At 38.2% G+C, this 281,982-nt stretch overlaps 2 protein-coding genes across 6 annotated transcripts; both read right to left on the bottom strand.

Annotated features, from left to right (window-relative positions):
* Nucleotides 1–17,502: 17,502 nt before the first annotated feature.
* ODAD2 (outer dynein arm docking complex subunit 2) lies at nucleotides 17,503–87,187 on the bottom strand. The gene is made up of 14 exons (XM_063149307.1): nucleotides 87,121–87,187; nucleotides 82,278–82,480; nucleotides 80,726–80,848; nucleotides 80,383–80,521; nucleotides 68,302–68,448; nucleotides 67,811–68,020; nucleotides 67,410–67,634; nucleotides 65,056–65,166; nucleotides 64,408–64,562; nucleotides 60,720–60,962; nucleotides 53,108–53,222; nucleotides 42,153–42,341; nucleotides 41,345–41,566; nucleotides 17,503–19,179 (listed from the first exon to the last, which is right to left on the bottom strand). Exons 2-14 carry the CDS (start codon nucleotides 82,469–82,471, stop codon nucleotides 19,066–19,068), a joined length of 2,187 nt encoding a protein of 728 aa, XP_063005377.1. The 5' UTR covers nucleotides 82,472–82,480; nucleotides 87,121–87,187; the 3' UTR covers nucleotides 17,503–19,065.
* Nucleotides 87,188–108,349: 21,162 nt separating this feature from the next.
* MPP7 (MAGUK p55 scaffold protein 7) lies at nucleotides 108,350–254,805 on the bottom strand. 5 transcript variants are annotated; one of them, XM_063149276.1, is made up of 20 exons: nucleotides 254,713–254,805; nucleotides 250,225–250,301; nucleotides 245,717–245,875; nucleotides 213,072–213,235; nucleotides 199,873–199,991; nucleotides 173,876–173,953; nucleotides 168,872–168,952; nucleotides 153,832–153,963; nucleotides 145,597–145,678; nucleotides 144,390–144,475; nucleotides 142,537–142,611; nucleotides 141,741–141,937; nucleotides 141,154–141,218; nucleotides 130,998–131,036; nucleotides 123,874–124,044; nucleotides 116,990–117,070; nucleotides 115,078–115,171; nucleotides 113,909–114,017; nucleotides 112,897–113,040; nucleotides 108,350–111,514 (listed from the first exon to the last, which is right to left on the bottom strand). In XM_063149276.1, the coding sequence occupies exons 4-20, from the start codon at nucleotides 213,106–213,108 to the stop codon at nucleotides 111,335–111,337; spliced, it is 1,770 nt and encodes a 589-aa protein (XP_063005346.1). In that variant the 5' UTR covers nucleotides 213,109–213,235; nucleotides 245,717–245,875; nucleotides 250,225–250,301; nucleotides 254,713–254,805; the 3' UTR covers nucleotides 108,350–111,334. The 5 variants fall into 5 exon arrangements, with proteins under 5 accessions (XP_063005346.1, XP_063005339.1, XP_063005344.1 ...); XM_063149269.1 differs by lacking the exon at nucleotides 245,717–245,875; XM_063149274.1 differs by lacking the exons at nucleotides 245,717–245,875; nucleotides 254,713–254,805 and adding an exon at nucleotides 254,190–254,331.
* Nucleotides 254,806–281,982: the final 27,177 nt, after the last annotated feature.

Raw genomic sequence — 281,982 nt, 5'->3', positions numbered from 1 at the left:
CCTTGCGGGGCTCACCCCCCCAGAGGGTCCTTGTGGGGCTCACCCCCCCACAGGGTCCTTGTGGGGCTCACCCCCCCACAGGGTCCTTGCGGGGCTCACCCCCCCACAGGGTCCTTGCGGGGCTCACCCCCCCATAGGGTCCTTGTGGGGCTCACCCCATCCCCGCACCCCGCCGCTACGGCTGCGTGACGTCACGGCCGCTCTCGGGGACGTCACACAGCCATACGCATTAGGGAAAGAATTCCTGGAAGAGGGGTAGCTTAGCATCGGGATTCACCGACCCGATTGTAATTTCTCCATTTGCTGATGGGAAGCAGGGAAGAGGCTGGGGAAGGGCAATGCATTGAAGATGCCCCAATGTCCAGGGAGAAAAATTACTGTTCCCAAAATGTGAGGAAAAGACAGGAACAACTTGCCGCCAGTCCCCTGCTGAGAAAACAGAAGGTCTAAAAATGTAAATAACCACGGGAGTGCTCCTGTGCAGGCTGTGCATCCTGAACTTCCACAGACTTCTGGGCAAAGCTGTGCCTCAGGACATGACTTGGCCAGAGCATCCAGGAGCCACGGGGGGAGAAGCAGGCACAGGGGAGCAGTGTGGGACAAATGCCTCCTGTTAGACAGAGCTAACATGCTGATTAGGAGCTTCATGCAAAACATGCAGCTCTGATCATTGCAATGCTCAGATGAACTGCTTATGACATGGGAAACATTGCTATAATTATGTCACAGCAAAAGGAGTCTTAGAAAGTGACAGATTTGACCCAAATCAAGCTCCCATGGGAAGGTGATCTCAGCCGTTCACAGTTAGACAATTGTTTGCCCTGTTGTCTTCCCACTCCCCTCTCCAAACCCCTCTAGCACAGCAGGGGTGATCCTCTCTGCCAGGTCAGGTGCAGGTTCTGGTCCCCAGAGCCTGAGGGGAGGTGCAGATGGGGCGTGGGAGTTCCTGAGGGCCCTGCAGGCTGAGGCAGGCTCTGGAGAAGGGACAATCCGTGCACTGGCAGGTACTGAGCAGGTGCCCTTGGAAGAACCTTCCCCCTGCCTGTCCACCGTGGTGGAATGTATGATCACTCCCTGTGAGGTGACACAGGAGGATCTGGGAAGGCAGGAATATTCCTTCCCTGTGTCCACTGATGCTGGTGCTGCCTGGGGATGGGCTTGGAGGGTCGCTGCACTCGCAGGGTATGTATCTGTCCCCAAGGACATGTGTGGTCCCCAGGAGTGGTGGAAATGTGCACTGCTCACCTGCCTGCCTGTCCAGAGCTGGGCAGGGCAGGGCAGCAGGTCGCTGAGGGCCTGGCAGATCCCACACCCACACCCAGAATAAATCACAGCAGCAAGAGCTGAGGGCAGAAATCACCATTTGGAAAGCAGTTCTGGAACAAAACAAAAGCGTGTGTGGGGCAGGCATTACCAAACGTGGTGAGGCAGTGGCAGGAGCAGTTGGCACTGCGGCGCCTCACAAGCCTCTGAAGCAGTGAGATCTCCCAAATCATCACATGTAAATCTCACACACGCCCGCCCCCTCCATATTTTATTACATAGATCACAGTTGGAAAGCTTAAATGAAAACAGTGTTTCTATTTCCAGAGCTTGTTTAACATCGTGAATGTGATACAAACTGTGGGCTTCATGTTTTTAATTAAGGTTTCTTACCCTTCCATGCACGGAAAAAGAAGTCAACAGTTGCCGGCCGCATACCGCAGCCTGCAGCCAGCTCCCTTGAGGATGCAGCCCCGGCTGATGGGAGCTCTGTGGCTCCCCTACATCCCACAGTGGGACAGGAGCCCGGGGCACAGCAGGGCTTCAGGCACCTGCCAGGCTGGAGCTGCAAAAAACTCCCTGCCGCTCTTTGCAGCACCCCTCTATTGGCCCATGCTTGTGTGCCAGCTCCGGACAGCTGGTAGGCCAGGCTGGCATGCCAAAAAGGGGCAGCAAGGCACATTCCAAGGGATATCGTGCAGAAAGAGCCTAAAAGCTATGCTTTGGGTCTTAATGTGTCCCACTGGAGGAGCCAGGAAAAAATCAACTGTTCTGTCAAGCCTAGAGGAGAATTTGCTCCTGAGGCTGCAAGTGATGGAGCTCCTCAGTGCCAGGGCTGCCCCAGCCCTTGGAGAGGCTGTATCCCGGCCCTTGGAGAGGCTGCATCCAGCCCTTGGAGAGGCTGCAGTTCAGCCCTTGGAGAGGCTGTATCCCAGCCCTTGGAGAGGCTGCAGTTCAGCCCTTGGAGAGGCTGTATCCCAGCCCTTGGAGAGGCTGTATCCAGCCCTTGCCGCCCCAGCCCTGTCACCTGGGGTGGGCAGTCATGCCACAGATGGCCCCACTGGGGCTGGCTGTGAGTGCTGCTCTGCCTGCTTCCCCCTTCTCCAGCCATGGGCAGGAGAAAAGACAAAACCAGTTCAGTAGGGTTCCATCTATGCTCCTAAATACAGTTCTTGTTTCTGGTGTCCACTTCCAGAAAATGCTGCTTTTGTCTGTTGTTCTGGTTACTTTTTATATGCTATCAGCAAACATTTCATTGGTGTTACATTCTCACAGCTCCTCCCTTCAGCTGCAGGTTCCTTCACAGTAAACATATATGTTTGAAATTCAAAGAATTTCCTCATGTTCCTGGCACTCTGTGCTATGGCACGTTGGGTGGATGAATAACTATGGCCATGTATGTTGAAAGGCCTGAAGTTGTGTAGGAGAGAAATTCTTTAGTATTGTGCTGAATGGGATGTTATCCAAACTACAAAATAGCCACACTGGCAGGTAAAGCAGCTGCAGAGCCCTTTTGCCATCCCTCACAGCAGGTGGATCAGCACTGACCAAAGTCCTGAGGCACATACAGACAAGGATGAATGCACTAAACCATGTTGGCTAAAGGGAGTTTGGTTTGGTCTGCTTCTGTGAGGAGCCAGAGATGGCAGAGTAGCCTTAGAATGTGCTCTTTGTGCTCAGTCTGGTAGCTCCCAGATCACTGGAATAAGAAAACGTAGGGATGAAATTAAATCTTGTAAGGATGAGTTTTGTTAAGTAGAATCTTAAGAAAGGAAGAACTGCCTCTTCTGAGGACTCTGCTTCAGTTCCTACAATAGCCACTGTCTTAGAGCAAGGAGGGTCTCAGTGCTCCGTCCTTGGTATCAGTGGGGTCATCAGACTGGGAATACAACATCTGAGAGGGGATGCTTAAATCCTAATCTAGTGGCCCAATTATGTTGGGCCCAATTATGTTGGGCCACTAGAAAGCAAAGATAGGTTCAAAAGTTGCCACCTGATTTTTGCAAGCAAAAACCTGTGGAGAAATGAGCTTTGGAAGATTTCTCAACAAGACTGAAGGAGCACTTGAAAGACAATATGTGTGTTTATTTCATTTCTTTATGGATATTTGGTTTGGATGAACTGGTAAGAAGGTGGTTGGAATGATGCATGCAGGAAGGAAACACATCAGTGTCATCTGTGACCATCCCTAAAGCATCTTTAGTGCTGTTGCTACAGCAGGTAATACTGTCAAACTGCAGGGCCAAAGACTGTGGGGACCTTTGTGAGCAACAGCAGCACAAAGGTGAACTGAGGTTGTTGTCAAGAGGGAGTTCTGAAACCTGGCTGATGTCATCATTAATCAAACCCTGGTCTCAGTTCCAAATAAAGTAAGACTGGACTGAGATAAAATGACAGACTGTATCTCCAGGGTAGCATTCAGCACAACTCAGGTATTTCTTTCCTGTGTGTGCCTGGGAAGGATGTCCACCAAGAGAGCTGGTCTGCTGTCTGTGGGGTACTGAATGATGCAGAAAGGGAGACCAGACATCATCTGATGGGAAAGCCAAAAAACAATCCCTGTACAAATGCAGAAGATGACCTTGTGTGAAGGTCCAGTTCTTGCCTTCCACAAATCAGGAAGTTTTGCATGCTATTTGTGTTTGGAAAAGAGTAGGTTGACAGCATGGGCTGGCTTATAGAGTTGACTTGTGCTACAACATATAATATTGCAAAGGGAAGTGGCCAGGGTGCTTCAGCTGCAGGAAGAAGATACCCATAAAGCTGAGCATGGCTTTAGTCATGGCAGTCAGGTGTGGTGGGGCTGAGACCACTCTGAAGTCAGGGAGCTGGTCTTGCAAACATGAGGAGGGGACATGTGCCTCTTCTGAAGCTGCAGCTGGCCCCTGTTTCTTTGAGGAAGCACGGGGTCCTATGGGTGGCCTCCCTGATCACACCCTCAAACTGGGGCTAGTGGCAGCAAGAAGCCCCAGACAAACTGCAGACCTGGAAGCCCCCAACACGTAGCTGTTGCTTTGTCTGGAAGGGTGGAAGACCTGGTTCTGTTCTACATATGTGCTTTGTCTTAAGAATTAATAAACAAAACAAAAAAAAATGTCTCCAAACAAGGATATCAGTTATTTCTACTTCCATCTGAACACATCCCCAAAGAGTCAGAAAAACAATCTCCCAGCTTGTGCTCAAGGTCTTTATTTTTTCTCACTTCTCTGCACCGCCTCCATTTTTTATTGCATTTTTTAGGTTTCCATCCCCTTGGGCCATGTAAAACAAAACTCCTTCCATAAGGCCTCTGCTGTGCATCAGCTGCTGTGTGCAGTGGGCACAGGGAGGAGGAGGAGGAGGGCCATGGTGTTTGCAGGAGATGTTTTCCCAGCAGCCCATAGCTCAGGCTCAGCCAGGGCTCTGTGACCAGCCACAAGGGCACAAGGGCTCCAGAGAGGGGCCAGGAGGTTTCCCTGGGAATGGAAATGGTGTGTAATGCAGGGTTAATTGGGAGGAAACGTGGTCAGCAGGAGAAGCTCTACAGTTTGGCCTGGGACAGAGTTGTTGTCTCCAGATCAAGCCTCTTGGTTATTTAGCTTCATTTATGTGTGAGCTGCTCTCCATTTTGTGCTCAGGATCCAGGTGGGGTCTGTGTGTGCCCCATTGGAGACTCCGCTCACGGCACTTGTGGCCTCCCTGATTTCTTCAGTTCTGTGCCCTCTGTGGAGCCAAGCTATGAGAGTTGCTCCAGTCTGTACCATTGCCCCCCAGCTAGAGCTTTTTGCTCTAACCCCAAGGAATACAAAGCCAGAGACTCAAGCCTTAAATACATACACGAGTTCCTTTATTCTATAAAGAAAAACAACAGCAGCTCAAACATCCCCAAAGTGGATTACCCATTACACGTGTAATGTATCAATAGAATCAAAATTAGTGATTTTGCTATGCTTTATACATTTTATTCATTTAACTGAGCTTTAAATTCTGTACTTAATATTCTCAGAGCAAAATCACATCTTTGGTGTCTCTACTGGCCTGGGAGTGACTCAGTTCCATTTGATGCAGTATCTCAGATGGGTGATGTCTGTCCTACATTTGGAAAATAAATGTGGATTTGTTTGGATTTAACATTAACGGTGCAGGTCACATTGCAAAAATCACTGCTTTGAAAAGTTAAGTATAAATGCTGAACAGCTGATAACAATAATAATCATAAATTAATTTTTCTTCAGCCACCTGTGCAAAAATAAACACACCATGCTGTGTTATTGAATTCCTGGCTTTTTATGCCTGTTCTCTCATCTAGATCCACTGGAGAGCATAAAGTCAGGCAATTTTGCCACCAATATTCTTCAGTATTACAGATATAGAGGTCTATCCATAACTTGAAATTATCTACACAATGGTTCAAACCATGATGAATTATTGCTCAAACTTGTCTTTTTTGGGCAGGAAGAGAGGAGGATGTGCACATGTGTGAGAGCAAAGGTAGTGCAGTAATGTGCAAGGACACTGTGATTGATGTGGTGTCCGCCTGGGACCCATCCCCAGGGACTCAATTCCTGCACCAGCCCCAACTCTTGAGCATCTCCAAATATCAAAATGTCAACCAGCCCAGCAAGGCAGGGAGCAATGAGTGGGCTGAGGGGGTGGAGGGGGCAGCTGTGAGGGTCTGACTCCCTTCCCCACTTGAGCTGCATGCAGTTTTGTGCGACCTCGAGGATTTCACAATCCCCGTGCTTCTCTTCTGCAGCTGTAAGACAGGAATAATAACGCTTCCTCCCCTTTCTCTGCTTCCTACTCTGCTTTTGGCACACTGCTAATACAAGAGGGCTTGATCTCAGTTGGAATCTATCACTGCTACTGACATGTTAATAATACCAGTAGAAACGTTTCCTCTTTCCTTTGTACTGACAGAGCTCTGCACGGGGCAGCAGCTCCCAACGCGTCAGTCCGGAGCGTATTCACTTTCAACCCCAAATCTGAGGCGTTTTCCGGACACAAGACAGAGAGGATGCAAGATTCAGGCTGACTTTTAGGATTTTAAACAGGGAGTAGTCATAACAAGCTTCAGTTTGATGGTCCTCCAGTTATTGCATAAACCTCTGAGTTATCCTCAGCCTCTTGGCTGCCTGCACAGCGTTAAACCTCATGCGGTTGAGTCAGGGTTTCGGTGATTTTCTGTCTAGAAGCTCCTCTGGTAGATATCAGGTCCTGGAGAGGACAGGGAGACTTGGAGTGCGTTGCCTTGGCAACACGGATGTGATCGAGGGGATTTTCTGTCCTGAAGGAAAACCCCAAAGTTAGTGCCAGTTTCTACAAAGACTGTGTGGAGTCAGGCTCCCGGAGCTGCCTGGGGAGAGCTTCCCCTGGGACACAGGATCCTGCTCTCCCTGGCTCTGCTCGGGACTCCCACAAAGGAAGCCTGAGAAAATCTAAAGATAAAACAAGGTTGCGGGAAGATTCTTCTAAAGATGGCTTGTAATTAATGTTTTTGGCCTGAGTTTGAAAATCTCCTTTCTCATTGCTTGCAGTCATACAAAAACATTTCACTAGCTGCTATAGCTCTTACATAATTGATAATTTATAAATCTCAAATGATTTAGAAATTTTCTGAAAGTTGTCCAGTAACAATAAATATGTTTGTTCAGGAAGATCAAAAAGTCAGACCAATCATATTAATCTGTTTAACCAGTGCTGATAGCTGTATTATCTCCTTTTTAGCAGAACTGAGGTTCAACCTCTGTTAATAGCTGTAAAATACACAAATGCTATTTTATCAGAGGCTAAAACCAGAGACTCAAGATGCAATTTGGCTTTGATAGCTTCTGCAAGCCTCAAATGTGGATACCCAAGGAGAGGCAACAAACTCATACTCTGTGCTTTCCTGCTTGTGTACAGAATAGATGGATTCTGCAGGGTGTAAAACATGAGGTGCAGCAGCATAACTCATGCACACACTGTTACTATTTAATATTGGTGAGGCTGAGGCATGCAAGCCAGCAAAGGAAATAGCTGGCACATCTTCATTAATTCCTTCTGGTTCTAAAGTAAGTAGCTTTCAGGAAATAATTCTCCAGGACCTTGGCTACACACACAGCGTATTTATTCAGAGTTGGCAGGGGCACCAGAAAACATATAGTTCATAGAGCCCTCATTTCTTTGGATCCCAAAGGTGTTTATCAAAAATGATTTTTGGACAGATTAGAGCCACACACATGCACAAAACCATGCCTATGACAGTCGCTGTGCCTCCAAGCACTTTAGGTTTAATCATAACCCCCATCCGCCCTTTGAATAAACTTCAGAAATTCCCCGATGGCATGAAGGGTTATTTTGAGAATGAGGAGACATCCACCTTAGCTTGGCAAGTGAATATTGGCTTCACAGGTTTTTTTTCCCTCCAAGTTACTTGAATATAACTATTATACTTTCTTCTGAATTGTAACTATTTGACTTGTGACCTCACAGATACTTTACTTGTTGCTTTGAGATCTAGCCATGACTAAACCCAGAAATTTAGATATATATCCAGACTTTTTTATCTGAAAAATAGACTGAAAATCTTGAATATCAGTGTCTCTCATGAGATGTCCTGATTTCATGCATTACAACAGGGCCAGAAATAACACAAGAACAGCTTTTCTCACAGTATTTCAGTAGTTCTTTTCTGGCCATTGCCAAAAGCAGGATGTGAAGACATGCACAAACATTAAAGCAAACTCGTATTGGAATAGTTCAAGTTCCTTTTGCATTGTGGTAAAAATTCGTGTCAATTTTCATTCTATTCAGACTATTTCAACCCTTTCAGTACTTCAAAAATCCGTCAGTGTTTTTTCTTAATAAATCATTCTGCTAGCTTAAATGTGATTTGTGGGTTTTCATGTTTTTTTCTTTTTCTTTTTAAACACAGGCCAAGGATATGACAAAGTGCTCAGACCCAAATTGCACATTTGATTGTACACATAAATGTTGGCTATCCCACTGGCTATCCCACTGACTTTGCAAGAATTCCTAATTGGTGAAATTTTAATCCTCCAGTAAGTGTTTGCAGGATTGGGATGGAAGGTGCCCTAGGATGCTCAGGGAAAGACTGCAGCTGCCATCAGTGGGGATGTGCCCCAGGAATAGGGACAGATTCAGTTTCAGGTTTGCATAATTAAACTGTTTGCTTCAAAGCTGTCAGCAGACTCAGGTGCTGGTCACCTCACAGTGTTTCCACAGAGGAGAGGAATGCTCTGAAGTTGACTGCTTCAGCTGGGAGTGAGTGCAGGCACAAAGCAGAGCTGCATCCTCCTCCTGGGGCTCCTCTGCTGGGGGATGTGCACAGACTGACAGCCATGGCAGGGATGGGGCAGAGCCTGGTGCTGTGCCTGCCCCATCCTGGCAGTGCCTGGGCAGTATGGAGCTCTGCCCTGAGGTGCTCCTGCCCTTTCAGATGACGGGCTCCACAAGTGCTCTGCCACAGGGCAGGTTGTGCTCTCCTGGAGAGGGGCTCTCCTCCCACTCTGGAGCTGTGGTGGCGTTACAAATCTCTCTGCAGAGCAAGGTTTTCCAGATGTCTGAGCACGGGTGCTTCCCAGGGCACAGAGGAGATCAGCCAAGACCTTTGGACTTCACCTTCTCCAGCTAGCATATCCCAGCCTGTCTTAACAGACCCCCTTATTTTCCTTACGTGCCTTTATTTTCTCTTCACTGATTCAGTAAGGAAAGGACAGCAGGGATGTGGTGAGCAGCTTGTCCATGCAGGGACACCTTGCACCTTGCCCATGAACTAGTCTCTAACCAGAGGGAAAGTGAACAGAATTTTAGGCTGCCCAGGGCAATAATGGAAGCTCAGATCTCCTGAACTGATCTGTTCACAAACTGCAAACTTCACATCACCACATGGCACCAGGTGGCTGGCTCAAACACTTGGTGTCCTTAGGGGAGCTGTCTCCTGTCAGGTCCTGACTGGAGAGGGTCACTGCTATAATAGAGAGGTGACCTCCACCTTTTTGCTGATGCTCTCCCCAAGGACAGCTGAGATATTAGTGTCTTACTGCAGATGGGTGAATCAGAGCATGAAAACACCTGCCTGGCAAGCCAGGAGCTGTCAGGCCATTTACAGGATATAGTACAGAGTTTGCAGCCCTGGGATTATGAATCCTAAAATCTTAAATCAAGAGGGCGCTTCAGGAACAGCCAAATACTAAAATTGGATTTTGCTGTTCACCTTTCTAGGGACAGCAACAGGACTAAAAACACCTGGATACATAGTATTTGAATTGAAAATTTATTTCCTTCTCAACATTTGTTTCTCCTTCAGTGACCTGTAATATCTGCCTCCATGGGCTGGGATGCAGATATCTGGGAAGGAACAGATGGCCTTGTACAGTGCACAAGTGACACACTACGGGTTTTATTGAAGAAGCCTTTGAGGAGGACACCCACTGGGCCTCCTGTAGTTCAGAGAACTCAATTCTAAGATCTTTTTCAGAGTTGTCACAGCACTGTCCTGCAAAGAGCTGCAACTGGGATGCCTGGGCCCACTTGGAGCACTGTCTCTCAAAAAAAGGCCCTTTGATTTGTGCCTTCTGTTCATGTGGGAGATTCTCCATGGATTGAGCCATGAAGTCCCAGTTAAGGTAATTCTGTCTGGCAGCAGCACTAGATAGTTTGCAAGGAACATTTACAAACTGCCCAAGGAATATGATTTCTTACACAAAAGATCCAGCTTTTTAAGGCTTTTACTCATGGAGCTGCTTCAAGCAGTACTCATACCTCAGTCCTCCCTTGGATGGACTCTGCAGCCCTGCACCAGGCAGCTGATAATGCAGAAATGCTGGAAATGCCTGGAAAGGACACAGTCGTGTCAGTTGTCTCCAGTGAAGGTAGCAGTCACAAACACATGGGTTTGCCAAAAGCCCCTGGCCAGTTCCAAGCTGCTTTCGTTTGTTTGCATTGCTAATCTACCAGAGACTGAGACTGCTGGAAGAGATACCAAACCTTTTGTGAGCTCCCTTTCACCCTGCTTCTGTTGGGATCTGCCGGACAGCAGCCATCTGAGAAGGTTTTGGGAGACTGCACGGTTATCAGACTGAGACAGAAGGAAACAGTCTGAGCTGGAGGCAGGACAGCCTGTGCACATATTCATTCTTCAAGTCCTTTTGCTTCTCAGCAGCTTGTCAGGGCTGTCAGACTCAAGGTCTCACTGCAGCAGGGTCTGGACAGGCTGGAGGAATGCCCTGCTGAGACACATCCTCATAAAATTCAGTAAATGCTGTAACAGATAGGGCATTTGGCTCACAGATCATCATGGGATCCCCACGATTTTCTTCCTTCTTTAAAGGAAGAAAATTCCTTTAAAACTTTCTGAAGCTCTCTTCTCATAGCAGAGAGACATGCACTTTTGTGTATTTATGGAAAAGGGAGCAGCATGAGAGTAGTATGGGCCATGTACCCCTTTTCTGAGTTGATGCAGCGTTGGTTCATGTCCTTGTTGGCCAGAATGATTTCTCAGAAGAGGGGTTGGCTTTGGATCCTGGCAGCCTGGGTTTCCATTCCACTGTGCAGGATCCCAAAATCTGTATCTATCAGGCTAAGAGACCAAATAATCTTTTCTTGCTTCTTGCTAAGGTCCTTCCTTAATAAAACCTTTCTTTCCACCTCACTTTCTTCCCTACAGCAATGTGTCTGACCAGCACCTCCCCTGCAGCTGAAGGTGCAGCTGCTCTGCCCTGCAGCAAAGAGCCAGGTGAGAGGCAGAGAGCACAAGGGCAGTTGTGCAGCCCCACTGCTCCCAGGGCTGGAGCACACTGGGTGCCTGCACATCAGCTCCACAAGTGGGAATCACTGAAAGTGACTCCTCCATCCCACCCCTCAGACCTTCCTTGGGCAGGAGTGATATCCTACAATCCATGTAGGATTGTATGCAGTTCTTTATGCAGTTACTTATCATCCAGGGCTGCCCAGGGCAGTGTTCCTGCCACAGCAGGCTGGGTTTGCAGCTCATCCTCAGCCAACAGGAGCTCTCCAGGGACAGCCTGCAGCTCCCTTTGGCTCTCTCTCGGCTGTTTTGCCATCATTTCGTTTGCAGTTATTCAAGACATACCTACCCAAATCACACTTGCCACTGGCCAAGGAGAAATGTTACCTCTCTCAGCAAAATGAGATTTCACCTATTTTTTCCACAGACTTTCTTGAATGAAACCTTGAAGAGGTACCTGCAGGTGGCATCCACATTTTGTAACTGAATTCCCTCCACATTCTTACAACTTTGTAAAATTGCTACTAGTTGATTACAGAAGCACAATCTTGTTACTTCATTGGGCTGTTTAGTTTAGAAATGTATATCTCATGGACTTCTGACAATTACTAAATTTCTCATTGTATTAAATTCTTAGACAGTTTTACTGATTCATTCTGTGGGGTTTTCCAAGGTTTTCTTTGGCTGGGTCAGCTTTTCTAAACTGCCACTTAGATTTGCTATGAAAATATATGCCTCTGCATCCAGAGCACACCCTGCCAGATGCAGGGTGGAAGCCCTGAGCCCAGGCTGCCTGTCAGCCCCCTGCCCAGTGCTGCAGGGTACTAACACCCCACTGGCACTGCTGGAACTGGGAAACCCCATGGAGAAGCTAAGTCCCGAGGTTACAAAAAGATGCCTCACATCACTAAAACTGCTCGTGGAGTTCAGTATTTTGGCCAGTACTTTGTGAGGCACCAGCACCACAGTTGTGTTTTGTCCTAGTTGTAATGGTTGTCCATGATACAGAATAGCTGTCCCAAGGCTACAAGGGGCCTCTCTCATGTCTGCTTTCTCTGATGGAGACTCCAAGTCTTGCAGTTTCTGAGGGTGCTGTGGGGCAGTTGAGCCTGCATTTCTCATCTCCCAGAGCAAGAATGTACATGGTAGAGTACACCAGTACAGTTTCAGTTAAAGCTGAAATATATTTCAGTTCTTTTGGGATGGTGGGTGTGGATGTGGCAGTCTTGTAGGAGAGGAGACACACGATTCAAATGCAGTTCTAGCAAAAGTTGAAGTGGTTTCTATTACACATTCCTACAAAGTTCAGAACAGATAAAGTGGTAATTAGATATCAGTAATTGCCAGTGGAACTAAAATCATAACACAGATCTCAGTAACTGTTGATGTAGAAATGTTCACAGTAGGGCGTCTACAGCCATATTTGTAGAGCCCCGAGACTGGTGAAAGGAGCATGTCCACACAGTGGAAGTGTCTTAAAGATATGCAAAAATCTGAAAAACATCTTGACGGGACTGAAAAGAGTTCTGGTTTGGGATGTTTTTTTTTTTTAATGCCTAGTTTGGAAATAATTAGGCCTCAGTTTCTTCAGACAAATCATTCCTCTTTGTTTTTTAGTGCTTTTTTTTTAATGCTGAGTTTGGAAATAATTAAACCTCACTTTCTTCAGACAACTCACTCCTCTTTGTTTTGTACCTCTTCACGCCACATCAGATCCAGCGCTTGGCAGTCACCTACACTCCTTAGTTGCTGCCCTGAAAAACATTCACCTAGTCATTACATTCTGGGAAGCATACCAAGGCTGGCCCACAGATGTCCGCTTTTCCAAATATTTTTCCTTTTACATGACACCCCACCACAGACAGTTGTGGGATGGGTTGGAAGGAGGCATCAATCTGACCATAAGTTCTCTTTCAGAACATATTTTGCCCCTCATCTGCAAGTGCGTATGGAATAGTTCTCTCCAAGAGTTGCTCCAGCTTCACTTTGAATATTTTCCTGCCTAACCTCACGCAGGGGTAAGGACTAGGTAGTCTGCTTTCCAAATGGTGCTGTTAAAAAAACCAGTCAGCCATAAATGAGTTCAATGAAGGTCTGCAGAGCAAGACTGGCAGCCTTGGGGGCAGAGACTTTCCCCATACTGAGCAAACCCAGACAAAGAGGGCAATCCTAGAGCCTCTGACTACTGCAGCCATGGTGACTGAGCAGTTATCAAGGACAGCAGCACGACTTTGGTTGTGAGAATGAAGCAATGCTGATCTCTTCTCTCTGAACTTTAGGAGCTGTTTTTCGTTTGGGCTGATCACCTCCTGGAAAGCAGGCAGAGCAGACCCACTGGTTCAATACATGATCTTGTCCTCCAGTGGGTCTCAGCTCAGTCCTAATCAACCCCAGTCCCATAACCAATGTTTTCATAACTGCTGACCATCTACCACCAGCCTCCTTCTCCTCTTTCTTTTTGACTTTTTGAGTGTCTGTTTGTCCCAATATGTGTTCCCCCACCCTTCCGTCATTGGAAGGTTTAATGCTGAGTGAAAAACCACGAACAGCCTTTGAACGTGTTCTGCCAAGTCTCTTTACAGTACAATACTGGCAAGAGTAAAACTCTGGAGCCAGGCAAATATGCAAGCTTCATCACATTAAAGGAAGCAGAGCTGCACGGTTATTGCATCATTCTATGGCTTCCCAGACGTTGTTGTTATGTTTTCATTAGAGCAACAGAACTGCACTTGGTGCTTTCTGCTGGGAAGCCAAGGAGGCCCCAAAAGGCTGTCAACTGGGGCAGAGAATGTGGCAACTGGAAAGATGAGTGGTTTGCTGCACTAATTTTATAGTGCAGCCTTTACCAGTTAGTGGTAGAGGGAACCAGCAACATGATCTGTGTTCACTTTTTTTAAAAAAGACATATAGCCAAGTACTTATAACTATTTGCTTGTTCAAGACAAGTTATTTGGAAGTTTAACTACTACTGAATCAACGAACATTTTTCAGCACTAAATCATTTCAACTCCATATCCATATGTTTTTAATTTTATCAGCATCTGTATTTTTTTAATTACCATTTTTATTAAAGCCTCTTTTTTTTTTTTTTTTTTTTTTCCAGAAGCAGGACACAAATCCCCAGCTATTTAATCTGGATATTAGAAGGTATGGTTCAAGGCTCAGCCATTGAAGGAAAACTCTGCTGCCAGATGCAGCCACTGGAGCACAGGTGCTGAGCTTTTCTTTCTTGCCTTCACCAAGCCCTTGCACAAGTGGGGTGTTACACAGCACAGCTGGACAAAAAATTACCAGCACTACCAATCACAAGGAACAATCTGGAGCCCCAAAAGCTTCTCACCCATTTCTCACCTAATGAAGAATGGAGAAGCTTTAAAGGTGTTCAGGATCCTGGTGCAATGGGGAGTTGACTGAAAACTGCTGGTTTACAACCTCTTGTTTCATGGTTCAGTATTAATACAATGCCATTCCTATGGTCCTTTTCCAATACACAGTCAAAGTAACAAGAGGCAAAGGCTTTAACTAGCCAAGTTATCTTGTCACCACGTCAGGATTCTCAAAAGATGGAAGAAAACGTGTGAAACTAGGGAAGATGGCTTTTGTGTCACTGCAGAACTACCAAGTGGCAGGATTAGGTCACATCACATTGTATGGAAGCCAAAGTCAACACTTCCTTACATGCATTGATGAGCCCTTCAGAAGGCAAACATTTGTGTTTAAAGTAGAATTGGTTGCAGTTGTAAAAGATCAAGCAACTGAAGGGTCCTGTGCTCTATGTAGACCAGGATAAAAACACATAACTTGCCAATGACAACAACTGGAAAAGAGAAAGGAACTTGCCAACTGAAAGGGGTCTGGCAGATAACACAAAAACAAGTCAAGAAGATAAATACAAGCCATGGTGATGTTGTCCATGGAAATACTTGCCAGAAAGTTGTATTACTGAACTGATAACTAAGCAAAGCACAAGTTACCATGAAAGTTTCACTCAAGGAAAAGGGTCATGAAAATGGGTGACTTTTGGCTGCTTTCAATAGCCAAAGCAGCAAGATATTAAACACTGAGGAATATCACTGTTTAAGCAAGGGAGAGAACAGTAAGTGGCAAAATTGATTCCTTTAGAAATGGTGCAATGTAACTTACCACTGCAATGGTTATGGCTGAAACATGCTGGTCCTGGCCTGTGCCAGGTCACTGAACAGTCACAATTACGTTGTCTGAATTCAAGAGTGGCCAAGATGCAGCAGTGCCTCCTTCTGTTGTTCCGGATCCTGAGCAGTGTGTGGCAAAGCTTAAGTGGCTAAAGAAGAGGCAAACCACAATTGGCAGTTGGGGAGCAGTCAGCTTCTGACTCTGGAAATAAGCTCTGCTAACAGCCTGCATGGAAACTTGAATTCCACTGCTGAAGAAACACATTACATATTTCCATCGCAGTCATCCTGCTGTCATGTATAAAACAAAAATTATTTTGGTGGAAATGTGCAAGGTACAACCATTTAATTTATTATGAGATGAAATTCTTAAACTAACATATTATCTAGTTCAGCCTCCTGGGATAATTCACATCTGACCCCCAGTGTAAGCAGCTCACTCAACTCATTTCAGGAGACATGGAATGAAAGAGGTACCACGCTTTCAAAGTGATCAGTTAGCCTAAAGCATGTTACTGAGTTAAATCTTGAGACAGCCCTGTGAGTCTCAAGCTCATTTACTTTCCAAAGGAAAGTTTTGGTGATGGAGCAGAATAACAAAGCCCCTAATACATCACAGATTCCTTGCACCCAGGCCGTGAAGTTTATATTTCTCTTACAACTTGGAGACAATATCGTGTGTCAGAGCACATGCACTTGTCATTAGCATGAACACTAAAAGGAAATGAACATAAATCCCAGATTCAAATGTGTAGCTTGAACATCCTGGGACAATTAAATTATTGATAATGGTTATCTGTCACCAAGCAATAAATCATGAAGTCATGGAGTGGTAGAAGAAAAGCTATCTTGCTGCTGACAGATGTGTAGACTGAAAGATGTAGTGGGCCTATAAGGTTCCAGAAATAATTGCATAAATGTGAAAGATTCCTTCTCTTGCTTTTTTTCTCATCAACTCTAGTATTTCCATACTCAAAACAACACTTTCTCATGACAACCTTTCTTACTTGGATTCCATGGTTTTTGACAACTGAGTGTAACTGAGGAACAAAGCTGACAATGAGCAGCTGGAGAAGAGCAGGCCTGGCGTTGTGACTGCCAGTTGGAGAATGGTGCTCTGCAGAGCTGGGGCCTGGCTCCTGAAACTGTGAAAAGTGTTGGATACTCCCTGCTGATGGTAACATCAATGTAAATAAACTGGGAGAAAAGACATATTACAAAACTGTGAAAGTATAGGAATCACATAGGAAAAACATGGAGGGAGCAGACTGAGCAGATGACGGCGACTGAACAGGACAAAGCCTGACTCCCCCTTCTAAATCACTATGTTTTTGCACCTAAAATAATTTGTACACCAAATTGCTCTGAGTTGAAAATAATACTGGGCCCCATATGCAGTATAACCATATTTCCTAAGAGGCTACAGGTTTACACGGACAAGAAGCAGCTGGTGGAAAGGAGGGAAGGCATTTTTTCCCTCCCAAGCACGGGAGCCAGGGGGTGGGAGCTGGCTGGTGCCTGGGTATCCACAATGGGAGTGCTGGGCCTGGGTGGTGGCAGTGCCTTGGGTTGGTGCCAGGGCTTGAATAGGCTGGTGGGCACTGCCAGGAGGGTTGGAGGGCTGTGTGAGCAGCATGGGGCACCCAGCTTTGTGAGGATCCCTTTTCAGAGGGCTGCAGCACTGTGAAACTCAGATCTGTGGACAAAGTGGAAGCTTTTCAAATGTACACGCTGTACTGCATCATTCACAGGGGCCAGGGATCACATTCATTTATTCATTTTCCAACAACTAAATCTCTTTATATTAATTACGTGGAATCTACCAGTTTTAGCCAAAAAAAGATGTATTTTTCTAATACTAGTTCTTTGCCTGTGTAGTGATCTGTATTGATTTCAACAATTCTTGTACAGAACTTTAAAACTTCAGGCATGGTAAAGGAAAAGAAAACAGCACAAGTAAGTTATCTTAAGTCTGGGATTAACTGTCTGAGGTTTTAAATACAGGTTTCAGATTAACTATTCGGAGGCATAAGGGCTACCAGTGTGAGTGAGAATGGCAAACTGAGGCCATTTCATTGTCAGAAACGTGACATTTATTGCCCTGACACCTGTATCATAAAATTAAGCTTGCTTTAGAACTTATTCCATTTGAAATCCATGCTAAACCAGTCAAGTGTGCCTTGAGAGGTCAAGCTAAGGACAAGAGTTATTTTCAGGGAGTTTTTTGCCCTTCAACAGTTAGAAAAATAAGCTACCATTTTACGTGTTATTCATAAGTGAGACTGTGATAAACTATTTGTATCCACAGCTCCTCTCACAGAAGAGACAAAAATAAAATCAAGCCTCTTCTCTTTCAAATGAATTTGGCAATTAGCATTTATTTTAGGAGTATTTTTGGGTATAGCAATGAAGCATATGATACTACTACAGCTGTGACATCAGTATAATAATATACACATGTTTAGTCAAAATAACATACCAGGCCTGTGGAGCAGAGCTTGAAAAAACCTAAAATAGCATTTACGTGGTGACTGGATGCTGATGGAGCTTGTGATGAACCCTGTGACTATGTTGGTGTTTGCACTGATCAAAAAATACACTTGGATTGACATTTTGATTTCCACACTGCTTCAGCATCTGTCCATAGCTGGCTTCCTTTAAAATAGTCTCTACACCTTCCCTAAGGGTCCACTGTAATTTTCCTTTTTCAGAACTGTGCAAGTCTTCCAAAATGATATTTTAAATGAGTCTTCATGTCTGCTTCAGAGAAAACACAAATAAACAAGTGGATTGGCATTATGTCTTCCTCAGAAGCTTCTGTCACCAAGAAAGTTAGTTGCCTTGAGAAATCATGCTAGTTGAAGGAAAATAATGAAATTACAAAATTCTTCTACATTTTGTATTTCTTCTAAACCAAGAAAATTGTTAATTATTAAGGGAAGTAAAAAAACAATTCAGAAGTGAGTCCCTTACAAATGCAAGGAATTTAAATATTTGTGTTCATTCATTTTTGCCTGCAGTCTGTGGTTGTAATTAAGACATTACTGCTCTCACTGAAAAGCCCTAGCATTATTTGTTTAGCATGGAATGTACAGTGGGTCTATAATTTATAGTATCAATAATAATTTCTGTGCATTTTTGAAAGCAAGTGTAATTCTGAACATAATTTTATACAGAAATAAAGTAACTACATCAATACAATGTTGTCTTCAGTTTAAAAATTAAAAACCACAAAAAGATAATGTGCAAATGTAAATCTAAAATCTGACTATTTAGAGCTGAGTTAAACGTGTTAATTAAAACACATTTCATCAGCTAATTATAAAATTAAGCACTATTTTGTTTGATGTTGGTAGAAATGGGAAATTTGGAGTGATGTCTATTGCTACAGCTGTTTGCAGCCTTTATATAATGCCAGATGTGAGATTCATGTATCTGCATTTCCTGCTCTCCTGTGAGTCACAACTGATCAAACATGCAAAAGCATAATGAGAGGATGACTGGACAAGATTATAATGCAGGGAATTGCTCAAGACATTCATAAATTGCTGCATAACCACACACACAGAAAAGCAAAATTTATTGTAATGTCACAGATAAGCAAAACCATGTATAGCTACAATAAATGAAAATAAAAGCACATCAACTGCAGAAAATGTCTTTGACATATCATAACTGATAGTCTTTGGATGGGTGTAATGCTAAAACACACACCAAATTAGGTATGAGTGTTTTATCAAACCTAGGGATGACAATCCAGTAATGTAAAATCAAACATAAGTTTCCACAGATTTGTTTTTTTTTTAAATTATCTTCAAATAGATGAGCTCTGCTATGAAATACAGATGCTAGAAGGAGTAGTTGTGTATTTAAATGTAGCTGAATTGCTAAACAAGTGTGTTGGTAAAAGCTGCTGAAGCATCAGCCATATTTTGCTTTTTCTGTTGCCAGAGCCAATCTGCGAATGTTTGCTATGCAACCAGCTGCTGCCTCCTGCAGAATGTCATCTGTAGAGCCTACCATGGCCAGTAGGAGCTAGCAAAAACACAGAGGAGAAAAAAACAAATCAGTGTGCTTCTGTTTCAGTAACATTCAAATCATATCTAGAACAATTGCATTAATTAACCAACACACCTGATAAATAAAATACTTGCAATCATAGTAACAACACCAGATTATACATATGCATGTATCTACTACATGTATACTTTTGTATGCATATATCTATTAACATCCACATAAAAGTGCAATGCATTATATTTTACCATATTTGTACCTGTGAATTGATATTTTCATATCATTTTTTCTGCTCATTGCACTATGTAATTCTATTGCTTGTGACTTGTATTTTTGCTATTGTAAGGAGAAATTGCACATACTTTATGTGAGTCATGTGAGTCACAATTTTCCCTCCAAAGTATACCAGTGCAATTGTATACATTCAATATTTTTAAAAGACAAAGCCATGCTGCTTTTTTTTTTTTCGTTTTGGTCTTGATCATGAAACTGGATTCATGTGATGGATCCTTATGTCCCACTGACTGCAATAGGTTTCTTTATTGTAACAGCAAACTACTCTTGTTAAACATCTTGAAGGATATAGATCTGGGCATACCAGTCTTAAACATTTGAATGTAAAAGTGAAAAACAAAAGCTTGAGAAAGGCACCAAACTTTTGGAGTTGTTTCAGCTTTTCAGTCATGTATAGTAGATCCTCTACTCTGGAAGTCATTCAAATTTTTCAATGGAAATTCCCTGGGAGTAAGGTACTGTTTAACATGAGTATGACACAAGACAGGCCTTGGTCATAAAACATTTTTACATATCAGAAAAACGTTAATAATGGGTTGTGATCTCACTTCAGTGTGTTGCAAGTCAGTGATGCAACTGCAAATGCAATATAGCTGGAAAAGAGAAGACTCTTGCTTAGCTTAAATCAGCTCCACGCAGCCCCCAGATTTCTGAAAATTTGCCAGGCTTAATGTGAGTTCAGGTATTTTGAAGCTCAGACAGCTCCTAATTAAAACCTGTATTTTCAGTCTGCAATACTTAGGAATCTGTATTCACCCAAACAATGTTGAGTTAAACCACAGAGAAATCTGTTATCACTCAACTCTGGTGCATATTTTTCATACAGCTAAAATATTACACAAAATTATGAACTGCTAAATATAAAAGCATAAATTGAATGCAGACATCAAATTCATATGCTACCTTTTCCTAACCTTCCAGCAGTCGTGAGGCATGGGCCACAGCTGCACACATATGGCATTTACTTAGAGAGATCAAAGCATTTTGTACTTGAGGAAGTATTTGTGTTAGCCAAATGTACAAAACAAGCATCTTTCCAGTCACCTTTCACCCTTTGACCTCTACATGCAACATGTAAGACTGCCTGTGATAGCCCTGAATTATGTCAGAAACAGTTTTATTATTATCAATTAAGCATCAATGATAATATTTTCCTAGGAATCCTTCCTCTTAAAATTTCCATTCCTGTAATCAGATATCTAGGTCCAAGTAGCTAGGTAGGACTCTTAAAATATGAACCCTTCTGAAAGGATAGACCAGAGGTAAAGTGACATGAGAAGAAATGTTTCTATACTTTATTTGTGTGCAAAACCTGGGCCAGGGGGAGCAACCAGAGAAGTCAGTGGAAGGTTCACCACAGATTTCAAGTGGAAATAAGACTAAGGAGACCACAGGTCTGCCTGTAATAATAAAGCAGCTCTACAAAGCACAAAGACCAGAATGCAAGCTTATCAAATGCTTAACTTCTATTTTTTCCTTCAGAAACACTGCTGGATGAAGATCTTTCTTCTCTGCCATTTGTCAAGTGTCATTTCTCACCAGCTTAAACTGCCACTTGATTCTTCAGGTGCCTCACAACTTTCTTGTGCCACTAAGAGAAGAAAACTGCTATAGATCCTTCATATCCCTGACTCAAACCCAAAAATATGTATGCACATGCTGTTCATATGGTGGTTTTGGTAAAGCTCTAGGTTTTAAATTTGGGGGCAAGGAAACCATATGCCTTATGTGATTATTCATTGCAACTTCACATATCTAACACAAGGCTTTTTCAGTGTAATGAGTGTGGAACTCTAACATCCAGAAAAATTTCAGATAAGACTTGTATCCATGTGCAAGAGCAGATGTTCATCAAAAACAGTGTTTTAGAGATACATTATCTAGTAGGAACATAGGAAAAAACAAAAATTGACCTTTGCCTTTATTATGACTACGTGTTAGGTAGGATTAAATTCAAGGTTAGTTACCTCTTATTTTAGCCATCATTTCTTTCTAGACTCAAAAGACCTGAGAGAATAGGTATTTTCTGTAACTTTCCACAAAGAACTCAATTTTTAGCAATCACAATAGATGTAGGGGAGGATCCATGCTCCTTCTGTAGGTGCATTTTGGAAAATCAGGGTGAGGCATCAAAGAACAGAATCCTACATGAAACTGGTACAAAAGACCCAAACAGATGCCTAAAGAACTAGTGGTACATATGTAACCAACGCAAACACCAGTTTTTACAAAGGTATCAAATACTGATTTTTTCCTTCTGTGTTCAGGGGATCACAGATCAGCTTCTCTCTAATTTTCTGCTCTTCTAAATCACTTGCCAGTTGTAACATCTGCAAGAACTGCCACGTCATACAAAATCCAGTACTACACTGTGTCTCAGGATTTTCACTGTGAGACTTCAAACCACTATTCTTGGAAACACTGCCCAATACAGTAGCTGCCTCAAAGGACTGTGGATATACAGCAACATTTGTCAGTTAACCTACTCCTTTTGTACTAACAAAAAGACAGCTGAAGAAAAGATTATCAAAAATGCAAAATATTTCAACAGAAGTAGGTAATTCTGTATTTAGGAACTCAACTTTGAAGATTTTTATATAAATCCTGCCTTTCATGAAATAAAATTTATTCTTTTTTTAATAAACCAAGACGTTTATAATTCTTTCACCTCTTGATTATCACTCCTTGACCCTTTCATGGGTTCAGTTCCATTTACTGGCAATTTGGGTCATTCAATTCAGGTATGGAAATGCATTCATAGATAGTATATACAAACTACGCCCACGTATTAGGTACATTTGACAAGTCCAAGAAATCTTTTTCCTTTTTCCTTTTCTTTTATTCCAATGTACTATATGCAATATGACATGCCATTTTTCTTGATATAATACCCTTGAACTTCATGTATCCCTTCCCTTTACTGTTCAGGTATTGTTTTCTGACACATGTAAATGTTAACAGATGTGAGAAGCAGTAAAAAAAGCATGTGGTATAAATGCTTCTTTCTGGCACATAAAAGGCACTTTCCATAGACAGAGAAAGCATTTGCAGCACCATGTAGCCTTCATTTTCTGTTGGCAGGTATCTATATTCCAAGGCTAGAGTCCAATATTTTTGCACAGTTTGCACGTCATACCAGTAAATAAGCACAAATACAAGCTGTTTGGAGAACGTACAGGGCATATGTAGCATTTCTGGATTCCAAAAGTGATGCACAGCCAAATCATTTAAATATTCAGAACAATTAAAGTTTTGCTATTACTACCCCAGAATTGTGATACTATATTATGACAACACAATCACAGAGTTATTCAGAAAAGAGAGGCTCTCAGGAGATCTCTAGCCTAGGGTCATGCTCAAAGCAGAGTCAGTTATGAGGTTTGGCTGGGTTGCCCAGAATTTTTAAGTCTGATCTTGAAAAACTTCAAGAATACAGATGGCACAACATCTTTGGCAACCTATTGCAATGTTTGACTGTCCTGGTGGATAAAAAAGTTTTCCCTGTGCCTATTTACTCTTGATTTAGTTTACGTTTATTGTTTCTTATCCTCTTGCCACGCATCACTGTGGAAAGCCTTGGTCCATCTTTCTGATGGCTGAACTCCCCACAGCAACTACAAGGCTGCTATTGAAACCACTTAAAGCTCTCTCTTCTCCAGGCTGAAAAAGCCCAGTTTCCTTAGGTTTTCCTCACAGAGCAGTGCTTCAGGTTCTGACCATCCTGCTGGTCCTCTGCTGAACCTATTATGGTTTATCCATACCTTCCCTACATCGAAGGCCAAATCTGGGTGCAGAATTCTAGGTGTGATCTAATGAGTACTAAAGGGAACAATCTCTTCCCTCAACCTATTGGCTGTGCTCCTGTTGTCAGTCCAGAGTTGTGATTTTGCTGTCAGGACACACTGCTGGCTAATGTTCTGCTTGTTGTCTGCAAAATATCCATACCCTTTTCAGTAAATCTCCATGCTCCTCAGCCTGTCAGTCTCTAGCCTGTATCACTGCAAACAATGATGTCTTTCTAGATTTTTTCACCTCTACAAAAGTAGCCCAAGGGGACTTAAAAGCAGAAAAAGCAGAGGTAAGTATTGTACCAACAAACCCTAAATCTGACAAAATCTCAGATGGTCTCCATGTACTGGTTACAATAACTTAGAATTACTCATTTTCCTTCAGCCAAAGTCACTGCAGCTTCCAGACTCAGAGAGGGGAAGCAGAAAGCATAGGGTGTCATGTTTGCAGGAAGTATAGAGGTTGGCATGGAATAATCTTTAAATAAGGGGTTAGTCATGTGATGTGTCCACAACAAGTTTTATAAAACAATGGAAAGTACAGAACAAGGCTGTTGGAAAGAGGCTCCCCTGCTCACACAAAATAGATAATAAGATCAGCCTATTCAATACCCCAGAGTCCTGTGAACATGGATGAAAATGATGAATAAAGAATAACTATATAAAAAATACTTAATGCCCTTTTTGTCCTGGCTTCTTTAGATTTTCTGCCCTGTAAAACAAATCTTATTTAAATTTTTATAATCAGAAGGAAATATGGATAAACTCCTTCAACAAGATTCATATCTATACTGGGAAGCCAGTCAGAGTTCACATAGAGCTTAAAATTCCTGGAACTAAAGACATACACTTCAGTACAACATCTTGTAGATTGACATAGCATTTCCAGTTGGTGGCAGAACTTGCCTCTTTTTTTTTTTTTTAAATTTAGATTTAGTATCTGGCTTCTTTTACATGCAACATTTCCTGAAGGATGCAAAATTTCTAGCACTGTGATTTTCTAATTGCGTAACACTTCTTTTTCAAAAAAAAGACATTTTTCACATGTTTTTTATAAATCTAACCTAAAAGAAAAAAAAATACTTTAAATAAAAGCATATGGTAGAGGTTTATCCAAGAAAGTATCAGTCTAGATCCAGCCAGCATTTTCTAACTTTCAACACCATAGTGCACACTGGAAAATATTAAAGCACCTAGTTAGAGTGTTACGTTACACATATTCCTATGAAAATTCTTCTCATAAAATTAAATTATAAATAATAAAACATATTCCACAATCAAAGCATAATGAAGGTTAAGCTAAGTCACTGTTTCTAAACTAAAATTCAGGCCAATTTCCTGATTTTTCTTTTCAGCTGAACAAAAGGATAAGACAATATCTACCATACTCAGACTCTTAAGAAGAAGATGCTCATGTAAGTTCTGGGGTGTTTTGTTTGTTTGTTAGTTTTTTTCCTCAGAAAACAGGCACAAAGAAAACAGATTTCAAACTAAAGTCCCACGTACCAGGGAACACTGAGCTAGCAGCTGTACAAAATCCAGTACCAAGAAATTCCAATGAAGGCAAAAAATGAGCAAGGCTGACACTCACTGTGCTGCTTCCCCCTTGCACAGGGTCTCTCCTCCCTGGGACTAAAATCAGAGCAACCCCTGCTGCAGCTTTCTTCACCCTTTCTGAACATAAAGAGGTGAAACTGAAGCTCTCTGGTTGGGATAGGAGAAATCCCAGGAAGATTACACCTGGCTTCTTTCCCTTTCTTGTCCTACTTCTGTCCTTCCTCTCTCCCATGAAACGCACCTCCATTCTGGCAGCCACAGGAAAAGGGCAACATTTGGGAATCACTCAAGAATGGCTGGGGGGTATCAGGAGGTCCAAAGGATGCAGCTTGGGCTGAGGTACACCTGAACATGTTGGCAGCCAGCAGGCTGGCCAGGAACTGTCTCTTCTTTTGCATCCTTTTCATCCTCCCTAAGAAAGAGTACAGGAGCTGGAAAACCTGTGCACTTCCCGCAAGGAGGTGCAGGACTACAAGTTAGGATGAGAACAGACTTGACTGCAGTTTTTTTGTGCACTTAAACCATCTCATCTGTCTCAGGACTTAAGACAGGTGATTTGTCCTTGGCAAGCCATTTTTCTTATGTGACTGCCTGGGACAAAACGACTGTTGGCAAGATGAATCCCACAAAATGCCAGGAAATGAGGGGAAAAGAAAAGTGGGGCTTGATAGTTTCAGTGAGATATTCTGAACATGTGATTACTGGTACTTTACCATGAGATGTTTACTATTTTGTCAGGATAGACAGTTTCAGTGAGCTACAACTCATTTTACACCATGATAGATTTGAAGATTAAAATCCTTCTGGATACATTTTTCCATTTTCCCATTTTTCCTACCTGCTGTCTGTCCATTTTCATCTATTTTGTTTAGCTCCCTCCTTTGTTACAACTAAACTGAAAGGCATCTAGGACAAGGGCCATATTTCTTCAATATCTGAATGGGAACAGCACTCTTGAAAAGAAATCTCTAGACCACACAATAATAACATACAAAATAGGAATATAGTTGTCATATTCTCCAATAAGGTTAAATGTTGCATTGCATTGCATTACTTTGGAGACACACATAAAACCTATATGCCTAAAGGGAATCATAATATGGTACACCCAGACATATTGGCAAATGTTTATATAGCTACAAAATATGAATACACTCTACAGCTCTCTCTTCACCTCATCTGTTTTACTGTCTTTTTCTTATATAGTTATTTAGAGAAAGATGCCCTCCTTCTCTGCAAAGACACAATAAATGGGCAGAGAACTGTGAATATTACTGACAAGGAGAAAAGCAACAAAATGTCAAATGATGAAATGTAGAATAGTTTAAAAACTGCAAATTTGCAAACCACCTAAAAATACTCTAAGTTTAAAGGTTTTCCTATCTCAATTTGATACTTACAGGATTTCAGAGAAATATTTACAACTATTTCAGGTGCAAATCTAACTGCCTATAAAAATATCATGCAAAGGTGAAGTAGCTAAATAAAACTAGTAATCAAAGTTATTTCTAATCTTTGTTTAAAAGGTACAATTATATGGAACTAATTGGAGACCTTAAAGGCAGACAGCTTGAATCTCCATTCAGCTGCAAGACGTTTGGTGCAATATTAAGAAAGAATTCAATCATCATGAACATTCCAATGTACAAAAAGTCTTACAGGATATGAAATTCATCCCATAAAAAACAATAGGCAGATTTGATAATCCAAAAGTGATGAATCCCAGGTCTCACAGTGTGTTTTTATTTCAACTACTTTCTGTATTTTATTTTTATTTCATTGTAGTTTTCAAAAGAAGATTAACATATAAAAGGCTTTTGGTGGCATAGAGAGAATAAAAAACTTTTTTTGTGATTTCAATAGAGTGACATTTCAAAATTTATTAAGATTAAATTATGAGCCTGCTAACTTATTATATGGAATGGATATACTAAACTGTTAATTTATGTCATGGATGTCCCTTTCACAGTTTACTTTGGCTCAGTAACCCATTGTGGACTATCCTTCCTTTGTATCATTGCAAGCCTGACTAATCTTTCTTTTTTGTATTTCCTACTCCTTTTCCATACTAACCTGCTTTTTCACTCTTTGCTTTCCTTTTCATTTTGCAGGAGCATGACTTTTACCTTTCCTATCCTTCTTAAACATTATTGAGGTGGTAGTATAGGAAATTGAGAAAGATTTGCTAATTCAGCTTTGTTTCAATATTTTTAACATTACTATGGATATGAATACTATAATTTTGTCTATCTCTAGTAATCACATGAAAATTATATTAAATTTAATCAGGGGCAGTTGCAAATAAACTATCAGCAGCAACAGAGGAAAAAATGAGGTTTAAGCTGTCCATTAACCCTGACATTCTGAAGGATTCCGCCTGATTTCTCAAAAATGCTCTGAAAACATGATGTGGGGTTTATTTCCCTTTAGTTTGTCTGATATTCCTGAAATGGACTCTTAACTATTCCATCTTTGAAAACAACAGTGAACTGCAATAAAGGGACACTACAGTTTCCAGACTTTTGACAAATTTTGCAGTGTTTCTCTCAAGTGCATCTTATCCTGAGAATAGGGATCTGAGAACATAATCTGACTGTAACAATATTTTAAAAGTATGTTAGATCTACTGGTATGAGTGAACTGACTTCAAACTCTCTTCTGTATTCAATTGAAAGTACTGATTTTGATCTCTGAAGTTAATATAGCTTTAGGTCCAGTGCTCTAAGGGTCAGCCTTTCTTCCTACATAGGATCATTATAATCAAAACCAGTGAGGTGCTTTTGCTAGTAAACCTTACATATCAAAGTCTGGGGATAAAAGCAGGAGGTTCTCCCTGTGAATTTGTACAATAGCATTTGTTTGAAATCACTAGCCAGCACATTTTAAAGCTGGGTTTTTTTGTGGCACATAAGAAGACTGTTCTACAGTCCTATGTTTTAAGATGTGGGGGTTGCAACAGTGCATACATTTACATAAACTGGCAGATGAGTGGTACTGTTCAACATATACTCTGATTTTAGACTAGCAAATGTACCAGAAAATGTTGAATTAGAACACAGGGTAAATAAATGTATAGATGGTATGAACACAGATCAGATCTATTCATACAAATATGAAACTGAATGTGATGAAGCAAGAAAAGATCTGGAGCTGTTCATGGACAAGGGTACATGTTCATTCATATCATTAAGTCTAAATTTTCTGAATATCAGAAAATTAAATGTATGGTACCATTTATTTCTCAAGATTCTCAAACTGCTTATTTTTTTTTTTGCTATTAGAGAAAACCAAATTATTTTATACTAAGGAGTCATCTTCCTATAATAAACGCAAATTTTTTATGAACAGTTTGGTCAGTTGTCATAAAATAAATTTACAAGTGCTGGAAATTTGTGTGCTTTTAAAAAGTCTGTGTTGAGGAAAACATTACCATGTACACTTATTGTGACAGATAAATGCTTTGGTTTTTTGGTGATGAAAAAAAGGGAGTTGCTTGAATTAGCACTCCAATCGGGCCATATTCAACCAAAATATTTGTGATTTGCACACAGCTCTTTAGAGCAGAGTTAGATAGTTTTTCAAAAATAAGCAAAACATCTCTCCAAAGCCACACAAGGACTCTGGCCACAAGGAGCTTGAATGGCTGCTCACTTTTGGAAGCTCTGTGAGATCACAGACTTTTAAAAATACTGTGTTGAATGCAAACAAGCAAGTAATAATACCTGTCTGACTTTTATATGCCAGAAATACTAGAGACTTTGATCTGCTTCCTTCCCTCTCTAAAGACGTAGCTATGAAGCAGTAAATGAAAAATCAATTAATAAAAGTTAAATTTAAAGCTTTTCTCTGATTAGAACAAAAGCCTGTTCGTCAATTTTTTTATTAACTTCTCAACTTCAATTCCAAGCTTCAGGTTTTGGAAATGTTTTTGGCTTATTCATTTGCTTGAGCTCTTTTAGGTCTATAAAAAGAAAGTTATAGTTGTGCTTGGGCAAGTGGAGGTTGTACCACATGCATAAAAGCTCTGCTAAAGCTGGTTAAAGCATGCGGGGGAAGATGTGAAAATTAGTTTTCTAAAACCATGCAACTCTGTGCTTTAACACAGGAGAAAAAAAAATTAATGTGAACCCTCTACCTGAATGTTGCTGCAAAAAGTTAAAAGAATCATGATTTAAAGCTGCTGTGGTGGTTCCTTTGTCTCTCAGGTAGGAGGAAATGGCTGGAGCTAACCAGCTACCCAAGACATTATTTCACAAAACTAGTGCAAGCACAAGAATATTACTGACCACGTGGTGGGCATTCTTGGGTGAGTATGTCTGAGGCATGCTGCCACCTAATAAAAGCAGTATGTGGAAGATGATTTAAGAGAAAGTACTGCTCCCACACAGGGAATGTGCTCTCTACTTCATCAGCTCCCCACTCAAACAGGCTACTTTTTCATTTCAACAGCACATCATGGGTTTGACTCATGAAGACAATTAAGGAATTTAACATCCTTCTCTGAACAGAAGTATCTTTATGCACAATACTGTAAATTTTGTGAAAGAGTAGTTTCTCAAAATACAATTCCCTCATATGCATTTCTGATGCAGAAGAATTAAACAGACTATCAGTTTCTCCCCCCACACTCCAGGATGTCAACAAAAATTTAAGGATAAATAACACCTACAAGTAACTGCAAATTTCATGAGGATTCTTGATTATGAGACCAAGAGCAGAAAAATTAACAGAAACAGCCTGCTCAGTCAGAAACAAAGTCAGGGCTTCATGGTGTCCCCAACTGTATCTTACACTGAAAAAATTTCTGTCCAAATTGTTTGCAAGGACTTTATTGTATCACCCAAACATCTTTTCAATCCTAACCAATAGTTACTGGCACTATCTGCAGCACGTGCAGTGAGCAAAACTGCTCAGTGTAGTAAATCCATGAAAGGGGAAAACTTTGCACTGAGCTATGATGTATTTGCACAGGACACTTGACCTCTATTCTGCACTGTGAACTGCAGTTTGCAATTGTCTCTGTCTGCACTTCTCAAAGAGAACTGTACTGTCAGCAGCTTGTGACATCACTACTTACTACCCTTCCATTTATTACCATTTATGAAGATCCTTTGGCTCCAAAACTTCATCCTAATTTCTAAACTTTGATTCCTGAGTTTTAAACAGTTATTTATCTTCTCTAGGACTCTGCCTTCTCATCACATCACATTTTAACTTCTTTAATAGCTGTTGGTGAAGAGTGCTGCTCAACGCTTTCTTAAAATCCAAGCATGGTCAATTCCACCTTTCCGAACAGCAACAGGATTATTGCACACCAATACAGTAATCAACTGATGGAAAGACAAAACTCTTTGAGAAGCAAAAGACTGATAAAATATTCTCTATACCATGAATATTCAGCAAATCCAGTGCCAAAGACAGACTTTTTTTCAATATATACACACTCCCTTAGCCTATAGTGCCTCTGGAGTCCAGCAATTATGTCTCTCTGGAATGCTGAGAAGGTGCTAATCCAGTCTAATGAATGTTGCATTTGTGAAGATTGCACAGATTTGACTTTAGGTGTTCTAAAGACCTTCTTGACATTTTAAACTTTTCTCTATTTTCACAGAGCCCTAATTATGTATCTTATCCTGGTATTTGGAACTGTCATACCTGTACAGCAGTATGGAAGCACGTTCATGAGTTGCTGCTTTCTCAATCCTATGCCATGGAAAAGTTTTTTTATTTTTATCTATACCTTCAATACAAATGCAATGAGTAGAATAGAATCACCTTAAAGGCACCTTCTATCTAGCTTTACAGCTCTCCTAAATCCAAAGGTAACATGCAATTTGTAGTGTATCAGACTCTTTCAGTAATTAAAAAGTGTTACTGGCTAATAATATTCTCTCACTTTAACATTACATTTTTTTCTTCAAAGCTTCCAGAGATGAAGAATTATCATAAACCATGGCATGGCAATAAATTCTGCACTGACTAGCAGCTGATAAATACAGCCAATAATTACCCTTAGAGATAAAGGCAAAATTAATTAAAATCAAATTTTCAATGAAATTAAATCACATGAAATTTCACTTATAGTCCAGGAGAAGATACATTTTAGCTTTCATATGCAATTGATTGTAAAATGAGCACAACTGCATCAGCAATTCATACCCAGTCCCTGCCCTCACTCAAGTCAGGACAGAATTCTCACCAGGCTCGTGCTGCCTGGCAGCCTTGTCAGGTCTTCAGATTTGATGCCAAAGTACAGAACATTGACCAGGAACACTACACTAGAGTCCATCCTATAGTCCACACACTGCAAATGGGCTTTTCCTTAGCATCTTTCCTTTGAAAGGGGTATCAATAAGTTGTGCCTTATCACTTAAAAGATACCAGAGTGTGCTTTGCAACAGTGATATAAGAGAGATTACAATGAGTAAGGCTTGAAGCCAAACTGAACTGAGTGATTGATTCTACAGGTAGAACTTTTTTCTTGGTATTTTTTATGTTCAGATTCTTTGAATAGCTCCTTACATACAAGGAAACTATTTTTGATCAGCTGAATGTCAAAAATAATTACCTGGCATTCTGTCCTTACACATTAAACCCAGTATCTCTTAATTAGGAAACCTAATTTTATATCTGACAGTTCAGCTAAGATACTATTCCATAAACATAAAAATATTTTAATGCTCTTCTTTCTTATTATTGCCAAATTAGAAAGAAATGATTCATAGAGTCACAAGGATAAGACTGGTGCAGGGAGCTAAACAATTGCAAGAAGCTGCTCTGTGTATTTCTGTGGTTTGGAAATAGCGCCAAGTCAGAAGGAAAAGACATTCTCTGCATTTTCTAAAGCAAGATAAATACAGAAAAGAAATATAGATGAAAGATGGAACTGCTGTCTGCAGATTCTGCCAGATTCCTTGGCTTTTTGGCACACCTATTGAAGCTGGCAGACTTAGCCAGTAGCAATCTTTTCCATTAAAAGGAGCAGCATATATTTTGATTTAACATACTTTGTTTGTGCATTTTTAAGCTTCAAAAATGTCTATTTAAATTTTTTTTAATGATTCCTTCTGCACAGTTGGCTGCAATTGCCCTTATTTGAAATGGCTCATTTATCACTAAAAGAGCTGCAGGGCACAGCTACTGTTAAACAGCTCCAACAAATGTACAGCTTAGTGGGACAAGCTTCTTTTTATAAGACTAAAAGATGTTTAAAATGTGCCAAGAGGAGCTTTATGCCAGCCTCTAGGTTTTTTATCCAAATGTTACAAAATTAGAGATCTCCTGAAGCACAGAGTTTGGGCAAAAATAAGCTGATCTCCCTTAGGCTGCTGTTTTTTCCCATCCACAATCAGCCAGATTTTAACAGAACACTTGCTACATATCATAAACTTCAGTAATGTGAAATTTTGAAAAAGTAATCTAAAGTCTGAGGCTTAATCTATACTAAAGCCAAACTTCATTACCTTTGTCAATGGTGCAAAAGCAAAATGTTTTACCTAAAAGTACCCTTACTTTATGAATGGTGACATTTTGCTTATTATGAAGGTAGAACAGCTACTGGCTCCTGCTTCCTGGAGCTGAAACTGTAAGCAAAATGTTTAAAGCAACCGGGCAGTTGCCAACGCAATGGAAACTGGTGTAACACTGTCAATTTACATTAATCCTCCTGAAATGGAATAAAACATGTTAGTATGTGACTTAGTTTATGGAATCTCTTATATCCAAAATTAAAGTGTGATGTGATCAATACATTTGTTGGCAAAGGGGTTTAGCATATTTTTGGTAGACAACAGACATGCAGAAGTTTTGGAATCTAGTGCCCTCTTTCTTGATGTCCAAGAACTGTAACAACTGCTATAAAAAGCAACAGGCATCAGCTTGGAGCATGTGCCAGACGCGCCGTATCTCCAGCCTGAACTGTGGAGCCTGAGCAGAGCAAACCACTGCAGTCACAAAGGGGGTTTTTCTAAAGGAAAAATTACAACACAAATACATAAATTGAAAACACATACTACTATACCCCAATAGTACTATTGCACAGATATCACATGAAATATGAAGATATATTAAACCTTGCTTTATTATGTAAAACTCCATATTGTGTATTTAATGTTTTCACCAAAGGCTTGCACAAGAAAACAAGCAAACTTGTTGCCAAATTCTCCTAAAGAAGTACGTGCCAGTGCTTTTCCATTTAGTTTTCTATACTCCAAATAAATATAGTATGTGATAAAAGGTTGGTTTTAGAATGCTTTCAGTAGAAATTACTAGTAATTGTCTTCCATGTTTTGTAATTTACATCTATTTATTTCACAAAGATGGTCTTATGCAAGTCTTTGAACACAAAACAGTTAGCCAAAACTTCTTGTAGGGATTTATGACTTTAGCAAACAATGACCAGTTTTCTGGAAGCTCTGCACAATAAATTACAGAAGCTGTATTTTTTAACACAGTCATTATAAAAACCTTCCAAATATGAAATCTACATTTCACAATAACTTTCAGAAACAGTGGTTAAACAAATGGGTTTCATATCTTGGAATATAACAAGGGAAGAGAAGAGTCTAACATTTCTGCCACTAAGAACTGAACTCAAAAAGCAGAAATACCTCCTATTAACTCCACACAGGATTCAGAAGATACATTATGGCTGTTTTGCCTTCTTTGCCAAAAATACCAAAAACCAACCTACCAACAAACCCAAGCTTAACACATCCATGCTCTCCCTACCTCCCCTCCAATGCATTTCTTGAGGCTGTACCCTGATGAAAAGACCAATTTTTAAAAAAATTAAAATGTATGATTATACAAATCAAGTCCCATTCTTAGGGCATGAGCGTCTTCTTTGCCCACTTCACTGTACCAAGCAGTTGAAATTTGCTTTTCAGCATTCCTGGTGATGTTGTTATAAGTGACCACAGCTGATATTCCAGGAGGCATCCACTAGTATTTTGTAGTATAAGAAAACAGAGCTCTTCCATGTTGGGCAAATAATAGCATAAACCAGACCACAGAGTAAGGCTAAAGATCAGTTCTATGCATGGGTAGGTTGGATAGAAACTTTCAACAATAAAAAATATCAAAACATGAACGAAACCTCTGATCATCTGCATTTCAGGTAGGTACCTTAATCATTAGGTTAATGGTTCCTCTAGCCCAAAAATAATTAGTTCTGTATATACAATGGAACAAGAACAGGAGAAAATGAACTTTTTCATAGTGCAGCACAGAAATATATCTTTCTATTAATTTGGAAAATAAAAGCTGCTCAGAACAATGCAAAGCTAAACAGAGACTAATTTGCTTGGACTTCATATAGCCTTCAGCACAGACACACAAATTCAAAAGCCTGACAACAGCACCAGATATGGTTCCCATATGGTGTGAGTGCCTTAAAGTCTGGATGACTGGCCACTCTCCAGTGGTTCTAGATTTTTACAAAAAGTTTACAGTCAGTATTTGTTATTTATATTTTACTTAAGATGACTGAGTTGCAGTTATGAATTAGCAGTTAAAAATGTATCCTGGTTTGCTTAAACTATCAAATATGAATATATAAATATTTTACATAGTTTTTATAGCAGTCCTGTTTGTTCACCTCCACCTTATTGTGTGTTATATTTAAATTGGAAGTTTTCTGGAGTCATCTTCTTCTCAAGCAGGTACACATCACTCCCTAGCAAAGTGAACCCCTTTATCTGTAATCAGTGCCTTTAAGCATCATCACAGTACACAGAAAAAAATGCATAAATAAAAAAAATGGATAACTTTACTATTTGTTAGCTAATTATTTCACAATTCAAGTAGAAATTTAAAGTCAAAACATCAAGGGATCCTTGTATAAGATACTGGAAATCACCTCAGTGGGAAGATCTTCTTAAATGTTTTAAAATATTTATGTACCATCTGCTTGGGTATCTGTAAAGGTAGAATTTCATTGGCAGGCAGAACAGGCATTTTTTAGCTTCACCCTTTACAGTCAAAGCCACTGGTATTCTTTTCACAGACCTTAATAAACTTATGTCTCTATAATTCAAAAGTATTTACCACTTTCTCAGCCAGTAAACTCCTTCAGTTTCCTAATGAATCTTACCTCTGCCAAAGCTGCAGTCCTCTACTGTGGAAAGGCAATATTTTGTTTTAAAGGCATTACAAGAAGGGTCACTGTGTTTGTCTCTGAATATCTTCCTTTCTAAAACAATAAAAATCTTGAACACATTTTGTGACTGCTTTTGAATCGTGAATTATTCTTTCAAAAATGATACCTAAGTATTTTCACATTTATAAAGTATTTTGACAAAAATTAAATCTGATTTAATCATCTGAAAAAAAAATCACCTTATATCACAATGTCTAAATTCACTGGTGATTTTTTACTCCTGTGCATGAAGGCCAGCCTTATAAGCATGCAAAGGTTTAACCTGCGGATCCATTTCCAGAAAGACACGAAAATCAAAGTAGAAAATTGGCCAAACACAAACTTTGAGGGCAATACTGTGGCCAAAGAGAATAATGAAAATCTCTGATGTTCAAACCGAGCTTACATAGAAAAAGGGAAGTTATTTTACCTGATTTAAGTATTCATACAGATATTAGTGGAATACTGAATTTTGTCCTGAAACGTGTTGCAATTCAGTCCAAAAAGGAAGTTCAAAAATAAAAAATTCAGAACTGACACACAAACATAGTTAAAGAATTAAAAAGACAGAAATTCCCTCAGCGATTACACTTGCCTAGATAATTAAAAATATGACAATGAGACGAGAATTTAATTTTTTTCAATAAGAATGTATGTGAGAACAGAAGTTTTGTAGGGCTTGTCAGTTTACTAAGCAAAAGTATCATGCGTGTAATTGCATAAGATAAAGCTAGACAAACCTTAGGCTACAAATAAGGTGCAAATGTTTTTATGGGGAAGGTATTTAACTACTGGAACAAGTTATGATGTCTCTGGTGGATTTTCCATTGCTGGAATTTTTTAAGTAAAGAGTCAGTGTTTTTCTAAAAGATATACTCTATTCCAAACAGAAAAAAATGAAGCAATGTCTCTGGTTTGCATGAGCAAGGCTAGTCAGACTTGGTCATTAAAATGTTCCTTCCAGTATTATAATGTATGGACCTACAAGTATGTCACATGAGAATAGTGTCCAGTTTACCAGACTATAATCTTATTTGACCTTTTAAAATACTGGCATATTACCTCTCTTCCAGCCCTGCAACTTCCCCTGCACCACAAGCTTGCTGAAAATCAACATCCAGGAGGATATTAATTTAAATTCAGCTGTCTGAAAGCTAGCTGTTTAGTCTGAGCTAGTCACCTAGGTTCTTTCTACATTCAGCAGAGAAAATTAGTCACTTTCATGAGTCTACTTCTTGCAGATATCTTGGGCCTCTATTTTCAGCTAGGATAAGTCTGCAGGTGTCTCTTTCTTTCCATTGCCTACAGAAGGTGTCTTAGTTTAGACTACTTTAAACTCCATACCTAAAAGTGGCCAAAATTAGATGAAAGAAATCCATCCTTAATACGCCAAAGATCTCTTTCAAAATCCTTGGATTCAAGTTAGTTAGATCCACTAATTTAAAACATCTGGCATTATTAGATCATACTCAATGCGTGCTTCAGTTATGGCTGGGCAGATTGAGTTTCATCACCATCATAGCATATAAATTCAACTCATCTGTATTCTTCTAGGAAAAGAAAAATTAATATTTTAATAGCTCTTTCTTATTGCACTATTATTCAGAATTCTGTCATTCCTATCTAATAATGAAATGAACTGTATGCTCATTTTTAAAAGTTCTCCACTGCCTTGGATGGGATTCACCCCATTAAACATAGATACCTACAGCATAGATGTGCAGCTCTAACCTTTGACTCTGCACTCTCATTACTGCCAAAGGAAACCAGAAAATATTGCCTGTAGAAACCAAGGTGTCTTATCTTTGCATAAATGTCCAAATTAAAAGAGATGAAACAGTAAAAACACTATTCTTTTTCCTTGACTATTATAAGATTTGGGATGACTATTTCAGTTTGGCATGTGTACTGTGTAAACATATAAAGTTAAGATGAATTACTAATTTGATTAATTTTGTTCTTCCACAGCCTGACTTTGGCTGCTTATTTCTCTTGTTCTTACTTTTTTCATTGCTTTAATAATCTCCTCAGAGACTTCTCAGAGTCTCATTAGCATGATAATAAAAGACTGACCTCAACTCTGTAGATGATGAAGCCAATCAAAGTTCCTAGGCCTTTTTTACACAGAAATCATCATCATCATCACCACCACCACCACCACCACCACCATCATCCACAAAACCAAATCCTTCATATCACTTACAAAGTCAGAATTTAACTTCTGAAACAGCAGAAATTAACTTCCATGAGAGATTATCTTTCACCTTGCTTCATTTGAGAAAGAAGAATGACCAGGAATAATCAGCAACATGTTTTTCATGTGTATATACTTAGAATTTTTTTAATACCTGAAGTCTTTTAGAAGGTATAGTATGAGCAGTTGCATGGGTGCCTGTCCTATTACACACCCATCCTCCCTAACTCACCTCAGAAACAATCTAAATCTACAGCTTGCCAACATCAGCAAGAAAAAGAGTGACTGTAGCACAGAGTAGCATTGTATTATCTTGACATAGTCTGTAGGAAAATTATTTAAATATTTTTTGGCATCTTCTGATGACTTTACTTCTTCCTTTAAAACATATTTACACTCATCTTTTCACTACTAAAGTAACTGCACTTCCTTAGTCTCCTATTTCTCCCCAGTCTTTTTATAATTTGTCTGACAAGGGCCTCCTTTGTAACAAACCTGTACTCTTTAGCTCACAGTTAGACCTCTTTTTCATGAATGAGCTTGATTGTTCTAAAGTTTCAGCAGCAGGCAAATATAGGTGGACATCATTGTTTCTCTGCAACAGCTTTGAGAGAAATGTTCTGCTGTTTCCATGAATGGAAACAGTGGTGATGGCTTGGTGCTGCTTTCAGTTGCCTGTGAATTTTCCTATTTCTCTTCTCTTCTTTTTCTCTATAATGGTCACAGACTCCAAGTATAAAGAATATTGCCTGATATTCCTGCTTATCTCAGCTGTAAACTGCCAAACCCTCACTGGATTTCTCTTCTTCCTTGGTTTCTGGATGGCTGTCTCCAATCTTGAATTCAAATTGATACCTGTTCCTTACTCTGATGTCTATCAATTTCTCTTGCTGTCTAGTGCTCCATATGTCATCTTCAAAAATGCAAATGCACGTTACTGCATTGTTACTGCACTGATGTTACTGCATCTTTGAAAATGCAAATCTATTTTCCAGCACAGCCATGAATTTTTACTTGAGAAAGAGGAAATATGTTCTGATGTTTGGTAGAAAGAAAGCATTTATTCATCTGACCTCTGGTGTTTGGTAGAAAGAAAGCATTTATTCATCTGTCATAGGTCATAACCATTGTCCCATTCCTGGTCATAAGAACATTGATTGTGAAACTGAACATAAAAGAGTAACTTCATAAACTGCCTTTCTAAACTTCCTCCAAAATCCCTGTTTGTCTCCTCAGAATTTCACATGGCAGCTGACATAGACCAGTGACTTTCCAAGATTTTTATCATTTAGACTCACTTCAAAAAATTGAATGTTTTTTGTATGCAGTTACAAATAGGTGAAAATATCCAACACTGGTTTTCTCTCACTGGTGTTTTGTGATTCGCAAATAATGTTTGAAGCAGTAGCAAAATGTGAAGTACAACACTCTGATTGGAATTATTTTCTGTTTATAATTTTATTACTGGTTTCCTGGACAAAAACATGTATATAAATATTGAATAGGGAATGGTCAGAAAGTCTAATGCTTCGAGAAAGTCTCTGACCAACTGTTACAGCACTCAGCAACTGTGTCATTCACACAGGCTAAATGTTTCCCTGAAGCATCACACATTCTTTGTATGTGAACACAGCACATGAACATGTGCTGAAGAACACCTGGAATTAGGCAATCCAGTCACAACTACAGAGGCTGAGACATTAATCCAACTGTGCATGACCACTGAAACACCAGATATCTGGTAAAAGATGAAAAAAAAAATCAAATCCAAATAAGTTTCCTAGAAAAAATATGATTGGTCCTGGAATAACCCGTACATAACAACCTGTATATAAATACAAAGTATGCTTTCAGTCAACTACTCACTGGAGAGGCTAGAACAATGGAAACACCCAGGCATTCTGTCATTACTGTGAAGCACTGAGCAAAGATATCCAAGGGCACAGACAGAGTGCTGTGGGTTCTCTGCTTGTTTTTTCTGCCTCTGTTGGGGTCAGGAGGGAAGGCACTCCAGATGATAGTCCATGTTCAGACTTAGGTGTTTATTGTTTCTTATCAATGCTACAGCCACATAGCCATGAGTTCTGCAGTCTTTCATTAGCAAGGCACAAAATGGCTATCTCTTGTTACAAGGTCTTTTAAGGCTAAACTATCCAACTTTGAAATGACATCTAGATTATTTTCCCTTTTAACCCAATAACTGATCGTTCGAAGCCTGCAATGTAGACTTTTCTGCCCAATTACAAAATACCACCCAAACCCATGAAGAAGGAAGAAGAAAGTAAAGAAGAAGATCCCGTCTCCACTTTAAAACCTCCATCTTGCTTCATATTTATTACTATATTCTAAAGCCCCAAACTCTAAGTTTTCTACCCTGTGATATTACACACTTCTAACCAACTAAAAGCCCGTAATCCCAGTGCTGTCAATCAATTTTGGAAGCCTTCTCCACAGCCTCAGGTCAAATGCAGTGCTCTGTAGTGAGTCTGCACCTTTCAGCACAGAAAGTTTAAAATTCTCAGCATCCAGGGTTCCAACAGAGTGCTGCAACTACTGTCTTGCCCATGTTGTGCAGACCAACTGAGCAGGCCAGGAAAGACTCAGCCCTCTGACTTGTGCATTTCTGCAATTAAATCTCTACCCACTCTCCCTGCCGTCTGGGAATGCCTATCCAGCCTTTCTGAAACTGCAGTTATTGGTTCTTGGTGGCAATTCCAATAGTGCCTGCAAGGGAGTCAAGCTCTTAAGGGCTGGTGGATTGGTCATCTGTGCCCTGAGCTGCCATGGTGCATGTGTTGATTTGCTCCATGATCTGCTCAGCTCTGGCAACACAGAACAAAAGCACTTGGGCGAGCACATCTGGAAAATCCAGAATATTGTGAATAATAAAAAACATTAAAAATTTGTTATATTTTTCTGTACATCCCTATTTATCTGGAAGTACAAATTAATGCTTTTTATTTAAAGTGTTTATTAATACTTTAACTAGGACTGAAAAATAAAGTGAACCTAGAGTGAGGTGGAATTACTCTAAAAGTGCATTATCAGAATCAGTGTGCTGCAACTTATGAAACCTGAAATCTCCATAATAAATTGAAAGAAAACAGATGACAGGAGCACAGAAAATGGATTGTGCCAGTTAAACAGAGAGAAGCAAGATTTAAAACCAACAAATGCTAATGCTGTAGTACAGCATATATTCCTCTGTGCTGTATAGCCAATATATGTGACTGTGATAGCAAGGTGTTACTCTCCAGTGCTGAACGGGTAGCTTAGATTTGAGTAAGTCCAAGTATTGGACCTTAAACTGAATATTTAAGTATTTTTGACCGGTGGATCCTTTAAGGTCAACAGTGCACAGATAAACACATGATAATTCAGCACCATTAACTGTGCCAGAACTGAAACTGCTCACAATGAAGTACATGATCATAAATGCAGGAATAAATCAACATTAATAATAACACTACATTGTAAGTCAACTCTTACTGCAAATACATTTACCTGAACATCAAGTAAAATGAAAGGTCTGCATACAGTGAATCTTTCAGGGAATTTATGAAAATTGAGAACTCCTAATGTCTCCACCTCTAAAGCCATAATGCTCATCTCTCCTGTGCCAAAGGAGTAACTCCTCTGACTTCAACTAGTGAGACAAAACTTTGCTAAAAAAATCTTTTTGAAAGAAAATTTTGTTCTAAGATCTTTGCAGAATGTGATTATGCTTAACTCCTAAAATAAGAATTTTATAAGTAAATTCAGAATTCACCAAAACAGCTCCAGGTAAACTAAGCCTTTGTATTATGGTATCTTAATTTGCCCCCAAATCCAGTTACACTCAATGTCTAAGTGTCATGCTGCCATGCTAGGCAACCATCCATTGAGATAACTCAACTTCTTTAGCAAATGTCACTTGAGAACGACAAAATGCAGATGTCATGCCACCACCAGCCTAGGTCAGAGTTGAGTACTCTAAAGGTGAATGTCCACATCATACTTCCATTCTCAAAACCCACCTAGCTGTAGTATTTTTGACACTAAAATCCTGCTTCCTAATTCACTAATTAGCCAAACATTTCTAGGAAAAAGTTTAGAAAATTTGAGGTACACAGCAGTATTCAAGAATTATTTCAAATTAAAGATATCTTTTTTTGACCATGCCAAACCTCCTCAATAGTTTGAGCCCCAAATAAGAAAAAGCTTCCACCTCACCTTCACCACTCCATTTTCATGCATGGTGACACAGTTGTTGGGATCCTCTGAAAGCTGATATAAAGCTTGAGCTGTAGCTCTATGAACTAATGGATCCTTTGACTTCAAGTAACGTGCTAAAGGAGCCACAGCCTTGGCCTCTCCAAAGGCAACTCTGTTGCTGCCCCACATGCAACAGTGGGCAATGGCCTCTGCTAAGTGACGTCTTAACTTGTTATTGTTCTGAAGAAGGTAAAAACATAATGAATTAAAGTCAACACACAACAAAAAATTCATTGGAAAGCAAAATTGTATTCCCACACATCTTTAAGGCATCCCAATTTAATTGCAGTACAATTAAAACTGGAGAGAGCTGTAAGGCATAGAGCTGTTAAAGTCCCTTAATATTCTTTTTATAGCAAGTGCTATGAATTTTTATATTATTTCAAATGTACTTTTAGACTGACTAGAAATTAGATAAGACAGCAATAAAATGTAAAATATAACCTCATCAGTGAGATTCTTCTGCATGTTCGGATTAATTGTTTTCTCAACCCTTTGTGCTGTTCTCATATAGCAGCTGCACCACTCAAAAGCAATATTCTGCCACAGTAACTATTAAAATGAAGCTCATCTTCCAAACCAATTTTAGTAGCAGACACAGACTCTTTTGATGTCCAATATATGTCCCACAGAGGAATGATGCTACAACTCTTCCTTGTAACTGCTGCAAAATCTACTGCTCTTGTCATAACCCTTCAGTTGGGCATAATGCAGTCTGAAGTAAGAAATTCCAACACTTTTGATGATATCTTTAAATATTACTTACTGTGTTTGCTAGCTTGGACAACAGAGGGACAACTCCATGATCTGTCATAACAGCTAAGTTTTCTTCATCTTTAGCTATATTTGCAATGGCTGCACATATACTTGTTAAAACTTCTTTATCCTTTGATTTTAGCAAATTGACTAGCAGTTCCAAGCCGGCAACAAATGATCGAACCATCTCCCCAGAATTCTAAATGTGAATCAAAGGAAACACAGTTTTTAAATATTCAATCAGTATTTGTATGCAAATGTTTAAAAAAGAGATTGGCATGACATATTTATTCAAAACTGCAGCTATTGCTGCGTTGCCTTCACCAAGAAATATGGCTATTTGGAACTTGGAGCTCTTTTGATTGACATATGAGAGTTCGACTATTTTATATGCCACCATACAGGCAGAAATTCAACGCCTAAATAAAGGTATTTATCATTTTTCATACCTCAGGGTATAAAAATCTCCAGCTGTCACTTTAGAAGGGTGCAAGTCTCACTTATCAGTAGTATCAAAGTGGCCAGATGGGTGCCTTGCACACCTCAGGGCATCTAACACAGCAACAGACACTTTAGGCTCTCAAAGTGTCTCCTGTTTCCTACATTTAATCTGACAGCTAAGACAAAGGAATGACAATATTATTTTCTTGTATCAATGCCAATAGTATTCAGGAATATTTAAGAGGGAAAGTTACACAAGTCATGACAGCAACTGTGGGAAAACCATGGTGTACCTCAGAGTACAAAAAATCAATGTAAAATGTGAATAAAGGACACAAAAACTACCCTGGAAAAATGTCTATGTTTACCCATAAAAATGAAATAGAAACAGTGTGCCTAGATCTTGAATACAGTGGGCAGATCTCATTCATTTTTCAAAAAGTTATCATAACGTTAAAAAAGGTTTAGAGAAAGACAACAAGAATAATCACTGGTAGGGAACTGTTCTGCAGAAGGAATGACTTACCAATCAGAACATTCAAGGTAAGAAAAGCAAAAGAAGGAGCAGTGTGATATAGATATACAGAACCTTGAGTAGAGTGGAAAGAGCACACCAGGATCTCTCTTCTAGAAGAACTGGAATCATCAGATAAAATCAGTACGTGGCATGTTCAGAATCAAAGTTGCTTTTAAACAATGTACAGCTGAGAAGTTGTAAGTCCTTGAAACAGGATTGCAGTGGCTCTCAAAAAAATTACATGTTAGGCAAATTCAAAGAAATAAAGAAAATCCATTAAGGGTTATTCAGTATGAAAGTATTCTCTCTGATTTAGAAATTTCCTGAGCACAGACTTCTTGAAGTGATGTTATGGCGGCACATCCGCAGGTGGCATTGCACAGTCTGGTGTCAAACTGTTACTACATTGGAACAAGAGACAAGTGGTCAAATGGCTGGCAGTAACTTCATAGGATTAATTTCAGCTTGTGCTCCTCAGTGGTGATAAATGTGCAGGGATAGAAAGAAAAATCTGTAAGTGGAATTGCTTTGATTTGCTTCTTTCAACAGGCCACTAGGAGAATTTTGAATAAAAACTACTAGACACTCTCCTGGAAGCCTCTGGACTTCATGTAAGTGCAAACATGGATTATTTGAACTTTCCTAGGGCTAGGGAGTGACCCTGAAGACCAAGCATGGTTTTGATTATATTTATTTCTTTTGGGGGGCTGATTTATGAACACAGTAGGGTCCAACTGTATTGTGTCAGCTTTGGTGAGCAAATCCATCAAATCATGGATTTGGTAAATGAAAATTTCATAAGATACTGCAGTTTCATCTTTTTTTAGTTCTGGGACTAAATGTCAAACAGAACTCTTAGCTGTGATGTTTCCTTCTCACAGAAAGCAAAAGCAGTGGGCAGGCCCATTGGGAACGAAACATTTTTTGCCAGAGGCAGAACAAATCTTGAAACTGGAAGGGAGAGCTTAAAGCCAAACTGTGTAAGGGTAGAAAACAGACACCACAGCAAGTGGAAAAAGGGCAGCATCCAAAAGTACACTTCATGCAAAAGTCCTAAAAACCCCCAAAACAAACACATAGCAGAGGTCTTTATAAAATTTAAAATAGAATGTAAATTCAGAAGAAGGACAATATAGGTTTGTGGCACAGAACAGCGGCTGAGAAAGAGAAGGAGGGACAATGCTCTGCCATTTTATTACCATGTGAGCTGCATGTAGAGGCAGGTGGGCGTACAGAAGGTTTCCCATGGATACACCAGCATCAATGTTCCTCTATAATTGCTAGTGTATGCATATCACAATGTAATGCATCTACAGACAATCACCTGAATTAAAACAGTTTGTCCATATCAGTTTTCATGTTTGTCATGAAATTTTAAAATCCAATCCAAGGCAATATGTAATGGGTTACTGAGAAAGCTTTCTACACACAAATTTCTTACCTACATGTATTCAAGGGCTAGAAGTTCAATTACCAGACATGGGAGGAGAAAAGGAAATGAAAGATTTTATATTTACTTCCAAACTTTGAAGGTCACTACAGCATTACCTTTCTCAACAAATGAGAAAGGCTTCTGTTCAACAGGTAAGTGCTACAGTACAAGGTCTAAGATTTGAAAGGGCCCTGAACACAATTGTGTTTTTCTGCATGGTTCAGATACCTCCATATTCCTGCTGTTGAAAGATATTGCATGAGGAGATAAATAGTCTTTATCTCATCTTAATGAATCAATACCAACATTTTATATTTTTCTACCTGTACATATTTTATTTCCAGGTGATTATAGCCCTATTTGTTGAATTTCTCTTCTGACAAGCTTATACTTTCCACATTTTGTACTGGAGCACATCCCACTAAAGTCATGGAATAACATATAAAAAATTCAGCAGTAAGAAAAAGAAAAGAGTTTCAATAATCATCTGTGAAACCAAGTAAACACAAGGACAGAGCTTTCTACCAGTGATGAAAAGCAGAGGGAAACTGCAGAAACCACATGTCAGGGAAGTTTCCCAAATGTGATTGTGGGTGTAGTCTGGTGGTCTGTGCAAGACAAAGAGAAAAGCAAAACAGCAAGAAATTTGAAGAACAATGAACGGAAAGAAGGACCAAAATGAGAGCTTTAAAATCCATTATGTTATGTACAAGATTTCTCTTTTTTGGAGAAACTTAAACAACAATGTTTTTTGCATTGTTTAAGCAAAACCACACACTTGCTTTGTACAATATATTTCTAAACTGAAATATGCGTATTTATTTTATTCAATTGCCATACCTGAAAATTTCAAAAAGAATTTATATGAAGTTGTGCCTGTAATTGCAGAGGCTACAACTGAATTCTTCTGAATCTATGTTCTTTGCATTAATGATCAGATACTGCTTATAGTGTAAAGTAACTTCTGTGATTTTAATTTTCAAATGCTCTCAGGCATTTTCATCCACACTGCTTTTATTAATGTAAGAGAAAAAAGAATATGTAACATGTCTTTGGAAATACTTCTTTACTTTCTGTTTCAATTGCAAAAAAATGCAATCTTTAAATTTCACCTTCTAAATTAATTAACAAACCACTTACTTTGTTGAACAACCCAAAGCGTTTGTAATTTCCAGCTATAGGTATGTGTTTAGCTTTCATGTTTATCTGTACTATGCTTTATCCATGTGTCCCACTTCCTTACCAATCGTAACAAAATCTTATTTATTGGTTGTCCTAACAAGGCTATTCAGGTAGAATTAAATGGGAAAAAAAATGTTAAGAATAAAGCCTAAGAAGCTGTCTTCATAGACAAAAACATTGATAAAATCACTGACAATCAATAAACCACATAATTTTATTACATATATCTGCCTGCACATGGTAACGATAAGCTGAATGTATCTGTTTTAACAATATTTCCTGAGTTGACCAAAGTAAGAGGTCAAACACAAAGACATCTAAAGAAGTCATAAAAATGTTAAAAAGAAACAGAGGGGGAAGAAGGTGTTATATTAACAAGAGATATCTTCATTTTATATCTTCATCATTAATATTCTTTTTAATGCAACATTTAACCTGAGGTGACACATGAAAAAACATGGATTGTTAAATTATGTTTCAGGTGGCTAAAGAAGAAAGGAAGAGATAACAGAATCTTTCATGACTTCATGTGACCACATCTTCTAAGTAGTGGAGAGCGAAGCTTTTATCCTCAGAAAGTATGAGAAATACTATTTTAAAATTGGATTCACGGGGAGGGATTTGCAATCTCAAGCAGTAAAAACACACCTATCTGGCATAGATGCTGAGGCAAGAAAAGTTACCTGCTGTGTTACTAAAAGCCTCATCCCCCTACTCTTACTACATACTTGTACCTTGCTGGCCAGCATGACTATTAACAAGATTCAGTTAACTTTCCCTTTTCACTTACTTCTGTACTGGCTTCAGCCAAGAGCAAAAATACTGTGACACAGATCACAGTATTTTGCAGGTTTTCTAATCAAGAGCAGAAACTATTATGGTATTTGCAGGACTTGATTTTTGTGGTACTTATACAAGGAGAACATTTGGGATTTTTGCATTTTCTCATTGTCATATTCTATGTTTTTTGTATTTATTTTCAGTGAGTGAATAAAGTTCATCAGCCTTAAGTTGAGACATACAGGAATTGTAGAAGAACTACAGGCCTCTTTCATAACATAATTCCCTTCTTATTTCTTCCAAAGTGAAAACTGTTTTCTCTATTTGAAAGATTTAAAGCTAAACACGTTATTACAAAAATACATTGTGTTTATCTTTAAAATATATTACACCTGAAATACAAAATTTCTCTGCTAAAGATATTTCACTCTCAGGACACTTTGAAAAGTTTAAGGAGTCAAAGCTAATTTGACAAATTGAATCACTTTTACCCAAACCAAATAAGTAAAGGTATGGCTGGGCAAACAAACTTTAGTCATCAAGAGTCACCTTTAAACTACATTTTCGTTTATGAAGGAAGCTTTTCCTTTCCTTTTGCTATTCCCAACTGAATAGCTTCTCATTCTAGTGCACAAACCAATTTAAAGTTCAAAATAAAGAAATGGAAAGAAGTTTCTATATTACAGCTGCTTAGTGAAAAAGGAAAACAAAATTTATACAAGGAAGTTTCTATTCATTGTTCTTATTAAATAACTCAATGGTAATATTGATCAAATTACTTTATATTTTAAGGCTAATTTTATTTCTGTCTATACAGTTATGGAGGCTTCCACAGTTGCAGAACAGATGAAGAAGACAAAACTACTTCCCTACATCTCAACTTTTTTTTCTGTGAGAAAATGCAATGTGTTGGGAAAACAACACCAGAGCTGCTTTGACATGGTTCCAATGCTACTCTATAGGCTGTAACAGTAGAATTCCTCTTCAGAATTTCTTCTCTCTCTTCAGGGATTTGATCATTGCACACTTGGGCAACTGTATTGCTCTTGACACTTTCAAGAACCAAAGTGAAGTCAATTATCCAAGCATATAGCCCAAGAAGGCATGCAATAAAGAGTCTCTAAAAATGTCAGGGGGAAAATGTCTACCTAGTCACTAATACAACTTTAGTAGTCCTGTATGTTGTTTTTCTTACTTTTCAGTCTGGCAGATTATACCTGAAGTTCAGTACTGGGTAATTGCCAAAATCCTTTTTTTTGGCAATTACCCACATAAGCAGTGAAACAATGAATATCAAAGTCCTTTGATGCCACAGTTATCTCAATTATGTTAGATTATTTTGAGGAGCATTTAAGTAATGGATGTATGAGAAACAAATAACACTGAATAACTGGAAAAAAGCCATTATGTCAATTGGTTTTGGATTTAATTGAATTCAAACATGTCTAAGCAAACTTCTTATAATCATTAATATATTTATGAGATAGTCATCACTGATATGTAATTTCATATTGTAGAAGTGTAGACAGCAATATTACAATGTTTTGAGGATGGTGTAGTTAAACTATCAAGTCAGTGACAAAACAAACAAAGAAGTTGCTAAAACAGTTATTGTTTGCTTTTGCATGTCTGGCATGGTTCCAGAAATAGAGTGGGATATAAGAAGGCAATCATATCATGTTGTACCACTCATCATTACAGACCACTGAGAATCTGAACAAACAGGATGAAGTATAAAATATGTTTTAGTTCAGTCAAAAGTTTCATCAGAATCATCACTTGGCAGAATGATTGCTTGAAATCTTCTGGTATATATTATGCAGCAAATGAAACAATGATCTCCATGCTCTTTTCTTGCTTTAAGACCTACAGAGCTCCCAGTGGCAAGTGAGAGCATAAAGACAGGAAAAGAGTGACATGAACAAAAAGGAAAAACAAAGAAGGGAGGAAAAAAATTAGAGGAGGATGGGGTTTAAATATTTTCTAGATTTTCAAAATCCAATTAGTGAATCAGATTTAAAAGAAGCCACACAACAAGTTGTTGACTAGCATGTGTAGCTGTTAATAAACCAGGCTACAAGAAAAGCTGGTCAAATATTTTCCAATGGAACAGTATTCCATCAAAAAATACTAATGGAATGGAATCAAAACCTTCCATAAGAACACAATGACTTCTTGAAAAGTTTTGACAGAAACCAGGCAGAAAGGCAGGCTAAATAACCAACATGTCTCTTCATCTTTTCTCTTGTCAGCCAGATGGCTGATGAGTAGCCTGCCAGGCTCCTTGGCTTCTAGTTTTCATAGAATCCTTGACTTCTTGCCTGATGAGCTGCCAAACAGCTGGAAATCCAGGTCTCCAGGAGCTCCTAAGCTTTTTGGCTTCTTGTGGTCTCCAAGCTCTCAGGCAGCTGCTTTGCATGGAACTTAGGGCCCAAGTCTCCTGTGTGAGGGAGATACAGGCTGCACCCTTTGCTTACCAGCTTCCATGCTGTGTGTTTTACAGAAACTGGACTCCTAGATATGTAGACATTGAAGACCTCAGGGCAATTTATGACAGTCCATTTAGGATCTCCAAAACCTCTGTAGGAAACCCAAATAACTCCTGAGAGTCAGTTCACTAAAAAAGGAAGCCAGTTCCTGGGCTTCCTAAATCTCTGAGGACCCAGGTTCTCTGAAAGGCTTCAGAGGCAAGCAAAAATTTCCTTTTTGTCTCTCTAATTGTATGCATTTGATGCTTGGTTAATAAAAAATGCTTAAAAATTTGGAAGATCTAAATCCAGATATTAGGGAGTAAAAACTGCATAAAATGAGAGCAAATACAGAGAAGCAGGTATGATAGATGTAAAAAATTCTAATGGCTAGAGAAAACAAATAGAAAAATGGAAAGAGAGCAGTCAGAGCACTAAATTTGAACCAAGGTTTCTGTGCAAAATTGCAAGAAGCACAGCAAGGCAAACAAAGAAACTGGAAAACACTGTGCATATACAAGCAGGGAATTTTGACATTTAAGGCTTAACCCAAGAATGGTACAAAACCAAAAATGCATTGGTAGTATTTAACTGAAATATTTAAAATGTAAAACAAAGGAACAACAGTGTGCAGTATGGAGCACAGTTATCTTTATACACTATAGTTTTAAATTATTAAAATGTGCAATCAAAGCATCTTAATGTGTTTAAAACAGCAAATGGTTTTACTATTTTTTAAATATTAGAAGAATTTCCAACTTCAACTACATTTCTTTGTTATTCTTAGAAAAGAAATGCTCTCTGTGGTTTTATACATATGGTTATGTTAAACTTTCCATAACAAGGAAAATCTATGTAAGAATAGATCATCAGCAGCATATTTTCTACACATAGGGTAACTCTAGGCTGGTTGGCTGCAAAATTCACTTCCTCATTATATAACACTGCTGCAGGACTGAACACTAATCAACTTTTACACATACCCATTTCGTGACCCTTCCCTCTTAAACCTGGTTTTGTTTTGGGGTTTTTTGGTGTCAGCATGATCATTCTCTTTCCCCTTATGAAATAAACACACAGACAACTTTAGATGTCTCATCTTTCATGATACCCAAGATAGTCTCCTATAGAACTGAAACCACAGTATATCAGAAAAAGATGAGATGTCATTCCACAGGTAAGTTTTAAGAAAACAGTAATTTTCTCTCTCTTGTCTTTCAAACCCCCAGTCTCTGACTCTTTACTTAAATTGACAGAAAAAACACAGCACTGTAACAGCTACTAAGAAATAATTAACTCTACCCTAGCTGAAACCACAACTCTATACATAAATGGCTTAATGAAGCTCTTTGAGAAAGCCTCACAGTTGTAGCTATAGCAAGGCTAAAATTGCAAGTTGAAAGTTTATATGCAGGCACATGGGACAAAAAACACAATGCCTGATATTGCCATTTGCATTTTAATGTTTGCACCCAAAACTACTAAATATGAGGACAGAAAATAAGCACTAGATCTTTTTTCCCTTTCCTTTTTTTTTTTTCTTTTAATTTATTTAAAGATTTTAGTAGAAAGTTCCTCTGTGAGGAAATAGGAATTTTCATACAGTCTCAAGCTGGCAGTGTTCCTTTTGTTGGCACAATGCATTTGGGTGATTTTTATAATAGCCCAAATTACATCTTTGTAGAATTTCTCCAAATGTTTATGTTTGGGCTGATGTATGTTGGGAGAACATTACAAGTACTGTTTTTCAAAGAAGCATCATAACCAAATATTGCTGTTCCAACATCAACAGAGTTCTCTTCTCATTTTTCATAATCATTTGTATTTCTTGGACACTGCACTTACACTTTGCTACTAGCAATGTGCCTGCAGTAGTAACTTTTCCTTTAGGAAGTAAAGAATTCATTAATAAGAATCTGCTTCTATTAAGATAATTCCTTTAATTCCTTTGTAACAAACAATATCGCTTAGCTACACCATACTGATAAAATTCTATTCTATGGGAAATACTCCTAAACAGATTATGGTGAGAGTAAGCATGAAAAAGAAACATGTAATCACATACTACAAAAGAACTGCCCTATCAGAACGTTTGATTAGCTTATAAGATTTTTAAAATACACAAAATAACCTTTAAGTTGGTAGTAAAATTAAAATATCTGTGCAGAAAAATGGATGCTGCATTAACTTGTTATAAAAATTTGTTTATGATACTACTAACAAATTCAATTTCATCTGTGAACCTCCATAACACAGAAGAGAACCATTATAGCTTCCACAAAAGAACACAAAAAGAAAACAGACTGCATTCTCACAGCTATTTGAAACACAGTCTGCAGTCCCAAGTACAGGCTTAGAAAGGCCAGAACACACATTACCCTTTAAAGTCCTGTACTTATTACTGCTTTTGAATCAAGCCCTGCATAAACCAAACTGCTCCTTGGAAGATCATGTAAATTGTTGAATAATATTAACTTTGAACAAAAAAATCCCAAATTCTCTTTAGATAGAAATAGTTGCTGCACTTCCTCAGTGTGGCTGCAGTTGCTGCTTTATACATATTTCTTTCTATTCAGCGTCAGCGGAAAGGGTATTATTGTAGGTTTGTTTCAGGGAGCCACTTGGCCTCAGTGTCACACAAAGAACTCTTTGTGGGATCACAGATTAGCATTAGGGCAGGCAGCCAAGAGAGATGAAAGGAGAATAGCTACACTAAGGGTGTACATAGCTTGCACTCATCAAACACCCCAGGGAAAAAAATGAAGAAAAAATCCACGTAATGCATAATTTCAGTAGCTGTCCTCTATTCCCTTAGTTTCCGTAAAAGTGCTTTTAGTGGATGTTCTACCAATGTGCAGTTCTACTCTGGCACATCAAGCTGCAGAGTCTTACACATAGGAAGAATTACTGAGATCAAGTAGTATTTTAACATTCAGTTACAGCAATATTGTTCAAGAGAGAGGCAGTTGTATTCGTATCTTTACAGAGGAGAGATGTTTACACTGCACCATTAGGCACCAAAAAACTTTACTGCACTAGAGTGCACATGTAGAAAAAAAAAGGTGAAAAGATAATTCAGAATAACCAGCATGTGTGAAAAATGACAAGCAAGCTGCCATTGTAGAAATCACTGGGAAGAAATAAAAAATGCTTAAGTTATAAAAAACAACACAAATTTTTCTCACTATAAATCCATATATCTCTATATCTATATATCTGTATCATTGAATCATCTACATAAATTAATAGCAGCCACACAGTGCTCAATCCCAAACAGGAAACTGCCTGCAAAGGATGCCACAGATTTCTTGCACTTTGAAGGAATTACTATTCTTTACATAGTCAGGATCTCCAATCCTGTGTAGAAGGATATATATTTTTCATAAAGTAGAGAAAAGATGCAAATGTTGCATTAAATATGGAGCTAAATCAGAAATGGAAGCTAGTACAGTACAAGGATTAACGTATAAAGTTAGTACTCGAGGAAACTTCTAATGGGAAAGAAAACCTTGCCCATTTATTTTATCATATGTCAGTGCTAAGAATTCAGAGAGATGACTTGCAGTTTATCCTCACTATTTTATCTCTATTTGGAAACTGACATGAAGTAAATGAATAGCTCAGTCTTCTGTACATAACTGACCTGCACAACCACCACTATTCACAACTGGCACTTTTTGTTGGCAGTCTGAGCAGAAAACCTGAAGATTACATTGGCACCGAGTCTAAAATGTGCTCTAAAACCAAATGATAGTCTCTTGAGAACACAGCTGAAGTAGACCACAGTGGAGAACAACTAGAACTACCCATGCTATTCATAGCCTGGGAGTAGAAGCTTTCTGTTTTCAGCATTGTCAGATTTTCATCAGGCTTTATTGGGAAGAGTAAGCTTAGGTACTGATAAGTTACTAAAATATATCTGTCAATACAGAAAACACTGTAAAGGCAAAACAGATTATATAATGGGTGCTAAATGGAGGACTATTCACTTTTGAAAGTAAATACAACATGTTTTTTAAGCAGTTAACAGAATAAAATAAAGAGAGTGTAAGTAGCAAACACCAAAGTATTGCTGGAAATTATTCAAATATAAAAATTATATGAGTATAAATATAAAAAACCTGCTACTTTAAATACTTTCTTACCTGAGCATTTTCAACACAAGGACAAAGAGCCCAAGCTGCACTAGCCTGAACTTCTGGGTTAGGATTTTTCAACAATGACCATAGCAAGCGGACTCCATCTAGACTGTCAATTATCCTATTGCAGAAACAGACCAAAAAAGGGAACATTAATTATGGAGTATACAATGTTGAATCTCAAATGATATCAGTTTTTTTGGAACACTGTTCTAAGAAACACTGGCATCATTCTGACATACTGTTTTGCTTTATGCAAATGCTTGTGTTTTATTGTCAGCTAATCACTATCAACATATTCAACAAACAGTGCCCACTCTAACAGATGGGTGCCAATAACTGATGTAAAGACAGAATGTTTTCTAACTAATCTCATTAATGTTGTTTATTTTTTTCCAGCACTGTCATTCAGAGTACTTATAGAAGATAAAGCAAGCTACATTATAACCAGGACTCATAAATGTGAAAACAAGCATGTGACTTTTTAATGATCTACATGCAGAGCGAAATCTGAGTTTGAGCATACTGGCTTCTTTCATATAGTAACAAATACTTTCCAAAACAAATATTTATGGCCAAAACTATGTACTTAACTTTTTATTCAGTCTATGCTTAATGTATTTACCTTGCTCTATGACATATTTTTAAAAATTATGTTTCTAATCAAGCATTAGAAATTAAAATGGTCACACTACAGAGCATCCTTTGTTGGGCATGAATAACGTGTAACTTGTTTCCCATATGTTCCTTCCTAACAAGACCAACACTGAGCACTATGTTATAACTATTTAAACATACTATAATCAAAGTATCTTCATGACTAACTGAGAAATGAATCAACATGAAAATCATCTCTACAGTATCTGGGTTATGATTATGTATCGATCAGGCTTGGAGATCATAACCTCACATTAGGTTCCAATGAACAACCTAAATGGAAAGGAAGGTCAGACAAAACTTCCTGGCCTTTACCAATATGCCTTTTTTCAAAAAAATTGTGTTAAGCTCAAAGCAGATGAGCTGAAGAGAAGTAAGCACACCTCAAAAGTAAAAAATTCCATTGCATATAATGTGTTTCTAGCTTTAATTGTAAATGCAAGAGAATTCAAAACACATTTTTAAGAGAGCTTAGAAAACAGCAGGTAAAACATCTTATTTGTGTTCACTATATATGCTTTGCCAGGAAATTTTAAAACTAGCTATAAAATTAACTTTGTGTGTAATTCCATCATCATTTGAAGCAGAAAAAATAAATAATGACATGAAGTCCGTCTAAAATAAGCAAGGACTATTCATAAGATTTTTATGCAAACTGTTTTAACAACTATGTTTTTCAAAATAAGACTTTTTGAACAAAGCTATGGTTAAGCTAAAATACCCTAAGTTTTTAAAGATCTGCCAGTTTCAGTACAGCTTATTTTACTCACTCAGCTCCAAATCAATTGCGAGAAAATCATCAAAGAACAAATTCAGAAGTCTTAACACGACAAAATAAAACAATAGGAGCGTAAACTACTCAATTACACATATATATTGACATAGTAATGATAACTTAGGTAAAAGCTTCAAAACAAACTTTTAAGTCCCTCCAGACCCCAAACACTTTTAAGCAATTTTAACATTACTCTTCTGTGATTTCAGGATTTTTCTTCCTGTATTGGAATTAATTAAAAAGAACCCATGAATCTTTCCTCTAGTCAAGCAGAGTACTGATCATTTACCAACATGAGGTACTTCCTCCCAAGAGGGCCTAAATATAAATGACCCAGCTCCAACAAGTATATAAAAATCAAAAGATAGGAGCCAAACACTCAGCTCAGATTTTCCCACCACACTTAAAAAACAACCCCTAGACCTGATTTATCTTTTTATTTCCTTTAAAGCTTCCTTGTCAATTGGAAGTTTACTTTCATTTTCTTTTCAGCTTTCTGGTCTTCAGTATTTCAAGGTAAACTAGGGTCCCTCTATCACTAATTTGCTGAAGAAGGGTTTTGCCTTCTGCTTAAAGGCTGGAAAGACCAGCTGTCTTAGATCAACAGAACCCAGCTCAGACTATGTGAAAGTATAGTTCTCTGACCACTCAACATGCATAAAATTAAACCAGGAAACAGTAGAAACAAAACAATAAACCTCCAAATCACATTGTTCATCACTGATTACTTGTAGTTACAGTAGATTAACATAAATAAAAATACCTCTACATACAGGAATAATGCTCTTAAATTCTCACTCTGGAAGAATTGTAATTGTGTAATCACCATGCAAGAACAAACCTTATTTTCATTTTTCCGAGAACATATATTTCCCAGTCTAGAAAGCAGTGCTAAAAAGTTCAATTTTTTAATCTTCCTTTGGTTTCACTACACAATCCAGCAGATGAAGAAAATGGGTGCTGAATGAATGCATTTGCCTTTATGGCAAAGGGAACACTAAAATAAATGGTCCTGAAAAATGTTTCCTCTATAAAAGTGCTTAGACATTAACTTCCTTCCTATGTAAAAACTCCTATTTGAAGCTGACAAAAATACACATTCAGTTTTCTTTACAAAAATAAAGAGAGAAAAATAGACCTGTAATCTTGAAAATTCTAGCTTTGATGGCATAATGCTAAACAACATTATGATTTGCTTTTTTATATAGTTTTTGTATCCAATTTTCTTCCCACAATGTATTATAATATTATTAGCAGGATGAAGTAATAAAGCTTCTTACCACAATAAATACAAGCAAATGTAACATAAAAATTACTTTGGTTGGCATTCAATTCTGTATTCATCCATAGTTAGCACATTATTCACTCTGTGGCTTCAGTCACTTAAGTAATTTATATTATTATAATTTGTTGATACTCTGTTGATAAAATTAACCTAGACTAAAATTTGGAGCAGGCAACCACTCAAGGGACTGTTAAAAGACAGGTTTTTAAATAAAAATGCAAAACATTTTATTTGAAAGCTGAATGGAATCTCATAAAAGCTGCAATAATACAGTATTTAGTTGATATAAAAGTCTTAATAGTTAATACTTTAATATTCAAATGCTTTATGGAATAGTTGATCTGCTTTTGTATGCATGTATGTGTGTGCAATGTATTTAATGTACAGAACACTATTAATAGTCAAAATCCTAACAGGCATGAAACTCACTCACAGTAGAAATGCAAACTTTATTATAAGCCACTTGGTCCTTCACTGTAAATACATAACAACACAAAATATGTGGCGTTCAAAAGCAAGAGCCCAGGTTCTGAACTGTCATGCCTCTATTCCTCAGCATACCAAGGCATCTCACAATAGAACTGGGCCACCTCCTCTGAACCAAAGCTCTCTGTCACAGACTGATCTTGTTTGATCACTGATATAATTTAGAATAGATATAATTCCGAATTTTTATTTATAATAAAGTGATTATATAATATAGTAATTATAATGATCTAATTTAGAATATTATTTTGCTCCTCAAAATGACCAAAAGAAATTGCAATGGCAATTAGAACTGGCTGCAGAGGCACTCTTGTCATGTGCTCCTGGGTTGGCCAGACATGATCAGAGCAGAGGTGAAGGGATATTTTCAGCTGGCATCACCACTCCTACCAAAAGGTAGCTGCAAGGTGTAGGATCAAAACATCTTCCTGCTTCCAACACAGAATATATGTATGGTGTACATAGAATAGGTCTTATGGGCAAATAACTTTATTGCAATTAAACCCATTCAGAGATAACTGCAATTTTTAGGCTACAGTGAATTAGTATTTGCTATTTGACCAGTGCAGATTGGTCAACTTAAGACAATTTTTTAAAATTACTTTTGTTCTGTGTTCACAGGCAATGAAGACTTTTCACATTATTTAAGAATCTCATTATCATGACATCATTGAACATTATGAGCAAGATGGGGCTTGCAATTCTAGAAATTTACTTTGCTTTTTAAAATATATCTGAAAACTGTTAATCTGAAATAATACCTCTTTTTCAAGTTAAAACTTAATATTGAACATTTCCAGTAGAAATATCAACATGAATTGCTTAAACACACATATGTACACACAGCCTAGACATCTGTTTGTCATATCTATCATCTTTCACTGCTAAAATGTTACTTACCAGAACTTTGAGATCTTCAGTTTAATTGCCTGCCAATTTAGACCACAAATACAAATGTAAATAAACAAAGTTATACTGACTCTTTATTGTGCTCACTGTTAAGATTATAGGGTTTTACTCTGACAGAATGTAATCTCATCTTTTTTGAGACCACAATTCAGCATTTTTCTTTAAACTTTCACTGGTTGCTGCTGACTGCTTTGATAAATAGTATTATATACCAATGACTCAAACTCCATCTGCTTGGCTAAAATAATCCTCAGTCTTGAATGCCAGCAATGCAGTCTATGGATTTTCAAATGGAAAGGGTAAATGAAAAGCTAGCGTCAGTTAAAGAATAAGTACTAGTCCTTTGTTTATAAAGAAAGTTACAAAAAGTAACTTACAGAAAGTTCCTAAAAAGATAAATATACATTAAAAAAATAAACAGTAACATCTCTGTCAGTGTTGGTACAGCAGACCAAGTATGGAGAACAGCTTCATGCTGTCTATATTAGCGTAAGGAAGTCCAGTCACATAATTATGTTGGTTTTTTTTAGATAAGCCAACACACTTTTGGCTGTGAGAGAAGCTGGCTGGTGTTTTTTTATTTTAAATAGCTCAATAGAGTCAGCAAAAATCACGTAATTCCTTCACATAATTCCTTCCCTTGAAGTAGAGGATTGTACTGTATTGATAGAAATAATAGTGTACCTTCCATTCAGTAGTTGTAAGAGACACAGTGTTAACTAGGAAACATGACAGAAATAAAATATTTAAAAGACATATAGATGTACATTCACATATGCCTATCTATCACCTATGCACTCTCTATCAGTGCAAGCTTCTTCCACAGAACATAAGAGCACAGTATTTCCCTCAGAATTTAACTGCACTGCTTCATAGAATACTCAGCTTTTTCTAGTCCACAATGATGCTTTATTTCTTATATTAATCACAACCTCTTCCTTATATATCTGAATCATTTACAGAAATTATGTGAGCTCCACTCTTGGTCTGTATGGTCTTCACATACCTACTGCTGCAAGGATAAGCACATTCAAAGTAGAAGACTGCTAAACTGAATATTTAGTCTCTAAGCCACACTTTGTCAAACACACTTGCAGCTAATGAAATGTAAGAATATATCTGAAAAATCTCAATTCTTAGGAAAGCTTAAATTTTACTACATATGAAAGGCAATGATAGAGGAATCCAGGAAAATCATCATAATTTTAAAAGTTTCTATGCTGCCAAACTAAAGAAAGTTACACTGCAAAGACAGCCTGTCTGTACCACAGACGTGCCAGCCAAATTTGGTAGGAAAAAGACCATAGAGAACTGATTACCTAGAATCTGTCAAACCATTCTGAGAAATGATTGTGAGATAAGAAATGTAATGAGGATCCAGCTGTATGAATCTGAAAGAGCATGAACACCTAAGCATCAACCTGCTGCAATAGAAAGGTCTCATCACCTGTATGTATGTGCAGGCTGCCAGTGGCTTTCCTTGGCTTCTTTCTAGAAGGTAATCTTGGTACACTTCCACACACTTGTTAAAATGTGTCTTTTTGATAAAGAACATCAGAAAATATTTACATAAAGAGACTGACTTCCACAGTCGTTTCTAACAAGGCTATTTATTGTTTTAGGCCCCAATTTTGTAAACAGAAAAGAGTCATACTGCAGACTCTGGGGGTGTGTGTATTTCATGTCTTTGGTGACTTGTTCTTCCCCAAAAGGACAGCACTTTGGATAAGGAGACACAATTTCAGCTTCTGCTGTACTGAGCTGAGAGGAGGAGAAGGGAGAGGAATGGACATAATTTTTTTTCTTTTTCTTGGTTTTTTTTGAGAGAGAGGCAGGGGTCAGTGGTGGGAGGGGAGGTTGCTTTTAAGTGCCCTGTGAGATGCAGAGCACTCAATCAAGGAAATACTTTAGACATATTAGCAGTTACACTGTTGTCAATGTTTTAACTAAGCATTATTTTTTAAAATTTCGCTGAATTTATTCACACTTGGATGAATCATGCTTTGGTAAAAATATAGCAGCATTATCTCTTCTAGTACTACAAGCATAGCTGGCACAATACATCAGGTACATGGCACAGTCATGCTAATAAACTTTGTGTAACTTTTTTTGTAGTATCAAAAAGTATAGTCACACTTATTTAAGATCTTGCTTACTTGCTAATGTTTTGAAATACTTTTAGAAACACTTCTAAAGTTGAGAACTTCAACAGAGAATGTTTCATATGAACGAAATTCAGTATTTGATTCCTTTGTTCACTCTTTACAAACTCTATAATATAAATTTTGTCCCAAACCTCTACTTTCTCCTTCTCAAAGACAAGACAGACTCTGTTCAACCACAATTTTCAGCAGCAACTTGCATTTTTTTATGCTTATACTGAACACATTCCAATATGAAGCTGTCCATAGTGGATACAACAAGTGACAGTTCTGAGTACTGGAGTATGTCTGAGGTTTTATAAATATCAGTTCATGTTTATTGGCATTTAAGTTTCTCAGTATTTGCAATGCTAATTCTCTTAGGTTAATATATTATGCTAAAGGCTGGTTTTTAGTGAGAAATGTCATTGAAATAATTTCATTTATTTATACTTTTATGCTACATGGCTAACTGCTCATACAACCCATGTTTATGGTTGTGTACCATCCAGTCTTTTGCCACTGGGTGACAGCCAAAGCATGAAAACAAAAGCCTTATTCAGGAAAAGAATTCCCTGCACTGCTATATGAATATCAAGTGAATTATGCAAATCAGAACAGGAGGAGCTTAATAAAACTCTCTTTCTGACCTCCTTTATGTATAAGGAGGAAAATATGCTGAGAATCTTGAGGTAAATATCCTTGCAAGAGAACAGTAAGTACAGCAAATGCTGACCTCAACATTTAACTGAAACACCTCATCATAAAACTCAACAATCTTCGTAATTTGTACAAATTGACATCACAAAATCAAAGGCTGTCTTTTTCTTTGATTTTACAAAGGAATAAGAGGGGAGAGAAGGGTTTAAAACTGTTTGAGTTCACAAAAGGAATTATGGGGAGGGACAAAAGATATATACAATACAAGCAATACTCTACTACAAAAAGTGTAGCTTATTATCATGACAGTAAATGTGTACATTTCCTTTTAGAATAACTTTCTCTAATTTAGGATATTTTTAATAACTTAAGAACAGAAGTAAAAAGAGAGTGTAAAACATGGACCTATCATGCAGCACTTTAAAATGGTGCTTTGAAACTTTGAATTTCAACTTACACAAAAATCAATTTACTAAAGGTTTATTTGATTTTTCTCAAAATGCAAACTCTTTACATTCTATATATTTCCTTAATATTTTTTTTATCTATAGCAAACTTACAGTAAGATTAGTAACTAACCCACACAGTTCTGCAAAAAGCAAGAAGCAAAAAATGCTTTAAATCAGATTAGAATTGACTATATTTGCACCAGAATAACTGAGCTGTTTTTCAATATTTAAAATGCTGTGAATATTAGTAACTTACGCCATATTTTCAGGATCCATGGCACAACCTCCCACTGCTTTGTTGACATTCACAAGCAGGGCTGGATTAGTTGAAGTCAGTAACGTCACCATAGGTGCAATTCCACCCAATCTGCGGATGGTGCCTCGATTTTCTTCCTCTTGGCAACATTCTGCCAGTGCTCCAATGACATTTATAAGGACTTCCTCAGGCTGATCAGTCAGCAATGTTACCAAAGTTTCTACGGTTTTATATTCCTGAAATCTAAAAGACAGCAATAAATCCAAAGTTGGTATTTTTAGTATGTTACCAATATAAGCCTAATTTTATAATTAAAGTATAATTATAATTGAAGTACAAGTTTTAATTTCTGTATGTAAATCACCTTGCTGAAGAAATCCCAATACAGGTAAACGATTCCATACAATTATTCGAAATGTGACATACAGCCTAATGTCTTACTCTAACTTTCTAACTACATTTCTACAATTTAGTTGTCTAAGAACTTCTTGAGTAGTTTGAGTGTTTTTTTAAAATTGACATGTAGATGCAACACCTACAAACAGCTGAAAACAAACCAGAAGACTGGCAATTAATGTGCCATCCTTTCTTCCAGCACTTTTTCCTGCTGTGTTAACAATAGCTAGAGTAGTACCAGACCCTCCTTCACTTCTCTGAACCAAAGGATGGCCCTTACTTTTCACTAAATATGAGCCTTTAGAGCTTACCCTGAGCCGTTCTATATTCAGCTCAGGCCTAATACACTGCATTTTCCTGATGTCAGAACCATAGTTCTGGTACGTTTCCACAGCCACAATGTTAGATTCTAACTTGTAATTAAGAAATAAATTAACAGAAATTTGACTTGACTCTTCTATTAATACTTTCCCCATTCTTCATACAACTTTTGATACTGAGAATCAAAAATATGGTTTTTAAATCTTGATGGTCCTATCCTACAAAGACGTGTGCTAAACCTAAGAAGTTCATCTTTCAGAATAGGATTTTTTCCTCAGTGCTTGAATAATTTTCAAGGGTTTGGGTTTTTGTTTCTTTTTTTGTTTAAAACTTAGGGGATTCTTAACACTTAACAAATACTGCATCTTCTTTTTATACATCTTCTGATATACCCTGACAGTTCTATGGGGTATGTCAAGCTAGATCTAACCTGTATATAATCTAATTATCAGAGAAAATGTCTCTGAGAGTACTGAGTTCTCATTTGTGCTTTTCTCCCAGCCCCTAGCTTCTGGGAATGTCTGCTTGAGCTACAAAAACTATTTTCCGGGAACCAGTTGCTCATGTGGCTTTTCTTTTTATAAAAAAAAAATTAGTATTTCTAATATTTTTATGGCAGAACTAGATGTTTCAATAAAAACTAATCTTTCCAAGATGGGTTATCAGCATAATAATTAAAGTAACTGAGAAATGAGAAACTTTTGTCTTTCATCATCTAAAACTTTGCTTAAAGATAAATTTTCTACTCCTTGTTCGCTGTAATTTGTAAGTATCCCTACTTTTTTTTTCCAAGAGTAAACATCAACAGCATGAAAAACAAAGAGCATTAAAGTAAGCAAATAATTTGAAAAAACAACAAAACAAAACTGATTATTGCTGGCTTTTCAACTTCTTCACAGATGGGATGCTGTGAGCTGGCTGTGCAGCAGGCAGGCAGCTCTCAGGCATTGCTGCTGGCTCGGGCCATCTTGTGTCCAGGAGCAGAACGGCCGCTCCCACGCCAGCTGTGCCCGGCCCTGCACAGGCACAGGGACAGGGACAGGGACAGGCACAGACAGACACAGGGACAGGCACAGTCACAGTCACAGACAGACAGACACAGGCACAGGCAGAGTCACAGACAGACACAGGCACAGTCACAGGGACAGGCACAGGCACCTGCCCCGGCTCACAGCTGAGTCAGCACAACCTCTCAGCAGCGACCTCCAGGTAGAGGAAATAATCTGGAGCAATTCAGAGATAATTAAGTGCCCCTGCAGGAGCCAGCAGAGTTTGTTAGTTCTAGCTTCATGCCAGACTCAGGCTCATCCCTCCAGATCTACTTAGGTGTTTTCATACTATCCTCACTCCCTTTCCTTTAGTGGCCTCCCATCTTGAGTTTGGACAGGGTTTACTGCTTCAGACTCAGCACTACACAACACGTGAATTCAGCTGGAGCTGCGCCGGGCTAGTAACCTTTGTGAGCATCAAGCACTTGCCAAAGATATGTGAGTAGCCCAACAAAAATCTGTTTGCAGTTGGACAGAATTATTGGCTACAGCTATACTAATAAATAAAACAGGCTAGGGCTCATTCTCTAGCCCTGAGGACAAGAAGCACAACATAGCATCCATATGGCTAAAATCTCTTATCCTCACAATGCAGGGTGGCCTCACCCATGCTGCCTAATGGGAACAATCTGTTGCCTGCACCGTTCCCAAGGAGTGTCTGGGCATTGTCTGGGAGAGCATTTGCTGGCACACTGTGTAAGGGCTTGTGCTGGCAGTTAAACAGTATGGATAATCCTAACACAGAGCCTGAAACCTGAACGATTTGGCCCTGTTTAGTTTACTAGTACAGAGAGAGCCATTCAGTCTGTCTCATCACTGATTGATCCAAAATCAGGATACCTCTGCACAAACCCAAAGTCCACAGAAAAGAAGGATACATCCATATGAAAAGTTAGGTTACTGTGCAATTAAGAATGCAAAAAAGCAGTAGGTCAGCAGTAGAGGAAGTAAAGACCATAGATCTGTATACCAACAGTTAGGGAACTCATTTAGGACAGTAAAAAGCCAGAATGTAAAACATGGAAATCTTCCTAATTTTTACCCAGTCTTGGTCTATCATTATGTGCTTATCCAGCAAGGTACACTAAATTAGGGCAGCAGGAAGATGTTACCCCTTACTATTACTCCTTTTAATCTTTCTACATGCTCTACATACAGAATAGCATAATTTCAGCAGGAAACCGAGCACAGATGTAGTGGAGCCAGTTTCCTTTTTCTAGGTAAGGTGCATGAATTTGTTATATTAATTTCAGATGAGCGGGTAAAGTGTTCTTGATCATTAAGCTGCTCCATGGAAGGTAGAGAGTGACAACTTCTACTGTCACAGTCTCAAATAATTACTCAGAACCCTGGCACTGAGAGTTTGCTGGCACCCACAGCAGAACTCTCATCAGTTAATTCCACTCATTTAGAAGCTGGGTCTCCAGACTAAGCTACTTTTCTGAGCCCCTTCTGTAGCCAAGAAGAGAGGTACCTAGGCTAGTTATCCTAGACTCCAGTATATTTCTAATATGTATTAGATGTCTACCCTACAATGAGCAAATTTGCTCTCTGTCTCTCTTGATGTAAAACATTAAAGTGTACTAAGTACTCTCTCTACCATGCAGCAGTGATTCTGGCTTTTAAAGTACAGACAGGAGGGGGGATATCAGATATGGCCACGTGTCAAATGTGACCTCCTGACTCAGAGTCCTGTAGATTAACTAGAGGCACCACTTGCCTCCATTGACTGTTAAGATCCTAGTAACTTAACACTGTCTCTACTCTACCCTGATGAGGTCAAAACCTAAGGTGAAAGCCCAGCTGATTATAAAGAGTGATTTTGAAGAATTATGACAAAACAGTTTTGAAAACAATAGAGGTTTGTAAAATCAAAGCATAATAATGTAAGAAATGCTTGTAAAATTAAATTACTAAGTTACTTTAACACATTTTCTCTACTCATTGCACATTTCCAGATTGCTCCTGTCACAGCTGCCAAAAGTTGTTTGTTTTCACTTTTATCAAGCAGAGCAGATAGTGGTTGTAGACCTTCATGTTTTCTAACCAGGTCACGTATTTCTTCATCTTCTGCACACTATAAAAAAATATACATATTAAACATATATATTATGTAAAAGTCTGTAAGATTATGTCTTCAAAAGCTAGCTGTATTACATTGTAACTAGTAAAAACTAATAGAGGAGAAAACATAAATATGTTGCATTCAAGTCTCTGAATATGCTAACAACTCACTGAGAGAATGACAGTAAATTGCTGCTGTATATGCAGCAGTGCTTACACTGTCACATTGTCCTCTTTAGGGGCAAACAAACAAAAAAACCCAACAGCTCTATGCACAGTATGCCTCACCACTCTTCACTGGTTACCTGTGCAACTTAATGCTTGTACACAAGAAGAGCAAATAGGAACCTAATTATAATATTAAATATGGAGTTAAAATATACACAACATTTCTATAATTTTTTACACATTAGAGAAATAGTGAAATTAAGAAAATTTAAAACTGACAATGACATGAAAACAAAGGGCTAATGCTGGTTCTGATCTACTGACTATAATAAAATTACCTTATGTATGGCACTTGCACAATGCATTTGGAGCTCCTCATGTTCACTACTCAGATTTTTCACTAGGGTCTCAATCATGCCTTCTGTTCTTATTGCAAGTCTGTAACTTGGCTAAAAAGATAAAGTGCATCTTTTAAATCCTGCATATTAACAGTTAATAGGTCACAACAATAATACAATGCTACAATTATAGGGTTTGATATTGAGAAGCCTTGTACTTCATGTAAGCAGAAGTCATCATTGCCTTGAAAATACTACTGATGATCTCAGAGGTAAACAAATATCTGCAGTGCTCTTCAAATCACCTGCAACCTGAGGTACTGCACTGCCTATCCTGTAGCCACTTAGCTTATGAACAATGCAGAATATTCTGAAAGGTGTCCAGACTCCCTGCTCAGACCCAAGAAAGCAAAAGATGCTTCAGAATGGGATCGAGAACTACCCACTCACTTCATCAAGAACCAGCAGCCACAACAACAGATCTATTCCTAAAACAAGGTTAGAAAAAAATGTTCTTAGAGTTTAAATTTTTTAGTGATATTGTCATGCAAATTTAAGCCACAGGCATTGTAATGGGATAATTTTTAAGTGGGGGAAACATCTGTGTAAGAAATGCATTTAGTGTTCCTTCCAGGTTAGGCCATACAAGAAACACTCAAAAATGACATCTTCTCAATACATACTTACTGAACATAAAACCTGCCAGGTTTGTGTCTCATGGAACATGCATTAATTGGTGTAACTCAAGAAGCTAATTTTTAACACACAAAGTGTTTAATAATGTAAAATCTCTTTAAAAATTTTGTCTTTTGGGCCTCAAAATCACCAAGACAAAATATGTATATTATTTTATCTGAATTGCAATACACCTCAAGTTGAAATGAAGATAGAGAATCATAAACAAATAGAATCCTTTAGGTTGGAAAAGACCTTTAAGATCATTGAGTCCAACCATTATCCCAGCACTGCCAAGTCCACCACTAAACTGCATCCCTAAGTGCCACATCTGCACATCTCTTAAGTAACACCAGGGATGGTGACTCAACCATTCCCCTGGGCAGCATGTTCCTAGGCAGTGCTTGACAACTGCTTTGGCGAAGAAATTTTTCCTAATACTCAATCTAAACCTCCTCTGATTCAACCCCAGGCAATTTCCTCTGATCCTATTGCTTGTTACCTGGGAGAAGAGAACAACCCCACCTGGCTCCAACTTTCTTTCAGGTCCCCTCTGAGCCTCCTTCTCTTCAGGCTAAACTCCCCCAGCTCCCTCAGCTGCTCCTCACCAGCCTTGTGCTCCACACCCTTCCCCAACTCCATTGCCCTTCTCTGGACACCCTCCAGCACCTCAATGTTCTTCCTGAATTGAGGGACCCAGAACACAGGGTTTGCACAGTGCCTAGCACAGCAGGATGCTCACTGCCCTGCTCCTGCTGGCCACATTATTGCTGACACGGGCCAGGATGCCATTGGCCTTCTTGTCCACCCGGGCACACCCTGGCTCATGTTCAGCCCTCCAGGTCTTGTCCTACCAGGCAGTTTTCAGCCACTCCTTCCCCAGCCTGTAGCACTGCAGGGGTTGCTGTGACCCAAGTGCAGGACCTGTCACTTGGCCTTGTTGAACCTCATAGCACTGGCCTTGGCTCATGGATCCAGCCTGTCCAGAGCCCTCTGCAGAGCCTTCCTGCCCTCCAGTAGATTGACACTTCTACCCTTGGTGTGCCTGCACACTCAGTAGTGTGTTGAGGGCACCCACAATCCCCTCCACCAGGTCATTCATAAAGATATTAAACAGAACTGTCCCACTAGTGTAATTCCTTATATGGCTATGGTAAAAAATATTTGTATTCAAATTTAAAAACTGAATATACTCAAATCTGCAAAATGTGCCACAGAAATCTGTGGGAAAATCACATATATTCCTTTCTTCTATTTGCAATGGATCAGACCCAATACACAAGGACACTGTAAACCATTCTGCCCTGCACTGCCTTAGATCTTTCTTGGCCACATCTGCAGGTTAGTTTTGTAGAATTTAAATGCATTGCTTAACCAGAACACAGCACCTTAGGCTGCCAAATCTGTAAATTACGATGAAAAAAATAAGAAAAAAAAGAAAGTGATTAAGGCTTTCATTTCACTTTTTTTCTTTCATGTATTACTCCTAGCCTTTTAAATAAAAATACATGTTTTTTACTTCAATCCAAGCTGCGATCTTCTCAAAACCACTTTGATTACATAAAGCATCTACTTCCTGATGGGATAACTGACCTAAGTGACTGTAGAATGTAATATTTCCTTTTATTGTCAAATTTCTTTAATGTTTAGAAATAACTTAGTTGTTTGTGTTTGCTCACCTCTGAGGCACATTCCTGTAGTGTCCCCACTATTGGGATTAAGATGTTTGTATGTGAGCATTTGAGCCATCTAGCTAGTAATGGAATGCCACCAGCTTTACGGATTGCTTTCTTGTTTTTGATGCTTTTGCTGCAGCTCCAGAGTGCCAAGGCTGCACAGCGAACTGTTTCAGTGTCTCTGACTTGGTATGACGATGCCACCGAAATAGATTCCAACAGCTCAACCTAAAAAAAAAAAAAAAAAAATTCTTAATATCTACAGGAAATTTGATATCATGCTGCTTTCTAATTATGATAAACATAATTACATTATCATGCTTTGATCGTGTTTACAACATATGATCTATTTTTTCAACAAAAATATGCATATGACAAGGATACAAATTTTAATGTCTGCTTACCAATTTCTTGATTCCTCCATGTTTCCTTACTGTCTTTCGTGCTCGTTTAAATCTAGCAACATTGGCAATTGTTTCAGCTGCTAAACATTTTAGATCAGTATCTGTAGAGTCCAGTATTTTCACCATGATCTCTAAGCCTCCAAGATCTGCAATTGCATGTCTGATCAATATATTTTGACTAATTTCCTTCAGGATTTTTAATGAACCAATCTAAATAATGGAAAACGACAGAAGTTAAACATTATTTAGGTATATAAAAACACAAACATTATTTAAAATGATGGGTTAGTTAATTTTTTTCTTTATATTTAATCAGGAGAAAAGAAGGAAACTGAAAGTTAAAGACATAGATATCTTTCTTAAAAATCTGAATAAAACAAGAAAATACAGAAATGAGAAATAAACTTTCTTTACACTCTGTAACTTTGAAACTCAAAAAATATTCTAATAAAAAAGGCATATTCATTGCTCTGTTTGACAAAGCTCATTACCTGACATTTAATTTCTTCAGTATCAAGTAAATTAATTAACACTTCAAGACATCCAGTGTCTTTGATGGCCAGCTGACAGGTTTCTTCAGACAGATTGAAATCCCTCATTGAGCACAGTGCAATTAGAGTGGCTGTTGGATCACCGCCCTAAAATAAAGCAAATAATTAACAAATATGTAAAATGCATTTAATATAAAACCCAATCACTTCTAGTTGTGCTAGTAAAACTACTACTAAAGAAGAAACATGTTAGATATTTTGACTTTATAGTGTTCAATAAGACAAACATAGTAAGAAATGGAATTATTGATAAAGTCTCTAAATGGCATAAAGATTCAAATGAGTGAATAGCTCAGGTGGAAAACTATTAACATGGCTTGTTGTGAATAGACCAGATTGAATGCTTTTCTAACCATTCAAGCTCTATTGAATAAGATAAGATAAGATAAGCTTTATTTCAGTCACTGCAACTAAACTTAAAGAAAAAAATCAAAGAACACAACGCAGGAAGTTAAGCCATATGACAGTGGATTCTTTTAAACCTCTAATACAGGTTTACTGTCAATAAAATCAAGGCTGAACCAACCTGCACGGAAGTTAGGAGAGCTGAGCTATAGCTGCAGCAGAAGCTGGAGTGAACATTGCCAGCTGGTACTAACGTGGAAGTTACAACTTAGAGTACCTAGTAAATCAAAGTGCAGCATCCACCTCCTGCATTCCAGGGAAGCTCTGGCTCCCATCCAGATCTGAGCTCTGCTGCCCAAGCCCATCTCTTTTAAATGAGAGTTTTGAATCTGTAAAGGATTTTTGGTCAACCCTTCCTTGAGGAAAATGTTCTGCTGAATTGTGGACATTATAATGAAACACAGAATATTACAAAACTGAGTAATATAAACCAGGTAGATCTAACAAAACCAGAACTTCTGAAGCGTATTTCTTAAATGTAAACAGAAACAGTAGGACAGACAGTACAAAGGGAATTTAAATTTAACACGTACTTCAAGTTGTTATAAATATAGTAAAGAATCACAAGTGAAAAAATACATCCAAAAAGAAACTGAGAGAACTACTTCATAAAGTATCAGACCAGTAGCTTACATCAGACAAAACACTTCTGCTGATCAATGAAGTACACATTCATAGTTCTTCATAATTTTTACCTACATTTCTTTTTACAACAGATACCAGAACATTTCCCCACAAAAGTGGTTAAATACAAAGGTAATTTTTAAACAGTGTCCTAGAGAAAGATGCCCCCAACTTTTTTATATTATATTTTTAATTATATTTATCATCCTGACTTCAGCAGAATGAAATGTCTTCCTTTATTAACATATTTTAAACTACATTGAAAAAATGCCCTAGAGTATAAAATAATGTAACAAATTCTCAAATGTTTTCCTAGAGAAATCAGTCTATCCACACTTATAAAATTCTTAATTATATATTTTAAAATCCCTACAATATGATTATAAAACTACAGAGAATATTCTGCAGCTCAGAAAAACAAAGAGCTGTCCTTTTATGAAATCTGTGGCCTTTTAACAGATTAGACTTTGATATTTACTTTGCTTTGTCTGATAAAAAATTTGCAACAGGAGTTTTTAAAAAAAACTTGTCTTTTTATTATTTTAATAACTGTAAGAAGTGCATTGCTAACCTGAAAAGTGATGTCTCTCCTTGTGAGGACTGCTTCTCCTACAGTGAAACTGCATTTATACATAACATAGTAGTCCATAATTCCCTTATCTTACATGTATAATGTTTGGCATATGATAGTTAATATGGACCAAGTTTTTAAAAAATAAACATTTTTTAATTTTCTTATAATGAATAAAAAATACAACCGTATATTATATATATATGCATTTTATTTTTTCAGCTTTAAAAATGAACACACCACTTTAAGTGTTTTTAATGTAAAACCACAATAAAATATTTTTCATATGTGCTGAAGCATCAATTCTACAAAATAAGAAATACTGCCGATGGTTTCAACAATTATTTTTTGTTTCTTGAAGTTATCATTACAGTAAGTCTTGTAGTAGTTACAGCATAGATTTTAACATGCATGGAAATAGTTACCTCTCCATTAAGTTGACATAAAATCTGCATCATGTTGTTATACCATTTGAAATCTGATATGTTGGAAGCAAAATAGATTCTACTGGCAGATCAACAGTCAATTTTAAGGCTTGAAATTAAACACAGACATTTTAAAATGTGTCTTTCTTCCTATATATCAGTATAACACATATATCCAAGAAAATAAACCAGTATCACTGTTACACTATCAGTAAAACATCTTCTTGCACTAAATGTGTAATGTCTCTCTTACAATACTCAAGCTAACAAGTGAGAAAAACCGAGAATTACAGAACTACTGACAAGATCAAAAAAGAATGAAAATAAAAGAAAAACACAAGCAAATACAGACACAACCCAAAGTACAGTTACCAAGGAATACACTCGTTCAAACAATCATTTTGTTTGACTTCTGTAATAATCAAGAGGAAAACCCTGTTAGTCAATGGCAACTTTTCAACAAATGAAACCAAAAAAGCAAAAGGAGTAAGGGGTCTTTTTTATGCATTAACCTTTACTAAATTCTGCTAATGGCTACTTAATGTCTCTGACAGCATAGTGAACACTCTGGCTATGCTGAGGACATAACTAGTCAGTAAGTGCTTAGGTAACAGATGTTTTACACTAGATAAGCTCAATGGACTCTGCTCTGTGGTACTGAGAGAACTGGCTGATGCCATGATTAGTCTGCAGAACTGTAGGAAGAAATCTTTTGTTAGCAATAGAACACAATGCTGATATTATCTGTCAATATCACAGCATCGCCAAACAAAAAAAGCAAACTTTACAGAGAAAATTATAACCAGATTTGTAACCTGTAAGATACAAGAACTACTCCTTCTTTGGACTGGCACTGCTCAATTTAAGTACTACATTCATTATAGGTATTCTAGTTCAGAAAAAATACTGGGAAAGTTGATAAAGACCAGAGGATGTCAAAATCTCAAAATTACAATCTCTACAAAAAAAAATTGAAGGAACTGGAACTGTTTATTCTAAAGAAGACAATAGGAAGGTAGTTTAAAGAACACCTTCAATGCCAATCTGACCTCTCTTCTCCAGGTCCAGATGAGGAATAATGGGGTTTAAGAGCATCAGGGTTGATCTATGCTTGGTTAAAAAAAAAAAAAAAAAGGAAAACTCACTCAACAAAACCAACTTTATTAGTAAGAATATTTGATTTCTTGAATACATTGCTTACAGCATGAAATCTCCATGACAGGAAAGAAAAGCCAGAGAAATATTTGTCCAGAAGACCCACAAAGAATTGGTGCTGTTTTGGAGGCAAGCAGGTGGAGTCAATGACTTCCTACATTTTGCTCAAGTCCTATTGTCTGTTATTTACTATCATGAAATTTCATAAATAAGAAATGTTTTGGTATTTACTGATTTTCTTCAAAAAAATTATTAACCCATAATGGATACTATGATCATAGATACGGAGAATAGATAATAAAATACACAGGCTTAAGTTTCAATAGCAGATGTCCAATCCCAATTAAACCATTCCTAGTCAATACAAAACTTCCATTTTTGAACTGATGATGTCAGTTCAGCAGTCTAGGAAAGAAAGATAGAAAATTTACTCTAAAGTTAACCCTTTCAACTGAAACCTAAAGCCATTACAGAAGTACAACTAATAAAAGTATGAACAGGATTATAAAGAATATTATTCCAAATGTGTTGCCGAATTTGTAGCAAAATGAAAATATGTGAATGGAAATACATAAACATTACAATCAAGTTACAGTGCAGTTTCCCAACAGAAAGCAAAATTAAGTAAAATGAAAATTGTACAGTTTTTGACTCACAAATATCTCCATAAATACAGTACCTATTGAAGAGTGTATTATTCATTTATTTAATTTGGTTTAGGATTTAGAGTGACCATGACTGAATGCTACCAGAAAGTGAAATATTTTACTCTGCATGGTAATGTCAAAGATGAGGTTTTTTTACTGTTTAGACCAATGGCTGAAATTTATTTTGCCAGAGTAAAAGTGTATTTTCTCTATTGTATTAAGTAAATCCTGGATAGGTGGCTAACTGTGCATGTCTGTGATAACAAGCCTATGGCTGAATAACAGGGAAAAAATTGCTGCTTTTGGGCAATTTTGTCATTCTCCTGTGTAATACCCCAGTTTTGATTATAACTATATATAATCTGAATGGCAATTACAATATACTGGACAAAATTAAGATCAAACATGCCAAGTCAATATATTTTTTAAAAATACTGAACAAACAAAATAGCATAATGTGATAGCCCAAAATAGTTGGTCAAATTAATGTTACACCAGACTTTTAAAATTAAAATTCATTAATGGAACAAAAAACCTCCAAGGGAAAAAAAAATGTTTAGTGTGAATCCAAACCTAAAGCAGTATCGTCATTTTTATAAAAACAAAATTTCAAAACAAAGATTAAAGTATGAAACAGAATTCTCAGTTTAAAAGTTTGTGACTTTATTTTCTGTTGAACTTTACTCTCTTAAATCACAGAGAAAATTTTGTAATTTTCTGCTCGAAAGTACTTTAACATCTAAATAAATTTTGATAAAGCTTAATGAAAGACTGAGTACTGCAGTACTCAGTATGTATAAAATACATAATATGCCAGAGCAAGGCAATTTTTTCTATGCTAGTCAATCTCTAAGCACACTGAGTTTTGTCATGGTTTAAATACTAGTTCCAATTTTTCATCTTAGTTTATAAAACATACAAGCTGCAACTTGTTAAGACATGACTTATAGACAAGTATAACTGAGTTATGGAATAATTCTCTGACCCACTTCCTGAATCTTCTGGCATTCTTTAGCTCCAGCCTGGCAGTATGTAAACCATACAGATTAATATAAGTAAAGCCAGTGGAAAATCACAGGCATCACAACATTTGAAAACATTCACACTGGACTACAACAATGCACAGAAGCTGCACTGTTTTAGTTGCAGATTGACCCTTGACCCTCATCCTACACAGTGCTAGAAGTGACATATATGTCATGACCCCCCTACAGTGAGTTTAAATTGTCATATTTTATGAAACTGAAAAGAAATGAGTTTCCAAACAAAAGGATGTCTATTATTTTCTGCGTGAACCAGCAAGTTTTGTTAGGCAAGCATTGATTCCCTCTTGAAAACTCTTCCAAGACATGTACCCATTCTGTTAGCTTTCCTTTTCTGATTCACAGAAATTGGATTCTACTATAGAGGAGGCAAAAGTCTAACAGTTCATGTGCAAACATATGAACTTTTACTTCCTTGGACTGGGAATAACAGAATATTTTCCTAGTAACTTCTTAAACCTCAAACTTGGAAAGAAGTGAAATGGTGACCCCAAAACCACAGAAAACCTGGCCAAGATAATATATAATATCTTAACAGTGCAAGTTTATCTTCTACTCCATTGTGAAATTTTCAGTTTAGGAGTGTATTTCTTCCCCAGATCGACATGGACAATTTTGTAAGAACACTTAATCTGAGGAAAATAAAGTATATACGTGTTTTAAAAGAACATGTGGAAATTAGAAGCAAACAGAATTGAATGAGAAAGGGAAAAGGGTCTAGTAATAAATTTTTAAAAGAAAAAACCCTACACAAACAGCACTACTGTTAACAGTAATATAACACTGTAAACCCTGACTGGAGACTTGGAGATGAGACATTTGCTGTCCATTTCACACATGTGCTTCTGATCTTGTGTGACAGTGTCAGACCTGCCTAAGCAATTCTGACTGTCTAGTACTTGGCTCAGAAAGAGGATAAAAGCATTAATGCTATTACTATTATTTTAATTTTAGGTATCTAGGTAACTTAGGAAACCAGTGGATGTGAATCTGAGGAGAAAAGTTAATGAGGTTGAACTAAGAAGGACTGCTGCCTCTGCAGGCTGCTGGAGAGCCTGCATGCTGTGGAAGCTTCATAAGCACTGAACAGACAGAAGAGGCAGTGTCATTTGAAACTAGCCAAAAAAAAATTTTGCAAGGAAAACAAAATTATAGCAATAGTTTATGAAAACCTAAGAGACAGGTGTTCTCTGGAGAAATAAAACAAACTTAGAAACGGGGCTTAGTGAGAGCATAGAAAAAACAAATATGGGTGAAGACATGGCTGAAGCACAGGCGTGCTTCTGGAATAACAGTGTGGAGTGAGCTGTGATTCAACTGAGCCCAGAGCAATGTAGGACACAGAAACAACACAGAATGTTGTTTTCACTACTTAAAACTCTCGCTACCTTTCAGACACAATCACATCCTAATTATTAGGAAACATAACAATTTCATTATCTACTTCATGAATATAAATCAGAAGTCAGATTGAGACAATTGTGGCAATTTACTACTATTTTAGAGGTACTACAGTTATGGTGTCAAAGCCATAGCTCATTAATTTCATTACCTGTTTTCATCAAAGACTACAACCCTGTAGAAAGAGGAGAATCACTTAAGTTACTTCACATTATTTTCCTCAGTCCATTATTTTTCATCTACTATTTCTTCTTTCCCCTTTTTTACTGAATTCTGTTTACTTTTTTTTTTTTTTTTTTCTAGATTGACTTTCATCTCATCAGCTATGAAACTCTAAGGAATGTGTGACCCTGTGAACATTAATTAAACTTTCACTACACAGAAATTCATCCGAGTTGGTATCAGTGTTAATGGTCAAAATTCAACTGGTGGTTATGAATTTTATATATCTCTTGGGATGAAGAATGACTGCATGGTATTTTGAACAGGGAGCTATTCCAATGCTTCAAAGTTGCCAATTATAATAATAATCTGAGAGTTCACCATTTGCCAAATATTTCCTACCTAGTAAAGTTATCATAAAACTATTTCTTTTTCATGATCAGCACTATCAAGGTTGTTAGGAAATACATATCTTAACTATAAATTGAATTTTTCACATATTTTTATTTCCTTTTTTTCCCAGTAATCACATTCTTTACTGAATTTTAAGATAAAATCTTGGCTAATACTGGAAGATGGGAGCAAGAGATATTCATGAACAGTAGAGGAGAGTGATATGAAGGCTGATAGGTTTGCCAGGGCTGACCAAACATGTGCCATGAAACACTAGCAGGTGGCACGTGATTATGTCACATACCTTTCGTATCTTCTGAAAAATAAGTCTTAGCCAGACTAAAGCAAAGTTTATTTTTCATCTTTACCTTTCCATCCAGCTGAAAACCTCCTTCAGATTACCCCACCTATACTTTCATAAAGAAGGAAAAGATTTGTTGTTGGACATTTTACTAATAAGGCGAGTTGGTCAAAATGGTCAGTCCTGAAAACGGGCCTTACACAAAGTTACTACATGTACAAAAATATTTTACATGCACTTACATATGCTTATTATGTATTTACTAGCTAAAACAATCTCATGTAAGTCGTGCCAATAAGATATTATAAAGAAAAAACATTTCACTCTTGTCCACAGATTGTAGAAAAAGCTTTGATGTGCAATATATGTCCTACACAGAGTAGGGACTTCTGCCATTAGATCCTAACATTTGTATCCATCACATCCACAGGGTCACATTTCAAGACTGTGGAAACATCCATAAACAGAGATTTTAGATTTTTCACTTTAAACAATTAGTATTTGAAGATCCATTGTATTCCTTAGGGGGGGATGTTCATGTCTTTTTCTGAGGTCCTGCACATTAGAATAAAGCAGAATTACTTTTCTGCTAATCCCAAAATGCAATTGACTTCTTAATACATGGCTCATGAAACTGATTCAAATTTTTATAATGAGCACTAGTATAATCTTAATAATATGGAATGTTTCCAGTACCATTATAACTTAAAGAGAGCTATACTTTTTCATGATGCAGTTCAAAAATACTGTCTGTCCTCTATTGCTGTAAATTTTGAGAAAAATCTACAAGCCACATCAATGGCTTCACAAGTGCCATAAATTTATAACTGGTTCTCATAAAAGAGTTGCTGTATTCATCAGCTGCTAAACTACACAATTCTCACATGCACATGGGCACCTGGGAGCTGCAGCTCAATGCCACTCTCAGGGGACATCCTCCCTGGCTCCAGTGAAGTGCCATAGCCTTTCTCCAGCTCCTGGGCCTGGCACAGGGCACAAACAGCCAGGGAGAGACAGCAGATTTGTCCATCTAGGATTCCAAAGTAGAAAAGAAACACAATGCTGTTCTGGGAATGAGGTCTTTTGCACTGGATTAATTCCAAACAGATATCAAATTAAAGGATATATTACATGAAGTGTGAGATTTGACTGGTTTCACTAGCCTAATCCTGAAATATAGCCAAGAGTAGAATGACTTTCCACATAAGAAAATGAAGGATGAATTCTGTAACTGACATGGTCCTGCAGAACTCTATTCATCCTCATCCTGGCATAGGTGTACATCTGAATCATGCCCTTACAGGGAACCAAAGTCAAACAGCACAAGGGCTTAAGGGATTTAATATTTATTCTAGATATTGGCATTATTCCTGGCACAGTCACCAGCCCAATTCACCCATTAACATCTCAGTTTTACCATAAAACTGGCAATAGTCAATGCTCAACTGTGGACAGCACACAGCCCAGCTCTCACCCTTTTTTTTCCAGTGAACAGCCCCAGATCTGCCACAAAGAAGACTGCATTTCTACCTGATGTTCTCCATTTCTAGAAAAAGGATAATTGAAAAAGATGACCCCTTCGTCCTACTCCTAAAATTTTTCAGATGTGAAATGTAGTCCTTCATCTAGAAATCCAAGTCTTGAGAAGTGCCAATTTAATAAATAATGTCAAATCTGAAGTAGGCTGGGTGAATCTCACTGTTACAAACACCTACAGAGCACCTCATTCCCATTTTATCTACTCTGGCCCCAAAGGATGTCTAACACAAGGCCATCCCAAGCTCACTGATCTATTTTGCTGCTCATTGCTAAGTCAATGGGGAGGCATGGCAGGAACACACATGCTCCAGCTCCTGCTGCATAGCTCTGGGAAGCCTGAAGGTAGGACAAGGAGCCAGACCACAGAAGCAGCTGCTTCCCAGAGGAACAATTCCAACGTGGATACTCTTTCCCAGAAAGGAAAGGGAGTGGAGAAGGGCAAAAAGTCAGAAGGGAATTTCCCCAGCGCTGGAATTTTCTCTCCATGAAGAGGAATACAAGTACAGAGCCTACAGGCACAACTCACAGGATCTTGCAAGTTTGCTTTATACAAACAGCAACCATCTTTTTAACATTTAATGACAATCTAACAATACAGAAAAACTAGGTTTTCAGGTTTTATGGGAGTTTCTTGTTTGCAAATTGATCTTTTATAGAGTCTTGCTGAATTGTGATTCCCACTAACTTAAACAGACATTAGAAAAATCATTGCATCTACAAATTATTGCATTTTCTTGGTATATTGACCAAATATTCTTTAAGGCATTTTATTAATTTTTTCAGATGGGCAAACAACACAAGCCCTTTGAAATTTGTGCTTCTATATAAATATGCTTGTAGATACTTAACTAACACAGTCATAAATTTATTTTCTCTTACGTTGCATGAACACTTGCCCACATGAACAACAAGAATGCCAAAAAATCTCCCAAGTCTGGCCAGAGGTGCAGTATTTATACTTGAATTAAAATGAATTCCATGTGCAAGCTAGAGTAGCACTCCATCAATAAAACATTTCAACCACTGTCTGTGGTATGGCACTGAGGCATCTCTTTTCAGCTTTATCTGGCACTAGGGAGTTCTTCCTTTAAGCAGCTAAGAATGATCATGGAACTATTTTCACAGAACTATTTTATCTTCAAATACTTAGTTTAATTTATATCTAACTTAAAGAACTATTGGAAGACTCAGGTGTGCATGAATATGTATAGAAGTATATATTTGAATTTTCACAACAATACTTTTTCATATTATTGAAGTTTATATTATAAACTTCTTAATGGGTACTCACTGTCTGATCAAAAATGCTGCCCTGTCATTTCCTAGTTCTAAACCATTATGTAATTTTGTTTGATGACAACTGGAACAAAATAAAGTCAATTTCTGAAACAGAGGTGCATGAAAAACATGCTTTCCTATTTGTCATTCTCACTCTTCTTTCAGAATGGTTTTATGCAAATGTAGATATGAATTTCAATACTGATTTAAGTTCAATACTAAAATCTAAACCCAACTATATGAAGGATCGAGAGAGGAAAGGGACTTTGAGAATTAATTAATCAGGAGAGAAGATCTTTGTCAGTAAAGAGGGTAGTACATAAATGGGCCAATTAAAAGATTAGTAGGAATGCATCAACAATAATGAATTTCAAGTATCTCCTCCAGGAGGACCTTGGGTCTTTACTAAAAAGTAGCATGCTTGTTTCTCTGAGCTCTCTGAAAAGTACAGAGTTGCTTCATAACACAGAGAGAAGCAAGCTATTAACAAACTGAAAGGTTTGAAAGCATCCTGTTGACCTGCAATTACACATGAGTAGGAAGAATTCTATAATACAAAATGTGAACATGCTGTGTTCAGTATTAGGAAGAGCTGAGCAAGTTACATGCTCAAAGTTACATTTGCAAAGGGTTATTTTGCCATAGCCAAAATGACAAAAATACAGAGGTCCAACCTAGAAAAAATAAATGTAGATGGGCTTGTGTTATCCATGTTTGTCTGTCTCTCTTTGCCAGGTCCACCTGCAAGGCCCCCCAGACATGAACTGAAAACAAGCAGTGTGAGTACTCTGAATACATTTTAAAAGACTGAGTTACTCTTCTACGGTACTTAAAAGGACTGGGAGGAGCCAAAACTTTGCTTATTCCTCACAAGTAATTAATTGTAGAATCAATCATACAATCATAAAGGTTGGAAAAGATCTTCAGGACCATCAAGTCCAACCTTTGACTGAGCACTGCCACGTCAACTAAACCACAGTACCAAGGCCACATCCAGTCATTCCTTGAACACTTCCCCAGATGGTGACTCCACTGTTGTGGTAACTTCCCTGGGCAGCCTGTTCCAATGCTTAACCATCTTTTCAGTGAAAAACTGTTCCCGATGTCCAGCCTGAACCTCCCCTGGCACAGCTTGAGGCCATGTCCTCTTGTCCCATCTCTGGTCGCCTGGGAGAAGAGGCTGACCCCCACCTGGCTACAACCTCCTTTCAACCAGTTGGAAGGAGTGATGAGCTCACCCCTGAGCCTCCTTCTCTCCAGGCTAAACAAGCCCAGCTCCCTCAGCTGCTCCTCATATGACTTGCCCTTTCTGGTGCACCAAAAGCCAACACCATTATTTCATCTGTCGGATGTGCATTCTCTGTAGTTGCACTCAAAAAAATAAATAAGCCAGTGCTTTTATTAGCAACTTAACAGAACATAAATTCCAGTATGGACTTGCAAAGGAACTTCTCCTGAGGGAAAAACATAATTAGAGTTTTCCAGAATAGTACAGGGTTGTTGGGGTTTTGATCTGTTTCAGACATATTCAGAATTCTAACTATCTATATTTATAGGTTCCAAAAGATTTTCAACAAGTCTGTGTAAAAATGTTTTCTTGGTTTGTTTTAGAAGATGCCTGTTTATCATACATTTTCCTGTCCACTAAAGCATCTATCCAGACACAAGACCATATTAGAATTATTTCAGACATGCATTAATCACAGTTGATGAAAGACTTTAGGCAACTATTCAGTTTTAATAAAAACTCTTGAAAGTTATTATCCACATAAAGAAATCTCTTGGAAAGTTTCGTACAAAAAGCAAAACAGAAACCAAATAATTAATAAAGAGATTATGCCATCTTACGTTTTAAATAACACTGAACAGATGGTTTAATCTAAAGGGCTATATAAGCCAAAAACAGCAGATTAAAAAGAAAGTGCATGATAGGAAAGTCCACAGTTCCAGGATTTGAAAATACTACACCACAGGGCTATACTAAAGTATAATGAAAGAGGAAAGGATAAGGAACTGGTCTGGTCTCCTCAAATGTAACTATTTTTAGTTTTTATACAATTTATCAATGCTTACTCACTTTTACATATTTTGCAAGTTTTTGAATTCCCCAGTATTCTGCTGACAAATCGCTGCCTCCTTCCTGACGACGTACAGGGTGTTCATCCTCATCAGTCTCTGAGGAACTTTCACTATCCTCAAGGCTGATTGATGCTTTACTAAAAATAAATAAACAGAATCACCAATTTCAAATAGTTATAAACTATGATATGGACAAGCATATTTCAAACAGGTATGACAACGCAGCCTAATAACTAGAAAAATTCAACTAATATTACCAAATGGTAAGTATAGTCATAATTACTGTACATAGGGAAAATAAAAATTAAAAAATTGAGGAAGGAAAAATAAGTCATCCATACCATTTTGAAGTTTCTTGAATTTTAACTGATTTAGATTTGCCACCGGCTTTCTTTTTTGCAGTCAGAGATCCAGTTCTACTTTTCCCTTCTCCTTCAGAGTATTTTTTTCGAACCTTGTCACTACTGGATTTGGGTTTATTTAAAAAAAAAAAAAAAGAACACAGAAATTATTTTTTTCCAGAATATTCTTCAGTATAGTGTGATTCAGAAAACTCCTGGTTGTCCATGCATTAGCAGTTTTGAATGGATGAAGAGAATAAATGTCTCTGGTTGATTCTTGAACTCACACAAACAAATGAATTTACTATATTCTGGCAAAGAATGTGAGTGCTTGGCTATGTGGCATATGAAGGCATCTCTCCCTTTGTTCTGAACGATCTCACTGGCTCATTTTAATTTGATGCCCTTATTTTTGTCCTAGAACAGACAGTGACTATCTGTTTCCTATTTACCATGCCCAGACATGAATTTCTGTATCTTTCTTCTTCTCCTCCTCTAGTCATCTTATTTCCAGGCAGTTTGGTCTGCCTAATTCTTCCACACACTTAGATGTTCCACAGCTTTGACCATGCTGAATACAGCATATATTACTTTCCTCATATTCCAAAACACTCCTACTTTTAACTGGCCACAATCTCTGGTCCTTTTTTTTGTCCCAAAATAACAATGTTGTGAAAGCAAAATGTCTTTTTGAGCCTGAGCTAGTCACTTTATCACAGTCACAAGAAAAAAAAGAGAATATTACTTATGATTGCAGTCAATTTCACTACATTAAGACTTCATCAGTAACTGTGGGAAAAGGATAGCTCTTGCTTTGGAAAGCCAATTTCTTTCTAATTGATAACCATAAGTCACATCCAACATCTCAAAATGTTTCTTGCAACTTATTAAATTGGTAGACTTGAGAAAGATACTATTTTTGTAGGATGACATTGAAAGGCTTTTCTGCAGATCTTCTTCTTCCTTCACTTACACAAAATCAGGAAACATGAAATCAAAACAGAGGACTATTTTCAGAAGACAAATCCAACAATATACAATATATGTATACTCTCTTTTGAGTGTTCAAACTTTGAGATAATCTCATCAGTGAATATCATTGCTAAGCAGAGCTAGAGAAATAGCTCATATAATACAAAATCAAGTGGCAGTAACAAGAGTCATTCTGATTTTCCACCCAGAACCTCTTTCACCTCACTCAGAAAGTGTGGTTTAGATCAGGTTTTCTAATCAGTCTTGCTTAAAAGGCATTTTACACCAAAAAATATGATGGTATCACAGTCCTGAAGAACGAGTACTGCAGATGACTGCAAGTACCTTCCCTGCCTTGCTGTGGAAATGATGTCACAACATCAAAGTTGTCACATGACAGAAAAAACCTGAGAATTCTCTTTGGTAGTCCAAACTCTCTCCTTGGAAATTAACATGTAGTAGGCTTTGTTTTATTCCTCCTAAGTTAAGACAATAATGGAAACCTGTAACATGCATCCCCATCATTAGCACAGTTTAGATAGCTCTAAAGGCAAATTCAATTTTAAAGAAAATTACTTACCTTTGGGAAGCAGAAATCCCACTGCTCTTCCACTTCATATGTGGTTTTGACCTCTGGTCAGTGGGTCCTGTTGAACAAGTTTTCCCTTTCTCACATTCAGTCTTTTCTGTAAGATTATGAAGGCTCTGTGATTGGCCAGAAATCTCAGCACTTTCCACATGCTGATTCTTCTTGTGTGCTGGTTCTTCAGACATACTGGATTCCTAGTAAAAGGAGACATGTTTTTTCACTCATATTGCTACATGAATAATGAATATTAAACCACTAAGTTATAAGCAAAATTCTAGGACTCTGTGCTTAAAAACTGCATGCATTAAACATAGAATAAGATTCTAAACACAAAATTATATTGTCCTTAAAAGAACAAAACATTAATTTGAAAAGTAGCAGTTATCATATGCAAATTGAGGTTTTTTTATGTAAATCAAGTTGAAAAATTTAGAATTTCAGGAAAATCTTTCAATATTTGGTGTTGTTTGATTTTTAATATGTCAAAAATCTGTAACATAAGCACTTTTATAGAATCTAGATCCAAATGAGTTTTAAGATTTAGACATGCAAAGTCAGCCTTCTGCTTTCAATGGAACACTCACATTAAAACTATTTCCCTGCATAAAGGATTTACAAAAAATTCCCACAAAAAAAGTAATGAACATAAAACTGAAAATAGACTATCATAAACTGCTAGACTTCAGTTCCAAGTAATTTAATTTGATATAGCTTAGAATTAATATAAACACATTCCATTTCATTTTTTTCATCTTCTGTCTCTCAGGACAAAACAGCGTTGAACAAGTCACATACACGAATGGAGCTGAGTGGCACCTACCAATCCTTCAGCTGTCAGTGTCTAGCACCATGGCTAATCAATAATATACAGAACAGAAAGGACTCTTGTCAACTCTCACTCTCTATTGGAACACACTCAATTTTTACAGGAAAGTCAGCATATGATCGTTACTTACTATTATTATTGTTGTTATTGCAGCTGTCAGTCCCAGATAGGTGAAGACATTCCTGTGTGTGCCTGACTCAAGGCAGTTGAAGGAGACTGTCACAGCAGGCTCTGCTTTCCACTGGTCCCTGATGAGAATCGGCTGTTGAAGCCTTGCCAACTCAAGTGTCTAATTCCAAACTAACTCATGCTAATGCTCTCATTCTGAAAATGTACTCCAGACAAGACAATTTAGCACATGATAAACGAGATAAATCACAGGGGAATTGGTGCTGCAGCTTGATCAGTTAAGCATACTTTAAAAGGCATGTTTGCTACAGCACTATATGCCAACACAGCAATTCTGAATGTTAGCTTAAACAAGGCCAGGCAGATATTATAAAAGTTAATTGGTTTTGCAATATATGTGTATGTAATGAGCTTTTTGAAGCTCTCCTCAGAAAATAAATCAAAACTATTTCCACTCATATTTTACTTCATTTAGTTAAACTTAGAAATGCAGCTTTTCTCTGCATTTCAGTTCTAGAGCAGAGGTTTTCCCACAGGTATAAATGTTCTGCAGCTCTATGATATTAACTTGTTTAAATTCCAGTCATAGAAAGCAGAATGTGCTACACCAACTCTTCAGCAAGGCAAGATGATAAGAAATTCCAAAATAAGAAAGGTAAAATGTATACTCTTCTGCATAAACTTATTTACACAGCCAGAGAACAATGAGTGTATGATTTACATGAAAATTGAAGGAAAAACAAGGTAAGTTCTGTTTATTTGCTCTAATTTAATAATTGTGACTTATTAAGTGTAACTTAAAAAGTTACAATATATTCATAAGGGCAGAAAAGTAGTAAATAAAGTCATGTTATCATCAATAGTAACATTATTCTATATTAACATTTAGGATTACATCTGAAAAAATAGTAAAATGTTACCACATTTTGCCTTTCATGATCATCAAATTAAGCCAAATCACTGCAAATAAATTAAACCAACGTCTCAAAACATTCATATGTTGTCCTATTTATGACGTGTAAACCAATGTGTAGGCATAACATTAAAGCAATACTTGCCTATGAGATAAATAAAGATTTTGGAATTTAATACATTTTTAAAGAGAACAACTCACAATTCTGATTCCAATATTGTTAATGTAAGCTAATGTGTATATGTGTATTACTTGGAATGCTCTGTTCTTTCAAAATTGTCTAATATCTGTATCTTAAAAAAATAAGTATCAGCCCTAAATCCCAGAAAATCAGAACTAGAGGATAAGGAAATTTCACTGTTAATTTCTTCCTTCTTTCAATAATTAAAATTGCATGTAAATAACCACAATGAAACTCTTGACAGGTTTTAGCCTGTGAGGAATTTTACCTCCAAGTAATCTGTTAAAACCACACTAGAAATCTAAAAAAAATTAGTTTTATCAGGAACAAGGAAACAACTAAAATTGTACTGGTACTGTGTGATTCTAGCTAATACACAGCTCTAAATAAAAACCAAACCACTTGCATTTTACAGTGTCTGAATCAAGATAAAGTGTGTAAGCTTAACTTAACTCTCAGCTCTGATATTTAAATCAGGCAGTTCTCATAAGAAAGTTGGGCAATTATTTATGTTTGGGTTAGGAAGAATGAAAATAAAAAATTAAGTGGTTTTCGTCACAGAAAAATACTGTAATAAAAAGCTGACCTTTTCCATACAAATATCACATTTTCCTGCTTTAACATTTCCACTGCTCCATAAAGAACAAGACCAGAAGACAGACAAAACATTTCATGCAAAACTAGAAGCTGACCTCACATGTTGGATCAAACCCCATCAAAAAGTATGATAGAGCAACACATGAAATGGTGCACTACTTGCTGTTTACAAAAGAAACATATTTTTTTAAAATTGAAACTTAAAAAAGCATTCCAGTCTTCAAAATTCTTCATTTAATCATAGATTTATCTTTGATAAAAAACATAAATGTTCAGCCAGGTTTACAATGTAGTTCTTACCAATGTACATTTGCACAAAGTACACCAAGTAACAGTAAATAAATACCTGTTTGGCCATATTTTCTACAAATCTAGGCGATCACCCCTTAAAAATGTGACTATGTCTTTATACAGATCACTTTTTCTTTCATAGTCAATATCTTTACACTTTAGCTGACCCTTAAAAAAAGAATACATTTAAAATTGTTAATAGTTATGCCTTACACAGGTAATTTAATCTGCATCATAAAATAGTGCAAAAGAGCACCAAGGTCATATCGTAATGAATTAGATAAAGAAGTCTCATGCTCAGCAAAGTTGACCAAACTTCAAAAATGCTTCTTAAAGATGCATGGATCATCTCCATGGACCCCAACAGATGATCAAGACCTTACACAGGATTTTGCAGGCAACAACCATCAGTTAATTGTACCCCGGGTAGTTCCACTGAAAAGAATTTATGGTTTATGGGAAACAATCAAGTAAATATGAGCTTCGTGTGCAGTATGGCAGATGTCTAAAAGGCACAGAAAATAACGACATGGCTGCCTGAGCTTCATGAGCTTCATGTGTTAAAAAAGTGCCAAGTCAAAATTTCCCTGGATTTTTCAACTCTTAGGAAATCAGTTTGTGGAGTTATGCCTGACAGATCCAGTCTCTCTTCAAAATGAATGTAAGAGCTCTGGTCACTACTTAACACATGTAATGGTCTAAACAAAACCCATCCAAGAGGAAGAAGGGAGCCAAAATGAAAAGAAGGAGAAAAGAAACCAGTAATTTCTAAAAAGTTTCTTCTGAAAGAAGAAGAAACTCCTGATCATTTATAAAATGACCAAAGCAAGCTCTACTAGCCCCACATAATAATACAGCGCCTCAGAACAAGAGCAATGAGGCACTGGAGAGACATCCACACAGGTACCCACAGGACCTTTAAACAGGAATGGTTGAAGAACTTTTATTTAAAGACTAATCAGGGCTAGCAGTGTCACCTGAGCCCACCTTGGCAAGGAGACCCTGTCACTAACCGAGCTCTCAAACGGTCAAATATGCTGTGGCTGCTATGATTTGAAATAAACCTACCTAGGAACGAACAAATTCTTTTAACTCATTTAAATCCCTGAGGAGGGGAAGGGCGACCTTACGAAGACAACTTGCAAATTTTAAAGAAATGGGGAAATCAGGTGCAAACACTGATTATTTCCCGCTACCATTAGAAATTCCGGCAGCCGACAGTAGGAGGCCTCTATTGAGGCTGTAGCAAAACGATCCTCCTGTTCAAAGCCCCCAGTGCAGGGGGACAGGCACGGCCCCATGGCCCCCCGAGGCTGGAGCAGAAGGATCCCGCTGTTCAAAGCCCCCAGTGCAGGGGGACAGGCACGGCCCCATGGCCCCCCGAGGCTGGAGCAGAAGGATCCCGCTGTTCAAAGCCCCCTGTGCCAGGGACAGACACGGCCCCATGGCCCCCCGAGGCTGGAGCAAAGGGATGCCGCTGTTCAAAGCCCCCTGTGCAGGCGGACAGACACAGCCCCATGGCCCCCCGAGGCTGGAGCAGAAGGATCCCGCTGTTCAAAGCCCCCTGTGCCAAGGGACAGACACAGCCCCATGGTCCCCCGAGGCTGGAGGAAAAGGATCCCCCTGTTCAAAGTCCCCTGTGCCAGGGGACAGACACGGCCCCATGGCCCACGACGCTGTCCCCGAATGGCGGACACAGAGGGCCAGCCCTGCCCGCCCAGCCGGGGCAGGCCGAGGGGAGGCCGAGCGCGGCGGGCCCGGGGCGGCCTCGGCCGTGTTGGCAGCGCGGGGCAGGGTCAGGGCTGGGAGCGGGAGGGAGCCGGGAGCCCAGGGCCCGGAGCAGGGACACAGCAGAGCCCGGGGGTCGCACGCAGCCCGCCCCATGTCCGGCCCTCACCTCGGCCCGGGCCGGCCGCGCCTCGCCCCACCATGGCCGGTGGCGTTGCCGTGGGGACGGGCCGGCGTTACCGGGACAGCGGGAGCAGCCGCGGCCCCGGGCGGAATTCCTCGTCCGAAGGGAAGGGGAGCGACATTTGAACTCGTCAGGCGGGCTGTGTGCCCTCGGCGTAGAGTTAAATAATGCAGTAATTAGAGTTACCTTGCACCAGAGGCTAAAGGAAGATCACCCAACGGTTTTTAGCTTGAATTTTAGCCAGTACAGCTGAAACCTTTCCCTGGCGGTCAGCGGTTACAGGGAAACAGCTTTAATTAATAAAGGTTAAGATTGACCACTTCTAGTTCTTGAGGCAGTGTGACAGATCGTGCTTGAAACGCTTATTGTTAAAGGAAATGTAATGTATAATTCATGTTTGTTGAAGGAAGTGAAAGAAATAGGTATGGGCAATGCTAGTGAATAAACTCCTTTCACATACTGAGGACAACACAGCACTGTACATGCACAAATCGACAGCCCCAAACACAGAATGGAAATCTACATCATTCCCCAAATTCTGTCGTAAGTCCATATGTTGTTGAATGAGCCATCACTTTGGATAAATTTTTTTACAAAGCTCCTACTGAACTCATCATGCATTGTCTCTTCTTTTGTACCGCTGAGCCAAAAAGAATTATATTGTCTGACTTCCCACTTGTAAATTACCTCTGCAGTTCTGCTGTTTGTTACCTCTGTAGTTCTGCTATTTGTCTCCATCAAAATCCTTATCAGATGATGAAAATTTGATTTAGATTTGACTAAGGAAGGAATGGCTACCTGCTGTACGCTGACTGAAGCTAGGAAGCTCTGTCAGCACTGCAGTGGTTGTGTCCTTCTGAAGGCACAGGAAAATAATCCTTTTGAGGACATTCCAGCAGAAGCACACAGCTTCCAACACCACAGAACAAACATAAGCAGGAGTTATTTTACCAACTGAGAAATCAGCTGGGTAAGAAACCTCTAATAGTGAGGAAGGTCATGGGATGTATGTGGGGTATATCTCAAAGAATAACAGTATAATATACTATTTAATAATATACACTTTTTTTGCATGGAGATGATTGTCCATATAGATTTTACTTACCAAAACTTTCAAGCAGTAGCTATGTATAAGTACAGGCAGTCTGCAGAGTAATAGTTTAAGAATAGCATTGGCTTTTTTTGCTTTACTTGTTTAACTTAGAGAAGATAGAAAATTACTAATTTTATTAGATTAAACTGAAAGAGAATTTTTTTAGTTAAAAGCCTGGTTAAACACTTAATGCAATTTCTTTTCTGTGTATGTATGAATACTATGTATGAATGCATTTCCAGAAGGGATTAAATCTCTTCATTTTACTGTAGCAATGACTCTTTAAAAATTGATTTCGAGGGCAGAAGGTGCAAGAAACAAAATGTGAAAGGGAATAAAAGTCATGGGTGGTGGGGAGTGAAGACAGTGAGTTTTCACACGGAGCTGAGTATTTTAAGCAAGAAGTCGGTGGAGTAAGAAATAGAATTCCTAAATGAGATCACTCTCTTCCACTGAACTGCAAGAAGAAAAGATATTTCAATGGCAGAGATAAATGGGATGGTGTGCCCTCAAAGGCTGTGCTTCTCCACTGGCCATAAAAGGAGCTTTGGTAACTAGCTCAGGTTTAGCTTGCAGTGGAACTTCCTGTGGGAACAGGTAAGTCAGAAAATGAAAAAGCAGAGCAGATTCTGCAAGCCAGCAGTGAGGAATGCTGCTGGGATCTGGTATTACAAGCAATGCCTGTGAATGCTCAAGAGTATTTCCCACTTTTTTCTTTGTGGCTGGCAAATGCTGAGTTTGTAGCATAGCATTTCTTCTGGCAGATTGCTCCAACTCTTCTGAAGCCTAGAAACCATCTAATTTAATTTATAACCTCAATTTGTATGGCTAGTTTTTGTGTATTTTTTTCTTGTACAAATGTTGGTTCTTTACCTTATTTTCAACATCTACTTTTCCTCCACAGATTTTGCACTCATTTTCTGAGTTAGAATATTTTCTCCTAGATTTAACTTTGTTTGGCTAAACCAGTTCAGTTCCTCTAGACTCAGACTGCAAGTTCTTAATTTCTTTTACAATCTTAGTATCCCCTATTGCCCTGTGGTGCAGTCTGAGCTTTTTTTATAAAATAGATTCAACACTGTTTCTGAAGATCCTTTCACCAAGTTCCATTACAATGGGATTAATAGTCTTCATCTCTTTTGGAGGCTCCTCAACTACTACATTCTAGGATTACATTTGGTTTTCACGTTTGGGGATTGTTGTCACCTTGTAATTGAATAAATCAACCAATTTTTAATCCATTACTTTTATTTTCAGCTGATTCGTTTGCAGCTTTCTGCAGGATTTGAGCATATAATATTGCAGTTTGCCCTCATAAAATCAAATTACACTTTTAAACAAAAGAAATATTTATAGCATGTGGTCTCTATGTTTTGGTCCCCATCCTCTTCCCCTTTTACAAAGAAGTTTTTGAATCTAATATTAAATTTGAAACATATTTCATAGAGGGTTGTGGTCTTGAACATAATGAATTGACATGAACAATTTTTGTTCGTGCTTGTAGTCTCTGTGCTCTGTAGTTTTTTGCATGTTTTCAGACATGTATCAGCTGTAGCAAGACATTTGCTTTACTGCATTGGTATTTGAGCTCTGGCTTATTCCCTTGGTTACATTCAGGCATTTCTTGCTGGATGACAAGGAATCTTGCTTTCTTATATCAGTTATCACTGAAAAATAAGTACATAGGTACTCCGTCATTTACCTAGCACAAGAGTATAAATGGATGTCTTGGAAGAAAATTTTGCCTGAAAGCTAAAATGTTAAGTAATCACTTAAAGAAATATGAAAGCACTCTCTTGGTGCTCCAAAATCAGTGTGCAAAAAAAAAAAAAAAAAAAAAAAAAAAAAAATTACAGGCAATAAAGCTGCAATGTGTTCTCAAAAAGAGTTCACTCAGGAACTGCATCCACCCAGAAATGGCATTTGCACCATGTAATTCTGCAAACTAGTAGTAGTAGTACATTTATGTAGGAATGTTTTTTCTCTGTTATTTTTACATTTTGAATGTAAAAGACATTTTATAAAACAGTAGGTGAGATGTTTGCCAGTAACAAAAGATGAGATCATTTCTTACTGGCACAAAGAAATGGGGAATATGAAGAATTTGTTAACACGGAGAGTAAGGCAAGTGGAAATTTTTTTACAATCTAAAAGTTGCAGCCAGAATGTGCAAGCAATTTTTCATGTATATTTTTCCTCACATTATTATAGAAGAGGGTGTAAATTATTACTGTTGAAGCAGAACAATAACATCCATTGTAAAAAAAATTGTAGAGGCTTATGCAAAATGAAAAACGTCAATCATACCAGCTAGTCCTCCTGTTAAACAGCAGTTTAGCTGATCAGCTTCATGGGCAGTTTGTCAGACAGGCTGAAAATCAGCAGAAAACAATATAGTATTCATCAATTTACCTTTATTGTTGATTAGCTTGCCTTTCTTGCAAAATTTATGTATATTTTTCATTCACAGAAAATCCTGAAGTCCTACTGTTTTGATCTAAAGGGTGTGATAATGCTTTTATTTCATTTTGTGTCAGTACAAAAGCACCATTTAGGTGCCTGGAGTTCTTAACAAGCATTTTTATGCATTTTAATTGCTGGTAATCTGTTGTTGTTTGTTGTTGTGTTTTGGTTTTTGTGTGTGTATGGGGTTTTTTTAACTGGGGAGTTTGCTTTGTGGAAAGGCAGGGTTTCAGCTTGAGAGGTGATGTACATGGGAATGCAAAATGCAGCAGAGGACATGATGAATTGATAATGTCTTTTCTTTAAGCAAGATTCTATGGAAAAAAAATGTTTAAAACCTCATCTTTAGGGAGAAAAGGATACTGCTTTTTCACCCAGTCTCCAGTTTCTGTGTTGTGTTCCCCTACTTATATCTTGTTTACTGAGTAATTACTGCTTCAAAAGATGACATTATTTGCAGTGAGGATTTGTCAGGCTTGGACATTGTGCAATACACCCTCTTGGGCCTAGAAATTAAGAAACAGGAAAGGACATTTTTCAAATGGGACTTCATGCAAGGGGCAGAGGTGTGCAAGGGTGTGCATGGGTGTCTGGCAAAGAAAGAGTTACTCAAAAATCTTTAAAGAAAATAAGGAAGGACAATATTTTGGTTAATGAGTGATAGATTGACAATATCTGCACAGTTATTTTCTGAACAATGACAATAACAGAGATTCTGCTGCTCTTTTTTAGAAATGGCTTCCAGATGGGATTCATGTTTTATAGTCCAAGATTGAATGTGATTTAATCAGTTTCTATCAATAAAAAACAAAATATTTCAGAATGTGAACTGCTTTAGTAGACTTCCCTCTTTTTGTAGGTGGCCATTTATTCCCTTTTGTTGGTTTCTGTTTAATACTACCCAGGATTTTTGAAGATTTTTGAGCATAGTTTGAAAGAAATTATCAGTCTGGTGTAATAACGAGGTGACTGTAACATTGTCATAGTAATACTTAGAATACTAGGTTAGAAGACTGTGGTTTTGAAAGACGCAGCAAATTCATTCGTTTTCTTTGTAGCATTGAAAAAAAAAAACAGGTCAGGTTATCAGGGGCCTTAAAATGGTAGTATGTCACTTCAGTGAAACTTAAGTTGTTTTTTCTGGGTTTATAATACTTAGTAGGGAGTTATTACATTCAAAGATTTTACTTTCTAATCCCTAAATTATCTTTTTTATATCATCAACCTAAATTCCCTTTTCATGTAATATTTTACCTTGAAATTTTTGCAAAAAAATATGTGTGCCTAATAATACTGAGGGAGAAAGCTTTGGAAAAAGCAGATTTTTCTAAGTATATGAATAAATTTGGAATTGTTTTAAAATGCTGATTTTTACAGGTGAAGTCATTAAAATATTGACTCAATGAGACACTTTAATTTGTTCATGTACTGGTACAGCCCTTACACACAGAAAGCATTAATGGCTAATTCTCTTTATTTTTATGAATGATCCTTCCCTGAAAAAAACCAGCCATATTTTACCTATATTTTTCCAGGGAGAAATAATATCTGTGCCTTTTCATGTACAGATTAAATGCATTTCCTTGAAATAGTTAATTGTTCTGACCTTAATAGTTTAGCAATTCAATATCAATAGAAACTACATGTGTCTTTTAAAACTTGCTCATTGGTGAGCTGAATTGGTTTTGTGAGTAGATTATAAGTACAAATTTAATACAGTTTCTGTGCAGCAATCAGAAGGATATAGCAGCCTTTTAAAGCTTCAGCGTAAATCAGGCATTTTAATTTACACTATAAAAGTTAATGGAACTTTAGCAGTGAAACTTTTCTCCAAAGTAGTAGAGATTTAATTAAAACAAAACAAAGCAAAGCAAAACAAAATCAAAGCAAGGATATGTATCCAAAACATGTGTGCCCAGTGTAATGGATTAAGTGATAACCCTGCAAATTGCTCTGAGTTGGGTGTATCCAGAAACACTTCGCACCTTTGTAATTTTGAAAGGAATTCAACTTTCTGGCAAGTAAAAATAGAGAATTATTTTTAAATGTATGCAGAAAAACTGCTAGCTACACTTCTTAGTTATATAGGTTCAGCTTGTGCTGCTAGACATTTACAATAATTTGACATTAAAAGCAGTACTGCAGACAGCATGTCTTGTACGCAGCGGACAGTGTTTTCAGCTTTCAAACATAAACCAGCATTTTTAGCTTTCAAACATAAAACCTTTGCAAGTGAATGCTACTGACGTGCTCAAATGCCTTTTGCTTTCTTAGTAGTTTCTATAAATTGCCTCCTTTTTCAAGAGGAAAAAGGAAAAAAGGATTGAGCTGTTTGTTTTGTGGTGGGAGTGTGAAAAGGAGATTGTTTTAAAATTAGAAATAGAATGTCATAAGTAGTCTCCAGTTCTGAATTTCTTTTCCTAGAGGAAAAATGAGAGTTATTGGTGAAAAGCATTTTGGACTGTAATGTGGGGATATTAATCAGGAGAAAGAGTTTGACTGTTTCTCAAAGAGCAGATTCTTGCACGAGGTGTGAATATGAACACAAAATTTCACTACATGGTTAGAGAGAAGGTTAAAATACTTCCCAGTTATTCAGCTCCCAGTTATTACTGTGGTAGCCCCATTTCACTCCTTAGGTAATCACCAATAGTAATTCTGGATAATTCCCTGCATAGTTTTTACAAAACTAACATAAAAATAAAAGCAAAAAAAAAAGTATCATTTTTCCTCTGTTATATAATCAGAAAGAAAGCCAAGAGTGACATCAGGGCGTTTTCTCTTCTTTGTAGGTCATTTCAAGGCAGAAATTCAAGCACCTTGGAGCAATCTGGTTTTGAAGAGACTGCTTCTATCATTTATGGTGGTACAGTAATATTATATGGGAAAATGTGAAATTGTGAGAGCAGCGCAGATCAGAATAAAGCCAAATCGCTACAGGGTTTGAGCAGCAATTGGCTGTAAAATTAATATGTAGCAACAGTTGGATGTTGCAAGGTTGAGCATTAATCCAGTGCCTGGTAGAAAAATAATGCATTTATCTAAATTTCTGCTTCATAGTGATTGCACTGTGTGAGCTATTAAACAAAGCAAAATAAAAAACCAATTCTAAGTCCACAGAATATGTTTGATGAATATGACATCTTCACTCAACTTGGATGAAAATGAAGTCCTGCATGGATGAGAACAGTGATTATAGCTCCATTCCAAATCCTTTTACAGTCAAACTTCAATCTGGGGAGGAAAGCTGCCTTTTTATCAAAATTATTTTTATTGAGAGAAGCAGAAATGTGTGTTGCATATACATGTCTTCTTGCATAGTGTACATTCTGATACAGTTAATTCAGCCAATTTTCTGGTATTGTTCTCAAGATCTGTGCCATGGATATTAGAGTCCTCCATATGGGTACATTTTTCCTCTGATTTTTTCCATTTCTTTTTCTGGTAATAGCGGTATACGTTCAAGTATTTTAATTTAAATTTAGGATCATTAAGGCTCTTCTGGAGGATCTGGAGCTCTGCCACAGTTAGGTAGTTAGGTATTTTATTGTAGAAGGAATGCTTGTAACTCATAGGTTTTTATATTTTAGCTCAAGCAGAGATAGAGATTAAAACTATGTAGTTTTTAAAAGTCTTACTTTTCTATCCAATTTATGCATAAATTAATATTTTAGCTTATTACAAGAGCTATTGATTTTCAGCAAGCCTTCAACTCTGAATGTAAAATTTGGGGGCTGAAGCAGGCCACTTCTTCAAAAGGCATGTAATATGTGCTGTGTTTAGATTTGGGAAGAATTACGTTGAATACTTTGAACATCATTTTTTCCTGGAATATCAAGTTATCATGTACTGCTGTGGTATTGAAAAGGTTGCTGATTATGATGCCAAAAGTCTGTCTTACTAAGAAGTTTGAAATAATTTCTGAGAGATGAAAAGAGATTCTGTCCCTCCTGGAAAATTGTATATGGCGAGACTTTAGTATCTGCACCTGTGGTCATCGATGAATTTCTGTCATTGATTTCATGGGACGGAAAGATTTGGTCTATTAACACTACTGTCAGAAAGCAGGCAATAAAACTTCATTTTTTCAGAGTCTTAAAAAAATGTAGGTCCTGTGACATTCTAAAACATATTTTAGTTATTAATGACATTTTTCTTCTTAGATTTCAGTGTGAAAGGCTTGTGATCTGTTAGGATTTTGGTAAAGCCTTTGACTCTGGAAATAAGGATGCCAAAGGTCAGTAGAAATTAGGCTTAAGAGACTGAATAAATCTACTACCAATTAGCAGTTTGCTACTGCTGTCAGTAAATAAATAAAATAAACAAGAAAAGCATATTTGACCGTGGCAAGCCTAAACTGATGCTCTTTAGTGATTCATTTATTGTAGTCTTTTGATGTTCTGGTTCAGTAATACCACTGAATTTTAAGTGGTGACATTTATGAATTTAAAATGTTTTATGCCATTAAAATGAGTACGTGCGGAATAAAATTTGAGGATCTGAATCTGCACATTTTTATGCAAGCAGTCTTCTGCATCTACTACAAGCTGTGCTGTGTTGTACTGCACAGTAAGTCCAACATGGAAATTGGTGCCAAAGCTGGCTCATGGACTGGGAGCAGGGTAGTCTATTTGTGCAGTGCTTTGTCAAAGCTAATTTACTTTGCTAAAAACCAGGGTAAATTAGACAGTGTGCAGCATTAAGCAATGTGGTTAAACTGCTTCCAGTTACCCGAGCTGGCTCCTTTTGAGCTGCTCTGGGTATCTCTCCACACCACTGTGCTGTGCAGCACAGCTGTGCCCTGACTAAAACTGATGTGTGTGAAATTTTATTCATGTAGGGAAGGATTGATGAATCATACTCATCCTCTCTCTTGTGCAGAAATTCAGTCCTCAAATACAGGCAGAATGTACAACTAAGCATGTTTTCAAATAACTACAGTATAACTGTCATTCCATTTGACCTCAGAAATGTGATTCTCTGGGTAAACACAGAAAATGGAGGCACCACAACTGATTGTAATTAAATATAAGTAGCTAAGCACAGATCTGTGGTATAAATAGATGTGTTACGGCTGACAGTTAAAGTTTGAGTTCAGTTTACGTGTGAGCCTTTGCATTACTCATGTAAATCAATGTTCTCACTTACAAGAGAAACCTCATAATTTACCACTACCCATAAAGTAGCCTTGCTGTAATCAATAGTGATTCCTATATGGAATTACTGTGCAGAGCAACCTTTCTTCCATCCATATCCTAGTATGATTACTGTATGGTTTGGCACCAAGACAGAAAAATATTCAGTGAGCTCAGTAGTTTTCTGCGTGGAAGGACTTAGTTGTCCTAATTTGGTACAAAAATTCCGTTCAGTTTAAAGTAAGCTAAACTGGAATTAAATACTCCACATGGGGAAGGATTGAGTAGAATCTTCAGGGGGGTAAATAGTTTGCAATCTCACTCTATTGAAACTTTACAGTTAAACCCTGCATTATTTTATTCTCTGTAGGAGTAGAATACAGTAATTAGAAATACTTGATGTTGTCTGCTACACTGGTGAGTGTAAAGGATGATCTGGAGATGTCTGCTTTTAGTGATAATTCTATATGCTGTGTTTGAGACTGAGCACAGACCATATTCAAATACATATCAAAACATTTTACAGCTTTCAGATTCTGTGAACATGCTGCACTGCACACACAGACATGCTGTACTCAGCTCTTTAGTCTGCAAAACAGGAATGGTGAGTATGGAGGAGTTTCTGAACCCCTCCACTTCTTTTTGGAGCCTGGGGGTGCCTGTGTGGCTGCAGGGCTCTAAGGAACTCTCCCAAGGCTCCTCATGGAGCCCCAGTCCCTGTCCAGGGGGATTTCCTTCTACCACACAGGCCAGCTTTGCACAGCCAGGCAGGGACTCTGAAGCATGCAGGAACTCATCTCCTCTGTAACTCACCACTTTACTGGGCAACTCCACAAGGTCCCAGGCAATTGCCAAGCACCTGTGAGCCCAGGACATGAGTGAGATCCATCCTGGAAGCAGCCAGTGGTGTCAGTAAGTGGTAGGTGTGCTCAGGGTACCTGCACTGCCTCAAGGGTCCAAGTCCAGACTTCTCTTTTAGTGGGGTAAAAGAAGCTGTAGATAGAAATTGAGAGTTTGATGTACTTACAGAAACCTGAGCTCTGGACTTAGCACACTGACAGGAGCAAAACAATGGAGCCAAGTGAGTTCGGATTTTACAGTCAGTAAAGCAGAGATTTTCTGAATCACTTTTGTTGACTTGTATTTCCTGAATTCCAGTTTTGGTGCCTTGTGTACATCCTGAGTGTATAATCCAATCCACCTCTGGTGGAATGGAGCATACCTCTTCCAGTTGCATAAAACAAGCACTCCCAAATGTATGGTTTTAAAAATCTATGATTAATGAGTGGGGGAATTGAAGAATTTTCCAATAAAATATGGTGAATATGCAAAATAAATAGCACTCCTAAAGAGCAAATTGTACTTGTCCTTGGCACTGAATTACAGCATTATTCTCAATGAATGAGAATATTTAAGATGACAAGACTATACTACAGAAATCTGTAAAGTTATATGCTTTCTTGTACTCATTGTTCCATTTCATATATGCCTTTGCCTGTCTTGATAGAAGGATGGCTTCCATACAAAATTCATTTTTTCATGTAATGAAAATGTAATGATGCATAAGATCCACAATACAAACCATCATGCTTTATTTTGTGTGTTAGCAGAAGAGTAACTCTTCATTTCAATAAGTATCTTCCCATAATGTGTCCTATTGTCCTTTTCAACTTTTACTAACAGAACAGTGTAGTCTTTTTATTCCTTTTAGCTGTACTGTTAAGCTTTTTTTTGAACCTTAAGACTATGGGAGAACACAGGTTACTGAATCTCTAACTTTGCACATGGCCAGTAAAAGCATACAAGTATTCACAATGTTGCTTTAATCGGGACTTCTTCAGTAACTGCTCTGTGATGCAATAACATTTCCACTTAAAAAGATAAAGAAGAAAGATATGGATAGGCAAGTGCTAAACAGTAACTTTACTACTTCTCAGCTTGGCAGATGTATCTGAAACTCAGCAATTGCTCACAAGTACTGCACCTGTATTTAACTAGAAATATGCTCTTATTTTAAGTACAGGAAAGGACAAGTTTAAGAAGGACAAACCCCTTCAAGCTGTTCTTCAACGCAGAAATTGAAGTCACGAAGATTTATCTTTGTAATCCCTGCCTCCACTTGGCTTGCCTGCCTCGTTGGGATGTAGGCTGCCTGCTTTCTCAGTGTTCAGCACAGCTCCCACTGCCTACAGTTTGCAGTGGCACTTCTACAAATTACACTCCTCCATACCAAGCACCACGAAAAACAGCATTAACAACCACTGTGCAAAGGGACTCGTATCACACAGGAAATCTATGGCAAAGGCAGGGATATGACTTGGTTCCCCAGAGCTGCACTCATGCCTTAATCATGAAAACATGTTCTCTTCTCTGCAGTTGTCTGTTTCATTCACTGTGTCCTTCCAACAGCTGCAAGAGTACAGGTTGTACAGAGCACATTCCCTGTTACTGTGCCGTGATTCGTCCTCCAGCACCGGTTCTTTCTGCGGGCTACACAACACGGGAGGCCACGGAAAACTCCCTCTGCCCAAAGGAACCTCACACTGTTCCCTCTGCCCCACCACCAGCACAATGCACCAGAGCCCTGGTCCTTTTTTCTGCCTCTTATGCCACCAGGAGAGTTGGGTGCATGGGAGCAATGGGATTCCCGATCCAATTCCTGCATGTAATCAGGCCCGGCTGCAGCTGCAGTGAGCGGCAGGATCAGGGAAAACTGTTTTGAACGCCAGTAGCCCCAGGGCTGGAGCATGCCCAGATGTTTCATGGAATGGCTCTGGCAGACCAGTCGCACACAGGTGTTTATTGGCTTGAAGTAAAAGTCAGGAATACCAGGAATAATTCATCCACCACTTGGCTCTTCAAACAGAAGAGGAACGAGCTCAACGTGCAAATCGAAAGGGCAGATAGCGGCGGCTCTGAGCTGACACACACACGCACGCTTCACCCACGGAGCTGCTTGCAGGATGAACTTCTGATTTTCCTGGAACAAACTCATTTTAGTTATGAAAACTGATTATGCATATTGTGAAAGGCATGCAGCCAAGCAACTGTAAAACTCTGTTTTTCACTAATATCTATCATTTTTAGGAACAAAACATGCTGCCGCTAAATGCAAGCACAAGTTTGTTTGGAAATGTGATTTGCAGTTTACTTTCTCTTCATGTTTAAAAGCTATTCCAAAGCAAAACAGACCTAACCAGATCAGAAGTAGCATTGTGTACTTAGCTTAAATACACTGATTTTCACACTAAAATTACTTTAGGAGCAAAGACTTGCTGTATGTGGCAAATCAAAGGAGAAATGCAAGAAGCTTTTCCAGAGAGGTTCGCTACTCCGCACAGCAGAGGCTCTGCTCAGCCTCTCCGTGACCTGGGCTCTGCACGATTTATTGGTTATCTTTAATAAAGCCAAATCCAAGCGCCTTCTCTGTTTTGTTACTTCTCTTTTAACACCAGCAGTAGCAGACAGACAGACAAAGTTTAGTTTTAGCCTGGGAGCTAAAAGAAATACTTCTAACATACATATGTGCTGTTACAGTCTGACTTATAAATGCTCAGTAGTAAAGTCAGCAGGAATTGAGCACTAAAACTGGAGAAGAGTAAATGGAAAGAGATCCTGCTGTATTTGCAGACTTGTGGTAATAAGGAAAGCACTCCTGACTGCTCTTGGAAACTTGTCATGTAAGTGAATAAGGGGAGAGGTCAGGCAGTGACAGACTGCTCTGCCAGCCTGAAATGGGGGGTTGCATCAAACCTAAAAAACCCCAAACATGCATTTAACTTAAAATGAATGTTATTAAAACAAATTATACCCATCATTCAGAAATGTAATCTGAAAGTATCGTAACTCTGGCTTCTGTTCAGATGATGTCTGGCTGTGTATCATCCACAAAGTATCTTCCTGAATCCCCAGCACCCTGGCTTCAGGAACCGCTCTAAATCTTACCAAGTTCTGATGATTCTGATGTCATTTTCTAAGCTTAAAGTATTCTTGCAAGTGACATCAATCATGACTCAACCTGGCCTTTCCTGACATTATGACAAAGGCTCCTATTTTTAAATTTTCAGACAAATACAGCTTGTATAACTTTTTTTTTGCCAAAAATATGTCAGTTCGAATCTCGCTATTCCAAGCATATTCTGTTCTTTTGGGGTACTTGTCAGCTGGCTTATTTATATCAGGTTTGTAAGAAATTAAATGTTTTTCTCGAAGCAAAATAGCAGACTTGGAGAACAGAGCTTCCACCTTGCATTATTAATAGAATTTGTGAAAATCTGTGGTTATATTGTCAAGAAGCATAGAGACTAATTGCGCAGAGCCAACAATTCACTCAGCGTGGTGGTTAAAATGCATAAATGGATAAAGATGATTTGTATTAGTGCCTGCAGTCTCTTGTAAATGTCAAATACTTTCTTGATATTCTAAAACCCAGACTGTACAGCAAAAGTGGGAGAGTAGCATTTTGTATTAATATGAAAATATATAAAACTGATTATCCCCTTCTAGCACTCAGTATTTCACTGCTTCATGAAGACCTTAGATGCTGATTGTAACTGGCTATACTCTTTCAACTTATCATGGCTCTCATTTTTCTTCCAGCAGAGCAATGAATATTTTACTTGAGATAAATAAATAACATTTTACTTCCTGTGAAAGAAGATATTTAAAGAGATTCCACACCACCAGTTTTCCCATTTGGAGAAAGTTGTAAATGTTCATTTCCCCTATTTCCCATGCATGGCAGTCTTGCCATTCCTGTGAAATTGCTGTTCCTCTTTTGTAAATCCCCATCCCATGCATTTATCTCTATGTATGTCAGTACTGTAATTTCAGCCTTATCACTTTCAGCTTTGTTCACTTTAATCATCTTTCAAGGTTCAAAGGACACCTGGACATATCCCCATTCCCATTTTAGTCTTTAAAACATTCACTAAAAGTTCTAGTATAAAGGATTTATGATGTTTCCTTGGATCAAAACATTCGTGTCCTTACCATACATCCATCCGACTTCACTTTTTATACTCTGCTAAAGTAGAATGATACACAGGTATGATTGAACTGACAGAAGTGTTTGTATTTTTCTAGAACAGAACACTTATATTTTGTACCACTGACATTTTACTCATTGTTCTCACTAGTACCCACATTTATTTCTAAAGAGTTGTGAAATGAAATAATCAAAAAGCTAGCAGCTGCACAAGTCTTCTGAAGCCTCTGAGTCTGTCTTACACATTACAAAAACATGCAAGGCTAAGGGCTTAGAGATAGTCCAAAAAAAAAAAAAAAATTGAAAAGGAATATCCAGGTGGTTTTTTAACTGCGAGATACAATAAAGTAGAGTTTGGAAAGTATTACACAGAAACATAATAACAAAAACCCCCAAGATACGCCATTTACAAGTTGAGCTGTACAGTGCTGTGCCTTTGTGTGAGCTGAAATCAGTAAAGCAGACAGAGCTCACTCCACAGGGTTTATCAGACAGCTCCGAATGTACAAACGTACAACTGGCAGCTTACAGGCTGCTGAGCAACACTAGAAAATCTTTCAGGGTTTAAGGTTAAATAAGGTTAATTATTCCGAAACACTCTTTTGTAGATTTCAGTAATAATTGCCTTAAGTAATAGCAATGAATTGCTGCCTCCATTTTGAGAGCACTTGGGAAATGACTTAAAAACATGTAGAAGATTTATCATGACCACACTGTAGGTGTAAAAGAAATGAAATGCTAAAAGGACAGCTGAGCAGCAAAGGGCAGGGCCATCTAATGCAGTCCCACAATTTCCATTAAATAATTTAGACAAAAAGTCAATAGATTTATCAGCCACACGTATTTACGACCACGTTTGATGGATCTCTGTTGCATTTGTATTGAAGTTTGCTCCCAGATACTAATCTCAGATACTAATCCAAAGATAATAACCAGACAGCTCTCACACATTTGATTACTTGCTGAAATATTTATCATCTTTCCTGATTGCATCTTATCTCAAAGCCAGACCCTGAGCCCAGAGAAGTAATCAGCTTGATTCCAGGGTAAGAGCTGCCAACCCCATTGTGAGGAGTGTTACAGAAGTCAAAGGGACCACACATGAAATGAGGCACTAAGGTTCAACTGTAAAAGTCAGCAAGACCTGGCATTAGATTACAAGGTCTTGACAGCAAAGGCATTCCTGATTTCCCAGGCATGGAAAGACAAGAGGTAAAATTCTGATACTGTTAAAGTAAAAATGAAACTTTTCTAACTTCACTAGCACTGCATGTTTATTGTGTTCATCCCCGGCCATCTCATCTGTGCCACGCTGTTAAACTGCAGGAACAATCCTGTGTGCTCAAGTGGTACAGATGAAAGTCATTTGAGGCCAACTACAGGAGTTCCTACTATCACTCCTTTAGGGATTGAAGTGGTGTCAGCTCTCTGCTGATATTTCACCCTTGTCCCAAGCACATGATAGAGAAAGCAGCAGCAGCCATTAGGTACTCACAGTGAAGCAATCCAGACTAAGCACTTTCCAATAGCACAAAATGAGGCAATTTACCAGGAAGAAAGGGAGTTGCATTAGCATGAAAAATTCTAAGTTATTCACAAGATGCTAAAAGAAAGAATCATCAATCCTGAGCACTGGAACTGTGAGGACCCATAAGGATTTTACATGACGCTCATGAGCCCAAGCCAAGTTACCACTGCTGTAAGTGGAGCTGAGAGGGGAGCAGAGCAGTAGCACTGGCTCCCTGCAGAGCTCACTCAGATTTGGAATCTGGCCTCTTGTGTCTTCCACTTACACTTTGTGACAGACAAATTAGTGTACTGCGAGTGACCCAGGAGTTCCTGCAGAAAATCTGAGCATGAGTGTCTCACTGGGGATACCTAAATGTGATTGCAGGGACAATAACAAAAACCAAATGTATAAAGGCACCACATTCTGCCAGTGGCAGAAGAGTTAACACCAGCCACCACCACCCTTCTGGTACAAAGTAGGCAAATGTGAAGGAGGTTCAGGATTAAAGTGCAACCACCTTGTCAGCAATACAGACACTGCACCCACACCTGCTGGACTCCAGCAGACTCTCAAGTGTAGGCAGCTTTTAATACCACTTTCAGAAGATAATTTCTGGAGACCACAAACTCAAGAGCTACATTCAGTGACACCATGAAGGGGAAGCACATGCAGAGTCTGCCGTGAGGTGGTCAAGGACTGCACGCTGGAATCTGTTACCTGACACAGGGATAACACAACAGCTCCCTGCTAAATGTGGGGAAGTGAGGCCCAGGGGTGGTGATGGCTTCTTTTTGTAGTGAAGAGGGAGTGAATGACACCCTGTTGCTCAAATCACCTTCCCATGCTGTTTTCACCCATAGATTGCCCATTTTTGTGCAGACTTGGAGACTTGCCAGTGTTCAGAGTCCAGCAGTGTCCCAGCTTCTCCCTTCCAGCGATTCCTGGCCAGCCTTTCCTTTCTGCTTCACATTGCCTTTGTTAAACTATTGGCCCGTGACATGGAGAGTTTTTTGAGAAGACTGGTTAGGAAGAAAGGAAACGAGATTAAACAGAATAGGTCACTTGAGAACACTTGCAGAAATTTTGTCTTTATTTGCTTGGTCTGGTAGCTCTGGAAGATAGGAACTCCACATGTTTTATGGTTACATTTATATAACAAATAAAGTCTTTAATTACAGCAGCCCCTGCTTTCAAGGAGGCAGTAGGGAAGCCAAAGAAAAACAGAAGACTTTGCAGTCAAAGTAACAATATCTGTAAATCAGAAGTGTCACATAATCCTCTGAAAATTAAAAATTGAATAATAAAATATTTCCCTCATTTACTTAGTCACTGTGTAATCTTATCAGGGCTACCATCCCTCGTTTCAAACACCGTGGTGTTACCTATGGCAGCCTCTCCTGTGGCAAAGAGTGGCACCTCCTGCTTTGCTTGGAACAGCTTCCCTGCGTGTGCCCTGCCGTGCCGCAGCCTCCCCCGAGCCCACGCGCTGGCTGACGCTCCCGGGGAGCGCCGTGTCAGGAGCGGGGCATGAATGGAGCTGGATTTGTGAGGGGAAAATAGAATTTGATCCTTCAGTTCCCACAGGGTACCACCACAGAGACTATTTTCTGTAAAATGAAACCAGTGGAGTGATGTTTTACACCACAATATCGCACAAAAGGCAAGACAGTTGGCCCAGGGATACTCCTGCACAGACAAATCCCTGTGTCTCTGGACAGGTTCATGTTTCTTTATCTGGCAAGCAGAAAATCGTAGTCAGTGTACAAAGTAGCTTTTTTATTTAAGGAACAATTAAGCTAATCCCACAAGATTTCATGTTTAACTAGGTTTGTAGTGAACAAGTTTGTAGTCTGCATTCAATCAAGTTCTTTCGACTTTCAGAAAATAGGGGCAAACCAATATATACGAAATGTAAAATTCTGAGTTTCCTGGGATGACTGAGTCCTGCTGGAGTAAAACTATACAGCTATTTGCTAAAACTTTGGTGTTCTATAAGTAAAGTTCTTTCTTTAGCCTGCCCTTAATCTTCCAATTATGCAATACAAACCTGCGTTTTTCATTAAAATAAACTGGTGTACACTAAAGCGCTTGATAAATACATAACAATATGTACACGTGCACACATGTGCACTCAGTAAAAGCTGCTGTTGGCTTGAAGGTAACATCAGCTGCACTCATGACAAGATGCAGGCTCTTGGCCTTCAAAATCTCACCTACTCAAAAGTGTGGTCAGGCTCAGTGCTTTTTTCAGTGTGGTTTGAGCTGGGGTTGAATCCAGCTGTGGCCAATGATGATCTGAATTCAATGAAGTCAAGAGAAGACAATAATTCAGGTTCAGTTCTGGTTTTTGACAAAACAATGGTTCAAATCAATCTTTGGTTTTGGTTCTACTTCCTGCTTAACAGCTGTGTAAAGAAAAACATCTGGAATAATAACCCAGCAGGGCCTATAAGAGAGGCTGCTCCTTCATACTGTCCAAATAACACCAATAATAACAAAGCTTTCAAGCCAGTTTTCAACAACAACAATGAAAAAACCACAACCAAACAAGAAAACTCCTTTTGTGCCTTACAGTCAGTAGTGGCCGGGACTGCACACAGGAATTAGAGCATTCCTGCCTCCACTGGCACCAGGCAGGGAAATGGGCCAAGAGCAGCCCTGCTGTCCTGGCTCTGCAGGAGGAAGGCAGAGCACAGCTCATGCACACAGCTGATTCCCTCCTGCAGTCAAGCTGGCTTTTGTGAGCCCTCAGCTGTGCCTGGGCACTGCCCAGCATGGGTGAAGCCCTGCCAGGGAACTCCACCACTGATCCTCCTGTGAGATGCGGAATCCTGGATCTGACAGCCCCCTCAGGCCAGCACTGCCCCTGTGCCAGCTGGTAGGAAGAGCTGGGCCCAGTGCATCTCCTTCCCACTGCTCTGCCATCTCTCCCACTTCTTTTAGTGAGCTCCTTTGAGTCTGGGACCATGTCTTTGTTCCATGTTCATTTGGTGACTAACACAGTCCAGCCTGGTTTTGAGAGTAGGGCTCCAGATGCTGCATCAAAGTACCTTTAGTGGGGCAGTATAAACCATCCAGGGCAGGCAAAGCTCTCTGGAGTGGCCTCAACCCATGCTCACATCTGGGCAACTGCCCCACCACGAATGTCAGCCTTGATTGCCAAACATGACTACTCCCACTGCCCGAGGTTTAGACCAATCTTAGGGAACTGTAGTTGCTTAAAAACAAGCCAGTAATGGAAGTCTAGAAAAGGGAGAGGACACACCAGGAAATGTCCACAGGTCACACAGAAAACAAGGACTGACGCCAATGGCCATTGCCTTAAACAAGAACCCCTGAAGCCAACACTGGCTGCATGAAATTTACAACTGCTCCTGGTCCTTTTTACCACACGCTGCTCTCATGCATCAAACAGGCCAAGGGGACCTCTCAGAGCAGGTCTGTTTTCATGGGACAAAACACTGCTCAGGTGTTCTCCATCTGGAAAAAACACTAGCTCTTCACTTCTGCTTCAGGAACACACCACCCCTGTGTCCACTGGGAAGGAGGTAATAAATGTCCTTGTATCAAATTTTTGATGTCTGCTTTTCAAGATCGGTTAATTGTCCCTTTTCCCCTCCTTATATAACTGGATTACTAAATTGAAACTGTGCAAGGGTGAAAGGGAAATCAAAGAATGAAATTGCCAATGACTTACAGTTTGGTAATTTTGAGTTAAAGCTGTGATTGCTGTTCTCTTGTTGCAAAAGTTAATGAATTTAGAAGAAAGTAAAGCAGCATTTTGGCCACCAGGACCTGGAGTACTCCTCCTTCTGAATACTACATTTCAGCTCCATAATTTGGACAATTTTAGCTTTGTTTACCAATGAAAATTTACTGGTGCTTATTTGTATTTACCAAGGAAGGAACAGAAACCGCAGCACATTTGCAGCCAGGTCTCTGACCTCCTGTTCAGTGGTTTATGAAACCCAAGATGCATTTTCAGGGCAGTGCTTGCATTTGTAACATTCTTGGTTCATCTCTGCCATACCCACAGACCCTCCCTTTAAAACACATACCCAAATTTTTATGAGCCTGTGTATAATCCTATAGAAAGTTTGTAATATCTTTGTTAAAACACAAATCTAAATTTCATTTTAAAATTATTGGATGCCTTCTGGGTTTTTTTAGCATATTCAAGTTCTGAATATTAATATAGCTACTGAAAAAAAATCTAATTACAAAAGAAATTGTGACCTAATTTTCTCTATTTCTTATCAACAAATTTTCAGATACTGTTTGAGCCATTTGAACCCTCTTGGAAATTCTGAGGATATTTTTCTCCACATATTGAAATGTGTAGCTGACAGCTTCTGCCACTGAGTCCTCAAAAATTGGTTTAAAGAGATGTAAGTGTACAACTGAAACAGAAACAAAACAGAGTCTCAATAATCACACATATTTACCCTCTTTGTTCAAATGTTGGATTTCAGCTACAGAAAATACCATACTATTTTACTATAGAGATGTAAAATCATTCCATAGAGTCTTCCAAATATCCAACTTGTATTTCAGACACAGATATCAAGAGGGGAAAAGTCTCCAGCTGTCTAGAACTCCAAAGTCTCTCATTTGTACTGCCATTTAACATAACACAAAATTTAAGACCAGACTTTAACTGTTTCCAAATGTTCTTGTGTGTTTTTCTGCTGAAACCTTTTAACTGTTATCTAGCACTAGAATTCTTAGACAACAAATACACCTACAGTCTCCCTTTAATTTTGTGTTCAGACATTTTTCTGTTGAATGCTTGGTATCATACATTAATCATGGTAATATATGATAAATACATAATGACTCTGAGAGCAGAAGGATCTAGGGCAAATTTCAAGTACAAATCACTTTAAGCATTGATACACAGAAAACTCTTCATCCTGTGGGGAAATGACTATAGAGAGAGCAGTAGCAAAAATAGACTAGATCAAGTTCAATTTCAAACCTCTGAAGAAACTATTCATCCTTTGAAACAATCTCACAAAAGCTAAATATGAGCTTTATCGAAGAAAAAATTCTCCACACGCAGTAGAAACCTGAACAGAAGTACATGTGGGAAATGCAGAACAGTGCACTGAAACAAAACAGAAGGTGCTTAAAAGCCTTCTCTCTAATCCTAGTATGTGTTAGGCTACTTTATTTTTTTCCTGGAAAAGGTATAACACAATGCAAAAAGTAACTGAGTTCAAGCATTACTTTCTTTGAGTCCTACAAATGAGCACAACTTCCCATGGGACTTGTGCATGGCCTAGAAGTTTATGTGTCCGGTGAAACACTCCGAGTCAACAACCTGGATAACACTGAGATTCTGCAAGCCCAGACAAGCTGATATTTCAGTTTGACCCACTGATGTAAGCTTTTCCCCTCAGAAAGAAAATGGTTTATTATGAGGTGGGCTACAGGAAAGGGTAAACATCAGTTCTGAAGAGGAGTTTGGCAATGGAAACGAAACACTAAGAGTTGTTATCCTTGTTCTGGGGTGCTTTGTTTTTCCATTTAAGATAATTGGAGCATTAAAGTTAATAGAGTCCCATGAAATAAATTACTAGTCAGGAATTTCTTCTTTTAAAGTAATTTTGTTCATCTTGGAGAAGAGAAAGCTCTGAGGAGACCTTACAGCACCTTCCAGTACCTAAAGGTGCTACAAGAGAGCTGGAGAGGGACTTTTACAAGTCAATGTAGCAATAGAACAAGGAGAAATGGCCTTAAACTGAAGGATGGTGGGTTTAGATTAGGTATTAGGAAGAAATTTGTTACTGTAAGGGAGGTAAGACAGTGAAACATGTTGTCCAGAGATGTCGTGGATGTCCCATCCCTGACAGTGTTCAAGGCCAGGTTGGATGGGGCTCAGAGTAACCTGGTCTAGTGAAAGTGTTCCTGACAATGCCAGGGGTGTTGGAACAAGGTGATCTTTGAGGTCCCTTCCCACACAAACCATTCTATGAGTCTATGATATGCTATGGAGCAATTTTCAATAAAGAAAAAAAACCACCTTCAGTGGTATATCAATAATTTATTGTTTTGCATAAGAAGGTAAGATCAGATTTCAGGTAAGACATCAACCAAGGACCTGATGGTGAATTCAAGTATAGAGTTTGGTACAATATTAAAAAACACTACCCTTTGTTTGACTACAGCAAACAGCTAGAACACAATAAAAACATCTGGACTTGACTGTCAAAACATACATTTCTCTAAAAACCCACACAGCACAACTTGAATATGTGGAATATTGGAAACATGTTTAGTTGTCTTCATTCCCAAATTCTTAAGTCAAAGGAACAATCCACCCCCCTGTTCCCCTTGGTATCCCAGAACAGTTCAGCACAGCTCAGGATCCATCATGGTAAGCAGGCTCCTGTCCTGTTGAAACTGTTTGACTAAGATATTTTTTCTGCCTAAACCTACTGTCATCTCTGCCTGCCTCATGGAGGGCTTTAATTTTTAGCTTTTGAAGCTAAATAATGCAATAATGTTGATTTTTAAAGAGCAATTTAGTAATGTAATTAAAACCGTTTCTGACTCGTCACAGACTGTGCACGTTTTACTCTGCTGGTTGGATCCATGTTTTTGAGATTCCCTTTCTTCTGCAGGTGTTCCCATTCAGGAATTGGCTCCTGGCTCAGAGAGGGGCAGGCAGCCATGGCTGTGGGAGCCTCCTGCCAGGATGTGCTGGGATCAGAGGGTCGGTGGCTCTGGGAGCTCCGCGCTGCCCAGGACAGCTGAGCTGTGCTCCAGATCCTCCCAGACCACACCGACCCAGGAATGGGAAATAAATTAACTTCAAAAAGACAGGAAAAACAGCCTGCAGGACAGCCAGAACTGTCCCTGCCAAGGTGTTTGCAGATTATTCTAGCATCTACTTCACAAAGAGAAAAGCAGGTCCCTTATGCAAGCGTTGACTGTACCCCAATGTTCCAAGACAGCCTGAGTTAGGAGCAATGCCAATAGTGTTTTAGTGAGGACTAAAGTCCCTCCTGTTGGAAATGGCCACATCCTGAGAGATGCCAAGGGTCCTCTCCATTTCTAGGTATGGTGAAGTCACTTGGCATCTCACAGAAAAAGGCAAACTGACCTGCTGAATTCCATATCCCCTGAAAAATAGTTTGATTTTCAGTGATTTAAAAAAAAGTAGAAAATGTTTTCTCAACTAAGATAATCTCTATGCAATTAATTTAATCAACAAATTCCTATTTATGTTACAAAAAAAGTTTAAGTCCACCAGGAAAATGGTGAAATTTGATAGAAGTTACAGTAGAGCTGTTCAAGCAGAGCATCTGTCCATACTGGGACTCAGTACATCTGTAATTCTTGCATAAACTTTTCCAGACTCCCAGGGATTCTGCTGTTGTTTCTTGCATTTCATTTGTTTTATAAGACTCTAAGCCAAATGCAATGGCCCACACATTAAATACACATTTAGAATAAAACTGCAAAACCTCATGGCTTTATCAGCATATGAACTGAAATAAAATATTTACATGGAATGTTGAGCTCCATTTACAGAGACTGTTTCAAATTACAGACTAGTAATCTCTTTAATAAATGATCACATTGACAAGAAATTTAAAAACTTAACATCCCTTTTCAACCCTTTCATAAATATATAAAGTTTCACTAAATTCTTTTTTCTTTAAACAAGAGCGCTATATTCTCTTTACAGATTAACATGAAATAATGGTTTCCTGTTTCAATGCCACAGATGGGATGATCTAAAGTCACCAAGTTCCTATAGACATTCTGTACTTACAAGACATATTCACAACACGACACACAGGTGTTACTTGGTCTTTACATCTGTACTCATTTCCTGCATATCAGTAGTAAATAAAGAAAAATACCAAATTATCTATATTAAAAATACATTCCTCTAATATACATTTGCTTAACACTGACACATCAAATCTTAAAATGGGGTTTCCAACTGTCTTGTTTCCAGTGACAAGGATGTTTTTTACAGTGAACTGTACAGCATTAATTTATTTTTGAGTGGAGACAAAATACGTGTCACTCTAGTAAAAAGTATCAGTACATACTCAACAATAAAAGAATTAATCTCTTTCAACTGTTTCTCAGATGTCCAAGGTTTCTTCATTGTTTGAAAATTTCTGATGGGAAAATTGTTCTAAAGTGTGCCAAAAATATTTTAAATCAATTTAAAGGGAGAAAAATTATTCTCTACTTTGTTGCTATTCACATCACTTTGCCACTGATTTTACAGAAGTTTAATCCCAAAGACTTTGAAGTTATATACACACTAACCCACATTTTTTCCTATTAAAATAATTATTCCCATGACTTTTCTTTGTTTTGCCACAGAGCATGCCTGAAAATACTTTCAATCCATGCATGCTCACAGCTGAGTGTTTCACTGAATACATCTTTCTTTCCATGATTATGTTAATTGCAAAAGAATATTTAAATCAGTCTGTACATGTAAGACAAGGTTCACATCTAGAAAAGTAAAAACACATTGATACATAATCAAAACTATGGTGTCTTCCTCATAAAAATGTTGGTCTCTTTTGCCTGTTTCAGTTCTCTCAAACACTGAAAGGGCAGTAACTTCCAAGTGCAGATGTGCTCTTGTATGGGAACAGTTATGCTTAAAACCACTGAAGTGCTGATCTCCAGCATCAATTTGTATCTTCTGCAAACTCTGTGTTAAAAACACTCACCTTGGAAACACACAGATGGTGATAAAGAGGTGTTTGGCAGTTTTGCTACACTAGTATTAGCTCACTTTACGGAGCACAGTAAATCTCTGTTTTAATCTGACTGTTCTGCCCCAAACCGTGGGCAGCAGAATTGAAGACACAGGAAAACAAGACCAGTTCCAAGTGCATGAAGAGTATACCTGCTGCTCAGAAGAGCTGAAATCCCTCCTCCCCAGAAAGTAGCCATCAAGTAAAAGCTTAACCATGCCCAAAGTTTAGATGTTGATACAACAGCAGAGGTTTTGTCTGCCTAAAACGTTGCTATGAGTGTAGCCAGCTGACAGGAACCCAGAAGGTCTCGGTCTCCAGTCTGTCAAAAGTTGTTTTAAGCTCACTGTAAGCTGTAGCAAGGTCATCGTTGACTATCACCTTATCAAAAAGGTGGCCATACTGGCTCTCCATCATGTGGGCAGATTTAATCATTTCGTGAAAATCTTCTTCCTAGTAAGAGCAGTGCAATAAAGATCAATGCACAGCCAGTCCATAACAACCCTGCATAAACACTTTCCATATTAAACATTATATAATTGCTTATTTCTTATCTCATCAGGAGATGGAAGCTTACCTCTAATTAAAAAAAAAATAGAGATTACCATTACAAGTGATCTCAGAGAGTATTCTGATGAGTTGACTCAGCTTAACCAGCAATTCTTTCATTTCTGCCTTTGTAGTGACACAATTAGTCACTACACCGTAATTATGGAGACATTTTCTTTTAGCAGCACCAGTGGAAAATGTTTCTAGCTGTTTACTTTGATGATACATTTAAAGTTTCATTATGTTAATCTCAGCTTGCTATTAGCACTTACAGCATAGCCCTTTTAAGAGCTTGGTAGGAGTAATCATTCTATGCCTTGTTCGATCTGGCTTAGTGGGTGTCATGTTTGGGGAGGAAACAAATCTTAGTAATTTGTTTAAATGACTTTGAGAGATGAAACCTGTCCTAACTAAACAATGGCCTGAAGGTTGCTCTTAAGAACAAACTCCTCTTACTTTTTATATACCACAAACCAAAGTTTCTTACAGAATGTAATTTCCAAACTATTCGAAATGCACATTTTACACAGATACAGTCAGTGACTATATCTGTGACTCACTTGGAAACAAAATCTAAAAAATCTGAAGTGACACCTGAATGAGGAAAAATGACACACACTGTAAATACAGATAAACAATCTAATGATGACCAACTTTGCTGTAGATTCAATTAAAATATGATTTCACTATATTACAAGGAAGTAAGTAGGTTAATATTGGGTAATGTTATTTTTTTTCTGATTATTCACAAAAACCATCATTTGTTCCTTGCTTAGATATCTCTTCTTTCTTACAATGTTCAATTTTTCTATAACATTTTAAAAACCCTCTACTTCTCTTATCCACAAATATGGGTTTTTTATTAAAGGACCATTTACTTTTTCAATTGGTTCTTTATATTTGCATTTTCCTCTAAATTTAGACCCCTAATACAGTTGACAAAACAAATTCTTTTATTTGAATAGAAACATCTAAGTCCAGGTACAAATTTTTTAAAGAAAATTCACAGCATTATATCTTATAAAGATATGCTTGCACTGTGGGGGTTCTTTATTGACATAAAGTCAGAGGAGCATGGAAACTGTGAATACCCATGAGCACATCAAACAATGAAAACACCACAGTAAATGTGCAGTGTGAGAGAGGTTGAGAAACAGCAAGATGCTCATGTAAGCCCTGACAAGTGCTGTCAATAAGAACCAGAGATCACCTTTATTTTCAAGGTGAACTGCTACAAAAAAACTCCTGACAGGTTCTCCTGATTTGCCATGACTAATTATACTTACAGTAAAGGGTTTTGCAGTTCCCTTATCATCTTTACTTGAAATAATCTTGGCATTTTTTCTGGTTTCTCTCAAACGGTCAAGTGATGGAGGTTTTATAAATATAACAAATGGTTTAAACTCATATGTCCGCAAGTGTTTCACTGTCTGGGAAGAGGAAAGATTTTAATTAATTAGTTTATTTTGCACAATGGAATTTACTGTAATAAAAGAAACTCCCCATTGACCATAATAAACCCATAAAGCATTTCTAGGCAGTTATTTTTCATTTACTGCCATCCTGCTCTGCTGACCAGCATTGATTCATCTAAGGGGAATTTTCAGAAAGGTAAGAAAACTCTTTCTTCAGTGCCACTGGCAGTGAGAGGATGGAGGAGAAGAGCAGGTATTTAGTGGAGGAGAAAAAGTTCAACCATACACTGGCCACCTTTGGAGAAGAGATGCTCTGGCTGGGTTTAAACAAACTAGTCCAGCTCCTAGAAGCATTGTGGTTTTTAGGAGCAACAAAATTCCCAGTGGAGCTGTTCAGCAGGGTTGAAAGACAAGGTCAATGAACAAAAAATGGTTTAGAGAGGAATATTCTTAGCAATTATCCAGCCAACATCACATTTAGTGCGTTCCTTGACTCATGTCCATCCTGCATGGAAACCCTTGGCATGAACATTGTAGTGAAACATGTGAGAGAGAGTTGCTGGACTTGGTGATAACTCAAAACTATTCTGAAATTACAGTTTCAGAGACAATCTGTTGCCCAAACTAACAGAAAGATAAATGGAAATATAGGAGCATTCTGTAATTAAATCTTAAGTATTATGCTGCAGGGCTTCCAATTCCTTTATTTACTGGCTGTATATTTATCTCTTTCAGAGAGCCTTGCTTAGCTAAAGCGAGCAAGAAAAGCCACTCAACAGTCATTCAGTGTGGGATAAAGCACACCTTTTGAGAAATATTTTTTACCAGGATTCTAATATGCAATATGGGGAAGTACAAGAGTACAGAAGACATGCTTACTTACATGAGGCTGCACATCCAACAAACAAACTTTGTTTTTAGCTAGAACTGACCGAACAGAGTCTAAACTTGTTCCATAGTAGTTATTCTTATACTCGCCATACTCGATAAACCTGTGGCAGAAGGTAAAAACAACTGAAATAATTTCCATTTTCTCCAGAAAAAAAGCTTAGCAGTATGCTTTATAAGATTTAATTCAGAAGCAAAAATATTTTACTTTACATGAGAGTTCTACCGTGTTTTATAAAGGAAATGCTGTCAAGTACTTCAGCATGTCAATTTTAAGAAATCTTCTACTTTACTGCTTTCAAATCAGTAACACCTGCTTGTATTACAGTTAAAGAGAAAAAAGCACTGTAGTCCAACAGCCCACTAATGTTTTCCATCACCTCTTTTTCTGAACTAATGCAATGCAATAAAACAGTGGATAAGCTAAACAATAGAAACTACTGAAATTTCATTGCACACTACAGAATATCCAAATTCTGTGTCTCAGAAGAGGAGGAGTGATGACGGTGCTGGTGGAACCAAGGCGGCTGGTTATTTGCTATAAAAGTACAAGCACTATTTGCCAGAAAAGCAAAGCACAGTTTGAAGTTTCAATAAAACCCACAGCTTTGTGTCTAATACACTTTTGCCCTCTGAAACTGGGGCAGAATTTCAAGCTACAGAATTTTACAGGCTGCTGGAGAGCGCGATGCTACCATTGTCTCTTCATTTTAGTTTACTTTCTGGAGGGTGTACAGGCAGGGCCTTCACTGTAGATATCTAAATTCAAAAGCAGAGGAAGTGCCTGGCCTGAAAGAGAGCAGAACTATGCAAACATTGACTCAGGCACGTCTGCAGCCCCCTTCCCTAGAGCTGCAGTGCTTTAGTGCTATGACAGAAGATGCTGTATTAAAAAAATGCTCCCCCATCCCAAGCACCTCTAATTTCAGTGTCTCCTTGAGGAGCTGAGGTACTGAAACTACTTGTAAGCTTAGAAACTCTTGTGTTTACACATATTCCATAATTTTCCCCAGCTGCTTATATAACAACATGTAATTTTAACACATCCTCAAATCACTGCAAATTATATCCACTTTGACTTATTATCTAAAATAACAACCAGCCCCATTTTATAATAAACCATTGTTTTAACTGCAGTTCTAGTTAAAAATCTCTTCAACATACTTGTTATTCTGTACATCTGTCTCAAACAAGTGCTTGGAAATGAAAATGTATTCGACACCATCACTTTCTTGGCTTCTCCTTGGACGGGTAGTGTCTGCAGTTTCATCATATAAAAGAAAAAAAGGAAAATATGCACAAAACAATATAATGCAAACCAGTTCAGGAAAAGCTGAAAAGCACAGACCCTTTGTGCAATACTAAGCATAGCACTTCCCTCACTTCTCTGAAGCACATAAGGCTGCTCTGGATCTGGTAGGCAGCACACAAGCACATGACAGAATTGAGTTTTAAATGCATGCAGGAAAATCAGGAAAAAAACTATTGGACAAGTATCAGATTATCATTTTTTATTAACTAGTGGAAAAATCCAATAAAATGAGGACAGCTGAATAATAAAAGGAACAGCAGTCCATAACAATTACCCCAGCCTTGCCTCTTGTTAAACTTATTAGCATACGAGACCATAAAGGGAAACAAAGCACACCATCCTGATTTATAAAATGTTATGTTCATTAACAACTCTTGTAGCCATGGTATGTGAAGCATGGTAATAAAAAAATAGGGTGTGAACTTTATGTTTTAGTGCTTTTCTTTATCCTGTGACTAAAAATAGGAATTCCATTTTCTTTCAATAGCCTTGTATTATTTGCACTTCTTACTCTCCCCCAAGTTGGTATAGGGTTTTGCTTATAATATTTGAGGGGTTGTCATTTATGATTAATGAACCCATTAAAACATCCTGTTTTGAACAAGTTGAATATTACAGCATCATGCATTCTTCACCACATATGGACATACAAAACCTGCTTGCAGCAACAGAGACTTAAATGCCATTTGATCTATCACTCCTTTTAGGCAGACACAATGAGGAACATTTCCAAGACAGGAACCTCACTCTCCCTCCAAGTCCTGACTTACTGAATTTCAGGGAGAGGGATTCCTTTACATGTTTAACTTATAACCACAAATTTGGAAGAGAAAGGAGAGAAGGTAGCTTGATGAATACTGTCAACTTTTAGAGAAATATTTTTGGGCAAATGATTGCACATACTTCAATGTATTAAATATTTTGGGAACATCTAGATTTTTTTGTTATTGTTGCTTTCAATATCCAGTTGAAGCAAATATATGCAAAAGAAATGATTTGCCAAACTAAATGCATTAATTTTTCTACTTAGGAAATTCATTCATACATATATATACACTTCACAGAATATCTGCACTTGCAAAAAACCTGAGAGAGAATCTCCCAAATTCATAATGTTGGAGCCATATTTGTGAAGGTTCCCTATAGAAGGTACAAGTAGAAAGCAAACCAAGAAATCAAAGTCTAAAACTGTTGAGTTCTTCATATTAAAGAAAATCCAGTAAAGAATTGTAGAAGTTGGTATAACACAATGTTACTCAGTTTTATAAAAATCACACTACTTGGTCAGAAACAGGAAAGAGGAAAAAACTTCCCCAGGTCATCTCTTCTAAAGCTAATAAAAGGGATTTCATTAATTTATTCACTGGATTCAACTGTTTATAATAAATCTTCATTTTTCAGCCTAACAGATAAAGGCCAGTTTGCTGAATGCAAGCCTTGGTAACAGAGTACATTTCAGAGCTTTACAGCCAAATCCAGGGTGTTCTTCAGCTGAGTTTCATTTACTAAACCTCACTGACATCAATCATGCTAAACTTGTACTGAAAGTGTACTGCAATACCTCTGAGCCAAAAAGCTCTATCAGTTAAATCAATGCTATTTAATGCAGAACTGCAGCAGCACTTTTAAAAATAAGAAAAGCAATTTGGATGCCAAGCATGCATTTAGAGACCTAAACTTAAAAATACCTTAAAGGTAATACACAATAATAAAGGCTAATAATGCAATGATATCATTAGAGAATAGGAGTGCATTTTTACTTACGTGGCACTGTTACCCCGTAGTGCTGCGTGTCACTGATTAGCAATTTCCGTTTAAGTTCATTCAGTCCAACCCCTACAGGACCTGAAAGAAAAAAATTGTCCTGTTTCCCAACAGCCAGTTGTCTCTTGTCTCTTCAGGTGCAAGTATGCTCCAAGGTAAGGCTACATAGCCTCTAGCTGTGACATTACTGCCTTTTAGTCAGGGATTTGGAAACACCCATGGTTCCAGCCTCTCCTAGTATATACAGAGCTGACAAATTTCAGGGGATGCAGTTGGCAGTTACTCTGTTCTGACTTTATTACTGAGGAAATATCAGTGAAAATAAGTTGCCAGCAAAGCTGACTTTCTTTTCTGCAGCAATTACCCTCAGCATGCACCCACCTCCATCTCACCCCTGCTACAAACCCCTGCATGCCAACCTGCAACTTTCCAGAACCAAAAGCGGTTTTGGCTGTTTATTTTGCCAGAATACCCCCAGCTTGCAGACTAGAGGACCCCAGCTGGCATGTGCAAAGTGCCCCCAAAGTCTCTGCACTCTGTGTTTCAGCATGGCCTCACTCCCTCCTGCTGCTGCATCCCTCGCCTGCTCCAGATGCCCCTGGGGACAATTGCTGCCACCTTGCCATGCCCTGGGAGCTTTGCTCCTTCCAGCCCCTGCTGCAGGCAGGAACACTGCCCAGCTCCTGGCTGCCTGTAGCTGTCACCATCCACCTTTCGACTGCGTGAGGGTGGCACTGCATGGAGAGAGGAAGGAAGGGCAGTACTTGCCAGGTCACAACCCATTTGGGATGTTTGGGTTTCTTTCTTTGTTATTGATTTTCTTTTAAACTGTGCTTGTCTCCTGCCTGCTGTTTGAACTGGTCCAAAGCAAATGTTTCCTTCTTCATGCGACTGCCAAAGAGAGACCACTCTTGGAAGGAGGATGGCAGGAAGAAACAAAGACTGCATGGAATTTTTTTGACCTGTCTCCTCCACCTCCACTTGAGTAGCACTGCACTGGAAGCAACAGAGCAAGATGTTCCTCTTGGCTTTCGGGTTGTCCCTAATTCTTAGCTGTTTGCCAGTGGTGCTTTAGGTCTCCGTGAGGGCACTCTGTCCTGTGAGGTCTCAAAGGCTCCACAGGCACTCGCTGCCTGTCCCCAGGAGCCCTCCATGCCCTGCCTGCCCACTGTGGTGACAGGGCCATGGTGCTTGCTGTGTGTGAAGGGAGCTCAGCTCTGCATGTTCTTACATTTCTGACAGTGGAGAGCCTTCATTTCCACAGAGCCAGATCAACAGCAGAAGGCAAAGGAGAATGAGTCATTGGAACCATAGCCTAAATAATGCAAGGATAATACCTGTGGTTTTAAGGAAAATTCTTGCACATTTAGTAAAAGGGACACGTGTATATGGAGTGCTTCTTAACAAACACATTTTAAACATTGTAAAAATGTTCAAACCCTAATAAAAATTTCAATAAAACAGTGTTGTAACCACTACTTACTAGTGACAGTCCAAAAACACACCGATGCTTCAGTACCTTGCGGTACTGAAAAAATGTATCTGTGAAACAGGTATCTGTAAAAATGACATTACACCCTGTCTGGAGTTGAAACACTAATGATGAAAAGCAAGGGCTTGCTACTTTGCTGCTACCCCCAGACTATGGTTCTACTGTAGACTCTTAGAGTTTCTACATTTAAAGTTTCTATGTGTTCACATCAGTTAAACACACAACTACATTTCAAGTTCCATCTCTGACCTTCCTGTAAATTAATCTATCAGTATGTATAAATGTTTATTTAATATGGTGTACAGCAGCCTCTACTGGTGCATGTCTGCAGAGGACAGCAATGTGTTATGGAGATAATGGCATTACTTTTGTTATCATTTAAATTTTTTTCCTTTTTATAAGAGTTTAGCTCTTTAAGGCAAATATGGACTTTTATAGGAAAAGTAATTAAAACTCTTATATCCTAGCAAAGTAAACCAAACCAAATGGAATTCAGTTTTTAAAAATCATTCTATTACTTTTAAGCAAAAAATATTTTTTTTTTTTTGCTTAAAAGTAATAGAATGATTTTTAAATCACATCCACACAAATATTATTTCCTTAGTCTACATGCTGTCAAATCAACAGTATGCTTTTAGCTCTATTTATATATAACAAGTCCCAGCTTCACTTCCTGTGACACGTGCTTTGGAAACATCTTAACTCTGTTTCCAGATCACAACTTCATTACTACTGTGTCCCCTTCCAGATTAACATTTTAAAATAATCTTTAAATTAAACAACTGAAAGGTGTAGAGTCTTATTTTTCACTGCTGTCTTCACAGAGTTCTCATAACTGTAGCATATGGACACTGAAGTCTGATTCCAGCTCAGCAAAGCCATCCATTCATTATATAGATTTTTATACTATCTCTCCCAAGTTAATATACAGTTTCCTTCTAAATATTCTTTTTGTTTTCATGCAGCAGAGAAAGATGCCAGTTTCTAATAGTTATGAATCTGAACACAATTTGAACTCAAAAAGAGAATAAAGCGTCAGGATTTAAAAGGATAACCCTGATTCTTATACTCAAATAGAAGACATCCAGGATCCATGTCTGTAGTGTAGTTTTGGTTTACCATAAATCACCCCAGCAATATTTACAGTTGTGCTGACAGATTTAGAGATATTTTGCTTACTTTTTTAAAGGAACATTTGTGCTGCTTGCTGTTGCATGCTAAGTCATGTTAATGGTCAAATCCTGCACAAGTGGACTGCAGTGCCTACCTCACTTTATTGAGAAACATCTGCAGAATTAAACTACCAATCATTAAAACTTGCACTAAATTTTGTACGACTCAGACACATCTGAAGAAAACTGAAAAAACTAAGTTTAGGTCTTGGGAGGGTTGAGCCAACCAGCCATTCTACAGCCACAGACACATAATGAGCTCCTAATAGACTTCTGGAAAGAAAAGAAAGGGAGAGTGGTCCTTCAGAAAAGATTTTCTGAGTTAGATGACAATATTCCTGCTGGGATAACAAGAACCCAGTAGGAGACCTGCCCTGGGAGAGGCTCTGTGGCTCAGTTCCTAGTACACTACAATGCTATGACTGCACATGCATGTCTGACTGCAGCTCAGTGTGGTAGCAAAAGAGAACCTCATTATTTTGTGTTTCTGTACATTTTAACAAGCAGTGGGAGTTAGTTTGATATCTGCTGCTCACTGAAGTAGGATCAGTGAGTTCATACTGGTGTTCTCAAGGGCAAGGCTAGGCACTGTGTTACATCCTATGTATTTGTTCCTGAACCTTGCTGACCTTCCCATGCCTTCAGTCAGGAAGTTTTAAAGCAGATAGCAATTATAGGTCTCTTTCTTCATTGTTCAGTTAGTTGACTGGAATAGCATGGCCATGGTAGGCCATTTTCCTGCACTACTGCTGTAAATCAATTAAAACTCTGCAAGCCATTACTGAACATGCTAAAGCTAAGTCAGGAGAGGTGGAGAGTTAAACAGCCCTTTCATTTCATCCTCCTTTGCTCTGAAATAGACCTGGCCTCATCATAACTCCTTCATGATAAAACCAGAGGTGATGGATTAAAAAACCCAATATCTAAGCAATACAACAAATAGAGAGCTTTTTCAGTCCCAGATTCTTTTTCTTTTCAGTAGTGACCAGAAGCACATCTTTGTGGGAAGTACTGGCAGCACCATTCAGAGACAGAGGCTTTTCTGATCATGTCAGACACCAGTAACAACTTCTCCTTTATGGCTACATGCCTCTGTTCCTTGCTTCCACCACTGCCCACTTTGGACAGAAGCATCACCATGGGGGACCACAGCACCTGAAAGGCTCTGCACACCTCCAGTGATCACACTGCATGCACATAACAGTGTGTGCTCTTGGGGACAAGTGCTCATGGCTTGTTACTGACAACTTTGCTTTATCCTGCCCCTTCAGAAAGCTCTGACTTAGCTGAAACTATGCCAGATAAAGTTATTGCAGGTAGCACATTCATTCTAACTCTAAAGAAATAAAATTTATGCTACTCTGGCCCTTAAAATTCACCAGAGCAGAAGACATTGTGAACAGAGCTTTTCCCTCATTAATATAAATGAAAATTCTAGTGTCTAAATAATACAAGTCATATTAAAATATTCTACCTTTGTCTGATAGGGCTGTGAGGTATGTTATGCTTAGGATGCAGGCAATATTTGTGGTGGAAGACTTTAGGATTTCTTAGCAGCTTGGGAACAGTAAGTTACTAGAAGCAGACTGATGACATACTATTGGATAAATTTGTTTTTACCAGACTCATCACAATCCTAACAATTAAAAGCATACAAAAATATTTGTATCATTACTGCTTCAGATGATGTCATATTAGCCCCTAGGATTTGCAGAGCTTTATTCATGAACTTAGATTTGCAGGCAAGGTAAAATCTTGACAAACTGCTACATTGAGCTGAATCTGAGAGTAGTGTGTAACACACAACAGAGCACTGAAATTACTGTGTGTGCAATTCATGTTCTTTAAATTAGACTAGACCTATTCAAAATGAAGTCAAATTTGTTTTAAAGTTGTCAAACTCCCTCCTCCTAAAAGAAGGCAAAACCAAACCTAAATGTCCCCTTTTAAACAGTAAATAATATATTTAGACCTAGCTCAACACAACAGACATCTAGTGCTTCCACCAATTACAGCTATAAGTTAATTATATCTCCCTTTCTTTCCTAGTACTACTATACAAATTATAGTCGATGTATTATAAGGAATGCTGCTACTGGCACACAAAAAGCTTTTAAAATGTATTTGCTTCTACTATACCTGTATTGCTTAGCTCTGCTAGTTTTTTCCACATTTTGCCCAAGACATTTTTATGGTATTGGCCAGACTTAAGCTGCTCTTAATATCCAGAGAAAAAACATTAGAATTACTGAAGTCCGCAATAAATTTCTGAATTGCTTTTGTTACTGAAAAAGCACTCTTTCTTCATTTGATTTATTACAACAAAAATCAAATGGAATCTCTAGGCATTCCTTAGATCAGACATATGCAATTTGTTATAAAAAGTCTACTTATCACACTTTTGCACTACACTCTGTTGATGTAACTGTAAAATCAACTCAACCATGTTATTACTTGTTGTATATTACTCAAAATCTCACAGTGATCACACTAGTAGGTGGCTGATTTTTAGTGCTGGAGAGTGACAAAACTGTTTATTAAAAACTCAATTTAATGTTCCCTTGGATATGAGCTATATAAAAACACAGCTACTCAACAGTTCCTAACAGTCCCTGATAGAGGGTCATATTTCTCTGCTCTGCTGCTTTCAGAATGGAGGAAATTTTACTAATGAAGAACCAGCCTATGTGTTACTGTCAAGGAAACAATAATCAATGAGACATTTCTCACTCCTAGTGATGGTTACTTATTACTCATTGGTACTCCAATTGTTACCTTTGAAAAGGTTAAAATAATGCACTTTCTCTCTTTTTGGGAGACTAAAGCAAGGCATTTTGGTTATACAATAAATGCTGTGAGGAAGCCATGGCAGTGACAGATAATAGAAGAACAGAAAGCTGACTAAGAATAATATGTTGAGTCCTCTGAAGCTATGTTTGCATTCATCCTTGGACTACAGAGGTCCACATTGCATCCACCTTTATTACTAGTTGTCCATTTACTTTTTCTAATGCAGTAGGTGGTTTTGTTTCTTTCCGCTTTCATTGTCTGTCTTCATTGACCTCAGGTATTTATTCTGTTCTTTTGGGGTTTTTTCCCCACAAAGATATATTGATTGATCACTAAGAGTAGAATATCAACATACTTCTTTTGAGTTTTAGTACAGCTTGACTGCCACATTCAGACTTGTAACCATGGTAGCTGTATTTTAATGTCATCTCCCCTTGGTTTAGGAAAGCTCTGAACACGATCTCCTAAAGCATCCTTATATCCAAGTTGTTGAGATATCCTGTTGCCCTGGTTTGAAAAGTGGGCTACAGACAGGTGGAAAAATGGAGCATGTTCAAAGGGAAGGGGTTATTGGTCTGTTCTCTATGACTCATTATAAGGGGACTTCCCTGGGACACACTCTGTTTCACATCCATACCAATGACACAGACTGGGCCCTTACAAAGCTTGCTCGTGGCAAGATGAGTGATACAAGTGACTTGCTCAAGGGCAGGACTTCCATCCAGAGAGCTCCAGGCACAGGCTGGCAGAACTTAGTGAAATTTGATGAGGACAAAGTTCTGCATTACAGGCTGGGCACTGACTGGCTGGATGACAAGGGCCTTGGGGCACAGGTGGGCAGAGCTAAGCACGAGTCCCCAGCGCTCGCTGGCAGCAGTGAAGGGTAACAGGAGACTGGGCTGGACCAGCAAGAGCCTGGCCCATGGACAGAGGGGAATGATTCTTCCCCTTCACTCAGCACTTGTCAGTCCCTTGTGAGGAATACTCTGTTCACAACAAGCCCTGCACTAAAATACTGTTGGATAAACTGGATCAAAGATATCAGAGGGCCTTGAAGATGGTCAGGAGCTGAACCACATGACCTGCAAGAGAGACTGAGGGAACTGGGCTTGCCTGGCCTGGGGAAGAGATGTCCTGGAGGGACCCACCAGCACCCTTCTGACACTCACTGAAAAGATGGAAACCACCTCTTTACTGAGGTGTGAGATAAGACAGGGAAAACATGATGGGAATACAGGTTCCTAAAGCTGCTGCCATCAGCAACCTGCTCAGAACCTGGTGTTGATCTCACTCAGTGGGAGGCTGGACCAGATGAATTCCTGAGATCCTTTCCAATCTAAATGACTTTCTGGTAAGCATTGTGCTAATCAGCATTGTGCTAATCAGCAGGTCTCTGTTTTACCAGGTCAAAAATAAATAAAACAACTTACCAACCAAAACAACAAGTCTGTATTTCTCATTAGGTTGTCGTCTATATTTTGCAACTTCTTCATAGGTTGGGATATCTGCTGTATCATACTGGTCACTCTTCTTGCACTCATACATGGACTTGTTTGTTTTTTTATCTTTTCTGCTAAGACGAAAGCTTCTTCTAAAACCAGCTGCAGTAAGAACAGGGTTTTTTCAAAGTAAGAAAATAAGTCTTCTTAAAACATTTGACAACAGTCTCTTCCAAACATTCATGGATTGGAGCATGGAATAAAATGTGTATTATATGTTTAATAAGCCAGGTCATTAGAATGACATTTCCCATGTTTTTAAACTATATCAGGTACCTATTTAAACTGCAAAATTAAGATTACCAATAAAACAGAACCTTTGCAACAACAAACTGCAAAATATAATTGCTATTAAAATTGTTAATAAATTGTTAATATATTTATTTAGGCAATTTGAGTATCTTATAAATTGATATAAATACACAAGGCAATTCATGCAAGCTGGAGTCTCATACTACATCTAATGCACGTCTATTAAATCACTATGGCACACAGACATCAAATACAACATAGGATAGAAACACATCTGGTAGTTGAAAGGGTTAATGAGAATAACTCCTGGAACAATTCTCTTGTGCTTAGCTCCATGCTGATATATTTAAAAACTGCATTAAACCTTTCCTGAGTTCATTTAATAGTCAATCCAAGCACTCACAATTAAATTACAATTAGAAACATCTTAGACAATACAGTATCCATATTATGAAATTAAAAGTTAATATTGCTATTAATCTATATTTATAATTGCATCAACTGTGTGATATCTATTGTGCCTTCTAGAGAAGACTTGAAATTTCACATAGCTTTTAAGTACTCTCAAAGGAGAGAATCATTGGCATTTTCAAACAGAACAGCACAAAAACCTGTTTTACACTACATGTTAAAAACTAATTTTGTCCTCTGTTAATGACAACCTTAGAGTTTTTCAAATAAATCCTTTATATTGCATTACATTAAATTTTACTGGTATCTCTACAACACCGCTTTTGTTCTATAAGAAAGTACAGGAAAGACTGTGAAGACTGCAAAGCTAATCTCACTGTCTGGTGGTAGTAGAGTAAACACAAGCTATACTTTAAATACTAGAAAAGTTGTTGGTGTTTTTCCCCAGAGCACTTCATGGGACAGTAAGTGGTGACCCCAGATTTTCAGCAAAATGTTCTCATATTCTTATAACAGCACGTATGTTTAGGTGTTTGAGAAGTAGTCATATTATAATTTCTTCTTCAAAGGTAATACTGTGCAAGTTCAAGATCCAGTTCTGCAAATATTTAGCACCCGATCTGAAGAGAAATGCTACAAGGCTTAGTTATAGGCTTAGCACTTTGCACACCTACAGTTTCATTGAGTATAAATTGTCACAGAACCTGGACCACAGAGGATGTTAACCAAGTTAGTTAATTGATATGAACCCCTATACCTATGGGAATCTACAACACAAGCACACACACAAAAGGTGAAGAAAAATTTCTTTGAGAATACCATGATGTCAACCCATTTATATTCAAAATATGAATAAGTAAACTGAAAATCTATGACAAAGGAGAAGAACTAGCACCCACAGAAAGGGCAGATGATATTTTTAAGAAGTACAACATAGTCCAGACTAAGTAGGAGGTGGGCTGACATAGAAAAAGATGAAATTATGAGATATGAAAACATAATAAAATAGACTGGGTTACGTTATTTTATTATTGAAATAATGCTGACATTGAAGTGAATGCTGTCAGAAACAGAAATGCTTTATTGGAGAGCTGACACCCCCACAAGAGGGCCTGGGAGATCTTGCCTGCCCTATGGTGAAGTCCATCACAACACAAGGATGTTCTCTTGATCACAGCTATGCCTAAGTGTACAGACAGCTATATAAAGAAAGGTTAAAAGTAGCTTTAGCAATACAGACTACAGATACATGAAGTGAGTTACAAGTTCCCTGAGGCCTCATCTAAAATGCTCCTGATTAAAAAAACCCAAACACCAAAAAAAATGTTGCCCAAACCCTGAAAATTATTCTGTTTGTTGCATTTTTTTTCCTTTATAATCATTTTATGGAAAAACAAAAAAGAGAGAAAAAATAAAGAATAATTCTTCACCATTGACTACTAAATGGTTTACAAAATTAAGAGCTTTGTTACAAGATCAAGAATCCATGTATCTGGAAAAGGTAAAAAAGTAAGAATAATGATCAAATGAAGCTATGCCAGTGGTTTCCATTCCAGTTTGGTGTTAACCTTACAATCAACAACAGCTCCATGCCCTTGATTAACTGTTTCAAAATGCCACTAGAACATCTTCTCAACCTCCACTTAAATGGTGAACTGTGCAATCTTTAGGAAAAGTATTTTTTCTGCAAAATCTTCCTATTAATTCAATCCCCACTTTTAGGTTTTGGTAAGAACATTTGTAACTTGTTCCTCTTTTCTCCAACCAATTTATTCAGATCTCATTAGCAAACTATCAGGTGATAGATTATTCAAGAATTTTAATTTCTTTCACTCCTTGAAAAAAGGAGAAAATCTTTAAGCTCTGTCTTCAGGCTGATTTGTCCCTTGTCACTTTTACTTTTACAGGCTCCACAGGAAACATAATAAAGACTCAGGTGATATGATTCCATTGCTAACATGCATTTCCTTGAAAAAAATATTTGATATTTCTGCCCCTGAAACTCATTGGTAAAATGAAAATAGTAATATTGTCCTGTGTATTAAGAAAGCTCAACAAGAAGTTCAAAAAGAACTTAGACACTACTAATTAATCTTAACACTACTAATTAAAAAGAACAAATGTGAAAAAAACATAGAAACCAGAGTAAGGCTGACCTCTCTGTAGTGTGCTGGTGAAGATGCTCTGTAAAACTGCTGACTATTAAAAGTTTGTGGCATGCTGTTTGCTTCACCACTTTATGACTATTTTCAATTTGAAAGTTTGAATTTTAAACTGTTCCTCAAAGTCCATCTGAATAGCCTGCACAGAATCTCAGCAAAGTTTGCTTTAAATAGCATTCAAACCCAAGGAAAACATAGAGTTCCAAGAGGAAAGATGTTTCAAATAAATCCAAGACTTCTATGATACTGCTGCTGCCTTCCTGAAAGCATCTTCATCTCTCATCATCTGCCATATATGTCCTCTCATGTATGGCAAAAGTTTACTGTGACCTAGAAGCTGTTTTACAGAAATGCTAATAAATATTTCCTATTGAATGTCTGCATTTGTAATTGCATTTTACGTTTTATGTTATGGGAACTATGACTGCACAAAAATACTAAGCTGAACTGAAACAATGCTGTACTTTGAAGGAATAAAAACATTTGTGAAAAGGCAAAAGATATTCTACTAATGTTTACAGTTTTGAAAACATAATTCATATATTTAAATTAACAATAGAGCATCATTACAGTGATGATTACTACAGAGAACCAAACCCAATACTAATATCCAGCAGAAAAGGTTTCTATAAAATGATTCATGTTAAAAGTAAATTTCTATAAAGAACAAAAGGAAAATGCATTGCTTGCCTAGAATATTTGATAATATAAACCTTGATGAATATGAAAGGAGCTGCAGACTACTCTGTCTGTGGAATATGGGTATCAGCAGAGATTAACCTTAGTTGCCAAGTATGCAGACTATAAAATAAAAGGGGAAAATTCTATCACTAAAGCGACATAATCTCCTGAACACTGAGAAGCTTGCACCAGCTCACTGGTTACAGCTACACGTCTAGGAGCTTACTGAACATGCAAACCCATAAACTGCTGCTGGAATGTAACAGATTTGGTGAAATAAGAGCAGGCTCTGGAAAGAAAATATTAAGAACAAATGTTCTCAAACTACTGATGTCTTTAAAACTTATACTTTTCAATATGAAATAAAAAATCATTACTAATAAACTTACTTCAGACCCAACAAGCAAAGAGAAATCACTTAGATCTCTGAGAATAAAAAAAAAACCTTAGCAGAAAAATTTGATTATTCTTTTAACCATTAGCAGCGTACACTTCTTCATCTCAGAACAACATCCTTCCACTTACACAGAGAAATCCACTGGGGTCTCACACAGAATCCAAACTGAAAACACACAATGTGTGAACCTGCCTGCCTTGCAATATTTTAAAAGGATGATAATGCAAATTGTTGTGCTTATTTACATTTAATGACATAATTCTGAAGAAGTAGATTGCAACTATGTTGTGTAAATTTCAGTCCAAATATACTAATAAAACCAGAAAGTTAATTTCTCAAATTCAGACAGACTACACTAACAGGAAATAACAACATATAAATTCATGCATGCTTCATAAATTCACAAGGAAGACTCCAGAATGCTATAAAGCACTTACATGAGCTTTTGTTACTTTTCATTCACTAAAATCAGTGCTTAAGTAAGTGTTTAAATTACATAAGTTCTTCACTGAATTTAATTTCATCTTAGAGTAAACAACTTCTATTTAATTGTAAATGCATTTAAGAGCACCCATTGTATTCATATTACTGACAAAAGTAAGCTTGGTACCATGGTCATTATCTAGGTTTGTATGAAAATAATATTTTTACTAGATATTTCTGGATATTATTTTTCCCCCAAAATATTGGTATTCTTTTTACATTGGCCTGTATACTGAGGATTTCTATTGTTACACAGGAACTGCACAGAGCAGACTTCTTACACTGTTTTCTTCTGGACTGATTCCCAGCTTGCACATTTAGACAGGGTTAGTAAAAATTTAGATTATGTCTGGATTTTAAAGACGAAATTGAGAATAGTAAACAGATGATATTCATCTATATTTATGTATGTTCATAAAGGTTCAAGCAATGTAACCAGAATTTAAGCTTGGCAAAGGCAAACTCCTAACATTTTCCTCAGCAATTCCTCAGGAAATTACAGCAGAAACATATGATACCATACTGTGGCTTAAATATTAGAATTCGGTGAAAAATCATAAAACTTATCTGAGTCACTTTAGAGGAGAGGGTTCAAATTAATAGCAGTATAGCCTTGGACATAAAAGATTTGTTCCAAAATGGTTCAGAGATTCTGTCTTCTGAAGACTCTCCTCCTGTGCTCCTCATGACTACCTTGCATGTGTGTGAAGTACAAATCCTTTCAGAGAGGGTCGGGTGTTCAGAGAGCAATCTGGTTCACGGATTGAAGTGCCAGAGCCCTATATATGGTTTGTGAAACAAGGAGACACTGGAGTACATGAGACAGTCTGAATTACAAATCACTGTGTCCTGTTACTGCATGCAAAAGAATGGTAACATCAACTGTCAAAAGCCTACCTGCTTGTTCTTATTATAGGAAAGTTTTAAATGAATGATTCTTAGTGAAGAGTTCCAAGGAATCTCTAATTTCTAAACCAAAAAGCTACTTATTTTATTCACAATCAGTGAAAATACCTGTGTCCTTACCCCAAAACCAGTCCTAACATTAGTTTTTCTGCCTTCTGACTCTCCTCTCTGACATCTCACTCCAAAACCACACACCCAGCATGAGATGGCTGAAGGTACCACTTCTGGACTGCTGACAACATTCCATGACATGGAAGCTCTCAAAAAAGAAACCATTGCCTGAACTGTACTTAGTAATTCTGAATAATTTTTGTAAAGTTTTGCCTAAGTAAACTACAATGCATCTTGATATTTTGTTCTTTTCCTCTGGGACAACAATCTTCTTCCTCAAGAGGCCTCCTTCCTAAAATGGCCATGTCTTTTTGGTAATTATGGACTAAAAAGTTTCAGTGAAAAAGGCTACAGTACTAGAAAAGGTGGATTTTGTTTTGTTACCTTCATTCTCAAATAAAGCAGCAGCCTACTAAGGTCTGATTGCAAAGCCATGATAGTCTCACCCTAAGAATTCATGCAATATACATACATACAGAAAGAAAATACTGGGTGGGAGGTGGTATTGTTCATATTTCAAAGAAATTATTTGATGAGGAAAATTAATTTCATCTGGAATCACATCCAAATTATCATTTTCCAAACATCCCAAATATTTCAATACAATTACAATTCAACATGAACTTAGTTGATTACTTAACAAAGGTAAGAAGTGCATTTTCAGCATGATCAGATCCTCACAAGTTCCACAAGCACAGAATGGAATTATACCACACTGAGGTTTTCTAAACAGGTCAGAGTTCTTTCAATTATATACTTTTCTGCACCTGATGTAGTTTATATACCACATTTAAAACAACTCCAATTTACAGTCTACAGTTTCAGTGAGCCCACTGGCTTGGAAATACTAAAGTACTTTGACAAGTTTCTCCCCACTTCTCTTGTAGTAGGAGGATGAAAGTCTTGGGAAAAGGGCTGGTTGCCACAAAATCTGCTCCAGCCAGCCTTCAGCTGGCAGGAATTCTGGACAGTTTCAACTAAAATATTTTTACACAGGTTTCAAAATGGCACAAATTAAAAAGTTGAAACATATCATGGAACATTCACCTTTTTTAAATGTTACTTTTGTTCGAAATTTGGAATCTTGAAAATGAAGCCAAAGGACTCTTGCCCCTCCTCTTCCCCGTTCCCCGCAATGATACATTGAGCTCAGAGCAGCTTTAAAGCTAAATTTAAGCTACTGAGTTATTATGACTGATATTTTGTAATGTGGAAAAAGAATTGGTGCCTGCAAATTTGCTCTGTATTCTTACTGAATCCTCCAAAATGGTTAGATAGACATGTACAAAGAAAAAACGCGTAGACAAAACTTGAAAAAACCTTGAGAGTGTCTTTAAATAATTTTTCATGATACAGTAACCTTTTTGCTTCATTAAACATGTAGCTTGCTTCATGTACTTTAAAAATTTTGACTTAAAGATCAAACCAGTATTTTATTAGCCTATGTTTAACCAGGTAAAGGCATACTCTATATAAACCCTTTATGTCAAATCCAATGAGCCATGTTTAAAACCTTAATATTCATGCATTTGTCATGCAGAGTAAGGACATTTGTATGCAGATTACCCCCAAAAGCAAAGTGGACACAGTAGCTCCAGGGAAAAGAAGCTGAAAGAAAGGAACAAAATTGTCTTTTGTAACCAATTGCTCACCTAGATAGGATCCACTGTTGTGACCAGCACATTCAGCATCTTCTGGACGAAGGGTAAAAGCATACAGAATAAGAGCCAAGAAATAAAGCAGAAAAGTTAGAAGCCCAGCAAAAAATACAGAAGAAATTATTTTTAAAATGACAACTGTACAAAGCACAGCATTAAAAAGCCTTCAGTAAGCCATTTTCTTAAAAACATAAAACAATCTTTATTGTTTTATATTTTAGCTGGAGATATTCTTGGACTTTGCAGCATGCACACTGATCTTTTTACCTTTTCAAGCAAAAGTTGTGATGACAACAAACATTCTAAAAAAAATTCTAACACTGTATTATTCATGTTTTATCAGTTAATAGAAAATATGCCACTTAAAAGAAAGCAAAATTATTTGATGTAAATCAAGCTTTTTTGTAAACTATACATTATCAAACTTTAGCTTTATGTTTTGGCTCACTGGATTAGACAGAAAGGTTTTTGATCAAAAACACATCTCTCATTTAATATAAAATAGCTATAATGTATATTTTTACATGCCAGAGGCCCTTTGATCAAAAATATGAGCTACAATTTCTAATGCTTTTATAAACAAAAGTTTCTTAAGTTAAAAAAAAAAAAAAAAAAAAAAACAACAAACCAAACAAAAAACCACAAGAGATCAGCTGCTATTACTTTAACATATGCTGCAAACATAACAGTAACCAGCTACAGTCAGAGGGAAACTCAAAAGGAAAACAGTAAGGATGACACCACACAGATGAACCTTCTACCATCCCAGAGAAATAGTCTGTCAGTATTAGTTAGAAGCTCAGGACCTCTCATGGCCATATAATCAACTCAGAACCATCTCTCTCCATCCCAGCCCACCCAAGTGCTGCCAGTATTATTCTATCATACTGCTTTTCTATACATATCTTGCAGAAGTTCAAGAGAGAGAGAAAGCAATTTAAAACAACAGTTCCAATTACTGATCATTCAATGAAGCAACTAGGAATATTCTGGTATTTTTATCTACTTTAAAACACGATTCAATGTATTTGGTGGCAATATAAAAACATCACATGTATAACATCTAGAAACACTGGACTATATTCAATTTAATTCTAAACACATGTTCTCTAAATAAAATTATTGGGCTATTCAGGGAAACTTTTATACATGTACCTTCAATTTCCTCTGAGAAGCACAAAGGAGAAATAGGAAAGGAAATCATTAAATGGAGTGAAAACATAACTTAAGAAAGAAAAGTTAAATCGAAGAAGAAAAATGCACCTACCACACTCAACCGCTTCCTCATCTTAGAACAGCCAAAAAGACAAAGTATTATTGTTTAATACTTCATAAATAGGAAAAAAATCAGGTATGTAAGCTACTCTCAAATTCTCTTGACAGCACCTATTATATTGAGGCATATACCAACATACCAGTAGTGAGTTTAACTACACTCAGAAAAGGATGTAAAAAATTGAAGGCATTGAAATGCTATGTGCACTTTAAATTCCCGTATGTGATTCTTCCACTATTCATTTGGTAGAAATGACCTTACCCCACTGTCATGGAAGATCTCTTTGGTATTAAATGCAAAGTTTGTTAGTTCCAATTTATCAGTCTTAACCTAGAATTTCTAAGAATCATTACCAGGAACATATCTCAGTATTTTTCTGCACTTACAGTAAGAGCTGGGATGGCCCTTTGTGATGGATTTTGAAAAGGTTTTTTGGTTGTGGTTTTTTTTCCTATTTTTGTTTTTGAATGCTTACAATTGCAGCTGAAAACAAGCTGAAAGATTCACATACTCTTGTTTTCTTTGACATTATCCTAATATAATAGATATACATAAGACTTTCTCCTTACCTATAGTATATCAATAAACTTGTGCTGCCTTGATAGTAGAGAACATACATTTTTGTAATCATCTTTGGGGTTATACAGAAAAGCAAGATAAATACAATGAATTTTTGTTTACAAAGATATTATATACTAAGGTTAAGATTTATAGAAAGATTTAGCAATCTACCTCTCATTCAAATTTCCTTTAGAATGTGGATAAACAGGGCTAATATGTAATTGTTTCAAAGACTTTCTACGAAACATGTATTTTCTCTGTGAAAAATTATTCAAGAGCTATTTTACAATCTTTTATGCATAACTAATGTACAAAACAAAGGCTAGGTCAAAATTGTCCAGCATATATGACCACATGGAAGAGCTTTTAATTTCATGTCATGAAATGGACATAAGAGTCTCTCGTGCCACAGGAAAAATACTGTTTTGAACAATCATTTCTTGGTACCATTTTTCTTGAGGACTTACATTTTAAAATATTACTTTGGAAGACCTTTCTGAATCTTTAAATAAAGTTTATTTCTATGGTCAAGGCGACCATATGGTTTAAGTTGCTGGGAAGTCCTCTAAGGTGAACACTCCTTGGTTGACCCCATCTCGTGCCTTAAAAGAGTGTAGACAGTTTTGTGAGTTGAAGGTGAAAGCATTGGATGCATTTTTCTCTCTTGAGCTTAAAAGCTCCCAATTCTTGACAAATGGCTTAAAGCTGTATCTAGAATGGCAGGCTGGCTTCCAGGTACTAACTGTCATCTCCTTCTCTGTGATGTATGACAAATTTTTCTGTATTTCTATGACTTTTAATAGACTGCAGTGTATCTCCTGAAAACAAGTCACTAATGCTCAACACCAATTCACAGAAATAGATCTTAAAAGTTTCTTGAATTGAACAAAGTTTTCTGACTTAACTAATGAGTGTGCATTTTAAAACACTGTTTGCTATTTTAACACTGGCAGCAGTTAAGCCCTCATTTATGAACATGAAAACCCAGACCAGGAGCAAAGGAGGTCGGTATGCACACAGGGACAGAGGTGTGTACTCGCTCAACCCTGACCACTGCAGACCTCTCAGGAGTCCTGCAGGTGTGGTACGTGGTGGAGTTACAGCATCAGGGCTGAGAACACTGAAAGGAATCCAGGCTTCTGGGCTACCCTGCCAGTGAAGGGAACATGCTTATCCATAAATGAAAGACATTAGGATTCCCAGGTGAGCCAGCTGAACCCAGAAAGCACAAGCCAAAACATCTACAAGTGAGGTTTAATGCTGATAAAGGCATTCTGGACTTCCTGTGTTTTGTTAAAAATCTTCCTTCTTAATACTGCTCTTAACTTTCTTGGGCTACTCTTAAGGTTGAAAATAACAGTCTGTAATGAAAAGATCTTGGAAATCACTGGGTTTTCATAGCCTAATGCAGCTATAAACAGTCATCATCATGTAGCTCCCAGTTTGAACTTGACAAGGACCTTTAGCAGCACTATTGCCTGTCCCTAGTAAAGTCAGAGGTTACTTGCCAGGGAACTTTGTATTGTGATTTACTACTAAATACAGCTCTGTGCATCTGAAGCAGCTGTATGCATGAACCAAGTGTGTGCCCAAAGTTCCAGAGTTTTGAGACATGAAAAACTGGGGCAAATACAGTTTCACTAAATGGAAGTGGGCTGAGAAAGGAAAGATCTTCAGCTGAAAGGGACAAGTTAAAGACTAAAATAGGTCAAAGCCTAAAGAGGAGAAAATCTGATGGGAAGTAGGAAAACAAAAGCAGTGAGAAAATGAATAAAAACCCCAAACCCAAACCATAAGGCAACATGGAACAAATAAAACACTGAGAAAAGAAGAAATACAATCAATTAAATGTATTGTGGTAAGAAAGGAGAGGAAGTTCCAAAGAAAATAGTCGTGAAACAGGTTTATGAAATGACAACAAAGCTGTAACAAGACAAATGGGAAAAAAGAAATAGGAAACACAAGCACAAGGAAGCTTAGGTGGTTTTATTCATTTTAGAAAGATTTCAGCATAGCCAATAATGCTAAACTATAACAATGAAAACCAGTATCATATACACTGCATTTTTGTATGTATTTTAACTGAAATGTAATCAAAATTTGGTTTTTGGGGGCCTCACCTAAATTATACTACTTAGGAAGCTCAAAACCAGGGCCACTTCCAGGAACATTCTTAACTCTTTGGAACAGCCCAGCATCAGATTAAGATTTTTTGCTTTTGTTGACTTTCTTAAAAATATTTCCACCAAGCAATTTTACTTAAATGTTTCTCAGTCTAAAATTTGATCCAGCAGCTCTGTTCTAGTTTCTTATCACAAACAAGTTGCATTATGCCTTAAGCTATACTTTACTTTAGCAAGCAAGAAATTGTGATGTACAACAGTCAGCATTACAGTGAATATATTAAACACTCTTGATTTTTTAGTGATGAATAGCCCCACATAGTAATCAACATTTCTACTGTTTTGCAGGGTTTTATGCTCCGGAGTTTTGTAGATTGAATGATAAATTATGTTCATTCAATAGGAAATTTAAGATGATCAAATTTAATTCTCTTATAAAACAATCAGATAACAGTATCTCTATGAAGATAATTTGGAAAATGAAGAAGGATAGCCTTGCAGTGAAGGACAGATCCATTTCCAGTTCTGTCTCATGTGAACTTGACTGAAATGTCATCCAGCTTCAGGTTTTCTTAATTTCTCTGTGGTAGCAGGAAGTTAAGATTTGTAAGGACAGGAGACTTCTGAACAAAAATGCTAATGTGCTAATTTAACTCTGTAGATCTGGTTTATTTTTTGTTTGTACTTGTAACTACCTGCAGGTGGGCAATCAAGTTTCAAATATGAACACAGAAAAATACTGAGAAGAAAGGCAGAGTTAAGACTGTGCAGCAATTATAACAAGCACAAAGAATCCTACTATACATTTATCCTAAATGTTCGGTCTTCAAATAAAGTAGTACAAAGCATTTATTCTTTTAGCCTTTGTTGGCAGAACACAATCTTCAATTCAAGACACTCAACTGTGGGTAAACTGGGTTACATCTTGTTTGAATGAACACCATTTGGCTGCAGTTAAGTCTTTCCTCTTGTTCACACAATGGCAATCACATCTCATAAATCAAAACTGAAAGTAAAATGGGTTTTAAGCCTTAGAAAAACTATATGATGATGGCTGTATCACAGTAAGTATTTACATTTTACATACACAGAACAAATGTATTTTTATGGAAAAGACATCTCTGAACAACTCTGTCATATATGCTACATACATATATTAAACTGTACACACAGGATATGGGTATACACATATACATATGAACAGGGCACAAGTTGACAGAGCTCACAGGCCACACTAGTATAAAATATAAAGTTACCAGTAATTTTCATCAGAGACAACACATACATAATGTAAGAATAAACACAGTAACCACTGTGAAAGCAAAATTATGTTGAAGGAGTATAATTTCTTGCCTGATTATTGCAGTTTATAACAACTGCAGAATAGTAAGTTATTTGGTTGTTATTCAAAGAATCTTTTTCCTCAATGAAACAAGTAACAAATTAAAGTAAGTTACACATGCAAGAATGACCAAACCTGTTGGCAATATCTATTGCAGTCAGAGCATGAGTACTCTTTGTATGGAAGTTAACAGAGTGGGAGCTTTTAAACAAATACTTGTTCCCTGTACAAAGTCTCATGTCACTCCAATTTAGCCAGCATGCAGCAACAGGAGAACTCACAGAGGCAGCTCTGGCTGACAAGCTGTCCAAGCTAAGATGATCACCTAAAGCCAGGAATGCTGTTAGGTATTACTGAGGAATATCAGGTGAGTAGGTTTCTGTGGAGCTGCTGTTCAGCAGTGGCTCACAAGCTCAGACACACAAAAGCCAATTGCATGTAGGCAGACACATCTACAGAACCTCCCTCTGTATCCCAGAGAGTTCCCTCACACTCACTCAGGTATGTGGCTCATTCACCATCCCAGCACATGCCAGGTTAGTCCCACTCACACAATCTCATGCAACTCTGTTCCTTTACTTTCATTCCATTTTCCTACTTTTTTCCTATGCTGCTTGTTCTTACCATTTTTTCCCCAGTATCATTTCCCCACAGTATTAATGTACAAGACTGCTTTTTGCTGAAAAGTCATTGCTGTTAAGTATGGAAAAAATGATGAAAATACTTCAGTGGTTTGCTATTCCTCCATCACTTCTGCACTAACCCTAAGCCTGGGAATTACATATCAATCTTATCAGCAGGTCAGAACACCTAACAGCCACTTATCTCATGCATCAAATATTACTGTTGAACTTACTGAGGTTTTTCTACCAACAACAGCAAAACAAATCAGCTCAGAGCTCTTGTCAGTAATTTTTGCATTCACTGTTTTAAAGACTTTTACAGTAGTATTTTATTTAAACAGAATCAACAGGCAACTGAACCATTGCACAAATAGTGACTACAGCAATGCTCCTGCATAATACTGTTAATTGCATCAATCTAAGAATTTCAAAGCCCATTCTCTGTGGGGTTTTTCTTAATGGGGTTTATGGGCAGCTTTTGTCCATGTGTTCCTTCACTGCCCTTGTTGCAACACTTTCTCCTTTTCTTCACCCTCAATACAAAATTTTACTTCCTCTCTTTTCCCTTTATATTTTTATTCCTACTTATTCTATATCTTCCTCTTGTCAGTGCAGGCTCCACCTACATTGTCATTTTCCTTCAACTTCAGTCCCAGATACCATCAAAATGTGCATCTTCTCCATTTGCACGTAAGAAAGTGTGATTTCAATATGGAGTGTACACTGTTCTGCCCTATCCTCCAGTGTATACATGACATGAGAAATCCTTTTCACTTTAAGGGGTACAATGTGAGAATGATTCTGTTTTATCTTTCAAGAAATGAGGTAAATGCTGGGAAAGGCAGGTGTATTTACACACAGACACAATGGAACAGTTCACTTGGCTAATACAGTGAAAATAAGAATTGGTATTTCCATTAAAAACCAATCCTTTTAATAACTTAGAACTAGATTGGCTTTGTTTATTTCAGTGCAAATAATTCTTGCAGAAAATGTTTTGTAGAAAGTATTTTTCACTCTTTCCTCAATATGGGTATGCATATGATCATCACCAAAAAAGCCCACTTTTATTTTGCTTCCAAATGTATGATACACAAATATGTGCAAAGATTAGCAACTACATGCATTGTTATGCTGAAAAGTGTGAAAAATTCAAAATAGGAAACAGAAAGAAGGCTTCCCAGAAGTAATCCAACCTATCTTCTTTCTAGTTTTAAAACAACTTAATTATCAAAGCAAAAACAGTTGTTGAATGTTTCAGAGAGCTCTCTGTATAGATAAATATAAAAGTCCTTTCCAGTTCCAGGACTGACTTGAGAAGAAAGAAAAAAAAGAAGTTATAGGACACTTCTTGCATATTATATGATTTTAACTGATTTTTAGATTAATTTTCAAGTAGAAGGACACTACTGCCCTGGAATCACACCTAAGTAACCAGAGCTGACTGACACTTTTTGGGCATTCAAGAAATCAGAGTATTTTTCCTCAATTCTCCCTATTAAAAACAAAGGCATGTATCATGGTTTTTCCTCATTACAAAACATGGGATTTATGGAATGAGTTGACTGAACAGAGCAGACCAACAACCATGGCTACATACCAAGTGCCAAGAAAGCTTCCTAGTGCAACTCTCAATCCTGTCAGGAAAGGGACTTCTCTCAGCAGCTCTCCTGAAGTCAACAAGTTTTCATCTTATTTGGAAGCCATAATAATATCAACTGGCAAATGACCCTTTTTTCCTCCAAACTGCTAAGAAAATTCAGGTCACATGACTGGACAGGAACCACTGCACCACTGCAAAAGCAACCAGCCTCTCAATATACAGCAAGTTCAGGATGACCTACAGAACATGTCTCCCCACATAATTACCCTTCCAAGCATTGGAAAACCCTTTATTAGGATGAAGGATTAAAAAAAAAAAACCCGAAGAAATCAAGCATTATCAATTTCCCACCTTCATGTGTGGGCTAAAAAGAAAAAAGAAAAAAAAAATTAACCCAGCAGTTCTTTCCAATTTTCTCTTCTCTATGTCACCTTCCCTACATGTTTCTGGTGCTGTCAGAATGCTGTTTGTTCAACTGAGCAATGCATGATTTTCCAGCATCTCCCAGTTTTGGCAAGATGATTGCTGTGCACAAATACAGACACGGCCTCCATACTTCACAGCTTCACTGCTATGCTTGGTAACACAAAAAAAGCTAATAAACTTTAGAAAGATCACAAAGGTGCAGAGTTTCCCAGCAGAATCTTCTTGAAAATCCAAGCAAGTAGGTTTTCCTGAGAGCAATTTGAGCAACATTCTAGGCACAATGTCTTTTTCTACTGTTAAATTCTGATCTTTAAAATGTCTTCTCTACAAAGAATCTGAATTCCCTCCCAACACTAAAAACATGTTTAGTCTTTGAACAAAGGGATAAGTCTACTCAGAGAAGCATTTTCCCTATTCCCATGAAAATCTGGCAGATATTGCAGCAGATTGTCTTAAGAAAAATGAAGAGAGAGAATGACAAACCTACATTACTCTGCAGTCTTTCCTCCTTCAAGAGGCACCACCTGCCTGGTATTTAGCTGAGACTTGCTTTGTTCAAAGAAATTCCAAGAGAGAACAGTAATAGGGATACTGCTTGACCCTCATGCTCTGTCATATTTTAAAGGTAAGGGGAGGAAGGCAGGAACTCTTCTCCCTGTTCAAGCTATTTAAGGCAGTCAGTGGAAAAAGCAGAGACAACAGTAGGCATTGTACTCTGGGTCTTCTTTGGGTTGTAATTTTGGCAATTCCCAATCAAGTTCAGGCTGCCTATTTGGATGGGTGAGATGCATCTTGTAAAACCTTTCACTTGAAGGTCACTAGAAAGATGCAGTCCATTATAAAAGGGTTCATGCGGTGTTGCTGCAGCAGCTGATTTACCTCTTCAAAAGCACCAGTGCCACCTTACTGGAAGGCTCTTGTTGAATGTATTATCCAGATTCAAGAACAGTGGGCAGAGAGAAATAGCTATACCCTGGGATCAGACACTTTTCCAAAACTGGGGTAGAGCAACTTGACCTAGAACCTAGAAAAACAACAGATTTACTACAAGCTGGAGAAGCTCCTCTTGTTTCTAAGATCTATGTAAATAGAAAAGCTACAGTGCAATTGTAATGTCTGTTACTGCAATTACAGGGCTAGTCAAGGGCTTTGGAGTTAACAATAGCATTAGGGCACACAATCAAACAGCGAAATTGAATGAAAGATAGAAAATATAGATTATCAGAAAAATGACTGTTATTGTCAAGCTTCAGAACACAACAACCATAGCAAGAAGTTAGGACAATTGCAACAGAAACCTTGGTGAGGACTTTTAAAGTTAAAAGCATTTAGTTTGGAATTTAGCGTGCCAGCCACTATCTGCCATAGTATCCACATTTTTTCTTTCATTGTTGGATAATGAAAGGTGGCTGGAAATATTAGACCACTTTCTGAACACTTCTAGTTGAACTCACAATCATGTTTGTATTTAAAATTTAGATCCTGCTGTAGCATGATAGTTTCTTACATTGCTCACTTTCTTATGAGCCTGTACAACTGAAAGAAATAACAGGTCAAGTAAAATATGCAATAATACTTAAAACAGATGTTGATGTAAATTCCAGTGAAGAAAAATATTTGTTTCAATGTATGTGCTTTCTTAGACGTTATTTTGCCTATATTGTGCAATTACCATATTTAAAAACAGATACTATTAAGGATGAGTTTGTTTAAAAAGCAGAAAGAAGTGATTCTGTGAATGAGTATCAATGAACAGAATGTTCTGACTTTTAAAAAATTCTACTACTTCATGGGACACAAAAAATTATCAGCTATATGGGGGAGAGAGGGGGAGACTATCAGACCTTCCATCTTACTCTATAAATGTCACTGTGTTGATGCAGTCCAAATTATATAAACTATTGAGCCAATTCTGTACTGTTTCAACAGGAAAAGAATACTCTTCAACCTTTGAAATATTACACATCAAAATATTAATTGGGTTCAGTACTTCAAAAACAAAGTCAGAGGTCTGAGAACGTTTCTAGCTTCTTTTAAAGCTTTTAATGACATTATTTATATTTATTTTCCTACTGATGCAATGGGATCAAGAGGCTGTTCTGCCTGGGAGAAATGCATCCTATAGGTGAAACAAACTGCTATTTTATAAGGTTAGAGATGTGGAGTGTTATTTCTATTCCAGGTTAACAGACTTACATGATTTTCTGTTGGAAATTTTCAGTGGCTGAACCTGCACTTCTGGTCTTCTTAATGCAAATCTCCTATAAAATGGGAGGTGGTGGGGAAAAGACACAAGCTCCTCAGTTTTCACTGCAAATTTGGGATTAATAAACACTTAATATCATAAGACTATTGCAAAATATACAGAAAAATTTGTAAGAAATTAACTTAAAACAATGCAATCTATTCACAATCTAAAAAAGTTAAATCTTCCCTAAATTTTTTGTAAGCTCTCCAAAACCTGCTGCAGTTCTTATTCCTGCATAGTACATCAGTGTGAATGCAGATACTGATGTGCTATTTTCCATATGTTTTTTCTTTCAGTCTGGATCAGTGTAATCCTATCAGTTTTTGTCGTTATTAATTCTAGCCAGAGAAATAAGGAAGTCCAGAGTATGTCAGCAACATGTTTCCAAGTTAGTTGTCCTGCTGCAAATGCACATTCATTGTACCCTTGTAATCTATGAGCACTACACATGCCAACTATGCTAACTTAACAACTCACCAATAAGTCTCTTCTCTTACTGCAAAAAATAATGGAATTATGCTTCTCAGCAGCTCACCTCTCCTGGAAATGCTTTGAAGGGATCAAGCCTGCTCTGGGATTGGCATCACCTTCATGTTTGGCTTGCCACCAGGTTGCATCATCCTGGCTCATGATCTGAAGGATATCTCCTTTTCTGAAAGCAAGTCCAGCTTCTTTACAAGGAATTGCTTTATCTTCATTAGGATCATAGTCAAATAAGGCTCTGATAAACATCTGGAACAAACAGTGTTTGATCTTTAGAATCAAATATTAAATACAATCCAAAGGTATCTTCCTCTTCTGTTTCTACTGTTCAAAACCACTGAACTAAATAATGTAGATATTTACTGCTGCAAAACATCCTTATGGATGTCTAGCATTGGAAGTTCATATGGGAATGTTCAACTCATTGCTTCTGCAACTGCAGACTCAGTGGAGCAAAGGCTCAGTGACTCAAGGCAAGCAGGACCTGGCAGGTGCACAGTGTGCCCATATGAGGAACAGAGGAGAAGACACTGTTGAACCAAGATGCCATCAAGTGTCTTCTAACTATGAACGATGGAAGGAGTACTTGGAACCAAGCCAGTCCTTGCAGAAGGTGGAAGATTACCTGTCAACTATACAGCTGAGAGTTCAGGCTCAAGAACCATGTTACAGCCACTCATAAATTCTGTGTATTGAAGTGTACAGTGTGCTGTCATGTACAGTACTGTCACATTACAGAAGTTGAGTCCACAGGTATAAATCACTTTATTGGTTCTGTCATCCAAACAAAAAATGCATATCCTCAGCATAACAGTTACTGCCATGGCTTCTGAAATAGTCTTGCTTACCTTTCCTTCCTTCACTGGCATTTCTTCCTTCACACTGGGTATAATTTTAAATGTAATGGCTCCTTGAGATTGAGCCTGGTGAATAATTGAAAAGAAAATGCACTCAGAATTAAACTGATATTTCAAAGAAATCTTAGAAGATAAAGAAATTCAAATTAATTTAAAAGAATATAATGAGTCTATCCTCTCCCAAGCATGATCTCTGGAGTCTGACAGTTTCACTTTCCCAAACTTTGCATAACAAAACTTAAAATACTTGGGTTTATTTGCTTCTTGGGGCAGGGGGGCAGATGGACTGTTAACAACTGTGACCTGCATGGTTCAGAGGTCCCATTTCTGTACTGATGGTAGGAGAAAATGCTACAGTTTAAATGTATGCATATTAGAAGCAACTGCTGGACTCCTGGCACAGTTTGGACATCCCTGGAAAAATCAAACTAACATTTCATTTTTCAGAAAAAAAATTATAGAAAAATTCAAACAGGCTTGTGCCATATTTATCATACAGAGCTATTAGGGGTGGGATTTATTCGCTTGGCAACTTTAAGAAAGTAGAAAAGCAAAACATATTTGAATAGACGACGTGTACTCAATGGAAAAAAAAGCCCTGTGCTATAAATCTTAAAACAAGTTAGCCATCAGCAACCACCTCATCCATTCATCTTTCCCTATATCCCACTTAAAGTGTGTCTGGCTGCATTTTACTTATTAACCACAGTATATTCCCACTGCCTCAGTGACATTTTGCTATTGAAGGAAGTGCTAATCAGTTGGAGGCTCTGCTACTATTGCATGCAGCCGACAAGTTTCATAAAACCAGCAGAGTGAGCAGGCAGCCAACGATTTCAGCAAAATGGAAACAGGCCTGTCCAGTACCAAGCGAGACATTCTCCCGCCGCGCGTCTGCGATCCGAGGCTCACTGCTTGACAGGCTCACTGCACCCGCCGCAGGACTGGAATCAATAATTCTCTTACTTCTGAAACAAGCTCTAACTAGCTTTTGATGTTTATATGGTACCTCAAAAAGGTAAATGGGGAAATTGTTCACACCTTTTCTAGCGGTGTTTTGTTTCTAGACATTTTAAATTATTAATTTTTGAAGGAAACTATGGTTCTGTAGGGAATGTGAAACCATGAAGCAAGAATGAGTATCAGCAGGCTAGCACTTGAATGATCTTGGTTTCTGAACCAAAACTGTGAGACAGCTGCTCAATTCAGCAGGACAGCAAGGTATTTATGTGTATAGAAAACACTTCAGCATGAACAATGGAGCTATCATGACCCTCATCAATGTCTTTGATGTAAAAATATGAAATATTTCTGAAAAAGTCTAAATTACTTAATTTGCAATGGTGTTTCAATAATGAGAAATCAGGCTGGCTTTAGAGACTGTGCAGTTTACAAAAGTGTAGACAGAATAATATATATGGCTATATACTGTAAATCAATGTCATATAAAATCTTATATGTTCTACAGTCTGTCTAGTACCGGTATTATTAATTAATTGTCACATGGAGTGACAATGATTATTAATGAGTTATTAGCCAATACATTTAAAATAGTTCAAATTCAACACATCATGGTGGGCCTTAAAAACTATAGATTATGAACTGAAGTCTGCAACATTCTGCAACATATTTATGGCAATATTACAGTCTTTAACTCTTCACAAGTAATCTATAATTGCATGGAAAATCACTCTATGAGAAATGACAGATTTTTAAATGATGGCACTGGAAAAAAAGCCATTATAGTAGAATACATTTTTTTTCTAAGAAATACAGTAGAAATCGTAAGTCTCATTACTTTTTCTTAACTCTCCTAAATTAATTTTAAAATGTTTGGTATTTACCAAAATATGTATTATTTCTTCAGGCTTTTTATCATCTACAGGAATCCCATTGACTTCCCTCAGTTCATCACCAACATGAATAAGCCCTACAGAAGAAAAAAAAGAAGTTGTGAAAGTGTAGCTATGTATTACAAAAAAACTGCCATTAACATTCAGCTTGTTTCTCCCTTGTTCATATAGGTTAAGCTCCAATTTTCATACACTTTAAGCTCTAAAATAAAAACAGGAATATATGGTGAACATAATAGCTAACTGCCCTCTCAGACAAATTTGATAAGGTGGTTGGTTAACTCACCTCCCTGTCTTCCTCCTAAAAATTAATACCACCTTCTCTACAACTTTTCCAGACTTTCATGCAGATGTCTGAAAAATATCTATGCCAATTCTTTTTCTACTCTATTTCTACTCTACTACTTTCCTACTGCTACAGGTACAAGTAATGCAAAGAGCACTGAGGCTGGGAATGCTAATTTGTGGCACAAATGTTTGCTAATCTTATCTATCTATCTATCTATCTATCTATCTATCTATCTATCTATCTATCTATCTATCTATCTATCTATCTATCTATCTATTTTTATCTAGATTTACTCCATTACTGCATCTAAGGGTGAAACACAGCTGTCCTAAATTTTCTTCAGTGAAAAGAGACACCTTAATGCATGATTTGGGACTTCTTGCTTACGTTTTTGCAGACACTGAGCATCCCAAACTAAACAAGGATGTGCTGTAATTTTGAGAACTACCAGCTGAAATGCCAAATGGATGTCCTAATATTTAATTATGTCAGCACCCCAAGTTCCCCCATCAGCAGGCTGGCATATGTCATCATGGAATGATTCCTGCAGCGTCTGACACAGGGACAGGAGTAGGACTTCATGATCTTGGTGGGTCCCTTCTAACTCAGCATATTCTATGATTTATAAACAGATGTCATCAATTGGAAACAAGTCATTATATATATATATATATATATAAACCCCTCTGTATGCACTAACTCAAAGACTCAAAGATACCTTGCTGCAACTGCATTGGGAAAAAAAATCAGCATACTTTCAGCAGTATTGAAATATCACTTTGGAAAACTGTTCAGAGCCTAAATATTTCTGTTTGTGATAGTGATGTATTTAATTTCTACAAAATATGCTATTTTATCTCATCTTGTTCTGAGCTTTTGAATGGCTAATGCCAAACTGCAACACCTTACCACTTCTATCTGCAGCTCCTCCACGCATTATCCTGGCCACCACAATTGCACCAGTATGTTCATCCCTTTTAATAGTAGCTCCCTTGGGTAAAAAAAAAAAAAAAAAAAAAAGAAAAAAGAAAGTTATTTGGTTTATCTCAGCATAATTTTAATATACTACACTAAAAAACATTTGCTACATCAAACTGCAAAAAGCTGATGTATTAATATGTGATTAAACCAGAAATGATACTTGCTTATGAAAAGAATATACAAAATATGTTGCTCTATTTCTGTCCTCTTAAAATGGGTCTTCTTTTTCAATCAGAAGTAACTCATGCATTCTGTGAATACACAGGTTTAAAGAAAAAAGGACAATGATGGAAAAAGTTTGCTTTTCAATTTAATGGCAACTGCAACATAGCTTACTTGAGACTGCTACTAAAATTGAACTAAACTACTGCTTCAAATTGATAATTTCAAATTGATAAATTGTTGTTCCTACATTAAAATAGGCCATACTCAATACTACAGGTACAGAAGGTATATCATTGTTCATAATTGTTGCACTTTATGCTCAGAACTCACTGTGTAGCTTTTTCCTTTACAGTGTTATCAATAAACAAACACACATTTGAGAAGTGCCCTGAATGTTGGGGCTCACCTCGAACACTCTCAGGACAGAAATGCAGAGGAAGGGACACTTCCTGAGTTAATCATGCCTGTTTTCGTACATTACACACAGCACAGGGCACTGAGGTGAAATGACAGTGTAGGTAAATTTCCAGTGCACAGCTGTCTGGATGTGAAAAATGCCTTTGTAACAAGAACTGCAAGGGTGCACTGCAAAGAGGCACAAGGTGATGGGGAAGCAGCAGGCAGCAGCAGTGCCAAGTGAGAAGGGACACGTGGCTGCAGAGCTGCTGCCTCAGGTGCAGTGCCAGTCCTTTCAGGCAGAACTGGGGGAGCCAGGGAGGAAATGCTGGCCCTGTTCTGGGAGACAGAACTACAATGGGGATTTTAACTAGGTAAGTCATACTGCATAATCAGCCCCAAAAAGGTTACTTGATCCAGTATTTTTAAAAAACAGCAGGGGAAAAAACCCTCATGCCTCGTCCATCAAGTTTTTAACTGCACATGGTTACTTTCTCATATTAATTTAATTAGTTACCTGCAATAGCTCTAACTTTGTTAATCAACGGAGATATTAAGGACTCTGTCAGGCAAGTCAACTCTCTGAAAATTTCCATATTTGAAATTAGTGAATGAACAGTATTACTTCACCTCTGAGTGCTAAGTGTATTCTGCCATCACTGGTTAAAATTTCCTTCCATCAAAGAAGTGTTGTGCTTGGAGTAAGGTACATAAGTACTCTTTAAGGAAGTTCTTTGAATAATTTAAAAGCTTTTATAGCTACATTGCTATATCTGTTTATTCTAAACATGAACATCATATTTATCACTACTTCAATTTTTAAGTGCTTCATGAACATAAAGCTGAAAATGGTACAAACAACAGAGTTGGGATTTTCCTACAGTTAGCAATTTCACTGACTGTAAATCAACTTGCTTCCCTCTACCTCTAAGATGGAAATACAGCACAAGTCACAAAGACAAAAACTGGGAGACTAATTTATATTTTATATGCAAGTTGCATTTATTGCAAATAGAATAAAATTAAAACAGTCACCATTCACTTTGGCTGAAACTTCAACAGCAGCCAGCACTCCAAAGCAAAACTGATGTGCTATGTTTGTGCATTTCATTTACATTCTAAATTTATTAGTATGAAATTCTATCTATAAGTAAACTAATTCTGCAATTTGCCAGCCTTATTCTTACGTATTGTTTATTATGCAATTATATCACCATGCACTTGTTTGCATTACAGTTTCAAATTAGTCTGAGAGTTTCAAAAAACCAGATTTAGCTGCAGCTAATCTCACTTAAACAACTCATTACTAGACTTCTGTGCAAAAAGAATTGCATACCATTAGGAAAATATTAAACAGCCTTAAGCCCCCTAACTTATATCTCAATATTAAGTTCTGACCTTGCATCAACAGCTACTAATCTGAAGTTTATAATACCTGGAATGTTTTACCTATTTTAAAGTAAAAAGTATTTTGCTGGGGTTCTTTTCTGAATATATCCATCAAAAAGAAAAAGAGCAGCATTAGGATGCTAGAGACAAATCTAAATATGGGACATTTCCACTACACTGTCCATACAAAATAGGCTCTCCTAATTAATCCAGGAAAAAGCCTTCATCAGAAAGGCTGTATGCCTTTTACCTAGAAGTAAACACCATGAAATGCCACCAAATTCAAAAGGCAAGCAAGGACTGGCAGGCCTCCCCTGTGATCACCCACTATCCCACTATCCCAGCCCCATGCTGATGTCTGCAAAGTGGTAGTTCACTTTGCCAGGCTTTTTAGACTGATAATAGAAAAAAACCTGTGTGCAATCAAAGACCACACTACTGACCCAGACAGCATCTGGAAGTAACAATAAGGCTCTTGTCCAAGTGGAACAGTCACTTCATGCTCTATGTGATTATCACTACTGGCACAAAACGAATTTTCCCAGCATAGATTAATCGATCTGAAAGATGGCCCCACAAAGATAACAGGTAAAGTGGAATTTTCATACAAAGGACAAAAACAAGTTCAAAATGACAGGAAAATTATTTAACCCAAGTTAGCTCACTGTCAGTATCTCCTCTGTGGCAAACCCAAAGTGCATGGGCAGGTCCATGGAAAACACTACTTGAGTTTATGTATTTGTACCTTTAGTACACAATTTTAAAAGGAGGTTCTATAAATCCCACTTTCCTCCCAATTTAGAACTCTTAAATCATCAAATACAAGTGGATTTCACTGTGAAAACCTGAAGAGCTGATTTTCTGAAAAAGCAGCTTCTCTTGTACTGCTGCCAGCCCTGCTTAAACTATGAGGTATATATAATCTGGCAAGAAATTCTCCTTATAAGATGTTCAGCTCCAGTACTTTCAGTTACATGTGCAGTGCACCTCCTCATTTAGGGCTTTAAAAATGGAAGAAGGTTAGACTGGACCTTGAAAGCTGGAAAATATTTTCGGTATTGTGAGCCAAAAGTGTAAGTTACCCTAAACGAGACATATACAGATGTAATAGCATAGCTCAGTTTAAAATACTTCTAAAGGGAAAAATAAGGAGTTTGGGAGCCATATGGTGATCAGCCTGAGAAAATGCTTAAAGGTATACCATACAAAAGCACTGAAAATAATAAAAGCTCATTCAGCAAGGCTCTTCCACTGTTTTTAAGTTGCTTTTCCCCCCTTCCCCCCATTTTTAATGCAGTATCACTCATGGGTAAGGACTGCTCAGGGCTTCACAGATGTGAGCTTCATTATTTCATCCATTTATCTGCTGGTTCCAGAATATAAACATTTAAAGTCTTTATTTTTTAAAGAAATAAAAACTAGCCTGTAAAATAAATTACTAATAAGAGAATTTGAAACATCAGTAATATTGTTGCATACCTCTCTGTTAAACAAAAGCACATGCAGATGATAAATGCAAATAAATATTCCAATAAGCCTTAGTTTAATTCATTCTCTATTGAAAGTGCAAATACAAGTATCAGTTTCCAACCTTACAGTGAGTAGCTATTTAAAAGTTAACGTACACTTATATGTAGACTATACAGACTAAAGCTAACCCTACATCCAAATCCCACCAAAATCCCACCAAAAAACCAGCTAGGTTCATCCACTATTGTGAACTGAGCTACAGGGACTAAGAGTGTGAGGTGGATGAAAGCTGTTGCATCTGCATGGACAGAAGGCATAAATGACTTCTTTAAATCACCAAAATGAATTTCACCAAGTTCAGCTGTGGATATGAGGTACACAGTTAAATTAAGGTGTCCAGGCTACTTCTGTAGCTCTGGAGACTGAATCATTCTTTCATTAAGTCAAGAATTTTAAACAGATGGATGGCATGGGTCATTTTCAGGAGCTGCCTCTTTTTCTCTTGACTATAGACAAGGCATGGCATAGAGATAAGTCATCAAATGACCAGATCTATGTGAAATGAATTTTTGTGACAAAGAAGCAACCATCTTAATGTGAAGAAGCATCCTATTAAGAGTACCAGCTGTAACAAACCTGGAGTACTACATCTGGAAGCTGGCAGTAGTAGGAGGCCAGGTGCTGAACCCCTGGTAGTGTGGTTACTCATCTCGGATATCAGGAATGCTAACTAGGAACGGGGCTGTGGCTGAAAAAGCCCTGGAGAGGTAGGCAGAAGTAAAAACTCTCCCAGCTCTCTGATAAAAAGCCCAGTCACGGACAGGTGAATTCCGGATTGTCTCTGAAAAGAGATGTTTCTACCTCTCTTTATGTAAGGTTCAGAGATCTTCCAAATTCCTTTGTTAAAACAAAACATCCTAATACAATTTCACCTCACTTGAGGGAGACACTCCTGGAATGGCATTTGCTAACAGAGCATTAAAAAGACCCCAAACCCAATATTGTGGAAGGATTAACAAAAAGTTTAAAACACTTCTCTCAAAAAACTGGGGGAAAGTTCAGCACTGACTTCTGAATTGATGAAATCTGGCAAACAGAAGGCCCTCCTACAAACCATGTGTTTCTCTCTCTTGAAATGATTACTCCTGGGAACTCAGGCTTCATCAATATATGATTAACCCCAGCTAAGAACTTTGGTGAGGTGCTTAACTCAGAGAAAAGCACGAACAGGAGCATGAGAGGAAACGCGGTGCAGTTTTATATAAAAATGGTCACTAGGTATATTCCAAAGAAGTTAAGAGAGTGCCTAATTGCTTCACAGTGAGTACTGCTGAAAGTAATCCAAAGGAAATGCAATTCAGAATGTCTAGGGTTTGCAACTGATGTAAAGCTTGTGGCTTTGCAGGGAAACAATCTCTACTGCTTGGGTACAAATAGAATATGAGTCTGTGTCTTGAGTGGAAGAAAAGTAGTTCAAAGAGCTCCATATCTTCAAGTCAAGAAATGAAACAATCTCTATCCCAGTAAAAATCTTGTATAGTATCTCCAATCTCAAACTCAATTGCTTCTAAAAGCAGACTCCTGATACAATGTTGCAAGTGGAAGTCGGACTTTTTGACTGGAAAATGAATCCATCACCAGAACAAACAGAGATTCTTTGATCTCTTCTAAGAATATCCAAGACTTCAGAGCAAGTTCTGAAGGAAAAGCCATTAAAAATATATGGAAATAAATAATAAATGAAATTACAATTAGTTTAGTAAACATAGATCATGGTTATCTTCCTTTAGTAAAATAACTTTGGGAAGCATAAACACAGAGGATCTAATATTATAGTATAAGCCTGTCTTCAGTTATTCTGCCATGCTGTATTTCAGTAAGACCCATAAGGGGAAAAAAAATCTAGAGAAGACAAAGACAAAAATAATAGGTTTGTTATGTATTGTGCTGATGGTGTCATAGTAAGTCACTATAAATCTGACACAAAGAAATTAATGTTTGACATGAACATGAATGATGTTAAAGTGCATTATGTAAGAGGACTGTTCTCTATTCTTTGAATTCTTCTTGGAGAACAAGTAACAGGACTCACCATAAGTTCTTCTCTAACAAAAATAAAACACCAAGATAGGCTCAGGATCTGGAAAGATCACAAATACAGTTTTCCTACACAGATAAAGTAAAACCTTAGAAATATTGGAGATTCCACATATCCAGTTATTCTGCTCTAGTGCTGGACTCCCCAACTAATGGACTACTGTTAATTCTTAGTCTAAACCTCCCAGGGCTGCACCTTGTGACCAGTGCCTTGTGTTTTAGATCTTTCACTGCTGAGGAATTTTACTTTATTGTCCTTGTGACAATAAAGTACTTGAATGCTTCAATTAGATTCTACCCTTTGCCTCTTCCTAATAAAAGGTCTACAACACATTCTATTGTAAGGCTGTTTTCACATTGGCAAATAAACAAAACTGTCTTAAACTAAAGAAATTAGTTTGTTCACATGTTTTATATTTTCTATGGCTGCTGTCATGTCTAGTAAAAGATCTAAAACCCCTTCTCTGTTACCTCTGTAATACAAGAGTTGTTAACACCAACAGTGTTGTTAACTTAAATTCACAAGTGTGGATTTAAGACAGTGTACAGGTTTTGGCTGGGATAGGGGTAATTTCCTTCATGGTAGCTCCTATGGTGCTTTGTTTAAATTTGTGATGAAAACAGTGTTGATAATACATGGATAATTTAACTATTGCTAAGCAGTGCTTACACACTGTCAAGGCTTTTCTGCTCACCACCCCACAAGTGAGGAGGATGGGGATGCACAAGGAGCTGGGAGAGGACATAACTGGGACAGTCAACCCCACCTGAACAGAGGGACATCCTCTGCCATGTGCTGTCATGCTCAGCAAGAAAACTGAGGGAAGAAAAAGGAAGAGGGCATGTGTGGAGTGATGGCTTTAGTTTTTCCAAGAAACAATTACAAGTGATGGAGCCTTGCTGTCCCAGGGATGGCCGAACACCTGCCTGCCCAGGGGAAGTGGTGAATGAATTCCATATTTCTCTTTCCTTGCACATGCAGCTTTCACTTTACCTCTTGAACTGTCTGTCTCAACCCACGAGCTTCCTCATGTTCATCCTTCCGATTCCCTCCCCCATCCCACTGGGACGATGAGTGAGTGGCTGTGTGGGGCTGAGCTGCTTAAACAGACACACAGGTATCTGGAAGAGCTCAGTGTCCCACCGGAACGAGGAGGCAAGACTGGAATTTGAGGAACAGTCCAAGGATAACCTTTGGCTTAAGCACGTGGTTTCTTTAGGAGAGCTTAAAATCTAAAAGGCCAATATACAGGGCATATATTTCACAAAGTTTTCAGAAAATATCTGAGTTATGTTTTACAAGTTACTATTATCCAATCCATTTTGAAATACTATTAACTTATGGTGTTGAACTCCTAAGTCTTAGTAAAAAATCATGTTTGTAATACGAAACTATGTAAGTTAAGATTTTATTAAGCTTTTCTGACAAATCAAAAAAAAGGTGTTACAATTAACACTAAAAATAGGCTCCTCAATTAGACTTCATTTCATACTGTTCATACTGTATGTTCAAATCCCCACATACCTCTCAGAAGGAATAATATTTCTGATACTAAATCCTAAAGCAAACTTGTTTTATTTCCCAAATAATGTCTTTGATAAAAAAATACAAAAAGCTTAAAGCTGTTATTCAAATATTTGAGGAAAAAATATTTAGTACGTTAAAACAAAGAACTTTCCATATGGTCAAACTTCTAATTATGCCCATGAGCACCTACAGTCAGTCAATAAGAAAACTCTTCAATAAACATTTCTTGTTTATTGAAGAGTGTGATCCATCAAGAATTAGAGTGATAGTAAGATATCTACTGTGGGACAAAATACCCCTGTATGTCTAACAGAAGCAGCACTCTCCCACTGCTGTCTCAAGTACAGAATGACGACCTTCTCAAAGTAAGTTTGCAGGTATTTCTCCAGGATTGCTGTCCATTAAAACAAATATTCAGTATAAAATAAACCAAACCTCTTACTGGTTTGCAGGATAAAAAGAACATAGTTAAATTTTATACAAGATGACTCCCACTCTACAGCAAATAAAAAGAACCAAATCAGTAAAGCATTTTAATATTCTTGTAATACAACCTAGGTTTAGTCCTTTCATTTTTCCAGATATCCCCATGAAGATATTAACTTTCTAGTATTCATAATGCAAAGTAAAACAACAGACATTTTAAATTTGCCCAGATTTCAATTCAAGTATTTTAAAATATGTTTTCATGCTTTCTTTTCAGTGTATTGAAAGGTCATGTTTTTTTACATGAATGCTAACAGGCACAGTTCACAACACAGGTCAAGATTTCTTTGGGGATTCATTCTCTGTCTCACATTTTAAGCTAAGTTCATGATTTGAATTCAAGATAAAAGACAAATATATATTTGATCTAAATGCCCAGACTGGCCCACATATATAATGCTTAAACACCATGATGATCACTCATTGATGATGATGATTCACTTCATATGCTTTACTAATAAAGACTGTGAATGGAAGTCACAAGTGTATTACTTTATGTTATGAATAATCATGTGTAATGTCTGTCTATCCATGTTTCTTCAAGTTAATATCCCCCACTCACATTCATAATCTGAGCACTTCCCACCCTGCATGCAACACAAAACCCCAAACCAAAAGACAGGGTTACCTACCAATGGCTCCCGGTTTTTGACAAGCCTAATTATTTTAACTGAATCTTCTTCTTCATCAATATCATCAGGCATGGGGGGCAAGACAGGATCATAGTTCTTCTGAGCAACAGTATCATGTACAGACAGCAAGGCCTGGAAACATTATTGATCAGTATATTAATATTTGGCATCTGAAAAGTTTAGGGAAGGGAAAGCAGAGGATATTATTCATACCCCGAATTTACTACTGCAAGTAGATTGAATATAATTCTTACATACAATTTTACTTCATTTCAAACTGATGAAACAACTCCATAAAGAATATGTTTCTATACATAGAATGTATGCAACTAGTAAATTGTGGGTGGAGAACTGTGTCTTCATACACGCAAAAAAACACCACGTGCTTTGCATGCTAGCTTGAAATTAAAACTATGAACAGGACAAAACCTTAGTAAGTAAATAATTATATTTGCAATAAGTAAAAACTTTATTTGATACAGTAGACAGTCCTATGAAACAAACAAAATAAGCACTTTCCAAGATTTCTGTTCAAGCACAAGATGTATAACATGAAGCTGTTGCCCAACCATTCTCTTTATAGGAGCTCTGAAAGCTTACCTCCTTACTGGATTCCTTTCATGTGAGCCTCAAATTGTCTTAGGAATTTTTAATTTATTATGGAATTCATAAGTGAGACTGAGGAACATACTACTGAAGCAATTTGGTTTATGTAGGTGCTTATCAACCACGTGTTGCCTGTCTTTCTTGCTTCTTTTCCTTCTCTATTGCTTCTCCAGTTCATGCATAACTTTTACTTTTCAAAGAAAAGCCTAACAAAGACTGACAAAAGGTTCCATCTTAAAAATAAAATAATTTATGAATTTTCCTTTCAGGAAATAAGAATCCTGAAAGGCAAAGGAAATGAGAAAGCTCATTCTCCTAAGGCTCAAAAAAAAAAATCTCAGCAATAACACAAAATACACAGTTTTTTCTAGATACAGAACTCCTGACACTCTTTTCTGCTTCAAAAAGTCTTCATTATTTGTAATACCCTGTACATTGGTGAAAAATGGTTAAGTAATACGTTAGATTTTGTAGTCAAAACTGTACATTGTACCACAAATAACAGCAACAGCCAGATGAATAATCCTATCTACTGGTTTGTTGCTTCTGTTTTCAAGTAGTTTTCTCTCAATATGTGACTATTTAACAGCCTTTCTTATTAAAGGACAGAAAATGGTGACATTTCTCTGATGCCAGTTTCCTTGCTACTTAGTCATTGGTGGCCAGTATTTGACTGAGTACACAAATGATCAGAAACTCTTACGTTCTCAAGGATAGTACAACTGTTTTTAAAAAACATGACACTTCCATTATACTGTTTCAGGGTTTTTCTTTTCCTAAATGGAGGAAACTTTTAACAAAAAAAAGTAATTTCCAGAAAATGCTACAAGCTGCCATGTCAAAAGCTGAAGGCAAAGAGAGCATTTGGTAATCTTCAAATTCTGAAGTGTAAATTTAAACTTAGGGCTTCAACAAAACAAACACACAGGAAAATCATGCCTGCTTCATGATAAATTACTATTGCTTTACTAATCTTTATGCACATTGTACGATTTCATTAAAACACTTCAACACACTAATTATTTCTGGTTTTCTTCCCAATACACAGTTATGAATTTATACTACTTACCATCAGAAATTACCATCTCCCTACAATGAATGACCAGTTTTACTTTAGATCTGAGCTAAAAACCTCAGGCTAGCAATTATGGATCCTCCTGGAAATGTTTATTGTGATGCATTACATATGTAAAAGCCATGCAATCACATGCAGCCCTCTAAGATGTATGTGAAATATCAAAGATACACTAAAACAAAAGTAGTGTTTGCTTTTACTTCAGGCTACTTAAAGTTAAGACTCCTTAAACTAGTCTTCTGCAATTACATTTTCCACATAAAGCTAGGGCACATTCATGGACTGGTTCAATTTAATGAGGTTCTATACTCCAGTTTAAAAACAATCAGGCAGATAGAGAAAACAGATGAAAATAATATAAAATACCATTTCCAGAGTAAAAGGCAGACACTTAAAACAAGTTCAAAAAAACCTACCCTTGACAATGAAACTTGCAAAACCAATTCTGTCCACTTCTACACTGAATTATGCCACCAGTGTTATTAAGACACTTCCCTGCTCTGACTGCCAGATCAGGATCCTGGACACTGCATACACAACAACGATGCATCCCAATCAGTGCCTCGTATTTATGATGCTTTTCTTTACTTCAACTTCACAACAACTAGAACTTATCAACCTATTCCTTTCTTCTCCCAAAAAACATATTAAACTACAATGTATTACAGTTAGCCATGTAATATCTTTTCCTCAAACTCCAGCACTACTTTATCTCAGTGCAAAGATACATATTTCAGATAAGAGCAGGAATGAGAGCAGAAACAATGTGTCTTTTCTCAGTCAAGCTTACAGAAGAGCTTCTGTAATCACAAACTTGTTTATGATGTACACTGAACATGCTAAGATTTCTTGCCTTGTCTTCTATTGCTGCTTCTTTTCACACACTACTCTCTGTCCACTGTAGTGCTCTGAAATAGTCAGAGCAACTAAAGAGTCAGAATAGTCAGTCAGTTGCTCTGAAATATCAGCACAGACTTTGGGCAATAGCTAATTTGCAAAGAAAACTTAAAAAGCCATTTTGATTTCACTTAAAGGGTCCAACTACAGGTGATCAGTCTGTCCTCAAGAGTACTTCTGTATGTTTTGAACACAAGAATAAGCTGCTGTATGCACAGATCTTCAGAAGAATCTCTGCACTATTCAATTAATGTAGTATAAAAAAAGATGTATCAGACTAGATGTATATAGAGAATATTAGGGATTTACTTAAAAATAAACAAATTGCAAGTGCCAAGAAACAAAATTTGGATCATAAGATGAACAAGAGTTACCCAGAATAATTGTGCAGCAAATGCACAATGTAAAGATAGAAATGTTCTCTTTTTGTATATAAGAAGGGAAGAGCTAATTCATGTCCATGATCATAATTTTTTAACTCTCACAGGAAACTGCAAGAAGTGTATACAAATTTGGAGTTTTTAAAATGCTTTTGTTTTGTTTTCAAATACACAACTCTTCAGAACTATGAACACAGAATCTGAGATTTGGGTCATGTATATTTAAGCACCTCTGGAGAAAAAGATTTTATTTCAGCTCAAAGTTCTATGCTTATGATTCACTAATGTAAACATGGTCCATATTTAGAACTTGAAAGAAGGTATGATTCAAACTCCTGCACTACCTAAACATAAATATTGATGTTCAGCTAAATTCTTAGACATGATCTAGCTGGAAATGAATACTTTCATCGGACCTCTGAAATGTCTAATAACTAGTGCTATATTTTTCATATTAAAACTATCACTGATCATTTCACAGTTTATAAATTGAAATTTTACACTATCAACTTACATGAAGAAAACCTGACACTGGAAACGTTGTAAGTTCTTTTTCTTAAACAGTTCTGAAACTCTAAATGTTTATTTAAATTGAGAATGTTATTAATGAAAACAGTTCTACACTTTGAAAAATGTGTATCACTTAACTAGACTAATTACATTTTTGCTCTTATAAAACAATGACAAATTTCATATTATTTTTTGCTTCTTTTTATATTTTGAGATCTGCAGGAGTAAAAATACACCAGTAGCTCCTGATTCATGAACACAGCTCCTTATGTTTTTTAATCCTCATTATTAAAATAAACTCTCCATCTAAGCTTTATTTTTCATAGATGCTTTCTGTTCAGTAGTCTAGAAAAGCATTTTAGAAAACGGTGAGTTAAAGAAGTGAAACAGAATGGATGAAGAAACAGAACCAGCCTCTTAATAGTAGTTGGAAAAAGTCATTATTAGAAATTTAAATAGTGAATAGTCATCAACAGAAACTTTGTAGCGACTCAAACCAACCTTTAGGAGAGCCAACAGCTGCAACAAGAGAGCGGCACTGCCAAGGCAGCAGAGCACATTACTGCCCTGGCAGCACAGTCAGCAAAATGGAACAAAATGGCCCATGACTGCGCTGTCCCAGTGCACAGCCTGCATCATTAGCACCAGCCACCTTCTCTGGCAGTTCAGCTTCAACTCCATCAGGTGAGACACAGACATTTTCCCACCTCTTTGCTTTGCCATGGTGCCAGGAACTGCCACTGAGGCTGGCACAGGAAAGTTTCACTTGACGAGAAAAGTAACTTTATCAGCAACCACAGCAATGTGCCCCTCAACTCACCTGGCAGAGCTCATGCTCCAGAGAGCTCCAGCCATATTATGCTTTCCTTTGAGATAAGGTTACAGAAGAAACAAAAAAGGATGAAAATGTTGGTGGAGAAAATTATTCAAGATTGGCAAGATTAATTAATGAGTAATTTGCATAAAATTAGAATAATGTGAGTAATGTCATCCAGCAACAGATACCAAAGCAGAAAAGTCGAAAAGAGCTGGGAGAAGACTGAAGCATGGAAGGAAAGACCATTGAGAGCATCAGAATGGAAGGAGAAGCACAGAAGTCATAAAAACCAAACATGTGCAAGAATTTACAGAACAGTACAATAAACCTGGAGAAAGCTGAATCACTCTGGTGATGGCATACAGACTCTAGCCACTGTGTGGAAAAGCAGCCATCAGAAATCAACAGCACATGACAATCGCTTCACCACCAACTCTGCCTGCTAAGGGACTGTGTGCAATCTAACCCCAATACAAAACAAGGCAGGTGAGGACAGGCATCTCAATCAGCAGATAAGAGCAATCACATTAGCTGAACACTCCATCTCAGCTAAAGCATGAAGTATAATCCAGAAGCAGAAGCAAGCAGTAAAATGACAGGCAGGAGGAACTCAGTTGTGCTGCTGAAGTAGCCAGAGGATGGCAAGAGTAAGAGCAAAAAATATTTTTTACAAGCTACAGTAAACACGTATTAAGTAGAGAAGTAGTATTATTCTCTCCAATGCTGCACTAATCCAATCACTTTCCAAGAGAAATCTGTGATTTTCTGTTCTGTACAAAATTCCCAAGTTAAATATATAGAGTACATAATGTTAAAGAAATCAGTTAACTTCTAGTTAAATCAATTTGCTTTTGCCACTGAGGATCACTCACACTATTCAATCAACATAAGCAAAAACCTTTGACAGGGACAGCAAGAAAAATTAAATATGGTCCTTTAACTTAAGCATAATTTTATATTAATAATCAGGAAACCAATGGGTGTACTAAGTAAGAGATAAAAAATCTGGGCTAATTTACTTCCTTCCATCCTGCAAATGATATCTTTTGCTATATATCCTTTATAAAAATATACAGAAATTTTATATTGTATGAGAAGACAGCAGATATGTACAAAACAGAAAATAACATTCCACCCTTGCAAGTGTATTTGCATGCTTGCATCTGTACTTAAACTAAAATTGCCCTCTACTTTAAGCTTGTCCAGCTGGCAATTAAATCCCTTTCACTTCCAATCTTTGATGTAGCTGGGTCACAGCAGTGGTTCAAAATAATAACACATACTGTGTATATGTGTGGTTTTGAGTTCTTAATATGTACCGTAGACTAATGATCTTAGCACAGCAACATCTCAGCTGGATCAATACTCAGTATATATTACTTTTTCTTCTTTATTATGGTGGACTTTATTCATGACTATGTGCACTGTCTCTCACAAAAGGGTAATTTCCTTGCCTGAAAATGCTATTTCTTGATTTCAGATTCACCAGTCTGAACTGATGGGTTTACCTGCAGCTGGTAGCCAGACGGCAACAGCCAACAGAAAAATGAATTTTCTGCATCTTCAGACCCCCGCTTCCTCTGGCTCAGTGTTCACAGCCCCTGGAGATGCTTCCCAAATCAAACTGTTCTCAGTGTTCACAGAAACACACACTCCATCCATCCGTGTCATCTGGTAAAGGTGTTAATACCCTTCCAGATGACAGCCCTATGTTTTCCCTCAGTTGTGGATACCAGCGAAAAAAGTTCTGATTTTAAATCAATAGCAAAGAATTTGAACAGTCTGTTTTACATTCGCAACATGATTCATGTAGCTCAAGTGTCCTTGAAGCTCTAAGCCCTGTTTAAGTAACTTCCAAGAGTACAAATAGATGGCTGTCAGAGTGGAAAATGCCGAGACAGCAGCACTGTTTCAATATCTTGGCAATCCTTAATCGATTCCTTTTTAGAAAAAGTGGCATCTTCCAAAGAATATTAAGTGTCTACAGTGGTAGCACGTACCTTTTCTTGGTTTAAAACCATCCAAAGGCACCCCAAAGAAATCATATGAAAACATTAAAGAAAGTAAAAGCTGAGGATGCATTTGCCTTTTCTAAAAAAGATAATGACTCTAGGAATGACTCAGCCTTTATTTGACATTGGCATCATGTCTAAAGTCCTCAAAAGAAAAAAATATATTGATCCAAAAGGTTAAAAGAATTTGAATAAACCTAATTCCCCCAGAAAATAACAACATGTATTGATCTATGATAAGGAGGTCTTAAATTCAGCTACAGAGCACTCCTACTATGTGCAAACCTAAAGAAAAATGAAGTAGAAACGAGGAGACTGTTGAACAGAGAGTCCAAACACAATATGGTCCAACAAATGCAAAAGAAAAACACCACTGAAGGAAAAAGCAGCATAAAAAGATGACATCTAAAAAAAGGGACTATTTGCTTTATATTGTGTAGTTTCTCCAATTCACTAGTTCATTTTCAGTAGATGAATGGAATTACTACTTGAAAGGGATGTGATTTTATCTGTCGTGACTTTTTCCTCCTCCTAAATTACTGGCCTTGCTGCCAACTGTTATGTTCTGTATCTGAACGCTGTAGTTACATGCACGCGATTCAACGTTCTTAGGTGGGTGAGAGTTGGTTCCCTCATGTCGGAAAGTTTGTATATATAACCAAAGAATTTCTTTGATTTACTTTTCAGATTTTATATTTTCTGCTGCCAACCTGCCTGGCTTCACTTTTGTTTATGTTATCTATCACTTTGCTTATTACATGTTGGCTGCTAGTGAGCATTCTCATATCCATACGTCTAAGATGGACAGAAGCTCTGCACTGGACATGAGCCGAGTTATCATCAGATGGACCTGAGAGCATTTCCAGAGTAACATGGTGGTTGTTACTTAAATATATTCATGCACTATATTCATTCCCCTCCCTTGTATCATTTTGTCTCAATGCTTGTATTATGTTGTGCATTGTTACATGTCAGTTCCTACAACAATAAGAGTGTGCCCCAACTGGTTTCTGATTTTCTCTGCCTGACAGATGTGAAAAATCATGGCTTTTCTTGCTGTTTTTAGAAGGAATATTTCACCATTATATATTTTTTTACTTACTCCATGCAAGTAACATTCCAAAAATAAAGACAGCAACAAATTTTTCCAGCTCTCCTTATCCAGAAGAATTTTCTTTACTTTTTTTTTAAATTATGGGTGCAAGCATAAACGGAAATTGCAAGTCAAGGTTTAAAGTTGAAAAGAGTTACAAATAAAATATATTTTTCCTCCACCTGGTTGCCAAAAGATGTGATGGATAGCTTCCCAAAGTGGCAAATAATTTAAAGACACAAAACACTGGGGAGAAGGATTTCAGTCATTTGCCAAGGAAAGTCTCCCAGCACTGTCCCTGCTGCCCCAGCTTCATGCTGGTATGCTCAGAACATCTATGGGATATCTGTCCATCAACCAATGCCATTGAACCCTCAATGGTCCTTGCCAATTGTTGCAGTCATTTGCATCTATTAATTTGGGGAAAAATAAATATTTCTATCTCCCTGCTGATACTTCACAGTATACCATCAAAACTCAAGCACATTGTTGTAGATTTACAAATTAATGGCATCTGATTTTGCAAGTAAGGATTACATAGGTAACTCTTCAGTTACATATGAAGTACATTGTACTCCAGCTCACCATATTAATAAATCTAAAGTGTTTGTACAGTAAAATATCTTCATATATGAGCACTGTTTGTACAGTAAAATCTCTTCATATATGAGCACAATTCCTACAAACAGTCCTACCAATACATCTTGCAGATCACTGATGAGTAAATAGTTAAAGATCATGGGAAATTATGCTTCCTAAACTAGTTTAGAATAGATACTGTAGATGCTGTAGTTTGTGTTACCATTTGTAACCATAAGTATTTCATGTAGAGGTGAACAGACTCCCAAGACATGTGCCCAAAGCAGAAAACATTGGTACATCTGGAAATACAGGTCTCTAAGGTGACAGGGCCAAAAGGTCCCCAAGTGCCTAGGACACAGCAGCAGCCCAAATGTAGCTCAGATCTTAATGGACCTGAAATTTGTATTTGAGTTCTTCAGATACAAAACCTGAACTGTTGTAGGCAAATCCCAACAATTTCCAGTGGAAAATGTTGACTTTGCAGAAAACACATAGCTCTGTGAAAAAGCCCTGATGGAAAAATCTTCAGCAGGTCTAATTACAAAGGAAATGTTGGAAAGAAGACAAAGTTTAGATTAACTTTATTTTTTTTTAATTACATGCTACATGAAATGCTTCATGAACTTTTCAAAGCAAAAATGGATTTTGTTTTATATTATTATAGCTCAGTATTTTCTCTCTGTGCTTTGTATGTTGAAGTTCCTGTAGAAAAAAGCCCACAGATTCCTGGACATTAATTTACATAGCTGAGTCTCATCAGTGACTGTAAGGCAGCTTTAGAAGGCTCTGCTGATAAACACTTAAAATGTTTGCTTTTTTAACAGAACAAGCCACACTTTGATCTGAACAGTCTTTTAGAGCCACTATGCAAGCCTAGTAAGCCTCAGATGGCAGGGATGATGGTATTAGCACTTGTTTATGAAACAAAGGGTAGAATTTACAAATTTCTCAGCAATTCAGGACAGGACAATGTTAAAGGTATGCTTCATGTTCAAAGAAGCGCTATTTCTTTTTTAAAAAAAAGCCTTATCAAATACAGAAATTTGATTTGAAAACTAAGAACAAAGTGTCCTGGGCTTCATTATCTGCAGTTTTAGTTTTGTTTAATGCATGGTTCTGTTCTGAAGGAAAGCCAAAGAGGTGAAATTAGATGAAAATATTTACAAATGTAAATTATTTTGTGAAACTGAAAGTCAAGTGTACCACAAATGAATTGCAAATAAAACAGCAAGCATAAGTCCTGCTCGCAATTTGCTGGTGTATGCATCTTTGCCATTTGAAAGCAATTAAACCCCCCACCCCCCAACTTAAAATAAAGGATCTGTATTTTGTATGAAACAGTAACATTCCCAGTCATACAAGTGCAGTTTTTCCTTCACTCTGCAAGTAATCTTAAAGTTAACTTCCAAAATTTTGTTCATTCTATGGTAATAGAAGACGAGAAAAATACTGCATGTCCACTTCTTGCTCCCCTTGGCTATAGGTACATGCCCCAAAGTGACCCAAATACTTTACATTCCTGTGCACCATGAGAGACTGAACTCATTCACAGTCCTGTCGGGTGCCCTTGTTTAGGTACCTGGTTTATGTTTCAGACTAGCAGCTGGCAAACCTTCCAGCACACATAAACAGAATTTAAACTCCACTGAAACAGGCAGAACCACCATTGCAGCAGCTTTGTTTTCTCCAGGTCATAAAGGTATAAACATTCTTCAGAGTAGTTTTAGCACAGTGGCATTAACTTTGGAAATAATTATTGTTCTGCCCATTACACCAATGACCACAATGGAGATATTTTATATAATTAAAAACACACTTAATTTACCCTACTAGAGATTAACTTAAATGGTTAATTGCTTATTTTGATATGAAATGATCACAAATGCAATTGCTGTTCTAAAGACAAAATTAAATGTTATTTAGATCTGAATATGTCCCAAGCCTGTCTCAAAGTTAGTGTAATTGGGATAATATTGTCCAATGGACTAAGAGATGGCTCTTTCTATAACAGTCTTTTCTGTTCACAGCCACAACAATAAAGTAAGTGCCTAAAATGTTAAATCCTATAGTTATTTGTTTCAGTTTTTCTAATAATTTTAAAAATAAATAAAAATGATGCTCTTCTGTTATGGCACCATCCCAAAAGAACACAGCTTTTTCCAGCTTGTTAGAAAAGGAACTGAAGCCTAGTTAATCAAGACAGTTTTTAACTAAATGTGGAAAAAAATTTGGAAGCTTTAAAGTCTTTCATTCTTAGCTTGATCATCTGTCATTTGTACATCCCCTTTCTTACTGGACTTCTGCCCTGTTACTGACAGACTTACTCTAGTGACACTTCACTTCCTCCTATTTCCATCCCTACTAACAGATAAGACCATTTCACTAGCCTGCTTGTGACATGTTCATTAAATAGCCAAAATTAAATTCCTTTTTAGGTGTATTTTGTGTTAGCATCTTGAATCTCAGTCTTCCAGTTAAATGTTCCAATTTACACAATTGCATGACAATGAAAAATATTTTGTCTATAGAGAATTAAGGAAAAAAAAGCTCAGTGCTCTCAACAGCAATACTTCCTGACTCATAAAAACCCTAAATTTTTATAAAGACACTTCTCTCAATTGCACTGGTACCTACCTGATACATCATAATTTTTAAACTTTTGTCATTATTTTCAGAATTCCGTACAACTCTCCTCTTTGAGAGGAGACATTACTTTTTGCTATCACATAAGTTCCGTAAATTTGGGGAAATGATAAATCACTAAAGCTGAGAATACTTATTTCTTTGTGCTATTCATATTTTGTACAAAAGCACTCACAGGAGTGTCCACTCTTAAATCAGAAATACCATTTCTTGATGTATATCTCAACTATATATTCTAGTCCTCGTGTTTAAAAACAGCTTAAGAGTTTAACATGTCAAAGTTAAAATTATGGTAAATAACCAGAACTATAAATGTATTGAAATTTACATTGTTGTGTTTGTGTGTGAGGTGCATGGGCACTGTGTTTTGTTGTTTTTATTAAATTGCAGTGAAATGTATACCTTGAAGACACAAAACTTACAGGTATACATATTCATGGCCAGGCCAACCTGCAGGCAGTGCTGTGCAGACCTGGTCGGAATGGTGTCTGGATCTAAGCAAGGACATATTTGGGTGATTTGAAACACCAACAGATCAGCCTTGAGTCTGCCTGCCCATCTCTCTGCAAATGTATTTTAGATTTCTGAAAGCACAGTTTCTGTCTGGTGGAAGGTCTGGAGGTGAAGCCACATGAAGAGTGGATGAGGTCACTATTCTTGTATTTGTGGGGCGCCCCGTGGCAGGAATGAATGATAAATCTGACTCTATGTTCTTAGAAGGCTAATTTATTATTTTATTATACTATATTATATTAAAGAATATTAAACTAAACTGTACTAAAGAATACAGAAAGGATACTTACAGAAAGCTAAAAGATAATAATGAAAACTTGTGACTCCTTCCAGAATCCTAACACAGCTTGATTGTGATTGGTCATTAAGTCAAAACAATTCACATGAAACCAATGAAACAATCACCAGCTGGATAAACAACATCCAAATACATTCCACATGTAAGCACAACACAGGAGAAGCAAATGAGATAAGAATTTGTCTTCCTTCTTCTCTGAGGCTTCTCAGCTTCCCAGGAGAAAATCCTGGGCAAGGAGATTTTTCAGAAAATATGATGGTGACACACTATGTCAGTTCAGCCTGGAGGAGACTGAGACAGTTTCCCCATGAGGAGAAGGGGAGGGACAGACACGGATCCCATCTCTGTGGTGACCAGTGACAGGATCTGAGGGAATGGCCTGAAGGTGTGGCAGGGGATATTTAGGCTGGATGCCACAGGGTGGTTGGGCACTGGAACAGACTCCCCATGGAAGTGGTCACAGCCCCAAGAGTGACACTTGGCTGTATTTGGTCAATGCTCTCAGGCTCATGGTGTGATTCTTTGTGCAGGGCCAGGAGTTGAACTCCGATGATCCTTGTGGGTCCATTTCAACTCAGGTTATTCTATACTTCTATTTCAAAGAGCTAATTTCTGGTCTGCTTAAAAATAACATAAGAGTATTCAACTGGATTTTGGTTCTAGGGTATGGAAATACTATTCTGTTTCTTGATATCTTTAACAAGGTAAAGCAAGATTAAAGAATGCAAACCCTAAGTCCTTATTCAGTGCTGGAAATTAAAAATAATAAGTGTGGCTGGCCTGTGTCCACAGGGCTACACAATTATATTTTAAATCCAGAACGCAAATGAAATGTCTAACACGCAGTTAAACAAATCCACTTGATTTCCCAGAGCTACGTGCTCTGTTCTACTTCCAGAGTTCTGTTTTAATCAGAAAAGATAAACCACAATCATTATTAGTTCATTTAATTATGGTAAGTGATGCCACATTTGAGAGTAGGGGAAAAAAACCCACTCTGTAACTGGATACTTCATGCAGTTTTTAACTGACTAGAAATGCCCAATTTATTTTTCTTTCCAGAAGAAAATGCACCTGACAAAACCTTGGAATTACTTCTAGGACATTCTGAAAATCTAAGGTCTGATAAATATAACTGCCTCAGAGAAACTACTTTCTTCTTTAAAATATATCTCTGTGGATGAAAATGACAAGCACCACAAACGTGTCGAAGTTTTACTCATCAGATGCAAACACTTAGAAATATATTCAACAAAAGAATTTTGTAATACAGAATCAAAATAATAGAAACATTTAGTGAATCAGACATGATTAGAAACCTCTCCCAGCCTTTCTTGGCCCATTAACCAAACCTGCAAAGTTATAAACACCTTGCTAGACCTGTCCTCTTACAGGATCAGACTTGTGGAGGCAGTGATGTAGTGCAGTAAACTAATCCCAAGCATCCTTCACTGTGCCATAAACATTAGAGCAGAGCTTTAGGAAAGTGGAAGCTCTCCTGGCTCCAGCTAACATTGCTGTTATAAATCTGGTCAGGAGAGGAAAGCTTCCCCTGCAAAATAATGTACAGCCATATTAAGTCAATCCCAAATTAAGCCATATATGTTTTTAGATAAAGTCTATGGAACATCATTGGAAAAGATAGATCAGTTATCCCAAGAAATTTCAGGTGTGTAACAAAGAGCTGTTCTAGCCATCATTTTGTCCCAGGAATCTACAACAAAACTAAGAAACCCTCTCTAGCCATAAAACTAATAGCAGAGGGCTAGAAAAGCTTATGCAAGATACAGTATAAGCTCAGATACAACTGAAGGGACTAGGGTTCCTCTGGGGAGGAACTGGAAGTATTGAGGAAATGTTCTTCCTTTCCTTTTCTGTCCAAGAGAGAGCAGAGGAGAACAAGAGAAGAATCTCAACTACAGCCTCTGACTGAATGCAGCACAGTCACCTGGTCTATGTGACGGAGGAGGGAGCAGTGGTATTTTACCATCACTCTGAGCCATGTTTGCCATGACATGGCAGGGGGAGAAGACAATGGACAAGCTAAATACCTTGCACACCATCAGTTCTTACACCTACATCACACAAACACCTGCAAGGTGCAACACAAACACCTGCAAGGCCCCTGCAGGGAAAGGAATTGTGTGCCTTGTGTGGGATTAGGCAGTCTGGCCATGCAAGGCTTGGTGCCCTGCAGCTGGGATCTCCCCCTGCAGCCAAGAAAGACATTTGCTAAGTTACTGCAGTTGTTCAATCACATTAACCACTCTGAAGGGAGGCACTTGTTTCCCTGAAATCCCAGTAAGATTATCACATTGCCTTTCACTGCTACCAAGGAACAGACAGTGAGAGTGAGCGTGTGAGGGAATGAGTCAGAGAAAGCAAGAAAAGCAGAGGGAGAGACACAGTTGTGGCAAAGGAGCTGTCTTCAGGCTCAGCCCATCAAAGCTTCAGAAGTATGAAGCACACATGGACAATCATTAAGAAAACACCTACAGTGAAGCTTAGGATCTCTGCAATTTCATGCACCAACAATTCCTCTTCTAATATGCCATTGGCATTACTTACCCCTTCAAAGAAAAGATAGCTTGTGGTTTTACAAACTATGGAAAAAGCATCAGTGCAAAAATCATCTAAAAGCAGGTGTAACTGATCTTTACAATTTTGTAGCACTTTGAAGATATCATAGTTTCTCAGGTTTTGAGATCAGTATTTATAGTTAAGATAAAATAGCAACTGTCTTTAAGGGAATTCCTTTCCACTCTGCAGTTTTCTTTTCAATTTATCAACTGCTACATTTAATTATCATTTCAATATGCATCTAAAGCACTAAGATCTTCTTTCTCTTAACAATGGAAAAAATATGATCCTGTGCATCAACAATGATACATAAGGGAGGTTCTGACTGGATAGAAGGCAGTTTTCACTAGAAGGGTAATTAGGAATTGGAAGAGGCCACATGGAAGATTTATAGAATGCTTGTTCCCAGACCTTTATTTCCAAGACCTGATGGGAAAAGCCCTCAGCAACCTACTGTGAACTCGGTGTTGACCCTGCTTAGAGCAGCATATTGAACCAGACAACCTCCACCCAACCTCAGTGACTCAGCGATTCTACAGTCTACTGTCAGATAAAAGGTATCAAGTTCCTTGAAAATACCACAGAGAAACCCAGGAGTTTTATGAAAGTTTTCAAAATTAGATGTTTTTAAAAACATTATCCATCATGAATTTTGTCTTGAGTACCAGGCTGCACTCTTTATGCATGATGCAGTTCAATCAATGATATTTATGATTGATCAATGATACCTTTTACTAAAAGTACAGTTGCAACAAACTTATGAAGCCCATGCATTAAAAGATAGCAAAAGAAAAAGAAATTATCTACTTTTAAAAATATCCTTTGCAAATAAATGATTCCTTTTATAAGTACAAGTAACAGCATAATAATTTACAGACAACATTTAATGTGTTTCTTCAGCACAGGTATTTCTGATTAACACTGCATACATTCTAAAACAGTACTTGTTAAAGCAGACAAACTCACACACAGCCCAAGGAAGCTGATGCACACAACAATGCAGAATGCACTTTGCAGGTGCAACTCATCCTCACCTTGAGATTGGGTTTTGCAAGGAGTTTCAACAGCTCTCTGATCTCACTGCTCAGTGGTTTGCTCTGCAGCTCCTCAGCCAGCTGGGTGGGAGATTGAATCAACACAAAGACCATTAGCAAAGCGTTGTTTTACCCAGTGCATCAGTGACAAACCAGAATCTATCTTGCTCAAGGTTACTGCTTTCCAGCATGCTCAAACAGAAGCCAGCATGAAGGAAAACACCATCAATCACCGTGCTTCTGTTTCTGGCCCTCAGTGGACCAGATTTAAGCCAGGCCTTTTGGCTCAGTTTAACACAAGTAATCATTTTTGGCAAGGGTGCAGCCAGATCACATTCTGATTTATAGCAAAGGGGGCAAATCCCAGCACTTCATTTAAGTGAATGGTCCTTTGCGTGCAGACAAAGAACTGCTTGTAAAAATGACTGGATCAAACTTTGACACTGTCTATAAAAAACAGTTTCGAATGAGGTGGTGAAATCCACACTGCTTCCAAAAACCCACAGTAGCTGTGCTGTTTAGGACTGGGATAAGAAAGCAAAGTGCCCCTACAGTGCAAGCAATCTGAACTTTTTATTATGTTTACACATACACTGGAAGGAGCTTGTTAAACGTGAAGCAAGTTAATCATAATATAATTTATAACAGGTCATCAGCAATTCAAGCCTGTAAAATGCACAAACTGTGTCCTAACAACAAGATCAGTAATTTATGTTTGGTTATACTACAAAATTGTGGCTTGGTGAACAATAGACCAGCAGTCTAACTTTTAATCCCATGGCTATTTGGCTCACATCTTGGGTTTTCTTATCATGCCCTTCTCAACTAATTTGGACCCAAGAGGCATATTTTACTGCAAGATTTTAGACTCAAACTATTTTTCCAGAAGAAAGAAAACCTAAAATGCATTTCCCAACACTGAACTTTGGTTTAAAATTCTGAAGCTACATGGCTCATAATGCAAAACATGACTTCAGATAATCACTTGGGTTTTTTTGCATTAAATCAGTATAATAAAAATGTCTCAAAGGAAGATTGCCTATTTGCAGCATGTAATTTTATTTGTCTAACCTAATTTTTAATTTGTACTTTTATTTTGTATACATTTTCAAGATAAATGGATGGATGTATATTTTGCATAATTATATATAATAGATAAATCTAGATATTTGAAGAAGCCTTTATAGATATCAGACATATTTTGAATACCTTTTTTTCTTTTAACCTTCAAATTAAACAGAGTGTCAAAAATTCATCATCTACAATCCTACAGAGTTTTAACCAAAATTCATAGCTAAGAACATCCAGCAAGTATCTCTCGGTGGTAATATTAACAATGTTTGTGTCTTAATACCAAAATATTAGAAAACAATCTCTGTAGGTAAAGTCAGGATTAAATACTTTTAGACACAAAGCCAAATATTGAAGTAATCTGACTGCAATTGAGTCTGCATGTTGGAAAAGCCCTGCAAAGCTGAAAATATTCTGTGATAGGAATGACAGCAGGTCTATGACATGGGTTACCTTTGGATCTCTTTTCATTCTTTAGATTATGCTGCTCATACTGGAAAATACAATCTATTAATTATTGTTTCACTGATGGAGACAAGCAACCAATCAGCAGAATGACCATTTCAGCATTTCTCCTCAGATGAACTGTGCACAAGTATTAACTCCAGCAGAACTGGTATTGGCTTTGGTGGTACAAATGCAAACGTACATACATAAGGCTTAGAACAGTGAGAAAAAGCACTTACTTACTGTTTAAACAGATGTTTTAATCTTACAATTTAGTAAATTTTTTTCAGAGACAATTTAAAACTTGTTTTCTTTCATGTGATTTATACTGTTTTCCAAATATTTTCATTAAGGATTTAGGCACATTTAATACCTTGTGATAGAAGAGGAGGAAAACAAAGATTGAAAGACTAAATTGTGTTTTCAGATTAGCAAACAGATACCACCTCAGCTGTTCTAGACTGGATTTTTATTTGCTGTTATTGTTGTTGTTGTTAAAGTGCTGAGATTTGAAACAGCTACCAGCAGCAGTACCTGGCATACTTGGGACACACTGACACAGAGAGATCTCCTCCTGTGCCAAAGACTGCAGCAAAATCTGCCTGAAAACCTCCTCTATGATCTCTTGAGGGAACCACAACATTTCAAAAAGCTCTTTATGGAAAGCTGCCACTAAAGAGAGGGGAAGAAAAGCAAGGGAGAGGGCCAGATGTGGAATGAGGCTGGTAAGGTGGAGAGCACCAAGGACCACTCTTTAAAGTTTCTGGAGAAAGTTCTGAAACTTCTTTTGCCAGAACAGTTTTCTACCAACCTTGAGGCCTTATTTGCTGTATACAGCTATCCTGCCAGTGATATTGTTGTGGTTTAGGAATGGTATTCTCCAATTTAGTACTCCCACTGAAACCATGCACCACTTTCCCTTCCCTCTCCAACTGGAGGCACAAATGTAAGATCACAGCATGAGGTAAGAACAATTTAATGGAAATGACAATGAGATAAGACAATGTACTATACTGTATGTATGTACTATCACTAAATAAGTAATAGCAACATATTAATAACAAAAGGTGTAAGAAAATAAATTATTCATATGGAAAAACTCCCTGATAATACACAATGCTAGTTTGCTCTTTCCACCCCCTTTTCTTGACTAGAACAAACCCTTTCTTCCTGGGAAGAGATCCCTTTCACCATCTCTGAACTGACATGAGGTAGGATGGAATAACCTCCATGTCCTAACCATGCCCTCTCCCAGCCAGTGCAAAAAATTAACACTGTCCTGACTGAAACCAAGAGAGGTGTTTAGATCATTTGCACGAAATCATTGAGCCTTAAGTCAGACACTGCTGCTCCAAAATAAGAAGCAAACAGAATGTGTGATAAATTCAGCCTAAAAGTCCCTGAGGGAGAGGAGAGAGAAGGTATGGCAGTTGGGAATATGAAAATGTTTAGAAAATCCTTGCCACAATTGTTACTTCTAAAATTGCTTTAAAAAATACCACAAGAATAAAAACACACTCCTTGAACAGTTGTATTTATGACAGCAGCACCTCAGATTTGGGTTTAAATTCAAGCAGGAAATATCTACTTGCTAATAAAAATATCACCTTCTTTAACTATAGAACAGTTACTATCAGTAGGAAGAGAAAACAGTAATTTAAAGCTATTGAAATGAAAGTGTGTTTAATAACACACCATGTTAACCAACAAGCTCTCAAATCCCTGAAGTTGATAACCAGTCAGACAAACATGCCAAAAAATGAATAGCACTTTAAACCTGAAACTTCATGAGTATGGGAGGTACAAAGCCCACTGCATGGAATTTTGCTTCCTCAAAACTACCAAAACATAGAAAATCCTGCAATGTGGTAGCCTGAGTGCAGTCCCCAAAGGACATCCTTACCCTATGAGACAGTGCCCATAAAAACCAGTTCACCTACAAATAATTAATGAAGAAGCAGCCAGAGCATCTATTAAAAAGAAGCTGTACATTTGAAGTAGGTAGATGCCTAGACACAATCATGTTCCAACATGTACATTTAAAAACACCACCACATGTACATAATAGTACATTCATGGGGTTAAAAGCCCCAACCTGTCTAACTGAGGAGTGACAGAGTACTTCAATTTGGAGATTTCCAAAACCATACATTTTAAATGGGTCTGAACAAAGAATGAGATTGCTCAGCATTTCTAAAAGTATCAAAAACTAAGTTTTGCATCCAAAAATAAGAAATTATTTTTATGAAGAATTTTAGCCCAGAGATCCATAACACAAATATTAGCAAGGATTATTAATATGTCAGCAAGAACTTAATGAAGAGAATTTCAACCAGCTTTCTAATTTTCAAAATTACTATCAACATTCAAAGCTATGTGAAGGTTAAAAAAATATTACTAATATATGCCTGATGTCAAGGCTAATGCATTATTATAGTTGGTATGTTACAGGATATAGCTTTCCTCCTACTGAAACATAATTAAATTATCATGTATCCTTTTTTCAATAGTCTCAAAAAAGTCTAATTTAGTTTTTTGTTAAAATGCTACCAATCTAAATTCACAACTTTTAATCATATGTAAAATTTAAAAACCAAAATCTATTAATTATATAAAAAGATAGTTAAGATTTTAAAACATCTATAAAGTATGTGAAGTTTCAAACATGCTGTATTGGAAATGGATCCTAACACATATTGCCTTTTCCAAAAAGCAACCTGACATCATCAATTGCAACAAAGATTTCTGGATTTCACCTAAACCACAGTTTATTAAACATTTCTCTATTCTGGCCTACCTCAAGGTTCAGTCATAGTTTATACAGGTGTGTTCACAATTCATCTGAATCCTAGAATTAACCAAATAGCAAGAAATGGCAGGTTGGATTTTTTTCCTTGAAAATAAAAATTATAGTAACAGGAAATTAACTACTCCATCAATGCTGACCACTTTTACAATTTATTTTTTGGTTATGAAGGTAATTTGGAAGGCTCCAATATCAATAAATCACTACTGTACTTTTTCTTAAATAGTTTTGATTTTTTTCAACAAACCTCCATTCTAGGCATTTCATATGCTTCATTTCTGTAATATTATTTGTCATTTCTCGTGTTCTGTCAGCAGTGCTGCTATCTCATTTGTCTTTATTTTTCCAAAGCATTCCTCTTGTCTGTGACTTTCTCAAAACACTAACAGTTGACAGGTTTTTCCCTCCCAGTAGAGTTCCAACCTGTAATTTTTATTGCTTAGTTACTAAAGCAGAACAAGAGGCTACCTAGATACAATGTTTTTATAACATGCAAGTGAATAAAAATCAAAGTAATATCAGCAACAAGCCCAGTGATGACAGAAGCTTTGGAAACCTTTGCAGCTTCTTCTGATTTCAGCTCAGAGGATTACATTCATATGTTTGCACTGTGAAGAGCTCTGCTTGCAGACAGTTTTTTAGTAGACTTGGTACCAGTGATCTCAGCAGGGGACACTTACATCATCTGCCAAGGCTGCTGCACCATGGAGTATGGGCATCGGGTTCTGTTTTTCATAATAATGCAGTTTTTCATGAATCTGGAAGACAATAGTACAAAGTGGTAAGTTTATTTAGCAGCATGAGAAACGGTACAGAATAACCCTGTTGAGTCTGTTGACTGTCAGTAACTAAACATCCTTATAGTAACCTACAGGCAGCAATCATGTAAATGCAATTCATCATCATCCTCTGTTGAAGTGCTAAGAATATGAAATCAGATGGAAAAAATGCTCAGTATGCAGACCAACCCACAGAAAAACTAAACATTTGTGATTTTTCTCTCCTGGCTTTCTCTGTCCATATTTCTAACATATTGCTTCAAGTATCAATTACATTTTATATTGCTGCTGAAAACACAAAGCATAAAGTGTTTATCCCCAAGATGGATATAAAAAGCCCTGTAAATGATGATTTATGAAGTGAAATAATAGCTTGCCACCCACATCTTGACAGACAACTTGATGGAGCGGCTGCCATCATTAAAATAATTCAGAAAGAAGGGCAGAGGAGTGCTAATATTAATTCTAACACATCTGAGACAAGGAGGCAGTCCTACAGCAAGTTAAGGTTTTTAATGAATAATTATCAACATTAAAGATGCACTGTGCTTTGGTTCTTCCTAAAAGGGAAAGGATACACCATTATTTAAACACCACCCTGTTCCCTCCTCCACAAGTTATGCATTTCAAAATTTAGATTTTTTCCCGTATGAATGCTTTTAAAACCAAAGGATTTTAAGACTCCTAACAAGTTTCTTTGTAGCTGTTTCAGAGTAGCATAAAAGACTATATTAAACATTTAACTTTATCAACATTATTTTTTTTTGAAGATACATGGATATACAAATATCAATTAAAATCTAAAAAAAATAAGACAACAGTAATCTGAACTAATGTAAATATAACCATTCTTAGATTTTGTGCTTTAGTTCTGTTGTTCTGAAGGAGGCATGAACTCCAGATGGTTGGAGGAGTTGCAGAAGGAGCTAAATCAGGGATTTCTGTGCTTGGCAAGGAGGGGAAAACAAGGTCTGGCAGAGGCCGTGGGGTGCAGAAATTGGCTGGGGACTCGCTCATGTCCTTGGGAAACAGGAGCCCCAGTGATACCCAGCAGTCCCCAGCACACTGCTGGGGGAGGAGCAGGACAGATGCCAGACAGCACGGACAGATTTAAAGAGCAAGCAAACCACTCTTTCCACATTGAAACTGTTCAGAGTTGACCAGATCATCTCCATTTTGCACCAAATGTTCCCTCCAGCCTTCCCCACTTCTTCCACATTTGCTTTTCTCTGCTTACTTCTCCCCCAGCAGCACTCACTCCTCTCACTGCCTAGGACCCCCTCACTCTTTAATTAAAGGTCATTCTTTAAGCCTATTCTTTTTAATTTACACTGAACTTTCACAAATATGTCCATAACAAGATAATGCCATGTCAATGACACTTGTGCTTGCCATTTTTCCTGTCTTCTGCTGTGTTTCATAACCCTAAGTCTACATCTGTTTTTCCTCATTCAGTCTGTACCTTCTTCGAAGTTAAGAACATGTTAATACAATATGGCATAGCAAGGTCTAAGTCTTGATTGATTCCTTCATCATTTCTGCAACTTTAACAAGACTACTTCAGTATGTCATTGGTTAAAGAATGCTGAAGTTCTGACATATCATGGTTAATTATGAAGGCACTACAGTGACTTAATTTATAAACTGTAAAATAATTTGTTCTAATCTGGAAACTACATGGAAAGCACTACTGTCTCCAGAAGATGAATCTGAATTTTGCATTGCTTATGTAGACATTGTGTACTCAGCAATTACTGAGAGTAATTCATACTGGATTTCACAAAACTGTAAGTGACCAAAAACTTCATATTTCTAGCTCACAAAGCAGAGAAACTAAACAAAATAAGGAGTTGCAGCTCCCTGGGTTTGGCAGAAGTTTGTGATTTACTTGGACTGTTAACTTGAACAACTAAAAGGCATAGTAAATCAAAAAGTCTCAAAACCATAATTTTTGATTGCTTCGATAACATCTTGATTTTATCCAGATTGAGCTTCTGTCAACTCTGAGGTCAGAAGCAGTAGTCTATATTACCCCCTCAGTTTCTCAAAGAAAACAGAAGAGCCACTGCTGATTAAGCTTCTTTTATCCTGGACAACCTGTACATATCTTTAATACTGAAATAAATAAAAGGAAAAAGTCAACCAAACAAAAAAACCAGTCGAGATAGCCTTGCTTAACCCATCTTTGAGAAAAATGTTACACAATTGTAAATTCACACAACAAAAAATAGGTTTTCAAAATGGCACAGTGTAACCTGAACTTGTTATTGACTCTGTCTATAGCCAGAAATTGCAGAAAAGACTGAAAACAAATTTTTATTTTCCTAAAAGTGGATATTGGATTCCAGTTAAGCATTTAAGGACAATCATTTAGGTCATTAAGGTCAATCATTAGTGAGGAGTTGTGGAGAGTAACTGCCTAACCAAAAAAAAACAGAAGCTAAACAAGTAAGCAGGAAAATTTAATTGCTACTAGACAGTTCTAGATATTTGCTTTTTCTACCTCAGGTTGAAAATTTTATTAATTTACTGTACTAGCACTGTACTAGCAATAAAAGAGTGACTCTAGAGATAATCATTTCATGGTCTATGGTAACAGACACTGCAACTTCAGCACACTTCCATTCAAGATGCAATACAGAATGGGTTTTTCCCTCAAATATCTGATTTGACAGTAGTTTGCCTTCTTAGTTGAATCTATTTTTAAAATCAGATCATTAGATGACAACATCTGTCTTCCACATCTTTGTAATTTAAAGGATATACCTACAGAAATGAAAAACCACTGGTGCACCAAGATGCAATCAATGTGCAATACAGGGATTATCTTTCATATTAGTATAAAATTACCACATACATCATAAAAAACAGTTACCTCACACCTCTCACACTTCTGGATCAGTAATGTATCCATAATGCACGCAGCACTTTTATATAATATATTCCTGGATGCAGTAACACAGGAGATTTAGAGCAACTCCACTGATAACGCAAAAATTTCAGGGAGGCAAAAATGTATTTTCAGACAACTCCTTCCCTCCTTGTGTCTAAAACTGTATTGCAAGATTATTTGTTCCACAATTTCCCCCATAGATCACAGCACTGCTGACCGGCCGCTAATTCTTCATGCTGTATTTTTAGGCCTGTTTTGAAGACAAGTACAGCACTTGCCTTTTCCTACTCACTGGGCAGTAGGTCATCTCTGTTGTCTTTCAAGAGTGACAGAAAACATTTGCAAGCTCACCTGGTAGCCTTTGAATCTGCCAGACTTCAGGGTGATGAATGACTGCATTTATGATAAACACCTTTTGAGAAACTACTGTGCACGCAGCCATATGCTTTGGCAACCTCCCCACATGCTGTCTTTCAGGTAATTATTTTCCCAAATACAAAATTGTTACATCGTGCTAATACATACACGCCAAGCACTGCATTTCCAAATTTCAATTCTTATACAAATAGAATTTGAAATTTGAATACCTAGATTAAGTGACTACATAGATGAAAATGAATAATGTCAAGTAGCCAAACACAGAAATGAAAAGCAAAACAGGACAAGGTGGTGCAAATAGTTCACCCCTTTACAAACATCACTCAATGAAATTCAACTCTAATAGAAGTTAAAACCACTCTGGAACAATTTCAGAGAAGTATGAGAGAGGATTCAAAAGTAGAAGCAAGAGCATTCACCTACTCAAGATAAGATGTGTCATATTTGTGGCCATGTGTTTGAGCTTCAAGCTAAAGAATTCTATTTCATACAAAAGGCAATTTTAGCTTACAGTGTGATACTGGATGTCCAGTAACGCTAATACCATGGCCTTATTTCTACTAGAAACTTAAACAATGTATGGAAAATACAGGAGTGTGTCGTGCTTAAAAGTAGGAAATATAGTACATCTGTTTCAAGTTCTTCTGACATTTACATGTAAAGCCTCAATGCTGAAAATCTCTTCACAGATGAGACCAAGTCTGTCAAAGCAAGAATTATATATTGTAAATAAAGCATAAAAAGCTGCTCTGCTGAACAGATAACTAAGTTGTGCGTGGGTTTTTTTGTTTGTTTTTTTTTTTATGACTATCTATTCTTTTCACTGTAGAGTAAGAAGACCTATGAGGTTCTGCAAAAACTGACAATCTACTCTGACATTATGCCCCAAGAGGGAAAAATAATAATTTGCAAATTAATACAAGCACACGTGTAAGCAAGAAAAATTGTTTCTGGATTTTCCCAGAGAGACTGAATTAAGCTTTCTATGATAAACACAGTAGTGTCCTCAGCCAGGACTATTTCAAAACCCAAGAGGAGCTTTCTAAGTCAGAAAAATAAGAATCTTAAGCAAAGAGTCCTACAAAATAAGCTCAATTTCTCCTTTTAGATTTCTTCATTTCCAGGTACAGTTCTAATATCATATGATTGAAAATAAAACAGGGAAGTGGAATAAGCATGTACCAAAGGTGCCAAAGAGTTAACAGAAGACAAACTAAGTCTTTTTGACAGAACAGTTGGCATAGGAAAAAAGTATATGTTAAAATACAATATGCAAGCACTTGTAGCACAAAAAGCACTGGCCATCAATGAGCCACACCAGCACATCAAGGACAAGAGCTGTCACACACATCGTGTGAAAGAAAATGTTCTGCCAACCACACAAGGGTGTCACCAGCTACTCAGACATGTCAACACCTCTGGGTAAGAGCTTTTTTTATGGCAATGACACCTTCCTGACAGGAAGTGCTGAAGAGGATCTCATGAGCATGTGAGTATTTGCACTGACCATCATTCTGGGGCAGACAGCAATTCTAGACGAGCGTACTTCTCCTTTTGAGAAACATCAGAAGCTCACACCCTCTTATGAGTTGTATAAACATTCCCTTACTTGGGTTTTATTTCATGAGATGAGATATCACTCAGCATAAAGATACTGTACCTGCAAAATTCATTTCAGCACCACATCATACACATTTCTGGGGTTTTCCTCTGGACTATCCTAGTCTTGCCTGCTGAATACACATTAGCAGCCAATGTGCTTGTTGACTTTCAGCAGAAAGGAACCCATTTCATATCCTGGCCTGCTGATGTAAAACCAAAGCAGCAGAAGCTGAGAAGATGGGAAATTGCTTTAAAAAATGCACTGGTGATCTGAACTAGAATATCACTATGAACACACACACAAACCATCAAGATGAGTCTAGAAGACAGGCATTGAACATATTGCTGCAGGAAGTCCGTAACAGTTGGGAGAACATCTCCTCTAACTGCTCTCTTCATTGTATTTTTCGCCATATATTGACTGCAAGAGTGTCTGAAAGCAAAGCACTGACAAAAGCCATGAGCTGCTGCATTTATTGGCTTAGTCCCATAAACGGATGCATAATTCTTGTACGCAGAGAAGCTAACTGTCACCGAAGTTTCAGGTTCATGGACATTTGCGAAAATTTATTTAATTCCACTAATGGCACCACTACAAAGTGGTGCTACTACAAAGAAGAAGCCACAGCAGATTAAGGAATGAAAAAAGAAAGCAAAAGAAAAACTGTTGAGGGAGGAGTAAGTGCTAGTTTTGGCTTAATCTGCAGTTCGTGTTCTGCATCTGAAATACCTGAAGCAAGAGAAATCATTCCAAGGCACTCATGACCGTAAAAGACACACTTGTGAATAGTTCCAACATTTACACAGTGAGATTTCAAGACAGGAATTAGGGTTTTCACTAATAGTGTGACCTTAACTCTGGGATTTATACTCTTCAGGTCACTGTCTAAATTTACTAGCAACTTTGAGTCAAGGTAAAATAAATAAGCAAGAACAAAAAATATAAATTATGGGCTACCATGAAAACAAATGAAAATAACTACTAAAACCATTCAGAAATGATAATTACACACTCTCAACTCTGCTGAAAGAGAATACATATTTTGCTTGATGTAGAATTTTAATTAAAAGATTGCTTAATTCCCTTCTTTTCTCCATCCAGAACCATACTGTATCACATGAAAGTAACAGAAAAAGTAGCCAACTCTTTGATTTACCTTTATCACTCAGTGGGAAGCTTTGGCACACTAAGGAACTTAAATACATGAACAACTCCGCAGAGCTATGGTATGATGAACACAAGGTGTAGGAAAACCTAGAACACATACAGCCTTTAAATCACATTCTAGTCATACAACTGAACTGCAGCTAGAGATAGAATACTGCTAAGAAATTAGCATCGTGTATTTTAGAAAGCAGAAACAAAACAGAAATTAATCAATCATAGCTAACTATTCAAAGTTTTCAATAAGCATTTCAATCCCCATAGTAACATTAAATTGCCTCAAATATAAAATAAGTGATTGCAGAAAGACCTCTGAGAGAGTGTCACAAGAATCAAAGTATGCCTCAGAAGGCTTTTAGATACTCAGAGATCTTCATTTGCGCCAATTTGTCAGAGTAAAAAGTTTTAGCAAAAGAGATGAGCAACTCTCCTTTAAACCTTTTTTCCAAAAAGCAGAAGCATGAACAGTGGGATGTGCCTGCAGATCTGTGTCTCAGGGCTATGTCTTGTAATATTTCTAATTTAGAATTTCCTGTATTCATGCTAGTGTCACCAAAGAATATGAGAGAAAATGAATAAATACCTCCACTATGCTCATATACCATGAGTTTCCTTTAGCTGATGACCAAAGAGAGCCTTTAAAACTGAGGCCCATTAATCCAGCACTGCCAAGTCCACCACTAAACCATGTCCCTAAGTGCCAGATCTACACATCTTTTAAATACCTCGCAGATGATGACTCAACCACCTTAGGGGGCAGCCTGCTCCAGGGCTGGAGACCACCCCTCAGTGAAGAAATTTTTTCTAAAATCCCACCTAAACCTCCCCTGGTGTAACCTGCGACCATTTCCTCTGGTCCTATTGCGTGATACTTGGCAGAACAGACTGACCCCAGCTGGCTACAACCTACTTTCAGGGAGTTGTAGAGAGCATAAGGTCTTCCCTGAGCCTCCTTTTCTCCAGGTCAAACTCACCCAGCTGCTCCTCATCAGACTTGTGCTTCAGACCTTTCCCCAGCTTTGCTGGCCTTCTCTGGACATGCTCCAGACCTTCAATGCCCCTCCTGATCTGAGGAGCCTAGTACTGAATACAGAATGTGAGGTGCAGCCTCAGCAGTGCCGAATACCAGGGCGTGATCACTGCCCCGGTCCTGCTGACCACACTGCTGATGACCCAGACCAGGATGCCGTTCTTGGCCACCTGGAGCCTTGCTGGCTCACATTCAGCTCGTGTCAGCCAGCACCCCCGGGTCCTTTTCTGCCAGGCAGTTTTCAGCCACTCTTCCCCCAGCCTGTAGCACTGCGGAGGTTGTTGTCACCCTTGATGCCCTTGTCCAGATCATTGATAAAGATATTAAATGGAACTGGCCCCAGTACCAAGCCCTGGGGAACACCACTGGTGACCAGCGACCAGGTGGATGTAGCTCCATTCACCAACACTCTCTGGGCCCAGCCATCCCAAGTGTTTTGCCCAGCAAAGAGCACACCTATCCAAGCCATGGACAGCCAGCTTCTCCAGGAGATGCTGTGGGAAATGTTGTCAAAGGTTTTATTCATGTCCAGGTAGACACATCCACAGTCTTTCCCTAATCCAATATGCAGGTCCCCTTGCCACAGAGGGAGATCAGATTGGACAAGCAGGATCAGTCTTTCCTCAACCCATGCTGGCTGGGCCCGATCGCCTGGGTTATCCTGCAACTGCCCTGTGATGATGAAGACAATCAGCTTTGTGACCTTGCTAAGATCTGAGGTCAGGCTGACAGGTCTCTAGTTCCCTGGATCCTCCTTCCAACCCCCCTTACAGACGGGTGTCACATTTGCTGACTTTCAGTAACTGGGACATCTCCAGTCAGCCAGGGCTGCTGGCCAGTGATGGAAAGGAGCTTTGTGAGCACTTCTGCCAGCTCCCTCCGTTCTCTGGGGTGGATCCCCCCGGCCCCACAGACTGGGGTGTGTCTAAATGGTGTAGCAGGTCACTCACCACTTCCCCCTGGATTACAGGCCTTCATTCTGACCCTGTGCCTGTCTTCCAGTGCAGGGGTTGGGAACCCACACAACTGATCTTACTGTTAAGGACTGAGGCAAAGTAGGCATTAAATACCTCAGCCTTTTCCTTGTTCTTTGTCACTATGTTTTTCCCCACACCCACTAAAGGATGGCAATTCTCCTTCTCCATTTGTTGCTAAAAGGAGGTAATACAGTAATAGCATTTGCTATTTTATTTTTGCAATGGTAAGCAAAACAGATTAAATACTGGCTACAAACCCAGTTATTCATGCAGAGCTTCTAAAAATGTTTATTTTACTTTTTAAAAAATTCACTTTGAATTCATTGTTCCTTATACAATAAAATAAAGGTCCTATTATATGAGATTTCACAGACTTCATTCAAATGGCTCTTTTTTTGTCAGTAATAGGCAAAGGTTTTGATGACTTTGCTTATAGGAAAAGGGTCCCTAGATAGACAGAGGAAGTTCAGACCAAAGCTAAACAAGTTGCACTTGCTCCAAAATAAATTTCTCTGCCCCTTTAGAGCCAAACAGTCTACATGGCTACTGTATACAGTATTTTCAAAATTGTTTTTCTGTACTTTTAACCCCAATTCCAAAGGAAGGAGCATCAGAACAATTCCAAATTTGAATTAAACTCTTTTATGTGAGCTAAGGACATGAGGTCCTTGAACAGAACATCAGAATTTTTTTCCTTTGAAACAAGCAGTCTTCAAACTGCAGTCCGTGGATGCTAAAGATCCCTACAATTTTAATGCACTGTGCTTCATAAATACAGTTTCAACAAAATCGGGGGAATAAACCCATCATGTCCCAGTCTCAATAGTACCAGTCCAAATTTGATAAAAGTATAGCAATTCTCTTCTCCAAAAGTACACAATGACCTGTTGTGTAAACACACGTTAAAATTGGTAAAATTTTGAGGGAAATATTTCAGCAAATATTAGAGCAACACTGAACTCAAGATTCCAGGTCTCAAATTGCTTTTCCCAGATTATGGCCCTTCTGTCTATACACTCCCACTTCGATGCTCCCTCCTCCTCCCCTCAGTATTATTACTTTAATAAAAACACTTTTCAAATTGAAACACTCAGATTTAAACAGAAGACAGAATTTGAGGTGGGCTCATGTAAGTATCGATTTTTCTCCCTTCCTTTCATTAAGAAAATGATAAGGGTAGATCATTCACAACACAATATACCAAATCTTTCATTAAAGATCCTGACTCAGCTCTCAGGAAATTTTGTGCAGTACTACAGACAGAGCAAACTGAACACGCATACAGCAAAACTCTCAAAGTCATATATAAAAGACTGCAAGGTTCAGTGGTAACAGTACTTAGAATTATAACAATTTTTTATCCAAATATTTATAAGCACATTACCAAAGGAACTAAGCATCAATTTCCTCATCAACAAAAGGAAGACAATGACTAATCACATACAAAAAGTGTATTTAATTTGAAACCAATACTACTACAATGACATCTCTTTAGAAAAAAGTACTGTAATCTTACATTTTTTGATATTTCAATTACTGATAGTGACGCACATACCACCAACTGCAATATTTGTTTATATGTCAACTATATCAGGAAATCTTTATTTCTAAGTGACTTTTAAAATATACTTTTACTTAATGCAAGCAAGAAAGGAATTGTAACTCCTACTGAAGATCTTCAGTGTTGAGGAAGAGCACACAGAAAAGTTGCATAGTTTTAACAAAATAGAGATGGAAACAACATTTACTGCAATAATCAAATAGCTGTTTATATAATGATTCTAAATAAAAACTTGATGAAAAACATTGAATTCATGACAATAATGAACTAAAAAATAGTTCAAATAAAAGTTAACAAATAAAAAAATTATTTTTTAAAATAAAAATTATCAGAAAAACACATATACCTGTCTCTATTATTTCAAGCCTACCTTCCAAAAATAAACTTTGGGGTTTGTTCTTTCTTGAAGGGCATCTTTCATTTTTCTCACTGAAAAATCTTCTTTTCAGGTATCACCTGACTGTGTCTAAGTAATGCAACAAAGACTTGCAAAATGTATGCCTAACTAATTTGAATTACTATGTATAACAAATAATCCAAAGAACTGATCTAAAACATCAGAAATTAAAAACTTCAAGTCTTTGCATTGGTCAGATTTTAAGAAATATACAGGTTTCTTCAGGTTTATAGCAAACCTTTTTTTAACAGTGCAAATATAATGTTACTGTTTTATGTAAAAAAGTGTTTCTCCTTTTAAGGTCTGGTGTTGGTTTTAAATTTAAAGATCTTTATGAATTTGAGAGGAGCATTTTATGAATTTGAGAGGAGCAGTTTTTTCTTAGAAAAATCAGAAAAATATAATCATTCTTTGATCCTGAATATCAGATTTGAACACTTCAAATAAAAAAATATCTAAAATAGGTATGCATAACTATACTGATAAATATGAATGCAAAAAGGAAAGAAAAAAGACTGGAGATGCTGCTGAAATGTAAAGAACAACGATCACATCAACAGCTGACTGCACTTTAGAAACTATCATTATCTGAAATCCTTCTAAGCAGAAAACGTACAAACAACAGCACTCAAATTACAGCTGAGGGTCACCTGGGAAAACAGCAATCCTGAACTTTTCATGACATGTGATTGAGTTTGATTATCTGCAACTTTTTAAAACCCAAAGCAATATTCCATTATTTCCTAGTGCTTTATGCTGGTATGTTGGTTAGCAAAGAAAGAGCTATAAAGTGAATTCAAACAAAAATTTACAATGTTTTCTGTGCCAATACTAATAACCATTTTTGTTACATTACTCCCAAAGTTCAAGTCAGAGGACTGAAAAGGTAACTTGCTAAGATTATGGAGAGAGTATATTAAAAGAAATTAAATTAAACTAAATTAAAAGAGCACTTTTCTAAATAAAAAGGTAACAGGACAGGTTTTAAATGAACTGTATGGTCCTGCTTTGTCAAATAAATACAGTGGAAAAAGAATCTTCAATGTGAAACAGAACTGAAAGATTAGAATCGTCTTTGCAAATCTGCTAAGAAAGTATAGAAAAACTGCGCAGTAAGAGCAGGTGCCCAGTTCACTGCTAATAAACTTCCTTGAAATCTAAGTTTAGGATTTAATTTAGAGGCTAGAAACAAAACAAGTATGTGCCTAGATTTAATACTTACCTCAATAATACCTCAAATGTCTCAATGTTTTCTTTAAAAAAAACACCTACACTTATATAAACATTAAAAGGATCTAATTCACCCACAAGAATGTTTTTATCTATAAATGTTCTGCTTTGTAAATTTCATTTCTTCTGATACTACTGTTTTTAAACGTCACAAATTCAAACTGATATTTTTATTTCATTATGCACAACAAAATTTCCAGACTTTTTCCAAAAGTGACTTCCACTGTTCTGTTAACGATATAAATCCAAAGGAAAGAACTTTCCTAACCCTGCTCTCCGAGTAAACACAATTCCAACAGAAGGACAGCTAAACTACTTGTTTGATTGTCAGATGGTTGCTTTTTTCAGCAAGCTCCATTCCCCGCAGAATTAAGATCCTACATAAATGCCAATTAAGTATTAATTGAAGAAAACAGGATTTGCTGCATACAGGCTAAGACACTTCAGCACAGAATTGGGCTTTTTCAGTTTTACTATTCAAACAGAGACTGCTAACTTTAAATCATGAAGAGCTGGGTTTATTCCTGCTTAGTACAGCAAACATCATCCTCACAGTCTGTACTCAATGCAAGCTAGTCCAAGATGGAATTCGATTCAGGTTCACTGAAGAGATCACTTCTGTGCAGCTCAGAGTTACAGAATTAACCCATTCAATGCCCAGACTTCATTCACAGACATGGACATCTATGCTTTAAGCTAAAATTAAATACATCTATACAAATATACATAGATATACATTTATCAATTAGCACCATCTAGTGGGGTCAGTTCAATTTATGCAATGTGAGAAATACACAGCTCACTTTCTGCTTTTTCTACATCCTATGCAACAGGTCGTGACACAGAGCAGGTAATGTAATTAATAAAACTCAGATGCAAAGACCAAAATCAACAAAGACCAACAACAACAACAACACAAAAAACCAAATAACTCAGAAGATTATGTTTTTCCCTTATAAATTACATTTGAAGAAAAACACTGACATTGAAAGCTGCATGTCCATACATATGAAAATTTACTGATAGGAATAAAACCCCCAATATTTTAGACATTCATACACATGCAAAACACAATTACAATTACATTACTATTTTCTATTCTTAGTCTTTTGCTTCCCTATCACATGCCTCAAGAAAAATCTGCCACTCTTTAAAAGAAGCTACTCTAAAGCATCAGATAATGCAAAAACCTGTTTTATTTAAGACCTCCATCATCACAGCAGAATTCTGCTGTAAATACAACTTTTGATAAACCTGCATCAAAGTCCCACAAACACTGGATCCCAATCCAAAACCCTAATAAAATAACATAGTAAATACTTTTTAAATATTCATAACAATTAATTTAAAAGACATCAACTGTAAACAGATACTAAGGACTAACCTTAACCTTTAATGCAATTTCTCAAACATGAAACCCAGAAATGGATTTTTAGTCAATTCTGCAATTAAAACTTCAGGAGACTTAAGTCATGCAACTAAACTGTTGAAGAACTTCAAATGTAAAAGCCATCAGAGGTAGACTCCCCATACATCAACCTTAGGCAAGACAGACAGACAGACAGACAAATAAAAAGTAGCTGCATGTGAAGGTGCTTTTTTAGATTTTGCTTGAAATGCAGCAAGAAAAATCTTTACCAGTCTCTGCCAACAGGCAAGGGAGCTAAAAACATCACCTTTCCCTTCTCCCTCTGCCTGCATACTGTCCATGTTAAAAATCCAAGCAACACGAAACAGGAAACAATCACAAACATTATGTTCATGCTTAAGACCATTTGGACAAGTCACCAGTGTAAAATTAAACATTTATTTAAATGTTCTTTAATGAAATCATGGCCATGAAAGCAAAGAGCCCCTGTGAAGACATGCTTTGCATTCAAGCCTTCCCTGGTCTCTAAAAGAGGTGATTGGTCACAAAGCCTGCCAAGCAGATCCAACATACCAAACAGACCTTGGACAATGAGCAGCAGACACAAAGTCTACAAAAGTCTTTTTTTTTTTTTTTTCTGGGAATAATGGTAAAAGTAGTTGAAGAAAAATTTTTAAATGTGGAGAAAATATGTAAATAGGGGGGCAAAGTTAAGATCAATCAAAATCAGCAACTGAAGACTTGCAGTGAATACTTCAGAAGGCACAGAAGGTAAGAGAAGCTGCTGAGGCCTGCACACTGCAGCCAGGGACCAGGCTACATTTTAAATTGCATGGAAATCAAAACAAAGAGCTTAAAATAAATCAATTAATACCAGCAAGTAAGATTTATAGCAACAATTTTAATTTAAAAATACATGAAGACAGCATCTTAATTTCACTTAAAAGGATACAGAGATGCATTAAGAGTAAAATGTCCCAAGTAACTTCAACCGGAAAATTACAATAGTTTTAAAAGACAAAATTAATTCTCAACCTTCCCTGTAGAGGACAGAGAAACACCAACACATAAGTGCAATGTGTGCTGTAGGAAAAAGAGAAATATGAAAAATAATGACAAAATATTGGAAGAAAATTGCAGTAATTTAGGAGAGATTTACTGCCATTTCCGCTACCTTTTCAGACCAGTGCACTTCAAGTTTTGCACTAAATCACCTCAACATACAAACCTGTTTCACAGGAAGCTTCAAATCAAAGCAAACATATTAATTTATTTTTATACTGGAAGGGGTAACACGAATGTATTTGCACAGGTGTACAAAATTACAGCCACACCATATCTTAAAATATTGGAAAGCTGGTAGAAAACAGTACAAATAGCCCAATGAGGAGACAGGAGTAACAAAGATAAGGGAGCTGCTACCATTACAAAAAAGAATATAGGGATAAATTTAGCAATTTCACTCTTGTAATAAGGATCTATAAAGATACAGACCAGCAACACAAAATTATCAGTGGCTGGGATGCCAAGAGATTTCCTGACAGTTTCCAACCTGGAACTGTTCCCCAGCTCCAGTCCCCTTTTTCCAAGTAGGATTCAACCAAAACATTAGCTAGCATGACCTAGCCTGGTTTACACTGCATTTGAATATGAAACCAGCAAAAATTTAAATAATACCAGAGTATCATTATCCACTGATGTTTTGTTTTACATTTTTGTGCCATGAATCATAACATTAACAGAACAAAAAGGCAACACATTTCCATTTCTATTGAGCAAAAATGTCAATTTACCCTTGATAGAACAAGAGAACAAAAATAATGATCCAGCTTAACTCAAGTTCCCCCACCTCAATCAAAATATAGTGAAGTAGTTTAACAATACCCATCTTTAAATGATCAGCCTCAAGTGAATGAGAGGTCACTCTTGCCTACATTATTAAACTGGTGGAAAAGCTGAGGTAAGTAAAAACCACGATGACATTGTCACAGAGCAACCATGACAGAATGGTTATGAAGGGACAATAAATGCACATAACACAAAGGGAATTAAAGGCTTGCATACATTAAAAATTCATTTAGCAATAGAAAAAAAATTATCAAATAATCTACTTCTAGTAAGTTAAAAGACAAATATGCATATTCAATAACTAAAGAGAGAAAGAGCAGAAGCAGGACAGAACACAGGATCAAGCTATACAAAGGTGTTCTGCAGTGGTTTCCTGATATACCACAAAAGGAAAATATTGCTTCCCCTTTGGGAGAAGACAATAATAAAACCTGGTCAGATTATTATTTAGAAATTGGTGGAAAGTGTATGTTTCCAAATGAAAGCACATAGGCACACAATTACAAATGTTTTGTTGCTTGGCACGTGCTAGGCTATGATTTGTAGTTAGCCTTTAATGATACACTAAACTTCACTATGATCAGCTTAGTATTTTAGATGCCAATTAACATGATGACAATTATGGGTTACTTTTTTCCTAGAATGTTTGAAACTTGGAAATTCAAAATTACATCCTGATTTATGGTTTGATCCTGATTAAAGCTGTGTATGTCTGCAGTGTCATTACTGGATTATTTAATCACTAAATCTCAACAAAAACTGCTCCTTTCCATGAAACCCAATCTGTAAAGCACATTAAAACTGAAAATACTTTATGAAGATGATATCCATACTAAATGTAAAGCAGTACTCAAGGCTATCCCATATATAATCCCTAGCATTTATAGCTGGCAGGACTGGAGTGTTTTTTAACTCCTACTATCAAAATAATTGAGGCAGTCATGTTTGTGAATAACTGAAATCACTGGAATTACCTTGTGCAGGCTGTGATTGCTAGCAAAAGCCAACAAGAAAAGTTAGAAAGAGACAAGGAGACAATACAGATTTAATTTCCAACAGACAAAGACTTTACCCTCCACCATGCTCTCCACTCAGTAAACATCATGTTCTTCATAAAGAGTCATGCTGTACCTGAACCATTGGGGCTGAAAATAGTCAGTGGCTCCAAGGTTCAAAATCTCCTACTCTGGAGAACAATGATTTCATGTTAGTGCTTGATGAAACAGAGTGAAGGAGAAAGGCAGCACAACCAAAATCAGAGGGAAAATAACCTAAAATTGAAGGAGAGAGCACAAAGTACCAACTTAGCACTAACATTCTCTGAAACAGTTCTGAAGTGTTGGCTAGCAAAAGGATCAAGAGGGTTATGCTGATGCATCTAGTACAGTGTGAGAACTATAGATAATGAAATTAAAATGTGCAGCGGAATTCAGAAATCAAAATGGTTTATTATTTTATTGATAATAATACTGATGGATATATGTCTCTCTGTGTGAAATCCAAGTCCAGAAAATGATGAAAGGAATATGTTTGTATTTCCCTAATGGTGTAGCCAGCAAATAAGTGGACACCCTTATCTGAAAGGACTTGGACTCTTAACCTGTGGCTGGGTAAAGAGCTTAGGGCCCAGGCATGGCTGTTCAGCTGCACTCAGCACCTGTGCTGGTATTTGAGGAATCTACAAACATGGATCTGTTCAGAAATGTAGAGAGCAGAAGGGTGTGTGGTGTCAGCAGTGCCTTGATCAGCTGGAGATGAGAAATGGGACCAGGCTGCCTGCTTTTTTCACATGAGTGCCATTGGTGCCTGTGCTGGCTGAAGCACTGCTCTGCCTGTGGTGGCATTTCTGGTCAATTGGCTACTGGTGCAGGTGCTCAGCAGTGGCTGCATCCATCTCCTAGTGCATCTCTGACTGCATCTCTGCAGCCAAGACCAAACAGTCTTCCTGTCCTGGTATTTGCTACACTTGGCAAATCTCAAAATACCTTCAATTCCAGCACTGATGGAGTATTGCTTAGCTTGCATCTAATGAAATAGTGTAACTTTGCAAATACATTAAAGCAATGTAGCAAACGAGATGAAAGCAGAGCTTCCCCTATGAATTTATATAGCCATGTTAACAGGGCACACAAGTATTTCATCTTCATACACTTACTGTGTTAATTTTCCTAAAAGACAAGGAATTAATCCAAGCCTTATTTATTAGACAAGAGATAGTACAAGCCTGCAGATATACATGGGAGAACACACAGAGGGAAAAACTGGTCTTAGGGAGTGGGGAAAGATAGAAAATACCTGTCCACAAGGAAATCATGTGCAACTCTAAATGGCTCACTGAGGCACTGTGCCAAAGTGCCATGTGGAAGTGCAAAGGAATAGTGCACACCTACCATACTACCAACAGTGAGTATGTGTGTAAGGAAGCAAAGATCAGTGAACACTGAACAAATCAGTGAACAAAACACTGAAAAGATCAGTGAACAAATGAACTTCACAAGAATTAGCTGGAGAAATGATACAACCAAGACTTCCAAAAAAAAGAAGGAAAGCTAATATAAGGAGTAACAAAACCTGCTGGTAGGAAACACTGGCAGGCATTTTTGCTGGATCTTAAAAGTACGATTTTTATTAAATCTTATTGTATCAGTTTTCATGCTTCAGAAAGATTTTATAACTATCACATCCCATCCTTCTTAACTCTTACAATGTTTTCACACTGCAGAGGTTGGTTTGGGTAGCTAAGACTTTCTGCTCTTAGAAGGAAAACAGTCCAAGACAGTAACAAAATAATTGTTTTAAACACTCCCTCACATGTTCTGCCACAGAATTTCTAGTCCAAGGAAAAAGAACACTGTAGAAAAACAGTTTAAAATTACATTATCCTTGGATGTCTTGGATTTATCAGACTATTACTGAGCAGCTTATGAGACCTTTCATTAGTCTCAGTATCATAGACAAAAAATGTATCACTTTGGTTAAGTAAATACTGCACAAGTTTTGCAAGACAAGAAAAATTTGGGTATATGCATAGATTTTGGTTCTAAAAGTTCTCTTTGAACTGCAGTACCAGTTTAGTCACCAGGCACTGGTACACTGCCCCCTTGGTAACAATGAAATTACAAACTATTTATCTTAGAAGGATTGATTTTCTTATTTTATGTCCAGTACCTTTTGGCTGGATTTCTGCTACTCTTTGGATGTTTCCCAGCAGAAACTTTAAATCAATTACCACTGATCCAAAAAAAAGCCTCTGTCTGGACTTTAACCTAAACCAAGGTTTTTTCACATTCCAAAGCACTGATTTATTCACAAGTTTCAAGTAATACTCAAAGACAAACACTTCACACCTCTAATTTCATAAGCTTATCTGCTTTACTTTTAATTTCAAAAGTTTGTTGGTACACCCACCTGTAGGGACTTCTGATACCAACCTAATTTCTACAGCTTTTATGAGACTAAACTGTCAACAAGACAATTTGATCCTTTTGGGATCTGAGCTTCAGGTTTTTATTATTATTTTTAACAAAGTGGGTTGATAGAGGAGTTGATGACAGGAACAAGACTTCCTCATAAAAATCTAGATGAAAAGTTGCAAGTGCCTATTACTAAACACATTAGCAGCTCTGATGTAGAAACTGAAAGATCCTAGACACACCAAATGTCTAGATTCCTGACAAAGAAGTTAACATTAGATATTCAGTTAAATTTCTACCAAAATATACAAAATAAAAATACATGAAAAAAAAACCACAAAAGAGAACACAGGAGAACCAATTCAACAAACTTTGAATGGACAAAATGATTATTTATTGTCCACCTGCTGTCTACTTTCTTGTAAATTACATACTAGCTACACTATAACAAATATTTTTAGCTGAACCATCACATAGGATCCATATTTCACAACTGCATTATTGCATCCACTTGGCCCTAACTTGCATTCTTCTACAAATAAGGCTACACCATCTAAAGCTATGCCTAAATAAATAGGAGGGGCATTTTTTCACGTAATTGAAGGCAAAAATAAGCACAGGTATGTATGAGCGAACACACATGGAAAAACAACTTTGTCTTTACTTAGAGACAAAACATGGAGGGTTGGGGGATTTATTTATTATTCCAAAAGGAATCTATTTTTATTTTGCTTATTTTTGCCCAGTTATTACCCGATGTACTCCATTTTTATAATACAAAAGCAGAAACAAGTCAAATGGTTCAACACACACAGAGTGACCAGAAAATACATGAAACTTAACAAGAAAAGCAATCATTTGCTCAATGCCTGGCTGCTAGCTACCTTTTTTCCAAATTTTTTCATGGAAACAATATCAGCCTGAATAACGTAAAGATCGTGTACTATTTTCTATAAAATCTCAATTACCTTATTTTGATTAATCTGATCACTGTTCCCATGGAAATTAAGCTCAAAGGCAGCTGACTGCCTCCAGCTAAGAGTGATCTCTTAGCTTACAGTTTTCAGTTGCTGGCAATTCAGCAAGTCTCAAAAAATCACTTTGGCTTTAAAAGTAACACTTTAAGTTTATGTGGCATTTTTTCATGACGAGTAACACCTTGCATTACAATTTTTTTTAAATGTAATAATTGTGATGGAAGCAAAATGACTCATTGCTTCAGTGGTAATTACTCCAAATATGAATGCAAACTGTTGTCAGTCATCAAGAGGATTTCATTATTTCCCAATAACTCTCAGCTTTAGCTAAGTAGAAAGCATGTGGCAAGTTTGTATTTTGATATATTAATTAGACCATTGCCTACAAACACTTTGGATCAGGTGAGTACTGAAATTCTAGCATTCCTCCATATATATTCTGTACATAAAAATCTAGCAGGAAGTTTCAAAAATTAATTAGAGATCAACCTTACTCTCCAGAAAATGAGAAAAAGAATAAGAAACAGAATGAGAAAAAGAAGGAGAAAAAGAATTTTTTTTATTTTCTTCCATGTAGCCTTAAAACATGTTTGTCCATTCAGTAGCCCAATACTGTCACATACACCCCACTATACCTATTTTCCTAGGTAGCTCTTGAGAGCTGGAAACTGCATCGTGTCTCTGATGAGCTGGATTCAAAGAATGACAAATAAGTGCCACCTATTACCGAATTCATTATTATTAATGACTTCAACTTTAGTAAATTCCTTCTCCTCTTGCCAGAAATAGCTTAAGTTTCCCCACCAGCACAACCACATCTGCGCACTGTTTGGGCAGTCTGTGTCACAAGAGTGATCACTTCACTTCTGCCATGAGGAGGCTTTGCTTGCTTCTCTGGCTGAAAGATGTAAACTTTAACATACAAAGCAACCTTGCCTGATTCTTCTTTAAAGTACAAAGAACAATTAAATTTCATTGGCCATTAATTGTTACTGGCTATCAATCACCTCCTCCACACTCTCACTTCCTCCTCCTTATGCCCAGGTGCTAAATCCTTACTCATACTGCCTTTTCCTTAATTTTTCCTATCTCCAAGGCAAAAAGTACTTCAGACCTCCACATGAATTTAGAGAACTGCTGCCTATTCCCATTACTGGAGAGGTACAGCTTTTTAAAAATAAATATGCTTGAGAACTCATCAGTAAAGAACCTTAAGGACTTCAAATATCAAAGAAGCATTTTTCTGATTGAGCTGTCAGTTTCAATTATTCCACCCACTCCAAGGTGGTCCATACACTTCTCCAACTCTCCAGTGCTTTTCCCCCTAAATCATAACCTTCTCACTCGGTTAGATAAATTGAGGTTAGGTAAAAAACCCCAGTCCCATTTTCTATTCTTGTGCATTTTATAGGTTTGCAGTTCTTGTGTACTGGAGTTCCTCTGAGCTCCTTCTGAGGTGGCTGGTTTTGTCCACCCTGAAATCAGAAACCACTCTCACCACTGCCTTAACATGTGCAAATATCTTAGCCACCAAAATCCCCTCACAAACAAACCCTGTTCTCTTCCCCTTCTATATGATCAACAGAAAAAAGTCTTGAGACATGCAGGAAATAAACAAATTGAACAATAAATATGAAGACTGTATAAATATTAGTTCTAGAGAAAGTATATATAAAGAACAAAATAATGGAAAAATAAATAAGTTTTGTATGTCCTGCAAAAAGTATTTCAATGTCAGTCCAAACTTGAAGTGCAGAAGTAGCCAACATATTCCATCATCAGCCTTCCATGCAGAAATCTACTTCTATTTCAGTATGATCAACAACCTTCATTTTTTATCATGTCAGGCTCTGGTCTTCACCATTTAATACATTCTCCTCAGCCACCACGTGCTTTTCAGCCACACCCAGAGATGTCATTCCCTCCGTCTGTGGACCATGCCCACCAAAAACACAGAACAATACATTCAGAACAATCAGTTGTAACCTACAACTGATACAGTCAGAAGTCCATTTTCTCTACATTCTTAAGGGAAGAAGATCCAAATCTTTGGGTGCCTGAGCTTGTGCCCAGGCAGTAGCATGCATCATGTGGATGGCACAACACAGCAGGTGAATGCACATGATCTGGGAAGCACACAGCTGGATGTTGACTGCACAACTGTGGAGCTGGTGGGCCAACAGGGAAGGAATCCACAACACTCCTCTGGAGGGAAAACCCCTCAAGCCATAGCCTCTGGGGTAGGGTGAGAAGAAAGGCTTCTCCCAGCATGCCTCCATGAAACATGCAGATTGAATATATCCCATTGGCCCTGGTGTTCTGTCCCACCCCTCAAGATCCCTACATAAACCCCTGCTTTCCCTGCTGGAGAGACTCTTTCATCCCTGCATCCCTTGGAGGAAGAAGCTCAGTAAAGGCTCTCCTTGGAACCCCACAGGAAGATGCTGTCTCTCCTTCTGCCTGGATCACAAAAGAGCTGAAATCACCAGGTGTGAGCTGAAATCACCCAGTGTGAGCTGAAATCACACACTGTGAGCTGAAATCACCCAGTGTGAGCTGAAATCACCCTGTGTGAGCTGAAATCACCCTGTGTGAGCTGAAATCACACACTGTGAGCTGAAATCACACACTGTGAGCTGAAATCACCCTGTGTGAGCTGAAATCACACACTGCGAGCACACCATGCCTGTGCCCCTGAGGTGTCTTTTTCAAGAGGCTTCTTCAGAAGGGTCACAGCACTCTGAACAACGCCCGCTGCGACACAGAACAGCTGACATATCACAGGGTAGGGAAAGCTGCACCATGGGAGCTTTCACAAACGCCAAAATAACCTGCACATCTCTTCCCACAAACAGTTCAAACTGAAGATTTAGTACGTCATCTGAATACAGTTGATTTTATCACTAAGGGATGTGTCAAATCAATTCCCTTTGCTTTGCCTTAGTCAACTTAGTTTTCGTAAATACTGTCTTTATTTTTCTTCTTGCCAAACATGGAACCACAGTATACTGAAACCATTTACATTTACATATTTGCGTACTCACACTGAAAATTTCCAACACAATGACTGTAAAATTTGGGCTATGTAATCATGCAATTCATCTTACATGCCAAAGAAATTTCACCAGGATATACCTGACTAGTTTATTTTTGATATGTTTTAAGCAATTTATATGGTCAAACTCTAGCACATAGAAAATGCAGTTTCTTTGAACTTCAAGTCAAATCAAACCCAGGTGAAACTAGGAAAATTACCACAAATTAAGGTTTTGTTGGGCCAGCTATAAAAATACTATGCAGCTATAATAAAATCAGACTTGATTCACCAAATATTCCTTACTTTTGCAGTAGTTGTTTTTTTTTTCTCCTAGTGCAACACATGGCTTTTTGAATGTGCAAACTCTTCCCTATCAAGAGAAAGAGCAACAGCACTTGCTGTGGCTTCATTTTCATAATGGAAAGTACAGTACTGAGTTGGCCAGATCCAAACTGCAATTGGTTATTAAATACTTTGGTAGCTGTGCAACAGAAAAGTTTACTCAATTCTCGAGCATTACATCCACAACCAGAAATGTTTAAGGCAACAGTGCAAGTGGAAGCTTCATCCTGGAGCTAAACAGACAAACAGTAAAACGTGTCTGGTGCACTAACAGCAAGCAAATGCACATGGAAATTCTTGCTGCTCCTCTAAAAATAATCCACAGGAGTAGCTGGAGCACATTTTTATTTATCCTTTCTAAAAAATTATCCAAGCTGAGCATGCTACTATTTCAGGTATCAGCTACATCAATGTTTGTAATTACCCTGAAGGATCTTCCCCTCGTGTTTCTATCCTACAAATCTACAGAATTAACAGGATCTCTGCTATATAAAAAAGAATGAGATGGCTGAAGTTTTTTGGTAAAATTTGAGAGTCATGTGAGAAGAAGGAAGTAACAATTTGAGGGAAGCAGAAACAAATTTTAAACTATCCAGAACCAGTTTTCCCTTCCAAACTGTCAACAACAGTTGTGGGTTCCCTCATCTATGTTTTACTTTGTAAACTAAAATCTCATTAACAGATTCCTTTGTGAAGAAAAGGGACAGCAAGAGCAGTTGCATCAGTGTTTGCTGCTTTTACTAACTACAATAGGAATGTACTGTAGAAAGCAATCCAGTATTTGCAGGGGAATGGATTGGATGATCTAATACAACTTTTCCACTTCTGACTTCTTAGAACAGCTTAGACTCATCCAAGTTCTCAAAGAGATTTCTGTCCAACAATACTGAATGAAGAGAACTCCAAGACAAGGTCTGGGGCTTTTTTTTTTTTTTTCTTCTTCTTTTTTTCTTCTCAATATTTAGAGAGCCAGAATAGCAAACCATATGCTATAGTACACAACCATGAAGAAAAAGCTATAGTAATTAAATACCCATGAAACGTAGAATATCTGTAGAAAAAGCAGTAAGTTCATTTTATACTTAAATATTCCAATAATTTTGGAGCATATTATCAATTTCATAACTTAGGAAAAAAGGTTTTTTATAATATCTGAAATTATTAAGCAGTAAGGTAGGAAGATTGGTGTAGAAATTTTTATTAAGCAACATATTAAAAATAGAGAAATATCAGTGCTAACTGGTAATATACCCATGCTCATTTTCTTCCTACACTGCCACATACCAGGATCACAACATCCTTGGCCCAAGACAAGGGCACATTTTTTCCTTTCTTTTTCTTTTTTTTTATTACAAAATATGTGTCATCATTCTCTGACTGCAGAATTAAAAACATTTGTCTTTGCAAGTACAGTTGACTTTAAGAAGTTACTGCTAGGAAAAAACAATCTTTCAAATAAGACACCAAAACTTAGAAAAAGATTTTGCACTCCTAAAGCCTTGTAACAGCGAAAAACTATGACAGATGGGGCTCATTCTTCTGCTCTTACAGCTCTCTTCCAAAAATGCTAGGGACTGTCTTCTCTGAAACTTGAGAGGATTCTGAACAATCCTTCTAAAAATGCATTAAAGGTCAAACCAATACCATGAGTTTCACATACAATTAAGCCCATCTTGAGGCAAGAATATGAACTAGATAACATTTAGAAAGCTTTTCATACCCTACTTTATATACCAGACCTTCACAGAAATCAAATGTGAGGTTTGATGGCCTGTGACATGCACTGATCAGACCAAATGCTCTTAATAGTCTTAATTCCTGCAATTAAAAAACTTTGAGTCTCAAATGAAGTTAATATACTGTCTTAAAGAAGAGCAACTAGTGAACACTAAAGATGTAGTTTCAAGATTTCAAGAATTATATCTACTTTAAGATAGTGTGAGGTTTAAAAGGACATTAAAAAAAGCATCAACAGGGTCAAAGTTACATGTGTGTCTAGTATTCAGAGCTAGAGAGCACAAGACAAATAATGAGGATGGTTGGAATATTTCAGTGCTTCTTGCAATTGCAATATAATGACCATTCACTGATCCCCTCTCTCATCTTTCTTTTCTGTTACAGTCAGAAAGTCCAATCCACCCTGCAATAACAAACAACGTGGTAACCAGGGCATGCAACCAGGAGAGCTGCTAGGAAAGCCAACTGCTCCAAAATGAGAGCATACTCCAAGTGAGTAAACCAGTGCTGTCTTCTTTTGGAATGAGGGGCAAAAGGAGTAAGTGAAAGGAGTTTGAACACATTTAGGTTTTGCCTCGATAAAAAATTAGAGCAAATGTTGAAGTGTCAATGTTTCACAGATCCACACTCATTTTCTAGCCAGCCTTCTTTAATTCCCAAACCAGAAAGAAAACTAATTTAGCAGCTGACATAACATTTTGCTTAGATGCACACCACTGTCAGCCTGCATCAGAAAGATGACTGGTATTCCTCTTACAGTGATCTTCTGAGCCACCTGCACAGACAGCTGCAGCAAAGCCACAAGGAGTCTGGGAGTCATGGCACTTCAGAAATGTTGATGAAATTCTTCAGGCAAGCAAATATTGCCAAGCACTGTTCCACTGTTTGTTGCTTTTGAGTATCAAATGCCAGAGAGTATTATTTAGTTTTACTTTTACACGTAAATTCTCAGATATTTTGAGGAGTATCACCAAGCACTTGACCAAGTATCAACATTACTACATCTTTTTCCAGAATAAAATAACTGAAAAAAATGGGAAAATGTGATTCTTTCATACCTACTTAGAAATAATCCCAGTTTTAAGCTTACTCTAGATCAGTAATTGACACGGGCAACAAATTCTGCACAAGTCTGGATATATTCATGGCATGGGTTACTACCATCTACTGACTCATTTCAGACCTCAGAATTTCCTTCCAGCTTGAATTAGCTCTGTACTGGGGACTGAAGACATACTTACCGTTTTGTAGGAGTGGAATATTTTTAACCAGCTGATTGGTCCCATTTTTCAGCTCCACACAATTTTAAGATTATTGGGATAGCTCTGTGTACTCCCACGGCATGCTTTGATTTCTTGGTGCTGATCATTTTTGTAGCATAATATTTTACTCAAGTATTCATCCAACTTATTTTAGGCTGTACTTTAGTCCAGCATATTTATGAGCAAAACACAATATTAAATGGAGACAAGCCAATAAAAGAAACAGCTTACTAGAATTTCAGTTGACTTTGTTAAAGGAAATTATTTTAAATTAATGTGGCTACTGAACTCTTGCCATACTTGACCTCAGAAAATATATTCCTTCTAATTTTTGCTGTGAACGTTTATTTATTTAAGCTAAACTCCAGGCCTTGAATGTTGACCATAAAGAAGTGTCAGATTTCCTGCTACTATTTCGTACTCCTTTTTTCTAAACAAGGGCAAACAACACATGTTTGTTGCATTAGCATTACACTGCCAAAACATCACTCTTAAATGAAATCATCTATGTATTTTTGGTAAAATCTTATTTAACAACTTCCACCCCGCCAGAAACAGAGTTAAAACAAGGCTGTTTTGTTTTCACTGAGCAACAGTTTGGTCACTGGTTTACTAGATGGCGCTCAAAACATTTTTCCATATGCTCCTCTCAAAGAGAATCTGACTAAAATGTGATTTACCTTCACCAGTGAATGAAGGCTTTTTTCACCAAACATATCCCAGAGGAAGGTCAGGTCTTCCTGGCTGTCCACATGTGGCTGCAGCTGGGCTGGCAATGCAGCCAGCAGCTCGTACAGACCTATAAAATGAAAATAAAACACAAAGTGTGATCTAGGGTGATCTCATTAATTTCACTTAACAGTTCTGTGTAATTGGCTGCCTGGAGCATGTCATTTTAACTAAAGAGGGAGTCTGGGGTATCCAGCACAATATTAACATGTAGAATCAAAAGGAACATTTAGAAAAAATTACTAAGAAACAAGTATTAGCAGGGTACTTTTTACCTTGTCACAGTTGTCAAGCTTCTACATCCATATATATTTACACAAGGTTATGCAGAAAATTCATAAAGGTTTTGAGAAAAGGACAAACCCAGAAAAAAAGCATACATTCCTTTGCTTAATCGTTATTCCATTTCCCTTGATGTTAGCCAAAGAGTGAAATGAGTCATGCATAGGAAAAACTTCCTTAAAAGAACAGAAACTGGATAGGGTGGTCCATTAAAAAAAGGTTCGTGGTTTTTCTAAATATTTCTTGCTAATATATTGCTTAATATTTTATTCAATCCTGTGTTCAGCAAGGATCCACGGCAATACAAAAGCACCTTCTCTGTTTTGCAGGATTAAATTTCTAAAAACAAAAACCAACACAGTTTTCCCAGACACACATGAACACAGAAATATTTCAGTAACATTTTTAATTTGCAGGTATTTGAGATTCTCTCTAGGGCTGAAGCAATTGCTGAGCTCAGTTATTTGTGGCACACCTCAGCAGCGCTCTCGGAGGGGCAGACAGTAGCACACTGTTCCACAGCAGCGTACAGCATAAAGTATCCATCGTGCACACAGACCATCAAAGGGCTGTCCAAGAAATGCAGCAACAGTGTTTGCAGCAGTCCTCTTTAGGGAGGTAACCTGGCATGAGTTGCTATCAATTCATAGCACATGTTTAATTTTCCAGTGGGATTACTTGGGGTAAAAAGGACAAAATGCCTTTTTCTCCTGTCTGCTGTCTACAAAAACACCAACAGTCTCCTGGGATCCAAGATACACGGTCCTGTTATTATTTTTAGTCTGAGTAAGTGCTGCTGTTCATCACAAGAACACATTTACAACATATTCTACCGGTAAAAGAACATTGTTGTAAATTACAGGTTACCTATTGTTATTATGTTTATTATCTCCCTGAAAGTTATGATTTAGAGTATTTAGAATATTTATTAGTAAACATAAATTCACAACCTTTTCAGGCAGTACATATTCCTTTCAACATTGCATACAGCACTTTTGGGTTCTGATTATTTATATTTTCATCTTTTTACTGCCCCTTGGTAAAATATTTTGGGAAAAAAAACTTCTTTCCAGATACATTCTTTTTGTGCTCCAAGCATTTTTCAGTGGTTGATATTAATTTCTCTTACAATCCTGCTTTTATTTAAATATGTTCTTGTTTCTGCTTCAAAAATACTGCAAAAAAATGAAACAACTCAAACTACTACCATTTTGCAGACAGAAAAAAAGACCATCAAGCTTTGCCTAGCAAGACACAATCACTGATTGAGGTGACAGCCAGAGAGAAGAGGTCTCAGTGGGACTTGTGACTCCACCTTCCCAGATTATCAGAACTTCAGAATTTAGCAAAACGGTTGTTTTATCACACAATTTATGAAAAGACAGTTTCATTTAGAAAATGAAAACATTTCTTTTTTTATTTAGAAAATTGCTAACATTCTTTACACGTGGCCACTTTGTTACTGTAAATATATTTACCTCAAAATAACCTGAAGGCTGTCAGAAAATGGAATAGAAGTTTTCAATGTAAGCTTGCACTGTGGCATAACTGCTTGGGGACAATTCCTGTGTGTCATTCAGAAGAAAGAAAACAGAAACTTCAGACACTTCCCTCAAATAAAGGCATGTAACAGAGTAAGCTTTCTTTTCCTTGATCCATCAGATCTGCTTAAATTCCACATGTAATCAACTATAAAAACTATTCTCTCCTTGTAACTTGTTCCTCAACACTTTGAGAATCAAATCCCTAGTGAAAAATAAAATGAAAGTTTGTATTTCCTGATGGATTAACCATTAGTGACACAGGGGAAGACTGAATCAGCCCATAATGAGACTTTGGTTTTACACACAAAACTCCCAGAGAAGAACCCCACCTGCCAGCACTCCAGGAGTGCAGGTCCTTACACATATGAAGGTTTCACATCCAGCTCAAAAGTTTCTGTGAGCTTTATTTATTTGTACAGCCCTGAATTGCCTCTTCCAGGGAAATGGGTGTCCATGTTCCTAGTGCACCACTCCAGCTTCAACAGCAATGCACCCATCTGTGCAACTCCCCTGGGGAAGTGGAGACAATTAGACAGGTGCTGACTGATTTTATCCAATATCATGGCCATGCTTCTAGTTCTTCCCTGCTTTGGCTCCAGAGTCCACTGTTTAAAGCTTTCAGCCAGAAGGGAATGAGAACCCATCCCTTCTCTGCAGCAGTGGAAACTGAGGCTGTGCCATGCAGCGTGCTGGAGAACACCATGCTTTTGCTCTAAACACTCCTACCCAAACTGTGTAAAAAACAACTCCATTAAGGAGCCAAGTAAAAATCAGGCAGAAGGAGGACTTAGTGTATTAACCTGGGGAGAAGACAAAGATCTAGAAGATATCTAAGTTAAATTTGTGTGATTACAGATCACCTGACTCAGCTCCAGAAGGCAATGGCAGAAGAAGGTGGTGGCACCTCCAAAGGCTTACCTTTCCTCTTGTTTCTTCTTGTTCTGCCTGTGATGAACGGTACCACAGAATCAAAAATTTTTAGATGGGCATTCTAATTTTTATCTATTAAGAAATCAAGTATGTGGATCTTCTACACACATCTCCAAGTAAAACATGATTTTTACTTGTGTCTAAATTACATGAAATGTATTGATGTTAATCATTCCACTGTGAAGAAACAGTAAAAATTGTGGCTGGCATGTGACTTTACCAGCACATGGCATATTAAAGAAAGTGCGTTTGTGATATGGACAGGGACACAATAATTGTCAAGTTAGTGTAAACTGGTATTGAATTGACACCACTTTATTGGCCTAATTTTACTTATCAAATCTGAACAAATAGTACATCCATCCTTCCTACACATGAAGGGCAGTAGCTCAAATTCCTGCAGCCCTATAAGATCTCTACAGAGATGCTGCCATGCAGCAGCAGAAGTAATCTGAATTTCATAGTAGAGTGCTTCAGATCAACTTCAAACCTCCTGCAAAATTTCTAAGTAGTATCTCAGGTGGTTCCAGAAGTCAGAGCCAAAGGCCATAGGAAAAAAGTGCAAGTTTAACAATGGTTTAAGTAATGCCAGACTGTTAAAACCAGATTTTTTTTAAATTGTTCCAGTAGCAATTATGAAGTGTGAAGGGATGCCACACTGAACACTTCTGAATACTTTTAAAACCAAAAATTAACTTTCCAAAAGGTCATAAGTGATTCTCCCTAAAATACAGGTTGTTTGGCAAATTAAAAATGCATATTCATTGTATCAGACCAGAGTGAGGTGTATCAGCACCTCCAAGCTACCACTGCCTGCCAGGCCTCGATTGTGCTTTTGGTCTCAATTGTGATGTTTCCCACCTTCTTGAGACATATGGCATGCTTGGACCTCACTTTTTTTTTTAAAGTCCCACAATGTCAATGAACACAACCAAGAGCTTTTAAAAAAAGTATCTAGAAGTTGTTTAAAAAGAAAAATAAAAGTAAATAAAAAAATCCTGTTGTTTTGAAAGCCTGATGTTGGCACCACTGTGTGGAGTGTTATGCAAAAAAAATTATTTTTTTGCTTTTATTATACACTGTTGCTACTCTTAGGTTCTTGATTTTTTTTTAGTCTGGTTTGCCTAATTTTAACCAGCATTTATATTCAAAAGGAATCCTGCACCCATTGGAATTTACTAGTATCAAAACACTTCAGGTGTCAAAACTCAGCAGAGGAAACATGACTCACACAAGAAAAACTAATTTATTTTGATTTTTAAAAGTAGATAATTTATTCCCAGAAGACCTGAGCATACACTAAAAAAACTAACAATGTGATTAAACATAGAGATGTAAGACAATTATGCAATTTTAAGAGGGGAAGTAAGTCTGGTCATTCCTACAGCTCGGGGGGAGGAACCCCAAGACTCATCACAACATAATCACACCTAAAAGGATAAAAGACAATTTTCAACTGTGCTCTTTCAACACACTTAAGCAGTTACTGTCTTCAGAGCATCTTCACCTTTTTCTAAACCTAATTAATACAATTTAGTTTTATTTGATCTGAAGACCAAAATGTAGAGTAATGCTAATTCCAATTTAAAAACGTGTACAGTGGATTTGCACCTGCAATCGGATCTAAGAGTAAGAAGCAATGGAAACCTTTTAAATCAGAAACAACAGGACATAAAAGATTTTTCCAGTTTTAGAAAATTGCTTCCTTTGTAGCGTTATATTCTGCAGAAGACTGCTTGTTCCTAGGAGGAGAATAAATGGCTAAGCAATTGATTAAACTGTTCCCGTACTGAACCACTCACATTGCAGATTCCAGATGCTCTACATTCTTGACATCAGAGTGGAAAAATTTACTGTTAGTCTAGAGAAATTTAATATCACCATTCTTGTCATATCCTTCATAGCTTCATTATTAGGACAAGTCTGTGGAAGCTATAAACTAGTGCTAAATGATAAAAAATATGGTCTCTGCGTTCCATCACTTTCTTACAAGAAAACACCAACTTTGTTTTGGTAAGCGTAAGGAAAGAAATGGAAACATGGATCTGCCTTTGCTTTCATATGCTAATTAATTTCCTGAATTAGCATTCTGAACAATGATGCCAGGCTTCAAATCTAGAATTTTTACAGCAACTGAGGGATAATAAACACTAAAGAACATATATCTAAAGGCCCAGAACAACACTGTAAAAATTTATTGTATTAATAAAATGGGACAAACCAACCTTTAAATTTTCCACTTTGTCAAAGGTAAAATAATCAGCACCATTTGCTGCCATTTATAACAAGCTAACATTTTTTCACATTTGAACTGTACTTTACAGTTCTACGAAGGCTCAGACATTTGCCTTACACACAACCAAGCATCACTGCAGTAGAAGCACTTATTCTGACATCCTTGCTGCTGAATAACAAAATCAGTCACTCACACCACATATTGAAAATTATTTCATTCTGAAATCTGAGATTAGTATTTACGTACAGGTTCAAATAAAAACATATGCACTGTGTCTGCACATTAGGATGGACATGCTGCACTGTCCTATCAGACTCCAGCTGTAAAAAGACCACTATGTGCTCAAATTTATGTGCTACAAATAATTCTTTTTTTATGTTCTCTTAAGTAATTCCACTGAATATATGGGCTTGCTGACACTACAAAAAGTTAAAGAGTAACAATTTTTCTCTGCAGAGCCAGATGGATTAACTCATTCCAGTAAGCACCTTTTTTAAGTTTTTTGGTTTAGTGTTTCTACCAAAAAAAATTAATTTTCAAAGTACAGGACACCAAGTAACTACATCATGCACTTGCATAACTACAACATGCAAGTGATCGGCATCTTGGGAAAAATATCTGTTTTGATTTATTTGCTAATTCACAAAAAAAAAGTAAAATGCTGAAATCCTTACAGATGGCAGAGCAATAGAAATACCAATGTTGTATATTTTTTTCTAATGAAAAAAAGAACTTTGCTCTAAGTGTCCTCAAAGAACAAGACTGCATATTCATAAGGGCAATAGTATTTTAACTCAAAAGTTGTACCTAATTTTTATTCCTCAAAGCTACAGTAAACTTGTTCATGCACCTTAAAACAATGTTATGACAGAAAATGTTGAATGAGTAATTATTTAAACCCATCACTTTAAAAAATATTATTTCCTTCAAAATGGAAAAGTCTTTAGTTTTGGAACTTGGCTCCCAGAGCTACAGAATACGCAGTTGTTTGAAACAGTTATTGGTCTTTTAGGATTTGTCTCAACATGTGTATTTCAGATTTAACATACCACATACTGTTAACGTTCTGATGTGAGTTAAAGAGCTGATCTCTATCTGCATCCATACAGGGCAAGACTTGCTGCAAAGCTCCTGCTTGCATGGCTCATCAAAGCTGTTTCAAAATCAAGCCCCCTCAAAAACGTAGTTACTAGACACTGTGTCAACATGGATATTTTCAACATTCATAAAATGTACTTTTATGAGTATTCAAAAACCCACCTTTTATCTGCAAGAATAACATATACATAAAACTGATTTAAAGTGACCCATCAAGGACAAATTAACAAGCAGCTTGTGGAAAACTCATACAATTTTATTTTTTTTTTAACTCCTGTCTCCTCCAATGAAGCCTGCTATGGCACCTCGAATAACCTTGACTAATTGACTGGTCCTTTCCATAGACATCAGCTTGGCAACTCTTTGGTATTTCTATCTTGATCTTCATCAGCCCTAGAGGAGGCAATAGCAAGCACCTGGCAGGCAGTCAGGAAAGAACTCATTCCAGCACTAGGAAGGCACTGGGCACACTGGCCATGTTTTAACCCCTCAGTCACAGTTTACAAGGTTATAAGATACTTGGCACTGGGGAGGACAAGCAAGGAGTACTAAACAGAGAATTTTACATCTGCAAAAGGAAGACAGAATATCTCATTAAAAGCTTGAATAAAGATTTCTAGCAATAGAAATCAACATTATTTTCAAATCAGCTGTGCCTAAGAATAATGGAACCAGTGCTGTATTACCACGTATCTCAACCTCTCATGGTCAAGACCCCTGCTAATCATGTATCTCATACAGGATATATCTGTCATGAGAGTAGAAGAAAAGTCCTACAACCCTAGGCAATACTGATGCCTGAAATCAAGTCAGTAGATTATTTCAGCATTATGATTCACTGAAGGACTTAGTTTAAGAATTAACACTCAAAACAAGTTATGCCATTACACAATCAGTCACATATATGCAGCCACATACACTTGATTTAAAAGTTTGTAGAAGAATATAGGACTATGCACAAATTTAAAGAGTCAAGTATTTTGACAGATTGAGAAAGCTGGGGCTGTTCAGTGTGGAAGAGTGTGCATTATGACCCCCAACAAACTTCCAATATCTGAGTGAGGCCTACAAGGAAGGCTGGAGAGGAACTCTTTGTCAGGAACTGTACTGACAGGACAAGCAGTAACGGTTCAAACTGAAAACAGGGGAAATTTAGGTTAATATGTGGAAGAAATTCTTTATGGTGAGATTGGTGAGGCACTGGAACAGGCTGTTTCCAGAAGCAGGGGCTGTCCCGTCCCTGGCAGCATTCAAGGTGATGTTGGATGGGGCTCTCAGCAACCTGGCCTAGTAAAAGATGTCCCTGCTCACAGCAGGGGGTTTGAAGTTAAATGAACTTTAAGGTCCCTTTCAGCCCAAACCATTCCACGATCCTACATCACCACCTCCTTTTCAAAGTAAGTGTAGGAAAGTAAACTATTTGAAATAATTAAATTATTTCATCGTTTATCTGTAAAACTAATATATTGCTTTCAGGTGTTCTTTGTGTGTGTTGGGTTTTTTCCTAAACCAATGTGTTATTAAGGAAAAAAAAAAATCAATTCTGAACCCTGTATTTTTCAACAGGCAACTAACAGCTAGCAGGGAAGCTTCTCATTACCTCTTAGAAGTAATAAACTGTCTTCTGATTAAGAGGTTTAATTCTTCTAAATCAGGCAGGATTTGATGTGATATTGGGCTGAGAAGCCACAGACCCTTGCATGCAATGCACACAGTATGCAGGCTCTGCTGGCTAACCTGGATGCTGGCACAGCTGCACTTGAGGGGGACAGCGTGGCAGCGTGCTCTCAGCAAAGGACACCTGGCCTCAGCACAACTGACACCCACGTGTGTGCTACAGCTCTCAGCCCAACAAACAGAGCCACACAGAACAGAGCCCCTGCTTACAAACAGTATTGTACCTTCACATTTATTACAAAACTACACGCTGCTCACCAAACAAAAAAAAAGGGGTAAAATTGTTTTTCAACTGCCAGACCATTTGAATTTAAGTGTGTCCAAAAACTGTAACAGTTTTAAAGAGTTTACCATCAGTAAATATATACTTACACACATTTTCTGATTCCACACTACTGAATCAGTCTAGCAATATTAACACAAAACAGAACAGTTTAGAGAAATTTCATTTCACTTTAAACGAATTTTCCAAGTCATCATGAATATGTTGATACCAAAATAAATACTCTTTCTGACACCAGCAAGTTGTATTTTTAAAAATTAAATCAGATTGCAATTAAAGCTAGCCATACTTTCCCAAATCTTTCAAATTAGTATTATCCTAAAAGCCATTTAATGCCTCTGGCAGATGGAGATGGGGAGAAATCAAGCATGCAAGGATAAAATATTGGCTCTGTTTATTAATTCAGTATAAATTTTGCCTTGGCTGTCATATCCATTTTCATGAATATCTGGCCATACCTATGCATCTCAACGTGCCGAGGAATTAAAGCAGCTTTGAAATTGTGATGTAGCCAAAGCATTTACACCCCACACTTGCTGCAGCACACCTGTACCTGCAGTTATAACCAAGGTGTAAAGCAGGCGAGTTCAGGCTTTCCCTCCGCTCTGCTTCCACCACAGGACGCCAGCGGGGAAGTAACGGCAGCCTGGAGCAGGAACCGATGACCCTGCAAGCCTCTGCCCTGGCAGCCTCCAACAGAACAACTCCCAGACAGCTTTCCTTCAAGCCTCTCCTAAATTCCCTTTCTCTTCATCTCATAACAATGAGATGGACAGATCTTTGGCCACCATCTTATGTTGCTGCATTCTTTTAATAGGCTGTAAATATAGAACTCGCTGATTTCTATCTTCCTCCAAATCGTGAAAACTGGGTTAAAAGGCTAAAATTAAAATTTTAGCACTTCAGATTAATTTGTCCTTCTTCCACTACTGATGTTTCTGGTGCCCCCCTTTCAGCTTAGCCAACTACTCAGCTTTTTCTTCATATTATTACTTTTTTCTCTACCTTTTTATTTTTATCCTTTTTATTATCAAATCCTCTTAGAAAACATCATGTTGAAACTGTCAAGCTGATCAAAATGCATTAATGTAATAGTAAATAAAGAGAAGACATCTATATGAAAATAATAAAAGCAAGACAGCTTCTTGTTCAGGCGCCTAAAAAATCATCTTTGAACTTCACATTGCTTGCAGTGGTCTCTGACCCCTGGGAAGTCAATCCATATGAGCCATCCTAGGAAAATATTTCTACCAGCATTCAGCATATCCACATCAGCAGCATGCAGCTTCAGAGGTCGAGATTAATTTGAAAGAATCACAGAATACACTCTATAAATGCATTTTGGAAAAATACCTAACATTTAGATTTATTTAAAAATACCTAACAGATTTCACGTATTTATTTAATATTATTACAAAAAAGAGACGAAAACATGAAAACCAAGAATATTTAAAGGCCATATGAACTTAAAATTTGGTTAGTAACAAATGTGGGGGTTTTTAAATTAAACCTAATTTAAAACCTAAATTAAACCTAATATGTATTCGGTTTTGCAGCCTTGTAATACTTAGAAAACTTCGCTATCTGGCACAGTGCTCGCTCCTTTATGTGCTCAAGGAGAAACTAACATAAGCCCTTGCACATTTTCTTTCTATAATTTACAATATTCAAATCCAAGAACTGCTTCTGACTTGTATTTTTCATTGCATATAAACAATCTCACACAGCGTCTCTTGGTGCCTAAGCTTGGCCCATAAATGTGATTTTCCTGCTGACAACACATGAAACAAAAACATGAAGTCTGCTTTGCACATTCATGCACTGCTTTTTGAGAACAAACAGAAAAGCATTTTTAAGCTTGTCAGTTAAGCAAGCTTGATACAGTGTTGGAAGGAAAGAAATCTGCAACCAGTTTACGATGTTTTTCACATTAGAACAACACTTAAAGCATAATGATGTCATCTTGGCTCCACCAAAGTCAGCAACAAAGCTGCCATCTACTACTGTGAAGCCAGAATTGCAATTTTACACCTTCCTAAATATAGCAGATAAGTGAATGCTAGATCTCACAGACTTGCTTTACCTGCAAAAACACAAGTCTTCTTGCTCAGTCTTCAAAAATTCTGTTTGGTGGGCTTGCACAGAGAGGGCAAGCAGACTTTGCACCACAGAAACTGCTGACAGCTTCTGACCCAGCCTGAGGCATGAGCTCAGCCTTCCATTCAGGCTGGCTGCTTTAAGATAACTTTGACTTGACACTGACAGGACCATAAACCTTAAGGGTCACACAGATGTTATTCACAATGAGCAGCTTTTCAATTATGACTATTATCATTATTATATATAAATAGGTTTTCTATAAGGCTAATGGAGAGTGGAAGGGAAAAAAGCATCTGCATGTAAACCTTTATCCTCTGCATGTAAGCCTTTGCTCTCTGTCTTTAGGTTAGTGAAGCCAGATCAATCTGGTAAGGTGTAAGATTAAATTAAAAGTCACTATATCAATCTGAATAAATTAAAACCTTTTTTTTTTTAAGATTGAAAATAGTGTAGCCATTATTTTGATTTATCATAGCTTAAAGCCTGGTAGATGCCCCTCAAAACAGATTTAAAAGGCATGGCTTGTGTTCAGAAGAAGATACAGGTTAAAACACGGTAGGAGAAAAGCAAGTATATGAAGAATGTACATGAAGAAAGCAGCTGCAAGTACATGGTGCCACTTCTAATAAAAGCTGATGACAAAGCCAAAGCAAGGTAAAATGGACACAGTCAGATACACATTTAGTATCATCAAATACAGCCCAGCATGAACACAATCCTATTTTTGACAGTGAACTGATACTTCAGACTATATAAAAAAAATTTAAATCATTAATGTTCCCATACTGGTGACTGAATATCCAGTAGTCCATGACATGACAACTTTCAATATTCACAGATGATGCACTTCTATTCATAAACCCTCACGGAATGCTTTCATTTGTTTTTAAATCCAGGTTTACTTTTATTTCACCCAGCATCTAACAGACACAAAAAGAGGTTAGGCTGCACTTTGTCTGATTGTATTTACAAAAGACAGTCTCAGCAAACAGACTGAGCAGGGTTATGTCCCTATCCTAAAGTCCCACTAAGTGACTTGCCAGTCCTCAGTGTCCCAGACAGGGCAGTCTCAACTTGTCATATGTCACAGTACCAGTCTGTGCAGGCAGGGTGAGACTGCTTATCCACACAGGAAGAACAGAGGCAGGAAAAATTTTATGCATATCACTACTTTTTAATCTAAGAGTGAAACAACAGAAAAACAAGACTTCAGAAAACCACCTGTATCATAGCCAGGGTAGGAAGCACAGTTTGAGGTAACCATTCCAAAAATACTTAAGTGCATATCAGCCCAATCAGGAAGTACTGTAAAGAAAGTGGAAGAAAAAAAAATTCTCTTTTCACTCCAAATGCAAATTTTTATTTAGAGAAACAACTTATAACTTGAAGCAGAAAAAAAAAAGAACAAGCACTATTATTTAAGAAAAAGAGATTATCAGCATGTAAAGTGTTTTACTATAAATTTCTTAAGACAATGGAGACACTTGAATTTTAACACAGATCTTAATTATTAAAGGTATGTTTGCATCATCATATGGATTAAATAGCACAGTAGAACATGCTTAGAGGCATTTCAACACACAATATTTCAAAATTAGGATTATCTTCTACTTTCTGAAGCACTTCTCTTTCTTTATTCAGAAACTCTGTGACTATTACTTTTGGACATATTACAATCTTTAAAAATAAACAAGTAATAGTTAAAAAAAAATAAGGAAGGTTTTGAAAGAACACAAAAGGGTGCATGATAAAGAAAGCAAAGGTCCAGAGTGGAAAATTAGCCCAGAGTAGACCCTGACACATCTTCCATAACTCAGCTTTAGCATACTGAACAGCTTCAACTCACTCATTTCCATGAGGAGAGGGAGAGAAAAGAAAGGTATGCAGAGATAGGGTTTGGCAAAGTCACAGTCAAATCCCTTAAACACAGGAATAGGGAGACAAAAAAGCATATAAAACCAAACAACTCTCCTTCCCCATGGCAACAAATAAACAGACGCTCACCCTAATTGTAAAGATTAATATTGTCATCTAGGATAAATTTTATGTGTAGGGAAAGCAAAATCACTGCCCTGTACAGTCTACTAAAAATAAGAATCAAATGCAGTTCTTCATATACATACTTATACACATATTTTTGGATTCCTGACTTGAAATCTCCCTCCTAATTTTCCAAATCCTGCTGTTACTTCTTGCGCATAAAACTATGTGTCACAGGGTTGGAAAGCAGGGATCTTGTATTGTATTGCAACCTCAGCTGGATCACCCTTTTTTAACAAACACTCTTAAGCAAAAATACTAACTTCAGTTATCCCAAACAGAGGGGCAAAAATACTTTCAGAGAGGGAGAATTCAGGATAACAAGAAGATGAAATTTAACCTTTGAATATAACCTTCTATTGCCACAAAAAAAGGTGAAAACTATGGAAAGCTATGTATCTGCAATCCCACTGCCAGCAGTCAGTGTCAGGAACTGGGCTCTGACGTGGAAGGCAAGTGAAGGAACTGAACTTGAGACAGTATTTTTCTTCTCCTAATTTGTTATAGAATTGTCAAAACTGAATAGTCTGTGTTCAGAAATAACTCCACTGATAACTGTAACTCACAGAGGGGATAGTCTAGACTGCTGCAAATATTAAGGCATGCATGATATCATCATCTTTTTTTTTCCCCTTCCTCCTCCTTTTTCAAGTTAACATTGTAGGAACCGTGCTCGGAGGTGAATCCAAATTCTTCAGATCCATCAATAATATATGTTTGGATCTGTTCTTTTTAGGAGGTTGGGGACGGACAGGAAGAAGGTGATGGTGGCGGAACAGTTCAAAATGAATATATTTTATCTGTGGTGTTTCATGTAGCTAAATTAACTTCAGGGAGAAAAGGTTATGTTTTAAGTCTTAAATTAAAAATCTGGGGAGACCATAATTAATTATCTTACTTGAAATACAGACTTAACAAGCAAGACGTGGAGGAAGCACGGCCCCTCCCTGGCGCGCGTACCTGTGTCACTTCCAGACCCAGTGGATAACGCCGGCATGGTTTAGTCTGCAGAGCGTCACACACAAACTCCAACCAGCGCTGCAGCCACAAGGCAGAAGTTTATTTCAGTTTCACTGCTCGCAGCCAAGTTGTCTATAAAGATTTATGTTATCTCCCAGCTTCTCCTAGAAAGAACAGAAATAGAATTTTACAATTAAGAACATTGTTAAACTGTATATTACTGCAGTTAATCAAATTAAATTATTATCATGAAGTAAGCTTTTATTAAGGATTCTCAAAACCAATCACTAGACATTTATTTAGGACTGTTAAGATCGTTGTTTCCTCCAGGTGAAACAAGTTTTGTTTTCTTCAATCTAGCCTACAATCCCATTCTGCAATAACAATAATTTAACACATTTCTCTTGTGTAAATTATACTCTTTAACTCCAGGCGTTTTGGAAATAAAGTCTAGGGGTATTTTATTAAAACTGTGAATAATTGAGGTAATTCAAATTTTTCTACTACTTATCTCAGGGAAATAAAATTGCTTACAAGCACAGTAATTTATTCAGTGTTTCTATTTAACCTCCTTTCAATTGTTTTCAGGTCATTTAAGATTTTTGCTTGCAATCTGGAAATATAATCTAAATTTTAACTGAAGCTGTAAAAAGTAGGACTGGAGCAAATACTTTTCTAAGGTAAATAGCAGTTTGATTCGCAGAGTTGATGGAGCCATTACCATGTAAGGAATTTTTCTGTGATTCATTATGACAAAGTCAGTGTTTGTTTAACACATATTCTGTAATAATTGTACAGGTCTATTGATAGTAAATTTTGGGTCTTTCCTTCAACCATTTTTTGAGAAAAATTCAGAGTACATGTAACAAAAATTAAAATTAATTTCAAATAGAAGTAAATGCATTTTTATTCAAGTATGTTAAAATGTGAAACTGGAACGCAAACGTACGAAAAGAAATTCCAAGTCAAGACAGCAAATGTCTACTTAGAGCAGGGCAGGGACTGATGTGTTTGCAGGGAGAGGGGGAAGTAGAAGCTACCAGAAAATAAGGATTTTTTTCCCCAGATTTCAGTAAACAAAAAAGGATCCTTGAAGAAAGAAAGCAGCATAGTTCTGCTTTAGCAAAAGAAAATAAACAAATAGAAGAGCATTTTGCCGCTGCTATTGCTGGTTTGAGTTTTGTTGGTTTTTTTAAAACACATTCATATTAATCAGAATGACTTTTGAAGTCATGTTGGCTCTTAAAGTGCATATTTTGGACCCATTTTAACTTGGCAACAGTCTTGTGGAAGAGTGATATACAGGTGCTGTAAACACTGTATGCTGTTCAAAATTTTGTTTTTCACTGAAAGAAATCTCCACATGGCAAAAAATATTGCAGCATACTAAAGGCCATCCACAAGATTTTGTTTAATAAGTTTTAAAGCAATTATTAGATATAAGTTAGCTGTTCACTTGTCCCCAGGCATAAACCTACAGTTTAAATAGTCTGGCAGGTTTTTTTAAGTATGGGGGTTTTTTACATCCCCTAGGCATTTACCCAGCGAATCTGGGTGGTTTGGTTAAGAAGGCAAAATACAGCAGAAGTTACCTTGCTGGACAACTTCTTCTGTGATTAAAAGAACCAAATAAAAACCTAAAAGTTTATCTATTAAGATTGCTTAGGTTTTTAGAATTTTTTTAAATTATAGAAGTTTATGAAGAAAAGAAGTTTCCAGTTAAAAAAAAAATCAGCTTAAAAAAATATTTTGACATTCATCAAATCAGCACAAAAGTCCATTAACTTAAAATTTAAAGCACGGATAAGGAAATTAAGTATTCCAGAGTGAAAGCTCATCTTATGATGACAAGAGCTGTAAAACATCTATATGTAAAGCTAGCCAGGGTGCAGTTTAAAGGAGGAAAAAAAGAAGACATCATAGCCAAGGACACATTGTACCAATTAAGATGGAACATATTCACTTTACATTAATTCTGCTTGTTTTCTGTTTAACACATAAAGAAGGAGTCGGGTCCCAAACGCTGTGACTTTCCCCAGCGCGAGCTCTCCCGAGCAGCCGTACGAAGGAGAGAGGCATTTTTACTTTAACACGTGTAAGAAACTGGTTAAACAAAATTACTGATTACTAATGAAACATCTTTGATTTCTCCTCATCTTAAAGTACTTTCATCTGTTAAAAAGAAAAAAAAACAAAACAGGAAAAAAACCAAAACCAACCAAACAAGGTGTTTTCATTATGAGTACATTATTATTAACCAAAACTTCAGGTTCTTTAAAAAGAGTTCACTGCAAAATGCAGAAAATCTTGTTGATCTACATATATGCAATGTATTTCAACTCCATCAGTTTCTTTATTTTTCTTTATTTCACAGTAAATCATTCAGTACAAAAAAAATCAAGCTCATTATTTAAGAAACCTATATTCAGCATAAAGTTATTGCCCCCTGATCCTAAATATATATTAATGAAAAATAAATGACCTGATGAAATCCTTACCAGTAAAATGCTTAATATTTTGCTGGAATGGGATGGGGATTTTTTTTTTTTTTTCTAACGTGCAAATTAAGCTACATTTTTGCAGTGATGATGCTATTTTCTTTGGCTCACTTCATTTAAAATGCTTTGGAAGTTTTTGCCGGAGCCCAGCCATAGGCATTGCTGACTGCTGTATGGAATCGATTTGCTGCAACACAGAAATACCAGCTGTTACAGTATGTCCTGAGAGGGATTACCGAATATTCCTAAATTGAAGTTCAATCCATCTTTCCACAAAATTAGGAGCCAGGGCCAGGAACGTAACAGCAGTATCAAGTGCACCTGAGGCATTTACAATACCCAGCAGAACTGTTACAACCAGCCTTTAAAAAGGGCTTATTTTTGAAATTTCATTATTCCAGTTGTACCTTGCTTCTATAGATCGCACCGTATCGGGTTCTGCTGGCACCCGCCGCGTGGAAACAGCGGCGCCCGCCCGGCCCCTCACGGCCCCTCACGGCTCCCGCCTGACCCCTGGCGGCCGCGGGAGGCGCCGCGCCCGCCCCGCTCCTCGCACGCGGCGGGCAGGAGCCCCTCGTGAGGCAACAGTGCCTTCCTTGCTTCTGCTTTTAATTACTTCAATAAAAATGGATTTAGATGAAATAACAAAACGCATAACTTTAATTGTTTCTGCCTGTGTTTATCTGCATAATGAAAGACATCTCTATTTTAAGGCGTTCTGGTTGAATGGCAGGTGTTGGGGGGAAAATATAAGTCTCGGCTGTAAAAAGCATAGAAATGCTCCCGTCTTCCAACAGCTCCCACACAGCGCAGGGTCATCAAGCCAGACACAGCCCCTGTCACCGTCACCACCAAGGTCATTACAGTGACATTACTCACCAGGGTGACGTGCCCCGGTTACACAAGGCCAGGAGTGGGGCAGAAGCCTCCCAGAAGCACTGTCCAAACTCACAAAATTCTAGAATTACAGCTCTCCAAGGGAACCATTTTTCTGTATATCCCACATGTAAGAGAGGCCCCTTAGCAAAGCATGAGGGATAAATCTTGTTTGTGATCACTCACATTGTGAATACAGGACTGTAAGAACAGGCAGAGGTCGGGCAGATGCAGCAAGCAGGTGGGAGGCAGCTGGAGTGCCAAGATGAATGGCCTTCCACGTAATTTCAGCTTTAGTAACTTCTTTCTAGCATCCTCTATTGTTTTTGAATTGAAGTGACTCCATCAGTCACGCATACACTTTATTTCAGTCAAGTTCATTTTTCAAGAAAAGATGAGGTAAAAAAGCTAATTCAAATTTGTACTTATGGCAAGCACCATAAGTACAAATGGAGACAGAACACATGAAGTCTTGGTTCTGTTTCAGACTTCCCACACAAACCTCAATAAACTGCATAATATTTATTTCTGAAAGGGTGTTTTACAAGTTACACAAAATTTTGGCACTTTAATGAATATAAATTAATTTTCTTCACATTTGAAAAGCAGACTGAAGGCTTTGATTGATTTATGACAGATACTGTTAAGTATGAACATAATACTACAAATCAGGAGGCGGGCAGGCTGGGGATGGGACACATAAACCCAGGTTATTTGGTTGTTTGATACTAGAAACATTCAACCTGGTTTTTTCTAAAGGATGCCACAATTATGATGACTATAACCTTGATTTGCAGGACTAAACCAGAATGTCTGCAAATGGTATTCAAAGTACCAGATAGAGATTTCATGCAGAGACAGGAAATTTGACAGCCAGTCAGTCTTGTATTCATTATGGGGCCTCAAGTAAATTGAGTGACTACAGACATGTATACAAGACTCCAAAACCCAGTGAGCACAGGAAATTGCCAAGGGAGGTTTTCTAGACTGGGAGAAGTAAATTTGTTTCAGTAGACAAAATCCGAATTGAAAATGGTGGTCGACTCTTTTGGAAGCTGTAATGTAAGGGGATCTAGTGAATTCTTAAACTCTTCTGAAGCAGGTTTCACCTCCTCAATCACACGGTCTCCGACAGGCTACTGGAACCCGCCTGTGGCTCCTGACAGGCTTCCAAAGCTGCTCAGCCACCCCTACAGGCAGTACATACTTGCTGGCAACAGGAACCTTCAAAAAATCTTCAACTTGAATTACAGCATAGAGGACATGTGCATAAACATGATGGGTCTTCAAAGATGCTGCAGAAGCGAGAAGCTACCTCTGACTCACTCAGCTGCCTGTGTAATGAAACTTAAAACTATTGAAAGAATCTCTCTGTATGAAGTTCACTTAAAAACCTCAGAAATGGCAACTATGGCAACTACCAAATGTAACTAACTAACCAAATGTCATTAACTCACTAATACAACAACACAGAAAACACAGACTGCCCCAAATTGTGATGGCCAACAGCTGCCTTCATTAACCTTCTCATGGACTTGTCATCATATCAGTCTCCAGCCATAAGAAAATTTAAAGGCTTCTGCATATTTTTCTATCAGTGTTCTCCATTTTATTTAGGTTACACCATAGATATCTTAGAAAGAGCCTCACTTTGTGAAAAGACTTTGAGAAGAGTAGATAATTTAGGCACTCTTAAGCATCCACTGAAAATGTGTGCTTGGCATTTAATTATACATTTGTGGTTACATCTTTAACAAACAGCAGTTTGGAAAAAATACTTCTAAAATCATTTTATTTTGTAGTGTGACTTCTACTTCCATGGCTCAAATCTGACTGTGAAGTCAGTGCATCAGGAGAGAGATGTCTCTGGCCTCTATTTAAGGGAAAATGTTTACATATGGAAAAAAAGGGATACTCTAAATGATAAAATCCTTGAGTACATGGAATAAAAATAGAGAGTATTTAAGAATTAATGTACTGAAAAACATTAAGACAGTAGAAATTACTACCCCAGCAGTCTGTGGTAGCTATTTCCAGCAGTTTGATCAACACCAGAACAAAGTCAGGCTTTGTTTGATCAACACCAGAACAAAGTTTAGGCTTATTTCCAGTGAATGGCCCTCCTGACTGGTCTAGGCTACATGTTTGGACCTTTATAATTTTATTCTCTTCAAGGATGAGCTTCCACTTCACACTTCCCTTGCTGGATTATTAACAGAAAACACACAACTTCAATCACTACCTGACCACACATTTCCAAAAACATGCCAGAAGCTCATATATGGGGGAGATGCTCTCTCATGTTTGACTGAGTTTGTTCAAAGGGCTCAGAAGAGAGGCAGAAGGAAAAGAGCACAGCGTACAATTTTATTCCTTCACAACTTCAGCAAAAGACAGGTTTCTCCTCTTGATGAGAGCAATCCTGTGTCAATGGAAAACTCTCACTTACCTTAACAACTCCAACAGCAACACTGAAATTGGTATCACAATTTTCCTTTTCCAGACTTTTCCCCCATAGTGTTCTTTCATGGTCTGAAGCAGGACCATTTATCTAGATACCACTGTTATCTAAGCCCTCTCTAAATACAAGTGTGAAATAATTCTTTCAATTAGTCAATACAACATAGAAAAACTAGAAATAAAATACAGAATATATGAAGATAATTAAAAGTTGGTAATATTGTTATTAATTTATATATTGCGATGCATTATAGTTTAAGTTTTAGAAAGTTCCTTGCAGCCTTAGTGCCATGCTGAATGTGAAATATGTTCAATGAGTATCAATACTAAAACAGAGGCAAGGCTTTTTGCAACCTGCACCTTCTCTGCCTTTAACACAAAAACCCCTACGTGAGCTCTGTCCAGACTTAGATTTTTAATGTCAGTGTTTGAATTGAACACATTCCTTTAAATGCATGAAAACGTTCCTTTAAATAAACACACTAAAGCTACCAGTTTAATTTTAACCAGCATCAGTGTTGTAGATGTCCAATACCCTTAGACAGATCCAATTTTCTGCAAATAAAATGTACCAACTGACAGAGTAATATTAGTTTAATATACTAGTTTAATAAAGCTATTCATTAAAATGTGACCTAAACTATGTCTCAGATCAAAGGTTGCTCTTTCAGTTTGAGTTACTGGTTTGGGCACACTTTTAACACTTTTCCCCTAGCTGCAAACCATTCCTTTCCTTGGAAAATAACTGTCAGCAGGTACCACAGCCTCTCCATTAATTACCTGCACAAATAGTTTTGTTCTGGCAGTGTTTCCTGACAGTCTGTTTGAAAAATGTAACTACCTACAGTAAATTACAAACCTTACTGACCCCCAAAATACTGAAAAAAATTGGCAATTTTTCTATAAATGAGAGTTCAGCAAAACGTACTGCAATGAATCATCCAGTAACCTCAACACTTCCTAAAAACAATTAAAAATGTTTTGCACCAAGGGGCTCTGCAACTCCAATTTTAGAAATATACTTCAGATTTTAATAGTACTATAATGCAGTTTGAGCCCACATTTACTCAAGTGGATGGGAAATCTGTGATAGAAGTAAAACCAGGATTAGGACATCCTAAAGAAACTAGTACATATCTAATTGATTTAAACAGTTTAGCCACATATTAGCGTCACCAACAAAACATGTATGCATCAATTCTCAGGTCTGGTAGACAGCCATATCCAAAAGTCATCCCCACAATTACATAAATATTCAAATTATTACTTCAAACTCAGAAATACCTCCTCCAATGTCAGAATACTATTTTTCAAACTCAAAATTCTGAACACCTCTAGAGCCAAATAAGGTACAGATATTTTACAGTGCTTCCAAATTTTATTACAGAATTTTTGATCAGTCCTCCTCTTTCAGATTAACTAATCTTCTGAACACTTCTCCTTTGTTCAACATAATTTTCCATAATCCTCTTCCATCAAAATGTGATGATTTTTTTAGAGGCTGGGTAAAGTAAAGAGATTAATTAGTAATTAAGCACAGGGTTTAATTTCGGAGAGCAAAATCAGAATAAACCCCACTTTCTTAGTATGTGTTTTTATCCAAGAAAAAAACTCCACTACAATAATTTTAATTTTAATCAGTTTCAGATTGTTTTTTCATTGCAAAGTTTTAAAATTCAGTGAGCAATCTGGACAGTACAACTTTAGCTCAAATTTGAAACATTTTGGTTTATTAAATGGTAATTTATTAGTGACATCTTGAGCATAAGTAACAAAAAATATTCCTCAAGTGTACATGTGCATTGTAAAAACAGTATTGCACATTGACAGACAGCTGTCAATGTGCAATAGGAATTGCAGAGGAAGTCTGTGGTTGACTTTCATCAGTTTACAAGCTTCTTCTCAATCACTTTTCTGTGATTTAAATTTGTAGAAGAAAAGAAAGGTGAAGGTCAATAGCCAATCAATGACACATTCCAGTGCCTTTGCACTGCTGGCACATCAAGCATACCAGACACTTTGTGCAGTCTTCTGTCTTCTCTGAAAGTTCCTTGTGACCATCCTTCATTCTTGAATTCTCCAGTTCCTTCTAACTTCCAGAAGCCACTGAAAAGCTCTCTTCTGACTGCACACCCTCCCCTCTTCCTTCTTGGCAAACTCTGGCAGCACCATTGCATCAAAGCCACTGTATGACTTGTCACCTAGTATATACTTCCTCCCATTTCTATTTTCATTCCCTTCCTTTTCTCCATTTCTCTCTTTCCAGGAGAGAAGCTTCCCCCTCTCAGGCCCTGCTGTCCAAATTCTATGTTGCAGTTTCTTGCTTCACATCTATATCCATTTTACCTTTTCCCTTATGACACTGCCATGTACTCCCCATTCTTGCCATGAATCCAAGAACCTCCAGCAATGAACCTGGCCTTTACCCTCTCTATTGATAAATATTCCCATCTCCTGACACTTTACTTTTACTTCTCTTACAGTTTTTACTTTCTCCTGTCTCCACTCCCACCCCACTGATCTTTTACACCACTGTTCACATGGGAAATGTGAATGACTGTCACACCACTGCTTCCTAAACCTAGAGTCAGTTCCCAAATCTATTTCTAACCAGCAAATCCTTGCTTTAATACTCTCCAAATACCTCCTTTAAGGCTCTTCCCTTTCTTCTAGAACATGGATTAGTCGAGTTCAAACAGGCAAGAAGCCTAAAGTGTGTGGCACGTGTCAGCAGCTGCAGACAGCAACATCCACACAGGAAGGAAGGAGTGTCTGCCTGCAGCTCTGTACCATCTCCAGGATGGAACCACCCTCAGAGCAGGACTTTGCTGTGTCTTCAGGTACTTAGAGGCAACTGCAATACTCTAAACATTCTGAAACCAATAGCGTATATAGCTTACAAAATTATACATTGGAATTCAAATGAGATATAGTTAAGAGTCCATCTTTACGTTTGATTTATTCTGTGACTCAAGTCACTCTGCACACTTAAGTTATGAGGAGATTTAATTAGCAAAAAAGATAACATCTAGAATTAATTCTAATTCTGTCTTGCCAACCTGTATAGCCCAAGTAATAGTCCCACAGTAATCAGAGTGCCTCTGAGGGTCAAGTCGTATTTCCAAGACTTAAAAATGCTTAATGCAAATCTGAGATACTGCTGGATGAAGAGTCAGGTTTAAGGCAAGGGGTAAACTGTGTGTCAAGTTCACACTGCAGTGAAAACAAGCTCTCAGATTTCACTTCATTTGGCCAAAAAACCCATATTCAATCTTTATGAAGAAAATAATTTAAAATTATAAAAGATCAATAAACATAAATGCTAACAGAACTAAACTTGGCAGTGCTACCTACATGAAGACTTTTTTTTCTGTTTTTCTTGTTTAACTCACAGCTTAATACATTGCTTTAAGTCTTAATGCATACCAAGAAAATACAGGATATGCAAAGAGTCCAAGTTAATGTTGCTGTTGGAAACTTAATGTTTGCATTTCCTGGATTTTGGAATTTTAACTAGGTGAACAATGCTGCATTGATTCTATTTTGGCATTTGCTAGAAATACCAAAGTTGGTTTTTTCTTTTTTTCCTTGTCTGAAACTGTATAAATCAGAGTTAAGCAATTTGACAGTGAACCTTTGGCATTTTTTGTTATTCATTGGTCCTCTTCAACTTACATATCTTGAAGTTTACTGGGAAATAACAAAGGTGCTAAATGAAGTAATAAGCACACCTGAGCCAGCAAGTGTAGCTAAATTAAAGTGCATAAACATATTTTAAAAATGTAGTGCTTCGCAAAATCAAATATTGTGAATACAGAAGCTTTGATGATGCAACGCATAACTGTTCTACAGTAAAATGTTTCCTTGAGCTGTCATTGAAAATTCCCTAATTGCACTGATGAAGTTAATACAGGACTGTGCACTGTCCCCATACATGTCATATACTCCCTTGCACTCCTGTAACAGGGTGTAACCAGAGGTCAATCTTCCCTCTTAATTGAAAAGCTAAAAATACCTAGAAGTCAAAAAAAAAACCAACAAACAAACAAAAAAACCCCCACAACAACCCAGAGAAAGGGCAGGTAACTGAGTTCAGCTAAGTGAAGCTACTTCGGGTACAGAAGTCGTATTCCCTTCAAAGCACTGCTCTCTTTCAGTACATACCAATGTGTGTTCCTTGCATTAGTATCCCTGAGACGGCAAGATACGGAACAGAACAGGGGCTAGGGCTCATCTGGCACTCTTGGCTCCCATTCTGATAGATGATTTAAGGGTACAACACTGATAGAGATGAGTAAAATACATGTTTTAATCAACCTGCATTCTCAGTATTGAGAAATTGGTTTTTTGCTTGGATTGGGATTTTTTTAAATCACTACAGTAAGAAATGTGTCTCCAGCGCTGCCTTTTCAAGCCAAGTTCCTACCCTTGAAAATGATGTTGTATAAAAGACCCTATCAAATTGAAGTATCTACAAAACAATCTAATTTCTCTGATGAATTCCAGCACGGAACAGGCCATGAAAGGAGAGTGATTGAATAAACAAACAGTGAGGAGGCCTCCTCTCTCTCCGACTGCTGTCCCGATGGATGGGCGGGGAGGAAAGAACTCACACTATATACATCAAGAGTAAAACATTTACATTTTTTTTAAACTTCTTTGTAGACTTAGGATGATTTACAGGGCTTTGTACAAAATGATCATCAACGACTCACATTACTCTGAAGGGCTGTGAAAAGCATGGGTGGGGTTTAATGAAGGGATGTACTGGATTTGTAACTTCAGAGTAGGTGAAATGTTGCTGTCATTCCAGCATGACCGCACCGACAAGGGAAGACATCATCGGCTGCCTATGGGGGTGCAAAGCCAGATGGCAGAAACACAGACACTGCACTCGGAGCAGAAACCAAATGGGCATCAAAACCAGTTTTCACCGTGATTTTCAAGATACCAGAAAAACATTTCTACAGGTAAGTATTCAAAATAAGGTATTTTTAAAATGTGATAAATTGAAAACATTCCCAGAAACTTGCAACTTACAGCGCTCTAAGCCAGGAGAGGGAGCTCCTGCACTTTTCAAAGAAGTCCGTGCGGATTTCATCTTGTCATTGGAAATAACAAAGCAGTTCTCCTCATCTCATGCCATGCACAGGTCTGCAACTGATTGCTTAAGAAGAAGAATCTAATATGAAACTTTAGGATATATAATGCTCTAACTATATGTGACTGATGTTGTTAAAAAAATTGTTACCATTCGTTTTATTTCCCCTCCTTAGAAAAGAGATAATTTTCACATTACATACACAACATTACTGCAATAACTGCCTGCAAACTGTTTAAGTAGTGAAATTACATGATCTATAAACAATAACACAATGGATACAAAACCCCACTGAATTTCCTAACTGCAAAGGGTGTTCTTCCTATTCCTAAATTGAATAAGCTAGAATTACAAGAAATGAAGGACAGGATTTTGGTAATTTTAAGGAAATTCAGAAACTGGAGAAATGCCAACTAAAACAAATATTTGCAATTTATTACTGCAGAATATTTTCACAGTTGCATTTTGTCAATCCATCTTTTTATGAAGGTGGTGTTTTATAAAACATTTCATTCTAGAATAGCTATTAATAAAGTGCTTATTTTTCTCCTTTTCTAATCAGGATAAATAAAAAAATATTTCACAGATTTTGTGGTCTGTTTCCATACTATAAAGGCAGTATTTACTCAAAGTAGGAGCAGACAACCAAAAAGTCAGAGGGGACAAAACACAAGTTTTCATAGTGTGCTCGAACAGAACACATTCATTATACCACAATCACCACTGTGATACCAGTAACATTTTCTAGGTTGAGGGACTATTCATGGAATAAAATTGATTAGGTATTTAAAAGTTATCACTATGGCAAATTTCTAAATTACTTCTCTTCAAACTACACATACATAGTGAAATGCCTGGTTTACAACTGAACTAACACACCTTAATCCTGCAGATAACTTTCTGTTTCTTGTTCAGTTAAAATGTCCAAGACTGAGCCAGTCATTATTTTTATTTCTAAGTCTTGTAAAGAATGTCCGAGAAATGTTTACCCATTGAAAGAAGTCAATCTGTGAAAACTCCTCACTAGAAAGCACATGCTAGTTTGAAGAGGAAAAATGTCAAAAATGTAAGACATCATTTGGCATACATAGGAAATAACATATTTGCCTCTCCTAATGGTTTAAGTTCCAGGTAAGCACTTGTTTCCCAATCTACATACCTTTCTTCCATTTTCATCAAAATTCTCAGCCTTCCAGGTTCCCTAACCAATGCTTTGATATGTATAAACTTTGATAAATGGTTTTATTTTCTATATGGTAGAAGTGACAACATTCTATATTTCTTTTCCAAGGAAATGAAGCTTCCGCTTCATAATTTCTTCCGCTCCTTACTGATGACTGTATTAGCATTTCCCACACAGCTCTCAGCTTAATCAGAAATAAAACCTAACATCATCATATTCCAGCATCCAATCAGCCATCTGGTCTATGTAACTTCTCGTTTGACAACTGTAATATTCTTGAACTAATGCTCTGTGCTTGAAAACAAAACTGACAGCAAAATCTACTCATCAATGAAATCTGGCCTCGTGATAGAGAAAAATGATGCTCAAAATTTTCCCTTTGCATCTTCTGTGACCTTCAACTAGGGTGGTAAAGGAGGAAAGAAAGGAAAGTCATAAAGATCAAAAGAAGGGCAAAAGCAGCAGTAATATTTGCTGCCAAATTTCACATCACTGTCAGCTTTTACAGTATAGCAGTATAATTATGTAGTATAAATTTCATGCAGTTTCATAACTACTCTTCTCTCACTCATCAGTAGGCTTCAGATTTGTGGAAAATATTAGAGTATTACTGTTTTTCATGGAATATTATTTGCCAAAGTATCACTGTCACAGCTCATTTCAGGTATGGCAGTATGATTAAAGAATACTAAAGGGGCTTTGACATGTAACTTAATTTTCACAAATAGTGTAATTGTTACTCATAACATTATAAACTGGCTTAAACAGACATTAGGTCCTGGAAGTTAATTCCCTAGAAATTACTAAGTGGATACCAGAAGATATTTCATCATTATGTAGCCCACCAGTCTGAAACAAAAAAAACCCACCACCTTTCAGCTGAAAGGAATATAGCCAGCAACAGACTGGCAAGGAAATGGAAGTGCAGAGGCACATAAGCTGTCTGGAAGAGTTTTTCAGTGCGGCCTAAATTCTTGAATCCAACAGCCCAATAGAAGAAACAGCTGAACACAGAGAACAATGACACCCATCCAGCTGTCTTTATTGTTAGGCAAATGGACCAAAACTTTGGAGATTCAAATTAATTTTTCAAAAGGAAACTTCATTTAAATGTCAAGCACATATTAAGGGAAGAAAGAAAAAGTATTTTCTTTTGAAATAACTCTGTTTTAAATAGGTTGTTATGCAACACACTCATGAAGCCCAAGCTGTGCTTCTTTAAGGTCAGCTCCACTGGTCACCAAAGTCTCCTCTGCAATTCTTGCCTCTGCCCTGCCCCTTCCTAGCTGAGACAGTAAGGTGGCAGAGAGAAGAAAGAAAACTCTTTTCACACTGCTGTCTAGTGTGAAAACAAGTAGAAATAAGAGACTCATAATTTCACAGCTTGTAGATACAAATGAAGCTTACTAAATAATTTTTTCCCCAAGTACAACATCACACTATTTCAAGTAGACAGTGTAAACAGAAACAAACAGATTAATGATAATAACCAAATTTAAAACAAACAAGCCCCACCCCAAGAGTTAATCACACAAAATATACAAGTAAGTACATGTAAATAATGAACTACAGCATTTTTGAAAATCAGTAGAACGTGCTTCTGTGATGAATACGTATCTTACATATTGTCACAAAAGAAGATGAATAAGGGTTGCTAAGCTCCTTTCTCTTCTGGCCACTCACAAAACCCCTTCATGCCCTCATGAACTACAAACTTACTGAAAAAATAATCAGAACTAGAACCTCTAGGTTAGAAAGCAATGCCAAAATCAGAGCACTGGTAGGTGATTTTTTAAAAAATCTCTTTTGTTCTGCTATCTTGAACAATACAGAATAACTACAGTGGGCATGCCCAGCCTCTAAACTCCCCAGAGTCACAGGGAAGAAGAGGGAACAACAGGGTTTGCAGAATACCTGTCTCACCAAACACCCTGTGGTAACACTCTCAGTTTTAATACCAAAGCCATCAGATCTACAGTATGTCAGAGATCAGTTACAAATAATGTCACAGGAGCTTGTGGAACAGTTACCGATGTGCAAATGCATAAGTATTTGAAAAATAAATTACTGCTGTATGAAGGGGAACTTAAAAAAAGGGGGGGCGGGAAGAGCCTATAAAAACAACAAAGCCTCTAGCTGTAGAGAACTCTGAATAAAAAAAATACACCAACGAGGCACTCAGTAAGTTCTTCATGACCATGAAAAGTATGGAAATGTGCTGTTCTACACTGGATACAGATGCAGACTGGTTGAGCTTGAGCTAGCCACCTTAGCTACCACTCTTCTCCCTTTGCTTTTTGGGACCTAATTAATTTTCCAACCCACCAGTATCAGCTGGTCAGCTTGATTCCTGAAGCCAGACGCCAGTGGGGAGCAGCCCAAGCACCACCTCTTGTGGCAGAGCCAGCAGAGAGCAGCCACCCTGTGTACACAAGCAGCCACCTCTGGAAGTGGCTCAGCAGGACGGGCTGCAGCGAGCAGTTCTGCATGTTTCACTGTTCTTATCTTTCAGCCCCAAATAAACCCACCCTTGCCTGTGGGTTTAAGGCAATCTGCAAAACAGTCTTCATGTGTGCAAGGGGGAGGAGCAGAGTATGAGGCTAATGGGGAAAAAAATTGCCCTGGCACTGATTGAGAGGTAAAAGAATCCTTGAAAACAAACTGCAAGCAAGTATGACCAAAGAATTTGCTATCAGCATTACTTCCAAACCTTGCTGAAGACACTTGCAATATCTAATCTCACCATAAAAGCTAGCTTGGAAGTGGAAGATGGCTCCTCCTATGAAAACCTAACAAGTATACCTTGAAACAACCTATGTTCTGTGTTAACCCTGAGGTATCTTGCATCTAAGTCCATCTTTTACAGTTGTAAGTAGTAATTCTCTGTCTTCACACTGCCCAAAATACAGCCCCTCTCACTCACTGCATGGACAATCCATGCTCACCGAGTACTAGACTTGTCTTTACTGTCCTGTGTACTGGCCTTATTTGCTGCAAACCAGCCACATGCAGCTCTGAAGACAGGATGACCTTTTGCTGCTTCTGCATTTACACACTACTTGCTCAATATACTAAAAGTTATTGAAACATTAGAAGTTAATTCTCACTTCAAAAAAAATCTGAAGATAAGTGTATTTCAAAAAGACTCCTGTTATTTTAAGTACATAATCATGGCCCAAAGTGACAAAAGGTAAGAACCTATAGAAATATTCATCCAATAGAATTGTCTAAATTTCAAAGTCTAACAAAACAATATATTAAAATAGGTTCCAAGGGACAGAGTTTTCTGAAGTATTACTGTCATGGGCATATTTTATGAGAAATCCTTTTGCCAGGATTTTTTCTCCTGAGAAGCTGAGAGACCTCAGAAATGAAGGTAAACAATAATTATCTGCTGCTGTGGAATGCAACAGGTGCATCTTTGATTGGCCTCATGTGGTTGTTTTTAATTAATGGCCAATCACAGTCCAGCTGTCTCAGACTCTGGTCAGTCACAAGATTTTATTATCATTCTTTCTTTTCTATTCCTTGTTAGCCTTCTGATGAAATCCTTTCTTCTATTCTTTTAGTATAGTTTTAATATATAATTTTCTTTTAATATAATATATATAATAAAATAATAAATCAGCCTTCTGAAACATGGAGTCAAGATTCTCATCTCTTCCCTCATCCTGGGACCCCTGTGAACACCACCACATATTACCCTGGATAGTATCACAGCCTCTTTACATATGCAGAGAATATTTCCTAAATGTCAGATTACTCAATTACTTCAATGCAATAACTAGCCTAAAATCCAAGTGACCAAGTAGAACTTCCACACAGGAGTGTTTTTTACATTTTCCTGTATACAAATGAAAAAGTAAGCACGACAGGAAGATCTGCTTGTTCTACCTTCTCAAAAGATGGCAAATTGGATGTATTCCACTAAATTATCATGGAGGCCAGTATTTAATTTTTTTCATGAAGCCATATGCATATTTACTAGTAAGTGTTGTCATAGGAATGCACATCTGAATTTTAATTGAAATATAAAACTATTTATTACATTCTTTATGCTTGAAATTCAAAAATTACTTACTGGCTACTTCCACTGAAATTAAGAGCAAAAATATTATGTAAAAAAATTAAAAGTTGCCTTTTGTTCTTATCAGTAAAAGTTAAAAAATAAGAAAACTCATGTTAAGCTATCCAACTGCTAATATTAAAATGTACAGAAGTACATTGTATATCTTCAATGGATAGGAAAAAGTGCCTTTAACTAAAAGGAATGAATGTCTTAAGAAAAGGTGAAGATGTTTCAGGGCAAATATGAATCTAGATATTTATTTTCATGTAAACGCTAACAAATTGTTGCAAAATCTGGTTATTACAAAACAATTTGACTTATAAAAGTTCTCTGTACTATAGTGTACTTTTACAGTTTTCACATATTTCCAAAATATGCAAGAGGGCATCATTGTACTTAATCCCCAGATTCAAAGAGAAGGCACAGATGGCCTTAGGTCAGGAGCCTGATTAATCTGTAGTGCCCTTTTTGAGATGATCTAGCATTTAAGGGCAGTTTAATGAACACCTATATGTACAACACCACAGTTAGGATGAACTCAAGCCTCTGTGGGACAGACAGAGAGGATATCTGGAAGCCAGCTTGCAGACACACGCTGGAAACTCAAACTCAAGTGTATCTATTTAGCAACATCTCTTGAAAAAATTTAATTACCTAGAAACACTAATTAAAATGTGATTAAACTCATTAGAACACCCTAGCTGCAGAGGCAGGAGCACAATGTAGTTCTCCATTCCAGTTTCTAATGCCATAAAAATTGCTGAGCTTCACTTTCCCACAAGCTTTTGCCATAGCTGCAATAACCTAGCCTTACTGTAGTCTTACAACTCAGACAATAACTGAGATTGAGCCATCTGTCCAAAGAGCATCTTGCATAGGACCAAGAAAACATAGGACCAAGAAAACATTTATACAAAATGAACTCAATGAAGCTGTAAGCGCAAATCTCAGACCTGCTCCATTTTAGAGCACCTGACAACTATTCTTGTGATATTCTTTCAGATTTGGTTGTGAAAAAAAGCTTTCCCTGATTAAGAAATCAGTTTTAACACAAAATCCATATTATCATGGCAAGCAATCAACAACTCCATGGCTCAGGAGCTGAACAAACTGGGGCTTTCTGAAACCCTGCACAAATCCTTGTGGCTGGTGCTCAGTAAGCAGCAGCAATCATTTAGCACCAGGTACAGACACAGCAGCAGGAGGGCACAGCTCATGGACCACACAAAAACTGGCACTACCGGCTCTGCCGCATATCCTGAAGGGCCTTCTCAGCTCATATATTTTTGGCAGGCTATGGATGCAAAACCAGCTCAGCAGAATACATGAAACACAGTATCATCTGAAACATAAAAAGACAAAATTTCCCCGTCCCACTCCTAAACAATACACAGATATTCCAAAACTTTAGTATAAGTCTTTTAGTCTCCACAGGTCTACTTGAACTAGAAAGGACAATCTTTCCAACTGAATGAGAAAAGGCAATTTTTTTTCTTGTATTTCCAGGAGAAAAGACTGACATCAACCTAACACCAAAGGAAGAGGGAGATCTATATCAATGTTTGCTTAGGCACAATATACTGTGCTACCTTATTTGTTCTCCTCACTTTCAAGAAACCATGTCTTCTTTAAAATACCAGCTCAGAAAAAAACTAGTTACAGACAATCAGCAGAAAGAATGTCACATGTAAAGTCATGAAAGGACCAAAAAAAACAAGGTGAAACTTGCTCCTATTAATCGGCAGGAGGTGTTGGGCAGCTGCCAAGCTAGTTAATTCAAATACACAAACAAGTTAATGATGACCTGAGGGAGCAACACTGGATTTACACATCGAAAAAAACACTGTGCAGGAAAATATTAAGAAACTGAATGTACTTTATATGCTATTATTTCAAAATCTCTTGAATTCACCAGATGGAACCATGTACCAAACAGAGAAGCAGAGGGTCCCCAGGGAATCCTATCACAGTCCCCATTCCCATCACAGGATTGGAATTTGCAACAGAAACTTCAAAGAAGTAAAACTAAGAAGTCCCCTGGTTATAAGTACCTTTGGAATACCCTATCATGCACCTTCTAGGGATCAAAATGTCTTCTTGTGTTCAGCAAATTCACATGATCTAAACAAAAAATACTTAATTTTTTTAATTATCAGAGTGTAATAGAGAGACAAAACCATGATCTGTTCTGAGTTTCCATTCAAGCTATAGTTTCCATATTTTAATACCAAGAGGGGAAGCCTGAATTCTCAAAACAGGAAGGAAACATACTTGTTCACTCCTGGGTTCAAAGAAGTATATGAAAGCACTTTGTTTTCCAGTCAATTGCTGATATTAAGTAAAAAACTATTGTCATACTCTCTGAGTAGAGTGAAATTATTCACATTCTTCAAATGCTTTCAAAGTTAACTGCGGGAGAAATAAAAGGCATTGCTTCTAGTTTCACAAATAGACAGATCAGTTTACATCCTAAAGATGGGATCAGACTTTACATAAACATGGGCCAGAAACATCTGTACATCTACTGACAAACTATTTCTAAAATAATTGTATCATGTTCTTGTTTAAAGTAATTCTATATTACATTTTTTCTATTTTAAATAATTCTCTAAAAACATCGCGAAAAAGATCAAATATGTTGACACTTCGCATACCCCACACCCCCCCAAAAAAAAGATGCTAACACTTCCCAGTTCCCAGAAATACCTGGTATGAGCAGAATCACTGTATGTCTTTTACTCCTAAATTCAACCACATTCATATGTTCCACTGCATTTTTATTTCATTTTGAAGACAGAGTAGAATGAAAACAGAACTGATGGTTGTTTCCTTATGAATTGAGTATCTCCCCACTAAGCCATCAACCCTTCTGCTGAATCAGGAAGTTCAGAATTCAGGTGCAGTACAAGACTCCTACATTGCATTGAGGACAGGCTACTCAAAAAGAACTAGATTTTCCTGTCAACACAATGTTTATATCACAGGATAATCTGAAGTACACTCAAAACCAAACATTTTACATGTTGAACAATCACCCTTATAAAACAGATACAGACATTAATTATTGAAAAGAAGTCTCCCTTTTTCCTTCTCACTGCTATGCCAGGCATTAAAACACTCCTTTGCTCAACTTGTCTTTAACACAGGCATATTCCAGTATTCTGAGGGCTGTAACTTTCCTTAGTACCTTAGAAGCAGCTGTCCCAATCTTCTGTATTTCAGGTAATTCAGACCTGAAAAAACAAACTAACTTTAGCAGTTGACAGAAGGATCACAAGTGACAGAGGTACACCTCACCTAATGACCCCACCAGACTTCTCTCCACTTTCTAAATGTTCTCATCTATGTCGATTTTAGTTGTGTAGAGAGACTCAGCTGTCATTCAGAGGTCAAGTTCATTTGTCACAAATCAGTGGTGCTGTAATTGGTCTGTAAGAATTAAAGTTTCTAAAACAATACTTAAAATATTATTTCAGTGAGTCTAAGACACCCATGCTGTCTCTTTAGTCACTCATTAGCCATCATCAAGTCTGAACTGCAGCTAATAAAACCACAATTACTGGTCTTGCCTGGGAATCACCTGTCTCGATTCCCATCACGTGGTGTGTACAGAAGAAAGGCTGAACAAAACCTTGTCACCCTCTTGCACACTCTACACTGTCTTTTCAGTCCTACAGAACAAACTGGAACCAAGGGATAACAGACTTTTCCACTCCATTCCACAGAGAAATGCTTGATCTCAATCATTCTGTGACCACTTTGATGGGATACTTTATGGAAAAGGAAGTTTAGAAAAATAAAACACCTGGGAAAGTAACTGACTTGTATTTTAGTATAAAATTATCAATACCTAGCACTTTCAGTCACTTCAGTTTCCACTAATCCATAATACATCTGCAATCACTGCCACTACTACACTGTCTCTGTTTTGCTGCTTTTTGATCCACTTGTGAAGAATGTGCACACAGATGGAAAGTCAGCTTTGTGTCCTCTACCGGAAAGCAAGTCAGTGATAGCCTGGTGACCCAAGCCCAACAATTCACATTCCCCCAGTGCTGGCAAAGGCAAGACATCACCTTTCTGCTCAACAGCCAACTTTGAACAGGAGATGAAAAAAGTAACCAAGGAAACACCCCAAACCACTCAATACTTAGCCACAGTGACAGTCCATGAAGTACAGAATCCTATCTTCAGGAGAGCCACACAGAGTATCTACTACACACTGAAGATGACACAAGTGATAATGATGACACATAATAAAAATTATTTCCTCCCCCACCAATCAGCAGCACAGCATCCATCTGGGTCAGACTGACTCTTAACTACCACCAGTAATACTGACAGATTTGCAAAGCTCCTTGGTGAACCCATTTTTTTGTTTTGACTTTTCACAATATGTTGTGAAAATAAGTTCTATAACTTATGTCAAGTGTAAAGCATTTTTTGCATTGTGTTCAGTGGCTCAAATTCTCAAAATCATGAATAAATAATTTCCTATTAATTTCCTCCCAGTATTTATAATTATCTTTCATGTCCTCCTTCAAGCACCTCTGTTTCAAACCAAAATTAGGGATTTTTACTTTTTTTTTAATGGAGAAGCCATTTAATTTTTTTTACCTGTCTTTTTATTATAGTAGCTAAATATCCCAGAAGATTTAGAATTACCTCAGTCCTAGAAAAGAGGCAAATGTTCAAGCATTTACAAAATTTTCATGGGAAGTAATTTTGCCCAGGATTTTGGAAACAGGCTGTAGATTTTTTAATTTCTATTCTGTCTGTACAGAAACTCAGAAACATCTCAACATTTCAGCAAGTTATGTAGGAGGCAGGGCCCAACCTGCCCATACACAATAACTGGGTCACAGAATTCAACACCCATCTTGTCATGAGACTTGCAGAGGGTGACGGAACAGGGACACATGCTCTACTTCTGATTACAAAATGCTGCATCTCTTTTGTCTTTCTTGATTAGGGAAAAACAATGAATCCACAGCCTCACCACCCTGCTGCAGAGTTATCTCGGTCTCTCAATTTAAGCTGAGCATTTTCCTGTCATCCAAAGCTCAAAAGTGGACACTTTCCTCATAGAGCAATTCCAAAACAAGCTTTCATAGTAAGGTATGTTAAAAGAAAACAGTTTTTAAAGCCTAAGATGTGCATATAACAAATTTTTCTGGGCTTATCCCAGACAAAAGTGAAACAAAACCATTTACAGCAGGATGAGAGATGGCATCACAGTGCCAAGTGCAGAACTGCAAACTACATAAGAAAGTGATCACAAGCAGAAAACCTGTGATGTGAATAACAACACACAGGTTCTAACAATCCGTCATTAGCTATGAAATAAGCATATAAATCCCCAGTATTTTAGTATTATGTTTAAGCAGAGATGTCTGTTTTCCCTGACACATCTGTTGAATATGGAAAAGAAATGCAAGATCTTTACCTGTAAAGAGTGTGTGAACTCCCTAGAATGCAACAGCCAAGATCATTTGTTACAGAAATTGTCTCTCCAGAGTATTTTTATTCATGTCGTAACAAGGAAGGTTTTATTTTGAAACAAACCAAGTTCTGCCACACATAAATCTATTTAACATAAAACTCTAGAGCTGACACTTTCTATAATGTTACTATAATGTTTCTATAATGCTTTTCCCAAATAGGAAAGCAGATTTCACTAAGTTCACATAGTAAACCACAACTTTCCATCACATAACAAAGTGCTTCAATTCAATACCTCCTTAAGCTAATCATTATAAGTTGCACATTACAGTCACTTCTTAACTGATCTAGACATAAATACAATATGGACAAAAGTGCTAAGAAACACATTTAGGACAGCAAATTTCCAATGGGAAATGGAGAAAACCAAGAGATAAAGAATTCAGAATACTCATTAAAATGAAAAATGCTTTCTGCAGTTACTCAGTAGGAAGCTGAATAAGTCTATTCACTGAAATTAGCAAAATGAGTTTGCCTTCTTTTCTCTGAATTCTATTAATATACAGACATCGTGATACAAAATAAGTCTGCACATGCACTTGGATCCATTTTCATTCTGTTTTGAACTGGGATGTCTTGTCTTTGCGTATTTATTAACAGAGACAGAAACATGACTATTTCTGCCTTTCTCTAGATGCATCTTCTTTCATCTGTCCTACACACTTACCTATGTTACATTGACCAGTTCCTGTATAAATTGGTAGAAGTTTATACCCACTAAAAAAAGTAGGAATCTGATATTTTTATTTTACTGTAAAATATTCCTGTGTTTGGTTTTTGTTTTGTTTCTTGGGCCTTATATAATCATAGTGTCTAGTACAATCATGTCTTCGCTTATTTTCTCTACACCTGATCAACCCGCCCACTTGAAAACCACCAATTTAATTTCAATTTGGAAGTTGTTTGTACTGCTAAAGTATGTTCTATGTAAGAAAACATTCAGGCACCTAAGTCCTTAGCATCTGTAACCAAAACTGCAGCTTGTGACTTTAGATCCCAGTACAATAGATTTAGGTTGGAAGCACTGTGTACTTGGTCGACAAGTTTCAAGAGGGCTCCTTCAGAATTTTACTTGTGACTAAGATCGAATTCAAGGCTACCACCCTGTAAAAAGCGAGGAGTTTTAACTGCAGCTATGAAACTAAGGTATGTCTGCAAGTGACAGTGCAGGGTTACATGGAATCCAAAGCACCTGCACGCTGTGAGCAGTCAGAACACACCAGCCAGCGCCGCGCCCTGACTGAGGGACTGCTGCACGCACCAGAGATCCACCCCGCTGCACAAAACAGTTCTCCACCAAGCTGGAGTCAAAATGCACCCTGGTTTGGGATACTCTGTGAGAGAAACCTTCAAGGAGCTCTCAGGAAGATTTGAAGGGCGTCACTAAGGGCTGACTGGAGGTGGACCCCTATGTATCAGCAGATTACTGGCGACTTAATGACAAGCAGGACAGGAGCAGGCAAGGAAGGACTTTTGAAGGGAGGTCTGGTACCGGGTATAGAACTCACCTAGACAGAGAGATTCTGCAGAATAAAAACAAAAGAATGACAAGATACAATCAACAGCCTTGGAAATTCTTTGCAGCAGAATTGTTTCAGAGAGCAGCATGACCAGATCCTGAGTATTACAAGAACACAGAATACACTGCAGCAATTGACAAAAGAGATTATGCCGTATTACTCCATAAGAAAGAATATATCCTAAAGATAGTACTACAGGATTTGAAATGACTAAGACTTAAATATAGCCTTGACATAATGCTGAATTTGTAAAATATTTTCCTGTTTATGAGCTCAAGTTAATGACAGAACAATGGTATCATTCACAGAAAATCATTAAAGGACATAAAAGGAATTTTAGAAATGGTAATGACATTATGTTATGAATAGTATTATTCAAGAATGCAATTTTTTTAATATTACAAGTTAAGTGTTTCCAATTATTTACTTGAAAACCAGAAATAATACTAACAAAATACTTTCCAGTGCAATTTTAACACTATTTTTAAAAATTTCATAGTATATATTCAGACATTGAAAGCAACGAGAAATTTATATTTTTGTAATTGACACAACTGCAGTTTTAACTAGTGACACTATGTCAGAATAATTAATATTAATGTGGCAATGTATCAAATCCAGTCTTGAACAAATGATTGTGCAATCTGCATCCCAAATGCATAAAAAAGTGAAACTGCTAGTGATGATCCAGGAAAACAACACACACATAATTTAGCCTTTCTAAACTAAACCTAGGTTTGTGCACAAAAATATAATTATTAATATTATTATTACTAATACTGTTTTTTAGCTTTTTATTGAGCTTAACAACATGGTAAATAAAAAAAAAGGGGTCTTACTTCCCTCTAAACAAACTACAATTCATTGCCTTATTTTTCTGTACCCCAACAGATCAACTACTGCAAAGCTTTCATCTCCTATTGTCACCAGTGAGTGAGCAACTGAAAAAATAGGAAGAGGAAGCCCTTCCATTAAAATAATCTTAAAATAGTATCTATCCAAAAATATCCACTTCAATTTAAAAAAAAAAAATCCTAGCGCGTGTTGCCTTCAAGTAATGATTTATTGAGGAGGATGCCTCTGTAGCTTCTAAGTTAGGACTGACATTTGAACAAGACACACCCAGGCACAAGTATATATCAAACTGAACTAAGCCTGGTTTTCCAAGAAGACAAGAAAGGTACTTCTATCATCACATAAAACTTGGAAGGCAGGTTTTTTTCTATTCCATTAATTCCACTGAAAGCAATGCACATTCACAAGAATTTCTAAAACAGTGTTCTTCAACTAAAATCACTAGTTCTCCTGCTCCTTTTCTTATAGTTGTTTTTTTTTTTTCAGTGATTTTCATTATGGATATTAGGAGATGAAAGTATTGAACTGTCATATACCAAGGAGCACAACCAGCTCTCCCCAGACAACTTCCTCCACAATTAGTCTTTTGGAGAATCTAACATGTTAATCACATTTCTCAGTGCAAGGTAGACACTGCCCAATTTCTTTAAGATCCTGTTGGATCCCTTGGTCCTTGACAATCAGCTCTCCTGCTTTCCCATCCAAGGAGCCACACAATGTTCATTCTGAGCAGCAACAGAAAGGATTCTCTTTAAAGGTACTATCATCTTCTTGCCCCCACTTCTTTCTTCCCACTAGAAACAGAACAGTGCTTAGATCATCATGATCCTTTATCTACCACTCTTAAGAGAAATTCAGTTATAGAGTACAGATGTTTTTTGCAATATATTCTTCAGTCTTAAAGAAAACAAATTATTTTGAGACAGTATCCCGAAAGACAGCTATGGTATTAGAAAAACAACTGTGCATCAGTAGCATTACCCTTCTTTATCCACAGCAGTAACATCCACAGTGCAGGTGCTCACTGCTTTTAGCAATTTCAGCACAACCCAAAAGCAGCACTGAACCCAGAAAACCCAGCAATGTTCACTGGTTGAAGCAGAAAGAAATCTGTGTTTTAACTTTCTGCTCCAGCCAGAACAAATGCTTGCTGGCTGCACAATGCAAGCCTTAGCCTAATGTTCATAACTTACACCTGCTGTTCTTCAGCTGTCAGACTGAAGAGGAACACCAGTGAGCTACACAACTCTGCTCACGCTGATTTAAATGCAAATGAGAACCAGACAACATGCAGAGGAATAACAAGCTTCCAAAAAAAACCACTTATCTCAAAAACAAAAATGATGTTCCAGAGTGTTTCTCTTTATCCCTTAAAAGTATTTAAACTGAATAACAGCAAATACCAGCTCATGAAAGAAGATTTAAGTAAAAAGGTGTGTGCTACCATTGTAATACTGCTTTCTGACTTCTAAAGAAAACTGAAGTAGAACACCACCACTTGAAATATTTAATAAGGCAGGAAATCTAAATCTCACATCCAATTTTCTTTCACCAAAACCTCTTTATCCTCAACATTACAGTAACTTCATTTATTCTTAATATTAACAGGTGCTGTTTTAATTCAGCGCCAGAGTCAGGATAGGACATAAGCATAATATTACATTTGGAAACATGAGTGAAATTTGGCAGAAGCTGCCGTGTTGAGGTATCTCAGACACTGCACATGTGCTCCTTGCTGTGAGCTGTGCCAGCTAGGAAAGCTAAACCACTTGAGGGAAGATGTCTTGCAGATCAGAAGCACAGACTGCCCTTTCTTCATATTCCACACAATACAGGACACAAAAACCAATCCCATAATGGCTGTCTGGGCACACATTGTTTCCTTCTGCTTTACAGCCATCCCCACAAGTGTGCAATCATACCAGTGTTCAACCATTTTTTAATGAATTCCGCTTCATAGCATCCAGGAATTGTATTTTTAAAGAAGTCACTCATGCATGAAGGAAACCATTGTCTCACACTGAGAAACACAGAAGATTTAGCAGGTTGGAGCTAAAAATCAACAGTTAGCACAATTATTTTAATTTTTTTCATTGAGGAAAGTTCTTCCCATTCTTTTTTCACTTCCAAGCTAAGGAATGCCTTAAGAGCCAAAACTGACTAAATTTCATTCTATTACAACTTTGCCCAGGTAGAAGCCTAACCTCTGAGAGTTATCACATAGGAAACCAAAACAACATAGAAAAATGCAAAGAAAAAATTTTGAATTATTTTTCATTTTAACAGTAAGTTTCACAGCTAGGTTACCCTCTTCTTAGGTCTCCCGTTCACTATAATCTTGCCTTCTTTAACTGAGCAGAGTAGGATTTTTTTTTGTAGATGTGTTATGTCACCACTTAGGAACAAAAAAGAAATTATTTAGCTCAGCAAGTAAATTCAGAGTTGGGTTTTCCAGTATAGCCTGCAAATACACAAAATATATATTTTAAACTATAACAGCTATAAATTCCGTTTCTTTTCCTGTATCAGGATTCAAAAGCACAATTTCTGACTTTGAAAAAAAAGATACATACATGAGGGGTTTTTTCTTAAAAATAAAACAAAAAACAAAAAAACAACAACAAAAAAACAAAAAACCCAAAAAACAAAAAAAAAAAAAAAAAAAACAAAACCAAAAAAAAAAAAAAAAAACCAAACAAAAAAAACCCCATAAATTGAAATAACTCAAATTTCATGCCCAGAAGTGATATAATCAGTGATGGCCATTACTATTCCATTTCCTTATTACAGTTGGAAATGGAATCAAGTTGTTAAAAAGTTTTCTGGTCAAATATTAAGCAGAAAACAGTATTCAAACAAGTGTTAAAAATATTAAATTAGAATAAAACCAGATTGATTGGATGTTAATTCTCCTGCTCTCCAGTTGCAGAATTTGCTTTCCTGGAAAAGCAAGAAGAATTGAATCTGTGTTTCACGAGAACACACCTGACCCATCAGCCTGCAGGACCCTGTGCACTGGACTGCCGTATCCTCCCTGAGGGGAAGGTGACAGTGGCACCTGGGGACACTGTTCTGAGCAAAGCACAGTGGTGCTGGGTTAATGGCTGCACTCAGTGATCACAGAGGTCTCTTGACAATTCCATGATTCTACAACGCAGTCAGAAATGCACCTTGATGGGCTCCGGACAGTGGACATGAAGTGTGGATCTGCAGTCTGGGGATTGGATCCCCTTGCTAGGCATGAACCACCACTCACAGCTCTCTGGGAGGAGAAAAATGTGGACTTGAAATCCCCCAGGCTGAGAAGGACCCAGGAACAAGGCCTCCTGTTTCTTGGACTCATCAGCTAATTAACTGCTAGCCCACTACATAAAAGATAGATACCAAAAGCATCTTCCCAAGAGAAAACTGCAGAAAGGGGTATGGGATTTATTTTCTGATAAATGTAAGGGTCATATGTATGTCTAAGGTATACCCTGGTTTCCTACCAACCAGCTTCACTGTACCAGTGCTCCACATTACACATTTAAATTCTAATCAGGAAATCAGAACATCATCATCATATGATGCCTCCATACTTTCTTAGCCAGGAGCCTGAATGTTATGAGCTGCAGTGTTGAACATTACAAAGCTTATGTTCTTTGTCAAAACCTAGGACATAAAACCATCCACTGCATTTTAAACAGTATTTGCTTTATTTTTTCCAAGACAACAGCCTTTAGGATTTTAAATGGGAAGAAATTAGGTCAAGTCTTCCTACTGAAGCCTTTTTAAAATTTTTTTTCTTAAAATTCTGTTGCGAAATTCTGAAAAGTTTATCTGCCTTTTACATCTTCCATTAATGTATTTCAAATATAAATGTCTAGAGAGAACACTGATTTACTGAGAGCCTTACAAGTAGCACATGTCTATAAATATTAGTCAGAAAAATATTTAAATATAATTCCAGTTTTTGATTCCTTTGTAATCAGTCTGATTTATCTTTGATCACACATTTTAGCAGTAAGTCATTAAAAATGCACAAAGAATTTGTGCACAGATCAGCCACAGAATACTGATCTGAACATTTAACAGCCTAAGGAAAAACACAAAAAACACAAAATGGAACTCACGCACTTGAAGCAATCAAACATCTGCCTGCCTTTCAACACCCCTTTGATAGGATTGTCTCTATTCCTAAATGAGAGGATATACCACGAGTCCCTACTGTTTGAACAATCTTGCTACTTGAAGACAATTTTCAGAGCGTTTAAAATACAAAATTTTCTGTCTGTGGTTCTGTTGGTGCAATGCAATAACAAGGAAGCTCCTATTCACTTCATTTATCAACAAGAGTACAAAGAATAAGACACGCCCTTCTCAGAGAACTGGAAAAACCTGCTAGGTGAGACTTGAAAAGTCTCCAACTACCCATTCCTTCATTTTGCTCTACTTTCAACAGAACTGAGGGAGGCTGCAAGGACTTGGCCTTAGCCTAACAAAAATAAAGCTGAGCAGAAAAGCAAGGGCTATGTATAAAAACACTGAAATAATTGTAAAATACTAAGAAAAACCTATTTAAAATAAAAGGACAATCTTGGCACAAGATTGTTACCAACTGATGATGAATAAATTTAGGTTGAACAATCTAAGCAGCTTCATCATGTTGAGGAATTTAGCACTAGAAGAGGCTTCTAATTAAAACAGTGAGGGGAAGAGGCTCAGCTGCTTTTAAGACAGAGCTCCATATGGCCATGTCTGTATGACATAAAGCCTACAAGAGCATGAAAATAAACTTGATGAATAGGCAGGTCCTTTCCTGTCCCACGTTCCTAAGAGAACAATACCTGTCAAGCAAATAACATCATTCTGATACAACCCTAAGATATAACCATCTGTCAGGCAATACCCCAGAATAATTACAGCACAGAAAGCAAAGCCAGATATATTAATATCACAGCAGGACAAACTTTGCCAAGAATAAACTTCACAGAGTATAGTTTCATAAATATCTTAGACCCATAACCTCATTTCTCATAATTTCATGCTGCCTCTGCAGAAAGCACACCTCTCATGCAGTACTCACAGATCTGAAAGAGCTCAGGTTATTTGTCTCCATGCAACCAGGTTCTCCTATGATCTGCACCCCGAGCATTCTGCACACACACAGCAGATCACCTTACCCCAAACAAATGACATCCAGTGTGTTCAATGGGCCCTTGATTTGCTCCAACCCTTACTGTCTTCATCAGGAGGAGCCAGAAATGGCTTTGCTGTTAAAGGTTCAAATCACCACTTCTGCCCTCCTTAAACAGAAAAACTACAGCAATGATGAGGGTGTAAGAGAATTGGTTAGACATGAACAGTCACAGAAATAACACATTCTATTAGACTTTATAACTTGAAAGAGCAGACAGTCTTTCAGGCATACCAGCCTTTCAACTTGCTTTACATCCAGAGATACGTCTCTATTCCTTACAAAACCCTTGTGGTTAAACCCATGGAAAGTTTTTCAGAACAATAATAAAACTTGTGTCTGAGCCATACAGTTTCTGTAAATTAATCTCAATCTGTATTTTACTTAGCTTTATTCTCTTAGCAAAGCACAGAGCATGCTAGCTGCAAGGCAGCACTACAGTCCATTTTCAGTTTGTTTATATCACACCACAGCATTTTCCTTCTATTTTAGTTCATCTGCTTATAACAGAATACCAGTGCTTTTTAACCCTGTCATCCAAACAGCATACATTCTTAATTCACTATGACAGCCCACAGATCTGATTCACAGGATATTCTGGGCATATGACTGCATAATTCAGACAGGTTTGAAAAAAGGTGTGCTGCAAGATATCACAAAAGACTTCCCATTAGCCCTGCTGAGAGTAAACAGACACATTTTACTTGACCTACCCTACTAACCTCAGCAAGCTGGTCCTTAGCAGCACATGCCAAGCTCAAATGACCACTTTCACATCTTCACTGCAACTCCACGTCAAGTCTTTGATCATTTTTCATCTGGAAGTACCAAAGAGATCTCTGCTTCTTGGCCTTTATGCAGCCTCCTCATAATGCACCACCTGATCTCCCTTGTACCACAAAGTAGCATACTCATCTCAACTTTAGCTGCATTTCTCTCCATCACATATAGAAAGGGATATATTGGATATTGCTAAGATAAATTGCAGTTAACTGTTTGTAGATCATTTTGATTTTTTTACCATAGTCTTAGATAGCAAGATACAAAACTATAACTATATCATATATAGGGCCTCTGACAAATTTTGACATTCAGCAGTCTGATACAAAAGTAAATAAACTGGAAGATGAAATCTACTCGAACTGGTTTTCATTTCTCTAAATTTTACAAAATTGTAAGTACACAAATTATTGAAGTATAATTCATTTTTGCAGAAGCTTACCTATAAAGTGAAAAAAGTTACTGAGAATATTTTGTATCACAAAAGGTCTTTCCCTTAAGATAAGCATTAAAAGAGGAAACTGAACTCTTGAGAAACACTGTAAGCACACAAAAGGAAAAGCTGTCTATACAAAACTAACTTAGAGCATTCAAAAAATGTGCAGATGCCAAGAACTGCACCCATTTCAAAATACTCTTGCTTTGTGTCTTCTGCTTCTTCCAGACTGCACCCACAAACGATTTACAGAATTCCCTCCCAGATATTCTGGTTACTCTCTACACTCACCCCTGGTCAGTTTACAAGCAGCCTGAATTATTTTGCTGTCACTGCAATGACAGAAAAGGAATGCTGTGTCCCAAGCAGCACAGCCATTTTTTAGTATATTATTTTGAAACAATACTTTCTGAAATACTGTATTGGAACTATGACTAGGGCATCTCTGGAATAGTTGTTTATGCTAGGCCTCAGGCTGACAGTCACAAAACCTTGCAGGTTTTATTGGCAAGGTTCTTCTTTCTTCATTTGTATTTAATTCCAAGTTTATAAAACCACATAGGTAATTCTGGGAGATGTTAAATCCCATGCCAAGTCACAAGCCAAAGACTCCCATGAAAATAGGTCAGATCAAGAACTCTCTGATAAGACATCAGCAACAGAGAAAGAAATCTGCCTCACGTTGACTGCCAGAACACAGCCCAGTTTAGCTACATGGAGGAAACATCCCAGCACCACTTAAGGAACTACTACAAAGAGAAGTCCAAGCCAGCCTGACAATACTGTTTGTTCTCTCTTCAGCATTGTCTAACAAAGAAAAGGGTACAGAGAACAAACACTGTGCCCCATGACAATGCAACTTACTGATTGGGAACCACTGACCTAGGCTGTGGTACTACTACATCAATTCATGTCAGGGCTGAAGCCATTTCCATACCTGGTGATCCAAACAGCTCATCCCTTGACCCTTTGGAAATAGGCCTTTATTTAAAGTTTTTGCCATCCATCCTTTGCTACAAGATTCCTGTATGATCCAGTGGATTAGCTGAGCTTTTCCTTTAGCTTTACTATTTCCAGGACTACTTCTCTGTTCCCTTCTAGCACAAGTTCAGAAAAAAATTCTCCTGAAATGGGCTGATTCTGCTAAAAGAATGGCAAGCATCTGACATTTTCCTTTCTGCACCGCATCACTCTCTGCTTTTTTGCCTGGCCTGAGAAAGGTTTCACTGACGAGGAAGGTGGGGAAGACTCACTAGGGAGAGAGGCTTGATGCAACAATCATCTGAAACTCAAGGTCAAGTGTCTCCCTTGGTAACAGCTGCAGATGCACACATATACCCACACACATTCAGTCTTCTTGCAGTGAGGACTGTATTGTACTTAAACACATACATCATGAAAGAATTTCTTGTAAGTAGATGTGCATATGAAGAAGTCTATGTATAGAAACATCCAACCCCTCCCCCCCCCCAAAAAAAGATTATCTAACTACAAAGAAGAGAAAATGTGTCATTTCCCATGTGTTTGTAACTTCTAGTTTCTAGATTTGTGAGTCGATCTGCAACATGTAAACACTGGATTTGGGGTTACCTTTCCTATTATAACATTGTAAAAAACATCACAAGATTTAGCACAAGGTAATTAGACATTAGGCTTTCAGTCAGGCTGTAGCACGTTCTTACTTCTCCATTGGGAAGGCAGGCTGTCACACACACCCATATCAAATCTCATATCTCTAATCAAGCATTCAAGTGGGGAGATAACATCTTGGCATACTTCTCAAGAATGAGTTTTCAAGAAGAAGAGGTCCTATTATTACTTACAAATTCAAAACTATATTATTTAATGCCTCTAAAAGCGTTCCAAGAAGTACAGAGAGATCTATTTCTTTCTAAAGGCAGCAAAATATATACAGAGGAAGAGAGACATTCTCTTAATTTCCACTATTCAGGAGATGATATAAGGAACAATAGTAGGGAGACATTAACAGTTGTTACAGCAGAATCAAAACCTAGCCCTGCTGAGAGAGGAAGAAGGTGACAATATGCCTTTCATTCGTGTGTGATGGCCAGCACATGGGCTGTAAGGCCCACACTAACTGGAAGGCACAAAGGGAAGGTTTAGCCCTTTGCTCACTGTCAATGCACACCTAAAAATAAAAATAAGGGAAATCAGCATTTGAATTTGACCTGCCAGTGAGGGAGAAGCACCCCAGTGCTAGGACAGGGATGAAGCTGTCTGGCCTCTGTATGAGGACACTGTCCTTGTGGCCTGGGAGCCAGGAGCAACAGAAGCATGCTGGAATCCTCAGACAGACAGCAGCAACTCCAACCACGCCTGTGCAGGCACTGGAAGAAAGACACACTCTTATTTTTATCCCAATGCTGAGTGACCTTATGAGCTGCAAATTAGCAACTAAACGAATACCTAACCATAAGTATCACATACAAGATGAGATTTGCTATTAGACAACTGAGGATAACTAAATTTGTTACTCATATCTTTACAATGTGGGCAAAAGTAAGAAATCTCAATTTAAATGTAGCTGCTCTGACACAGTAGAAACTGTTCATACAAACACACTGAACAGAAGGTCCAATTACTTAATTCTTCCCTGTTACTATGGCCTGTTAGTGCTAGACCATATTAATGTGCATGCATGTTTTCATGTCAGCTATCTGGAGATACTCCATTCATATTACCAAGGTGATTTTTTTCATGGAATCACAGAATGGTTTTGGTTGGAAGAGACCTAAGAGATCACCTAGTTCCAACTCCACTGCTGTGGGCAGGGATTCCCCCCACTAGATGAGGTTATTTAAGACCTCATCTGACCCAGCCTTGAACACCACCAGGGATAAGGCATCCACTTTTGTTTTTTCTTCCTGAAGTACCCACCATCCCAAATGAACACCTTGTGAAAATATACAACACATCTCCTGGCACTGCATGTCACTCTAGACTTTCACCTGTGATGACAGCAGGTTTGTTTTAATAAGCTGCAGTGTTTTGATAAGTAATGCATGTGTCTGTTGAACTGATACATGCATTTTAAATATTAATGCTGTATCAAAGCTAAATGAAAGCTTTAGAGAAGACAGAGTAAGTGATTTAATAAGGTAGGACATTTAACTCCCTGATGTAAGTTAGCAGCACTTAAAATGGTGAGCTCAGCCCTTGGATAAAGAAACCAGAATGCCTCTTGTTTTCTTTCAAGTGTAACTGCTATCACCCACAGGAAGTCAAGACAGCTATGTGTAATTCATTAAATAGTGTGGTAAAACTGAAAGTCTGAGGAGTAAAATACAAATTCAACATTAATGAAATGACATTTACTCCACAGCCATCACCAATTACATGTCCACCTACACAAAAAAGCTACAGAATTAAACATTGTGTTACAATTGCTGTCTGCCTCCATTCACAGAGCAGTTAAACAGAGTATTTACCTAAACCTATCTTCCTACAGGAAGCTTTAGTTCCAGACCATAAGAAAAAACTAACACCACCTCTGCTTTGCTGACCCAGAAGGGAACCACTGGGGATAGAGTTACTGGTTGAGATGACCCATCTTCATATGACACATGTTGGTTTTGTTTCTCTGTACTTTTTTACAGTCAGTTAAGGTGATAAAAACCAACTAGAACTGATTTGGGTCACACACACCCCCTAGCCAACTCTTCTCTAAATATTAAAAGACAAAGAGCATTTGGCAAAATTTCTTACATTCCCTTGGTGTTCAATGACTTATTAAATATAATTAGCAGATCAGCCAGTTTCTACTGTGAGAAAAGGTTACTCAGTTTGCAAACCTTTCCTAATAAGTATTACCTAAGACTCCTGTGCTGTGTGAAATGTATGGGTTTGTTTTATTTCTCAAAATCCAAATATTTGTCATATTAATGCCTGCACATGACTTTAAATCAGGTATCCACAAAAAAAAGTATGTTTTACAGCTCTGCTAGAGTATCTTTCTGTATCTAAAATATTTAACATCTTCTTCCACAGCCATGTCAGCTAAAGAGTCTTCTTTTCAGACAAATTTCCATTTGGTTTCTAACACCCTTCTGTTCCCATCCCAACCTTTTTTTTTTCTTTGTAAAGGTATTTAATAGTCTTAATGTATCAATATGACCAAGTTTAATAAAAGGCCCTAATGAGAGGGAATCTTCATTATCTTCATTAAGTAATAAATGCATATGTCAAGAAATCAGGAGTTAAGATAATGTTTAATACAGTATATAGTGCTAGGAAGGTTTCTATAGCTTCTGGGAAGCAAAAGCCTCCACAGCTGGCACAATGAAGTTTTCAGCTTTTCTCCAGTTGCCAATCTGGTCATTTGACTCCCAGTAAGTCACTTGTCCCTTTTAACTTCCCTCCTCCAGTAACTGCCTTGTGAATCCTTCCCTTTGTGGCACTCAAACAAAACTTTGCACATCAAACTGCTCAGGAGGACATTCTCCCCTCCAGCTGCAGTCCAAAAGCTGCTATTCCCAGTGACAGTTTCTCCCTCAGTCTGGCTGACAGCATGCCCCCCATCCACTAGAAGCAGCATCTTTCAGCATCTCTAAACAGATGGAGACTACAACAGCATCCAACCATCCACATTTGCAAGTTGCAGCCATGATTCTAAACAAAGGAAAACATCTGTCTTTTCTACACTCAGTATAAAAATGTGTTTGCTGGACAACTGATCTGTGTTGCCTCAGTACTCAGCTGCTGCACATGATTTTTGCTCTCCATTTTAACCACCAAGATTTCTTGAAGGCAGCCAGTCCTCCCTGGGAAGCACCCAGGGTGTCTCGCCAGGTCCCACGGCGCAGACACATGACTCTCACAGCAGTCAGATGAGGGACCAAAGGCACCCTTCAGCACTTGGCTCAAAGCATGCCATTCACAGTTCTATCCTCTGAGGTTTGCTTGCCATTTTGATACCCTTGCTCAGACTGGTGGAGGCAGCTGGAAGGTGGTCCAAGTCACTGTCTGTATCACATTTCAAACACTCAACAAGCTTTCGAAGCAGAGAGTCACGCACTGCAGCTCAAGCCCTTTCAGTCTTGTTGGGCTGTAGTACTTGTAGTGCCATTTCAATACCAAGACAAAGTTTCTAGCACATATAATTTTGATCTTTCAAAGTCACAGATTTGGATCCTTAGAGAAGTAAGCAATCTTTGAGTAAGAAGCCTACAAGCTGTGGTACTGGATGTTCCCATCCCCACGGAAATTAAATGCTGGGACTGAAGTTACAGGTTAGCTCGATGTGTACTGGAGGTAACACAGATTTACTGAATCAGTTAACCTTGGAGACCAGGCAGCAAAAGGCTCCTTTCAGGGTCTCTGGGATTCCCAGATGGCAAGAGAGCAGCAGCAGTGTGAGGACAGGGTGTGCCCCAGGCAAGACAGCTAACAAAGGGCTGCTGTTTGTCCTGGTGGGAGCAGCACTAACTGCCTCGGGCTGGTAGGAGGGAAGGCACTGAGGGAGGAGCAAAGATTTTCAGATATGATTTAGAGTAGCGATTTCACAGCTTCGTTAAGCTTTAGCCTTCATTCACCTTAACTAGGCAGCAAGCTGTTCGGTGAGAGGTTGGTTTTGGTCACTTCTCCAGCCTTGCAAGTTTCAAGATGATGCAGCTCTGGCGTTCCCCCTTCCACACGCACATTTCAGTTACAATGCAATCCTAACACAGAAGTTAACTGTGTTCACAGCTTCCCAAATGACCCAGATTACAATGAGATAATTAACTGCTCATGAACAGCTTTTCACTGAAAACGTCTATCACAGTGTCTGTTTAGGCACTGAAAATCTTCATTACTGTATCTGTCAAATCTCTCAAGAAATTCAGAACTGTTTCTTTATATACAGAATTAGACCAGATTTAGTTCTTGTTTTCCAACTCTGCTGGACTGTGATAAATAAGCAAAGTTTTTCATCAGCTGAACTTGTAAGGTGTTTTTTAAAACCACAAAAAACCCTCCCCATATGCCAGTTGAAGCTTCTGATTCGGTCACATCGATGTGTGAAATAAATATACTTCACTCTCATGTATAATTAGCAATGTCAAGTCTCTTTCTTTAGATAGCGTTCATGGCATATTGTCTGTGAAACAGTAGCTCTGCACTTCGTATCCGAAACTACTTTGTTCCTCTCAGAACAGCTTCACTGGCTAAACCAAGCTCAATCCACAAAACAATACATTATGAAAGCAATAAAGGTTCACTATGATCTTTTTATACATGGATGTGTGTGTTCTCAAATTCTGAGACACAATTAGTAGCTCTGATGCAGTTTTACTCTATGCCTAAACTTGCTACACAATTTATGATGCAACATGTTTCAAAGTCAGTCCTTATTAACTGTTGGCTGTATTTGCAATACTTCCCTATTTTTTCAAAACTTCTCCTATCATACGTGATGAAATAACATAAGAAATTTTATTCATTCTTGACTCAAAAAAGAGGCTGTCTTTACAAGACAATAAAGCAGTACACAATTAGACAACACACAATACTTACACCACATAATGGTATAACACTTTCACAACTTTATTTATTAATACTAAACATGATATGAAATTATTATTGGTCTTTAATACTGACATACACACATCTGTTCATTGCTCAGGACAGCAGAAAACAAGCAACAGCCTAATTCAGTATCAGAAAATAATGAGCAAGGGTCATTACAAGGGAGTCCTACCTGGATAACTGTTTTCACTTCAACAGCAGCACAAGATAATGCATTTTTCAGATTGCCAAGCTGAGAGTCTATGGAATCTGAAAGAAAAGAGAAAGGGTAACAGTAATATGACATTCTAGTCAGTATTGGACATATTACATATTTGCACTTTTTTCTCTTTTAATTGTTAGGAAAATAAATTTAAATTAGTTAACTTCCAAATATCTGATTCTATATTAAACTCTGCAGAAACAAGAGAAGTCAAAAGACTTACTTTAGCTGGGGGGAGGGAGGATTTCAAATGGCATATTTATTCTGCCTCCACACTTGTCTGAGATAAATTGGTCTTAACATTAGAATTAGGCAAAATAATTAATTTTAAATGGGTACATGTAAGCTTTATCTAACATATCTGTTAGATATGTTAGTCATCTGTAAGACTTCAGATATATCATTCCATCTTATACATTAAAAACATGCAAATTCTGATATGAAGTTTTAGGTGTAAGCCTTCTACCACTGCACTGAATATGTCCACTTTAAAATGCTCTTAAGTACCTGTGACTTCTTGTCTGTAGTAACGATGCTCATTTCTTTGCTTCCCCATAGCTAATTACTCTGCTTTGAAAGTTAGCAATAAGCTTTAGCTCATAGCTGGCTGTGCACACCAACACTGAGCAAATGTCCATTTTGCACTGCCTAGTGCTGCTGCACACTGGGAACACCCCAGGTCTCCCCTTGGCAATAAATGCAGAATTGGAGCAGCAGCCATGGAATACACGTAGGGGCAGCATGGCAAGCACCTGACAGCCAAAACAGGAGCAAGGCAGGCCTGTTCCTCCCATGTTCATGGGCCATCAACTCCTCTGCACACTGCAAACTACAATACAGTTCATCTCCCCAATTTATATTACATATAATATAACTCCTCTTTAATATAGTTTGTAGTTACAGTTTATGGACTGATTCAACTATTATCTTTAAATACTGATGTCACTGAGGATAGAAACCATGAGTTCATCCATGAGCTTTTTGCTGCAGGCTTATTACATCACTGACAAAAAAAAAAAAAAAAATAAAGATGTTGGCCACTGTAGCGATGTGATTCCAAGAGATTAAATAGACTGAAAACCATTTTATATTAGCAGCTCATCTTTTCTTCAGAGCTTTCAACTGTGAGATAAGATTGATTCTAGTCATGATTCATAATGTAGATTGACAAAACATTTTCAGGACAAAATCCTGAGCCTCATAAACTAGTCTGCTTAATGCTACTGCTTAAGAACACATAGAATCTGTTAGCCTACCAAGGTGTGGGGAAAATTCAAGTTGTGTTCTTTGGTAGTTAAGCATAATGAAAGCAGCTATCCAAGAACATCAACACTTTGCATATTCAGACATGCCTTATTTTTTATATCTGATGGGTTTCTCCTGAAGGCAAGACTGCCAGCTAAAAAAAAAGAGTATGTCCATGTATCTAGAATCTATTTCTGTCTTTGAAAACTCATTTGTCAAAGAACTTTACTGAACACTTCTCATGGTAATGCTCAAAAACAATTCAGTAAAACACAAAAACATGGCATCAGAGCTGTTCTCAGAACTGCCATATGGCCAGAATGACACAGGACAGAGTTAGTGGTCTGGGGTGTCAAGGGCTTTTAAGGATACTGCAGTGTAAGTTATTTGAAGTGTATTAAGTAATGTTTGTGCTCTATTTCTGTAATACAGAGCAAGGTACTATATTAGATAAGTATATGATATCACTTGTGATAGAAATGTCCACAATCCACTAAAAGCAGGTAAAAATAAATTCAGCTTTATTATTGTACCTCTAAGTCTAAAATTAGGAGGACACAATTTAATATACTCCATCTTTTCTTTACCAAACAAAAACCAGCAGCAAGCAGGAGATGAGGTCAGGAAGAATACACACACCATAGCCTGGGATTAAACTGCATTAGCACAGCTATGTGGGAAGCTTTCATCACTCCTACACATAATTCATGTAGTTCTAGATGGTCAAACTTGCTTAACTCACTGCAACAACTTTCCAAAACATTCTCTACAAGGCAACTAACAGACACTTTGCTAGCAGCAAGACTGGATTTTTTTCCTGCTTCTACTCATTATCATAGCAAGTTCCACAGTAAAATTTAAAAAAGTAGAACTAGTTTGGAGGGAAGACACTACTGAATGAGTTTTATAGATCCATTCTGCTCCCTTCCACATGCTAGAATTAACTGACAGACTCACGGGTGGCCCAGGTGCTTGCCACACAGAACGGGAAGATTCCATGCAGGAAAGCAGAACTAAGGCTGGAGTTTCAGGGAAAGGCAACATTGCAACATCATAAGATGGGAGTTGCAGCAGCTTTAACATCATCTTCGTGAGAAGCACAGTACTCCTGCAAGGCACTCAGGAAAGGACTGGAAGTTGCCACTTAGAAAACATACTTGTGACCATTTCCTACCAGGTGTTGGGATGTTAACAAAAATGCAAATAAACTTCCAAAGTAATAGCACATTCCTTAGCCTGCTTTTTCTGTACCTGCTATTGACTTTCACACTGTACTCTTAAAAACTCACAGCTCTGACACATGCCTACTTTAAAATCTAGCTTCCTATCAACATGCTACTACACAGAAAACATTTCATTACAAACACAAAAATGCAATACTGACTCAGGTTCAAGGTCCATCTGACACAGTATCCTGTTTCTAATAAGTACTGCCAGTGGGTGCACAGAGCACAAGAACAGAGCAAACATACAGCTACCATTCCTTGATGTACTTTGCCAGCTGACAGCAATCTGCAGCTCCGGGATTTCCCATCTCCCTTTAAGTGTACACATGTAAATATAAACACATTCACAGTAAAGTCCAAACCTAGTCAATGTCTGAAATAATTTAAATCAAGTCCTCAGCATTTAGGTTACTGCTTTATTCCTTTTAATAAAGATGAATAAACTGGCACAGCTGAAACTGATGACTCTCATTCACTCATTTCCTAGCTCTGCATGATTAAATCACAAACCCTAAATTTACTGTTGCTTTAAGACAGCTTTTAGAAGCCACATTCAGTCACACACCCTGAATGCAAAAAATCTTAATCCAAACAGGGACATCTAGCAAAATCCTAATGTTAATTCTAAGTGAGATTATAGATTTGATCATCCACATCAATTAAGGACAAAGAATACTTTCAGTAAGTGAATAACCTAGTAGTAAATTGAGCAAGGTATTTCTATAAAAATGGCTAAGATATAACATCCCTGCATAAAAGAGACCTGATGGATGAGAATACTTCATACCAAAATTTTAACTACTATATTTTAAAATGATCACCTACAAAGCAACATGCCTCATTAAAAGGCTCCTGATCTAAGTAAACTTAAAATAAGAACTCCAGACCTCATCCAAAAAACCTAACTGTAAAAAACAAATTCTGAATTCAGCTACCAAAGATAGCCATGAGGTCTAATGATGTTGATCACCACTGTCCAGACTGTTTAGTCTTCCTCAAAAGGAAGAATTCTGGCGCGGGGTGATATGGTTTAGTGCTTTAGGAGTTACAGTGATAGTGTTGATGCATTCACGGTTGGACTTGATCTTAAAGCTCTCTCCCAACCTTGCCGATTCTATGATCACTGAAAGCTATTGCCCCTGAAGTCACTCTACAGTTTACTCAGAGGGAATAAAAAGCAAAGATATGGCAGGCTGTTTAAGAAATCAAATCAGTTAAGAAGCTCTGGAAGCTCAGAAAGGCACGTTGTTAAAAACACGGGTAAAATAAAAGGAAGCTAGGAATTCAGAAGGGAAAGCACACAAGTAACATGCAAAGGCACCTACTGCTCTTCCCAGCTCTTTCCTCAAATATCATCTACCTTCTCCACATGCAACACGCCAAATTAATAGCTATTTATTGCTCCACGCAGATTAAACGTAGGCATTAACAGGAGCTGGCCCCACAGGTGAATTAAGTTATTACCAGCCAATTCATAAAAACGCCTCCTGTTCCCGATACCCCATAAATTGAAGTTGATAGGTCTCCAGAGCCCGGCTGCGCAGCCCGCTGTCCCTTAATGGCTCAGTCACATCCATTACTTGCCAGAGCGAGCTCTGCGCAACGACTCCGGGCAGCCCGGCAGGTTTTAAAAGCCCGAGCACTCGCCGTGATTAGATCCACCGGGAGCTCCCCCGCCCGCTCCGGCGCTGCCCGCGGGGGGGCTCGGGGAGCCGGCGCTGCCGCACGGAGCCGCCCGCCCCGGAGAGCCCCGCGGGCACGGCAGCGGCTCCAGGGGGCTCCCCGGGGAGGCGGCGGCGGCCATCTCGGAACCGGCGCCTCCCCGCGCCCCTGGCACCGAGCGGCCACAGCCCGGCACCTGCCGCATCCCCTCGCTCGCCCGCCGAGCCCTCCCGCGGAAAATCCCTCCGGCGCACCGTGAGCGCCTCGGAGCCCCCCGCCGCGACCCTCGTCAGCTCGCGGACCACCGCGGGACTGCTGCTCGTACCTGCGGCCGGGTCTGACGCGCGAGTGTAGCTCAGCTCCGTCTACCCGCGGCTCCGCTCGCCCCGGCTCCGCATCGCCGCCGCCGCGCTGGGCCGGGCCGGGCGCGCCGTGCGCCGCCCACTGGGGCGGGGCCCGAGGAGCCCAACGGCCGCGCGCCCACGGCCCGCCCGCTCCCAGGGCCCGCGCGCCATTGGCTGGCGGCGGGAGGGGCCGCGCGGGGCCGGGCCGCCATTGGCCCGCGCCGGAGGCGGGGACCCGCCCGCGGGGGGCGCGTGACGCCCTGTGGCGGGGCTGGGCCGCGGGTCCCGCGCCGGGAGCCCCTGAGGGATGAACCCTCCTGAGGGGTGAGCCGCTCTCCGGGATGAGCCCCCTCACGGCGGGGCCGCCGCCGGGGCTGCCAAAAATTCGTTACGGCTCTGCCCGAAGACGAATGCGAAGCTCTCCACGCAGTTACCATTTGTGCTGCTAGGCTTCTTCCTATTTTTGTTTATTTATTATGCCAATGTATTTCAAGTCTTTGAGTTAGAACACCTCTGCATGCACATATTTTCCTCTCTCTAAAAATTTGCTAATTTTTTTTGCTGGATATATGAACTCTCAGCTTGTTTGGACTTTTTTAGCAGTAGAGTCCTCAGACCTTGCAGGCAAAGGTTGGAAAGCATCGGTCAGGGCTGTGCACAGGGGAACAGCAGTGATCTGCAGCAGCTGCTTGTCCAAGCCCGGAAAGGACTAGTGACAAAGCAAATTAATTCATTTGTCAGCTCCGTGCCTTCTATTTAATGCACATGCTAGCAGTGAGCCACATTCTTTTACTGCGATCCAACTATTTTGTGATAATGTGACGATGTTCCTCCAATGCTTACTGAAAATATCCTTAAAAGGTACGGTGGGAAAACAACACTTGGGTTTGCTTCTCCTGTGGGTTTTGTTTCCTCCTGCTTTGTTTCACGCTGCAGCCTCAGTGCTGAAGCAGATCCTTCAGGCTGGCTCCGTGTGCCCTGCTGTGCTCCCAGCCCGGGCGCGGGACCTGCGGTGCTGCCAGGCCGGGGACACCGCGCTGCTCCGGGAGGGAGCCCGGGCGGGGAGCAGCGCAGTTAAAGGCTATCGGTATGCGGCTGAGAGATGGACAGGGCTTGGCAGCTGGCAAGCTGGGTGCCTTCCCCAGAGGAAGAGGCTACAGTCCTACTTGTGTTTGAAAGAACAAGACTTTACTCTTTTGGTGAATCTACTCTTAATAGGTTTGGTTTTGATATAAAACATGCCAAGGAGTCTTTCAGTCTTTTCTAAGCAAAGGAACACAGTGGTATTATAAATAGGTATGTTTGCTACAGGAGTACTGTCCAACATCCACACAACTCAGCTTTTAGTGCACTGAACTGCCAGCCTGCAGAAGTGCTCCCTAGTCTACAGCATGCTGTACTGATACTAGTTCCTGGCTAATCTCTTCAAAATATGTCATTACAGGTGGTTTTGGACAGCTGTAATTCTCCTGCACTGAGAGAGGCCTTTCAGCATTGTCTTCAATCAGCGTTTTGAATGAAGTGCTTAATTGTGCCAAAAATTCATTGCAATACGTAAGCAGTTCCAGAAGACTAGATTCTTACAGCTTCCTCTCATGTCTTTTATTACTAGACATATGGTTCTGTAGTGTATAATGCAACTACTCTCATTCAGCTTCCTTTGACATTTGTTCCTATTCAGTTTAAAATTGCAGTATTTGACACACTACATGATTACAGGATTTCATTATGTTGTCAGTCATTTTTTTGTTTAGATGAGCAAATCATTAACAATTACTTCCCTTTTATCCATATCTTCAAAGACAGGATATGGTCCTTCCTTTTGTGATCCATCAGCAGCTGAAGCATTCCTGAAAGGAAACCTGTTGAACATACATGGTTAGTTTTTGAATAAGTTATTCTCAAAGCCAGCAGGGTAATTACAGTGCCTAGAAAAGCTAGACACATCAAATGTAGCTCAGTTCCTGGATGAATACATATTTTTTGTGGGTTTTGAGATCACATTTTAGATATTCATCTCCCTGTCCTTTTAAAGAAATGTTTCACAATATTAAACAAATACGAAGCTAATAATTTCCTTCTTGTTATGCTGAGTAGCACTCAAGTACTTTTTCATATCTTAAGACTTAAGTCCATTTGGAAAATTAATTAAAAATAATTAGTTCTGAGTTCTGATACTTTATATGCAAACTTTTAGTTGCAGTCAGGCTGTTGTTGGAGAAATTTAAATTCCCCAGGATGAAAGTGCTGACAGACACTAAGCAACAGAACTCCAAAACACGACTTCCAGTCAGAAAGATGAATTGCCATTGTGCCCATCCATGTATTATCCTTCCTTTCCTATTGTAGGGTTTGGCAAGAGTGAGTTGGGCCCTCTATTGGTTTTGAAAAAGGGCATTTTCTCCACAAATCCAAAGCACAGCAGCTCCTGCAAGCTGAACACTCAGTAATAGCAAACGTGATGAAACTAAGGAGACAAGGAAGAACTTTCCACAGATCAGTGCTTTTTCCAAACCCAGGGGCTTTTCCAAGCCATCTTCAAAGAATATTTTTCTACGTGACTTTGGTTAAGAACTAAGTATCTCAAAATCATTGAATCAGTCCAAGTGTGAAAGTCCACGAGCCAGACTAGAAAAAGATGGTTAGGGAGGTAAATTTAAGCAGGTTGGATGACCTGCTCCTTTTCATTTCCTCCCAGAGGTTTTTCTGGTGAAAAATGGCAGGAAGAAATAAGACACTTCAGAAGCTGTTGAGACACACTGGTCCCCAAAACACTTTAGATAGGACTGATATATCTGGGGTATTTTCTCCTGTCTTGCTGACATGTTTGGAAATCTGCAAAGGCAGCATCCTACATCTCTCTCAGGGAGATGAAACAGTAGAAAGACATCTCAGGTGGTACCATGACTGCATATCACTGTACACATTCCACCCACAGAATCTTCCTGGTTTCCTCTAAAGATTTAGCCCATCACAAGGTGTTGGCATCACTCTTTTCAGTTGCTAAGTTGTTTTTACAAGGCAGTTAAAAACATATTAAATACTTTCCTAAAATTATTTTTCCATGCAGGCAATTGCTGTATTTGGCACAAAGATATTATATGATCATTAATGGGAAGTGAAACTGAGCCAGTTTCTCTTCAAAGTGAGGCCAGCCCTGTGGGACAATTTGAGAACTCCTGCTTCAAATATGTTTAGTTGTGTGTGTTTAGAAACTGCTTTGGTGTTATTCACCTCCTGACACTGACACTTTTGCTGTGCATAGCTGAGATTCTTGCATAATTTAACAGAGCCATCTCAGGTGTCTCCCACTCTGTTCCCAGCATTCAAGCTCTGTTCTCCAGGTTGTGGCACACATTACATTTACTGAAGAGTTTACACAACTTGCTTATTTAGGAAATTTTCTAGAAGACAAGTTGGGTAGGTTTTTTTTTTCATTCATATATATTTGATTTGCTCCAAAAATACCTATGAGAGCTGTCTCCAGCCAAGTTTATTTCCTTGATTTTTCTCTGATATGAGTATAAACAATATTATTCCATTTTTCATCTCAAATTCCAACATTGTTGGTGCAAGTGATAGTCATAGACATATTTTTTTCTGTTGCATTTTAAATACGTGCTTTTTTTGTGTTACTGTTTCATCTTCACAGTATTCCAGCAGACAGCCTTGTGGATAGCACAAAGGACTGGCTGAATGGAACTGGAACCAGCAAAATATCTGTTTCAGTCATTGCAAACTGAGGGTACTGGAAAATATAATGTTTCAGTCATTGCAAATCAAGGATACTGGAAAATATGTTAAAATGGTTTCATTTATTAAAGGCATATTTCGTTTGTTTTCTCACTTTTTCCTATTATAATTGCAAAACCTTCTGATTTTTTTTTTTTGTTCAGCAATACTCTGAAGTATTGCTATCTAGGTATAGTGAATGAATTATGCAAATTATTTTATTGAAAGAACATGCACATTTATGTGTACACATTATTTGCCTGGTCTTCCTATTACAGATGCAACTTGTAGTAACATCCTAGTTTGTTAAAGCAAAAAACTGCTCTAAAGATTCCAGATTTCTGACTGATACAGTAGAAATCTGTCATGCTTGTGTAGGACACATGGAGCTTGAATACAGTAGTATAAATAAATATTGAAATATGTTGAACATTATTTTTGTTGGTTTAGGTTGAGAAATTTTTCTAGCTGCTCATAAGGTAATTTTAACTTTCTTCTTTCATTATATTTATAAAAGTCTCAAAATACATCATTTTTTCCCCTTCACCTTGTAAAATTTTTCTGTCTATAATGTTAGTCACGGAATACTAGGTTGGAAGGGACCTGAAGAATTTTCTGGTCCAGTCTTTCTTGGCAAAAGCATCATCCAGACCAGATGGTCCAGCATCCTGCCCAGACTAATCTTAAAAGTGTCCAAAGTTGGGAAATCCACCACTTTTTTGGGAGATTATTCCAGTGGTTGGTTGTTCTTGTTAAAAATATTTCTCTTGTGTGCCATTGGAATTTCTGTGGATGTAACTTGTACTCATTACCCTTTGACTTTTCCATGTGTCACATTTTAAAAGTTGACTCTCCATCTTCTTTGTAGCCACCCATTAAAGACTAGAACCATTACCTCCATCAGGTCTCCCCTGAGCCTTCTTATCTCACGGCTGAGCAAGCCCAGTTCTCTCAAGCCTTTCTTCACGTGGCAGGCTTTGAGCCCTTGGCTCATCTTTGTGGCCCTTCTCTGGAGCCTCTCCAGCTGCCCACCTATTTTTTGTGAAGCAGGGACAAAAACTGAATTCACTATTCCAGGTGTAGTCTGTCAAGTGCTGAGTAGAGTGGGATAATGACATCTCCATCTCTGCTGTTGATGCCCTTGTTGATTCAGCCCAGACTCCTGTTGGCTTCTTTGCCACAGCAGCACACTGTGCACTCATACTCAACTGCTTGTCCACCTGGGTTCCTTCCTACAGAGCTTCTCCTCAGCAGCTGGTAGATCCCAGCCTGTGCTGCAATCATGGATTATACTTTCCCAGGTGCAAGACCTTACTCTTGTCTTGTTAACTTCATAAAGTTCTTGGCAGCTCACTCTTCCAGCCTATCCAGATCTTCCTGCAGGATGGCTCTTCATCCCAGTGTCCAGTGTCCCACTGAGTTCAGGGGAAGCAAACTTCATCAGGCTGCACTTGACCCCATCATCCAGATTGCTTTTTCAAGATATTAAACGGTGCTGGGCCCAATGGAGGCCTCACTTGGGGCAGGTGGAAAGGAGCTGTTTGTGACCCTGATCTGGGTGCAGCCTCTCAGCCAGCTGCCCACCCTGTGGACCCTTGTCTCCACCATAACACCTCGGTTCTGTAGGAGGAGCCTGACAGAAGCTGTATGGAGAGCCTTGGAGATAGGCACGCATAAAATGTCCACTGCTCATCCCACATCGACTGAACAGGTTATTTTGTTGTAGAAAGTGATCAGGTTGTCAAACACAATTTATCCTTGGTGAAGCCATGCTGGCTTTTCCTAACCACATACTTCATCTGATAGCCCCAGAAGGATTCATTCCACAATTTTCCCAGACACTGAAGTAAAACTGATGGGCCTATAATTTCCTGGAGCCTCCTTTAAGCCGTTCATATAGATGGATGTCATTAGTCTTCTGGGTTGCCCCCAGTCTCCACAATTTCTCAAAGCTTGAGGAGAGTGACCTCATAGCAACATGAACCAGGTCCTAACACCCTTGGATGGATATTGTCAGGCTCCATTGATTTGTAGGGGTCAAGTTTCTGTAGAGCTCATCTGCCAACTCTTCATTCACTGATGGTGGGTCTGTGTTTGCATCAATGTGGATTTTTGTTCCAAGGCCTGGGGCCCAGTAGTGCTGGTAAAGAGAGGTGAAGAAAGCCTTGAGCCTTTTAAGTGTTGCTGGTGACTAATTCATCTCTCCTGTTTTAACAGTGGGCCAGTATTTCACTTTTGTTTCTGTTTGTTGGTTACATACCTGAAGAACCCTTCCTTGTGATTTTTGACATCTCCAGCCCATTTCAACTCAAGCTTTTCCTTTTCTGACTGCATCTCTGCACACCCTGGTAGTTCTCAATGAGTATTCATTCACTTCCATCTCTGGTACATGTCTCTTTTAGTTTTGAGCAAACACAGAAGCTCCCAGTTAAGCCAAGGGGGACTCTTGCTCCACCTGCTTTCCTTGCCTCTAAAGGGGATGAACATTTTGTGCTTCCAGGAGAATATTCTTGAAAAACTTCCCAGAGCTCACTAACACCTTTATCCTCCATGGAATCCCTGCCACCTGAGCTCTGAGTGAGCTAAGCTTGCTCTTCTGTAATCTCAAACCTTTGTATTAGTACTAAACTCAGTGTACTCAGCCAGAACCCAGAAGGTTTTTCTGTGGCACCACCTTTAGGATTTCTAGCTAGGATCCAGCTATCACAGAAGTACACACAAATGCAGATCTGACCTTTTTGTTCTGCATGCTTGGTGAGCTTACCATGGATCTTTTTGTTGTGCATAAGCTGTTTTGAATATTCATGCAATTTTGATAAACAACTAAGGTGAATTTTGTCTCTACTCCAAATATGTCTTGTTCTTCTTGCGCAGTGTTAAAGTTTTCCTTACTGCAAACATTGATATCCTTTCTGCCGTGCCATTCAGTTTATACATATATATATATATATATAACTTGACCAATCATGAAACTTCTGTCCAATTTACTGAGCTTTGCAAAACATCCATTGATGCTACTCCATCCAGCTTGAGAAGTTCTGTCCAACAACTTGGAGTCTTCTTGTTCTGTTATTTCAGGTTTAACGGTGGCTGGTTTTCAATTCACAAAATGCAATGATTTTTCATACAATTCCTCATTGCATGATCAGTGGCCATCGCTTGTTTTTCTTACTAGAATTTTACATGTTTATCAGTCCTGGTTTGCAGTTAAAATACTTCCATTATTGACATGCAGAAACCAAACTTCTCCTCAGAGTTTTGCTGCCACCTCCTGATCCCTGGCACACCTACTGGTACCTTATTCAATATTGTTTAATGGTTTGGATTTGCTTAACTAAGCCACTTGCCACCACCAAACTGCACTGTACCAAAAGCAGACATGTCCTTCATACTTCCTTAATGTTAATATTATATTTTAAAATGTTATTTGGAGAGCAGAAAATATACAGTTGTTTGCAATACTTCAAAACCAGGGTATATTTATAAGTTCACTGCTGACGCCAAAGTTTCTTACAAAACAACTTCAGGATTTGTGGAGGAGTTGTGAAAGAATTACAGACATACTGAATGCAAAGTTTAGAATGTATCATCCCTGATTAAGCTTCCACTTTACTTTGCAGAACTCTTGGGAGGGTGAACTGTTTGCATCACAAGATAGTTAAAATGTCACTGCTTTCTTTATCTTTCCTGGCAGTTACAGAAAACTACTATTAATGAATTTGGATGTGGCTGCAAGCCAAGAATGTGCTGTTCCATGAGTGTGATCCTGCATCTGCATTTTAGTCTTCCCCTCACAGGCTGAAGAGAAGACTGATGCTCAAAGTCAGAAGCTGGGAAGTGGGGTCCACTGTGTTTTTGAACGGCAGAAGAAGTATGAAGAAAAATAGAATATAGTGAGATAAACAGTTATCATTTCATTTTAATTTGCTACCTGATTGCCTGATTTCATTTGCCTACATTGCTTACACAAAACCCTGTCTAATCCTCCCCAGCACTGAGGCAGGGAGCAGAGTTTTCTGCTGCATTCCCTTTGGGCAGCACATGGAGCTGAACAGAGAGCAGATCTCCCTTTAGTGTATCCCAAATGATCATCATGTGCCATCATAGCAGCGCTCCCCGCCAGGAATGGTGAGCATTGGCTCCATGGCTGCAGAAGGCTGATCTATTGCTTTGCTGTTATTACACTACACTGTACTATTAAGAAAAACTTATTGCCCTTGCCAGACAGTTTGATACAGCTTTTACCTAATTGGTCAATCAATTAAAACTCTATCACCAGAGTCTAATTAAGAAACTTCCCTTTGGTAAACAATCTCTGTAACACATTCAACAAGTGCACAGCAACAGATGTAGTATGTGGAGATAAGAATTGTTTTCTCTGAGCTTTTTCACAGCTTCTCACAGCTTCCCAGAAAAATCCTGGGAGAGAGTTATGTCTCTCTCTCTTAAAAAATATGTGATTACCACGATGTACAGCTCAAGTACTGAGCTAAACTTTTAGGAAATGCATAAGAAAAGAGGCCACTGCTCAGGTACAGACATGACACCAAGGCTAACAGTAAATATGCAACTGCGGACCCAGAAAAGCACATTAACTAATAAAGATGAGGGAGCCAGATGCAATTTTTCATAAATTAGCACACACTTGTGGCATGTTTTGAGTTTAAAATTCTCTCCTGGGGCAACTGATGCTGAGTGCTTCTGGCAAATAGTTTATTCCAGAGGGAAGGAGGGTTGCTGTGGAGCTAACCTTGTCCTCCCAGTTCACAGATGTTGCTGTGTATGTGGCTGCAAATTGGGGAATATCAGAAGAGGAGCCACAGTGCCTGAGATGCACCACCAGCACTTGTGCCTTTTACTTGTGTATTTAAAGAGAATTTTCTAGACTGAAAAATAAGTACCTATTAGTGATAAGTAATGTGAGATGAAAGATGCTCATTATCTACCCAGCTATTACCAGTCATTATTAAGCATACTTGTTCTCTATCAGATAGTTAAACTACTCTTTACTAGACTTACGTGACAAAAACTGAGAGCCATGTACTCCTCCAGATGCCAGGAAAGACACCTGAATTTAATATAAATTGTCCTCCAGGACCCAGCCAGATCTATACCTTTCTCTTGCACCTAGCAAGGTATGGTAAAACCTACCCTTAATATCAGGATTGCACCCAGCTATACTGTTCTTAGTCTTCACCAAAGTGCCTCAGCAGCATAAGATCTGAAGGCTCCTGATAAGTGTCAGATACTTTAGATCTGTGCTCATTCATTGTCTCTGGATGACTCAAGCACAGGCGAATTCCTTGCCGGCAGCAGTGAGATTGGTCTCAGATTTACCTCTTCCTAAGTAGAAGCAGAGATGCTTTGAGTTCAGGCTGCAGCAAAGCTCACATCCAGAAAGGAGTGTGTTTTCTGGACAAATCCACTGGCAAACCATTCTTCCATCCTGGGAAGATTGTGAAGCAGTTGTTGCTTCTCAGCCTTCCTAGAACTCCTCCTCTATGCTTGGGCACAAGCTCCTGCCTGTGCAAAGGCGATTTAGACTAACAGGACCATAAGCCACTCAGGATCAGCAGCAATAGGGACCATGAGTCTGACCAGAGCTGGCAAATGCCACACTCTGTGCTCACACTGCTCTCTGCCTGCTCTGGAGAAGGCGGAATTGTGAGCTCTACTCTTTCTGCAAGTGAAAGATTAGTTCTTTCTGAATCTAACTCAGAGAAAGGCAAGTGGCTGCAACTTAGAGCTGTCACTTTGTGTGAGAGTGGTGGTCCTTTCAAGTAAATATTTTTACCTCCCAAGGCTGGATAACAGATTGTGGCTCTTTGGTTTCTATTTTTGCTTATCTCATCTAGAGTGAATTGTAAGCAGCCTGGCTGCGCTTGTTGCCTGTCAGCGCAAGCCAGCCAATCTAGTGCAAAATCTGATTATAAGTCTTTTATTTTCAACTCACTTAAACTCTAGTACTGTCCAGATCTGCCAGAAATGCTACTCTGTCTCTACAGGGGATTGGTCTTTCCTGTCTGGAGAATACCTTTATACCCATTCTGCTCTTTTCTTTTGCAGTGTATCTATGTGGACATATAAGGGAGGGATGGGAGGGAGGAACAGCTCCCATAAGAGACAAACATCCATTTCTCTCCCTAAGCTGGAAACCTATTTAAATCTGCTTGATGGGAATCAGCCCTTCAGCTGATTCCCAACACATGCACAAGGTAGGGTGAGCTGCTCTGCTGAGTTTTTAAAGAGCCCATACAGCCTGTTACACAGGGTTTGACATTTCCAGTGCAGGACCCAGCTTTCAGCTGTTTATGCCAGGTTACCCTGATTCACACTGGAAAAGTCAATACTGGTTGTCTGCATCACGTGGGTATTTTTCTTGCCTGGGGAAAATATCAACCAAAGAGTTTAGTAATTTCTGAAATTAAATTTAGGAAGGGTATATTGGTTTTCAATACCAAAAAAACCCCAAACTTTTTATGGAGAAAATTTGTTTTGAAATTAAGCAAAGGAGGCCTTTGTCAGATGTTTTTTCATGTCCCAAAGAAAATCTACTCTCATTTGCCCAAATTTTGGGATGTTTCAAATCCCAGTTTATGGAGACACTTACTACTGCTTAAGGGTTAAGGTTGTCCCAGAGCAAGCTTTTGACTCTCACAGTTACAGTCCTGTTAGTGCATCATTCCCACAGTTCAAATAAGGCTCTCCAGCCTCTCTCAGCTCCTGGCCTGGGCATGCACTCTCAGTACAAAGCCACTACACATGGTGCAGCCCAGGATTATATGATGGAGACAGAATTTCCCAGTAATGGTTGTTTCCAGCTGCCACATGCTGAGCTGGACCCAAGCAACGAATGGGGAGCAGGGACACTTCTGCACTTTCAGTGACCTCTCTGTTGGCATCTAGGCAATGTGAAGGAAGAAACTGCCTGATTCAGAGGCAAGCAGTGCAAGAGACAGATCTGAGACCCTTCCTGCGGAAAACCAGCAGGCTGCACTGGAAGTAGGAGCATGTGGGGTGAAAACTGGGACTTGCAGAAACTCAGGATTGGCAGGACAAGAATACTGTTGTGAAGCCATTAGAGAGTATGACAACTGGCAGAGGCTGAAGATCCAGAAGAATGTTGGTGTTGTAGGCTGAAGAGGTGAATGCAATATGGGGGGGGAAAAACTGCTCAAGAAACTGAGGCACAAGAAAAGGAAACTGATAGAGAAGTTGTTATGAACAGGGCAGATGTTCTGGGAATGCAGTCCCGGGAGAGACTTTGGGCCTAGAAACCAGTGAATGTGGGTGGCGTTGGCAAGAGGACATAGTGAGCAGTCCCAGATGAGAGAGAGCCAGGACAAAGAGTCAGGAGGGAATTCAGAAAAACTGAGCAAGGAGATGTGGAATAAAGCCTTGCCTTGGAGTTTGAGTACAAGGGCTTGTTTTTAATGAGTGTTGGGAAATGAAACAAATAAGGCAACAATTGCAACAAAATAAAAAGTAGCCAAGTTATCATCTACTTGTCAAAGACCTGTAAGTGTACACTCTGAGAAGACAAGAAGAAGCCCAGGACAAGAGCAGCTGCCTTGTTTGGACACAGGAGCCACCCTTGCACTGCTTGCATGCTGAACTGACCACTGCCCGAAGGGACCACACCATGCCCCCTCAAGCAGCTCTAGCAGGGATGTGGCAGCCCGTGGTGAGCAGGTTTGCTGACTGTGGGCATTCCTGGAAGCGACACTGCAGGCAGGGCCAGTCAAGAATGTCACATGCTGTGTGTGCTTCCTTTTCAGGGTGCACCCTCTAGATTTACTAATGAGATTTTTACTTGCTCTCTGCTTGCCACCACTTGGTGGTCAGGCTGCATTCTGGCTGTAGACAGCAGGAGCAGAGGTTCTGGCTATCTCAAGTAACAATATGGCTTTTAATGATTTTAAACTATCAATCATATTAATTATGGCAAGATAAAAATGGTGAAGTCTGCTGTAGATGAAATGCATAAATAGTATTCATCAAATGAATAGCATAGATAATGATTTTTGTATTTAGCACACCTTTCTTGAATAGATCCTTGCATTTATTTTGGAAAAAGCTCCTGATCTTCCTCCTCTGACCAAGGTGTATGGGCATAACTGTGAGCGTTCAAGGTAGGTTGATCCTCTTAGTCTGGGTTGTGTTTGTGAAAACTCCAGCTGTCTCCAGGTTTCTGTGGGCAGAAGGTTGTAATGCCATACAGATGGCACACAGGCCCATGCATGGTGCTGGTCTTCATTTCTCTCTGAAGCAACATCATTTGGGTGGAGCCAATCTACTGTCACTTAAGATCAACCAGGTTCCATCAGTATTTAAGGGTCTATGTGGCATTTTCTATGTGATGACCAAATATGTTTAATAAGGCTGGTGTTAGCACAGACCACTGTAGGAATCACTCCCTGGAGCTCTGGGGGTGGTTTTATTGCACACAGCCCACTGAAATGTTTACCACAGAGGAACACCTCGGTTGCCATTGATACTCTTTGAGAAAGGCTGATTGGAGGCTTCATCCATGGACTGATCTAACCCTGGTAAGATGGTGCCAGCAGTTATCTGAGCTGAAGTCAGCTACATTTCTTTCATTCTCTTGACAATCCTTTTTAACATAGTGATTGGGATGGTGTTGGTGTTTTGTTCCAGCTGGAAATCTGACAGTCTCCCTCATGAGACCTTACCAGGGCATGCTGTGGACGGCACCTGTCCTGCCAGGAGAGCTGGCTCAGGCACTGGTGGCTGCAGCTCAGGAGTGAGCACCACCGCAGCTGAAGTGGCACCTTTGTCTTCAGTAGCTTTTTACCATATTGTGGGCATCCAGCCCTGCAGCATCAGATGGGTGTGGGGATGAACAGATATGGATAACACTTCTTTTCCAGTTTCTGTAGCAGTTACAGCATTACATTGTAAAACCTAGATACTAAACTAGATTAAAAATATCCCCTAATTTCAGTTTGTGATTTTTATGATCTCTTTCCTGGTAATACCTAATGCTGTATATTACTTTGTATGTTCAAAGCAGTTTCTGAATCCTCAGCTATAGTTATCTTCAGCATGTCTACAAATCAAATCCTAGGTTATGAAGTCAGCACCCAAAACAAAGGATATGGAACTAAGGAGTAGCACAATAAGAACTCGTCTGCTGACACCTTGCAGAAGCAGACTCCATTCCCCCAGTGACAGAGTTCTGCTACCATAATTGTAAAGCAATCCTATTTCTTCATGCAGTCGCCTGTGGCATCATTCACCATTTTCCATCTTCTGCAACAATGGGAACAAGGGTCTGGCAGATAAGAGATACTTTTGGTTCAGAAATTTTGTCATACCCACACCAGGCCCAAAAAATAAATATGCAGTGTTGTAAGTGAAAACTATGCTAAAAGTTAGAATTACAAAATTAGCTTTGTCAAGTTTTAGTGGTTGATTGTGTAATATTAATACTGCTGGAATGCAATTTTTTTTCTGAATACAGATCCATTTATGTGTTCTACCTGTTTGGCAGCTCACAGTCTTCCTCCTCACAACAGGTGTTGAGGAAAAATTATAGGAAGTAAGGAGAACAGGAAAGTTAATTTGAACTAGTCCGTGCAGGAAGATGGAACATGCTGGCATTACCATTTCACTGCCATTTAGAATAAGAAAGGCCAACAGAAAGGGTTCAAGGAATTTTTGCAGACAAACTCCTGGAAGCAATTATGTTGGGATAAGCATAGGACTACACATATGCTGTTTTATAAGAAACATTACAATCCCTCTATAAAAGGCTTCTGCATCAGAAAATATGATTTGGTTTTATAAAAAATATCTGGAAAGTAGACAAAGTAAGTGATTGACTTTTCTTCAACTTAATGATTCATATGTAGTTCTAGAAATACCATAATAATAATAATAATAATCTTCCAGCAAATAATGTGGTAGTTTCTTCCACTGAACAGACCAGAGAGAGAGAGAGGTGGGACTCTCTGGTTCCAGGTTGTTTATGCTGTACACGTGTCAGCACTTTGTGTGCAGTCTGTGTCACGGAGTGCAGGAGGCCTTTAGTGTACTGTGTGTAAGGTACTATCCTGGGGAGTTCCAGCTTTTTGCCCACTGATCCAGTGGGAGCTCAGAACCAATCTTCTCCCTGGAGCACTCTCCAGACACACCATCAGAACTGCAGTGTTACTAAATACACAAATAAAATGCAAAAATATGGAGGGAAAACTTGTGGACCAAGTATGCTGCTTACTAAACCTGTTTGTCTTTCTAGACACCCGCAAAGGCTGATGAAAAGGGCTCTTCTATTAAAAAAAAAAAAAACAACCCAGCCTGTTTGTGATATGTAATGTAATGTTATTTCCTTTCAGAATAAGGTTGGCAATGTGTCTTTAATGTGGCACACTGTGAACTTAAAAGAAATCTCATTATCAGCCTTTCTAGCCTTAAGCACTTCATCAAGTATTCCATGACGGCTGGCTTGCAGATGCTGCAGTTAAGGTGCTGGGGTTTTGTTTGTGTTCCCTTAGGTCTTTTTCTCGTTTTTGTATGTGGCTAAAAATATCTTACTCCTGAGAAAAGACATGAAAGTACTAACATAGACATTAATTAGACACCATATGATTTTTTTTTCTCAAATTCTGCAGTCACAGAATTAAAAGCATAACTTTTAATTACCCATTTTTGTTTGGGGAATAGTAGTTTCTTCCTCAGGCATATATCAGGATGATCAGAAACATGTATAATTTCTTCTCCAGAATTCTTGATTTCCCCTGGCCAACTTTTAATAAATAAGAACACATTTATGCCTGAATCAAAGAGCTGTGCACCCCTGAGTAAAAGTTCCAGTTCTTCTGTTGTGGGTCTCAGCACAGTGCATCTGTCATGCATTGTTCACAGAGATCCTCGAGATAGAGATCAAAACAGAGTATAGTTCACTTCAGTTAATTTCTTAATATCTAAATTAAAGGCAGAAAACTTAATTCCAATGTAGTCCTATACAACTGGCTATGTAAGTAACTTTTTAAGTCTTCCCTGCCCCAAAATAGTTGGTAAATGAAACCATATCACCTAGTTTAGACTCCATACATGCTCATGCTGTATATCCAAGCATGGAGGGGAAGTCTCCTTTTTGCAGAATCCAAGCATGTGAGTTTAGGCTGACTGGTGTGGGATTCTGGGGAGGTAGCTGTCATTGCAGTAGAAGCTCTAATGACCCACTGGTGTCAGAAACAGCTACAAATTGCTGAGACAGGCTTTTCAGACAGATGATCCACTGGAGCCATGATTCACTGTTTGCAGGACTTCAGACTTCAAAACTACTCCTTGCAGTTCCACTCCCATCAGCATGCAAGAAACAAATGTGGGGCACAGGACTGTGCAAGGACTGCACTCACAGCTGCAGGACCTCCACTGTGCTGCAGCTTTTGAAACAGCTCTGCGGAGGAGGATTTCGCAGAGACATCTGAAGGCATCCTAATGACTCCTAGCCTTTGATGTGCTTGGGTTAACCCAGTTCAGATTCTCAATACATACAAAATATTAAGAGGTCTTTTAATGTTTAGTTTCTTTTCCTCCTTTTTTTTTTCCTCTCCTTGTTTTTTTCCTTTCTGCTTAGTTTCTAAAGAGTCAAGACTTAGATGTCCATGTCTCCTCAGTAATTACTGGATTTGTCACCAAGTTTGAATTAGAATTGACTCAGGTCTCAAACATATTTGAATTTACTCAGAGGTGAGTTTAATTTTGTGAAAAGGCAGCTGACAGAATAAAGAAATCAAAATTGGTGACTCCACACTGAAAAACTACAAGAGCTCAGCTCTTATTAGGTGTCAGGGAATCTGTTCAGGGGAGAGAGCAATGTCTGACAGCACCCAAACCACTATGAAAGCTGCCATCAAAATTCTGTATGGATAGAAATGGAGGGAATCGCAGTACAGACACTCGATCTGTAGAGTGTTGTACCATTGCCATTTCTTTGTCCAGTGTGAAAGCAGGGATGAACCATTACTTATGACTTGTGCCCTCCTTTCCTTTCCACCTTGTGCTGTCCCAATGTCCCCCAAGCTGCCTTGAAAATCCCTGAAATTTAATTCCTGCCTCCCAAGTAACACAACAGAAGCTTATGAATTCAGATTTGAATTTTGTGTATTTGCCATCCAAACCAGCATTTCATCTACCCCCTGCCTGCTCTGCCAAATACATACTGTAAAAAAGCTCTCCTGTGGTCATATGCTATTTGCTATTTTAATTTGATTGCAGATGTTCCTGCACTCCCCTAAGGGCTGGCTGCATCTCTTTCACACTTGGCTTTCATTTGCTTTTCCAGCCTGTATTCATATCAGGAAGACATTTGTCTGAGTCAGTGGCACACCCATCCTATGACCCTAAATTCTCACGGCACTCTCACTAGATCTTAGCTTAAATTAAAAGTTCTCTTTTTCTCAAAGATATTCTAAACCTGCTTTTCTAAGCTTTACATCTTTATAGAAATATAGCTCTGGATTGTAATGAATGGTTTTTGGGGTCCTTAGCACACAATGATCTGACTGCCATAAAACCTGAAAGAAGAGTATTTATAGCAATATTTTGAAGTTAGAAATGACTACTATTAAAAATGACTACTTAGCTTAAATTAAAAGTTCTCTTTTTCTCAAAGATATTCTAAACCTGCTTTTCTAAGCTTTACATCTTTATAGAAATATAGCTCTGGATTGTAATGAATGGTTTTTGGGGTCCTTAGCACACAATGATCTGACTGCCATAAAACCTGAAAGAAGAGTATTTATAGCAATATTTTGAAGTTAGAAATGACTACTATTAAAAATCACAGATTACTAAAGAATGTGGTTTAATCTGAAGGAACAGGTGCCTCTTGCCAGTGAATGCCATACAAATGTCTCAGTTTTAAACTCCTTTAGTGATCAGAGAATAAACCAATAGGCTCAGAGAGAGAACTGGTAGTGACTCAGTGCACACTCTGTTTTTCCTCCTTATTTTGCAAATGATGTGAGAGCAGATCTAGAGTGCTGGAGATGTATGATGAATACACGGATGATTGTGGAAGTGCTGGCTGCTTTGGTCACAGATGTCTGTCTTTGGCAAAGGCCAACATTTAAAGCTATATCTCAGTGAGTATTTGAATTTCCAAGGCATTGAGGAACAATATGTCCCATCTGTGACAAATGACCAAGAGCACCAATGACCAAGTGGCTGTTTTTAGGTGCAGTCATATTTTTATGGGAGAAAAGGGCCAGTCACCCATTTCCCAATTCTATTTTTTTTAATATGGCGATACCTTGGAAGTCCAACTCTTCCATGACTGAAACTGAGCTTGAGCCATGCTTTCTGTGACCCTCAAAACTGTGTTATTCTAAATGCTCTGTCAGTGCTCCTGTGAGATTCTGTCAGCTGATCCCTGATAGCAAAGAAAACTACCTCTATCTTATCCATGGCACATATGTTGATCATTGGCTGTGGGTGCAGTGGCCACAAACCCTCTGATCACTTTCTTCCATCCAGCATTGCTTTTGCTACATTCCTGTCTTGCACCAGCTGTCATCCCAACCTTCTTCCCTTGCCCCATGCTCTCTGTCCAGACACCTCTCCCACTCCAGCCTGTTCCTTCCTTGGGTGATTATTTCTTCTGGGTTCCCCCAAAGCAGCCAAAGGGTTCAAAGTAGTAAATGAGAAACTTGCTGAGGAAAATTACCTCAGTCAGCCCCAGACTAGCACAGAATCACTGAAGGCAGGATCTTTGAAACACCAAGCTATGAAACTCTATCAAGACCAAACTGATCTTGTTAAGGCTCATGATTCATCCAGGCTGAGTTGGATTTCCAGGGTGGCTGAAGCACTCCTGCCAAATTTAATGCTTTTCCTCCAAAGTATGGGGCCTCTGGGACTGTCTAAAGATGAGGTTGCCATTCTTCTCAATGTGAGGGAAACTTGTTGAAGAGCACAAGCATTTTGGCTGAAATTTTTATGTACAGTCTGAGACAATTCTTGGTGCAAGCATGCATGCATCACACGTATCCAGCCTTAGGCAGACACCTGCCATGGAAAATGTGAGTCCTGGTGGCTGAAGACTGACAATAGCATCAGCAATGGAAAATGTGGTCTAATAGCAGGAATTATCAGGCAGTATTTAACAGGTGAGTTTTCCCAATGCCACCCTAAATTATCCCACTACTGCAAAGCTTTTAAAAGATTCAATGAAGTTATTTGTTCTTTGCAGTAATTTTCCTCTTTAAAACCTTTGGCATCCTCTTGTTCATATAAAATAAAGATTTACGGAAATAGAGGAAGTTGAAATCCCACCCATCCTTTTCTCTCCTGGTTATTTATTTTCCATGTGAGATTAATGAGTTTCCTGCAACAGGGCTAGATCTGCTCACACATTGTGCAGATAAGTTAATATTTATTTCCTTTTCCAAAGGCGAGCAGACACTTTTGTGTTCCCTGGTTTTTAAAAGTGGACAGTATGTCAAACCACACTTGAATCAACCATCCTAAATTATAAAATGCCAGCTTTACATTGCTGACTGCAGTTAAACAGCCTGGTAAATCAGGGTGAGCTGTACTGCTGGATGCTAACATGGAAGCTTAATTTAACTGGCTTCATTTTTTTACCCAGCGGATACTTTGGAAAGAGCACATCTGCCTATTTAAGGAATTTTCTTGAGTTTAATGCCTTTCTGGTGTCAGGCTCCACTGCTGTGTGCAGTGAAGCTCACAGAAGCTGGTTTCCTTTGGATTTCTCTTCCACATTCCCTTACCCTCCCAGTTCCTTCCTGCACCCAGTGCCATTGCTCCTTCCTGTGATGTCTCGAGGTGCCTGTGCATCCCCTCTGGCAGACTGGAGGCATCCTGGTGCAGCTACACTCAATGCACCCCCCCTCCAGTGGGTGCTGTTCCCTGTGCCCAGCTGGGGACGCCAGGCATTCATCTCTCCCAGACACAGCTGCCAGTTTTCACTTTTGGACTTTCTCTGTCACACACCAGGAAGTGGACAAGTGGCAGGAGGCAGGAGGAAGGCTGGGGAGACGTGATGGGCAGATGGTGTCAACATACTTGCTACATTTCCTAGGGAAACTAAGTTAAAAGGAGCTCCTTCTTGCCAGGGCATTGTGTAAAAGAGATGAGAAATGCTGTGTGTGACTTGGTTCAAGAGGCAAAGGATATTTGTACTGTTATTTAATTTCTTCTTCCAGGGTCATCCTCAGTGCGCCACTTACAGCTCCTTCCTCTCTAGTCAAGTCACCCCTAATAGCCAAGGAGAAAAAGAACCATTCTCTTCCTGTATGATTTTAAATTTTGTGTTTTAAAAGGTAAGCTGGACAAGTAATTTGAAAAAGTTACAGCTGTCTTAGGCCCCTGAGTTTCTAACTCCCTGCTGCTGGAAGTGTGAATCGGGCCAGTGCAGCAGCAGTTGGTGGAGCTGTGCCAGGGTAAACAAGGGGAACTATTCCAACCATGTGTGCAAACTCCACCAGAGATTTACTCACCTTCTGAAACCAAAGAGCTGAAAGTTCATTCCAATTTCACTTATCTGCCAAAGCTGAAGTTCAGTAATTCATATTTTTAGATTAATAAATAATGAAACAGCTATACCAGAGCAGGGAAGGCTTTGATTAAGCATTTTATAGCAAGTAAAAGAAAAACATTGAATCTTGTGCTCGTGCTCAGGAGCTGGCAGCTACGAGAAGCAGGAATGCCTTGGTTCAAACATGTATGTATTTAAAAAAAAAAAAAAAAAGGGAAAGAAATAGAAACCTGGGGAGGTTCTTTCCTATGACTTTACAGGCAGCACAATAAGCCTGGCACTTCAATAAGGGAAGTGTCATAAATACATCTTTCATTGTCAGTGCTCCCACTGTCACAGATAAAGAATAAGAGAGCCTCTGACTCACAGCACTGGAGAAACATGTCCCTTATCTGACACCCCAGTCTCAGCTAGAATGAATTTTTCAAGACACATGCTCACTGCAATTGAAAATTTCAGAGCTAGTAACAGGCAGGCAGTGTTACTACTGCATTACCTGTAAAGTTTGTACTTCAGAAGCCTGTGTTTGAAAAGCAGACCTGCTGTTCTGAGCAGTATGAACATTAAATGTTGCATTAAATACCCTCACAGAGAGCATGTTCTAAGGGTTCCCTGGATCCCTTCCACTCCATCACAGGCAGTGGTAGTTTTGGAGCTCACACTTGGTACCCCCTCCCTCAGAAGGAGTCCTCCTCCCTCAGAAACAACAGGCAGGATGAAATCAGAGCAGGACAACTCATTTCCCACTCGCTGTTTTTAAAAGAAAATAAAGCATAAATGATTGCAGAAGTTCAAAGAGACGACTGTAAAGTCTTTCAGAATTACCCTGAGGCTCCCAGGAAGAATAAGGTCTGACAGGGTTCATAGTTTTATGTAGTCAGGCAGGAACTAAAAAAGATGAAAGTCTGTCATGCCTCCTTTTCTCTTTTCCATACTCATCAGTAGCACATGAATGAGAACGAATGGAGCAGCTCAAGAATGTTGCTGCCGTAGAGGTTGGGAGAGGATTTCTCATTGAGAAAGTAAGTCTTTTTTTGCAAGAAATACACCATCCAAATTCCAGAGATACAACAGTGCTCCATAAAGGAGGTTTTAAGTATTTTCCCCATAACAAGCCATTTAGATTTTTCGTCCTTAATTATGTGTTTTTGGAGATGAGTTCTCAGGCATTTTATTTTTAAGATTTGAGAGTTGCAAATGAAGATTGATGTGACCTAGAAAATATACTTGCTCATTTTACATCTGGCCTTAACCTTTGTTTTTAGTAACCTGAAAATTTTCATTAACTGTTCTTGAAATGGTTACAGTAGGCTGTAAGCAAAGTGCACAAGCAACAGGAGGGGGTTGCAGTCAATGAAAAATGAACTCAGGTCAGGAGCTGGTGAACTCTGGTTGCTGAAGACTTTATTTATTCTTATGGGACTGGTTCCCATACCTCTTTTGTCTTGAGATTACACTGACACTTCAGAGATGACCATACCTCTTTTGCTTTGAGATTACACTTAGCTAAATTTCTAATTTATGGACTACAGAATGGCTCCATTACATTTCCTCTCCTCCTGGCCACATCACTCTTGGACTTGCACTGATGTAGTTTCGAAAAGAGATGGACTTTGTTCCCTTCCCACCTACTTCTGTAGCCTACTGACCTACAGTCACTGGAACTGTTGACTTAGTTTCTTTCAGCTGAGAAGCAAGTTAAAGTGGTGGCTTATTTCCAGAGCAAGCATCTAGGCTGTTACACAAACCTGTGTGGGTTGAAATGAAAGTTGCCACAGTTGCTGCTATCTTAGGTGAGAAGAAAGCATGGAGCTGCTCAGTTTGGCAAAGTGGCTGCATCTCTGGACAAGTGTGACAATAGAAATTTGGATACAAATGATGCTCAGGTGCCCATAAACTCAGGCACATAAACAGGCTTTTTGTTGGGCTGAGGCATGACAATTTCTCCCAGGGTTTGCTTCAGGAATGTACAGGTACATTTTCCTTGGACCTCTCCCACTAAGGTTGTCCTGCCACCCAAGTAGGGAGCCAGAGTCCTCTCTGCCACTGCAAATAAGATTGGGTAGTTCTGGCCTCAACTGTAACAACTTCCCTCTGCTGTCCTCTACTGCATGCCAATGCTCAGGGCTGGAAGCTGCTCTGCTGTGACCCTCTGATGACAGTGGTGCTGGTAGCTGCTCTTTCCACATTTTCAACCACCAGACTTGAAGACTTGTCAGAGACAGGTGTAAGCATTCATTCTCTCTGGAACAATCTCTAGGAAGAAGGATCAAGAGAGGCTTTTTTCCCCTGAAAGGACAAAGCTGAAGGTACCTTTTGGGAATATAAAGTAGTTGAAAAGGTAGTAGCTCCACCTTGGCATAAGATTTCTGGCATCCAAAACTTCCCTGGGTCCTCTAAATGCTGGAGGCTAGGGTCTCATGCTTTTGTGTACTTGATCTTTACAGACAAGCAGAAGAAAGAATTTTTCAAAAGAGAATTTGGGAAGTTTCTTATCCTTTCTAGATCTGTGTTAATGTATATCAAGGTTCAAGGAAGGTTTTATCTTATGGTCACTAGGCAAAAGTATTCCTAAGGGTGTATGATGAGATTATTGTGGTGTGGAGACTGGCACATTTATAGCTGTAAAACACTGGCAAGGAAGTGCTAAAGGAGGACTTCAGTGTGAAATATGAAATTGATTTGGCATTCCCTGTAAACTTAGATTCCTCTATGTTCTATACTTAAATGTCATGGACTCGTACCACAGGAACATAAAAGTAAAAATAAAGTTAAAGGGGGAAACAATGGAAGCTGAAAGAATACTATAAATGCTCAGAAGTGACCAGGAGAAAAGAAAGAAAACCCTATTCCTTTAAATTGGTGCTTCTTTAGAGATGCTGCTTTAGAAGTAAAATGCTTTTAACAGAAATTTGATAATTGCCAATATCCCTTAAAGGTCTTTTCCACTAGCTTCAAAGTTTAAAAGTGAATTAAATACTCATCCTTGTCATGAGCTGACATTTATCTTGAGCTCATTTGACATGAACAGGCAGGAGCTCCATCAAATGCTATTCCAGTGTGGCTACTCACGAGCTACAAGAGGTTCCATAACCAGCCAGGAAAGGTGGGCTGTCCTGACACGTCACTGAAGCCAATTTTTCTTCTGTTCAGACCCACATTCCCTTGCTTCCCTGGAAAGGAGTAGGGCATGACACCATACCTGCCACTGGAAGACACATCCCCCTCTCTCCATCCATCTCTATCTGTTCCCAAATGGTTGCACTCATCATCAAAACATGGTTCACCAGAAGTTGGCCACATCCTCAAAACACCAAACTTCTCACTTGTAAAAAAGGAAATGAAATACAGGTGTAATTTCCCTTTTTATAAAAGAAACAAAGGCTTATCCAAAGCAGGATCTAGCTGGGGCTTAGCTAGCTCAGGTTCCTGTCCTGCTAAGCCCTTTCCCAGGTTCCTGTAGTGCCACACATTTTGCTCCTGGTGCAGTGTGCAGTTGCAGGCTCTACACATCACTGAACGCAATGTGCTGAGCAGCTTTTGCCAGTGGGGAGTGTGATTCACATGCTTAGAAACAGAAAGAAATATTTTCCTCTCCTAACTACTGTAATAGATTTTCCTGATATAGGCAACAAAGAGAAAATAAGCTCTGCAGATGTTATGAGCAAATACTGACCACTTCCTCTTTGAATTCCCATTGTCATTTCACCCAAGTGCTGCTTTCTTGCTTCTGGTGGCAGTCACACACTTACCTTAACCACAGGGTATCAGAGAGGAGAGCACTCACCTCAAGGGTCACATCTGCACCAGCAGTGCTTCAGTTCATTCTGCAGTGACACAATGAGATCTGACACCACAAGAAATGAGGCCTTGGGACACGGGATGCCTTTGTTCCTGTGGCAGGGAATCCGTGTGCTACAGCTGGGAGCTGTGGGAGCTGCCTGCACAGCCCCTTTCTGCTGAGCAGTTCACTCTTACCTCATACACCACACACTGCTGATCCACACAGCAGAAGAGCCATCCAGTTTTCAGGAGAGAGACAGCAGAGGTGGAAGTTTGTGGCTGCAAACATCTGTAAAGGCGTTTCACAGGTGTAAGCTACAACGGGACGGGTCAGTGACAGCAGCATGAGGATGTAGCACTGCTTGCCAGTTGCCTTGGGAACAAAGTTTGTGTCTGTATGTGCTACTGTGGGTCACATGCAATATGAAGGAAGAGCTTTGTGGCAAGTGAACGATGGTTTGCAAGTTACATCTCCACAAAGGACAGCAGTGCTAAGCACTGTGAACATCAATCATTGCAAAGAAGCCACAGCACTAAGGGATCAGGGCTAGGATGAGAACGTCTTGGAAACCCCCCTTCCCCCTGGAGCTGTGCTGCCTGTAGGAAGAAAGGTTCAACCTGCAAGAAGGCTGCTGTGCAAACCCTCAAGAGGCCTTGAGAGCAACCATGTAGAGCCATGAAATCACCACCTTGGGTAGCCAGAGGACAGATGCAACAAGTCTGGAATATCCTGTGCAAGTTGGGATGTGCACATGAGTCCAGAATGACTGTTTCTGTGCAGTGGCCCTTTGCCCATGAGTCCCTGTCCTCTGGTGTGATCCCCCAAAGGTGCTTGTAGCCAAGTCTGTAGTGTAGGCTCCACTAATACAGTATTTCTGCCTTGGCTCAGTATTGTATTTACCTTTTGATGATCTGCCCCTGTTCTTGCTGACTGGAACCTGCAAGCTGTGTTCTTGCAGCCATTCTCACAGCCACTGCTGTGCAACTTCCCAGGAGAGGAAGAGGGAGATGGTGATGGTTTTGGGAGCAGTCTGGGGATAGCTTGTTCTCCCTCCAGTCCATGCAGATTACTGCATACATCTCTGGCTTAAGGATTTGAGGGATGCCTTCCTTGAGGATGTCACTGAAGATTACTCTAATAGTAGGGAAAATAACAAAAGAAGACAAGATAGGTAGAAAAATCTGAAATGAAAAAAACCCTGGACTTATGGAAAAGACCATTTGTTGAGCAATACAAGATACTGAAGTCAGGCTGCCTGCAGGTTTAAACCTGATTTGAATCCTGCTTTTTCACTGTCATCAGTCAGCTGGAGGAATGAAGCAGCTAGTGGCCAAAGCAAGGACCAGATTGTGAAAGGATTTTAGGTGCCTTCACATGCAGGCAGGTACCTACCAGGACTTTACAAGTCTGTGCAGTAGAAACCAATTTCACTGAGCTGCTGAACATCTTTAGGATTGGGGACAAGAGTGATCCTAGAGCCATACGCAGGAACTGAGTTGTAGAAGATGAACATTTAACATGTGTGTTCCCTGATCCCAGAAACAGCAAGGAAAGTGTCAAATCAGGAAGGCCAGAGGAATCCCAGATGGCAAAGGAATCTGCAGGGTGCAGAGGGAATCCTGCTGCTCTGCCAAGCAGGAGCAGTTTGCTGCTCTGCCCTCATATTTATCTCAAACTCACCATTTGCTTGTTATAAACACTGTTCAGTCAAATGTGTCATTCAGGAGAGAAGAATTTGATCTACTCGCAGTAAGAATTTGTCACTTGAGAGGTGTCTGAATTCCTCTCTGGATTCATTTGCATGTTTTAGCAGTCAATCAATGACAGTTCTGCCACAAGACTATTTCTCTTACTTCTTAACAGAACTCGTCACTGGCAAGTTACATCTTCAAGCCATCTTTTGTGTGTTTTAACATTTTAAGTGAAAAAGTAGTAATTTACTTCACAGTGTTCACTTTGAATGACTTAAGCATCACAGTAAAGGATTTACAAAAAGCATGTTGTGTTACATTGCCTGCAAAATCTGATTATTTCCCCCCTGGGAGCAGGGGATAGTGAACTGAGCGATGCTTTTGACAGCTGTATGTGCTGAATCGCTATTCGGAGGAGCCAGATCCATCCATCGACTCTAGAGGGAAGCAAAGACAAACTGGCTTCCCAGTCAGCCCTCTCTCCCCCTTGGATGCCCGTGTTTAGGTGGGACGGACGCACGCCCTGCTGCACGCTCTGCCCTTCCACTGCCCGTTCTGTCTAAAGGTCGCAGGAATTCTGCCCTCCCGGGAGTGTCCGAAATTGAATTTCTTACGCCATGATGGTGGTGAAAAATTCCAAAAATGTGGACAGTCGTGAACGCGAGCTCCAGCAAAGGCTGTACGAAATGTTTCACGCTTGTTTTCCCAAATCCAGGACCGCCCCCTCCTGGCGGTCCGGGCCACCTGCCCGGGCCGGGCCAAAGCGCAGGGACAGCGCTGGGATTTCTGCCTGCCCGGGATGCGCCAACGCCGAGCCCTCCCTGTGCAGCACACAATCTCCATGGCCACCCTACAGTTGTTTTGGAATTAAATGCCCGAGGCGGCAGAAACACAGCGCGAGTGACAAAATGGATTGTTTAATCTGCCTGCTTGGTAGCAGATAAACGGCAAAACAGATTTTATCTCTTCTTAGTGAAGTGGAAATTATGGGGATGAACAAACTCCTAAAAATAACAGAATAGCTAAAAGCTCGGCTTTCTCTAGAGTGAACGTAGCCCTTTGGGAAAGTGCAACAAATACCATCTGTGTTTCCAAAACTCCGAAGTTAATTTGTTGCAGACGTCTCCGTATTTACTGAAAATGGACATATTTTGTGTGGCAGAACAACATCTTGCAGTGATGAAAAATAACTCCCATCCAATTAGCTCTAAAGGGGGGTTTACCTGAAAAAGCTCAGTTTAAAAGATCACTTTGTTTAAATCAGCCATCAAACCTATCTGTTGGGGTTTTTTAAGTTGGTTTCATACACATATTGACAGCTGTTCACAGAGGAAGCTGAGAGGGGAAACTGTGAAGGAGTTGTGACATTTATGACAGATATCTTTTTCTGGTTATCAGACAAGAAGTGTAACTTACAAATAGCTAACACCCTGGTGACGTTTCTTCAGAATGGACAACTCCACAGGCTTTCCTGGCAATCTGTTCTTTTCACCGTCCCTTTTAAGCACTTCTGTTGCTTGTAGTTCATGTTCAGTGTAAGGGATAATTCAGAGGATATGCTTTCGCATCAAAATGTTTAACTGGAATTTAAAAAGAATCCAGAGTGTCATTCTGAGATGATGCAAATGAGTATTTGCTTTAAAACAGTATATTTGATGAGAAGCCAGGGGAACTGAGTACAGTACTTCAGCTGACAACAGCTAAGCATGTTTGTTTTAAACTATGGCTGGAATTGGGCCACAAAATACAGAATACAGATGGAAATGCGGATCTGAATTTCTCCAATGCTTGGTGTGCAGTTTGGGTCTGTTGCAAAGACAAGTTTGGAACTAGATTTTAGTCTAACTTTTTCAAAGCATAGTGGGGCCCCAAATGTTACCCTGTGAAATTCACAGAAGGAGGCAGCACATGGGAAGCTGAGGCACTGTGGTGCTGTGATTTAATATTTGACTGCAAAGATTTAATATGTTTATTTTCTCTTGTACTGCTTGGACTCTGAATGATTGAGAGCTCATCCAAGCATCAGCTGCTCCTGTGGCAGCAAAAATCCCCTTGAAGAGCTGTTACTTCACTTTGTTTCCCATACAATTGGGTTATGAGAATGCAGAAAATGTGGAGTCATTTGGGCAAGCAATGATGCAAACACAAAGAAGCGAGCCCTGGAAGGCAGCGCTGTGGCAGAGGGGATGACAAAGCCAGGCACTGTCACTGCTGAGACGGGTTCAGTGCAGAAAAATGTTTCTGGAATGCCTATGTGAGTCCTTGTCCCTGGCTCTTTGTTTGGGAGTTTACATCAATACTGCTACAACAAAGATTCCCAATAAGCTGAAACAAAATAAAACATGCATTCATGGGAGCATTACCATTCAAGAGCACAGATTTCCCAGTTAAAATGAAGGTCAGTCATAAATTACATCTCTGATTCCCTCAGGATTTCTCTCTCTTGCTCTGTTTTGGCAGTTTAAGACCCCTTTGATATTTGAGCAAGGCCTTTCCCTTTGCACATCTGATCTTG

This window comes from Melospiza melodia, chromosome 1, assembly GCF_035770615.1.
Source record: "Melospiza melodia melodia isolate bMelMel2 chromosome 1, bMelMel2.pri, whole genome shotgun sequence".
Lineage (NCBI taxonomy): Eukaryota > Metazoa > Chordata > Aves > Passeriformes > Passerellidae > Melospiza > Melospiza melodia.
The sequence above is the reverse complement of the archived record's forward strand: the minus strand, read 5'-3'. Positions and strand labels throughout refer to the sequence as shown.

Bases quoted from the DNA above. Each gene is read 5' to 3' on its own strand.
- ODAD2 (XM_063149307.1), bottom strand. From the start codon at position 82,471: ATGTCTGAAGAACCAGCACACAAGAAGAATCAGCATGTGGAAAGTGCT. The intron at 41,567-42,152 runs GTAAGTAATATT...TACCTTCTTCAG, and splicing joins TGTCCAAGCTAGCAAACACA to AACAATAACAAGTTAAGACG. The intron at 19,180-41,344 runs GTGAGGTGGAAG...TGTTTTTGCTAG, and splicing joins ATGAAAATGGAGTGGTGAAG to CTCCTACTGGCCATGGTAGG.
- MPP7 (XM_063149276.1), bottom strand. From the start codon at position 213,108: ATGCCGGCGTTATCCACTGGGTCTGGAAGTGACACAG. The intron at 124,045-130,997 runs GTGAGCAATTGG...TTCTTACTGCAG, and splicing joins CAACAGTGGATCCTATCTAG to CTGGTTTTAGAAGAAGCTTT. The intron at 117,071-123,873 runs GTAAGTTGTTTT...TTTTTCTTTCAG, and splicing joins CAGACTTGTTGTTTTGGTTG to GTCCTGTAGGGGTTGGACTG.